This window comes from Pinus tabuliformis, chromosome 9 (assembly GCF_031772625.1).
Source record: "Pinus tabuliformis cultivar Carrire ecotype Pingquan chromosome 9, CPIR1, whole genome shotgun sequence".
In the NCBI taxonomy this organism is placed as follows: Eukaryota; Viridiplantae; Streptophyta; class Pinopsida; order Pinales; family Pinaceae; genus Pinus; species Pinus tabuliformis.
In genome coordinates, this window is record NC_142307.1 from 1,275,718,112 (window position 1) to 1,276,006,469 (window position 288,358).

Below are 288,358 nucleotides of genomic sequence, written 5' to 3' on the forward strand. Positions count from 1 at the left end.
CATAGAGGGGGATTGGTAACATTTATTTTCTCCCTTCACAAGTGTTATAATAAAATATATTCTTTGTACATCTAGTTTCCATTGGATGATTAGAGTTATTACTGTTTCTTTTTGTTGTTTAACTATGATTGTGGCATATATCAGAGCTTTGGCAGGTTTTGTTTCTATCAGTTGTTGTAGATCTATAATGTTTAATAGCCATTTATATTGTTGAGACTATTTTTCATCCATAGTCTTAAGTTTTTTCTTTTCGTACATATTTGAGAAGAAAACACTACAACCACCACTCATCAACTTCAAGGCTCACATTATGTAGTTGTTCTAGGGAAAATAATACTAAATTTCCATTGAACAACACCACCTACAATTTCATCCTTAAATTATGATATAGAAAGGGAAACTAAGACGTAGGGCTCTATCACCCACTTAACTCGACCTCTTAGTTGAATCAATTATCAAAATGCTTTACTTTTTCAAGTTGGACTTAACAGAAGCCATCAATTTATGCATGTAAATACAACTTGTATGGCCCAACCAGTTTTGATCAAGGACTGCAAGAGTCCCAATAAAACTTTCCACATCATCTACCATGACCTTGTGGAAGGCCTCAATTAGTTGAATTTTCAAAGCTACTTAATTCTCTCAAAACTATTTTGGAAAATATCAAAAGGATGTTGATGGGAGATGAGAGGGTATTTTCAAATAGTTTTGACTCATTTCGACCATCAATTGGTAGACTTGGAAATAATTTACAACCCTATATGTTATGTTTATATTGTTAGATGAAATTTGACATGGTGGGATATCCAGTAGCTTCAATTCATTGCCAAATCATTAGGCTATCTATAATTAATTCTTAGTAGCCACCCTTTGTGGGGGTGTTGTCAAAACAAGAAAGTTCATTTCAGCATATTCCTTCTAATATAATTGAATTGAGTGTGAGACCTAGTCCTCAAACCTTAGTGATGGGTCTTCTAGTAGCAACAACCACATTGCCACTTTAGACATTTGGAGCAAGTCCTCAGTTGTTTATATTACAGTCTCACGGGAAAGATCAAAGACAATTTTTATTGTAAAAAATTCATTCAGGCACAAACACATATGTTTCTTCCCTTTTTCATTCAACTATTTGTGCTCACAAGTAAGAGCAAAGCAATTCCACATCTGGGAAAGATTCCTAGTTGCAAGTAAATATTTGTGCTACATGTTCACCTACCCAACAACAGAGTGATTCCTGCAGTGATGATCCTATTGAGAGCCAAGCCTCTTAACCATCTGATGCTCCTCACCATCAATATATTGCTTCTATAAGGATGTCACCAATGACAACCATGCAGATTGATTTTGAGAGACAAGCAATGAAAAGGCTAAAGATTGGAGATGTTGGAAGTTGTGGCATTAATCCAAATCTGAAGGAAAAATCCATTGATCAAACAATGAACCCTCATTGTGGGATAGGACAATTCAAATTTTGGACTACACACACGACAATACAACAACGGGTATCTTTGTCAGTAGATTGTGATGATTCTTCCTATTTCTCAAGAAATCAAAGAGAGATGTGAAGAAGCCTCCAATCAAGGCATGGATTCAATTATGTAGGATTGGTACACAATCAAGGATACAAACATAATATTACGGATCTTCACATTCGTCTTTAGGAGTGAGTGATAGAAATCATTTCAATCAACAAATTTTTAATTTTGGATTAATGTAGTTTGGGCCTCATACTAGTGAGAGACTCTTAGCCTTGCAATTTTCCACCATGTATAAGAGTTTGGGTGAATCTAGAAGGTCTATAAATTTAAGTTATCAACAAATTCCTTCGAGGATAAATCTTGAGCATTTGTTCCCTGGCTTAGGACTACCACCAATAATTACTGGCCACACTAGTCATTCAAACATGAAAGATGTTAAATCTGCAGTAATTGTGTGAAGCCCAATAGTTGTTTCATTTCGAATGATGGAGGGCCACACTACATATCAACACCAATACTATTTATCTAAAGAAAACATTGGAGCTCCAATTACATTTGTTCCTAGTAAATGTAAGAAATAAGTGTCACAGCTTATTCCATGGATCAAGCTTGAGGGTATCTTCCCACTACAAGGTTTTGAGCTACTACCTAACAAATTCACTTTTTTTTTTGCTGTCAGTATTCTGTGAATTTATATCAATGGTATTTTTTTCATTTATTCATTGTAGTTTGAAATGGATTATGTTTCTTTATTAATATTAAGGCAATGTTCATGCTATGGAAAAAAATAATTATTATTGACCATTTATTTTCAATGATGTTGCGCTAGCATGGGCATATGCCACAAACTGCTTCACAGAAAAGGTCTGGTTATATTTAAGGTCTTCCTATCACCTTTTTACCAGTAGTTAAATAAAAAGAATCCATCCTTTCAAATTTGAAGACATCATATGAATATATTTATTCTTCCTGAACCCAAATTATTCCTATGTTGGCTATAGGAGAAAGATGAGATTGATAACCAAGAAGACACAGAATTATCAGTACCTCAATTAAAGACAAGGTTAAAGTTGACAACTCAGTTGTTGTAGCAACTAATTTCTCCAATACCTGTTGTGATTGTTCATGGAAAAGAAAGTGTGGAATATGAGAATGCCACATATACTTTTGCTAAAACAACCTTGCGAAATTCATGCAAGTTAGCTTCCACCTCTAATAAAGATATGGGAAAGAAATTTGAAAATGAAAACTTGTATGTATCTAGTTGGATTCACTTAGCATAATCAATCAACTATATTACAATTAGGATTTTGTTAGTTCTACTTGTAGTTTTATATATAGTCTATTGTTTTGTAATATCAACCATCTCTGTTAAGTTGCTTTTTCTATCTAAAATATGCAAGATTTCCTTTTAACATGAAGTCTTCTAAGAAATATTGTACACAATTTTTTACTTGCTTTCTTCAATTATTTATCACATGGTCAAACTATATTTTTCATTACTAGAAGAATTTTATGAAAATCAATGACATTCACTTCTTCATTTAGCGGGGCTTTTGGCAGCTTTGGAAACCTAAAATATTGAATGTGAATTTTGTTTTGAGGATAACAAAAAGCTTCATGGATAGTGAAAATAATTTGGAAGATGAGTTCTCTAGGTAGTATTTCTCTTTGAACAAGACCACTAGTTGCAGTGGATTTTCAATATTTATAGTTTTTTATCAAGCTTCAATAAAAATCTTATCCTTTTTTGATTGATTATCAATTGATGGATTTGTTATTTCTAATTGTTTCTCTTTCTTGAAGTTTTTGTGTTAACTAGTTTGAAATAATTGAGGATAAAACATTGGTGGTATTGTAGTAATATGTTAATTCCTTATTTGTATTGAATCAAGTATTTGCTGTAAAATATCAATCGAAGTGTTATATCTTGGAAATTAGAAGTATGGTAAATATGGGAAAACTATTGGTGCTTTGCATGTAAATTTGCAAAACAGATCAAAACTACTCTTATTTTATCTTTTCATTATAATGACCACTGATGTTTTGAGTTGAGTGATTGAATTTTTTAATCAATATAGAGGTCTTGGCTCCAGGGAGTGAAATATCTAGCCTCCAAAATACACTAGGATGGCCACAGGTGTTCCCTCAAATTGGAAGTTTGGCGTTGGAATTCAGTGTGGATTTTCCATTCAAGAATCATATAGCAATTGGAATCTGAAAGTTATGTTCCAAAATAATCTTATTTGGCAGATTACTAATGGTGATTGCTACATATTTTTATGCCTATTTGGGATATTATTGTTATCACCAAAAATTGGTCATCTAACCATATTTAACGAGATGGATTGAAATACACCATGTAAGACGAATTTTACCATAGTAAAATTGCTTTCACCGTAACAAATTACTGGATAAACCACGTTTATTAAGTTATTTCTGGTTAAACCCATGGGGAATAATTGAATAAGTCATTATTTATTTAATTTTATTTTAGGAATAATTAATTAAACCATTTTTTAACTAATATTCCTTGTCATATTTAACCCAACCACAAGAAATAATTAGATAAATCATTATTTTTCTTAGTTTTCTCTAGGAATAATTAATTAATCATTATTTAGTTATTAGTCCATGTTAAATTTGACTAAATCACCTAGGAATAATTAAACAAACTATTATTTGTTTATTATTCTTTAAATATATTTTCGAATTGATAAATAAATTATTTATTTATTTATTATTTCTAAATAAAATTATTTGACCAAATTAAATACTTTTTACCTAGAACAAAATATAATAAAATATTCCAAGTGGTTAGGTCTAGAATTTAGTTAATAATATTTTATTATTTTCCATTATTTGATAATAACCTAATATTTTGTTATAAAATGAAGAGTTTTACATTCATTCTTCACTTCCAATTATTTTCATTGTTGCACTCACTGTTGCAGCTCTGAATTTTATCACTGTTGCCTTCCATTTCTTTTTATCCTTGAGTTCCCATTTGAGCTCTACACACATTTTGCTAGGTTTATACATTGTATAGAGGAGAGACTTTACCAAGCTGAAGCATTGAGGACAAGAAAGGACCCATCCCATTTGAGGGGGACTGGTAACATTTTACCTATTCCTTTCACCAAGTGTTACATAATAAAATTACAATTTCATATCATTGTCTCGCCCATTGGTCGTTTTGGAGTTATTATTCACTATAGTTCTTATTTCTTTCTATTGTATAACTTCTTTCGCTGCATAGATCTAGAAGTTTGCAAGTTCTATTTCTTATATCTGTTGCAGATCTAAACAGTTTTACAACCATTTCTATTGTTAGGGTTGTTTATCATCCATAGCTTAACATGTGCTCTTTTCATACACTCTCGATAAGAATACACTATAACAATTACTAGTGGTGATTGCTACATATTTTCGATGTTGTATATATTGTACCATAGGCTATGAAGACTTATTCACTTAGCCTTCCACATTATCCAGTTATATACATGTATACAAGGATATCCTATTATTGTATCATTTTTACTTCATTTCATTTTATTCTAGGCTTAGGTTTGAAATTTTCTAGGAGTTGTGTTTTCACTCCCACATTATATACGTAATATACAACTTGAGCATTTTAGAATGTAACTTAGTTGGCATTATTGTTCTGAAACTTTCCATGAAGGTTGAATATTAAGTTTACTAAGGTGTTCTTTTCTATGGTGACATTTTATTTTCTTTGTTTATATAGGTCATCTGGCCACATAGCGGCCACTACCACCCAAATGAAGAAAAATTATTCAAGTTTCTTGCTTTTATGGCGAAAAATGGCATTGATATTGCTGATTTTGAGGTATATGTTGCATAAAACCATTATAGTCTACTTTATTTTATATTCTAGTGTTCATCGTCTTTCATGTCTTATACTCTGCATTGTATCTTCTTTCGTTTTCAAAAAATGAACTCAGTATTGATGGTAAGAAGTAGGAATTGAAGAAAGAGGAGAACAATAACACTAGAGCGACAAATGCAAAAAGAGAGAGAGAAGAGAATTGGTCTAGTGATACCCATAGAGCCAATATCCTACATAAGACACACAAATAGAGACTGATGGTCAAGTCTTCAGAGTTGGTGAATTCACCTGCAATTCCTTGGCAACACAATGATAACATTTTGAAGTGATTAAACAATATTTCATGTGTAAATTGTAGTCCAACCAATATTAAGTTGGAAACTCATATTGTAATACTTGACATTTTATATACTATAATTTATGTGGTTGAAATTATTTATAGTTGCACTTGATATTATTTAGTATTGTAATTAACATATGTAACTTTGTATTTTCATATTAGATGAACATGCACATTGTATGCCATTTGATTTTAATTTAGTTGCAAAATCATACTAATTAATTTATGTTGATTAACAATGAACACATAAAATCAATCTAAAACTACTAAATTAGTAGTTTATAGTGATTAATGATGAACACAAATAAAATGAATATATGACTAAATTAGTTGTTTATAATGATTAATAATGAAAGTAAATGAAATGAATATATACTATTAAATTATCCATTTATATAATGAAAATGAAGCTACCATAAAAAGATAAATGACTACTGCCAATGATAAAATGTTGATTACAAATGACGACTAAATTTTGCATATATACGACTAGTAGTATCTTATAACAGGGCCAAAATTTAGTCATATTTATTTTTTCATTAATTGGTTTCAAACGATGACTAAAGTTTGCATAGATATGACTATTAGTAGCTAATTTACAATATCTTATAACACAGCCAATATTTTGGTCATATTTGTTTGGTCATTAATTGGTTTTCTCGGGTGATGATATATTAACATATTTTGTTCTATATTTGGTCATTAATTGTGACAATTAATAACTAAATCAATGACAAAATTAATAACCAAATTTATGACTAAATATACTACTAGACAACAAAATTTATACAACCAATTAATGACCAAGCTAAAAACGACGAAAATTTGGTCGCGTTATAAGATATTGTAAATTAGCTACTATTGGTCACTGACCGAAAAATGGTCATTTATATGAAAATTTTAGTCATTTTTTAGTAACTAATTAGCCATTTTGTACTAGTGAGATTTATATGAATACTCAAATCTGCTTCTGCATTCACTTTCCTTGCACCCAAAATTATTATATTGGAATCATTCAACATCGCCCATCATGGAAGAGAAGGGATTTCTATTTATAGGAAGAGAGTTTTGAGATCCAAATTTTTGATACTTATTGTATCTAAAATTTTCATCTCTTTCAACTTTTACTCTTCTAAAATAAATAGTTGTATATCCAGATATGAAATTTATAAAAATGACCATAAAATAAATTAGAGTATCTGAAATTGGAAATTTCATGAATGTACCTTTGTTGTCTTGTTGATTGATTCATTTCCTTTGGTAATACCCCTTTGAGAAGTTGGAATTCTTGTTCCAGTGATGTGTTCCTCTCTTGCTCACTACATTTTTATCTTCATTGATTCTTTCTTGACACACCTTTTCATAGCTCCAAGGTTCCTCAAATCATGCGGACTTGATTCCATTTTTCTCATAGAAGACTCCTATGATTTAGAATATCCCATACATGTCTTGTTTTCTAGAGACCTTTGACTGTTCAAAATATGATCTAGATGTGTTTTCCCTTCTGCCAAATTTTCATTTATACCCTTCTTTTTCTCCAGTCTCTCAAGATCCATTATCATATAGACAATTTCTGCCTAGAGACTCTCACAATTTTCTTCTCTTTCATGAATTATATCTTTAAGAACTTCTTCCTTTTGTTTCTCTTATTCTAATTTGACTTTCAGTGATAGAATATCTTATTTTCATATCTTTGGGATCATCTCCTTCTTTACTTTGATCAACTCTTGCTTTAGATGTATGTTCTCTTCTTCTAGTTTTTCACATGTTTTTTGTTTTTCTTCTAGTCGAAGAGCTAGGTTGTCTTTACTTCTAATGGCTTCTTCAAGTTTTTCTTTTTAATAAAAAAATTCCTCATTGTCTGAGTTATACACACCTTCTTTAGCACCCTACAACTTCTCTTTTATTTCTTTGTTCTTTACTCTGGCCTCTTTTAACTCATCGAGAGCATTGATGAGTTCTCCTTCAAAGTACACCACTCCTTCTTCTTATTCTTCAGAGCCTATAATATATTGTTTCTTCGATTCAGCTCCAAATTCCATGAGTAACCACTCATTTGACTCATCCTCTTACTTAGGTACCAAGCTATCCTCTTTGGAGTAGAGCCCCTTCTTCTTTTGATTTTTCATAGCTTTTCCTTTTAACTTCTAATCATCTTCCTTTTTTGTCTTTTCTTTGTAAGGAAACTTGGACGAAAAATGTCCAAATCTTCCATAGTCAAGGAATTTGAAGGGAAACTTCCATTTATACTTTCCTGAGCCGTGGTTCAGTTTCCTAGTAAAATGAGCCATCTCTTGATCAAATTCACAACTGGAGAAATCTTGATGATCTTTGTGCTCCTTAGCCTTCTTGGACTCCTTGAAAGTTAGCTCCTTTGGTTTCAACTTCTCTTTTCCTACTCTCATCTCATAAGATGTGAGAGTACCAAGAAACTGGTCCATTGCGAGACTTTTCAAATCAAAAATATCTTCAATGGCATAGATTTTGGCATTATATGTCATAGGCAATGATCTTAATATTCTTTTAACATTTATATCTTCTTTGATTGCTTCACCAAGTCCTCTAATCATATTGGTTACTTCATCAACTCTAAGGAAGTATTCTACTATGTTTTCTTCTTCACTCATTATTAATTTCCAAGCCTCATTATGAAGGTTTGAAGTTTGGTATGCTTGAATTTTCAATCTCCTTCATGCCTCTTATTGATCTTGAAACATACTTCCTTAGAAGAATTACATTGCATAGATTTTACAAGCTTAAATTGACTAAGGCCAAAGAGAATGGCATTCTTTTCTTTAGCATTATTTCCATATACTTTTTTTACTATCTACATTTATGGGAGGGACATCATGAACATCATAATAAACCAACATAGAGCACCAAACATCTACTCCTAGGGACATAAGGTAGGTTTCCATCCTAGCCTTCGAAAATGCATAGTTTGTCCCATAAAAGAATGATATCTTACCTGAGTAGGAATCCTAACTCTCTTTCCTAAACATAATTCCTTATGGATCTACTTTCTAGTGGTTAGACTATTCCTTAAGGAACCTGGATCTGATACCAATTAATGGAATAAGGAATTATTGAGGGGCGAGGGTGAATCAATAATAGTGAGGTTATTATAATTTAAGCTCAATTATTATATTTACTTTGACTTTTGTTAGTTATTTGTAAGAGCATTTAGACTATAGTATAGATGTACAGTAAATAAAACCATTCACTTTAACATAAAGTTCATCAATTGAGCAGCACACACATATTGACACATGTATTTTTACATGGAAACCCAAAGGGAGAAAACCACCGATCTGTTTGTTATTATGATGTAAATTAAGTGCCTACTTAGTTAAATCGAGTTTTTTGTGAACACCCACTGATAGGAGGCCTCATATAGCAATCCACCACTTTCTAAGAGGCACCAACCTCTTATGAATGTAGGCCATTATGCGCACTAGCCATTGTTTTGATTTTCATACAATTTTCAGGCTGAAAACAAAGGCCAATACAAATGCTCAAAAATATAAACATGATCTATTGCTGCTCCAACTCCTTCCCATTAACTTCTCATCTCCACTTCCTACTACCTTCTCCACTGCTTAACAAGCTCTTGTCTTGGCCCTATGCTCTATTGTAAACACAGTTAACTCCCACCACGTAGCTATCTTCTCACACACTTAGACTCAACCCAACTACTACATCCCCACTTGCTCAATCTAAATCCATGTGTTTTGTTACTTTTCCACACAAAGGTCGATGTTGCCTATGTTGTCCTCTTGTTGTCTTTATTGTCTCTACTATCTATGTAACATATTGCATGAAAGTATGCTTCTACAAGGTTCTCCTTACTGTTGTTCCATGAAAAATCAAGGTCACTGTAATTGCATTGAATATAAGAATGGGAACTTTTGAATTTTCCATACTGATAATTAAATCCCAGTCAACCTTGCGCACTCAACAATTACCTCTATTGAATTGAAACTACGCAGATAAATTAGTCCTCCATTCCTCTTAAATTCCCATAGAGCTCATAATGTACTTAAGGTATCTCTCTTCTTCCTACTCTAGTTGTAGCATGCCATAAGCACCCATAAATTCACTAGTATGGTGTCCCTAATCCATCTCACTCAGTTAATTTCTTATGGTGTGGAAGTGAAACCAAAGGAGGCTTGTTTCAGTAGTTTCCATTAATACTGTGGCACCAACCTCTCTATGTGCATTTACTTTAGTTTTCGATTAATACATCCTCTCTATATTGTTCCATGGAGTTGTCGACTCATCGATCACTATGACGCATTTCCAAATATGGAACATAAGCCAAAGAGTTGTTGACTCATTCATTTCACAATGCAAAATGGTGCTAAGACAGATCAGATAGGCCTCGGTGCTCGTAAATTTTCTTTAAATTCATTTCACAAGACTTATAGGCATATGGGATACCAAGCACTGGCCTAATAGGGTGCGCTATAGTCTGTGCATATCTGATCTTAGCACCCTTTCCTTTTTATTTGGCCTGAATAATTTTAAATTCTTTCCCACGGTGTTTTTCTTTATTTGTAGCTTAAAGTCCCTTTGTCACTAGAACACATGAAACCGCCACAAGAGCAAGTCCTAAGCACACTTTTCAATTTTTAATAGAATATCAAATGTCGGTAAATACTTCCATCACCTTACTCTATTACTTGCTACCAAATCCCGAAACTTTATCCTTTTTCCACCTATTCCTTACGGGCTTCCAGCCTGGCCCACTTATATGCACCCTGTATGTCACACTGGCCTCTTCTTGTCAACCCCACTCACATATACATTTCTACTACTATAGAGTCAGAACCTAGATGCCCGTATGCCTGTAACCCTTTTTTTTTAATGAATTCTATATTCCTTACTAGCTTCCAGGCTCCTAAGCTTCTAGTTACTACTCTCACTACCTCTGGTTAATTCCATCCGAAAATTGCTTAAATAGACCTTTGGGCTTTCGGGCCTTCTAGGGTTTCAACTGCTCGCTTCCTCGATTGAATGTAATCCCGTAAAATTTTTAAATAAACCTCCAGGCTTCCAAGCCTTCCTGGGTTCTAGGCATTTCTACTTAAGGATTTAAGATCATTACTTTGGTTGACCATAACTTTTGAGCCAGAGGGCCATTTACAGACTTCCACATACTCTTGGAAATATATTTCCAACCACTTTCCAATAATTCCACTTTTCAAAAAAACAAAGATGATATATTGAGACATAATATGCTCCAAAGTATGATACTCCCCAACCATCATAGTCATCTCCTTATGGCTTCTCCACTAAACTTGCTACTATGATGATTCTCTACGTAATATTGCAACAACCATGGGACTCCCACTAAACAACATGCTCATCAATGTCAACGTCTACTTCCTCTAACCTCAATGCTAGTCAGGTTAACATCAATTCCAACATACCAAGTGACACTAACCATTCATACAATGCTAGTTTTCCAGCAACTACATGTCATTGACATTGTTAAATGGATCAAATTTTTGAACATTTCAATGACTTTTAGTCATGTTCAAAAGTTTAAAAATCACTTATTCCATGAATTCCTTATATGTGCATTAAAGAGATAAAAAAATTGAGTAAGATTAATTTTTTTTATATTTACTTGATGTATGTTAACAAGTTAAAACTATTAACATTTGGCAAGTGTTCGATTCATTTGGACAAGTTAGAAGATCAAATTTTATGAAGGAATGAGTTAAAGTTAGTAAGAGATTTTATTCCTTCTAACATGTTACAAACATCAATTCTCAAAAAGGCCCTAACATTGAAAGGATGAATAATACTAAAATGATTAAATTTTATATAGGTCACTAAGTCATTTGGTTATGTTATCAATATAAATTTTAGAAAAGGGCCCAAATCCTTTCGATCTTATTGAAAATATCAAAATTTTGGAAGGCCTTGTTTATTTTTCAAGAGCTCTCTAAATGGATAATTGTTTCTTATGATTTCTCTTAGATTGATCTTTTCGTTCATTTTTTATTTGTCATAAAACAATTACATAGAGAACTTCAATAGTAAAACAAAAATGTTAGAGGATCATAAAGAGACAGGAATACAAGAACAAAAGAGTTTACCTTAAGAAAAACTACATGGGAGAAAAGCCCAACAACCTTTTTAATAAAGAAATTTTTCATTTCAACAAAGATATATGTAGACATCCTATTCATATACAAGGCAAAAATGACCATCAAATAAGCATGGTCAAACCTTGTCCAACTCCATCCTAGTCAAGTCATAAGTTTGTCCTCTAAGTTTTGTGACTAATTAGGTTTTCCTTTTTTCATCCACAGATCTCTATCCTTGCAAGAGATTAAGGCCCTTTATAAATATTCAGTTCAACACATAAGGTTTATCCATCACAAATATTCCTCCATCAAAAATATTTCATCGTAGAGATTCATCCATCACCAAGTTTCATCCATGACAAAGAGACAAAAAAATTTTCTACAAAAAAAGGTTTCCACAAAGATTTAGTTATGAACTTGAGAGATAAATTCATCCTTCATCTAGCCTTGGTTTTCATCCTCCTTCCTTGCCTCCTTAGCATGGATCAACATAAAATAAGATGCATTGATGATCAGATCTGAATATTTCTTCATGGAGAGGAAGTAAATAAGATGCATTGATGATCAGATCTGAATATTTCTTCATGGAGAGGAAGTCGACTCACCTAAATAGAATCTTGGAGGCTGAACGAGTGCCTTCCTTTAACTGGGCCAACTTCATTAGGAGGAGGTTGACTTCATATTTTTGGAACCTAAAGTTAAACTTTTATAAATTCAAATTTTTCTCTTTTACAACTGACATGAAGAACATGACTTTTAATATTTTCTTTTTTATTCTAGCATGAAGAACATGCTTACAAATACTTTAAGGGATGAAATAGACATTATGAAGACCGATCATAGTTACAAGATTCAACAACCCCTGTTAACTAGGGAAGCATTTGTAATGACTATTTAGATGTACTCATGCTGAAAATTTTCTTCTAAGAAAAGCTTATAACAATACATAATCAACATCATCATCGACCTAGTTAGCAATCCTAACATAAGGCAAATCATCAACATCAACAAGTTTCCACAATTGGTCAATAAAACTGACCCACAATCTTTGTCAATACTCCTGACACATGGAAAAATATTTATCATCAACTAGTCATTATAACTCTACCTAGTACCACTAACCCATAATATTGGTCAGTACTCCAGACCTATACTAGCCTTGGTTCACCATCATTGTCAATCTCTTTTGATTCATAGTGAAACTGCAAATGCCACACTCTTTGTGAGAAACTATGTTCAATGATAAATAAGATCCTTGTCCTATCTTGAAAGCCTAAACCTAGTTTTGAAATCCATCCACTCAACTGAGTGATGTTGGGCTTCTAGGACCATTCTCCCCAATTGGTCAACATCTTTGACACAAAGAGAATGAATTTCCATGATGATATCATATCAGCACCCTCATTAAGAGAGGTATAGGACAATTCTTCATAAGAATGACTATCCTTGATGTTGTTATCTCAATACTCCCTTTTATTGAGAAAGGCATGCTCAATCACTTCTAAGCTTGTCTTGGGAACATTTTATTAATAATATTGGACCCATAGTTCTTTCCTCAAGGTGCCTCAACCTGTCATCATGTTGTAATATACACTTGATAAAATTATCCTACAAGATGAAGCCATACTAGCTTAAAACTAACTATTTAAGCTATAATAGATTTGACCTCTGAGTGCAACATATTTTTACTTCATGCTCATACAATAGATCATAATGGATCCCTAAAAATGGTTATGTTTCAATGCACCACCCTCTAAAAAATGATTTCTTTTGACAAAAATTCCTTTGATTGTCTTCTCCCACTTATTGAGGTAATTATTCGCTTTTTACTTCTCTCAAGTTTCCATCTATTTCATACTTCTTCTTAGAAGTCATGATGAGCCCCAAAATTGGACATTTTATAAGGCCCATTTGGTCTTTCCTAGACACCTAAAACATTTATTTATCCCCTTTATTTACACATTATAGATTTAATTCATATCATTAATGGGTCCCTAGGAATTCGATTTCCCCTTGCTTATTATGTGCCTAATATTATTTATTTATGCAGAATTTTGAGAGAATATTGAGTAAATTATGAATGAGAGAATCTAGGGAATTGTTCACTACCAATAAATGAATGGATTATTGTGAGTTTATTGAGTATATTTTGGAGCTCCATTGATTGAGAAAATTTAGGGAGATGTTCCCCACCAAAAGAGGATCTTGAGCTTGGCTGGCTTAAAGAGGATCTATCCTCCTTGGAATTTGAAATCAATCAGGGAACCAGATCCACAATTTTAGGGAATTGGAGGGAAATATTCCCCCTCTTCAAGGAAGATTCCCATCAATACTTTTTGTATAAATAAGAGGGCCTAATAGCCCATGGGGGATTCAAATAAGAGATTAGGGATCTGACACTAGTAGCAATCCTTTTGTATTGCGCATTTGTACTATTAATGTATGAACATTACTTCTAGTTAGTGAAATCCAGTTTATTTTTAGTTTTATTTATCTTCATAGGGGTCTAAGATCCCTTGGGTTAGGGCCCAACCCTGGGTACTCAAGTCCCTTTATATTTTGTTCTTTTCTTTATGCATTCAGCCTAGATTAGTTCGTTCGTTCTTACTTCACTGAAAAGCAGCCTTGATAACAAAATTTGTACCAGATTTATAGTGATAATATTCACAAGGTTCATTTGTTGTAGGTTTGGCCAAAAATATCTATGATTATGCATATGTTTTCTAGAGATCAGTTTCCATTCGTTGTTCCTCTGCATTCCCATTTATAAGTTCTCTTTAAATTACTAGCTTGCACTTAGTTATGGGTTTCGATTAGACGTTGTTAGCACATGCATGCATCTCTAGTATATAGCATTGCCACCCTTTTAATAACATGTTTCAATGATCCAGGTGCTCAGGAGTCCACCCTCTCAACTTTGTTGTGATTTTCTACATTCTGTCGACAACTACAATTTTTCTACAAGAAGAGGACATCTTGTATTTTCTGCTATAAGATAGACTAGTTGAACCCTCAAAGGATTGAATTAGGATATTTCATCCATTTTTTACCTACCCCAACCTCCAACACTCCTATTTCCACCTTTTTCTATGCTAAAATAGTTCTCGGCCCTATCCTATAGAACTTATAGACTATTCTGTAGCACTTTGCCTCATCTTGTAGCACTAAGAAAAACCTCCAAAATGCATTCTAATTTTCTCCACAAAAATCTTGACCACCCCTAGGAACTTTATAATTATTAGAAGACCACAAAAATGAATAAATTGGATCCATAGACGTGGTAGGAACATTTCCTTGGCTAATAAAGTAGATGGACAATCATTCCCAACAATCCTATAGCAAAAAAATATTAATGAGGCTCTTTTGAGTTGATTCCACTGGTATTGAGTCCTAAAAACATTATATTTATTAAAAATATTTACCCCATATCATTTTCACTCGATCAAGTTAGGCATTTGGTAGGTTAACTAGCTCACTAGTTCTAGAATTTCTGGTTTTTAGAGTAGTATTGTTTTGCTAATTTTTAGCACATCTTAACAAGGGTATTTTCAAATGCTTCCACCTGGATTGGAGTTCTAGGACATCCTAAGTAATAAAAAAATTTATCCCATATCATTTGATTTTTATTTTCTTAGGAATTTGGGAATTTAACTTGAGCGATAGAGATCCTATAGCAATCCTATCACAGTTTGTTTTGGAGATCTTCCTTGCCCAGATTCACTCCAAATTCATGGTAGAAGTAGATTTATATCCTATGAATGATATTAGACCGTTTTGTTTGAGTTGAGTATTATTTAGGTCTCCATTTAGCTCTTATATCGTTCACTTCTTGAATGTTGATTTCTGAAATTAGTATAGATTTCCTTCCCGCAATTTACTTTATGCAAAGTGTGATTTCCTTCTTGCAAGAGTAATATAGGACTTTCCCCTTCCTGCAAAATATAACATTTTTTCCTTTAATTTCATTTCCTTTCGATAAAGAGAGATTATATTTTCTTAGTTGTCATTATTCTTTACATTTTTCCAAATAGAATATATTTCCTTTCCTTTCCAACAAAAGTAGAATATGTGTGCTTATTGTTATTGAAAACTTACCTAGATCTTTGCTCATTTGAAATTTTTTCATTTCCTTCTTTCACTTGCATCAAATGGAGTCAAACCAAGAAGAGGAAGGTGTTTGTTCCAGATACAACGTTGACCCCTCATAATTTTGTATGAACCATGGGTTGATAATTTAAGCTGATAGCCTCAGGAGTTGCAACATTCTTGTTGCAATACTGGGGTTCATCTCATTTTGGCACTGTTGTCATAGAGGGTGTCAAAGAAAGAAATATCTTGTTCTTGGAATAATTCCTTATTTCTTTTATGCATTCATATTCTTTGCAAATACAAAAAAAATATCATTAGGCATCGTGCATTGCATTAGAATTCTCATTCAAAAAATTATATAAAAACCAAAAATACTTCTCCAACACCAAAACCCCCCATTTGATCAGTGGTGTAGTAAGAACCACATCACCATCTATTTTTGTAGGTAGAAGAAGAAGAGGTAACCAAGAAGGAGGGATGGAGAAACCCTACTTTGTCAACTCATATCAGCAAGGTATGAAATACCCCTCTGATGGGCCTCTAAATTAGACATAAATTAAGGCCCATGCCTCTAAATTAAACATCAATTAAGGCTTATGACCATCCTTCAGCACATTAAACCTCTCTCTTTGCATTAGATGATTTATTTTTAACTTTAATATATTCATTAGGAAGGTTTATGAATAATTGGATATTTGTGCCTAATATTATTTATTTTTGTGGAAGACTATGAGAATATTGGGCATATTATGAAGATTTGGAGGAGGAGATAATTTAGGTACTTGTTCCATACCACAGGGGGATCAATAATAAATAATAAATCAACAAGATATTATGGAATTATGGCACAGATTGTGGAACTCCAATGATTGAGAAAATCTAGGAATGTGGTCCACTAATCAAGGGATTTTGGTGGGGAAAGCTTCCTCCATTCATGGGGAATGGTTCCTAATAATTTTTTATAAGTATCAAGTCGAATTTTCCTCTAAGGAATGATTGATAAAATCTAGGAATGTATTCCCTCCCATTTAATGCAAATTCATAGTATTAGGGACCGGATCCACTAATCAAGGTATTTTGGTAGGGAAAGCTTCCTCCATTCATGGGGAATGATTCCTAATCATTTTGTATAAGTACCAAGTCAAATTTTCCTCTAAGGAGGGAGATTTTCATTAGTGTTATTGTGGAGAGAGCTTGTATTCTTACAACTCCATTGTATTTTCTTGCAGGGATGTAATTCTATAATTGATGAAAATAATGAAGATTGGTGTCATTTTCAGCATATAAATCTTGTTCTCCTCCATAGGTCTTTGAGTTTCCTTGGGCTTAGCCATCCCAGGAGCCTCAGAGCGCTTTTTTATCATTTTCTTTCCTTCTTTTCACTTCTTATTCACATGCATCTCTAGTTTTATTTCTTTCTATTTATGCACATAGTATTATTGATTTACGGTTGTAGGATTGAGTTAAATGGTTGATGTAAGTTCTTTTGAAGGATACAAATAATTATTTAATCCTTCCAAATGCTTTGGAAGTTCATAGTAATCATTGAGAAGCTTGGATTAATCTTCTTATTCCCAAATCTAGATTGTTGGACCTTCTTTTTAGCAAAGAACAATAAATTTCTGCTATTTTTTAGAGCATGCTAATGAGCTTCAATTGAATTGATTCTACATGAATTAGATAAAAAAAAACATTCTAGTTCATAACAAAAATTACCCCATTGCATTTGCACTTGATTTGATTAAGCATTTTTTACATTTACTAGCTCACTAGTTCTCGAATTTCTAGATTTTCGACTAGTAATGTTTTTTTATTTTTTCTGCATGGGTTAAGAGAGGTATTTTTGAGTGATTCCTTGGAATAGGGACCTAAGACATCCTAGTTAATAAAAAAATTTGTCCCATCAAATTTAGATTTAATTTTCTTGGTAATTAAACCCTCACCAATTTCATCATTTCACAAGGAAACTTCTCCAAGCTTTTTGAGCAAATCCATCCATCTCCCAACTTTGGTTTTCAGTTATTAGTGATCCTGGGCATTTTATCACTCTATTCCATCCACCAACCACCTTCCCTAAGCCTTCCATCACCTCCAACACCCATCATTTTTCTCTCGGCTGTATCCTGTAGGTTTTGAGGGGATCCTGTAGGTTTTTAGTACATCCTATAGGTTTTCTTGTAGTGGCTTGTTTTGAGGCTGAATTGAGGGAAAACCTCCAAGAAGCCACACAAGGGAACCTAAGGGTCTCCCAAGCCTTCCAACCATCCACCATCATCTCCAAGCCACCTGCCACATCACCAAAAGAGATTAGATTTCACACTTGTTTTTCCATAAAAAGACAAAAAGAAAAACAGATTTATTTTATTCATTTACATGCACAGCAGTAGAAGGTTTGATGGTTTGAATTTGCATGCTTAGGACACTAGGATTACATACATGTTAACTTAGCATTATTTTGAAGCAAATCCTCTCAGCAGTTAGTTAGAAAATGGTTTGTTTTAGCATTTGATTTCTGTCTCTTTCCTTGTACTTTCTTTCTTGCAATAGGTTAAGGTTCCATTTCGAACATTTCATTTTCTGCAATTAGTTTAGGATTTGACTTCAATACATGCACTCCATTACATCATGAAAGCAAAGGAAGGACACATTGTATGTCGCAAATTTAGTGTTGATACCTCTTACGTTTGTACGAACCTTGGGTTGATAATTAAATTCGATAGCCTTGGGAGTTGCAGCATTCTTGTTGCAAAAGCGAGGCTTATCACCCTCCTCTTTTAATACAAGCTATAATGCACAATTTCAACCTTTGTATCCTCCTAGCACCTCACCTTGGTCTCCATGGTCTTATCCTTCCCAATGGGGTGATATATATTCATGGTATTATCCTTTCCAATGAGGTGATCTATATTCATGGTATTATCCTCCCCAATGTGTCATTCCTCTTTTTCATTCATATCAACACCAACCTCCTTAGTGGGGTGATCAATATTTCCCTCAATATCCTCAATATCCTCCATACCAAAATAAATGTTATCCATCCTATCCACCTCTATCATAACCACATCCTAAATCACAGCCATTTTAAGGAGCCACTCCCACTCAACTACCTACACAACCATTTTAAAACCCAAGCAATAAAGTAACCCAATCCACTTACAATACTGAGATATAAAATCTCCAAACAAATCCTCTTGATCTAAATGATATTCATCTTGGACTGGGTAGTGTATTTAAAAGAAAAAATTCTCTTGATCCTATTGAAGAACAACATCCAAAAGAATAAGATCCAGACGAAACTAAAGAATCATGGACCACATTTGATGGAGAGCGGCCATTGGAGCCTGAGATTGAAGAATTTTTACTGTGCTTATCATCAGATTTGTTATATGTTCAAAGGACTAATCAGAAAATAGTATAAGATTTGAATCACATGGATGAAGAAGGCTTGTTATATGTTCAAAGGACTAATAAGAAAATAGTATAAGATTTGAATCACATGGATGAAGAAGGCATACCAAAAGATTCATAAGATCAAGTGAACCAAGGGAATCACAACTATATTGAACTTTGGTTCCTGACAATCACTAAACAGGAGCAATACTCTCTTCAACTGTGTTTGACATCATCAAAGTTAAAGAAGTTCATCTCTCATATTCAAGTACAAGTTGAAGCATATATGTCCAACCTACACATGAGTTTATCTGTCATCCTATTATGCACATGGTTCCATTGGAAGTATTCCTATACTTGAAATATATTTTCTTTTTTTCGAAGTAGAGTAGGATAGAGGAATAAAATAAAATAAAGGAAAATAAAATAAGAGGAAAAAAATAAAATCTCAGGTGAAAACCTCCTTTGAGGTTCCTGATATTGGCTCACTGATGGAAAACCTCCATGAGGTGGTTATTGAGTCGGGAATTAAAAAAGAGAATAAAAGGAAAAAGATCATAGGTGAAAACCTCCTTTGAGGTGCCTAGGCAGACCTGCTAATTGAAAAACTCATTGAGGCAACTAGTAGGCCTAGAAAAAAGGAGACAAAATAAAAAATGAAAAGGAAAAAATATTATTTGCACCAAGTATCTCTCTTTGATATATGTAAGGTCTTTCCCACTTTCTCAAGCAACAAAAATTTAATTAGGGAAGCAATAATCTAGTCAAGGTAAGTCAACATTCCACCGCCACTGCACCAAGATGCTCCAACATGGCTAAGAAAAAATCCATACATCTCTTTTCATTTTCATAATTCATTCTCATGCCATTTCTCATCATTTCCAAGCCTTTCCCATTCATTTTCCTTGTTGCCCTGAAGTGCTATAGGAAAGTTTTGTTTTTCTACAAGATTTCCAAAATACATAGGGCAGAAATCGTTTTTACCATATATCGAAAATTGTGCATCCATTGTCTAATATGTTTCATGGGGATATGCACAAGAATGATATTAACATGCTCAAGAAATTTTAGCAAATTCTAGTGCATACTTTTTGAAAAATTGGTCATGATCACCTGCATCCATTTTCCATTTTTCTCAAGATTGGTGTATCCATTGGCCAAGATTTTTTATGGGAAGATGCATAAGGATGATAGAAACATATTAAAAAACTTTTAGGTGAATCAAATATATAATTTGAGAGATATGGATTAAACAAGTTAGCTACAAGATTGTCCTGTATTGCTACAAGATTGTCCAGATTTTCTATAGGATTGTGATTGACATTGAGAAAAGGGTCAAATCTTATATTTTCTTTTTGGGAATGAAAAAATAAGTCTACCAAACCTCCATCATCCATCCTCCACACCATTTATTCACTTCTCCATCCAAAATTTCATCTTTATCCATAAAAAGAACCCATTTTCACCCCTTCTTCCACAATTTTCACCACCACTAGAGTTTCTAGTCCTTATCCATGAGCTCACCATGAATTATTAGAGCTTTTGAATGCATTTCATGAATATTTTTGTGATCTTGGAGGGGTTTGTGTGACTACTACAGGAAAGAATCCAATCCTGTAGTAGCTTGCATAAACCCTACAGAACCACAATTGGAGCACTAGCTTGAAAGGGAAACCAACATGAAGGTATTGGAGGGTCACTACTTTGGTCTAGAGAAGCTACAGGACCATCTATTATCTACTACAAGATACTTTATCAACCAACAAGCAGCAACATTTGATCCAAATAGCACCTACATGAAGAAAGCGTTGTGGCATCATCATCTTGACCATAAACAAAACCCAAAAATGGAGAGAAACATATCTCCATGTGGTCATAAATGAAAGAAGAAGACCTCCAACAACACCTACAAACATTATTCAACTCCAAAGTACCATCAAATAGCTCCATAGGTAAGAAAGGTATGCAAATAAAACCCTTCGGATACCATGAAGTACTATGTAATTTCTCTAGTGTGTGTCTAAGTATTGGGGGTCACTATAGGAAGCAAAGAAATACTAAATTCCTGGCCACCTAGAATCAAGGAGGAGAATCAAAGTTCTACAAGAGTTATCAAAATGCTACAGGAAAGAGGAAAAAGTGAAAAATTAATGAAGAATCAAGCCTACACCATTGGAAGGGGGGAATTATAACCATTCCTATTTTCTTTGGCACAGAAAAGTACAGGAAGGGTTTTTAATGTACACCAATCTGTGTTTTCCTACAATTTGAGTTGAATTGAAACTGTTATTTTGAGAATAACAATATGAATAAGGTGTTTTGTGTTTTATCCTTCACCTCTAGAGTTTGAAACACCCTTTATATCACTCCAAGCCCATAACTCTGTCACTAGTGACAAATTTTCTAGATCTTGTACCAAAGCTAGCGAGCACTAATTTTGACCTGTCATAGTTCTTTTTGAGCCATGAGAAGGGGTTTTCACCGAATGGAGTCTACAGATCCCACAAGGATCCTTCAACACCCTAAGGTTCTCACCATTTTCCAAATTTACAACAGGATGGGATTCTTTGAAATTTTGCTCAAGAGTTTGTGACGACAGTAAGAGAATAGGCTATCTATTTCAATGAAAATGACATAAGCAAGATCACTACCTTACCACCGAAAGTGCATTAGTACAAAGGATCAAGAAATGAGGAAATGAGTGCCAAGAAAGCCTTCTTTTCGAGTCAAAATATGATGCCATAGGATTCTGTACAAGGTTCTACAAGAGGTTGAATCTACCCAAAACTTCAAATAACAATGGAAATAATTAGAATAGAGGTGATGTTGTGGTGTGCAAAGAGAAATGGATGTAGAATTTTTTGTAGATTCACAAGTTCATGTAATCTACTAAAACAAGAGACAAGAATATACTTCTACTCTTTACAGCGGAAGCCCATAAAGATCGAGCAAACCAATAATTGACAAGAGGAAGAACATCAATGGCACCTAACACAATAATCATTCAAGGAAAGCCACATCTCAAAACCCTACTATATGTATTGTCTTAATCATAAATCCAAGATGAGATTAAAATTCTTGTTCTCACAAGAAAAATCCCAACACTCAATAAAATCAATCTCCAGCTCACAAGCAAGCTGAAGCCAAATCCGGGCCTCTTCTCTGCTCTTCAAGCCTCTTATTTCCTTGCGCCCTTGGTCAAAGAATTTGGATAAATACAATATGCTATGCTTAATCTTGAGCTTAACCTACATAAGTATTTCCTATCCTCCGCCTGATGACTTCCTTTGGCCAATACTTAACCAAATTTCCAAGCCTCCAAGCTTCTAATTCTTTTCACAATTCCTGAGAGAATTAGCCCATATTTAAAGGGAAATTCCTCATCCATAACTATGCAATCCAAAATTAGGTCCAGATCCTAATTGCATGCACCATCTGTACAACTCAGAAAATTATACAACAAATAGTACATTGCCCCTACACTCTACTCTCAACTGGGTCTCTCTCAGAATCGACATGCATGATTTTCTAATGAGGGAATATTAAGTTAACTAGAGTAGCACTAGTTAATGCATGAGTGAACCAACTGACTATTAACTCACTATTAGTTCCTCAAACAGTTTGGAACTAATTTAACTGGACTTAACTCAACAAACTGAGTTAACTATTTACAAACATACTTGACTCATCCTACACACCTATAATCTAGGGAGAACATATACATGACTTCAAAAAGACTTCCAACTCGAATTTCCTAAGTTAACTAAGTAAATTCAATCTAGTTAACTATTACAAGTTGCTATGAGAATAAAATTCCATTTTAATTCACAGTTAATTCAAGGACAAATTAAACTGGGATTTTTGAATTCTATTTTTATCATTTCTTGTTTCTATTTTCAACACTCCCTCTCAACAAGAAAGGAATTCAATTCAATCTTGATCCTGAACCTTTGGAATGTTCTGCATGCAACACTTCTCTCTAATGTTGTTGCTCTAGCAACTCCCAAAAAAAAACAACAACAACAACATCCAACCTAAAGTAGAATGATGCCTCTGTCATCAAAGTCTCTGACTGTTATTTCCTCTATCGACACAAAACTTTTCACTTCTATTAACTCTGCCTTTCTGCATTGTTGTCAACCCTTCTCTACGCTTCTTCAATATCTAACTGCTCAAGCCTCTGTCACTTTGATCTTTGACTGCATCAATCCCATTGATTCTTCCTGCTACTATGTATTTTGGGTTCCCATAGAAAGGTATGGTCCATGAGATAAAACCACTCAATGGAACCTACCCAATTTCAGCCCTCTTGGGACTATCACTTCACATCACCCCACCTCACACCTAGAGGTATGGCTGCATGTGATCCCTCTTCCCACCTGGCTCAAAATTCCCCCCTACTGGAGGTCTTTGCATGAGTGGATTTCTCCACTCGGTCTTCTCTCTGCTTCTCCAATTGTGGCTGCTCCACTATTTTTTGACACTACTTCTTCTCTGATTGAGTATATCTCTCCACTTGGTCTCTGGTGAGCTCCAGTATTGCAGCAATGATGCTGCAACTCCTGGGACTCCCTACTTTACTTTTATCAACCTGGTAGTTCGTAACAAACTTGGAAGCGATGGTGTTATATGCACAAGTACTAGTTCTTACTACAGGCTGTCACTTGATCAGCTGACACAAGTTCGCTAGGAGCTTAAGCCAACTTCTATGAGTTCTTAGAAGAAGATTTTAACTGTGATGGAAGAAAGCTAACTCAACAGAGGCTAGCCTATTTGCAAAAAGAAGATGAAAGTTGAAAGGAAACGCAAACCCTAGAAAACCCTAGTTTTACCCACTAATCCTACTTTTGCAAGAAAAGAGATGGAAACTACTGAAATGGATGCCATTGACTATTGAAGAGATGAAATGCATGTGTTCAAGATACTTCTAAAGGAACATATGGAAAAATCATCTTTTTTTACTTTTGAGCAATCTTATGCAGAATTATTGTGCTTGTGTTTTAACTATTTGTGACTGTGCAGAGGTTTAGTGGCGAAGGGAGATGGAGTTAGTTTTTTTAGGAGGTTGGGAAGGTGTGGAGAGGACCTAAGGAGTCCTTGGTACCCTTCTGGAGATTTCCACTATGATCAGACTTTGAAAAATCACTCGCATGAACTTCTACAGGAGGCTGCAGGGGATCTACAGGAAGTTCTACAAGAGGTTCTACAGGAAGAGGCCAAAAGTGGTTTTTGGAGGTTTGAAGGTGGAAAAATGGTGGGAAAGGGGAAATTAAGGCTAGATAGAGATGTTAAGGGGTATAGGACCTTGTAAATGAAGATTAGGAGTGAAGGAGATGGTTGGATTTGTTCAAAGGTCAAGGAAGCAATTTTGCACAAGAACATAGAAATTAGGGCAGTTTGGGAAAGTATGGTGAATGAGTGAAGGAAATCTTGAGAGATGGACTGGAGCAGGTTGTGTGATGGAAGAATGATAAGTTGGAGTGTCTTATAGGTGCACTGCACACTTATTTTCAAAACTAACCCAAGCAAAAACTAGAAAATAGAGTTTTACCTATTTTTGACCTAATTCTGACCTAAAAACTAGAAAAGTGTTGAACAGAACTTTATGGACAAAAAATTATGCGAGAAAGCTATGGAAACTGAACAATAATAGATCTAAGCATGTAAATACAACTAACATCAACTTCTCCAACTCAAAATCCCACACTAGCAATTGCATTGGAAAGTAAAAGAGTGTTTTGGTGGCAGCAAGAGTGCCTTGGTCTCAATTCATGGTCCCAAGGAGGGAGAAAGGAGATCAAGGTCTGCTTGCTAGCCTTTTTGCGGATCTTTTTCTGTTATCAAACTATCTAATCAACCTGAAGCAAGAACAACTATTCTAATCATCAAAAACAACCTAAGTAACAAAGCAAGATTTAACCTAAATAACAGAAATTATTTCATGAATGCAAGAAAACACATATAAATACACAAAGGAGGTGCTAGGAACTTGGGTTGGGCCCAACCCCAAGAGCTACAACCCCCTAGGAAAGATCAGTGCTGGTTCAAAGTTGGATTCATCTTCATTGATCAAAAAATAATAGTTACATCACAAAACTGTCTGCAAAAAGAGCTCGAAAATGAGCTAAGTACAAGGCTGCACTAAAGTGCGAAAATAGACTATCAAATGGCTAACCTACTAAGGCTTGAAGCCTTCTTATTTATACAAGTGAGGACTCCCAACAGTCCTCCTAAACTTTAGGAACTCAGCTGCCTAAAATTGTAGATAATAGCCACTTCACTAGACCTACTCGGCTGCCCCTTGAAATCATCTTTTGTGGGCTGTTGAACTTCGAGTTGTTGATGGAGAACTCGAGGAAGGGGTCATTTAATGTAGGAGACACCCATCCTATAAGTCCTCAGCCTTGTTTCTTCGAGTTTGGCTACCAATCTGCTCATAAATGCCTGGTCTTGGTCCAAAAATGTCCAAAAATCTGCAATAAACACTCATTAGACTTTGTGGTAAAGTGACTATCCCCATTCACTCAATTAACATAAATATATTCAAAAGCATGCACAAAACTATGGAGAATGGTGGATTAAATGAAAATAATAGGCAGAATGAGCCCATATAGTTACCCATTTTGGGGGCTCATCATCATGTGTCGCTCATCCTTTGAGCAACTAATCCAGTTCTTCATCTTTGATATCTTTCACAGCCTCCCTGACATCCCAAGCCTCTGAGGTGATGTCCTCTTCTCTGTCATGAAAACCTACCTTTCTGTCCACTTCCTCCCATTATTTATGTTTCTCTTCTTCCTTAACCCCTTCCAACAGTCCTAGCAGTAGTGGAGGACTGAACTTAAGGCCAATCCAATTGGCTTTCAAGTTTTGCATTGATTGTTTGTATAGGGGTACTCTTCTCATAGCTTCCCTCATTCTAGTTGGGGAGTGATACTCCATTATATTTAGGCTATGGGACAATGTATTCCATCTTCTTGTGCAAGCATGAAGACAATTATCACCAAATAGTCTCTCCATATCTTCAAAGTGAGCAATAGCCTGTGCTTGCCTTTCAACATAGTCAGGTGCAATCTGAGGGTTGTCTACAAGGTGCTGGTGGGCATATATGAGAGTTGAGGGATCTTTTGGTTCTGCCCTTATCATGAGGGGCTCACTTAGCTCCCTGGTCATAATCTTTTGAATTTCTACTGCCCTCTTTTCCTCATGGCTCAACCAAGAAGCCATAGCCATGAGTTTTAGGTCTCCTAATGCAATGTTTGGATCCCATAGATTCATGTTAGGAAGTGCCAGGTTGTGTAAATATAATTCTGCTAACTTGGCCTTATCTTCAGTTGAGCTACTATCACACAAATGCATAAACTGATTATAATTCTGGAACGGGATTGTGCCCCTTTGGGCCAATGTTTTAATTTGGAATTGAAGGCATTGGTTTTTAAGATACAATGCATAGGATCTAGCTGGTTGTGTAAGGCATCTTCTACCAATAGTTTGATGAGCCCATGGTGGGCCAATTGGTCTGGGACCCCTGCATTTAGCTTGGTGCCACATTCTATCAAAGACTAGAGGAGGAAATATGGGAGACTCAGTTTTCTTGCTGGAGGTAGGTCCATCCCATATCTCAATTCATGCAACAACCTGAAGTGATAACCATAAATTATGCTGAACCTCCCTTCACATGTGATATACTTTATTATTTGATAACTAACTTCACTCCATAGAGGAGGCAAGCTTGTCCTTCTGACCCCATTTTTATCCTCTACACAATGCTCCTCAGGCTAAAAAAATGTCTTCTTAGCAACATGTCCCAATGATTTCTCCTCCTTGCTCCAAGGGAGCCCATGTGGAAGACTTGTGATTCTACTGATGAAATCAAGTGTAAGATCTCGTGTCAGACCCCTAAAACTGACTGTAGCTTGTGTTTTCGAATGGGGTCTTAGGGACATCAAAAATTCTTTAGTCACCTCCTCATCATATCCCTGAATTCTTTCAAAAAAGGGTATCCAGTTTTCCCTGGTGAAGAGGGCCACCACCTTAGGGTGCTCATGCAATTTGCTAAAGTTCAAAGGTTCTTTTCTCATGAATCCTCCTGGCATGGTGTTGAGTGCTTTTTTTTTAACAAATGCTCAGGTGACAAAGCAGGCAAAACTGAAAACAGAGGGATAGCTGAATTTTTGTCTTTTTCTGAAACCAAATAAGGAATTTCCATGTACTTCTCCTTACAACATCAAATTGCAATATTTCCCCTATTTTAAATTGTTGTTATCCTAAATTTGACTCTTTTCTTTTGAAAGAAAAAAATTTCTTTTGACAAAACAAAGGATAAACACACAGGTTATTTTCAGAGAGTAGACATATATGCAAATTCATTTTTTTTCACACAGGCTGGTTTCTACAGTTGTATGTATTTTCTTTACAGTAGAATTTGAGAAAGAAGGAGACAGATTTTGAATGCAGAGAAGAAAATAGAGAACTGTGTAGAACTCAGGGAAAATATGCAGGAAGACTTTTAAGCTTCACTCTCCTTTTTTCCAATCCAATGCTGTGTTTTTAATCCACCATCTTATTCAAATAAGTCATATGCAGAGAGGTTTCCCGAGCCTACCTCGTTTCAAGCTTTAATTTTGACAAAAGTCTTAGGTTTTCCTTCTGCAGAGCTGTTCTTTGCCTTTCCTGTAGAATTCTTCCGGCTCCTATAGAATGCAACAGTGCTCCTGTAGAGCCCGATAGGCAGGAGGGTTTTAAAAAATTGGCAGAAAACTGGTGGAGGACGACTGGTTTGCTGCTCTGGAAGTGGCAGGCGAGTACTACAGTCAAGAACGTCATGAATGAAGAATGAAACAAAGGGCCGTGAAGGCTTCGACTGCGTTGTCCTTTAACTGATGGCGTAATCCATGGTGAGGAGATGAGGTGGTCGGATGGGTACGTTATCCCCATCCAGATCGTTGGTCCTACATCACAGTCATAATGGTTCTGCATGCCGCTTGACTACCATCACCTCCCTTACTCCTGTTATACGCCACCACCACTACAGGCCCCAAATTTTTTTTTCCCGAATTGACATACCACACATGCTGGTTGCGTATGTGATCTGCAGTTTGAATTTGACGGGGATCATTTGAATTCCACAAGGGTGTGTAACTGAACAAGGGTGGCCAGTTAGCTAGCCACCAATTCCATTCAGTCGTGACGATTCCCACAGTTCATGCAGTTTTGAAATATTATTCATGCAATTGAGGAATAGGTTAGGCACTTACCTGCTCAGTCGTTGTTGTGTTATGCATATTTTGGACTTTGGCACTCCATTTCTTCGTTGTTGTTGCTGCTTGCACTTTGCATGCTTAGCCTTGGGCTTTTGTTGATGATCTCACGTTCAAACATTGCTCCTTGCATGTTTCATATGTCCTACTGTGCTGACCCTGTCTCTGGAGTATGTTTTTCAAAGGGATCAGCTGCTACAGGAATCCTATAGGATTTCCTGTAGCTGCTTCTCCTTTTGAAATTCAAGCTAATATTTGAGTAGGGCTACAAATGCTGAAGAAGGTCTCAACTGAAAAGGAATCACAGCTAGAAGGTATCAGGTAGGAATGAGTAAAAATGCTACTACTTTTATTTATCATCATTTTTTTTGGTTTGCAGAATGAAGGAAATAGAATTTCTGTGTGTGGCTGTTCAGGGACATAAAAAATGAGTGAAATGTAGGTGTACAGGAATGGAATGGTGAAATAGGAAGATGGATGGTGGAAAGGAGGTTCATAGGCCTCATAGACAAATTTCCAACCCTCGGGTCCTCCTCTGAGATTGATTTTGGCCTTTCTGTAGTTTCTACAGGATCCTCTTGTAGAATATACAGAGTTTCCTATAGGATGTGCAATTTCACACCAAATGAGACCAAAACTTGGGAAAGGATAACAGTGATGGGGGGGTGGACTGTGAAGGGTGCATGCATCCTAGTCATGTCTTTTTCTCTCTTGTGCGACCCTCCTACAACCTGCAATGATCTTCCTGCGACCTGTAATTTATTCAAAAGAAGTTAGGTTTTTCTTTTTTTCTTTTTTTTAGTTTGAGACAGTTGGGGCACCTCCAGGAGGTTTTCATCTTCACTGCTTGCCCTGGGCACCTCCAAGAGGTTTTCACCTAGGGATATTTTATTCCATTTTTCTTTTTTTCTATGTTTTTTTTTTTTTTTTTTGCTCAGGGTGTAGGTGGAGTGGAGACAGGGACCTGCTCCACTACCAACACTGATTTACCCAGAGTCTCAATGAACTCTTGCTTGGAAAGGGGCTTCCTATAGATCTTCAATCTATGCCCATTGACGAGCATGGGGATGGCTTCTTCATCAATGGTCCAGATAAGGACTGAACCATTGTCATTGCATGTTTCTACTGTATATGGTCCCAACCATCTTGTCCTCAACTTTCCCTTGAAATCCTTGTATCTTGAATCATACAGTAGTGCCCAATCTCTCGGTTGAAATTGTTTCTCTTTGAGGTGCCAGTCATGCCATATATTTCTTTGAAGTTGGACTACCTCTGAGTGGAGGAGGGCCTGCATTCTTTGTTCATCTAATCCATTTAGCTGAAACAATCTTTCCTGTTGTGCATGGCTGAGATCTAGGTCCAGCTGAGCTGCCATCCTCAATGTGTTATATTCAAATTATATGGATAGCAAAGCCTTCTTCCCATAGACAAGCTCATAGGGTGTGAAACCTATGGTGGTTTTCCAAGTAGTGTTATAGGCCCAGGTGGCCTCAACCAATCGATCTGCCCAATCTTTTCTGCTGTTGCTCACTACCTTAGTCAAAATCCCTTCCAAAGCTCTATTAGTGACTTCCACCTATCCATTTGCTTGCAGATGATAAGGGGTGGAAGTTCTATGCTTAATCTTGTGATGTGTGAGTAGGTCTTCAATCAGATTGGAGGTAAGCTGACTTCCTTGATCTATGACTATTTATCTTGGGTAGCCAAACTTGTAGACGATATTTTTCCTCAAAAACTCAACTACTTTTTCTTCTATTGCTGCTTTGATCACCTTTGTTTCTGCCCACTTTGTTAGGTAATCCGTGCACACAATGATGTAAGACTTTTGTTTTGAAGGAGGGTTGATAGGGCCCACAAAGTCCATGCCCCACTTCTCAAATGGCTCAAAGGTTACTTGAGGCTGCAAGGGCATCTCATCCTTTGGAGTAGGTTTCCCCATCCTTTAACATCGGTCACATTGGCTGATGTATCTCCTGACATCTTGATGAAGAGTGGGCCAATAGTAACCTGCCTGCAGAATTTTGAAGGCAGTTCTCTTTGCTGCAAAGTGGCCTCCACAGGTCACATCATGACAGGTTAGGAGGATGTCAAAAACTTCCTCCACCCTGACGCATCACCTCAAAATCTGATCTGGGCACTTTTCCTCATGATCTTGCTCTTCTCTTTTGAGGACAGGTGTGGCGGAAATTGTGCTGAAACTAAATAATTTGCTATATCAACAAACCATGGAGAGAGTACTGAAATAGCAGATAAGTGTTCATATGGCATTTGATCATCCACCATTCCTTCTTCACTTGCAGGTAGATCTAGTCTAGACAGAAAATCAGCAACAACATTTTCCCTACCTGGCTTATCAATAATGGTCAAATCAAATTGCTGCAATAAAAGTAACCATCTAAGGATATGAGCATTTACATCAGATTTATTCATCAAATACCTAATTGCAGCATGATCAGTATGTACGAATGTTTGATAGCCAGTGATGTAGTGTCTGATCTTGTTTAGGGAATGGACTACAGCTAGGAGCTCTTTTTCAGTTACAATGTAGTTTAATTCTACCTTGGACAGGTTTTTATTGACAAAATATATGGCATACGGTAGCTTCTCTTCAACTTGTCCTAAGGCTACTCCTATAGCTTTGTTCAAGGCATCTGTGTGAATGTGGAAAGGTAGGGCCCATTTTAGACCTCTCAAGATTGGGGCATTTATCAGCTTACCTTTCAAGGCATCCAGAGCCTCTTGACAGTTGTTAGTCCATATGAACTCAACATCTTTTCCCAAAAGACCAAACAATGGAGAGGCTAGCTTTCTAAAATCTTTAATGAATCTTCTATAATACCCTTCTAAGCCCAAAAAACTCCGAACATCTCTTACCTTTTGAGGAGGTGGGACCCTTTGGATGATAGAAATATTGTTGGGATCCACCTGTAATCCTTGCTGAGAAATTGTATGACCTAGCACAGTCCCTTCAGTCATTAGGAATTCACATTTATCAGGACCGAGGGACAAGTTCATTTCAATACACTTGGCTAAAACTTTCCTCAGGTTAGTCAAAGATTCTTGGAAGTTAGAACCATAAGGGGTAAAGTCATCCATATAGATTTTCACTGAATCATGAACCAGCTCAGTAAATATGCTCAGTACTGCTCTCTGGAAAGTGGAAGGAGCATTGCACAACCCAAAGGGAAGGACCCAGTAGGCAAAGGTGCCCCATGGACAAATGAAATTGGTCTTATCTTTGTCTTCCAGGCTGATTTGGATCTGGTTGTACCCGCTAAACCCATCTAGGAAGGAAAAAAACTTCTTCCCTGCCAGGCCATCTAACACTTGATCTTTGAAAGGCAAAGGGAAATGGTCCTTCTTGGTGGCTTTGTTAAGTTCTCGATAATCTACACCGATTCTCCACTTCCCATTTTTCTTTGGCACAAGCACTAAAGGAGAAACTCATTCACTATCAGAGATGGGGTAGATGAATCTTGCATCCAGCAACTTTTGTAGTTCTTCCTTGACAATGTCCTTAAGTGCTGGATTCATCCTTCTTTGAGGCTATTTGAATGGTTTACAATCTTCTTTAATGTAAATTTGATGAGTAGAGACTGAAGGGTGGACTTCCTTCATCTCCTTATAGCTCCAAGCAAAAGAATCCAAATGGCTGTTCAATAAGCTACACAGCTCTTTCTCCTGAGAGGTGGATAGGGATGAGTTGATCTTCAAGGTTCTTTCTAAGCTAAATTCCACATTCTTAACTTAGAGAGAGGTCGAATCAGCCACACAGAGATCAACTAAAGCATTGGCTTGGGTTTCTTCCACCAACTCTTCTAATGGCAACACACTGGGGGGTGGATTTTGAATCAAATTCTCAATAAGATCATCCTCGGTTTCAGGACCCCCCTTGGCAGCTTCCACTATACACAATGTTGCAAAGTAGACTTCATCCTTATCTTCCTCCTCCAACCAGAGAGGTAAGTCATGTTCTAGCAGAGGTTGGGCAGGAGGATATAGGACTAGTTGTTTGGACATATGCCCATTCTTGATGGTCATGCTCCCAGCTCGACAACTGATGTAAGCATCTGCAGTAGCTAACTAAGGCCTTCCCAAGATGAGAGGATACCTAGTGAGCCTTTCCTTTGGCTGAAGAACCAAGAAGTCAGTAGGGTACTCTGAGAATCAATGGAGACCATGACATCTTCCACAATCCCCTCAGGAGTCACAATGGAGCGGTCTGCTAGCTGCAGTACTGTTGAGGTCTTTCTTAGGGAACCCTAAAGGTTAAGTTTGAGCATAGTGTCCCTGGTCATTACGTTAATGGCAACCCCTAGGTCAATCAAGGTGTGGGGGATTATGGTGCCATTGATGTGGACATCGACTACAGGACTCCCAGGGTCCAGATATTTTGGATAGATTACCTGTTCCAACATTAGGTCGGATAGTTGTCCTATGACATTGATAGTTGGGGCATCTCTCTTGTGCCTACTTGGGTGCCTGAAACACTTCTCTTTAATCAAATTATTGTAGATTGGTACATCTCTTATGGCCTGGAGAAGTGTTATTTTTACACGTAATTGTTTTACTTCTCCCAGAAGTTCAGTTTCTTCTGGGGTCGGTTGTGTGGTTCCTGTTAGTCTCTCAGGAAAGAGTGGAATGGCTTTTGGTTCACTTTCCTATTTCTCTTCCTCATCCTCATTAGGAGGAGGTTGGCTATCTGGGAGGACCTTCCCAGATCGTAGGTTGATCTCTTGAATCTCCACAGCATAGGTAGGGCATGTTGTTTCTCCAATATATACCTGTTGGACCTGTCTGTTATTGGGGTTCGGGTTCGGTTGAGCAGGTATCTGGGGTTGTCTTGGAGGAGCAGGAGGTAATGGTTGTGGTTGAGTAGGTGGTAGAGGAAAAAAAGTGGGAGGAGAGTTGTATTAGGGCCTCCACCCCTAATGAGGTGCATTTCACTGGGGTTGTGGCTGAGCGGGATAATGAAACGAATGAGCAGCTGGTTGAGTATGGTATTGAGATGGATATGACCAAGGAGGGGGTGTGGACCAGGAAGGATGAGTAGGGGGACCCCAAGAAGGCATGGAAGTGGCTTGATTGGGGTTGTAATAAGTCTAGATGTCCCTTGCATTCCCTGCTGGTAAGGTTTGAGTCCATGTGGCCTCCTTTGGTTCATGAAGTAGAGCGGTTCAATGGCTCCTTCAACCCCTTGGTACATAGCTTTAATTCCAAGCAAGGAAGGGCACTGATTGGTAGGATGGTCTTCTTCACAGAAAAAACACACTTCTACGGAGTGTAATGGACATTCGATCCTATGATGCTTTCAAGTGCACCTGGGACAAAAGATGGCCAAAGACCTCTCAGCTTCTTCTTGCTTCTTTTGGATTCACAAGGTATCCATTTGCATGGCAATAGTCTGTCTCATCTCGCTTTTGAAATCTTCCATCTGATTTGCAAATTCGTTTTTAAGGAATGAACTAGATAAGGGGATATTGGCTAAAAGTTGACTTCCCCTACCCCTTTTTTTGGCTACCCTAGAATGGTTTCTAAACACAGTCTTTATGTCATCATAAGGTAGCTGGTAGATGTCTCCCCCAGCCAGCAAATGGAGGGGGTCTAGAAGGTCTTTAGGGACTCCTCTAAGCAGAACCAACTTCAGAGATTCGGGGTCAAGTGTGCACCTGGCCCCTTTGTAACTGAGTTGAAACCTCTCTTCACAGTCTTCTAATGATTTGTCACTTCCAATGGTCATTCGAAAGATTTCTTCCTTTATATCCTTTGACCTACAGTAGTCCCGGTATTTGTTGTTAAAGGCTTGTTGCATCTGAGCCCAAGTTGTGATACTGTTTCTAGGTAACCCGATGAACCAGCGTAGTGTTGCATCCTTGAGGGTAGAAGGAAAGAGTTTCAACTTTTGGTCGTCTTCTGCATAGTCATAGGTCCAACAAAGGACAACAAACTCAAACAAGAAGGTATCAGGGTTTTCAGTAGTCAATCCATGGAAGTGAGGTAAGGCTGAGGGACTTATGTTTTTCATCTTTTGTGTCCCCATTGGTCTCTCAGATGGGAAAGGCACCTTCTATTCTCTCCCCATTTCCTCTACCGTTTTTGTTTTCAACCATGGTCTCAGGAGGAATGGTTTCTTGCTCTTCTTTTGTTATAAGATCTTTGTATATCTCTGGAGGTTCACCTATAGGTTCTTTTGGATCACTGCCACCAAAGAAGAGATAAGGGTGACTTAGTGATGTGGTGGGGGTGTTGGGTAGGAATTTTCCTGAATTATCTCTGTTCCTATGAGGCATGAAAGGAAATCTCTTTTTTTGGGTGATTTTTTGTTTCTTTTTTCTGCTTGTACCTGCAAAAACTGAAATGGATTGAACAACAAATTGCAACTAACTAAAATCTATCTTGCTGAAATTAAAATGAAGAATTGAAATGAAAGTAGGAAAGGACTAATCTATTTTGGTGACATGAAATTGTAGAATTGAAATGAAAGTAGGAAAGGACTAATCTATTTTGCTAAGATGAATTTGCATAATTGAAATGAAAGTAGGAAATAACTAATCTATGCTCGCTGAAATGAAATTGCGGAATTGAAATGAAAGCAGGAAATGTCTAATCTACGCTTGCTGAAATGAAATTGCGGAATTAAAATGAAAGTAGGAAATGTCTAATCTAATTTTACAGAATTGAAATGAAACAACTACTCTACTCTTGCTGAAATAAACTACTTAGCAGAAGGTTGTAGTAGAAAATATAAGAAAAGCAGTAAACACAAAATACTCTGACGCTTCCCCAGCAATGGTGCCAAAAATATGGTGAGCTCCAGTATTGCAGCAATGATGCTGCAACTCCTGGGACTCCCTACTTACTTTTATCAACCCTGTAGTTCGTAACAAACTTGGAAGCGACAGTACTATATGCACAAGTACTAGCTCTTACTGCAGGCTGTCACTGATCAACTGGCACAAGTTCACTAGGAGCTTAAGCCAACTTCTATGAGTTCTCAGAAGAAGCTTTTAACTGTGATGGAAGAAAGCTAACTCAACAAAGTCTAGTCTATTTGTAGAAAGAAGATGAAAGCTGAAAGGAAACGCAAACCCTAGCAAACCCTAGTTTTACCCACTAATCCTACTTTTGCAAGAAAAGAGATGGAAACTATTGAAATGGATGCCATTGACTATTGAAAAGGTGAAATTCATGTATTCAAGCTACTTCTAAAGGAGCATATTGAAAAATCATCTTTTTGTACTTTTGAGCAATCTTATGCAGAATTATTATGCTTGTGTTTTAACTATTTGTGACTGTGTAGAGGTTTGGTGGCGAAGGGAGATGGAGTTGGTTTTTGCAGGAGGTTGGGAAGGTGTGGAGAGGACCTAAGGAGTCCCTGGTACCCTTCTGGAGATTTCCATTGCAATCAGACTTCGAAAAATCACTCGCATGAACTTCTACAGGAGGCTACAGGGGATCTATAGGAAGTTCTATAGGAGGTTCTACAGGAAGAGGCTGAAAGTGGTTTTTGGAGGTTTGAAGGTGGAAAAATGGTGGGAAAGGGGAAATGAAGGCTGGATAGATATGTTAAGGGGTCTAGGACCTTGTAAATGAAGATCAGGAGTGAAGGAGATGGTTGGATTTGTTCAAAGGTCAAGGAAGAAATTTTGCACAAGAACGTAGAAATTATGGAAGTTTGGGAAAGTATGGTGAATGAGCGAAGGAAATATTGAGAGATGGACTGGAACAGGTTGTGTGATAGAAGAATCATAAGCTGGAGTGTCTTACAGGTGCGTTGCACACTTCTTTTCGAAACTGACCCAAGCAAAAACTAAGAAAACAAAGTTTTAACTATTTTTGACCTAATTCTGACCTAAAAACTAGAAAAGTGCTAAACAAAACTTTATGGAGAGAAAATTATGTGAGAAAGCTATGGAAACTGAACAAGAATAGATCTAAGCATGTAAATACAACTGATATCAACTTCTCCAACTCAAAATCCCACACTAGCAATTGCATTGGAAAGCAAAAACAATGTTTTGGTGGTAGAAAGAGTGCCTTGGTCTCAATTCATGGTCCCAAGGAGGGAGAAAAGAGATCAAGGCCTACTTGGTAGCCTCTTTGTGGATGTTTTTCTGTTATCAAACTATCTAATCAACCTGAAGAAAGAACAACTATTCTAATCATCAAAAATAGCCTAAGTAACAAAGCAAGATTTGACCTAAATAACAGAAATTATTTCATGAATGTAAGAAAACGCATATAAATACACAAAGGAGGTGTTGGGCACTTGGGTTGGGCCCAACCCCAAGAGCTACAACCCCCTAGGAAATATTAGTGTTGGTTCAAAGCTGGATTCATCTTCATTGATCAAAAACTAATAGTTACATCACAAATATGTCTGCAAAAAGAGCTCGAAAATGAGCTGAGTATAAGGCTACACTAAAGTGCGAAAATAGACTATCAAATGGCTAACATACTAAGGCTTTAATCCTTCTTATTTATATAAGTGAGGACTCCCAACAGTCCTCCTAAACTTTAGGAACTCAGCTGCCTAAAACTATAGATAATAACCACTTCACTAGACCTACTCGGCTGCCCCTTGAAATCAACTTTTGTGGGCTGTTGAACTTCAAGTTGTTGATGGATAACTTGAGATAGGGGTCATTTAATGCAGGAGACACCCCTCCTATAAGTCCTCAGCCTTATTTCTTCAAGTTTGGCTGCTAATCTGCTCATAAATGCCTAGTCTTGGTCCAAAAATGTCCAAAAATCTGCAATAAACACTCATTAGACTTTGCGGTAAAGTGACTATCCCCATTCACTCAATTAACATAAATATATTCAAAAGCATGCCCAAAAATATGGATAATGGTGGATTAAATGAAAATAATAGGCAAAATGAGCCCATATAATTACCCATTTCTAGGGCTCATCAGTCTCCTCTTAACTTCTCCAATTGTGGCTACTCCACAATTGTCTGAGACTGCTTTTGAGACTTCTTCTGGGGTTGCATGTTGAGAGATAATTTACTCTCCCTCTCAACCACCAAGTCTCTAACCCCTTGCTCCTCAAGGCTTTGCATGAATCTTGAACCTCAAGATCATGCAGGTTCTTGATCTGTGCACTGATCTGTTTCACCTGTCTCGTGGTGATGTGTCTAAGGAAAACCTTTCCCTTACTAAAAACCACATCATAGACACGGTCTTCCAATACCGCGACTGAAACAAGATTATTCTTTAGTCATGGAACATACATCACATATATGATCCTGATAGGGGAGCCAGACTCCCTTTGAAAGGTAATAGTATCGATCCCAGTAGCTCTATACCTCTCGTCATCTCCAAAATCTATGCTCTTCTTGAGGTCTTTCTCCTCAAAATCGCTAAAGAGATCTCTATTCCCCGTCATATGGAATGAGGCACCGTTTTCAAGATACCACACGCCTCCCATGGCAGTGTCGGCCATGCATGTAATGAGAGTGAAATCAAGTTCAAATTGTGAAGCTAGAGCTTCACCTACTGCCACTATTGTTGGCTCCTTCTTTCTTTCTTTCTTCTGTGGGAAGTTCTTGGCATAGTGCCCATGCTCATGATAGTGAAAATACTTTATTTTCATCAAGTCCATCTTCTTTCCACCCTCCTCACCTTGGGACTTATTTCCCTTGGCCCACTTTTCCTTACTTGCTAAGGCACAATTCTCTTCCACTTCCTTGGAAGAGGTCCCATTTATGGTTCTCCTCCTGATCTCCTCCTGCATCAAATCTGACCACAATTGCTCCCAATCTAGCATATTCTCTTGACCATTGACAGAGTCCTGATAACTGTGCCAACTCTTTGGGAGTCCTAAAAGAGCAAGACTCACCATATCATCTTTTGTCCCGCCGTCATGGAATTTTATAGAAAAAGAGTTGATTTTAAATTAGCGATATCTCCCTCATCTGAACTCCAATTCAGCTGATTTGTTTTTGAATTTGGGTATTTTTTTCGCAAGGAATCCAGATATGTTATTTGTTTCTGAATTTTTTTCACAAAAATTTTCAGATCTTCTCTGTAAACTCATGGCCCAAAAAAGAATCCAGCTCTGATACCATGTAGAATTTTCTATACATTCACAAGCTTATGTAATCTACTAAACCAAGAGACAAGAATATACTTCTACTCTTTACAATGGAAGCCCATAAAGATTGATAAAAACAATAATCGATAAGAGGAATAACATCAATGGCACATAGCACAATAAGTATCCGGGGAAAGCCACAACTCAAAACCCCACTATTTGTATTGCATTAATAAGAAATCCAAGATGAGATTACAATTCTTGTTCTCACAAGAACAATCTTGGCACTCAAAAAAATCAATCTCTAGCTCACAAGCAAGCTCAAGCCAAATCCAGGCCTCTTCTCTACTCTTCAAGCCTCCAATTTCCTTGCACCCTTGGTCAAAGAATTTGGATAAACACAATATGCTTTGCTCAACCTTGAGTTTAACCTACACAAGTATTTCCTATCCTCCTCCTGATGACTTCCTTTGGCCAATACTTAGTCAAATTTCCAAGCCTCCAAGCTTCTAATCCTTTGCACAATTCCTTAGATAATTAGTCCATATTTAAAGGGAAATTCCTCATCCATAATTGTGCAATCCAAAATTAGGTCAAGTTTCTAATTTCATGCACCATCTGTACAACTCGTAAAAGTATACAACAAATAGTACATTGTCCCTACACTCTAGTCTCAACTGGGTCTTTCTCAGAATCGACATGCATGAGCTTTTGATGAGGGAATCTTTAGTTAACTTGAATACCATTAGTTAATGCATTAGTATACCAACTGACTGTTAACTCACTATTAGTTCCTCAAACAATTTGGAACTAATTTAACTGGACTTAACTCAGTAAACTGAGTTAACTAATTATAACTCATACTTAACTCATCTTGGACCCTATAATATAGGGAGAACATATACATGACTTCAGAAAGACTTCGAACTCAAAATTCCTAAGTTAACTAATTCAATTGACTCTAATTAACTATTACAAGTTGCTATGAGAATAAAATTCGATTTTAATTCATAGTTTAATTCAAGAACAAATTAAACTGGAATTTATGGATTCTATTTTTATCATTTCTTATTGCTATTTTCAACAATGGATGTGTAGATAGTGTAGCAACAATAAGAACAGGGAGTATACCAGTATACAAAACAAGGAATGAGAAAACCAATGACACCACAACAATAGAGGCACATAGAAGACCAGTATAAAGATTGAGAGTTTCTCAAGGGTGAGCAACAGTTTCAATAGGGCGAGTTGATGGGCCCCAAAATTGGACATTTTATACAACCTATTTAGTTTTTCCTAAACACCTAAAACATTTATTTAATCGTTTTACTTGCACATTATAGAGTTAATTCATAGTATTAATGGGTTCCTAAGAATTTGGTTTCCCCTTGCTTACTATGTGCCTAATATTGTTTCTTTTTGCATAATTTTGAGAGAATATCAAGTAAATTTTGAATGAGAGAATTTAGGGACTTGTTCCCTGCCAATAAATGAATGGAATATTGTGAAGCTATTGAGCAAATGTTTGAGCTCCAATGATTGAGAAAATGTAAGGATGTGGTGCCCACCAAAAAATGATCTTGAGCTTGGCCGGATTATAGAGGATCTATCCTCCTTGGAATTCAAAGTCAATTAGGGAACCAAATCCACAATTTTAGGGAATTGGAGGAAAACAGTCCCCCTCTTCAAGGATTTTTCCCCTCAAGACTTTTTGTATAAATAAGAGGGCCTAGCATCTCATAGGAATTCAAATAGGAGATTAGAGTTCTGAAGCTAGGAGCATGTTGTTTGTATAGTGCATTTTTACTATTGATGTATGAACATTATTTCCAATTAATGAATTCTAGTTTCTTTTCAGTTTTAATTGTCTTCGTATGGGTTTGAGCTCCATAGGGTTAGGGCCCAGCCCTAGAACTCAAGTCCCTTTGTATTTTGTTCTTTTCTTTATGCATTCAGTCTATATTAGTTTGTTAGTTCTTACTTCACTAAAAGGAAGCTTGATAATAAATTGTCTACCATATTTATAGTGCCAATATTCAAAAGGTTCCTCTGTTGCATGACTGGCCAAAAATATTTATGATTATGCATAATGTTTGACACCTAATCCTCTAAGGGTTGGTGTGGAAGTTGAACAGCCAAAAGGAGTCCAAGAGACAACTTGAAATATGAATCCAAGGGTCACACCATGTACTATAAATGTATATCATTTGTTAATAATAAGTGTACTCTCATATTTATCTTTCATATTATGTTGCTGCCATGCGTGTGTTTAACATGGCATCAGAGCGAGTGATATCCTGCCCTGCTCATATTTGAGCCACTTGTTTTATGGCCTTTCTGTGCAGGTCATTTATGCCATCAGTTTCGCATTTCATGAATATTTTCTTAGCTAAATTCTAGTTGCAACCTCTGTCATTTCTCTAGTGCCATTTTTGGCTTCCCTCTTTAATTTGTAACTCCTATTCTACCTATTTTGCCTATGTTCTAAATCCTATGCAGACTGACATCTCTCTCACTATTATTTTGCTGATTCTGGCTAGCCTAGCAGCACTGACACTACCTCCCATCCAAGAATACAGTCGTGGTACAGTAGTGGTATAATGCTTCAAAATCAAGCTGGCAGTTTTGGGTAATGGTAAATGCCATTGTGGTGAACACCGCTATGGTATATCACTGTGGTATATCCATTAAACGTCGCACCATCCCTGCAAAAAAAATTGTATTCTATGCCTAGAGGTGTGAAGAATCGGATGATGGCATTTAAGTGCTAGTCAGTTGTGGTAATATTTCCCACTGACCCTTCCTGTGCATACATTCAAGCAAGATCATTTGACCTGGCATCAAATCAACAATGATAAGCCTCTTCATGTAGCAGTAGGGAATTGTGCCCGTAAAATGAGTGAAATCGCCTTGCTCGCTTGCTTTTGCACCAACCATTGACCATATTATTTCCTTCTTTGCCTGAGTCCAACCCAAGTGCCATCCAGGACTTTGTATGTATAGCTCATAATTCGACAAGCTTACTGTGCTACCACTCGCTTGCATACGTGAAACGAACAGTCGTTTCTATTCCTCCATCATATTCGTTCGGACTCCTCCACCACAGTCATTCCACTCGTTCCATATAACTGAGAGGGCTTGATTTATTGAATTATAATTCATTCATTTTTCTGTGTGAGCATTTTACATTGTCAGACATCAATTTCGAACTTAGAACCTCCCGTTTCTAGCTTTTACGAGGGATGGTATTCTCTTCCCAAGGCCCATATTGACTTTGGATATGCAACATACCTACAATAATGAATGTGTTGTAATTGATCTCTCTCAACTCAGCTAACACCACTTTATAGACCGGCTGAACTGAATCAAGCAGAGAAAGAAGGTCAAACGTTTTAGGAACACCTTTTGCAGGCTTTGATACCAACAAGTATGACACAGGACCTATGATGATAGATATGAAGAGTGAAGTTCCAGAGATATTAGGGTGCACTTCTCCTTCTATTAGTGTCTAAAATTCCTACAGTGAAATAAGGGTCGAAGTTCATTGTGGAAAGGGCTATTGGAGGCTAAATGGAGGGTGTATAGTCCACAACAATTGCTGAACGAAAGCTTGAGAAGAATAATTAAGTGTGTGCAGATTCTACTTAGCTTAGAGCATGCAATTCTCTAAGAAATATCCACAATTCATTGCAGAGGTTTTACAAAGGTAAAAATCCCATCTAGGATGTATTGACTACTGTTGCTACGAAAAATTTGGGGGTCGATTTTACCCTCTAAGAGAGGTGTATTAGTCAAGTTTTAGAGAGCTAATATCTGTATGTTATTTGCTGAGTGCTAACAGGGTTAATACCTCTTATATGGGTTGAGTTGTTATGGCAAGAAGGGGGCACTTACAGGCTGTAGTTGTCCCTTATTAATAATAGCTACTTAGATGGGTCCCCTTAGCACAAAAAGAGGAGCACTTTGAAGAAGCAATAGGGGGTCACCAACTAGTATCATTAATATTCCATGAGATGAGGGTTAGAGCAGGTTTTGGAGGGTTGTGGCAGTCTAAAATAGAGTGAAATCAGCCCATACTACTTGCAGTTTACAAACAGAACTAAGCTACCTATTGTGGGAGGTTCATACTTGTGTTTTAGAGCTAGAAAGTGGCAGAGAATATAGGAACATGACTTTAGTTTAAGTTTGGGTGTGATTTGGACTAGCAACAGTCATATACAGCAACCCATATTTCCAGATTCATACAAACAAAAATAAGACTGCTTGAATCGTATGACAAATGAAAAATTACATGCACATTGAGTTATTTTTTAAGGTTGTGTGGTATATATATGCTGATGTTTTATCTACTTTGAATTATATACCTTGAACTGTAAGTTTCACTCTTTCCAAAGCTAAAATTTTCTTGGTCAATGGTAATGTTGACTTGCTCAAGGTTCCAAATTTCCAGCGATAAAGAAAAGATCTTTGACATAGTATTGTGAGTGGGTGCTGCTTCTTCATTTGTTCAAAGTTGCGATCAGTTTAAAAAAAAAAAGGTGTAATTTTGACAATGAAGAATATGGCTCGAATTACTGAAATATTAGAGTTCTTGAAAACTATGATACATTATATGGATCATGATACAGTGAAAATCAACAAGAACACTCTCTATGATATTAAAACCTATCTGCAGTATACACAAGAAAAGGTAGAACTTTTGCATCTTGAATCTCATCTACAACAGGAAGAATTATAATAGTGGAGTCATCATTCTGACCTTGTTTCTGTTCAGAAGATTGAAGCAGACTCCCATAAATAGCAAGACAATAATGTTACAATTGATTCAGATCCAGTGGCCAATAAAGTAGCAAAATTGCTTGCACAAGAAGAAATTCAGTCTGCACTTCCCAAGTCGGTCATCAGACCTTGGGAAGAGCTTATCCACAACAAGCACAAAACTGGTCTTGGATATGACAAGGAAGTGTCCTTTCATATTCCAGACTACTCCAAACGAATCCAATTTCAAAGTGCTAGATTTCTTCAGAACGGTTCATCTTCACCTGCTCCTCATGACAGTTCACCTCCAGCTATTCCAGATTCTGCCCCTCTTCCACAGCAACAACAACAACAACAATAGATTGTGAAATTCCAACACTGTGATCGAGTTGGCCATCTGAAAGATCACTGTTTTGATCTTCATCCATGTAAGCACTGTCATAAAACTAGTCATTCTTCAAACAGATGCTTTAGAAACAAAACTCTCGCAAGAACAAAGATTCATCTTGGATGGATCGCTTCTTGGCAATGGGCATCAATAGCAAAGAAGATATTCCAGTCACATGTCAGAACTTGTTCTAGAGTATTGAACAGTCTTGCAGTTGAGTTTTCTCCATCATCTCACCTTGTATCTGACAGGGGGGAAATGATGGTCATCTACAAGCTTCAAAGCCACATCAAGTGAGCCTGAGCCACAACCTACCACACCAGATTCAGAGTTGTAGCTAGAGACAAAGATGCCCTTGAGCATGCCTTTAGTTTGTGACACCTCTTCAAAGAATTGGGGACACTTCCTCTAACAGAAGAATTTAGCTTCTTTCTAGTTTTGGAAGAGTTCCAGGAATTGCATTAAGCATTCCAGAGTTATTGGTCATCCTTAAACTATCACAGGTTGAGACTTCCCTTTTCAGGTTGAAGTTATTCCTTTTATGCGAGGTGAGACCTCCCTTTCATGGTTGAAGGTTTCCCTCTTCAAAACATTAGGAGCACTTCCTCTAGCAGAAGACCTGAGCTTCATTCCAGACTTGGAAGAGCTCTAGGAACTGCATTAAACATTCCATTGTTGGTGGTCATCCTTAAACCACTGCCCTTTATACCAACATTTCAAAGAGCACATTCAGCCTAGTGCTACCATGCACTTTTGCACATTTTGTATTACAGCTCTCTTATTGGACTCATACATAACCATTTGGATTAAGGGGGCAAATGTTGGACACCTAATCCTCTAAGGGTTGGTGTGGAAGCTGAACAACCAAAAGGAGTCCAAGAGACCACTTGGAATATGAATCCAAGGGTCACACCATGTAGTATAAATGTATATAATTTGTTAATAATAAGTGTACTCTCCCGTTTATCTTTCATATTATGTTGTTTCCATGTGTGTGTTTAACACATACGTTGTTTAGAGATTAGTTTCCATTCGTTGATCCTTTACATTCCCATTTATTTCTATTTAAATAACTAGCTTGCACTCAGTTATGGGTATTGATTAGAAAATTTTAGCACATGCATGCATCTCTGGTATATAGCATTTCCACTTTTTTAATAACATGTTTAAATGATTGGGGTGATCAGGAGTCCCCCTTTTCAACTCTTCTCCTATTTTCTACAATTTTTCTATAATTATAGTTTTGCTACAAGAAGAGGAGATCTTCTCTTTTTTGCTATAGGATAGACTAGTTGACCCATCTAAGGATTGAAGAAGGATATTTCATCCCTTTTTTACCTACCCCAACCTCTAGCACTCCTATTTCCACGTTATGTTATGCTTAAATAGCTCTTGTCCCTATCTTGTAGCACTTGCAAGCTATCATGTAGCACTATGTCCCAATCCCTTAGAACTAAGAAAAAACCTCTAAAATTCATTATGAATTGCTCCACAAAACTCCTAACCACCCATATGAACTTAAAAATTATGGTATGACCATAAAAATGAGTAAAATGGATTCATAGACCTAGTAGGAACTTTGCCTTGGCTAATAAAGTAGATAGATAATCATTCTCGACAATCTTGTAGTAAAACAATAGTAATTTTCCGCTACTTTTTAGCACATGTTAATCAGGCTATTTTGAGTTGATTAAAATTGGAATGAGTCCTAAAAAAATTATATTTAATAACAAAATTCACCCCATATACTTTTCACTTGATCAGGTTAGACATTTGGTAGGTTAACTAGCTCATTATTTCTATAATTTATGGTTATTAGAGTAGTAATTTTATGTTATTTTTTTAGCACATATTAACAAGGATATTTTGAATGATTCTAAATTGTATTGGAGTCCTAGGACATCCTACTTAATAAAAAAAATTACCCCATCTCATTTTCATTTGATTTTCTTGGGAATTTGGCAAGTTAATTTGAGCAATAGACATCCTATAGCAATATTGTAGCAGATTATTTTTGAGATCTTCATTGCCCATATTCACTCCAAATTCATGGCATAAGTAAATTTATAGCTTATGAATGCTCTGAGACTTCTTTGGTTGAGTTGAAGCTTGGTTAGATTTCCATGTATCTCTTATATCATTTTCTTCTTGAATGTTCATTTCTACAATTAGTCTAGATTTCCTTCGCGTGATTTACTTTATGCAAAGTGTGATTTCCTTCTTGCAAGAGTAATATAGGACTTTCCCTTTCCTACAAAATAGAATATATTTCCTTTAATGTCATTTCCTTTCTAGCAAGATATATTAGATTTTCTTAGTTGTCATTATGATTTACATTTTTTCAAATAGAATAGATTTCCTTTCCTTTCCAACAAAAGTAGAATATGCGTGCTTATTGTTATTGGCGACTTACCTAGATCTTTGCTCATTTGAATTTGTTTCATTGCCTTATTTCACTTGCATCAAAGGAAGTCAAACTAGGAAGAGGGATTTGTTTGTCGCACATATAGTGCCGACCCCTCTTAATTTTATACAAACCCCATGTTGATAATTTAAGTCAATAGCCTTAGGAGTTGTGGCATTCTTGTTGCAATACTGAGGATCATCAAGTCACCGTTGACTTATTTTTTGTATTGATCAAAACATACTTCTATTTTTCTAATATGTCTACTCCATCAGATTCCAACTGGGATATTATCTCTCAATATAAGTCCTCTTGACACAAACCTTTTTTTTTCCTTCTTCTAATATTTTCATATGCTTCTAGAGCTCCTTCATTATTTATATGTAATAATCACTAGGAGGTAAATAAAGAGCAATTAAAACAAAGCAAAAGATTCAAAGACAAGAGACTAACTAATAGTAAAAACAACAACACTAATAATGATTAAATAAGAGATATATAAAACATTTATCCCTTGAGAAAATAGTATCTCCCTCTTGATATTTAGTCTTCATGTATTCATCTTGTACCTTTATTAACCTTATCCACATCATCATCCTGATGTCATTCCTTCCTTGCAAGAGATAGATTTTCTACTTTCAGTGGAAATGTCTAATCTTAGGGTTTTGTCTATAAACCCTAGATATTTATTGTCCAAACCATTTTGTTGTTAGGGTTTACAAACCCTATGTTTTCAATTTCATATATATATATGTCAAAATCCTAGAATGAATCTTATCATTTTCATCAATCAATCAAGGATATTTTGTCCAACATTATTCTTGGTCTAAGTAACTTTTGTTTCTCATAATCATTTTAGTAGTAACAATATATTTTTCTCCATTTCAATGTGAAAGGAATGGATCCAAGTATCCATGCAAGCAACACATATCAATTCTTTAAAGAATTAGAATAGATTTATCAAGAGCTTTTATCATGTCTTTGATCTCTTTGGCCTACTACAAATGATTTGACCTTATCAAGAGAGATCATTTGAACTGAAGAGGGACTCAACTTATGTTCCACTGCAACCAAGCTTCCTTCCTAATTCTGTGCTCTCTTCAAAGGAATGCTAGTGAAAGTGATCATTTTTGTATTCCAAGGCTAAGTATTTCAAAATTCCCAATCAACAATTTGATGTTGTGAGATATCTTATATATAATGCAATATTTCGAAAGCACTTAAATATTTCAGAACTTGAGTACATATTCCTCTTCTTATGGATATGTATTGTAGTATTGTCATTTATTATTTCCATATTATGATAAATTTCATGCCACAAGATTTCCTTGGATATGATCGAGGATTTTTCATCAATGATTTAGTAGTGAAAAGGGACTTTATTATACTTTTCCTTTAAAGGTTTCCATATAGCTAGTTCACACTGATATAGTATTGCATTGTTTAATCTTCCATTCTTCAAGGTATAAGTCTTGCTACAAATTAAACCTATACTAGGTCTTTACTAACAGAGATCCTTTTGAGATCTAAGAATAAAATTTTTATGATAACACATACCTCACAATTCAAATGTAAAGCGTCAAACTTATAGCTTTTATATGTATGACTTTTCATAAATCATATTTGTCCTATAATTCTAGGATTAAAAGATATTTAAAACTTCTTATAATAGAGACACTAGCTTTGCTATTTAAGGAATTTGACTTCTAGAAATGACTTCAAATTTTGTAACAATTTGTTTTCTTCATATAGATTCCACTATGGAATGATTTGAAAATAGAGGTATGGTTCCTCAGCTTACATTACCTATTGTCATTAGCTCTTTCAACAAAAAACATAAGAAAAAACTTCTCCTTGTAAAGAAGGTATATTTCATGGTTTCATTAGATAAATTTTGAGGTAAAAAATGGGCCTCAAAACAAAAATGTAAAACAAAAATAAACTTTATAAGAACCAATAGGAGATAAGTTTAAAATACGAATTGAAAAAGTAGGTTTTTTTTCTTTTTTCCCTCAAAAACTTGATGAGGTAATCTAATATTATTTTATTATTTTCACTATTATTTTATATTATTCCTTAGGATGCCCATTTTAGACGTCAAAATTTCTCTAATGTATGTGACTTTGATTGGAAAAAAAAAATGTGGTTATACATCAAAACAAAAATGCAAGTTTACTTTACTAAGGTTATTTGTTAAACTCATTCAACCTTCTAACATTTGAACTAGGGGCTTTATGGCATTCCTACATTTAACCATGAGGCCTTTTGACCTTCTACAATTTGACTAAATTATATGATAAGAAAATACACTCTTTGTGCTTCATGGTTTCCCTATTTTTTAATAGGAAGATAGGGTCAAAACAATCAAAGGTTTATTTTAGCATTATGTTGTAGTTGCTACAACCGCCCTCCAAATTTTTCCTACGCTTTGATTTTGGAGCCTACCTTTGATCATAAAAATTTTCATTTTAACTAGCATCAAGTGTTCTTCTTATTTATCAAGCATCACAATGGCTTATTCTTTCATGCTAGGCTTGTGATGTGTTAATTGTTTTTTCATGACAATAACTAGGTCTTGTCGACAACAGTTGCACAACTTCTTCAGACAAGCAAACATCTTCTTAAACACAAGCTAACTCTTGCTTTGATCAATAATTGCTTGCATGCCTTGTTTTAAGTATCTACGCAATCCTTTTTCATTGGGAATTGTGAAACTCCCCTGAGATTGAACTACACAATCTAGAGAGGTATGTAACTAATGTGAAAGTAAACTACACAATCATTTATGAGATGAAACTACACAATTCACTATATAACATAATTGTGGAGTCCCTTTTCACAGGGAACTGTGTAGTCCCTTCAGCTAATAAATTGCACAGTCCCTAGAGCCAGTCAATTTCACACTCCTAGAAAGTAGGAAGTGCACATCCTTAGGTAGCAGCGTGGCACAATTTTGTATTTTTGATCTTCCAACATGGTTCAGTTAACTAGAGATCCCTCATTGATTTTAGGCATGCATGTTAGAAACCCTAACCCTAATCTCATGGGTGATAATATATATAAGAGAGGATGATAGAGATGATTCTCACACTTGCCATTGGAGCTCTATCTATTCTCATGAGTTCAAGGAGTCGTGGATTCCATTTGCACTTCTTTTCCAGGTAAGTTTCTCAAGTGTCGCTCTTTGCCGCTATTTCTTCACTTTTGTGCTTTTTTATTTACAAGTGTTGTTTTGTCTCATTATTCTTGTAACAAGTGGCATTATTATATTCTACAAGTTTCTTTTCAATCTTTTCAGCTTCTTTTCAAGTGTCACATCGTATTCCTTGCCTTTTCTCCTACCAACAATTATTGTTGTTAGGTGTATTTATGCATGCATGTCCTTCTCTTTTTAGCATCTTGTTTTCTTAATGTTAATTTATGATTTTATTGATTCTCGGGAAGATCCACCTCCTTCCCCTCTTGAGTCACATATCTAGAGTCTACCCTTCTCCCAATAGAAACTATGTAATCCTTGAGTCTTGCTACCCTCCTCAATTGCGCATTGTGAAATCACAACCAATAGAGGACCTTCCTTTCCAGTTGAAGATCCACACTTCATAGTGGTTGGCATTCCTCCATTGTGTATTGTACAATCAAAGGCAATAGTGACCCCTCCCTACTAGTCACAACTATGCATAGTGCAATCTAGGCTCCCTCTTCCCAATAGAAACTCTGCATTACACAATCTAGTGCACAATCAACTCCCTTGTAATCCAGAACTATGAATTCTTCCTCCAAAGTTGCATAGTGTGCATTCCTAGTGCTTAGTATGTGTCATGTCTCTTCTCAAACACATTAGTAACAGGGTGTTGCTACACAATTTTTCACATTTTGCACATTTTTTACTAAGGAAGAGAGCCCCACACTTTCGACTTAGGGACTTAGGGGCCAAATCGGCTTTATTTAGCTGTTAGTAGAATGTGGGGGCCACCCACATAAGAGTTTGAATTAGCCATTCGATATGCTTGGAGGGAAAATCGAATGGGTGGATGGAGGGGCCCGCATGAGGCTAAGGGGGCCCAAGGAGTTATAAAGAGAGATCATCTCTCATTTTGTATTCATTCTAAATATTTGATAAACAAACTCACTCTTGTACGCTCTGTTGCTTAGCAAGTCTACCAGCTGTTTAGCCACAAGTCTTTCGCAAGGAAGATTCAACCTCTACTTCGGGGGGCCATCCGTGCCTACCCTAGGGAGGCTATTCCATAGAGATTACAGGAGTTTCTAGCGACGATTCACATATCATCCAACCACGCAGAGGAAGGGACTGCATGTTTTTTAGGCAGTGAGAAATACGTAGAGGTTGGTTTAGCCATCCAAGAGGCAGAAAATCCAAAGTCAAAATCATAGAAATCCCCTTCTAGGTTTTTCTGGGTTTCTTTGAAGGAGTCTAAGGCTAAAAGGGAATAATTTTCTAGGCAGTTTTGGACACTTTCTAGCAGGCCGAAAATTAGAAGATGTAGTCGAAGAGTAGCTCCAAAGAGGCCGAAAATCCAAAGTCAAAATCAGAGAAATTCCCTTATGGGTTTTTCTGAGTTTTGTCCAAGTTGTCTAAGGCTAAAAAGGCAGAATTTTCTGGGCATTTTTTGGGCACTTTCAAGCAAGCTAAAAGTCAGCAAATGTCGCTAGAGAGCAGGTCCCAAGAGGTTGAAAATCCAAAGTCAAAATCAGAGAAATTCCCTTCTAGGTTTTCTCCAAGGAGTCTAAGACTAAAAGGAAGAATTTTCTGGTCAGTTTTTGGGCACTTTCCATCAAACTGAAATCCAGTAGATGTAGTTGGAGAGGAGCTCCCAAGAGACTGAAAATCCAAAGTCAAATCAAAGAAATTCCCTTTTGGGTTTTTCTGGGTTTTGTCCAAGGAGTCTAAGGCTAAAGAGGCAAAATTTTCTGGGCAGTTTTTGGGCATTTTCTAGCAGGATGAAGTTAGAAAATCAATAGTTTACTAAGACAGTGCAGAGCATAGTAGAGCAGTAGTTGAACAACCACTTTTCCAGCTATTCTACCACTAGGGTTTGGTCCATCTTGTCCTTGTGACAATCTCAGGTGCACTACTCCATTTATATATTGTACTAATGCTCTCATATTTCATAATATATGGCTTAGCAGTTCTTGTATTACAGTGTTTCATGGGTGTTTGCTAAATTTTTTTATTTTTCCACTGTTGCACTGTTTGTTTAATTGTTTTATCACTTAAATTCTTATTTAGGAACATTACAGTGGTATCAGAGCCATAATCTTGGCTTATCCTATAGGAAATATTAGAATCAAACAACATGGTGGTCACCTAGAATGAGGTGGTGACGATGCAACAAATGATGATTGATGTGGGCAAGAAGTTGATTCATTCCTCAGTTGGGAATCTGGACATGATTGCAATTGATCTAGAGTTATTGGGGAAAACTGGAGGGCATACCCATAATTTGGTCATGGCATTCAAGCTTCCCTCACTTTTTGGGAATTTTGTGAACTAAGGGGTATGCACAAACCAATGGAGATTCAGCAGGATTTTGCAGGGATGAAGAGAAGTGTTAAGAAAAAAGATGAAAGAGTAGTTGAAGGGTCCATGGTTGGCAAAGAGATAGTTGAACATACACCCATTGATGACGCGTCATCCATTGATGAGGTATTCGGGGTTGTGACTGAGTTCTCAGGTGATAATAATGCACCATGGGTTGGTGAGGTGCCGGAAGACAGCCCCATTGTTTTTGAGGAGCCGATAGGTACAGAGGCCTCTAGATCTATGATGGAGTTGCCAGACGACAATCGCCTATAGTTGACTAGTGAGCATATCATTCATATTGGGTTGTCTATGGAGGAGCAGTCAAAGGCTCATGTCGAGCCCATGATGGAGGAGGATGTGCAACCATCCCTTGGGCTAGCCATTGATGAGGGGCAGCATAGAGACCACACGTTGGGATTTTAGCACAATCTGCTTCAGAGGCACACTGATAAGATCTACAACACTATTATCCCATCCTTACGCATTGGATTGAGAGAGGCAGAGTTGTCTAGACATACCAAAGGGGATGGCCAGGTTAGCAACACTATTGGGTTGCCTTTGCCCATTGGAGAGAGAGACAGAGCTACCTAGTCAGATCTCATGTGTTGACCTAGGTAGTGGGATGAGATGGTCAAAGTTGCATAATATGCAACATTCACATGTCGAGCTTGTTCTATGTGCTAGAGTTTGTGCATTTGACCCCTCTCTTGGGGTTGTATCATGAGAGATTTTGAGTTGGTACACGGTGGAGTGGGCTAGACTCATGGAGATGGTCATAGTTCAGAGTAAAGCTCAGTGGGAGCTCTCAAACATTGAGGGTGTTGGAGGCCCAAGTTGGCATTTGGATCCAAGTGGGGCTTCCTGTTACACTAAAAAATGTCACCATGACTATTTGCAGTTAGTATGGCTCCATCCACTGTCATACTATCCTCCTTGGCAAGTCTCATGCCTCTGCTCTTCATGTCAAACTTCAAGAAAGAGAGAAAAGTCATTTAAAGTCAATTATCTCTGGTACACAGTTTCTCTTAGCCTTACCTGTGTGTACGCAACCCAAGTTCACAATACCTGCGTACTTGTACGCTCTGTATGTAAAGGGGTGGGTGCGTACTCCTGTAAAGGTCAAAAGGTGCAAGTTTCACTCTAAAAAAGTTACTTGTGGTCATTTCTAGAGCATTCTAGAAGCTTGTTTGACGTGTATGAAGCGCCTCCAGATGGTTCATGTATCCCTACCAAAGAGGAACTTATCCCATCAAGAGGAGAGCTATCTCATCCAAAGAGGGGCTTATCCCATTGATGGTGGACCTGAATAACTTCCTCTAGAGCACTATAAATACAGGCATTGGGCCAAAGGGAGGGGAGGTTGAAAGCTGAACATTCCTAAGGGTAGATGCTGCTGGAATTAGGACTTCCTTGTAGAAGCTTGTGAGGAGAGATTACCATCTTTGCTTGTTCTATTTGGAAGTGGGTGAGCTGATCAGAGTAAAGGAGAACTCTTGTGGACCCTGGGAGGGACTTGCACAACACCAAGGCTCAGGTTGTAATGGTTCCTTTTGTTACCTTTTAATACAAATTAGTCCGTTCTTCTCAACAATTTGTTATTTATGAGTTGTTTCATATACTCCTTGGTCTATATGTTAAATATGTTTTATTTTATGTGATATTCAGGTGCTATTTAATCGTTTGATTGTTAGTGAATGCAGGTTTCGAAGGGAAGGAGGAGCTCATCCGGATCAACGAAGCTGGACTACTACAACAGCGTTGGGTTACAGGTAAGATCCAAACACTTGATTTCTCATATTGTAAAAGCATATTTAGAGAAGGATTGCTCTTATTTGTCTTGTTTGTCACTAGAAAGTCTTAGGCTTCTAGGGAGGTCGGTTGTGTCCGCAGTAATGACTCTTTCCGCATGAAAAAATGGTGACCATACTGGGGAATCCATGAATGTGTTTGAGTTCTTTTTGATTTGATATTTTGGTCTGAGAAAAATCGCTTGTTTTTTGATTTTTGGCTGTCTAACAGTGTATTTGGGTGGGTTAGCTTAGAGTCAAATTAGATTTTTATTTTTCTTAGCTTTGCCAGCAGTACGCAGTCTCTGAGTTAGGCACAGTGCGTACTTGTACGCACTGCGTCTTTGTGCACAGGGCGTACCCGCGCCTGTGTCAACAGATCACCTGCGTACCCCTGTCAAATTTGAGAAAATTTCATTTTTCCTCTTTTTGCTCTTTAGATTTTGTTTTTACTGCCCAGATCCATTAGTTTACCGTCAGAGATCTTCACCTGAACTTGTCCCGTTAGTGTCGAGGGTTTTGGTGGAATTCATAGGGATTTTGCCTTAGGGTTTGATTTTTAACTGGTCCTGTAGTGACTTTGGCGTTAGAGGTTGTCAGAATTTGGATCTCCTTGGTTTTGGTCAGTCCTCTTAGGAGTCGGGCCTATCATAGAAGTCACCCTTGTGAGAGACCTACCTTTGTGTCTTCTCTTTGCGAATCTCGAAAAGTTTGTTTGTTAAAACTTTGAATTTCATTCTTGAGAAAAAAGAACAAAAAGATTTCGATTTTGTTTTTTGATTAGTTTATGATTCTGCATGAACTGATCCTTAGTTGCATTTTGACTGAGTAAAACATCCGGGAATTATCCTTGTAGGCTTTTGTCCTCATTATTTTTTGATTTTAGGTAAATTTCCTTTTAATTTGCTTTTGAGTGAATTTGATTTGATTGTCTTAGATTTGTTAAATTTCATTTGATAAATAGTTTTTACATGCTTTATTAATATAGAAAAAACACAAAAAATTCTTTTGGAAAAAGTTTGCTTTGGTAGCATTTGTAGTCTTTTAAAAAAAAAAAGGAAATTTCGTGAAGTAATTAGTGGTCATGAGTTCTATGTTTTGAAAAGATAAAGAGATTGTTTCTTTGATTGTCTTTGCCAAGAAAGTTGTTTTCTATAAAATTTGCATTTTCCAACTCTCTTAGCTAGGAGATTCATTGAAAAAGAAAAGTAGTGTAAATCATCTTAGGTGCATCTTTGTAGTGGTTGCGAGTCGAGTCTACACACCACCAGTTTCATCTCCACTACCTTTTTGTCTTTAAGAAAAACCATAAAATTAACGCTTAAAGTAAAATCAACTTAGTAACTTTTATTTACTAGGGCTCTGAAACACCAATATAGATCAGGCTAGTGTCTTGGAGTAGGAGAGTAATTAACTCTCCAAGACAACAAAACCAAATAAGTAGCTTATCTTGTGATAGAATAAATCCAATTGTTTCATTTGTACTCTGGGAAAGCTCCTCTTAAAGGAGAAGCACGAGCTCATGTCCGAACCAGTGAGGGGATCAATCCTCCCTCGTTGGGAACGACGCCGGACACGCACATATTACAAACGGTAAACCTCGGATTAACCATTGTCGAGGAGCCAGGGGTCACTTGTCGGTAAACCTTGGATTATTGTCAAGGAGCCGACAAGGGGATTGAGCTTGATACTCTGCCCTTGCGTGCTGTCGGAGTGTAGACTGTTCCCCCAGGTGCATTTGTTGCTGATGGTAACCTTAGTGACCATTATCTTTAGGATTCTACCGAGGTGACGGTGGAGGGAAGATCCCACTGTACCTGGAGTAGACGTCGGCTAGACTCACTTGGATTTTCCGGGGGGTTCACTTCACTCGAGACGGTTAAAGTGGAGGAACTTGTGCCGGTCTATTCATTAAGTAGGTTGTCGGGGTAACTGTTCCACCCGCCACTTCTGTACTGAATTCGGCGATGTTGGGTTTCATCTCCAACTAGCGTTTTTGGTCCGGAAGGCTACTGTTTGTGCTTGGTTTGGCACCCTAGATTCTTTAGGCGTGTGTTTCAAATTTGTTTGGTTCTTTAGAGACTTTAGGAGGTTTGCTTTGAGATTTTACTTTGTTTGCGTGTGCAGTAGTTAAAAGTTTTTAACTGTGGCAGAATTAACGAGACAGTCCCGTCGACTTCGGGGCAAGTCTCCTGAGGTTGTTTCTGTGGCCAAATTGTTGAGGAAATCCCGTAGACTTCGGGGTGAACCTCCTCAAGACGTCCCAAGTCATTACGAAGGTTTAAAGGTCCTTGTATCTCCTAGTGGCAGTAAAGTAGGTTCACCTGAAGAAGGAGAGTCGTCATTGGTAGTCCATCCAGATTACCAAGGTCTAGAAACAGGTTATAATCCTGAAGCTGTTGCAGTTTCTGAGCTTGCTGGTAGTTTTTCATCTACTAGTGATATAGGCAAAGAACCTGAAATATCTGAACCTGTTATTCCAACTTCTAGTGCACCAGATTCACCTAGGGTAGAAAGAGTCATCACCGAAAATCTTCCTGCTGGTTTGGTAGCTATTGAAGAACTTGCTCCAGAGGAAGAATTAGGCGTATCTATCCTTGAAGATCAACTTACTATTGATATAAGGGAGCGTGAATCTATCTTTTACAGTCCTCCTAGAAGTACTACTTGGTACCTTTCGTTAACCAATTATTTAGACAACTCAGGGATAGGTTTTTCTCCACCTCGTACTCCTTTTCCACCTGGAGGTATTTATACTCCTGTAAATATGTCTAGTCAGTCGTCCGTGTTCATTCAATCTCTTGAATCTTTCTTGCACGACGTTCCTTCTGTTCCCGCCGAGTATCAGTCACTTTCTGGTACCTTTGCAGGGGCATCTCCTCAACCCATTGATCATGGGTTATTAGCTGGAAACAATGGTAATAAACCGTTGGGTGTAGGGGACATTTATATGATGTTAGGTTCAGTTCCCGTTTCTCAACCTCAAGGTGGCCAATTACCGCCTGGGGGGCAACCTCAAGGTACACAAATTGCGTCTGGGGGGCAACCTCAAGGACAGTATGTACCCATAGTACAATACATGCCTCAAGGTCAACCCCAGCCTCAATATGTACCCCAAGGTCAACCTCAGTATCAATATTTACCTCAAGGGTATCAACCTCAAGGTCAAGGTCAACCCCAGTATCAGTATTTACCCCAAGGTTATCAACCTCAAGGTCAATACTCGAGTCAAGGTTATCAACCACCTCAAGGTTAGTCATATGTTCAAGGTATGGGAACTGTGCCTTTCATTTATCAATCCTATCCTCAATCCGGTTATGGATTTCAGTATCCTCAACCTGTTACGGGTCAATACCCCGGAATGATAGTGTGGGATCCATCACAAGGTCAACAGGTGTTGCAGCCAAGTATACAGTTGTTACCTCAAACTGGACAACCCGTAGTTTCTGGTTCACCCCAGCAACCTGTTGCGGCCTCGAAAATCGCTGCAACAACATTGGGAAAACCACCCGGTCCGGACCTTGATACAACTCCTTTTCCGTTTGGAATAGTGGCTCCAACTGGGGATAATGGGACCAGTTTCCCAAAAATTATAGGTAAACGGGATGGATGAATGACTTATAGAATATGCTGGCGATAAGCGAATAACTAAAACTATCAGCAAAAGATAATAACTATGATCTATCCCGGGGACTTATTGATTTCTAAAGCGTGGCGTTTGATGATCTGTGCTTTAAGACAGGCATATAGATGACTCCATCTATAAAACATAGATATTAAATCATTCAAGACTGCTGTGCATAAATAGTTACGCAAAGCGATAACAGCGAAATTACCACACTTTATCATTTATATCATTGTTACATGCATGATTAAAGGAAAAGGCATATCGCAAAACATCCAATAGTGGAATGAGATAGAGATTTGCCGTTACAGCACATACATGTATTCAACAATAGCAAGAATAATTACACAACAATTCATATAAAAGGAAAGAATACAGATACAGATAAAAGTACCATATAAGCTGCTTAACACTCCCATATATCAATCGCTATGTCGCAGTTCTTCCTTCGACTCAGAAAACATCCCCAACAAAAGACAGTAGTGCGCAATTGCATAAAGAAACTTCCTTGTCAAATTAAGAACGATTGGTCGAGTTTCATAAAAGAATATAGGCTGAAGCACAGTAGTGCAAACTTCAGTCTTTAAGTCTATTACAAAATTTTACGACCCTTTCCAAAACAACGAAAGGGTCTATAAATACTAAGCTAATCTAAATATCTAATAAACAGAAATCCTACATAATTGGCATCAATAAATATTGATCCTATTTCCTGGAGCGATCTGGAAATCGGCGGCAATGATTCATCAGGTAGGCTCTTTGCCTTTAAACCTGAGCTGACTTATCGCTAGCATTGGCTCTACTTCAGGCGGTTTGTTGAGGCGCAAACTGAGCTGAGCAGCGTATGTGGCATCTTGAATACCGGGAATTATACACCCGAGTGCATCAGTTAAACACTTGAGGGCAGACCTTTGTGTGTGTGGCTTGATCAGAAAGAGCCAATATGCATCGAAAGTCAAATTGTTAACCCCAGTGATTAATCTCCCCTTCTCCTCTAAGTCAGGATAACTTGTTTGCTCAATCATATTTGCTGTTGTTATTCTTCCAGGTGTACACTGGGAGATCATGTTTGCCAAGTAGAGGGTGTTGTTGATCAGATCAATCATATTGCTGGCAGTTAATTTACATCTTGAAGCCGCCCTTTCTGCTTTCATCACTTGAGTGTGCCATTCTGTAAAGAGGATGTCCTTGTATGTTTCTTGGATTCTAGGCAAATTCGCTGCTTTTCCTACATAAGAATCTTGCCAATCAAGATATCCGATTATGGTTTCTTCAGCTTGGTCTAACTCATTCCTGGCCTTCTCTACCTGCTGACATACTGATGTAGTTAGCTCGCACAATGGTTTTGCCTCAGTGAGTTGATTACACAGGAGTCTAATCTGCGATATTAAAGCACTATTTATTTGTGATGCCACTGCTCTGAAATCCTCCACTTTTTGGGTGCCTTTTATGACTTCGAGCCGTGATGATAATTGAGCTATTTGCTCGTCCTTCGTTTTCATCATCAACTCATTTGCTGTTCTCAACTGTGTCAATGCCTCCGATAACTCTTTTTGTTTCTGGATCGCGCTTTGGTCGATCCTCTGCCTTTCTTCCTGCAATTGTTGGGTTAATTGATCATTCATTTGCTGTTGTACCAGCAACTGCTCCTCTGCTTGCACTGCCTTCTGCTTTGTCTCGATCAATTCTGCCTGTAGTGCAAAAATTTCTTGGTCTTTAGTCTTCAGTAGAAGACTTACCTCCGATGCCTTGTCGATAGTCGCTGCAGAGTAGGCACCTGCATACTGTGACAACTTTGTTAGGTCATCGGAGGGGTCCAATTCCTCCTTCCATACTACATTACCCGTGACTATTTGCTCTGGAAAGATAGAAGGTTGATCAGTCCTTCGTCTTTTTCTTGATCGCTTTACAACTGCTCTATGCCTTGGGCTGTAGAAAACATCCAAGGGAGGAATATCTTCCACTTGGAGAATGATTTGATCGGAAAGGTCTTTAGGAATTACCTCAACATCCTTAGAAGTGGGTGGGCCTCTGGTTCCGCTTAGAACCTGAGGAGAAGTGATGTCCTGTGTGTCATTTGTTTTGGAGGTGTCCGTATCTTTTGAACATTCCAATCCACTGATGATGGAATGAAACTGTTGCCATTCCTGGAATAATTTGGGGTCTATGGTAGTATCCATATTGACATCGGTGGTGGTCTGTTTCTCCTTTTCGGCTTGGGACTCGCTCCGCTCTTTTTCTTCTTTTTTCCTCTCCTGCTCCTCTTGCTCTCTCCTCTGTTTTTCTTCTTGTTCCCTTTTCTGCCTATCTGCCAGTTCTTTTTTCTGTTTCTCCTCTTGTTCCATTTGTGCTCTCTGTTGTTTTTCTGCTTGTTCTTTCTTTTGCCTTTCCTCCTGTTGCTTCTTCTGATATTTTGTTATAACAGGAGGCTGGCTTGACTGTTGCTGACCAGGCTCGCTTGAAGATGTCGCTGGGGTTGTTGCCAGTAAATCTAGAGGCAGAGTTTGTAACCTCTGCTCTCTAAGTTTATTGAACTCAGTTAACCCTTCATCATTATATTTCAGTCGAGCGAGTTCTTTAGCTTGACCTATTGTTTCGACTGAAACGAATAGGTCGTCAAACCAATCCTCTTGATGGCCAAATTTTGTTAATTTGGCCTGTTCCAATGCAGCATAGGCAGTTTGCTTTGGATCATATAGCCTATTTGGGATAGTGGCCAGGGTTAAGGACTGAATCTTTGTGGCTTCCTTTTCTGCATGTTTGAGACCATGCAGAGTATAGACACCAATTCTCAAGGGAAAAGAGGGCCAGCCCCTCTTCTTTTCTTTCTTGAGAGTCTGTGTAGTACTCTCTGCCATAATTTGATAGGAGATTTCTCTTGCTAGCAGTTTATCTGGAATATACAGAGGGAGAACATGCGGATTGGCTTGGCTGCCGAAAACCCTAATGTAGGTAAATCTCTCTTCTCCAAACCAACTCGCTACCGCCGGTAAATCAAAGGAAGCTAGATAGGAGATTCTGGGAATGGGCTTATCAAATATAGAATAATGAATGGGAACCATAAAGCCATTGCAGATTTGATACAAATGGTGCTTGTAAGACGATTTCCACAATTTCTGGTGGTATATATGAATGGGTGAGGGGTCTTGGGCAGTCCACCTCCAACTGAGGACGGGAAACTCAGAATTGAAACATAATGTATCTAAAATATATGCACTGTAATAAAACGGGGGAATTTTCCTTTCAGTAACAACATAATTTTTTCTAAAATCACGAACAGCTATGGCTAGCTTATCAGAGAGAATAGTAGCCCAATCCATAATTATGATGTTTACTGCTGCTTCCATTAGAGGAACCATCTCTATGGTAAATTTAGCAGAGTCATGTAATCCCCATAGCCTACACATCATTATCCCCGCATAACAATAGGGGGAAGCCAAAGAATCGACTGAGTACTTACCGGAAGACTCGTGCTTGTGTTTGGCTGGATTCTGCCTCCAATCCCGGATGGGTTCAGATTCCACTTCATTATCACTTGCAAATTTCTCCAGGAACGTCTTGTTATAAACTTTCTTTGGCTCAGGCAAATGATACATTTGCCTTAGATGCTCTGGCTTGAACAATCCAAAAATCCTCCCATCTCTGGTGCTAAAAGTTCTGTCGAGGATTGGAATTTCCTCAATTGCCCATCGCACAACGTCTGTGTAGGGGAGAATCTTTTCTCTGGCCGCTATCCTGTGAAGGAAAGAGTCGGCTAAATCTTTGAGAGTGCAATCAGACTTGCGAGTAGGATCCGCAGTAGCTTCTGTCACTGCCTTTTCTGGTTGTTCGGCTTCAATCAAATTATACCTGCCTTGCCATGTAGCTCTGGTAAGACCCGTGCATGTAGTATCTGATATTAAGCCCTTCTTTTTATCTGTGGCAGCTTGTCCTGCAACTGATGTAGCAGTGGAACCCGCAGTCTTCTTAGATTTCTTTCCCATCATGCTCAGGCTTCTCTTGAAAGGTGAATTATGCACAAAGGCAAGAAAAACCGTAACATAGAAATATAATAATGAGGACCTATGGTGGGAGAGATATATCAATCGAAGCATACCGAGAGATTAACTCTCAAAAATGGCTGCGGATCCAATCAATGAGAAGATATTACAGATATATTAAATGGCCGTTTAAGGCCTGCTACTCCTTAAATGCTTATTACACCGTTATCTGGTTGAATGACTCCCTTAAGCGTGCAATGGATATTTTGGCGGTTGAACGCAGGTGATCGTTAATCGAAGGGGGAAAACTTTAAATATGAATACATCACCTTATCCCTCCATTTAACGGATTTTTCGAAATCCGCGCTCTATCGATCGGATATCAATAATACTTTAGATCTTCAGGCTATGCCTTTTGAAATTCCGATCGCCGATAGCGATATCGCATCGCTTTAGGAGAATAGGTATTGTATAATCATAAGCATAGGATCCTCCCGAACGCCGATTGCGACGTTGCATCGGATTAGTGCGAAGAAATATAACAAGGTGCATTTAGAGTGAATTGCCGATTCCTCGATCGCCGATATCGCATCGCATCGGGGGTAAGACCTGGGCGCCTCATTAATGTGCATGGGATGTTTCCGACTGCCCATTGTGCAATTGCATCGGATCGGAGTAAATGACTTAAGATGCTTTGACCGCATATGGAGTATCGCCGATAGCCGATTGCCGATATCGCGTCGCGTCGGGGCTTATGTTATGTGCGTTTTTAAGATGTGTATGAAGTGTTGCTGATCGCCGATTGCGATATCGCATCGGGGGTAATCAATGTGCCGCTTATTTATATTTCTTATGTCATTGCGATATGCGATCTTGCGATCGCTTTATCGCAATGACAAAGATTTGCCTTATTTTTTAAATGGTTTTTTTAAAAAGGGTTTTGTAAAATGAATTCATTTGATTATTGGACCTCTTTTGAACAATAAAAGTATTGATACTAATTAAACTTTAAAGGGACCCATTTCATACGTTAATATTTATAAATAAAGATAATATGAAATGGGGGGGTGTTGTAGAGCACAACAATTGGCGATTCGCTGGAAGAACCAGTTATCTCTTTTAAAAATAGAAACATTTAAGCTTTTTCAAAAATAGAGTTTCAATCAATGGGGAAAATTCTAATATAACTAGATTTCTATGTATTCTGAGAAAAATGAAACTATTTTGTTGACTTCCTCTTTTTTAAGAAAATAAAAACATTCTAAGCTTTAAAATAGGCCTTTTATTGGTTTATAATGATAAAATAGAATACCTTTCCAAATCAGCCTTTATAGTAAACTCATCTGTCATAGGTAGAGCCTCTGCTGCCAGCAAACATCTATAGTTTCGACAGGGATACCTTTTAACCATGTGATTGTCCATTGTCCCATCCAATTAAGAGTGTGATTAACAGAATGAATTCAAAATATTTTTTCATATTTTGTACTTCATTTCCTTTTCTGTTGTTGATAAGATAAAAAGCCATTGTCCTGGTTTGGTGGCCAGCTGTTGACAATGCCATTCACTGGTAGTAATCTAACTGAACAAGCTGGCTCGTGATGAGACCCCTTGTCTTGTAATTTCAAGCCATTACCCTGTTTTGATATGCAGTATTGGTAATGTCAGTCAAATTATTTTCCTATGAGCATGGTAAGCAGGCTTGTAATAAGACCTCTTATCTTTAATCTCTTATATTTTAGAATTACACTCTGAGTAATCATAAACTTTAGTGAATGGGGTGAACAATCTTCTCCTTAAGAACGAATGGATGACAGGTCAAGAGTTGAAGGTGCTGAAATTGGATTAGCTTCTATCTTAGTATGGATAACCTTTAGAGACCAATTTAAAAACAGAAAATGATTTACAATATTTCTATGCTTTGAGAGGAGTTGACAAAACTTGAATTGTGATTTCAGAATACAAAGATATCTAATTTCCTAGAAATTATCCTTTTTTGGTTAAAAGTTCTATCATTTTAAAAGCAAATGTTCATACTAGTTCTGTGGGACAACTTTTCGAACATAGCAAAAGGTCAATGGGAGACGTCTCACAACCTTATTTCCTAAAAATCCTACAAACTATAAAATCCTACTGAAATGAAAGGAGAAGGGGTTACCTCCTCAGTTAAAGAATTTCTTCAAGACAAGGCCATTAACAGGGAGAGAGTCTCTCAAACCTGATAAATCTTGCAATATAAAGGTTGAATGGCATATCTTCTCACAGATCTGAAATGGTCCAAGCCACAACTTCTGGAACTTGGAGTGTTTACCCTTGTCCTCATGGGCTTTGTCCCATTTCAGAACTAAATCACCGACTTGGAATTGTTTTGAACCGGATGAGACTGAATCAAAAGCTGCTTTGATGACTTGCTGATGTTTGGCATGGATAACCTTGGCTTTTTCTCTTTCCTCCTCTAATTTTAGAATCTGGTCATGTCTAAACTGAATAGAAGAGGAAGGAGTTTCCTCAATAAACTGCACTAGGGCTAAAGAAGGAAGAACAAGATTTGTGGGTAGGATTGCTTCTTTTCCATATACAAGATTAAATGGAGAAGTTCCAATAGAAGCTTTCTGTGTTATCCTATCAGCCCATAATGCAAACACTAAGGATTTGTGCCAATTTCTCTGATTTTGTTCGATAGTTCACTTAATGATTTTAATCAGATTCTTATTAGTAGATTCTGCTAAACCATTTCCTTGGGGATAGTAATTAGCAGAATATTTTAACTTAAATCCTCTTTTAATAGCGAAATCAAACATAGCATTGCCTGAAAAGTAAGATGCATTATCAAAAACAAGAGCATTTGGGACACCAAACCTGGTAATAATGAATTGGTCTATGAATTCAATGATTGCTTTAGAATTTGCTGTCTTTAAAGGGATTTCCTCCACCCACTTAGTAAAATAATCGGTAGCAGTAAGGATATACTTATGCTGTTTGGAAGATGGTGGAGTAATCTCCCCAATGATGTCCAATCCCCATTGCTCAAATGGTTGTTCAATGTTGACTGGTTGCAGAGGGAAAGCTGGTTTACGTTGTCTTCCACTAGCAGTTTGACAATTGAGACATTTCTTTACATGCTCATGGGCATCTTTAAACAAAGTAGGCCAATAGTAACCAGCATGAATAATTTTGTGAGCTGTTGTGTCAGCTCCGAAATGTCCTCCTGCCGGTGCGTCATGTAACTCCTGCAAAGCCTTTTGGGCTGCAGGTTTTTCAAGGCATCTTAACAAGATAGAATCATAATTCTGCCTAAAAATCACATCATCAATGATTGTAAAATTCTTCGCTTTTAATATAATGGCCCTTTTGTTTTTGTAAGACAAATTCGGAGGTGCATAACCATTCTTCAAATAAAAGATTAAATCTGCATATTGAGATCCAGAATCAGTCACACTTATCTGATTATTTCTTGAGTTTGATCTGTATCGCTTGATTCTGGAATGTTGGATGCTCTTGCCAATATCCTGCAAAAACCTTGGCCCCTAACAATCTTTGCTGGCCTAATTTCTAAGTCATACTCTTGAAGCGCTGTGACCCAATTTGCCCTTTTTTCACCCAGCTCTTTTTGGATTAATAGTTGCCTAACTGCCGGGAAAGGGACTATTACTTTTGTATGGGTTTTTAAAAGGAAGGGTCTATAATGTTTGACCGCTTTAAATACAGCAAAGGCTTGTTTTTCTACATCGGAGTAATTTAATTCGGCACCCTGAAGATTTGAGCTGAAGAATGATATGGGTGCTTCCAAATTGTGAGCTTTTGGCTGCGTGAAAACTGCAGCATAAGACACGTCGGATGCAATGGTATACAATGTAAAATGATTAGAAAAATTTGGAGTATTCAAGGCTGGGGCATTGATTATTGATTACTTGATTACATCAAAAGCTTGCTTTTCTGCTGATCCCCACTTGAAGACTGAATTCTTCTTGATCATTGTCTGAAGTGGTAATATAATTTGAGAAAAATCTGGAACAAATCATTTAACAAAATTGATCTGGCCTAAAAATGACTGCATCGAATTTTTATTGTGTGGGAAAGGGATTTCAGAAATTTCCTTGATCCGATCAGGATCGATATAAATGCCATCTTTGGATACAATAAAGCCTAAGAGTTTTCCTTGATCAAGAGCAAAGAAAGACTTTTTTGGGTTCAGAGAAATACCATATCTTTTGCATCGCTGAAAGATTTGATTTAGATCATGCAAATGATTATACCTCTTCTTAGAAAATACAGTAATATCGTCTAGATAGATGACTACTGTTCGATTAATCAACCCTCTAAAGGCTATATCCATAGCTCTCTGGAATGTCGCTCCTGCATTTATAAGTCCGAAAGGCATTTTCTGATACGCATATGTTCCCCATTTTGTTCTGAATGTGGTTTTAAGTTGGTCATCAGGATGAACCAGAACTTGGTTATATCCTGAGAATCCATCAAGAAAGGACATCAATTCAGAGCTTGCTACTGATTGGAGTATTTGCTCCATAGTAGGTAATGGGAAGTTATCTTTCAAGCTCGCTTTGTTCAGGTTCCTGAAATCAATACAAATTCGAATGTCGCCATTTTTCTTTCTGACTGGCACCATATTAGAGACCCAGTTTGAGTGTCAGACAAGAAAAATAATCTTGGCTTTCAAGAGCTTGTTAAGTTCCGACTTTATCTGGCTCTCTAAATTTGGATGTATTTTTCTTAACTTCTGCTGAATCGGTTTCTGATCAGGAAGCATAGGAATGGTATGCTGGATAATAGATGTATCATATGTCTTCAAATCATCATACTTCCAAGCGAAGACCTGTTTGTTTTTTCTTAACAGTTTGATGAATGCCTCCTTCTCTTCCAAGGAAAGTCCTAATCCTAAATTGATGTTTTGAGGAGCATGGTCAGTACCTAGATTTATCAATTCAAACCTAAGGGTAGAACTTTGAAGCTTTGCATTAATTACAGGTTTAAACCTGTCTTTGATATCATAAAGATCTTCGAGCTTTACCACTGGTTTAGGAATTGAATTTTCCTGAGGAGTTTCTTTCATCTGTAAATCATGGTCATTTTCCTCAATAATTTGATTGTCATAGGACTTTTCGGAAGTTAGAAATTGCAAGATATCTTCATCATGGTTAAATACTCTCCAATTAGTGACATTGTCTGGAATTGAAGGCCTAAAAAGTAATTCTACGGAAAATCTATCAAGGTTGTAGTCTTCAGAAGGTAGAAGCTTGGAAGCTACATTGGCTAGTAGGTCGGCCGCCGAGTTTTGCGACCTAGGAATGAAGGAAATGTTAAATGCTGAAAAGTGTGAGGTAAGATCCTGTACTAGCGATTGATAATGCTTGAGGTGACTTGAAAGACAATGAATTGCATTCCTCACCTATTTAACAATAATTTCCGAATCGTCGAATACTTTTAGATATTGCACTTTAAGGCCGATTGCTTTATATAATCCCTGGATTAAAGCTTCATATTCAGCTGTGTTGTTAGTGCATTCAAATTCTAACCTACAAGACAGCATTGTCTTTTCTCCTTGTGGACTAACCAAAATGCAACCTGCTCCTGAGCCCTCGCTGGACTTAGAGCCATCAAAATATAAAGACCAAAATAAAGAAGTATTAACAAAAATATTTACATTTTCCTCAGCATCATTAAAACATCTAGACTTATCAGTTTGTGAAAAATTTTCAATCTGAGATGTAAAATGATTAACTGAAAAAGGAGATGGTTGGGCAACAAAGTTGCCAAAGAATGACTCTGACGAATAATTCCCCAAAATGTTGTTGTTGAACGCTACAGGTTGGTTTTCTTGCTCAAATTCAGTAACTGTGTGGGTCATGTGCTTCTCTCGATCGATCCTTATTTGATTTGGCTTCCCCTTGTAGGGAAGCCACATATGTGACCAATCTGTGGAAATATACCCATGCAATTTTTCGGACCAATCCCTACTCAAAATTAAACCGTAGAATTCAGGTATGTCAGCTATTAAGATGTCAATCCTCTGTACAATTCTGGGATCGGCAGACAACCTGATAGTTACGGAATTAATTTCTCCCACAACCTGCACTTTGGTCCTGTCCAACTGTACAATATGAATAGCGGACTTCTGGGGTTCAATGTTCAGTTTAGAGCAAACTGAAGCTGGCATTATGTTAGATGATGCCCCTGAATCAATTAGACAGTTGTGCAGGTTTCTGTTATAAATCTCATAGGTCAGCAGGAAGGGTGGAGTATGAGATTTCGATCTATCTCCAATTAGAACTGAATCGGTAGCTTCAACCATACCTGGAGGAGGTTGGCCTGAATCATTAGCAGCTTTTGCACTGGGAAGGGGCGTAGAGGGAACAACATTCAATTCTTTAAGAAGTAATTTTTGCTGATGCTTTAATTTACTAAGTTCAAACATAGTTATGTTTGCTTTAGTTTTCTTCATGTCATCAACAATGTTATATTCCATTGAATCGGATACCACTAATGTTTTGGATGTTGAAGGAGAATTAGAAGTTGAAGGCTGGTTTTGGGGAACTACTACAGGCGACTTCTTTGGGAGAACTTTTTCCTTTGTTGTGGTAGCACCTGCACTCCTTTTCTTTGAAGTTGCCTGGGCAGGTTCAGAAGTACTTTTACTTCTTGTAGTAACCGGGAAGGCTTATTCTTCGTTATCGGTATCAGAGTTGGGGAGTATAAAATCCCACATTCCGTGGCATTCAGCTACTTCTTCTTCATCATCAGTTTGTGAGGTTGTTTCCTCTTCCTCTTCTTCTTTCTCTGAATCTGCGTTAGATATGACATTCGGTGGCTTTGTTTCAGTTTTCTTATAAGTCCTAAATGGTCTTTTGTTTGAGGTTTCGGCCACCTGCTTCTTTATTTCAACCATTTCGTTAGACAAAGTTTTCAGGACTTTTTGTAAACCCTCCATGTCGTATGGGTCCTTTGGGGTTTTCTTCTTGGAATCCTCTTTAAATGAGACTTTTTTGGCTTTTCTGTCTTCCAAAGAAGCTTTCTTCTCTAGAGCATTGATGCGCTTTTCCACAGCAAGTGCTTCTCTCATGTTTTCAGCTAAGGTAGGTTTCCCAGCCCTGTCCACAAAAATGGCTATATTGGCAGGTAGGGCTGTAATATACCATTCACTTCGAATTTGTTCACTGGGTTTGGAAGCTGTAGGGATTTTATTCAGGAGTTTATTAAATCTAGCATTAAATTCCTTTATTGGTTCCCTATGCTCTATTCTCAGATTGGAGAAGTCGTTTATTAAAGTAGCTAAGGACCTATCATCTCCATATTTGGTAAGAAACTGCTCTTGGCAAGTGTTCCAACTGGTAATTGAACCAGAGGATAAGGAAAAATACCAGGATCCTGCTGATCCTTGCAAGGTGTAAGGGAAGAGTCTTACAACAATATCTTGTTTCGTCACTCCTTTCAAGTTAACTGCTAACATAAAATTATTAATGTGTTCTTCAGCCTGTGTCCCGTCATCTGGGTTAAATTTAGGTAGCCATTTTTCAGGAGCATCTGGTAGAGGATGCAATGGTGCAGGCATGTTGACTGCACCTGGCCTAGTCCATGGGTCTGCCATTATAATAGCAACAGTGTTTGATACTACTGTTGGAATTCCAGATGTATGGGAAGGAATTAATGATGAGGAGTGAATAGGTTGGGATGTTGAGGCTTCTAATCCCTGGTGAACGACAATATGTAATGGGGGAGTGGATGGTTGACTTTGCAGAGGGGAAGATGCAATGGAGGACGTGGATGAAAGCTCTTCACTATCAGATCCTTCAGTAATTTTCTTTGCCTTTTTCCTTTTGGGTAAAGGGAACTCAGTGGGTTCAATACCGAGTTTTTCGCTCTGAAGTCTGGTGAGAGGATGGGTTAAATTGAACTGCGAAGTCGCACTGCTTTGTGATACCTCAGATTTCTGTGGTGAAATCGAGAAGCTCTGAAGTTTATGGATTAGAGACTGGACTTCAGGTGATTCAAGACTTAATTGTTCTGGAGTATGATGGGTTTGAGCAGTGGTAGTTGATTCCCCTTCTCCTTGTTTGGATACCGGCGAACCAGTATGCAAATGGGAAGATCGAGGGGATTCGGAGGGAGAATTACTCTTAGAATGGCTTATAGGTTTTGACTTATGTGCCATTCACAGTTGATGGCCCTCCTTCTAGCGCCAATAATGTTGAGGCCTCGAAAATCGCTGCAACAACATTGGGGAAACCACCCGGTCCGGACCTTGATACAGCTCCTTTTCCGTTTGGAATAGTGGCTCCGACTGGGGATAATGGGACCAGTTTCCCAAAAATTATAGGTAAACGGGATGGATGAATGACTTATATAATATGCTGGCGATAAGCGAATAACTAAAACTATCAGCAAAAGATAATAACTATGATCTATCCCGGGGACTTATTGATTTCTAAAGCGTGGCGTTTGATGATCTGTGCTTTAAGACAGGCATATAGATGACTCCATCTATAAAACATAGATATTAAATCATTCAAGACTGCTGTGCATAAATAGTTACGCAAAGCGATAACAGCGAAATTACCACACTATCATTTATATCATTGTTACATGCATGATTAAAGGAAAAGGCATATCGCAAAACATCCAATAGTGGAATGAGATAGAGATTTGCCGTTACAGCACATACATGTATTCAACAATAGCAAGAATAATTACACAACAATTCATATAAAAGGAATGAATACAGATACAGATAAAAGTACCATATAAGCTGCTTAACACTCCCATATATCAATCGCTATGTCGCAGTTCTTCCTTCGACTCAGAAAACATCCCCAACAAAAGACAGTAGTGCGCAATTGCATAAAGAAACTTCCTTGTCAAATTAAGAACGATTGGTCGAGTTTCATAAAAGAATATAGGCTGAAGCACAGTAGTGCAAACTTCAGTCTTTAAGTCTATTACAAAATTTTACGACCCTTTCCAAAACAATGAAAGGGTCTATAAATACTAAGCTAATCTAAATATCTAATAAACAGAAATCGTACATAATTGGCATCAATAAATATTGATCTTATTTCCTGGAGCGATCTGGCAATCGGTGGCAATGATTCATCAGGTAGGTTCTTTGCCTTTAAACCTGAGCTGACTTATCGCTAGCATTGGCTCTACTTCAGGCGGTTTGTTGAGGCGCGAACTGAGCTGAGCAGCGTATGTGGCATCTTGAATATCGGGAATTATACACCCAAGTGCATCAGTTAAACACTTGAGGGCAGACCTTTGTGTGTGTGGCTTGATCAGAAAGAGCCAATATGAATCGAAAGTCAAAGTGTTAACCCCAGCGATTAATCTCCCCTTCTCCTCTAAGTCAGGATAACTTGTTTGCTCAATCATATTTGCTGTTGTTATGCTTCCAGGTGTACACTGGGAGATCATGTTTGCCAAGTAGAGGGTGTTTTTGATCAGATCAATCATATTGCTGGGAGTTAATTTACATCTTGAAGCTGCCCTTTCTACTTTCATCACTTGAGTGTGCCATTCTGTAAAGAGTATGTCCTTGTATGTTTCTTGGATTCTAGGCAAATTCGCTGCTTTTCCTACATCAGAATCTTGCCAATCAAGATATCCGATTATGGTTTCTTCAGCTTGGTCTAACTCATTCTTGGCCTTCTCTACGTGCTGACATACTGATGTAGTTAGCTCACACAATGGTTCTGCCTCAGTGAGTTGATTACACAGGAGTCTAATCTGCGATATTAAAGCACTGTTTATTTGCGATGCCTTTGCTCTAAAATCCTCCACTTTTTGGGTGCCTTTTATGACTTCGAGCCGTGATGATAATTGAGCTATTTGCTCGTCCTTCGTTTTCATCATCAGCTCATTTGCTGTTCTCAACTGTGCCAATGCCTCCGATAACTCTTTTTGTTTCTGGATCGCGCTTTGGTCGATCCTCTGCCTTTCTTCCTACAATTGTTGGGTTAATTGATCATTCATTTGCTGTTGTACCAGCAACTGCTCCTCTGCTTGTGCTGCCTTCTGCTTTGTCTCGGTCAATTCTGCCTGTAGTGCAAAAATTTCTTGGTCTTTAGTCTTCAGTAGAAGACTTACCTCTGATGCCTTGTCGATAGTCGCTGCAGAATAGGCACCTGCATACTGTGACAGCTTTGTTAGGTCATCGGAGGGGTCCAATTCCTCCTTCCATACTACATTACCCGTGACTGTTTGCTCTGGAAAGATAGAAGGTTGATCAGTCCTTCGTCTTTTTCTTGATCACTTTACAACTGATCTATGCCTTGGGCTGTAGAAAACATCCAAGGGAGGAATATCTTCCACCTGGAGAATGATTTGATCGGAAGGGTCTTTAGGAATTACCTCAACATCCTTAGAAGTGGGTGGGCCGCTGGTTCCGCTTAGAACCTGAGGAGAAGTGATGTCCTGTGTGTCATTTGTTTTGGAGGTGTCCGTATCTTTTGAACATTCCAATCCACTGATGATGGAATGAAACTGCTGCCATTCCTGGAATAATTTGGGGTCTATGGTAGTGTCCATATTGACATCGGTGGTGGTCTGTTTCTCCTTTTCGGCTTGGGACTCGCTCCGCTCTTTTTCCTGTTCTTTCCTCTGCTGCTCCTCTTGCTCTCTCCTCTGTTTTTCTTCTTGTTCCCTTTTCTGCCTATCTGCCAGTTCTTTTTTCTGTTTCTCCTCTTGTTCCATTTGTGCTCTCTGCTGTTTTTCTGCTTGTTCTTTCTTTTGCCTTTCCTCCTGTTGCTTCTTCTGATCTTTTGTTATAACAGGAGGCTGGCTTGACTGTTGCTGACCAGGCTCGCTTGAAGATGTCGCTGGGGTTGTTGCCAGTAAATCTAGAGGCAGAGTTTGCAACCTCTGCTCTCTAAGTTTATTGAACTCAGTTAACCCTTCATCATTATATTTCAGTCGAGCGAGTTCTTTAGCTTGACCTATTGTTTCGACTGAAACGAATAGGTCGTCAAACCAATCCTCTTGATGGTCAAATTTTGTTAATTTGGCCTGTTCCAATGCAGCATAGGCAGTTTGCTTTGGATCATATAGCCTATTTGGGATAGTGGCCAGGGTTAAGGACTGAATCTTTGTGGCTTCCTTTTCTGCATGTTTGAGATCATGCAGAGTATAGACACCAATTCTCAAGGGAAAAGAGGGCCAGCCCCTCTTCTTTTCTTTCTTGAGAGTCTGTGTAGTACTCTCTCCCATAATTTGATAGGAGATTTCTCTTGCTAGCAGTTTATCTGGAATATACAGAGGGAGAACATGCGGATTGGCTTGGCTGCCGAAAACCCTAATGTAGGTAAATCTCTCTTCTCCAAACCAACTCGCTACCGCCGGTAAATCAAAGGAATCTAGATAGGAGATTCTGGGAATGGGCTTATCAAAAATAGAATAATGAATGGGAACCATAAAGCCATTGCAGATTTGATACAAATGGTGCTTGTAAGACGATTTCCACAATTTCTGGTGGTATATATGAATGGGTGAGGGGTCTTGGGCAGTCCACCTCCAACCGAGGATGGGAAACTCAGAATTGAAACATAATGTATCTAAAATATATGCACTGTAATAAAACGGGGGAATTTTCCTTTCAGTAACAACAGAATTTTTTCTAAAATCACGAACAACTACGGCTAGCTTATCAGAGAGAATAGTAGCCCAATCCATAATTATGTTGTTTACTGCTGCTTCCATTAGAGGAACCATCTCTATGGTAAAGTTAGCAGAGTCATGTAATCCCCATAGCCTACACATCATTATCCCCGCATAACAATAGGGGGAAGCCAAAGAATCGACTGAGTACTTACCGGAAGACTCGTGCTTGTGTTTGGCTAGATTCTGCCTCCAATCCCGGATGGGTTCGGATTCCACTTCATTATCACTTGCAAATTTCTCCAGGAACGTCTTATTATACACTTTCTCTGGCTCAGGAAAATGATACATTTGCCTTAGATGCTCTGGCTTGAACGATCCAAAAATCCTCCCATCTCTGGTGCTAAAAGTTCTGTCGAGGATTGGAATTTCCTCAATTGCCCATCGCACAACGTCTGTGTAGGGGAGAATCTTTTCTCTGGCCGCTATCCTGTGAAGGAAAGAGTCGGCTAAATCTTTGAGAGTGCAATCAGACTTGCGAGTAGGATCCGTAGTAGCTTCTGTCACTGCCTTTTCTGGTTGTTCGGCTTCAATCAAATTATACGTGCCTTGCCATGTAGCTCTAGTAAGACCCGTGCATGTAGTATTTGATATTAAGCCCTTCTTTTTATCTGTGGCAGCTTGTCCTGCAACTGATGTAGCAGCGGAACCCGCAGTCTTCTTAGATTTCTTTCCCATCATGCTCAGGCTTCTCTTGAAAGGTGAATTATGCACAAAGGCAAGAAAAACCGTAACATAGAAATATAATTATGAGGACCTATGGTGGGAGAGATATATCAATCGAAGCGTGCCGAGAGATTAACTCTCAAAAATGGCTGTGGATCCAATCAATGAGAAGATATTACAGATATATTAAATGACCGTTTAAGGCCTGCTACTCCTTAAATGCTTATTACACCGTTATCTGGTTGAATGACTCCCTTAAGCGTGCAATGGATATTTTGGTGGTTGAACGCAGGTGATCGTTAATCGAAGGGGCAAAACATTAAATATGAATACATCACCTTATCCCTCCATTTAACGGCTTTTTCGAAATCCGCGCTCTATCGATCGGATATCAATAATACTTTAGATCTTCAGGCTATGCCTTTTGAAATTCCGATCGCCAATAGCGATATCGCATCGCTTTAGGAGAATAGGTATTGTATAATCATAAGCATAGGATCCTCCCGAACGCCGATTGCGACGTCGCATCGGATTAGTGCGAAGAAATATAACAAGGTGCATTTAGAGTGAATTGCCGATTCCTCGATCGCCGATATCGCATCGCATCGGGGGTAAGACCTGGGCGCCTCATTAATGTGCATGGGATGTTGCTGACTGCCGATTGCGCAATTGCATCGGATCGGAGTAAATGACTTAAGATGCTTTGACCGCATATGGAGTATCGCCGATAGCCGATCGCCGATATCGCGTTGCGTCGGGGCTTATGTTATGTGCGTTTTTAAGATGTGTATGAAGTGTTGCCGATCGCCGATTGCGATATCGCATCGGGGGTAATCAATGTGCCGCTTATTTATATTTCTTATGTCATTGCGATATGCGATCTTGCGATCGCTTTATCGCAATGACAAAGATTTGCCTTATTTTTTAAATGGTTTTTTCAAAAAGGGTTTTATAAAATGAATTCATTTGATTATCGGACCTCTTTTGAACAATAAAAGTATTGATACCAATTAAACTTTAAAGGGACCCATTTCATACGTTAATATTTATAAATAAAGATGATATGAAATGGGGGGGTGTTGTAGAGCACAACACAACCGCAACCTGTCCAGTCAAATATTCAAACTTCTGTAACTTCGGTAGTTACTCAGCCGCCAATTGCACCTAGTACTCCATCTCAAACGACTGCTGCAACTACCGCAACATCTACTGCACTTACTTCTGGAGTATCGACAGCTCTGGTTTCTACTGTCTCTGCAACCACTCCTCAGACATCTTTACCGTTGTCCGGATCTACGATTCAAACCACGGTCCAGATGCCTGTAGGGAAGCCTGGTTTAAGTACTATTGTAACAAGTCAACCTCAATTTACCTATCAGCAGTACCAAGGACAGTACCAATTCGGTCTTGCTGTCCAACAACCGGTTTACTAGTATCAACCGTATCCTGGGTACACTTATCAACAACCTCAACAACCCCAGTATGGTCCAGTTAATCCTGGTTTTCGAGGAGGATATAATATCCCGAATGCGATTCCTGTTCCAAGTTATCCTGGATATCCTCCTCCTGGGACTGGTCTTGTGACCCAGAGTTTTAGAGATCCTAACCGGCAGTTACCGTTTATCGCAACTTTGGATTTACCCGACTTGACGCGCCTAACGAACGATCCAATACAATATCTTCCATTTTGGCCGCCAATGCCAAATAAGTTTCCCAGTGATATACCTAAGTTCGAAGGTAAGTCTGGAGAGGATCCGTCCAATCACGTGATGACTTACCACCTCTGGTGTGCCTCAAATGCCATCTCGGATGATTCGATCCGCTTACGTCTTTTCCAGCGTACGCTCATTGGTCTCGCGGCCAAGTGGTACATTGAGTTACCACAGGCCTCTTTTTACAATTTCAGCCAGTTAGCTACCTCGTTCCTAACTCATTTTCAGTTGCCGGTCAGATACGATAATGGTACTGAGTTATTAACTTCATTAAAACAATCGACGTCCACTTATATTTCCGATCTTATCCATGAATGGAGACGTCGAAGACGTTTAGTGAAATTTTTTGTCCCGGACCAAATCTTAGCTGAATGGTTTGTAAAATCATTATTGCCGAAGATTACTGAAGACGTAGCTAAGGCCGGAGTAGTTACTGAGGAGCAAGTCATTGCTCAAGCCTAGTACCTTGACTTAGTTTACACTTAGTCGGGTACGTTACACGAGAAGATCCCAGATCTTCCTAAGTCGAATCAATTCACTGCTGCTCCTTCGGGGTCTCATGCTGCTAATGGCATGATTGGTACGGTGAATACTAAAAGTAAGAAGAAATCCTCAAAGAATTCTTCTCCAATAATAACCTTACCAGACTCTCCGACAGGAGAGTCTTCTCCTGAAATTACCGCCGACATTCACGCTGTAGAGTCATCTACGGCTAAATAAAAAAACGGTGGTAAGAAGAAAGGCAAGAAGAAGGATAAAGCAGACAAGGCTCCAAAGGAGAAAAAAGAGAAGTCGGAATCTAACGACGAAAAGCGCAAACCTCGCTATCCTTGTTTAATTTGTGAAGAAGATCATTTCACAAGAGATTGCCCTCATCGGGCGGAGGTTGTGAAAATCGTTAAAGGTTCCCCAACTCCTGCTATTTTGAAAGATCCATTTCCAAAGCAGGAGAGTAAAATGATAGGTTCTTCCTCGAGTGCCAGTGAAGAACCCATATTGATGATGTCTCATGTACGGATTGCGACTCGATCACAAGATTATGGTAGTAAAAGTCCTGTTGATGGATCAAAAGAAGCGGAATCTTCTCGTTCAAATCCATCAACCTCAGCTCCCGGTTCCGATCCACTACAGATCGAGAAACCTAACCCGGACTTAGTAATAAAACCGCCCGCCAAGGGTGTACTTCGAAGGTCTGCTTTCAATCCACATGCGAGAGCGGCCCAGAATTACAACATTGTTGAGGATTTAGCTGTTTCACCCTCAGCAATGTCGGCTTTGGAAGTGCTGCAATCATGCCCAGCACAGAGAAAATTACTTTTGTCGGCTATAGGAGCTGTTGATGTTCAGGACCCGAACCTGATAATCTTTGATCTAGAAAATAGTACACCGCGTCTCCCTCATCAGATGGCTTTCCAGATTCCAGTGATAGTCAAAAACAGACCAATTCATTGGACTGTAATTGATGAAGGAGCTTCTACGTGTATTATGTCGATTCAGTGTTGGAGATCGCTTGGCTCTCCTTCACTGAACCAATCCCCGACGATTCTTAAGGCCTTTGATGGCCGTGGGTTCCATCCGTTTGGCATTCTACAGGATTTTCCTATAGGGGTTGAAGGAAAAACTGTTAGTCTGGATGTGGAGGTGGTTGATGCCCCTCTAGACTACAACCTTCTTTTGGGTCGCAGTTGGTCTTACGCTATGACATCGGTCGTGTCATCGGTCTTCAGAGTTATAAAGTTTCCACACAATGGTAAGATCGTGACGATAGACCAACTGGCTTACTTTTCATCCGACCCAGCCTCTTCAGAGAGTATCCAGCATGTCGGTAAAACGACTATCCCTTACAAGGATGTTGGTGTAGGATTAGTTAAAGATTCTGGTTTACTGGGAACTTTTCCTTTCCCTCCAATCAACGCAGACCCTTCATTCGCAACCATTCATATGATTACTTCAGACACTATTATCTATGATGATCCTTGGATTGTCCCATCTGAATCTGAGATAGACTCATTTGGTAATGCAATGCCTTTGAGTCCATATGAAATTGCCTATGAGGTCGTGCAGTCGTTTTCCGACTCAAGTTCAACCCAAATCGACCAAATGAATGTGGTTCGTGAGGAATCACTTTTCACATCAACCTCAGAACGGATAACGTTTCCTGAAGTTGTTTCATCTGACGAACAACTTCGCGAAATCCTACGTGTAGATGATCTACCATGGGAAGATCTTCATCATCGATCTTCGTTTTTACCTGAGGGTGATGACTTTGAAAATGATTTTTCATCAATTTTTACAGCTGAATACGTCAAGGACGCTCAGAATCCCATGAAACATCCTGATTCAGAGTTGAATTTGGGAAACATTTCCCAAACTATTGCCATTGACATTTCAGTCAAAACCGGAGTTATTGAAAACATTCATATAGGTGCCTCGTGTACAGATGACGAAATTCAAACATACAAGGTCCTATTTCAAGAATTCCGCGACGTGTTTGCCTGGTCCTATGAGGAAATTCCAGGAATTGATCCCTCCATTGTTGTTCATGAAATCAAGACCTACTCGGACGCTAAACCCGTTCGGCAACGTCTGCGTCAGATACACCCTAGGAAAGCGGCTGCGATTAAAGCAGAAGTCGAGAAGCTGTTGAAAGCAGGTTTCATTTATCCGATCCCGTTAACGGATTGGGTATCGAATATTGTTCCGGTTAACAAAAAACAAGGAACAATAAGAATATGCATCGACTATAGGGATATAAATCGTGCTTGTCCAAAAGACAACTATCCCACGCCCTATATCGATCAAATAATTGATGATTGTGCCGGCAGTGAAATATTTTCCTTTATGGACGGTTTTTCCGGTTACAACCAAATCAATATTCTACCTGCCGATCAACCAAAAACGGCTTTCATTTGTCCCTGGGGGACATTTGCTTACTGCAAATTACCTTTTGGACTTAAGAATGCCGGAGCCACTTTCCAACGGGAAATGTCTTACGCGTTTCACGACATCAAGCACATTGTGCAACCGTATCTCGATGATTTGCCTGCTCATTCTTTACATCGAGCTGATCACCTTGTCCACTTACGCGCTATTTTATGAGGTGTCGGCTTTATCGAATTCGGTTGAACCCACACAAATGCGTCTTCTGCATAGAAGTGGGACGATTGCTAGGATTTGTCGTTTCAAAATCCGGTATCCGCGTCGATCCCTCGAAGGTCGAAGCTATCATCAAATTGCCTCCTCCTTCGAGTTTGCGCCAACTCCAAAGTTTGCAGGGGAAAGCAAACTTTTTACGTCGATTCATTCCTAACTACGCCGAGATTACAAAGGGTTTCACCCGGTTGTTGAAACAAAATGCACAATCCTCTTGGGATGAGATAGCTCAGAAGTCTTTTGATGCACTAAAGCACGCGTTGACCCATGCACCGTTGCTGCATCCTCCTAACTACAACCAGGACTACTTTTTGTATCTCGCCGCCTCCCACTCCACCATTGGAATGGTCTTAGTTCAGGAAGACGAATTCAGAATGAAACATGTGATATATTATCTTAGTAGGACGTTAAATCCCACTGAGCTAAAATATTCGCATGTGGAGAAATTGGCCCTGGCAGCTGTTCAGGCTGTCCAACGTTTTCGTAAAACTACAGTGATTTCGGATTGTAACCCTATGATCTATATTCTGACTAAACAATTGCTAGGGGGCAAGTACTCCAAATGGATTTTTATCCTACAGGAGTTCGATTTGGAATTCGAGAAGTCTAAGTCTAAGAAATCCTTAGTTTTTGCGGAATTGATGTGTGACTTCCCGCGTGCTGACACGGAAACTGTGGCAGAGGAACCCATTGCGGACGAATCTCTCTTTCTCATCAGCACTTTAGATCTGTGGTATGGGGATATAATCGTCTATCTCCAAACCCAATCCTTTCGGCCCGAAGCTTCCAAGTCGGAACGTCGGAAAATTCGATTCCAGTCCCAACAGTACAAAATTATTGGAGATACTCTTTATCGTCGTGGGGCGGATTTAGTTTTTCGTCGTTGTTTAACTCATGAAGAGGCAGAATGGGTTATGAATGACTGCCATTCTGGAGCATGTGGCGGTCATATGTCTGGGTATGCCACAGCTCAGAAGGTGTTGCGTGCTGGCTATTTCTGGCCGTCCATGTTTAGAGATTGTATCATTACGGTCCGAAAATGCCACAACTGTCAAGTGTTTGATCGCAAGATGCGCGCACCACCTGCTCCTCTCCACCCTATAATTTCCGTTGATCCTTTTGCTAAATGGGGTATCGATTTTATTACATGTAACCCTCACTCGGCCGGGGGGCATGCGTATATCATCCTTGCGGTTGACTATTTTACTAAGTGGGCCGAGGCGATGCCTACATTCGAGGCAGATGGCAAGACAGCTGCGATTTTCGTATTTAATCATATTATTGCTAGGTTTGGTGTCCCACAAGTGATAATCACTGACCATGGGTGCCATTTTCGAAACATTATGATGACAGAACTTACAAGCCAGCTTGGTTTACGCCATGATAGTTCTACTCCTTATTATCCTCAAGCAAACAGTTTGGTTGAATCCATCAACAAAGTTCTAGTTATCATGATCCGATGAATCATTGGTATTCATCGGTCGAATTGGAATAACATGTTATTTTTAGCGCTTTGGGCGTACCGAACCTCAGTGAAAACATCAACAGGGTTCACTCCTTTCCAACTAGTTTATGGTTTGGAAGCAGTGTTGCCCATTGAATGCGAAATCCCATCACTTCAAATGGCTATCGAATTACTCCCAGCTACTTCCGAAGAGGAGAAGCGTCTGTTATACTTAGCTAAATTAGATGAGACTCGACGTGACGCTGCTTTGGCAATCGAGACCCACGCAAAAAGGATGAAAGCTCAGTATGATCGTAATGTGACCCCTCGTAATTTTTCAGAAGGAGACCTAGTGCTATTATATGATCAAGCTAACGATAAATTAGGTGCTGGAAAATTCGTTCCTATGTGGCATGGGCCCTACATTGTCAAGCGAAAGCTAGCAAAAGGGGCCTATGAGCTGGTAGATTTTGATGGGGACTCTTTGGGTAAGCCCAGAAATGGACTTTACCTAAAGAGGTATTATGCTTAAATGGTGGGTATGGAGATTCAGTTAGTTTAAGTTAGGTTAATTTTTCTTTCTAGCTGGTATGTTTGCTTAGTTTAGACAGTGTGCTTAGCTTGGAGAGTGTGTTTTTCGTCGTTATTCTGGCTTATCTTGGTTTTACTCTTGATATTGCAGATGTCGACGCCTCTCCAAACGTACATTGGATTTGCTGATGGTGCTTGTCGTAGTACACGGAATATCTTTTCCGCAGCTTGGGTTATCTATTTGCCCTCCGACGAGTTAGTTTCTATGCATGGGGTGAGCCTCGGTCAAACAACAAACAACATTGCAGAATACAGTGCAGTGATTGAACTATTATCTGAATCTATTTCATTTGGGATTCGAAGTTTGATAGTGAGGTTAGATTCTGAACTCGTTGTATTATAGCTTAATAGAGTCTATGCCATTAGAAATCCAGTGTTATTAAGATTGTTTTTGAGGGTGCGTCTCTTGGAACGTGAATTTGATTACATTGAATATCAGCATATTCCAAGGTCTTTAAATACATTAGCAGATGCAATGGCGTCTCGAATGTTAAATAGACATTTGTAACAATCATAAATGTAAATTTATAAACATTTCATCACATATGTTTAACAAAATAAGCCAGTAATAATGATATATATATATAGATAGGAGTGTGTCAAAAAATATACATCGTCTTCAATCATAGGTTGAAAAACACCTTATGATCGACAAAAATGATAAGTACAAAAAACCAAAAATGTCACATGTGTCTACAAAAAGTGACTAGCCAATCACTGGTGGTGCTCTCTATATGAGACCACTGCCCGCGCTACTCTACACAGGAACCTCCTGAAAGGTCCTAGGACTGCGATCACATAGCGCTGAAGTCAGATAGGAATATCGTCTATAGTTGTCTCTGGTATGTCCGCTGTGAGACGCTCTAGGTCCTGTTCCAGCTCGACTAAGGTCTCTGCGGCCGCATCCTGTGGGGCTGGTGCTGGTGCAACTGGTACTCTTCTCTCAAAAGCCCGGAGATTGGCTGGACGCCATGGGCCTACATCTGCATTTTGAAAATTTTTTGTTGTCAGTTTTGAGACGATATATAAAAAACAAAAAAAATAGATAATTTAAAAACTTGTGAAAAATGAAGTACCTCTGTCGTCCCATTGTTCTCCCTATGGAAGAACCATGTCCGGATCATTGCAAAAATCTACTCCAGCATAAGGAAAATCCTGAATCGCAAAGACCTGGCTCTCCAACCAGTGAAAGTAACCCGCAGGAAATCGGACAACTCCCGCTCCCTCATCAGGATGTCGGGCCATTACCGAAACCCACCGCGTCAACTTAGGCTCCCGAGGAGGCCCAGCTGGGACAGTAAGATGTTGGGGGATCAGCATTGGAACTCTCTCTAGGGCAAAGCTCACAACTAAAGGCCCATATCCAAAGGTCTTCAATTGTCCGTTCTTTGCCCTAGTCAGTTGGCCCTTCATATTGGCCAACACAGCATCGCACCAGTTGAAAATGGTGCCTCGGAAGCAATCTATAGCCATCCGCATTTGGGAACCAGTGGCTATGTGCAAAGCGGCAGCACCACAAAGTCTGGTAACTGTAAAGTCAATTACCATAAGTTCAGGTCGGGATATGTATTTGATTTCTATCCCCTTATCCTGGTTTTGATTGTTACACCTCTCTAGCCGGAGACTAGCAAGGGATTGGCCACCCGGCCTAGTCCCGAATAGAGACAGTTGCTCGCCCCTGTTAGGCAAGCCAGTGAGAAAATATATGTCGGAGGACTCTATCTCGAGCTGGTGTTCTCCGATGTAGAAACATTGATCCTGAATGTTCCACCTTTCAACCAACCACTCTAAGAATGGCACCTGGGCCCTCATGCCAGGTATGGCCCAGTACTTGTAGAGACCGCATGCCTTTAAAGCATCAATGGAAGGTTGATGACCTATTGCGGCCAAATCAACATCTTCGTGTTCTCTTTCACGCCAATCTAGCATGGTGGGCAATCTACACACCAAAAAACATTGATTAGAATTCATTAAATCAAATTTTGATGGTTAGGTTTTGAAAGTCCGCTTTGCGCGAAGTACGCACCCCGCGTTCAGAAAACAGAGCGTGGGGACGCAGCTGTTCTGAAGGTGGGCTGTGTACTCTGACCATTTTCCCATATACAAAAATGTTGAGGTACGCAGGTCACCCATGGGGCACCTGTGTCCCGCGAAAAGCGGACCCTAAAACCCCAAACCCTCCAAAAAATCAAACTAAAACTTAAAATGGAATTCTAAACGGATGAAATTGAAGAGGAGGATGTTGTGAAATACCTGAAAGAGACGACGCTCGATTCCGACGGTCGAATTCTCCGCAAAGTCCACGGGAAGTTTCTTGTCAAAAGCCCTTTTCTCACCCTCAACAGTAAAATGGTAAAAATGACATGGTAAAAAGTCTTTTTATAGGTTTTTTGGATAAATGAATGCTAAGTTTGTTTATTTTTCGCCATGAAGGGATATTTTTCAATGTATTTTTTCCCATCTTAAACAGGTATGAGTAATGTGTTGTTTTTTTGCAGGACAAAAGGACTTTAGGGTAAAATCATCATTTTTTACGAACCAAGACATCAGAGTCATCTTTTAAGCCATTTTCTGACTCCTAAAACATGAAAAGATTGCCGAGCGTTTCTTTTACACTCGTTAAAATGGAATTAAAAGACGGTCTTCTTATAGCCCTTTTCTGACCGTAAAAACAAGGAAAGATTGCCGAATTTTTGTCGTTTCAAATTCGATACTGGAAATAAAATGACATGCCTCTGATCGCTTTTTACTTTTCAGGTCAAAGGCATTAATCATGAAAGTACTCCTTGGTCGCAAGATCAAGCGGTTCTCTCAGGTATTATTTTATACTTTTTCGGGCTTGGGAGACACAAATTTACGAAAAAGTTCACCTTGGAGTCTTCTTTAGTTTTTTCAGACTCTCTAAAATTGAAAAACACCAAGTTTCTCCTATATTGGACTCGTTAAAATTTCACAGTAAAGGACCTGTTTGATTACAAACAGGAACGGACCACTCCTTCTTAGGGTCCAAATCTAAACTAAGTTGGACTCATCCGAAGGATGAGCTTATAATCAAGCATATGTTATCCTCCTCAAGCTTGTAAAAAATAAAGAGGTACTTGCCAGAAATGGTGGGGGAAAAGAGAGAAGAATGAACCTATTTGTTATCCTTTGTTACAGAAGAACCTTATCACCGCTCTTGAACACGACACATTTCATTCACCTGGGTTGGGAAATCCTTTGCCTTAAAGCTGATAAAACCACTCTGAAAGTCTTCAACCATTTCTGGGTATTAACTTTGGGTCGATCGTCACCAAGCCATCTGTCGTGTCGTTATGTGTTCAAGAGGTCTCTGCAAATAAACCATTCATATGCAAAATACTTGTCATCCATTTGACCATCCCTGAGTCAGTCCTTACAGCAACATTTCTTCAACTTGAACAATGATTTCGTGTTGTGGGCTTGCCTGCAACGGGTCGCTTTCTATCGACATCAGCACATTATCTAGAAAGATGACTTAGAAATCGTCAATACCTTGAAGTCTGCATGCATCAATGGCAGGTTTCTTGCCTTTGACGACAGTTTACATCATTGAATTTCGATCAAAGGATTCCGTGACGTGTTCGACATCAACCCATTCATTCACATTTCATGGATTGTACTGGGTACTTTGAGAACCATTGACATCACTGGTGGTCTCTCTCACACTTGTTAACAGTTTACATCATCGACTGGTAATCAAGTGGTTTCTACCATGTTCGACATCAACTCATTTACTCGCATGGATAGAATCGTACCAATTCAGGAAATAGAGATGAAGACCCTGGATCTAGTTTCCACCATCCAGGCTGCGAGGAGTTTTGTATTCATTATATAGTAGACTAACCATAAACAGATGGCTGCGTCCATACTGTGTCTACAAAAGTCTACGATTGTGATGTACTGCAAAATCATTCTTATATCAGAGCAGTAGTTAGATTGTTAGTTAAAGTTTTCAATCTAAGTATGGGAATGCCTACTTCAGCGATGATAGCATCTTATATATGTATTTTGTGTTGAATATTTGCAGGTTCTGACCGGGCTCTCCGCAAGATACTCCTTGAAATGATAAAGTACTTCACCCTTCCTAGATCATAAAAACCCTAATCTACTACAGGCTTCGCACTTTAGGGGGCAATCTGTTACACTAAAAAATGACACCATGACTATTTGCAGTTAGTATGGCTCCATCCACTGTCATACTATCCTCCTTGGCAAGTCTCATGCCTCTGCTCTTCATGTCAAACTTCAAGAAAGAGAGAAAAGTCATTTAAAGTCAATTATCTCTGGTACGCAGTTTCTCTTAGCCTTACCTGCGTGTACGCAACCCAAGTTCACAATACCTGCATACTTGTACGCTCTGTATGTAAAGGGGTGGGTGTGTACTCCTGTAAAGGTCAAAAGGCGCAAGTTTCACTCTAAAAAAGTTACTTGTGGTCATTTCTAGAGCATTCTAGAAGCTTGTTTGACGTGTATGAAGCGCCTCCAGATGGTTCATGTATCCCTACCAAAGAGGAACTTATCCCATCAAGAGGGGAGCTATCCCATCCAAAGAGCGGCTTATCCCATCCAAAGAGCGGCTTATCCCATTGATGGTGGACCTGAATAACTTCCTCTAGAGCACTATAAATACAGGCATTGGGCCAAAGGGAGGGGAGGTTGAAAGCTGAACATTCCTAAGGGTAGATGCTGCTGGAATTAGGACTTCCTTGTAGAAGCTTGTGAGGAGAGATTACCATCTTTGCTTGTTCTATTTGGAAGTGGGTGAGCTGATCAGAGTAAAGGAGAACTCTTGTCGACCCTGGGAGGGGCTTGCACAACACCAAGGCTCAGGTTGTAATGGTTCCTTTTGTTACCTTTTAATACAAATTAGTCCATTCTTCTCAACAATTTGTTATTTATGAGTTGTTTCATATACTCCTTGGTCTATATGTTAAATATGTTTTATTTTATGTGATATTCAGGTGCTATTTAATCGTTTGATTGTTAGTGAATGCAGGTTTCAAAGGGAAGGAGGAGCTTATCCGGATCAACGAAGCTGGACTACTACAACAGCGTTGGGTTACAGGTAGGATCTAAACACTTCATTTCTCATATTGTAAAAGCATATTTAGAGAAGGATTGCTCTTATTTGTCTTGTTTGTCACTAGAAAGTCTTAGGCTTCTAGGGAGGTCGGTTGTGTCCGCACTAACGACTCTTTCCGCATGACACTTCCTATCCGATATCAGACATGAGGGATGGCTATGGCATTGATGAGGTAGTCAACCCCATGCTTGAGCGCATGTATTCCTTAGGGGAGCTCCTGTTGACACTAGTGGCCAGGTGGTTTGTGAGCAGAATCCATTGGTTGTTTTGGCATGTTGGTTGCGCATGGGGGCGCAAGATGATAAAAATTCTCTGGCAGGAGCTGGTTCAAGGAGGTGGCATGGGTAGGTCACTAGACCGAATATTGTATGGAGATAATGTTCTCCCATTGAGGTTTGGGACTCATGGGTTACAGAAAATCGACACAACAGAGATACCCCCCTAGCAAGAGTGGAGTTAGGGTGCTCAGGTCTACTAGGATGGACAAGGGGACATGACGTGTGTCATGGTGGGGTCACTATCAGGGTGGAAAACACTTTAGCACATGCAATATACCATATGTTACAGGGCCGTATGATAGTAGGCAATGGTACACAAGACTACACAGAGTCGGGTTGTAGCATTCAGTGTTATATAGAGGGATGTGGCCTAATTTATATAGACCCAATTCTAGGCCATAGCACCCAGTGGTGTGCAGGGCTATGCAGTGAGGAGCAGTGGTCTGCAGAGGAGCATGGAGATACATGGTGGTATACCATAGCATGTCAGTTTACATTGTGGGTTAGGAGGAGTGATTCACATCGCATTGAGGATGTGTGGGGAGTGAGAGGTGCAGTGACACAGGTAGGACACAGTAGGGTACAGGATTGTATAGCCATAGTCAGGGGTAATGGTATACAAGGATAAGTTGCAACATACAATGGAATTTCATGGAGTGCGGTGGTACTTGGTAGCATGCAGTGACACATGATGTGGTACAACGGGCTCTTGGAGCTTTTCCTCCAGTGAAACTTATTGATAGGGATAGTAGGTGTACCATTGGACACAACTCACCTAGGATCAATGAGGACATTATCGAGCATTTTGGGACACCATGTTTAGTGGAGGTAGGGCCTCGAGGGAGTTTTCAGTAGATCCGAAGCAAAGAGAGAGTTTTCTGTGGGATTACTCCTAAGTATTCCAGCAGACCCTTGATCATACCCTTTAGGACATACCCAGCCATCATCCTCCAGTGTTGCTTACAGTCGCAGAGAGTTTGGTTGTTTGACTTTGACACTCTCCATTCAGGCAGCAAGGCATGGGGGACTCACCCTAGGCACTTGGATGAGGCACCACGTGTCATGGTCTAAGAGGAGACTCTCTAGTTGAGAAACTTGGTAGTTGCACGAGTTGACAGTTACAGACTTAGGGATGGCATGATTGATTGTCAAGGTATCATATGCTCCATCCCTAGGTTCACACTTAGGGAGGTGACCGACAGGGGGTTACATGGTGCTTTTTTAGTTTGACAGCTTGAGGCATTAGGGGAGCATGAGGTGTGAAGGACAGTAGTCCTTGTTGGCAGGATGATGCCTAGGCTTCTGGCAGTACCCAAGTACATCATCAGGAGTTGGGATAGCTAGATATTTGTGACACAGGTTCTTGATGCTCAGTGCCTACCTATTAGATACCTACAGGAGGTAGAGATAGCGCACAAGGGGTCCCAAGAACTAGCAGCATATCACAGTGACATATAGAGAGGATTGGGATTTGTGGACCTCCGGTATGGTTATGGGATCTAGGGATCTAATGGATTGGTGGGATACTCCACTCCTCAATGAGCATGGTCTGGATAACAAGTGGACTGATTCGTTCATAGGCAGACACATGGGCGATCATTGAAGTCCCCACTATAGGACAATGTAGATTGTTGGTCAGGATTTGGGCTAGTCATGGAGTGATAGGCGTTGGCACTATTGAGTCACTTTGGCAAGATTGGCCTAGCCTCAATCATCACATAAATTATGGCCAAGATTTATGGGAGAGGAGGTTCTGGTATGAGCATGCTAGGAAGTCATTCATGACCAAAGTGTCACGATGTTAGCAGGATAGGTTCCTTGTGCGATGGGCAAGGGATTCTGGCATAACAGGGCCAATCAGTTCAACTACCCATAGAGGTGAGCTGGTTTCTACTAGGGAGGGTCATGTAGATCTTTCATTTGGTTTTAGTGATTCATTGATGGTGTGGGGAACTTCACCGATGTGGCAGGTTGATCGACATGAGGAGATCAGGGGAGGCTCGGGTAGATAAGGGTTCAATTTCACTAGGATTGGATTGCATCTTAAGGAGTCTACTCTTGTAGTGCATGAGATGGATTATTTGGTAGAGCAACTTCATGAGGATTTGGCCAGAGTTTTACATCGTCAGGATGCTCTGCTTATTGGTGACAAACATAGGGGTTCTAATGCCCATATCTGGCAGGATAGTGAGTGGAGCAAGGGGAGCTTCACGTTGATCAGGTTGGCTTGGGATCCTGGTATCGAGGGACTCCTTCACTATAGGATAGTACAAAAATAAAAGATGATCCAATGGCACATTTTGGACCCTACTGAAGTTTGCAGTGATTGTGGGGGTCCACAGTCAGAGAGGGTGTTTGTTCAGGCATTGCTTGAGGACAAGCGATGTTTGGTGCATTGGAAGAGCTTACCAGAAGAGGATGCCACCTGGGAGGGTGAGCATATTGTGGAGCACCCAACATTGAGGTTGCTTGAGGGCAAGCAACATTTGGGAGGGGAAGATTGTCATGTCCTTCTCAAACACATTAGTAACAGGGTGCTGCTACACAATTTTGCACATTTTTTGCTAAGGAAGAGGGTCCCACACTTTCAACTTAGGGACTGAGGGGCCAAATCGACTTTATTTAGCTACTAGTAGAATGTGGGGGCCACCCATATAAGAGTTTGAATTAGCCATTCGATATGCTTGGAGGGAAAATTGAATGGGTGGATGGAGGGGTTCGCATGAGGCTAAGGGGGCCCAAGGAGTTATAAAGAGAGATCAAATCTCATTTTGTATTCATTCTGAATATTTGATAAACAAACTCACTCTTGTATGCTCTGCTGCTTAGCGAGTCTACCGGCTGTTTAGCCACGAGTCTTCCGCACAGAAGATTCAACCTCTACTTTGGGTGACCATCTGTGCCTGTCCTAGGGAGTCTGTTCCACAGAGATTGTAGGAGTTTCTAGTGGCGATTCATAGCTCATCTAGTGATGTAGAGGAAAGGACTACGTGTTTTCTGGGTAGCGAGAAATACTTAAAGGTTGGTCTAGCCACCCAAGAGGCTGAAAGTCCGTAGTCAAAATCATAGATATCCCCTTATGGGTTTTTCTGGCTTTTGTCCAAGGACTCTAAGGCTAAAAGGGAATAATTTTTCTGGGCAATTTTGGACACTTTCTAGTAGGCTGAAAGTTAGAAGATGCAGCCGAAGAGCAGCTCCCAAGAGGCTGAAAATCCAAAGTCAAAATCAGAGAAATTCCCTTTTGGGTTTTTCTAAGTTTTGTCCAAGGATTCTAAGGTTAAAAAGGTAGAATTTTCTGGGCATTTTTTGGGCACTTTCCAATAGGCTAAAAGTCAATGAATGTAGCTAGAGAGTAGCTCCCAAGAGGCCGAAAATCCAAAGTCAAAATCAGAGAAATTCCCTTTTGGGTTTTTCTGGGTTTCTCCAAGAAGTCTAAGACTAAAAAGGAAGAATTTTCTAGTCATTTTTTTGGCACTTTCCATCAAGCTGAAATCTACTAGATGTAGTTGGAGCGCAGCTCCCAAGATGCCAAAAATCCAAAGTCAAAATCAGTGAAATTCCCTTTTGGGTTTTGATGAGTTTTGTTCGAGTCTAAGGCTAAAAGGGTAGAAATTTTTGGGCAGTTTTTGGGCACTTTCCGGCAGTCCAAAGTCAATAGATCAACAATTTACTAGGACAGCACAGAGCATAGTAGAGCATCAGTTGAACAACCACTTTTATAGCTATTCTACCACCTAGGTTTGGTCAAGCTTGTCCTTGTGACAAGCCCAGGTACACTACTCCATTTATATATTGTACTCATGCTCTCATATTTCATAATATATGGCTCAACAATTCCTGTATTACAATGTTTCATGGGTTTTTTCTAAAAGATTTTAATTTTCCACTATTGCACTATTTGTTTAATTGGTTTATCACTTAAATTCCTGTTTAGGAACATTACAGTATGCCTCATTGATGACTAGAATTACGCAATCCTTTCCCTTAATTTGATTGTTTAACTAATATCTCTTGAACAAACTTGTCAATGCCATGATTGAATCTATTGCAATAGAGTCAAATCTATCCCATCCCTCCCATGGGAAATTCCAACAAATACTAGTGTCGGCCTGCCCACTATCCCATCCCTCGGGTCAAAGAAACACCATCGATGGTCCACTGAACCTAGGAATGGAATAGTGGTCCCCCATCATCCCTCAATCTCGTTTCCCGCATAGAATTCCATAGCTCACTCCTCTATATTACCCATATAGTCTAAGTTTAGTACTCAGTTGATGATTGTTCTGATACTATGGGTCCTGAACACATTAGTCTCTCATCACCAGGTACCACCATGCCTCCTAAGAAAGAAGCATCAAAGGAGGTCATAGAGAGCAGTACTGAAGAGACCATTGACAGTACCATGATAGGAGTTTCTATCCTATCAAATACATAGTAATAAATTGAAAAAGACTCTACTATCACATGGATCACTATTAAATATGCATTCACTTCTACAAATTTCAAAGAAGATATGGAGGATAGGTTAGTATATGAAAACATCAAACGATCAGAGTTCCACAATGTTTCTTACAGATATCTAATACTGCCATGTGTAAATCTTATCAAGTGTATATTGTAGGGTCTATATGCTAAGGGAATGGCATTAAATAGTGTTAGTGGTTAGGAACTTGCCTCCTATTGACCACATGACATTCACTTGATTTACAACTTCCTAAATCCTGAGCAACACTTGGGTTCTCAACTCTATGTTACTTAAATTTCTATGAATACTAAAGAAGTGATCAAGTCATGGTGGAAAGAACTAACCAAATTTGGCTAGAAGCCTAATAATACTTACAAAACCAAGTATCTCAAAACAGTGTATCATTACTTAATGGATATGTGTTGTTGGGTCTATGGACAAAGGAATATTGAATCCTTCCTAGAAATATGGATCTACATGCTATATCCAATTGTCATAGAAGGGAAGATATTCAATATGTCCCATTTATTATCTCACTAGTTGCAGATCAATTTGAAGAGGGGAAAAAACATACCGCAAGGAAAGCAACAAAAATTTTACATGTGTTCCTACTTGTTGGATGGAATATGTGCTCACCATGAGTTCCCAAATCTGGAGTGGAGGTGGAATCTCAAAGAGCCCCCTATCCATATTTGCTACAAAATTGATGTCATAATATAACTACAAGGGGGTGTATTAGAAAATTGTTGAGCACTTCTTCAAGGTTTTTTATCAGATGATCTTTTAGGAAGAAGCTCATTTCATGTCCCATGAGGAAATGAAGGTAGTGGCAGAAGTAGCATATTGGTTTTCCTCACCTAGTGACACCTACCTCAAGGTATTTGGTTCTTAGAAGCCTCCTAATTCTTTTCCAAGGTATGTAACATATAAGGTGGTCAAGCGGGAGATTTCCTATCATCTTAACATAAGTGTTTCTTAGTTACTACAGAAGAAGAAGAAGAAGGCACCTTGGCCTTCCTTCACTCTACAAGTGGGGTCCTATGAGCTCAAGAGCTTAAAGGTCATAGAAGGTGAAGTAGAACCACTTGAAAGCCTTAAATTTTGTAAGAAAATCTTTCACATGTTTGATCCCAGAGGAGTATGCAAGAAGCACCATGCTAAGTTTAATTTTTCTTGGGATTATTAGTCATATTCTAGATTAGAGAAAGAGAAGATAAATAATCGATATAATGCTTCCCGACTATATGCAACATGCCAGCAGGAAGACCTATCTAGTGTATTACCTCAGTAGAGTGTTATCGAGGAAGGAAAGCAGTAGTAAGTGCAAACTCCAGTGAGCATCAAGTATAATAGGAAAGTTGTACATAATCCATAAGTGAAGCAGAGATGTAAGTTCAAAGCAGATCCCTATTATTCTTAGAGAGTCCATGGCAGTGGAGAAGAGGAGAAAGAAATCAGAAGAAGAGAAGAGAAAGAAATAGGAATAAGAGAAGAGGTAGGAGGAGGAACGAGAGAAAGAGGAAGAAAAAATATGGAAAGAACAACAACAAAGGAAAGAAGGGAGATATGCAGACACAAGAAGAATTGACCAAGAATGAAGAAGAAGAAATGGGACATAAACAACTTTAGGAAGAACAAAGGAAACAAATGGAAGAGGAAGAAAATAGGAAAAGTAAGGATGAGGAGTTTGCACAAGAGATTGAGGAGAAACTACAAGCACCTGACATGTATATTGAGAAAGAGGAGGAGAACTAAGAGCTCGACATTGTGCCCATTATAGAACAAGCAAACAGCTAGCCTTCACCACATCCCATTCAGAAAAATGAGAATGTCTCCTCTAGATGATGATATGGTCATGGATATTTCAAACTTAATCTTTGATCTACTAAAGATAAAAATAGTACAAGAGAGGTGCACGGTATTTTTTAAGGATTTAATATTTTTCTATATACAGTATTGTAGGTGACTATTCTAGTTTGAAAATTCATACATATAGAATGTAGGTGAATATTAAATAACAAACATGTAATTAACTATTAAAAATGTTAATTTTTTGGTGAATATCGTCCATTTCATCATATATATCTAAAAAATAGGAAAACTTTTAACCAAATTGGCGAATATTTTTTCATAAAAAAGTCCAAAAAATAGCTTATTAGCACTCCGTAATTTCCTTTGGTTGTAGGAAGGAAACCCAAAGGTAACCAAAAACCACTTGTGAAATTGGAAACTAGCCCTTCCAACCCTAGAGAGGGCTCTCTCTTTCAACTCAGCCACTAAATATTGGTTTCAATGAAGAACAATGGCTAGATCTTTGGAAAATAACAAATTTTATAGGTGTGGTGGCAGGGCAAAGAGAAATCCATTGGGCATGGAGTTAGTAAAAAATTGAGATCAATGACATGGTGGATGCTCAATGAATAGGGAAAATATGCTCCAAGGCAATATAGAAACACTTCCTTATGTCAATTAATAGTTACAAATGTGAGAAGAATAAATAAAGTAGATAGACATCTCAAGGCATCAAACAATGGATGAATCTTAAAATGATTATGGTAGAAAATACATGTAGAATGTCTAAATGACTGCAATGGAGCACCATTAAATAAATGAATCCTAAAACAAGTTTTTCATTTAAACATCATAGGAAGAAATATGACACGCACAAAATAGGAAACACTCATGTAAGAGAGTTGAATCACATGAATCTCCGAAGAGATTTAACCATGTACTTCGGATCCACCAATTTCATTAAAACTCAAAAAAAATTACAATATACATAGTTTTATTTCCTCTCCAATCTGACCAACCCAACACGTTTTTCATGTCTTTACATCATCATATACAAATAGGAATTCGAATTAACACTCCAGGCGGTCGAATTCACTTCATAAAAGTTGAATGGTCTAGATGTAATGCATCTTAACTTGCTATGTAGGAAAAAACAAGGAACTGCTATATCAGGACTAATGCAATTTAGAAACATCAACTCAAATAATGCATCTTTTTTTAACAAATCAAACCACATGATTTAAAATTATCAACATTTATCTAACAACTAAAATGAATTCTAGAAGCTCCAAATTTCGAAATTTTCCAAAATAGAGTTCACTGATATGCTTGTGCAACAGATGGCACCAAATTTGTTGAAACTTTGGGTTCAACGACGAGCTCATATATAATGAATCCAGATAGATTTTGAAAAACTGAGAGATTTTTTTGTAGATGAGAGTGTCCTTAAGAGAAAACTCTCTCAGTTTCCAAAAATTATTCTCCAATTACTCACAATATGCATCCAAACATCATAACTAAAACCAGAAATGCCAAAACTTGAAAAATAGGTTGTAAATATGCATTTGAATCTTCCAATATATGACATGTGTGAAAAAAATGAAGGAAAATTTGTTCTTTGGGCCATTCTTGGAAAACCTCTTTTATTTTTCCAAAATTAAGACCCCTTTGGTCGGAAACACATTTTTAAAAGGATGAAAAAAACAATAAATTTCACAGCAAATTCATAGCAAAGTGTGGAAAACCTCCTAGATGAATAGTAAGAGGAAAAAACACTTTGATTCCTATATTATAGGACCCTAACATTGGATCCAATGGGGATAGAATCCTCCATGTGATGTGCCAAGAACACCATAGACTAGTAGCCTAATCCATTGGGCAATGGAGTCTAACTGCAATCTACTTTGACCTACTACCTTCTCCAACTGAAGTCAAACTATTGTAATGTAACCAATATATAGACCAAAAATAAAATCCACATTAAAAAGACACTACTGCAACTGAAAAATGAAGTGTGTTCATTCCTATGAGCTTATTTATATACAGAGAAACCTACTCTAAGTTGATCTCTGAAAAGCATAATTAGGTGATACTAAAATGTCAATGCAACCAGTTTAGTAAATTCTCAATCATGGCTTCTTAACTATGCTTCAGCAGAATCAAAACCGAAACATGTAAGGGAAATGAAAGTTGATTTTTGGCTTGATCTTCACAGCTTAAACATGATTGGAACTCTATAGGGAACAATTCCTCCATATATAGAGCTATGGGATCATGAAAGACACGACTTATTGGTTGATCTTCAAAGTATTCTGCAAATTGATCATGATGCTTGGACAATTTATATATGCTTTTATTTCCATCATATAGTTTAAGTTTTGAGTCATCAAACCCATTCTCAAAAGACTCCTCAATCTCAATATCAAAAGGCAACATTGTCACTTCTCGTTTCGGCTGACAAAGGTTCTCAAAGGACTGATTTTGACATTGGAAATTGTGGGACCGAATTTGAATTGTTAAGGTTTGAAGATCTTTCTCAAGAATATTATCTTGAGAGAATTTCATATTAATTCATATTCAGATCACTCAGGATATCAGAAGACATTGAAATTTGTGAAGAATTGCTACTATTGGTTGAATTTGAATAAAGAGGTGGCAGAGTTTGTTGACAGGTGCTTAAATTATCAACAAGTAAAAATAGAGTGTAAGCAACCAGGTGGATTATTACAGTTGATTATGATTCCAAAGTAGAAATGGGAGGTCATTTTCAAGGACTTCATTACAGGTTTTTTGAGGACATCTCAACAGCATGATTCTATTATGGTTGTGGTTGATGGGTTGACAAAGGTAGCACACTTCATTCTAGTGAAGTCTATGAATTCAGATAGCAAAGTAGCACATGTATTCAGCAGAGATATAGTGAGGTTTCCAAGTTCACTTAGAGGTTCTAGAAAGAGTTGTTTGAAGGTTTGGGGACAGATTTGGCCTTCATCACATCTTATCATTCACAAATAGATGGACATATAGAGAAGGTTAACAAGATTTTGGAGGACATGTTGAGAATGTATGTTATGCATCAGCAGAGGAGGTGGGAGGAGTATCTTCCACTAGTTGAGTTTGGTTACAATAATGGATATAAGGTATCTTTCAGGATGAGTCTATTTGAGGCACTTTATGGGTGGACTTGTAACACTCCTATCGGTTTGATTGATCCAGTGAGCACGGTGTTAATTGGACTAGACATGTTGGTAGAAATGGAATAGGAAATGCAGGTAATCAAGAAAAATTTAAAGGTAGCACAAGATAAGAAAAATATTTATGCAGATCAACACAGGATGTTTAAGGAGTTTCAAGTTGGGGAAAAATTGTACTTTCGCATCTAGCCAAAGAAGGGTTCCTTGAGGATTGGATCATGTGCTAAGTTGGCACCTTGGTATTGTGGACCTTTCAAGATTCTTGAGAGGATTGGACCAATCGCTTACTGACCTGTATTGCCTCCAACAGTGAAAGTCCATGATTTTTTCCATGTTTCATTTCTTAGGAAGTATATGAAAATATGTTAATCATGTGATTGATTGGTCTGTATTATGGGTGGAACCAGGAGGAGAATTCCTGTTGAAACCTCAGTTAATTTTGGAATGAAAGATACTCATGCTCCGCAATCGAGCAATAAAGAAATTTAAAGTGTATTGGCAACACTTTGGGCCCGATGAAGTAACATGGGATATGGTTGATCAAATGTGGGCTATGTGTTGGCTTAAGGTGACCTGACCTAGGTTCAGAGTTAATCGTTCCAACCAACAAAACCATAATTGCTAGCCCTTTCGACAACAACCTACATAGCGCAGACTACATTCTCACTCGAAGCAGTATTGGGGGATGCTAGAACCAGGTTTCTGCATCCAGAGATCATATGATAAGTAATCTGAATCCCTTGTATCTCATATCTACCTATGCATAGATCGATATCTTCCTATGTCTCACTACTGCAACTTTATCCAAAGGGCTTCTAGACCTTCATGAAGGTCTACGATCATGATTTTCAGACCTAAAAGGAGTAGACTTACAACTTTTGCATAGTAAATAATAACCCTAGATATGCCTTCACGCATATCTAACTGTTCGAACAATTATCATAATATATTTATCTACTACCTTTGCAAAAATAGATCATTGCTTATTTTCTGCATAGATATTAAAGATTCAACAGATTCGCGCAGAAAACACACTTTATTTTACAAAAAATAGAGAATTGAGCGATAATGCATAAACTTGAACTAAAATAAGAACAAGGCACAAATGCAATATATTTGGTCCAAAATTAGTATTTATTAGATTCAGCATTCAAATTACAGATTCTTCCACCCTGTGCACCCAACTGCAGGGGTTCATGCACTCAGCTATGGACTTGTCAGGGTCTTCGTGCACTCAAATGCAAGAGCCTTCTCCTTTCACCTAAGTACAAGAAATATAGCTTTCCTACCTTAGCACTTTCCCTTTCACTTGTTCTTCCTCAATTATTGATTTATCCAGACTCGCTATGACTCAAATACTTATAGATTTCTATTACAATACGATGGCTTGTGGCTTATGGGTGAGTATTAAAATTGACCTATCACTTACCCATATAGGCAAAAGCCACTTTGGTTTCTACTTAAATGTATGCTATGCTTCCACATTTCATGGAGAATTTATATTCTTTACAAAATTCTATTCAAAAATTGATTAAACTATCCCAAAATTGACCCTAGAGACCCTATCCCAATAGGCCCCCAATACAAATATGGTGACTCGCCCTCGAGTCACTCAGTTGGCTTCTCGACTTTGTGGTGAAGCTCACTGAACTGCTGCTTCAATGCGTTCAGCCCCGTGGTACTTTGTACTACAACCTTCTTCACTTCTTTGACCAGATTTTCAGTAGTTGGTCCCTCTACCACAAGCTGCATCACCCAATGAGTTTGTTGTAGATCTTTCAGCTTCTCCTAAATGGTCTGAGAAATTTAGCTAGCCTCTTCCATGCAAGGTTGAAGCCGAGCCTTTAACACCGATTCTTTTTGTTGCAATTCCTATACTTTTACCTGTATCATCTTCTCTTCCTATAGGCACGTGAAGCGTTGGATTGGTGTCAATGTATGCACAGTCTCCCTAATCTCATCACACTTCTGTTGGGCCTCTCTAATTTTTGTGCTCAACCTTTGTAGGTTTGGGTCCTCCTACAAAGTGTCCCATAATTCCATGGCCTGGTTAAAGAGAAAATCACATCCTTTAACTGTAATCTCCAAAGTATTCATATGTTCCTTAATGGTCGCATTGTTCTTCTCCCTGACCTCTGGCAGAGTAGTTTGTTGTAGCTTTAGCTGTAATTATGATATCTTCGTTTGGAAGTCAAATGTGACTCTACCTACATCATATTTTGATTCGCAGACTGCAGAATCCAATTTCCTGATCTTTGTTGTTGCTGCGGCATCTTCCAGAATATTTAGTTCTAGGACTAAGTTACATGCCTGTGCTATTTCTGTTTCCAGGCCTTGACTTTGTGCTTCCAGCTCTTCCTTTTCTTTCAAAGCCTGAGCCTTCTCACTGACATATGTTCATTTTTTACCTTAAATTCATTGATTACTGCCAGTGTAAGATGCTCTCTGATTCTAAGCTTGTTCGAGACCCCCTGATGCAATGCATGGAGAATATGAAGTGGCAGTGCGGCTAAGTTCACCCTGATGTACTTGATCGTACTCAATAGGGCACAGTATTCCTCTATTTCCACGCGGACTTATCCTTTTAGTAAGGAGATGACTCAGAGGTCGAGAGTCATTTCCATGTCCAAAACTTTCTCACTCCTTTGCATGAAGCTCACTTGCACCCCGCTTGCTTGCCCTATGCTCGCTTGAAGCCAGCCTGTTTGGATCTGCAGCTCATGTAGATCCTTCTGGATGCTCCCTAATTTCTACATCTATTGCTATTCAAATTGTTGCCACATATTTGTTGTAGTATCTCTGACCTTGTCCCCAATTTTGTCGAGATCCCCTTCTATGAGGATCATTGGGTCAATGCACACTTGTTTTTTTTATTTGTGCTTCTTTCTTGGACCGATAATTGTCTCCTTACTACACTTCTTCAATGTGAAGGGAGTGCTCTACTCCTCTCCTCCATCTCCAATAATAGGGTGCGCATTATGACCGCGCCTTCAAAACCGACCTGTTCTGGTAATAGTGGCATCCAGACCATAATTTTTCCTGAGTTCAAGTCTTTGGTTACTTTCATTTTTCCTTTCTGCAAAGGGATATACTCCAGGAGCCATGTGATAGGCTCACCCTCCTCAAAATCTAACTCCTCAACTCCATCAAGGAGTTCTTCTTCCTCCAAGTCCATGATTTTCTCCAGCTGCTTATCCTTCTTCTCCTTTTTCCAAACCTCTAGGTTCTTCCTCGGTGAATGCCTCACCAGTACAGGTTTCTTCTGCTTCTCCTTAGTAGCCAATTTCTTCGACCGAGGTGACCTCAGTGTCGTAGGAATAGGGTGTGCAGCTTCCATAAATACAACTTCAGGGCCTTCTGCTTGAGAAGTTGTGGCTTTAGAATGGACTAGAGCAGACATTTGTGCGAGAATAATCCACTGGTTAATTTTAGGCAGCGTTGCGAATGTTGGACTGGAAACTAAGTCGTCCCAAAACTTTTGATTCATACAGCTAGAACAAGAGGGCTCATACACAGTTTTCATAATGAAAAGTGTTCTTCGTCAGACAAGCATGCCATATTTATAGAGGTTTTCAAATTTAAAACCAATCGTTCCCTCCATTTTATGATCATAAATGCATCTTTGGTGGCAGATCTCCAAATATTTTCACCATAAATGGCACCTACCCACTCCGTTTAATGGAATTTTTTCCATCAAATCATAAATAGAGACTCCAATGGCTATTTTTGGACCCATCCACGCAGTACCTCCCCCTATGGTGTAGCTCCTCCAGCGCAGCTTCACCCGTCGCACTCCTTTCTTCCATCGCACAGCCTCCCTACTATATTGTTCTCCTCTTCAGGAAGCGTAGTTTATAGTCCCAAAATCCTTTGCAGTTGCCTGGATTACTAACATTGTTCTGCTACCATGTAGTCATTGCGTAGGGACAAGATCCCCTGTGTACAACTTCAACCTACTTCCATTCACTTTCCCAGGGAATGGATCCCCATTCAGCTTCATGAGCTGAACTGTGCCACCATCCGTGATCTCCTTAACAACATATGGCCCTAACCAATGCATTTGAAATTTCCCTAGAAATTTTGTGAACTTGTTTTCATATAGCAGCACTAAATCATCCACCTTGAAAGTGCGCAGCTTAATATGCCTATCATGCCATGCTTTCTCGCGTTCCTTTTGTACTTGCTGGTGAAATCCTGCAAGAAAGCGGTCCTCTTCTAACTCCATCAGCTGTGCGAGCCGTTCCTCCAAGGTCTCATGATCCACCATATCTGTCAAAGCTGCAATACATATACTTGGCATAATATACTCCATAGGCATCACCGCTTCAATCCCATAAACCAACCGAAATGGTGTTTGGCCCGTCAACTTCTTGCAGGTCGTCTTGTATGCCCATTGCACTGCTAGTACGTGCATACACCAGTCATTCCTTTGCACATTGTAGACCTTTGTCAAAACATTTTCCAAGATTTTGTTAAATTATTCCACCATTTCATTTGCTTGTGGATGATAGGGCGTGCTCTTTTGGTGGTATACCTGGAATTCTTCAAGCATCACGCTGATCATTTCATTCAAGAAATGTGTACCCCTATCACTCATCAATATCTTAGGGCATCCAAACCGTGTTAAGACATATTCAAACAAAAACTTCGCAATGGTAGCAACTGTACAATCCTTCACCAGTTGTGGTTCCACCCATCTGGTTAAATATTCTGTTGTAGTAATAATATACCGCGCACCCGTCTTCTTTCCTGGTTGTTGTATTGGGCCTATGAAAATAATGGCCCATCTATCAAATACCTTCAACAAAACCTGAGGATTTAAAGGGAATTCATCTCTTCGCAAAGGCTTTCCCGTCCTTCGGCAAGCATCGCATGCCTTGCAATATGCCTTAGAATACTTATGCAATGTCAGCCAACATAGCCTAGCACGCAAAATATTATGTGCAATTTCTTTTCTTGCGTAGCATCCTCCAACCGCTCCTCCATGTGCTTTACCGAGGATACTAGTGCATTCAAATTTTGGAACATACCTTCGCAGTATTTCATATGTTCCCATCTTGTATAAGTGACCCAAAATCACTGAAAAATCTATAGAGCGGACTACTAATTCTGTCTTCTACTGTGTGGAATATTCTTCTAGAGCTGTAGCCATAGTTAAAAATTGAATGATATCAGAAAAATGGTCATCCGTCACATGCACCACAAAGAGATGCGCATCTGGAAGTCCCTCCTCCAAGCTATGTGGTTCTTCACCCATTTCAATCCTTAATAGGTGGTCAGGTACTGAGTTCAGTCTTCCAGGCTTCAGAATCACTTCAAAGTCATATTCTTGAAACAAAAATAACCAACGGTAGATTTCCCCCCCCAACACAGGCGTATTGACCAGGTACTTCAACGTGGAGTGATCTGTATAAATTTTAAAATATTCACCCAGCAAATAATGTCGAAAATTTTGCAGCACCTAGATCATCACCAACCCTTCGTGCTCTGTACTAGAATAATTCTTCTCATCCTTTGATAACTTTCTGCTCACAAAGGATATCGGATGATCAATTTCTCCCCCTCATGCCTGTGTTAATACTCCACCGAGTACAATACAAGAAGCATCTACATGCACATGTAACTCTTTCTTCCAGTCTGGAAGCACCAAAATGGGCGCAGTCACCATATTTTCCTTTAAGACATCTAGACTGCGCTAACATTCTTCATCCCAACAAAACATCACACCTTTCTTCAATAGTTTTCCATCAGCGCAATTATCTGAGCATATGCCTTGATAAACTTTCTATAATACCCAGTGTGCCCCAATGTCACACGCAACTATTTTACATTCCTAGGAGCTTCCAAATTCACAATCACAACAATCTTCACAAGGTCCACCATCAATCCCTGCTTACATACTACATGGCCAAGCAAAATTCCAAAGGGAACACAAAATATGCACTTCTTCAAATTTAGTGTGATCTAATACCTTTGACATGTATCCAGCATAAGGCGCAGACTTGCAACATGGCGCTTTACCAACCCAAACACAGTCCAATCATTGAAATAAACCTCCAAAATTTTATGAATAAATTCCTTAAACGTTGGGATTACTACTTGGGAGAAGATTGCACGTTCTTCAATCCGAATGGCATTACTATATACTGAAAACAACCCCACTCTATTGTGAAGGTTATCTTGCTTCGATCTTCCGATGCGATCTTTATTTAATGATATCCTAAAAATCCATCAGTAAACGAATAGGGCTCCTATCCTCCAACATTCTCTAAAACTTCATATGTAAATGGTGTTGGAAATGGATCCTGCACGCATGCATCATTCATCTTTCATAAATCTATGCATATCCTGATTTCACCTTTCTATTTCTTCTCTTGGACAACCATTGGGCTTACCCAATCGGATTCCTCTACTGGTTCAATAATACCAGCATCCAGCATATTATCAATCTCTTGGTGCACCTTTTCTTTATAATTCAGATTGAGTCGATAAGGTCTCTTCTTAACGGCCTTTGCATCTAGTTTCAATGTAATCTATATAACACCCAAATCTCCAATGATCCCCTCAGATCCGCAAAATTTGATGGGAATAGATCCTTTTATTCATGCAGCAGTTCAACCACCTTATTGACTATATCTTCGTCCCAATAGTCTCCTATCTTCGTGAACTTCAGCTCTGCTTTAGATACAATATTTACTAGTCTAGTTTTCAAAGGCTCTGATATATCCAGGTTTTTTTCTTTCAATCCTTCGACTTTGCGTTGTACTTCTGTCTCTAGAATGTTAATATTCCATGGGTCTTCTTGTTCCTCTTTAGTAGTCACATTGTAACATTCTAGCGCATGGTGCAACTGTGTACTCCAATCTGGCTAAGCCCATTCTACTAGTTCCTTAGGCGTTCTGAATATAGCTGCTTTTCTCTCCTAGATCACTTCATCAATGCATTCAAACCCATCCTCAAAGCTAAAAGTCAATAAGAAAATCTCTCTGAAGATATCTCATTCATGTTTTCCATGGCAAATCTCCATTTCCAAATACCAGTTCATCGAGATTTTATCCAAGGTATCACAAAAAATGTGCACCCATTCTGGTTGTGGATCATCCTTCCCATTGTACTTTTCTATCGTCCAGGTATTAGCATACCCAAACCTTAATCTCATCATTCTTTTGTATTCCTTCCATCCAGCAAAGCTCTCCTTGTGTGTACCCCACCAACGGGCAGACGTAGCACGCAGTGCTAGCCCCAACAATTGGAAGTGATGTTCTTCTGGTACTTCCCTTTCAAATTCATATAAAAACAGATCCACATCAATCAAACCATCATAATGTGGAAGCTTCCTTACCTCAATTGAGACATGCCGCAGTGACTTAGTCATCACATTGCAATAGAGCGTAGATACTTCATGCAACTGATTCTCCTAGTGTTCAAGCTCTTCATCTGAATTTGAGGTTTAGGAGCTATCCTCGTTCCATGCAATTCGTCCATCGGCTGTAGGATTGATCCAATCTTCATTTTATGTTGTGATCTTGTATATCTAATCCAGATCATTATCACTTTCCACAAATTCACGAATAGGTTCAGTATAACGCGCTCCTTCAGCAGGGTCTAGTGGTACTACAACCCTAAGCAACTTCCTTTTAAACATCATTTTCCACTTATTCAAGTTGATTACATGTCCATATCAAAACCCTAGTCAATTCCTAGTAGTACGGGTTACGCGTTACTGTCATCTGCTATTTCAATGACCTAAAAATCATCCAGCGTGCTTGCGCCCTATTGACGGTGCTGGACCTGCCCACATTCAAGGGATCACCCCGGTATGAAGTCTCGACTAGAACTCACACCATTTGGTGTGGGATTCCCATCCGATATGATGGCCCGGTGACATTGTCTTAAGGATTTACCTCATCTCTTGCTTTTCATCACAGGGGAGTGGTTCGCTTTGTCTTCGAGATGTGAGGTTCACGTGCCTAGTGAGTGTAAGTGTACTTTTGTTAATGGTTCTTTCACTGTGATGGGAAGAAGGTGAAGGCGATTTCCAGGTTGAAAGGGATCAATCCCAACTCGACTAGGAACACACAACAAAAAAGGACATACACAGCTTCTGGCAGAACAGTCTACTCGGATGCGGCAATCACAACATACAAGGTAAGATAGCACATACGGCGCTCATGGAACAATCTAAATGAGTGCAATGGTTGTTAAAGCAAGGTTTAGGTGAAAGGTTTGTCTAATGTCTGACAGAGCAGTCGACGTGAACAAGACAACATTAACAACATATACAACACATTTCCATTAATAGATTATGCATTACAACAAATGAAACAATTCATTTGTAGAACACAGGTTAAAGCAACATGCATTACAAGTGTTAAAGATAAATCTTACAACAGATACAATACATGTGTGAAAATGTGTTGGCCCGTTAACAGGCTTTTGAATTAAGTGAAAGTTCCAAGATACATCGTGACACCATACATCACTAACCCCACCAGCAGGCTGTTGGTGCCACTACTTACTCCTCAAAGAAAAGATTACAGACTCTCTTGGCTATGTGGGAGGAGCTGAGGTGAAAAGTCCTTTGCATGTACAAATGAGGGGGTATTTATAGCCAAGGGTAGAACTAACCCTTGTGGTTGTTCAACAACCATCATGATTGTTTGACTTTCATAACCCTTCGACTTACATGAATCTTTGTTCAAAAAGTGGGTCTCTTGGACTTCCACGTTACATCACATTGATTGATAACAAGCCCATAGTGGAGATGTGGGTGACATGACTCATGATGTGACTCGACATGACTTGACATGACAATGCTGGTACATTTGTGTTGCTACTAGAGTGCATGTCGAGCTATAGTGTTGTTGGATGATGGATGTCTTCATGGTGTATCATAGGTTCACCTCCGCATTGTGAAGTGCACAGAGTCTTCGATGGTCCTCATTTCACTTGATGAAGCTTTAGCATGTTGTCCCTTGCTTGCATGTTGGAAGGCTTGACAGGCTCATTTTTTCGCAAAGGTGCATGTTTGTCATGTTTGTCCGCTTCGCATGCTTCATCTGTTCATCCATTGGTGAACCTTTCATTCTACATCTACTCTATTCATTCATCCCATTCATCATCTTTTCATGTTTGTTGGTGTACCTGTACCTATAGTTACTCATGACGAGACAACATCAAATCCAAAACCTCCTAGTCTACCATTACACATGATCATTTTGGATGCAGGTGACTGGGAGAGGCAGCAAGGCTATGATGCGGGATGATGTCTCATGGCGACTGCTGATAAAAATTGCACAAGAGTCACTAAAAGATCGAGACATACAATCTAAGTCGCCATTAACTGTCTCCAAGGTCTAGCTCAGCTAGGAGGCGAAATTGCTCAAGGTTTGGGAGGAACAATCTGGGCTGCTGGAACGCAAGGTAGGCATGCTTTGCACATTTTTCAAAATGAACGGGTAGTGGGGCTGGACAACCAAATTTGCACAATTCTCCAGAGGAATGGGTCGGGTTGTATGAAGGGTCAACATGCAGGGATTATGCGGTTTTTCTAGGGCATTACCCGGGAGGCTGGCAACCAAAACTGCATAATTCCCACACAGAACTACCAGTTGGATGTTGGGGTCACTGGTAGCCAAAACTGTGCAATTCCCAAAGGGAACTGCTAGTTGGCTACTGGGGAGACTCGCAACAAAAACTGCGTAATTCCCAGAGGGAACTGGAAATCTGCTGCTACGGGCTGTTAGCAAGAAAAACTACACTAAGGCCGGGAGGTCGGCCTACTGATCATCTCTGCATAATTTCTAAGCTGAGCTGACTAATGGGTAGCGGAAGGCTTGCTCATGAACATTGCACAATTTCTGAGATAAATAGTTGGTGGACTGTGAGGATGACTAACTGGGAAAACTGCACAATTCTCTGAGGGAGATAAGGATGGGCACTAGGTGTCTGTCCGGCCTTTCTGCGTAATTTCCTCAGTCTGTTGAGTGGGTGAGGTCAGTGGCCTCTGCAAAAATTTTGAGGGGAGTCATTCCTGGGGTTAGTTTCGGGTCAGACTGTTCGAGTGGCCAGCATGAGAGTCGATTGAATTGCTTGTAGGAAACACAACTTGAAAAGACTAGGTTGGTGCTTCTACATTGTTTTGGTTGAAAGTCGATCAAGTCAATGGAAGGGTGATGGTCTGGCTATCAGAAGGGATTCAGTTCATCAGATCCTTCAACAAAAATGGCTAAGTGTATGAATAATCGAAATATGCATAGGTGATCATACGAACACACACTTGCATGAATTGACGACGAAACAACCAAACCATCCAAACACACATGTTCAACAACACTGACCGATGGTGAAAATGTGACAAGCGCGACACTTATGATTGATCGTTCATTGATCGAGATGCTGCTTGTGTGATAGTGAATGTTACTCCGTGTGTGAGTTTGACATATGATTTCATAGCGAACACAACAAGCACATACGAAGTGAAGACTTTGAGCATAACCAGAACATGGTCGCAAGCATGACTTAGACATCAGCATGCAGAGACTTGAATGCAATGAACAAGCAAGGTGGATGTAAAGACTCACATGAGCTCACGGAGTGAACCCGAGTGTGTGTAGTCATCAAGTGAAACTCTTCAAGGGAGGCTCTGAAATTGGTGCAGGCCAAAATTTTGGAGGGTGGTTGTAGCCACTACAACACTTGGCGACACACTGGTAGAACTCCAGCTTCTCTGTTTCAGTTCATTGCTAGCACAGGGCCTTGGTATTTCGGGGAGTATTGAACCATTGTGCGGGTTACTTTAGTTTCCCCACTTACCCAATGGACATACATGGTTCACATTTTTCTAACTCAGTCGAACACAATCAAAATTTCAGTTTGAATCTTAGTGTTTCGAATCCGGGAAGGGTAGTTTAGCTCGCAAGTTGAATATTTTCAGATTATAAGTTTAAATCTCTGGTGTTTCTCTACTACCAACAGGCCTAGACAGTACCCCGACAGAGTCACATGGGAACACACACATTTCTCCATTGCCAGCGAGCCTGGTTAGTACCGTGATGGAGTTGCATGCTTCACCTCTCTACGCAACAAGCCTTTCTCTTCTTTCACCTTTGTATTTTTTCAAGAGGATTTTGCATAGGCACTTATCTATTTTTGGGGTGGAAGAGGGATCTTGACTTATTGAGAGTAGAAGAGGTTGTTACTTTAGAGAAGCATGTAAGACCTCTGATATAGGTTTGCTCGTTTAGATTTCCCCTTCTCCGTTTCTACTAGTTGGATGAGCTTAGACACAGAGCAGAAGGCTGAGTACAGGCCTGGGGCTTCCCAGTGTAGACATAGGTTCGTGGTTGGACCAAAGCTTCCATTATAGATGGTTTTTATTTTTCGTCAGGACTTCATCAGCCGAAGGTTGTAACCAAGCATAGAGAAGACGGACACAAGACTGGCCAAGTGCTGTAGTGTCACAAGTCTCTTCCAATTTCAGCCACATACTCTATTCAAAAGCCGTATGCAGTAGTTGGTAGCACTTATTTCCGGAAACAAAAATAGTAATATATCAAATAGATAAAATGAATGTGAACAAAAATAGTAAGCATAATCAAACAAAGAAATGCCAATATAATAAGAAAAACAAACCAAATCAAATAACAAGTAGCAAGCATACTATGTACATGGCACGGGCACAGCCCAACCTACTAAAAATAATGTTTGAGATCTTGGCCATTGGCAGGAAGGTTGTCAATCCTCCTGCCCAATGATTTCAAACGATCCATGTGTGGGTCAAGCTTCTTGTAGACCAGTGCGAGTCCATCGGGCTCTGCTACTGGAACCTGGTGGTATTCCAGAAGACCTTCAAGTGAAGACAACACCATTGTTTTAGGTATTGTGTGTAACATGGGGTCGGATGATGGCACGGGGTAGTTATTTTTATTACGGGAGGGGTTCAAGTTTCTGAAGTCAATGCGTAAGCAGATTTTCCCATATTTCTTACGTGCAAGTTTTAAATTAGAAAACCAAGTATGAGGACAAACTTTGTAAGTAATCCAAGCATTTAAAATGTTAGTCAATCTTTTCAGTGAAAGGAGTGCAAACAACACATATGTGTTACCTATTCTTTGTTGCAATGGCTTGTCTCCTCCTTTACCTAGAATCTCATGTTGGATTTCTTGAGTGCAGTGTGTACTTAGGTGATCATCTACTCATGTAGACCCATCTCGATACTATTCGATCAAGTGGTCAATGATTTTTCGTTGTTGTAGTGTGTATCTTGTACCAAGATTAGTCGTCTTCGGATTGTGGTAGGTTCCCAGGTTGGTTTGTTCATTCATAGTGCTGGTCATTTGTGTGTTCAACATGAGTGCTTCATACTTAGCATCATTGTTTGTGCCTTCGAACTTCAAAAGTCTCGAATCATGCATTATTCATTGTTTTGGATGACTGAGATACACACATTCCTTGAGCCATCATATGTTCTCGATTTGTCAAGACTCATGGCCCACATCTTGTCTGTATATGGACTATTTGGCATGTTGGTACTGTTGCTACTACCGTTTTTGCTACTAATGCTACTATCGGAAAAACAAACTCTACAAGTTTCATTATCATCAGTTGGGCAAGGAAGGAGTCCCAACTACTTGTCTGATGAGATTGGAGCTGGCCATGCAAGATAACACTCCAATGTCTTTTCCAGGAGGCAATTGGAAAACATGAGTTCTGCGAAGGTTAATGGTTCATTCTCGTCATTAAGGGGAGTGACATTGTGTTTCATATACCTATCAGATAACACCTGGATTCGGTTTCATCTTCCCTTGTACGAAAGCCACATGTGAGACTAGTCTGTAGCAAAATATCCATCTAGCTTGCTGGACTAGTCTTTGCTGAGTAGTAGGCCATATGCTTCTAGTGTGTCCACAACAGCTATGTTGATGCATTGGTGGACTCGACTATCATGGGATAGTTGGATGATCACATTTTGAAGTTCACCAATGGCTGGTACTGAGATTCTATCAAGTTGGATGATTCTTGCGGATGTTTCGCTCCATCGTGCATTGATCTTTTTCGCAATGGAGAGTGGTATGATGTTGGTTTCCATGCCGAAATCAACCAGACGGTTGTGAAGATTGCGGATGAAAATTTGAGAAGATGGTAGGAATGGGGGGCAACCTGAGTGTGCTTCTTCCATCCAGAGTGTATTGAACACAGTGGAAAGTGATCCGGGAGGTGTGCTTGTTCCCTTACTGGTAGAGGTTGCGATGTCTGTTGTTGTAGTCCAGAGGTGGTAGACTTACCAAGGTGTTTGGGATAGAATAGATGTTCGTGTTGTCCGGCCGAGTGTTTTGTAGTTTGCTGCTCATGGAAGTACTCTTTCCCATCGCTATCTTCCCGGACTTGTCTTGTGTTTTCTGCTTTGGGGTGGCTGGTGGATCAACCTTCCTTATCAACAGTATGATCTTCTCTTGAATTTCCCCAAGTGTAGGGGGAACCCCTTTACTCCCAAGATTATAATAGTCATTTTGTCATGGGGAATGCTTCTAGGTGTTTGTCTTCAAAACTGATTGCGAGCACTGATATGCGTTCACCACATGCCCATAACTTGATGCTTCAATAGGTGCAATAACTTCATCATAATCCTTGTCATCCGGCTTCTTCTGCATACTATTCTCTGCATCAAGTGTATGACTGTATACCGAGTTTGTGACTTGCTTCCAATCCGAATAGAAGTTCTCGGGGTGATGTTCTTCGTGGAACGAACTTAACTCAGGATTTTCGCACTGATCAACATTACACACAGTGCTCTGTACATTTTGTTGAGAAAACCAGTTGCTACCTAATGAGTTATTTCCCTATCTTTGTCTAGGCGGATATCTCCTTGCAAATGTGTCCATTTTCCGTTGTTTAAGATCAGACACTTCAATTGTTAAGTTCTTGATGAGGCGAGTGAGGGTTTCAATATCATTTTCTTCCTTGTCTCTACCCTTGCTCGCCATCGCTTGGGACTTCCTTCTTACATCTTTGGAGTCCTTTGCTAGTTCATCATCCTTGATGAGTCCAATTGCACACAGGTATTTTTCGACAACAATATCCTCTTCGCAATTTTCCAAGAGTGTTGGTTTCGCAGTTCGCTTGATGAACTGCGCAATGTCAGTTGGCAGTGTGGACGTGTATTAATCAACAGTGATGGAGTCATGAGGTTTAGTGTCCACTGCAATTTTTTTCAATATGCGTGCAAACCTCTGGTTGAAATATTTTACCTTTTCTTTCCCCTCCATCTTCAGGCTACCCAATTATTTCAGTAACATAGCCAGGGTCTTGTCATCAGTAAAATTTTCAAAGAACATATGTTTGAATGCACCCCATTTCTCTATGGATTTTGGTGGAAGGCTATGATGCCACACATTTGTGCGAATGTCCAAGGTACATGGGAACAATCTACAAGCTACATCGGCATGCCGTACCTCAAGGGTCAACAGGTGCAGGTAAAATTTTTCCAAATGATATTCTGCCTTCACCATGATGTTAGGGTTGAACTTCATGTTCAGTCTCTCTGTTCACTTTGGCATCTTGTGTAGAACAATTGAGAGAGCCAATGGTCCCTGAGTCATCCATTCAAGATTTGGGTCAGCCATCTCTTCTTCTTCTTCATCCTCTCTTTTGGAGTCTAATGGTTCTGACTCTGAGTCTGTTGGTTCGTCTCCACCTCCACCTCATTCGCTTCCTTCCCCTTTGCCTCCTGTACCAGATTCTAATCCCAAGATCATAAGAGTGTCTTTTCTACCTTGCCAGAATACCGAAGGTTCCTCTCTATCTTCAATAGCTTATGTCAAACCTTCAAGTGTGGCAAGAACTGCTTCTTCCACCGATCACATAACACCTCCCATGGGAGTGGATTTTGACTTCTTTGATGCGTATGGAAGGTGTTGTATGGCTGGGATGAGTTCGACTGGTTTCGCGAACTAGCGAATGATGGGATGGACAGAGCGAAGGTGTCGATATGGAATCTCGTGTTCAATTCTAGGAGGTGAGGAGTAACCAACTACAGATTTGCATGTAGGTGAGAGGGAGTGTGAATTACTGCCTTGACTAGATGGTTGATGAGTGAGTGTGAGGGGAATTTCAGCCATGTACAACTGGTTTCCCTGCTTCTAGCGCCATAAATGTTTATGGCTATACCCGCAAACATTCAAGGGATCACCCTGGTATGAAGTCCTAACTAGACCTCACACCATTTGGTGTGGGATTCCCATCCGGTATGATGGCATGGTTGCCATTGTCTCAAGGATTTGCCTCAACTCTTGCTTGTTAACACATGAGAGTGGTTCAATTTGTCTTCAAGAAGTGAGGTTCACATGCCTAGTGAGTTTAAGTGTACTTGTGTCAATGGTTCTTTCACTGTGAGGGGAAGAAGGTGAAGGTGAGTTCCAAGTTGAAAGGGATCAGTCCCAACTCGGCTAGGAATACACAACACAAAAGGACATACATAGCTTTTGGCGAAGCAGTCCACTCGGATGCAGCAGTCACAACGTACAAGTTAAGATAACACGTATAACACTCACAGAACAGTTTGAACGAGTGCAACAATTGTTACAGCAACGTTCAGGTGAAAGGTCTGTCTGATGTTCGGTAGAGTGGTCGACATGGACAGGACAGCATTAACAACATATACAACACATTTCCATTAATAGATTATGCATTACAACAAATGAAACAGTTCATATGTAGAACACAGGTTAAATCAACATGCATTACAAGCGTTAAAGATCAGTCTTACAACAAATACAATACCTGTGTGAAAACGTGCTAGCCAGTTAACAAGATTCTGAATTAAGAAAAAGTTCCAAGACACATCGTTACACCATACGTCACTAACCCCGTCAGCAGAGTATTGGAGCCACTACTTACTCCTCAAAGAAAAGATTACAGAATCTCTTGGATATGTGGGAGGAGCTGAGGTGAAAAGTTCTTTGCATGTACAAATAAGGGGGTATTTATAGCCAAGGGTGGAACTAACCCTTGTGGATGTTCAACTACCCTCATGACCGTTTAACTTCCATGAATATTCAACTTACATGACTCTTTTTTCAACAAGTGGGTCTCTTGGACTTCCATGTTACATTACATTGATTGACAACAAGCCCATATTGGAGATGTGGGCGACATGACTCATGACATTAGTCGACATGACTTGACATGACAATGTTGGCACATGCACGTTGTTGTTGGAGTGCATGTCGAGCTATAGTGTTGTTGGATGATGGATGTCTTCATGGTGTATCATAGCTTCACCTCTACATGGCGAAGTGCGCAGAGTCTTCGATGGTACTTGGTTTGCTTGATGAAGATTTAGCATGTTGTTCCTTGCTTGCATGTTGGAAGGCATGACATGATCATCTATTCGCAAAAGTGCATGTTCACCGCGTTCGTCTGCTTCACATGTTCACCGCATTCATTCATCGGTGAACCTGTCATTCTGCATGTACTCTCTTCATTCATCCCATTCGTTGTCTTGTCATGTTTTTTGGTGTACCTGTACCTGTAGTCACTCATGACGAGATGACATCAAATCCAAAACCTCCTATTCTACCATTACACATGATCATTTCAAATGTAGGTGACTGGGAGAGGAAGCAAAGCTATGATGCAGGATGATGGCTCCGGGCGACTGCTGATGAAAGCTTCACAAGAGTCACTGAGAGATGGAGACAGGAAATCTGAGTTGACAATGACTTTCTACAAGGTCTGGCTCATCTGGGAGGAAAATTTGTGCAAATTTTGGTAGGAACAATCCACGTTGTTGGAAGGCAAGGCAGGCATGATTTGTGCATTTTTCAAAATGAACAGCAGTGGGGCTGGATAGCTAGATTTGCACAATTTTCCAGAGGAATGGGTCGAGCTGCATGAAGGGTCAGCAGGCAGGGATTGTGCAGTTTTTCTGGGGAACTGCTCGGGAGGTTGGCAGCCAAAACTACACAATTCCCAGAGGGAACTTCTAGTTGGCTGCTGGGGTCACTGGCAGCCAAAATTGCACAATTCCCAGAGGTAATTGCCAGTTGGCTTCAGGAGACTAGCAACAGAAACTGCGTAATTCCCAAAGGGAACTAGCAGTCTGCTGCTAGGGGCTACTGGGAAGGAAAACTACACTGAGGCCAGGAGGCCGGCCTACTAATCATCTATGCATAATTTCTTAGATGAGCTGACTGATGGGCAGCAGAATGCCTGCTCATGAACATTGCGCAATTTCTGAGATGAATAGTTGTTCGACTATTGGGATGACTGATTGGGAAATTTGCGCGCTTTTCTGATATAGGGATGGGCACTGGGTGTTTTTCTGGCCTGTCTGCGCAATTTCCTTAGTTAGTTGAGCGAGTGAGGTCAGTGTCCTCTACACAAATTTTGAGGGGAGTCAGTCTCGGGGTGACTGTCGGTCTGACTTTCCTAGTGGCCAGCATGAGATTCTATTGAATTGCTTGCGTGCAACACAGCTTGAAAAGACTAGCTTGGTGCCTTTGTGTTGTTCTAGTTGACAGTCGATCGATTCAATGACAGGGTGATGGTCTGGCTATCAGAAGGGAGTCAGGTCGTCAGATCGTTCAGCAAAAACGGCTAAGTGTTTGACTAATCAAAATATGCATAGGTGATCATATGAACACACACTTGCATGACTTCACGACGAAATGACCAAACCATCCAGACACACATGTTCAACAAGACTAACCAACGGTGCATGTGACAAGCGTGACACTCATGATTGATCTTTCATTGATCAAGATGGTACTTGTGTGAAAGTGAATGTGACTCTGTGTGTGAGTGTGACAGATGCTTTCATAGCGAACACAAAAAGCACATACGAAGTGAAGGCTTTGAGCATAACCAGAACATGGTCACAAGCATGAATTAGACATCAACATGTAGAGACTTGAATGCAATGAACAAGAAAGGCGGATGTAAAGACTCACACGAGCTCACGGAGTGAACCAAGTGTGTGCATTCATCACGTAAAACTCTTCAAGGGAGGCTTTGAAATTGGTGCAAGCCAAAATTTTGGAGGGTGGATGTAGCCGCTACAACCCGCCCTCAATGTCCACGGTTACACCATATAAACACCTCATCGGAATAATATTTTGTTGATTTTCTATGCGCAGTTGAATATGATACCATTATAGCGCAGGTCCCCCCATTCTTTCTTGCATCTTCTTAGGTAGGACATTTGCATCAGATCCGAGATCAAATATTACCTGGTCCATTTCATATTCTCTGATTTGCGTGGTCAACCTCATCTCGCACCTTGTTCGCTTCTTATGCTTACCAATTTTTCTCATGGTGCATTGTTAAATAGGGATCTTTTCTTTATTTGGGAATTTTTTGATTAACTCTTGCAGCCCTTCTACTGTTTTCTTATCGTGCAGTAATTTCATACAGATCTTTAAAAAATTAGTTAGTATTGAAGGATCTACACCAGTCTGCACCAGTGGCCATACCACTCCTTGTTACTATATTTATTCTATGATCTTCTTCGCGGGGCTCTACCCTCATCATTTGGATGTTTTTCATAGGCTGCTAGGGCTACACCTTCTTTTATTGCATTTTTCCATAATGATTGGACATTCCTCTATCACATGGTCAAACTATATGCAATACTAACATGACAGATTCATGGGGTTTGTGCAATCTCATGCAAAGTATCCTACTTCGCCACAGTTATAGAAAATTATATGCCCACGTCCTCGACCAGTTCCACCCCCTCTTCCTTGTCTTCGGCCTTAGAATCCTCTACTCGCTGCTCCTGCACCGTGATCCTAAAGTTGGTTTTTTGCCTGCATTTGGTAGGTAGGGGTTCTATCCATCATCAGCTCATAACTCCTACAATGGTGTTTGTCATGTCCCACAGATTTATAGAAATTGAAAAACAACTATTGAGGGGTCTGCACAAAATTCTGTAGTAAATGGAAATTATCAGTCGCATGTTGTCTTGTAACCTGATAAATAGTTCACCATGGCAGAGCTCCCACACTCGGCCGAGCATTATTCTCTAGTTTCACGGGAACATGCCCTCTCCCAATAAGATAGTTCTTATAAACCGCGCAATGGTCCTTACCATGCCCATGGCTCTTGCATTTCAAGCACCATACTTCAGTGTGCACCTGTAGCTGGGCTTCCTTTTCTTTCTTCAAGCTCTACAACTCCAAGTGGAGGCTTTCCAACTGTGAGTGAATCTATTTCACTCCAAGGTTTGTATCCTATATGGGCGAGGCATCAAGCCTCATCGCAATTTCTAAGGCTTCTACTTACATTGCTATCTTTTGTTGTGACAAAGGAACTCTTAAGTGCGGCAAGAGCGACACTATATACCAGTCGCGATGCTGGGAATCTGTAATCACCATATTGGCTTGCCTGATTAGGCATTTCAACCTTTGATTGAAATCCCAAGGTGTCTCATCTACCTTTTGTCGAATCTCTTTAAATTCAGTCACTGACTGCACCTCTGACTTAGGATTTCTAAACTCCTTGTTCAGAGCTTGATGGGTTTCTGCCAACGTCGCAGTTGGATTATCAGTGTAGTACTTAATGTACCATGTCAATGTTAGATCTTGTAAGGCTATAACTAATTGTGCTTTCTTTGTTCTATCATCCATAATCTGTTGTGTCATCTATACAACTCCTGTAACAAACCGTAAATGTTCGGGATCTTCGCTCCCTACCCCTTTCAAAACCGGCATCTTCATCGTATTCACCATGTGGAATGGTGGTATAGGAGGTGGAGGAGGTGAAGGTGTAGGAATATGAACTGGAGGTGGAGGTGGAATGTGTTATCTCAAAATCAGGCCCTGGAAGGCTGCTGACCAGGAAGACTTCAAGTAACTATTTCAAACCTACTTTAGGCTGAGGCTTAGCCTCCTCAACCTGAGAGGGCTCTCTCTAGAGGGGTTTATGATTTTGATTAAGATAAGATGGCTAACTCTTTGTGAAATAACTGTGACAAAAATGAATGCTGGAAAAATATTAAACAAGTTTCCATTAGGCCTATGGAGTCACTAACACTTCAAGGTAACAGTGAACTTAATCTTACATGGCAGTCAGGGCATTCTGCATTTGAAGTTCAGAACATAACACATATGGAACCACAGTTTATAGATGCATACAGGAAATCAGAGCACAATCAGTGAATTCTGAGTGATTATGCATCTACACAACTGTAAAAAACATTAAGGGAAGGATAAAATCACACATTCTGAACATAGAAATCCTTCATGAATCCTGAGAAGTAAAATTGAAATTATATTACTGAAATGAGTGTTTACATAAGCCAAATACAAGCTGTGTCATAAAATTTTCCAACCCTGATTATATTGTTGTTTCAGCTATATATAGCCTTCTTCTACCTGACTGAGATTCCTCCTCAAGCATGAGGGGAAGTCGAAGTCTACTTCTAGTGACACCTATTTACCTTTTAACTAACTAATAAATACAACTGAGTACTAATTGACAGCTCTAGAAACCTAAAACAATTAGGATTCTAATTCTACATGATGCTGAACAATAGCATTTATTACAATCAAGATTTATTCCCTGACAAGTGGTCCCTTTTAGTTTGGATGTGGTAGGTGTTTGTAGCTGCTTGCTGGACTTTGATGTCGTATCCTTTTACCTTTGCTGAGAAACAGGAAACTGCCTCTGTTCTATGCTTTCAACTGCCTATTTAATGTAACAAACTTCCACCAGACCTTTCTAGACATCTAAATCAAGTGGGACTCTAATTCCATAACAGCCTTGGTCTACAATCATCTTCGTTCTTTGACATTTGGTCCCCTTCTAGTTTGGCTGTGATGGGTCTTCAAGGCTCCATGTTTGTCGGTCCTTGGTTTGCCTCAAAATACCTTCTCAACATAAGGTTGGCGAATCCATAATAATAAATAGTTGTGATATGGCTTCCAATCACTGAATTGTAGACACCTGTCTGGTTAACATCTATAGGTGCCAAGCACTTGAGTCCACTGTAATAATCTCCAAGAAGGCAATGTACACGAAGTAGACCAATAATACTAAAGTATCCCAGAACCTTCAGAACATTGCTTCCTCCATTGTAGTCATATCCATCAGTTGCAGTAAATGTTAAATTACCTTCTTTCTCTTCCTCTAGGATCTGGATGATCACAGACTTCTCAACAAGAGCCTGTAAATAGTTGAGCACACCATAGACATTCCACACCTCATCACATTCCCGCAGAAAAGCTAGTTCTTGATCAGTCTTCTGTGTTAGTAGAAAACAAAGGGAAAATATTTGTCACAGGCATTTCTGCTTTTTTTTTTTTACCAACTCTCCACAATTTTACAAGCTAAACTCTGTGCCTTTTCCACTTTTATCAAGAAGGTATTCAAAGATTTCAAATTGTTTCACCATTGTATTAAACTTCACTTCTTGAGCAGAGACTTGAACAGAAAAACTAAAATCTTCAATATTAGCTTCTAAATAGATTTCCTCTTCATCCAAGGAGCCAGTCTCCCGTTGCAAGCATTAAGCCCTTGAACTTTCCAGGTGTGACACAAGATTGGATACAGAGTTGACCATTAAAACATCCAATTCTCTAGGAAGTGGACACTCCCTCGTGCAAACATCATGGCAATCATTTTTGAGACACTGAATGTGATCTTCAAATGCAAGTACTATAGATACACCATCCAATCTAACGTTCAGATTGCATACCACCCGTTGCTGTCGAGAAGGTATGAGCACCGATCCAGAGGCAAGGGTGGATGCAGCAGTAATAGCACCAAACACAGAATAAGTCAAACTCCACAAACCGCTATTAGCAGGACCCGCATGCAAACTCCTTGTACCATCCATACACTCAAAGAATTCGTCAATGCTTTCTCCTAAGTCAACATTTTGCACCCAATTAGATATGATCATGGAATCAGGAATCAAAGTATTATTTGCTGTTTCTTCCCTGGTTGCTGAAGGCAAGTCCAAAAATGATCCTTCAAATGCACTAAACATCACATCAGTTGTACTTGTGACTGATTCCTCAAGATGAGAACTTCTATGAAAATCACGCTCAAATCCCATACTCTGTCCAAAAGATTGCCTATTACTGGAATGGAGAATAGGCTCACTGCCTTTATCTCTACATTCACCTATAGAGTGCAACAGAGAAATTAGCCTTTGAATTGTACATGGCTGCAATTGCAACATTAATAGGATCAAAATGAATTTCAGCATTGTGGGAAATATAGCGCTGTAGAACTTTGTCAAGTCCAGCCACAAGATCTGGGAATAGATCTGAATGTTGAGATAATGGCAATTCAAAATCAAAATCAATTCTGTAAGCCAATCCCGACACCCAATCATATCTTCTGCTCCACGTACTCCAGCTGTCATTTGACGATGTTTTGTTTGCTCTGCTCTGACTCGTTGGCAGTGTGTTTTCTGATAAAGATAAGCCTCAGTTAGAAGTCCACACTCAAGCCTGACTCTGACAGCCGTCACAGCCTCAGGAAGAGCAACTACACCTGCCCTCTGGAAGCCTGAATCTGTGATTCCAAACTGGCCATCATGTCCAGAGCAACGTAAGACCATCAAAGCTGCATCTGGATTTTGCCTTTCAAGTAAAACACGTGCCACTTTCGGATGTGTAGTCGGACTGACAATTTCTGGAAGAAGACGACAGGCCTCCTCTGTATTATCATCCAACAGATAAAGACTAATGATTCAACAACTAAATTTCTGGTGATGCCAAAAGTTCCAGCATAATCATCCACTATATTTCTCCAGTCCTGTGTTAGGAACATTCCAATGGCGATCAAATAAGTAATAAAGAAAAATTGCTTTTTTTTTGTAAGGATGAGACCATAACTTCCCTCTAGAAAAAGGAGATCAACAGCTGCACGCAAATTTTCTGGTGGATATGCAGGTCGATCCAGTCCATCCTTGAATGGCGACTGAGATAAATTCCCCCTTGTCGCAGCCAGCTTAGTTCATAGGCCTCTTTTCCTAGTTCTCCATCGTAATCTTGCCCTACGCTCAGATTAGCCAAGGCATCCTCGATGAACAAAGTTGCTTGAGATTGAGACACAGACAGTGATGTATTATTTAAAACCATGATCTTCCAAAAGTTCATGACTTGGATGCTGAAAAGGAGGAAAAGACTTTGGCATGGAACCAACTGGCGAACTACTTCCAACAAAACTGCCATTGCCAAGACATGATCCATGAGGAGAAGATGCAAGCTTTGAGGATACCATTGTTCCCCCATGGTGGTCTGGTGGTATTGATCCAAAGAAAAACCCAATAGAATTACTAGGTGGACTTTCTGATATGATGCTTTGTCGGTTGCGAAATATTGGCTATGGATTCAAACAAATCCCCAATTTCGTAGCGCAGCCAGTGCAAAATATGAATTATGCACTACGAAATCATCTAAAACATGTTGCGCTGCGAAACTGCTGAAAAGGATTTATGTGCTGCAAAACCACTTTAAACTGATTACAGGTGCTACGAAATCACCTAGACAATTTCGGCTTTGGAATGAGTTTGGACATATGATATCCATGTGAGATGTGAGACCAATGATAGACTAAAACAGAGAATTGACCCCATTTGACACACTACCAAGACTCTTAACAAGACTCTAAAACAAGATGAAAAGACTAGACCTAAAACTGACACCAACCCTTTGACAAACAATCAAACTGATGTGAACAATCTTAAAAAAATTTCTTGAGTGATAACAGAGTGGACGAATTCTGTATCCTTAGGATACCATGCTTAATTAATTGAATTACACTTCACAGTGTAGTCATCATCATCCCTTCATCATCACTTGATTGGGGTTCAATGAGCAAACTGTACTCTGAGCTCAATCCTTCATTTCTTCTAAAGAATCTCCCAATTTGCATAGCCCCAAACATTAAGGTAACTGCATAACCCTCTTTTCTCATAACAACATTTTAACCTAAGTCTTTAATGATTTCAAATACGTATTGCGTGGTCCCTTAAAGAGCCTACGTTCCGCTTCGCTATAGCTGATATTTCTATTGATCGTGAACTTAGTCACAAAACTTCCAAGTGTACGATCAATCCAATGATCCATGACCCGCATGATATTTCTTCCTGATGCTTCTAGATGTCACACCAGTTCCAAAGTCCACACTATAGGGTCATCAAGCCTCCACGTCCCTTGACTATCGGCCAATTTAGAAAACCACTCATGTAGTTCATCAGGAAGGAAACAAAAGAATGCTTCGGTCTCGTCTGTGTATAAATATCTCAACAACCACAGTTCCTTATATAATTTAGGGTTCCTATTCTCTTGAGCCACAAACACGTGTGCTTTTCAATCAATCCACTTCTCAATCTCTTTCTTTGTAGGAATCCATTTATCACACATCTCTTAGATAGATCCACGTCTAGGCAATGTAACCATTTGTTGGCTTAAGGGGGCCTGACCCAGGTTCAAAGTTAATTGTGCCAACCAACAAAACCCTAACTGTTGTCCCTTTCGGCAACAACCTACATAGCGTAGGCTGCAGTCTCACCCGAAGTCATATTGGGGGATGCTAGAACTGGGTTTCTACATCCATAGATCATGTGATAAGTAATCTGAAGCCCTTGTAGCTCAGATGTGCCTTCACGTAGATCGGTGTCTTCCTATGGCTCACTACTGCAACTTTATCCAACTGGCTTCCAGACCTTCGCGAAGGCTTATGATCAGGCTTTTCAGACCTAAAAGGAGCATACTCACAACTTTCACATAGTAAGTAATAACCCTATATCTTCCATCGTGCAGATCTACTCATTCAAACAATTATCATAATAAATTTATCTACTACCTTCGAGAAAACATACCATTACTTATTTTATGCATAGTTATTAAAGGTTCAATAGAGTCGCGCAGAAAACACACTTTATTTTACAGAAAAAAGATCCTTGAGAGATAATGCATAAACTTGAAAAGAAATAAGAACAAGACATAGATGCAATATGTTTGGTCTAAAATCAGTCTTTATTAGATTCAGCATTCAAATTACAGATTCTTCCACCCTGTGCACCCAACTGCAGGGGTTCGTGCACTCAGTTGCAGACTTGCCAAGGTCTCCATGCACTTAGCTGCAGGAGCCTTCCCCTTTCGCTTAAGTACAGGAAATAGAGCTTTCCTACCTTATCACTTTCCCTTTCACTTGTTCTTCATCAATTATTGATTTCTCCAGACCCACTACGACTCAAATACTTATAGCTTTCTATCACAATACCATGGCCCGCGCCCTATGGGTGAGTCTCAAAACCAACCTATCACTTACCCATACAAGGGGTAAATCCACTTTGAATCCTACTTAGTTGTGCACTCCACTTCCACATTTCATGGATACTTTACATTCTTTACAAAATTCTATTCAAAAATTTACTAAACTATCCCAAAATTGACCCTAGGGACCTTATCCCAACACTATGTATACTTCTCTATTCACTAGTTGAGTGGATGTCTTTTGGTATATATTTGATGTTGTGTTTGGTTATGTCTATATATGCATATGTATGTAAATACCAGACCGAGCTATGTTATAGAGCTCCAATAAGTGGTATGGTGTTCATGATGTGTTGGTTATGTTTTAGAAAATGTATATGATGTAAATGGTGTATCAAACTATGTTATAAAACTCCAAAGGCAGCATGTGTTTGTTGGTTTATAAGTGTCATTGAACATCGAGGACATTGTTCCCGCAAGGGTGAGGGTTCTGTAACATCCCCGGTTAAAAGTCCATGTAATAAACTTAATAAAGGCCAAATAAGACCAATTTCATGGGACATGTATTCCAAGCTAAATGTTGGGAAAAAACATAGTGATGGGGGTCATTGGTTATTAATAAATGGTTATGGAAATTGGTAAAATAAATGGTAAAGGAAAAGAGGCATTAATTGGAATTTATTTGTGAAAATAATAGAAAATAGGAGAAAAGGAAGGTGAAAGGTCATAGAATTGCATGTGAGGAAAATTGAAGGGAAAATAGAGGAAAACGAAGAAAATAGAGGCATCAATGATAAAAAGGCTTTTGAGTATCAATTCATGGCTTTTTTCAGCTTAATCTTTTTTCAGTTCATTTGTTGGCACTCTCATTTTATTCTCTCTCTCTCCCTCTCTCTCTCTCTCACATACTCTTGCACACATAGAATTCTTGGAGCACTCTAGTATTCCCTTCAATTGGAGATAGAAGGAAAAGGAAAGTAGGAAAGTGTAAGGGAATAGGTGTATCATCAGCTACAATGGGATTTATTTTCAGGTAACAGGTTGCATGTGTGATTTCCTTGTTGGTCTATGGTTGCATGTTGCATGCATGTGATTCCTTGGGCATGTGTTGTCATTGGGATGGATATCTGACATGATTTAGGAAGGTTTCAACCTTGCCTTGCGATTTCTTGTATATCCATGGTGTTTTGGGTTTTCCATTTGATCTAATTGGTACTCATGTTCCTTATGGTTGTGGGTTAAGTTAATAGTTCCTAGAGCCTTGGTTGCACAAGCGCTTGAGAATCCCTAGAATAGATTGGGTTGAGTTACTACCCCTAGAAGCCTTAGTTGGAAAAATGCTTTGGATCCCTTGGTGGGTTGAGTTATTATTCCTAGATCCTTGGTTGGATAAATGCTCGGGAGCCTTGTGGTATTTGTGGGTTGAGTTACTAGTCCTGGAGTCGGGTTGGAAGAAATGCTTTATAGCCTTGGACAACTTGGGTATAGGTCGATATGGTGATGGTTAGTGACATCCAAGTATGAGGTGGAATCATTGGTTGAGGGTTGAGGTTTTTTCGCTTCTGCAAGCCCTAGTTTGGTTTTGGTTGGTTATTTAATGAGATCCCACATTCATGCTTTGAATATGGCAGGGGGGTTGATTTGCTAAAAGAGATATTAGGTTCAATCCAATCTATGGTTGGGTGGTACATGGAAGTCCCTGACTTGGTTGGTATTTCCATATATTAATAAGATTTATGTTCCCTATTGTATTGGTTATCATGTTAATGTTATAGCTAGTTTCCATGATTTCTACTCTAGCTATTCACTAGTTATATGAGGTGTCATATATATGGCTCTTGATCCTGATTTGATAAGTTAATTGGAATGGTTGATGAATGCATGGGCTAACCAAATGTTGTTGCAACTTTGGAACATTCTTGGTGACCCTCAAATGAAAATTATCATCTTACGATCAAAATAAGTTATCAACTCACGATGGTGTGACTAGAGGGTCTATTGTTCTTCTAGGTTGTAGGTCACGAGGTTGCAGATTAGGATAGGTCACAAATTAAGAGGTCAATATACATGTGATGATGCAACCTAATCTAGGCCGTCAGTGTGAGATCGCAAGTCCGCACACTTTGGAGTGTTAAGATTTGTGTGATTAGGTGGATCTACAATGTAGTGACTTGGATAAATAAGGTGTATGGCAAGAGGTCGCAAGTTGAAATTTCAAAGCTAAAGGTAGGGCTTGTAGATGTGACCTGCAACCTTAAGAGAAAGTCATGTTTTGAACTCATGACTAGAATTTCTAACTCGATGCTGAGAGTTGCAGATGTAGAAGTGTAAGAGAGAATAACATAAGCAATGCAATATATACCCCATTTCTGTAACTACACCATGGAAGTTGGGTCATGCATATTAATATCTTAGCCTCATGTTTTTCCTAGTAGGTAAGTTAAAGTGGGTAAATATGGGGTGGGGTAGTTACATAATTTGTCTTTGAGGGTGCTTAAAACCCTTCATCATCCCACAAAAAATAATACCTAGGCATGCCAGAAACCTGATTCAGAGGGGGTTAGGCTTAGGTTTCAATGTGTGTGGTACTATACGAGGCTACCTGACTTGTATAGTGCTATAGATTGATTGATTGGCTACTAAGAAGTTCAATAGTTGACTTCCCCCGTGGGACGAAGGTATCCTAGTGGAAAAAAAATTAGGACATCTTTCCCTACAGGTGGAGGTGTAGGAGCACTAAAGTCCCTTGATTACCTCGGTTGATTCTCGGTTGCTAGAAATGTTTCCAGTACTTCTAGGATGTGGCCCCAATACCTGTAAAATAGATATCATCGCAAGGCCCATTTACTTTGAGTGTGGAAAGGATGCATAGGTATTTTAGGATTATTTATCATACACAAACAAACAAAACATTTTTTTGTTTGATTGATCACATAGCATAACCTTAAAGGGAAAGTAAGAATTTATTTTTCACTTTGTTTTATGCATGTGATTTACTTTCTTTGATAAAAAGTTTCCCGTCACCACAAAAGTATCTCATACTTCATCATACACCATAGGGGACCCCATGGTACCCCGTTGCTTAGGGCGTTTTCAAAACCTCCCCCCATTGTGAGGAGGTGTGTCAGGTCTCTCACCATTTCAGTGTAGAAGACATCATATAGCCATTGTAATTGGTTCATATTTCATTGGAACAACCTTGATTGGTACTCTTCCCCCTCAAGGTACCTTATTCACTACCCCTTAGGGGATTCCACACATCACCCTCAGGGGAGTCCACACACCACCCTTTAGGGGAGTCCACATAATACACCCTTGGGTAGTCCTTCTCACACTTCCCCACAGGGGATCCCTTTGCACACCACATTTCAAAATCATTTTACAATGGTGAATAACAACCACATCCCATTCATGCTTCCATGCATCTCCCATATTTAATAAATCTTACAAATGATCCCATTGCACATGATGTCAATTGGCTCCCTATTCCAACCAAACTACCTTCTGATATACCAAAGTTTGAAGGTAAAAAGGGAGAGGATCCTAGGAACCATATTATGACATTTTATTTATGGATATTAGCCAAGAACATCATAGATGGCTCAGTTTGACTGAGACTCTTTCAATGCACCCTGATAGGACCTGCAGCGGAATGGTACATAACTGAATCCGTAGGTTCCCATAGAACCTTTGACTCCTTAGCTAGGTCATTTCTTACCTTCTTTCAGCTCCCAGATCGCCATGATACTGGTTTAGAGATACTCACCTACTTTCATCAAAATACTTCCACACATATTACAGACCATGTCCATGAGTGGTGTAAGTATTATAGTTGATGAGCCCCAATTTTTGGTAACAATTTGGGCTCATTTGGCCTACTTACCTTGCTCAACCCTTCATTTTTTTATCACTTATGCATCATTTCTTAGTATATTCGTGTTATTTGTAGGAAGAAGGGCAATCATTATGCCTATGTGGCTAATACATGATGATTTCAGGTTTTTTGACATTAAATGGAGCAAAGACCACGCAAATGAGGACAAGGAGACAGCCAAGGTGGCATTGCGGGTTTATAGGGAGGTTGTCCGCAGCCTTGAATGACCTCCCTCGTGATATCCACCCCAACTCCGAGCTCCAACAACTATCACCACTGAGCTAGAAGGCAGCCAACGGATTCTACAGGAACAACAGTTTACTTTTAGTTGGACAGCCAAGCCCCACTAATTGAGGAGGCCAGCTTGGCCCTCATCATGTATAAATATTGAGGCTGTAGCCTTCGATAAAGACTCTTGAACCTTTGTTGTAGATTTTGAATCACGAGCTGTAGCTCTGTTTTTGCTCTTTGTAAGCCAATTTTGGCATGTTGTTAGACTCATGATTATGATCTTTTAATAAAAGGCAGGCAGATTTGGATTCAATTATGAGTTCTTAGAGGAGCTATAGCTCTCAGGTTAGGGTCCAACCTGAGAGCAATAGACCTCCTTTTCTTTGTATTGTTACTTGTCTTTCTTTTATCATTGCATTTCTTTCCTTTACATGCACTTGGAAAACACAGTTTGCTAAGTTGACTATTTCGGTTTGGTTATGTAGGTTAGTTTCATGAATGCAGTTGTTTCAATAGTTCAAAATTAGCGTAGGGAGATTGAAGTTACGTTGAGTTCAAAAAAGGGTTGAATGCATGCTCACTTTCACCTCTGTTTGGGGACCGGAAGTGTAGACTGTGCCAACTGCCAAAAACACTGTTTTAACATATGCATGCAAGTATTGATGTAATGTTTTCGGTTGAAGAATTGTCCATACGATTATATCTTGAGTAATGACTCTTTGGTTCAGCATCATGCATGGTTTCCCTTCAACTTACATTGATGTTCTTTGATTCCTAATAAAACAGTTAGAATAGGTTGGTGAACTTTCGTTTACATGCAAGATAAGGGTGATTTGTTTCATTTACACTGCGCAGCACCACTTCATCATGTTCTTATCCTTCTAAACCATGCCTAGGCCACCTACTCATCCTTTGTTCAGCTCATTTGCCTTCCAACCCTTCTACTGTCCACGTTGCTCAATATTTTTGACATTCCACTACTACTACCCTCCTCTAGACCAACCAGCTTTACACACACCTTCCCCATCTCATCTCTCTGTCCATAGGCCATCACAAGCTCCTCTGTCATCTTACCTATCCATCCATACAGCTCCTTCACTCCTCCATCACCCAAAACTCCGACTGCAGAACATCCTGTAGAAGTTAGCAGACTTCCTGTAGAAATCCCGAGCTTCCCGTAGGATCCCCTGCAGATATCCTGTAGAAACCTGCAAACACGGTTGCCAAGCACCTGAACGTTGTGAACTTATGTGGAATGATGTGAAGGATCCCCTGGAACCTCTCAGAGTCCTCTTGACCTTTCCCAAGCCTTCCTCCCCTTTGAACTACCCCTGCACAGTCAAGACCCAGTAAGAAGCACAATCATAATGACTCCACCCACTTGAGCAAAAATACAAAAACGTGTTCTCTTCAATGGAAGTAGTTTAAATGCATGCATCTCATCTCACTAGAAGTAATGGCATCATTTCTGGAAGTTGCATTCCCACCATTGCATCATAAGGATTAAGCTAGTCAGATTAGGGTTTACTAGGGTTTCCATGTTTGGTTGGCTTTCACTTCATTCTTGCAAAATAGGTTAATTTCCTTTGAGATAGCCTTCGTTCATCATTTAGAAAGCTTCTTCTGAGAACATATAGAAGTTGGCTTGAGCCCTAGCGGACTTGTGCCAGCTGACCAAGTAACAGCTGCGACAAGATCTAGTACTTGTGCATACAGCACCGTCGCTTCCAAGTTTGTTACGAACTACTGGGTTGATAAAATTAGAGAAGGAAGCTCCAGGAGTTGTAGCATTATTGCTACAATACTGGAGCCCACCATCTTTTTGGCGCCACTGCCGGGGAAGCGTCAGAGTATTAGTAATTGTTGCTTTTCTTCTGTTTTCTTACTCTCGCCTTCTGCCAAGTAGTTTATTTCATTTCCATTCTGCAAAAGTAGCATAGACATTTCCTACTTTCATAGATTAGCATTTCAATTCCGCGATTTCAATTTTGCAAGCATAGATTAGCATTTCAATTCTGCAAGCGTAGACTAGCATTTCCATTCCTGCAATTCCATTTGAGCAAAGTAGATTAGTCCTTTCCTGCTTTCATTTCAATTCTGCATTTTTATTTTAGCAAGATAGTTAGTTGTAGATCAATCTGTTTCAGTTTTGCAGGTACCAAAGAAAAAAAACAAAAGCAATCAAAAAGTCTTTCCATTTCATGCCTCGTAGGAATCGAGATAAAACAGGCAAATTCCTACCCAACACCCCCACCACATCACTGAGTCACCCTTCTCTCTTCTTCGGTGACAGTGATCCAGAAGAACCTATAGGTGAACCTCCTGAGATATACGAAGATCCTATAGCAGAAGAAGAATTAGAGACCATCCCATCTGAAGCTATGGCTGACAATAGAGGAGAAGATGAGAGAATAGAAGGTGCCTTCCCCATCCGAGAAACCAATGGAGACATGAAAATGAAAAACATTAGTCCCTCCGCTCTGCCTCACTTCCATGGACTGACTACTAAAGATCCTGATACCTTCTTGTTTGAGTTTGTTGTCCTTTGTAGAACCTATGACTATACTGAAGATGAGCAGAAGCTGAAACTCTTCCCTTCAACTCTTAAGGATGCAGCATTACGCTGGTTCATGGGCTTACCTGGGAATAGTATCACCACTTGGGCTCAGATGCAGCAAGCTTTCAATACCAAGTACCGGGACTACTGTAGGTCCAAGGAAACCAAGGGAGAAATCTTTCGGATGACCATGGGAAATAATGAGTCCTTAGAGGATTATGAGGAGAGGTTCCAACTTAGCTATAAGCGGGCCAGGTGCACACTTGACCCTGAATCCCTCAAGTTGGTCTTGCTCCGAGGAGTCCCTGAAGACCTTTTAGATACCCTTCACATGTTAGCTGGGGGAGATATTTACCAGCTGCCTTATGAGGACATCAAGACTGTGTTCAGAAACCACTCTAGGGTAGCCCGGAAACGAGGTAGAGGAAACCTTCTCTCAGCTGGTATTCCTTTCTCCAAGCATGAGTTTGCAAATCAATTAGAAGATCTTAAGAGTGAGGTGAGACAGACCATCGCCATGCAACTGGACACATTCAGGATCCAGCAGAAGAAGGAAGAAGCTGAGAGGGCCTTGGCTATCTTCTGCCCTAGATGTACAAGGAGACACCCTAAGAACGAATGCCCATTGCATTCGGTCGAAGTGTGCTTCGTTTGTGAGGAGGACCATCCCACAAATCAATGTCCAACCTTACCTGGGCTTAAAGCTATGTACCAAGGGACAGAAGCTCCCACTGAACCTCTCTATTTCCTCAGCCAAAGGAGGCCACAAGGACCTAGACCTTACCAGTAGGGGATGCAAGGGGCACCCCAAGCTTATTACAGCCCCAACCAATCGACTCCTATGCCTTCCTGGGGTCCCCCTGCTCATCCTTCCTGGTCTATGCCTCCTCCATGGTCTTATCCACCTCGGTACCCTACTCAACCCACTACTCATTCATATCATTCGCATGCCCAGCCACAGCCTCAGTGGAATGCACCTCAGTCGGGGTGGAGGTCCCAGTACAACACTCCTCCCGCCATTTTGCCTCCACCACCAGTTCAACCTCAACCATTACCTCTTGCTCCTCCAAGGCAACCTCAAATGCCTGCTCAACCGAACTCGAACCCCAACAATAGACAGGCCCAGCAGGTATACACTGGGGAAACATCATTCCCTTCCTATGCTGTGGAGATCCAGGAGATCAATCTTCGATCTGGAAAGACTCTTCCGGATCGCCAACCTCCTCCCCCAGAGGACGAGGAGGACAAACAGGAAAGTGAACCAAAGGCTATTCCACCCTTTCCTGAGAGACTAACAGCCACCACACAACCCAACCCAGAGGAGGATGAGCTTCTGGGAGAGCTCAAGCAGTTGTGTGTGAAAATACCACTTCTCCAAGCCATCAAGGAAGTGCCAATATACAACAAACTGGTTAAGGAAAAGTGTTTCAAACACCCAGGCAGGCGAAAGAGAGATGCTTCAACCATCAATGTCTTAGGACAACTGTATGACCTTATGTTAGGACAAGTCATCTGCCCAAAGTACCTAGATCCTGGGAGTCCTGTAGTAGATGTCCACATCAATGGCACCATCATACCTCACACCTTGATTGATCTGGGGGCTGCCATTAATGTGATGACCAGGGATACCATGCTCAAACTCAATCTTCAGGGTTCCTTGAGGAAGACCTCGACAGTACTGCAACTAGCAGATCGCTCCACTGTGACTCCCGAAGGGATTGTGGAGGATGTCTTGGTCTCTGTCGACTCTTGGGAATACCCTGCAGATTTCTTGGTTCTGTAACCCAAGGCAAAGCTTACTGGATATCCTCTTATTTTGGGAAGGCCTTGGTTAGCCACTGCAGATGCTTACATAAGTTTCCGTGCATGAACTGTCATCCTACAGGATGTCAGTGTAATTAGCTGTGTTAAAGGTTCTCAGGGGATAAGCTTTGTGAATTATGTGCATGACAGAGGCGTAATCCTACACTCTGTCCCAGTAGACCAAATTTCTTCCGCATTTGCCACCTCCAGCTAACGCAACAGTTTTTCACCATGCCGGGTGGGTTCATCAGAAGGGAACCCACTGATTCAACGAAGTTAAGAGAAAATCCTGAGGTGGTGGAGCTCTTCACACGAGCACAATGGATATCCTTCTGTGAAAAATTGCAGGGCTATGACGACGAAGTGGCAGAAGAGTTTTTGCAAGCTCTGAGGCCGAAATCTAAAACATTGGCCACTGTTAACCTCAGGGGTTTAAGCCTCAAACTCACCCCACAATTCATCAGTCGAGTTACGGAGCTCCCAATGGGATTACCATGGGATAAAGAAGAAAGGAAATTGGGCCAACAAGCTAAGAAAGAATTCTTTCCACCAGAGGAGGAATTCTCAGAAGACAAAAATGGGGTTCGTAGAACCAGTTTACTGCCACCATGGAATGAAGTTAGCCTGCAAATTATGAAGTACATCACCTGCGAAGGCCGTTTTAGCATTGTATACGGGTATCATTTTCGGTTACTCACTGAATTACGGCACCAGATGGATCTACCTGTAGAAAACAAACTCAGTCTCCCTTACTTTCTACTACATTCTTTGATTGAGTGTGCAACCAAGTTGAAAGAAAGCACACCAGACCAGGTAGCCCACCATGGACTCATCAAACTCCTTGTGGAGGATGCGCTCCACACATACAAGGTTCCTCTCTCATGGGAAGCCTTCAGAAATTTGACCAAGGATGGTGATATAAAGATGCTGACCGAAGAGCTCGGTTCATCTAGCAGTGAGGAGAAAGAGTCAGTGCCCGCAGTGAAGAAAGAAAAAGGCCAAAATACCCCGACCACAGAGCAGAAGAAAAAGCAAGAGAAGAAACAAGAGAAAAAGGGTGACAAAAAGAAAGATGACACACCCATCTTGACAGCAAGAGAGAAAAGGTTGCAAGGCAGAGTGGACAAGGCTGAGAAGGTCCACATCAGCAAAAGTTCCTCGATAGTGACCGCAACCAAGTCAAAAAGCAAAACTCATGCAGCAAAGCAAACCAAGGCGGTGACACCTGTTTCTACAGGAAAGCCGAAATCGGCTTCTACAGGAAGCCCGAAATTAACTGAATAGGGGTCTTCTACAGGAAGCCCGAAATTGACTAAAACAGGGTCTTCTACAGGAAGCCCCGAAAAAGTGAAACCCAAGGAGAAGAAAGCTGACATTCGTGAAAGGGAGGCAGCAGCTGTCCTGGCCGTCCTCAGCACACCTCCTAAGCCAAAGGAGAAGAGAAAGAGGGAGACCCCTCTCTATTTTAAAGCTCGAAGAAGTGTGAGAATAAAGACGGGCAAGCCATAGCCTCCGTCCAGCAGCCCGATCATCATTGAAGATGCCCCTACTTCGCCCAAGGAAAGGTCCCCCTCGAGGATATCAGTCACCTATGAGAGGGGGAGCCCGAAGAAAACTACGTGGCAAGGAAAGTTAGACCAATTGACTGAAAAAGCTCGGCTACAGGATGCTGAAGATGCTCTACAGGAAACCATAGCCAGGCTTAAAGAAACTGAGAGAATGGAAGGAGAAGCACCCTTATCACCACCAAGGGAGGGTGAAGTAGAGCCACCAAAGGAAGTGGAGAAAGAGCATATACCAGAGCCCAGCCCTCAGCCAAGTCTGAGTTCATATTACAACTTTTTAGAGGCTGGCAAAAATTATACCTCAGAAATTTACTGTGCCACTGTTTTTTTGCATTAGAGGAAGAAAGAGTCCGTACACACACGTGGATGAAAATAGCCAAGTCAAAGGGTGTGGCGGACATAGGTCCCTTACAAGAGCAGCTCAAGGAGGCCAGAAGTGAATTGTCCATGGCTAAACACATGGAAAATTGCCAACGCGTGTTCCTATAGGAAGAAAACCAGAAGCTGAGATTGCAGCTACAGGAGCTGAGGGCAGGGACAGGTACATCCTCCAAGGACACCACAGAGGAACAGCAAGGCAAAAAGGAACTGAACACCGGTCTTGGGGAGCCAACCACACTTCTACAGGAAGCAGAACAACAAGCACAAATTGAGGTGCAAGCTCTCAGAGAACAGCTGCAGCAGAAAGAAGCACAATTGGCCTGCATGGCCAGCTGGGCCATGGATGCTATCCAATGCAGACAGCCAGCCAAATCCTATGGCTTGTACTTGAAAGACTAATGGCTGCAATTCCAAATCAATACCTTGGCGCAAAGAGGTATCTCTCAACTCCAAGACCCGCAACAATTCACTGAAGTTTGCAGTACTAGCTCATCAGAGGATAGGGCCAAATTAGCGGAGTTCTACCTCCATAATCTGGCCCTGCCTAATGTAGTTTCATGGGATCCCAATACGGCCTTGGGAGATATGCAATTAATGGCATTTGCCTCATGGCTGAACCATGAGGACAAAAGAGCAGCAGAAGCCAAAGCAATCATGAACCGAGAGCTGAACGAGCCATTGCTCATCAGACCAGAACTGGGGGATCCAGTTGCACCAATCTCGGCACACCAACATTTGTCCACTGACCCTCAAGCTTCATTAAGATATATGGATCAACAGGCCCAAGCCATAGCTCATTTTGAGGACATGGAGAGACTGTTAGGAAACAACGCTATCCAAGCATGCACACGCAGATGGAATACATTGGCACACAGTCTGAAAATCCGTGAGTACCATACCCCAACTCGGATGAGGGAAGCTCTGGTATGGGTAGCCCTCTATAAGAAATCCATGCAAAACCTCCAGGCCAGCTGGATTGGCCTTAAACTCAGCCCACCACTGCTGCTAGGATTGATGGAAGGCAGCACAGAGACAGATGATAATGAACAGTGGGAAGAGGTAAACAGAAGGGCTGGGTTTCATATTAGCAAGGAGGACACTACTACAGAGGCTTGGGATGTAAGGGTAGCAGTAAAGGCAATGAAGGATGAAGAGTTGGACTAGTTTCTCAAGGATGAGCAAATATTTTAGCTGGGGGGTGATGATGAGCCCCAATTTTTGGTAACAATTTGGGCTCATTTGGCCTACTTACCTTGCTCAACCCTTCATTTTTTATCACTTATGCATCATTTCTTAGTATATTCATGTTATTTGTAGGAAGAAGGGCAGTCATTATGCCTATGTGGCTAATACATGATGATTTTAGGTTTTTTGACATTAAATGGAGCAAAGACCACGCAAATGAGGACAAGGAGACAGCCAAGGTGGCATTGCGGGTTTATAGGGAGGTTGTCCATAGCCTTGAATGACCTCCCTCGTGATCTCCACCCCAACTTCGAGCTCCAACATCTATCACCACCGAGCTAGAAGGCAGCCAACAGATTCTACAGGAACAGCAGTTTACTTTTAGTTGGACAGCCAAGCCCCACTAATTGAGGAGGCCAGCTTGGCCCTCATCATGTATAAATATTGAGGCTGTAGCCTTCGATAAATACTCTTGAACTTTTGTTGTAGATTTTGAATCACGAGCTGTAGCTCTGTTTTTTCTCTTTGTAAGCCAATTTTGGCATGTTGTTAGACTCATGATTATGATCTTTTAATAAAAGGCAGGCAGATTTGGATTCAATTATGAGTTCTTAGAGGAGCTATAGCTCTCAGGTTAGGGCCCAACCTGAGAGCAATAGACCTCCTTTTCTTTGTATTGTTACTTGTCTTTCTTTTATCATTGCATTTCTTTCCTTTACATGCACTTGGAAAACACAGTTTGCTGAGTTGACTGTTTCGATTTGGTTATGTAGGTTAGTTTCATGAATGCAGTTGTTTTAGTAGTTCAGAATTAGCGTAGGGAGATTGAAGTTACGTTGAGTTCAAAAAAGGGTTGAATGCATGCTCACTTTCAACTCTGTTTGGGGACCGGAAGTGTAGACCGTGCCAACTGCCAAAACACGGTTTTAACATATGCATGCAAGTATTGATGTAATGTTTTCGGTTGAAGAATTGTCCATACGATTATATCTTGAGTAATGACTCTTTGGTTCAGCATCATGCACGGTTTCCCTTCAACTTACATTGCTGTTCTTTGATTCCTAATAAAACAGTTAGAATAGGTTGGTGAACTTTCGTTTACATGCAAGATAAGGGTGATTTGTTTCATTTACACTACGCAGCACCACTTCATCGTGTTCTTATCCTTCTAAACCATGCCTAAGCCACCTACTCATCCTTTGTTCAGCTCATTTACCTTCCAACCCTTCTACTGTCCACGTTGCTCAATCTTTTTGACCTTCCACTACTACTACCTTCCTCTAGACCAACCAGCTTTACACACACCTTCCCCATCTCATCTCTCTGTCCATAGGCCACCACAAGCTCCTCTGTCATCTTACCTATCCACCCATATATCTCCTTCACTCCTCCATCACCCAAAACTCCGACTGCAGAACATCCTGTAGAAGTTAGCAGACTTCCTGTAGAAATCCCGAGCTTCCTGTAGGATCCCCTGCAGACATCCTGTAGAAGCCTACAAACACGGTTGCCAAGCACCTGAACGTTGTGAACTTCTGTGGAATGATGTGAAGGATCCCCTGGAACCTCTCAGAGTCCTCCTGACCTTTCCTAAGCCTTCCTCCCCTTTGAACTACCCCTGCACAGTCAAGACCCAGTAAGAAGCACAATCATAATGACTCCACCCACTTGAGCAAAAATACAAAAACGTGTTCTCTTCAATGGAAGTAGTTTAAATGCATGCATCTCATCTCACTAGAAGTAATGGCATCATTTCTGGAAGTTGCATTCCCACCATTGCATCATAAGGATTAAGCTAGTCAGATTAGGGTTTACTAGGGTTTCCATGTTTGGTTGGCTTTCAGTTCATTCTTGCAAAATAGGTTAATTTCCTTTGAGATAGCCTTCATTCATCATTTAGAAAGCTTCTTCTGAGAACATATAGAAGTTGTCTTGAGCCCTAGCGGACTTGTGCCAGCTGACCAAGTGACAGCTGCGACAAGAGCTAGTACTTGTGCATACAGCACCGTCGCTTCCAAGTTTGTTACGAACTACCGGGTTGATAAAATTAGAGAAGGAAGCTCCAGGAGTTGTAGCATTATTGCTACAATACTGGAGCCCACCAATAGTCTATGCAAAGTAAATGTAACAGAGGACCTCCACCTAAATTTCTTTCTAAAGTTTCTTCAGCTAGCAATAGAAAAATATGTAGCCACAATGATCCCAGAAACAAAAGAATAAGATTTCAGTAAATCTCAACAATTTGAGCTCATCTACACTTAGTCATTGTACCTTTACTATGTCCTACCTTATGCCCCTTGATTATAGTCATTTCGACATGATAAATCGGGAGAATCAAGTGTTGCAGACAGTTTTATTTGAACCATCACCTAGAATCAACTCAAAAACACTTTCCAATAGTCTGGAAAAATGTATAGTGGACAAACCCATTTCCATTCATATGGTGCTCCACCCGAATTCAATTTCCACCCAACATGGGATATCATCCCAATCAACGTACGCCCTCTCAAAACACTACCATTCAGGGTAACCAATATCCTCCCATGAAGGGTAGACAATACCCTCTACATGGGGTAGATCTTGCGGTGAAAACTCAATGCCTAACATTAGAGTTAATTTTGTGCAACCTTATGTCCCACAAAAACAATAGTCCTTTGAACAGTTAAACACAGAAAACCCTCCAAATTCCAACAAGAAAAAAGGAAAGAACAAATAAAAAGGGGAACCTAGATAGAGGGGAAACAACCAACAATAGCCTCCATGGGCATTGATTGGGGAAACCCCCCTAACCGAAACTAGAACTAGAATCAGAACAATAACAACCCACAAAAGCATAATAAGAACCCAATTCTAAGGACTAATCATGCTTATGTTATTTGTGTGAATATGGGAATTACACCCATCATTGCCCTCAACTCCCTAAGTTGAAGAGGATGAAATAAGCTAGGGGTAGACAAGCCGAAATCAACAACCTACAGTCATGCAGAATCTTTTCCCACACCTTGGAGTAGTGAACACCCACCATGAACTTGCCCCCATCAGTATCAAAATCAAACTAGGGGTAGTCCCATTTACCCATCCAATCATGACATTTTCATGGCCAACAAATATATTCTCCTACAAACACGAAATCAGGCTTACAAATCCCCTCTAGAAACCAACCTTTCCACATCAACTAGCACTACCACTATGACACCTTTGATGTTGCCTCGACCCCCTATAGAAACCATCCCACGAATGATCAAAATTCCTCTACATCATGCAGGACATAACTCAAAGGAAACTCAAAGTTATAGCATTATTGAATCTTCATCAACGTTGTTAGCAATGGAGGTCCTGCAAACTTTCCCAACCCAGTGAAAATCCTTCTTTACACATCAAGCGCAATTAACCCTTCTGATTTTTGTTTGATGGATTTCTATTTGGATAATGCTAAACCACGCTTTCCATCGATATTCATCTTCTAGATTTTGGTCATCATTTGGAATATCAACATCCATCATTGCATCGTTTATGAGGAACCTACCTGTATCATGTCTAAATCAATTTCACAAAAATTAGGATCCCCCAAGCTCATTGCTTCACCCATTACACTTGGGATATATGAAAAGCACCCCTCAACCCCATAATACTTTTTCAGGACGTCCCAGTAGATCTTGTGGGCAAAACTATTCTCATCAAGATAGAGGTCCTCAATGCCACCCCGGATTACAATATCCTATTAGTTCGTAGATACATGTATGCCATGACCACAATAGCATCTAAAGTACTTTGTATCATGATGTCCCCCCATGATGGGAAGATAATTATAATATATCAACTCACATACTATGATAAAAAGACATCCACCACCCACGATGGTGTATTACCCTTCATAGGATCCCACAGAGAGTTGGACCCATATTTCACTAAAGCAAGTCCAGCAATGTTCAAGTCATCATCACTCCTTGGTACATACCCAAGAAAACCACCTTTAATTGTGCCTACATCCACATCTCTGGTGTGTATGATGAGTTTTTCCAACACACCCCACTCTAAGGAACCAGTTCCAGACACCCTGAATGTTGTAACTATTGACTCAACATTCCTACCATATGCAATCACTCAAACACCTTTCTCTCCCACCTGGTTTCATCTTACACCAAGTCATGGAAACTCTTACATTTCCAAACATGGCTCTCACAATAATTTTCTAGTATTTGGCCTCACAAGAAATGTTAGAAAAATACAGTATTACCTCAGTAGGTGTCATTCCTATGGTACTATTGTAGCGGCCACAACCCCCCTCCAAAATTTTTCCTTAGCTTCGTTTTGGATCCTCCCTACCAACCTTTCACAGCAGCATGTCTTTCTTCATCAAGTACACAAGCTTTAATGAATTTATTTCAAAAAGATAGCTCGTCCATCAAAGCTTGTTACATCCCCCTCATAGGTTGATTCTACAGACTTGGTCCAACTGCAGGCTGAGCAGATCCCTCAAGAAATTGTGCAATTCTGGAGGAAAACCAGCCTTCCCTAAAGAAATTGTGCAATTCTGTCTAGCAGTCTGTTGGGCTCCAGAATTGCAAAAATCTGCCAGTAAAGCTTCACTCAGAAAATTGTGCAATTCCTCCCAGTAAGGGTGATCAATCGAGGAATTGCACAATCCTGGGCAGTAGTCAGCTGCTCTGCCCAGAAATTGCGTAAATGTCATGGGAAGACAGCCCAGTTCCCTCCCAGAAATGCGCATTTTTTCCTCCCAGCTGAGCAGACTGTTGCATGTGCAGTTGAGTTGACTGGTTGCACCTGGGACCAAGAAAACTTGACTTGCATGCATGGCCTGTTTTTTCCCAGAATAGAAAAAGATACATGCAAAAAGAATCCCTAGATTTTAGGGAGTTATTTTTAGCAGCTCGAGGTTACATGCAAATATCATTTTAGAATCTTCCCTCCAAGTGTCCTTTTTTCCTATATTTGTGGTATGCACATCATGAGCTTCAAACTTATTTATTCGATGCTTCAGAGATTGTTGGCTTAGTGGGGCCTGACCCATGTTCAGAGGTGATTTAGCCAAGCAAATCTTGGTACTACTTGCCATTTCGGCAATAGTCCACGAAGCACGGACTGAGGTCTCACCCTAAGTAGTATGGGATGGTGATAGAACCATGTTTCCACACCCTTGCGATGTCTGATGGGCTTTCTGGAGGTCCGCGGTCTGACCTGTCACTGCACGCACTTGCATTCCCTTCACGACCTGCGATGCGGCTTCTGTGCAGCCCTACTCGGAGCGCAACCCATATAATACCCAAGTTCCTTGCTATTTAAATGATTACTTAACTGGTGTGTGTGAGATTTATGGTTATTTAGGAATATATTAGTGCGCACAATACATAACAAATATAAACATAAAGAAGATAATGCACAACAATTACACAAGATTAGGATAAACTTCTCTTTATTAACTTTCTGTTCCTGGTTACAGACTCGACTCCGCCTTGCACACTCAGTTGTAGGGGTCTACGCACTCAGCTACGGAATCTACTAGGCCTCTGTGCACTCAGCTGCAGAGCCTCTTCCTACTACTACAACCCAAGACACTTATAAATCTACTCTAAGCTCGAACCATTCATTTGCTACTCTCTCTATTCTTGACTACTTTTACAACATAGAGCCTCACTCTATTTATACAATCCCTGGTCCGTAGACCATGGGATGGCTGAATTTACACTAACTTACAATAAAATGCTTAGGGCGGACAACCCTATGACTCAATTATACACTTCGTGCTCCGCACCCGCAATTCATGGATTTTTACAACATCTTTGACCAAAACTTGGGCTTTGAGCCCCAAAACCTGCTATCGGAGGATTCCATGCCCAACAGGCCCCCAACATAATCATCATGACTCATCTCGAGTCACTCTGCTGGTGCAGTGATCTTGGCACGGAGCCCCTCCAACCATTCTTGTGCTTCACGGAGGTCTGCGACACACTGATCTGTAGTTTGTTGGATCTACTCCACTCTCTTGGCCGAATGCTCATTGTCAGGGGAAAATCCCTGTCTTAAGGCATGCATCATCTTCATCTATGTGAGCTTTCCTTCAATGTCTATAGTGATGAGGAAGGCCTCATCAATCCAAGGCTAGACACGCGCTTTAAGGACTGCCTCTTTCTGCCACAAGGCATCCACCTGTTCCTTCAACGACTTTTCCTGCTGTAGCTTCACAAGTCGTTGGATCAAGACAACTGTCTACACCATTCTGTGCACACTGTCATACTACACCTGAAGCTCTCATGCCTCCGTTTCCAGGCACTATATGTTGGGGTCCTCTTGTAATGAAGTGAGGACTGTGAAGGATTCTTCCAACATAGTGATGCAATTTTGTACTGCCTGGCTTATTTCCTCCAACCCTTTTTTAATAGCGCCAGTGCGTTGTTCCCTAACTTCTGGGGGTGTAGAGGACTGCGCCTTTAATCGCAGCTCGGCAATCTGAAGGTTGAGGTCTAGTTGTACCCTCGTTGCTTCCTCCTTTGCCTCGTGGAATCCACTGGCTAATTTGTGGATTCGCACTCCAACTGGTAGGTCTGTCACGATTTCTAGCTCTGGAACACAACAACATGCTTCCTCTACCATTTGCTCCATCTGTTGATTCTGCGCAAGCACTTCATCGTGCTGTAGACAATGCTTCTCAATGTTGATTTTCTATTCGCTGAGCATCTGTACTACACATTGTTTCCTAGCGTGGAGTTCTGTTGTCACTCCGTCCTACAGATGGTATAATGTATACCATGAAAGGGCAGCTAAGTTTACGCCAAGTCCCTTGATCCTGCCCACTGCGGCTCTGTTCTCCTCGCTTTCTATTATGAGGACTTTGTCTGGCAGCACTATGGTGTTGCCCATTTTTGCGCACAACAGCTGCTCCACTACTAATATACCTGTGGCTCCATAGGTGGCTATTGCTCCTTCCTGTGAGGTCCGTACCTGAAGTTCTTACAGTTGTGCCCGTAGGGCCCCCAACACATTCTATTGCTCCGTCATTGCTTCTTGGAGCGCTTCCCGAGTGACCTCATGAACTGTGTCATCGATTTCATAAAGGGCACCCTCTATTAATGTAATTGGCTTGATGTCCAATTTGGAAGCCTTGGCCTTCTTTCATGGACCTGAGCGCTCTGCCTTTTCCTATTCTACGATTGCCTCTGCTACTTCACGAGTGACCCTTACCTCTGCGGCCGCTTGTTTGTTGCACCTCTTCTGGGCCAACTTGATGACATGCAACTTGGTTGCATCATTCTGATTTTGTGCTACTGATCTATCCCTTTCTGCCAGATATAGGGCCACTAATCGGGAGGCCCTGAGTCCAGCACAGAGAAGATGTCATCATCAATTGCGATGAAAGGAAGTTTGGTCTAGTTCTGCATTGGGTCCTTGCGCGCCTTGATATATACATTGTGCATATCCACCTTGAAGTCTACAAAGCTCCACAGACTATTGTACATTGTGGGGGATAGGTGCAGCCTTCTATTAATCCACATCCGAACGCTCACCTCCATGAGCACCCAGAAGATCTTAGTCTCGTGGATCCGCATGGCATCCTTCGTAGCCCAGAGCGACGCATATTTTGCAGCCTCTGGCAAGTCCTGTTCAATAGGAGGGAACTGACTATCCTCAGGCAGTTCCCCTGTCACCAGTAAGATAGACAAGAGCAACCACATGTAGTGGAAGGTCTTGCCCTACTCCTGAGCTTCCTTGTAGTTGGTTAGAAATTCTTCACAGAGGAATTTGGCCCAGTTGAATTGGACCCCCTCCGCGCATTGTTCTGCCAACACGATGACAGATGCTGGTACCTCGTCGCCATGACATTTTCTCATCACCTTCCCGGCCAGCATTTGGGTGGCTACGCACACCCCTTTGTCTTTAATGCTACTGAATACGTAGCCTCTCTTCTTCTTTTCCAATTTATACTTCTTCTTCATGGCTTGTGCGAGCACCAAATCTCCGTTTTTTCCAACTATCTCCGCAGGGTCCTTTCCCTTATAGGGGAAGCTAAGAAATCTTGTAAATAAGCTCCGTTGTGATGGGAATAGGCTCTTCCAGCCATAATTACCCATCGTGCACCAGGCAAAGCAATTGTTTGATGACAAAGATCGTGATTGGTGCGCGGTGAAAATGCAGAATCCATAGTAGGTGGAGTAGCCTGGCCTTCTCCATGTAGCGTAGCCATTTCTGCGGCTCTAACACTGTAACAATCCCCTCCTTACTCTATCTCATGAGGTTCTCCATCTATAAATGTGGGAACTTTTCACTATCCGCGAGGTCCCAGTCTTCAAATTTCATGGTGGGCACACGGCCTAGAACCGATCCCTTAAAAAGAATTCCATCTGGGAGGAGCGAGGTTTGGAGTGCGCTCTTAGCGACATCCAAATCCTTGGGTACTTTAGCTTTCCCTTTCCACGGAGGAACGTACTTGGGTAGTTTTGCTGCAGCACACACTGGTTGGATGTCTTCTTCCATTTCTTCATCCGCCTCTATCTCCTCTACAAAAGCCTGGAGGTCCTCCTCCTCATCATCTGTCTCAAGGTTGACAACCTTGCCCTTGTCTTCCATGGAAAGTTTACCAAACCGTGGATTTCGCGGGGACATGCAGACTAGCCCTGCAACCTGTGTGTCCTTCTTGGGCCTTGCGCCTGAGGTGATTTTAGAATTTCTGGCACATCCTCCACCTGCACCATAGGGCTCTGCACAGCTTCATCAACAATACTCTCTACAAATCCTACACGTCTCCTAGTAGTTTTCATCTTGCTCGAACTATCTGTGGTTTTTCACGAACTTCGGGGCTCAAATACCACTTGGCACTCAACACTGTGTGCTCTTTGTAATAGCTCAAATCTCAAATGAACAAGTGTTGTCTCATGGCTAGCCTTGGGACTTTTATAGTGTCTTTTGAATTTGAATTTGACCATTCCCCCCTTTTCTGAGTCATTAATGCATCCTTGGCGGAAGATCGTCCAAAATCTAACTCTTAATTCGTGTCTTAATTGCCCGCCACCCGCTACCTTTTGCCTTAAATGGACATCTCATCATGAACAGTGAAGTAAACAATCACTTCCCATCCTACCTGCGTGGTAGTACAGCCCCCTATGCATGGGCACGAACCTTGTACCATGCTGATTCTGCTCACACCTCCCTCACCGCACAGTTCCCAAACAAACTCTTTTAGAGTCCCACGCTCTCTTTCAACTGTCTGGAGCACTGACACTGTGCTCCCTACGGCTAGTTAGGTGGTTGCTCCACCTGTGCGAGACTGCAACTCCCCTTCTAGCATAGCCCGTGGACACTCCTTGCCTGCCCTCACAACAACTGGCACTGCGTGTTCTACCTTATGCAGTGTGCTCCCCTGGTTACTACGGTTTGTAAGGTGCAGTCACAACCATGGTAGTAGAGTCATAAATTCTCGGCAACAATGTTCTAATGCAGTGGTATGGTTGTCCATATCTTGCCTTGTCATTCTTGGTTTATCGACGAGACATGCTTGCATGACCCTGTTTTCCAATCTTTTGATCTTAGCGTCCATCAACATGCTTTTCTTCCTTAATCATAATCAATCTTCCTCGAGTTTACGAAGTCTAAGGTTCCCTCATTGAATGCTTCCTGAATCCTTCTATGGTTGTCCTCGCATAACTGTGTGATTCCTTCGCCCTGGTCTTCGCGTGCTGTCATAACTGCGAGAACTATTACATGTGGATTCCTTTTGGTATTCCCTTCAAAAATCTCAGGTTCTACTCTGTTTCACACCTTTGGAGTCATCTCCGTGCTTAGGTTTGTGCACATAGTCCTATAAGCCCATCGAACCACTGGCACGCGCAAGTCCCAATCAGTTTGTCTCGTCTGGTAAACCTTGTTTAGTACTCCGCGCACCCTATCGAATGCCTTGTCGTGGAAAATTGGTAACGCGCATCGCCCTTCCTGCTTCTATGGTTTGTTCCGATTCTCTAGGCTGTGTGCTTTTGCGGACTGTACAGCATATGTCTGTACCCATCAGGAAAGGTGGGCGCACAAGTCATTCTGCCCCATCTGATTGGCTTTCATTCGAAGTTGGGGTTTTCCAAAATGTAGGCGCATAATCCTTCTGCATCCATGCCAGTCTTCAAAAGATCCTTGATGTGCACCCCACCATCATGTGGGTATTGCACGCAGTGCCTACTTCAGCTCATTGAGTCATTTCTGCTCTGGTACTGCACTTTTGACTCTCCTCAGAAATTCATCCACTGCTGACAATCCATCATATGGCGGAAGCTCCCTTACCTCTGTTGTTATGCAACGTAATGATCTGATCATCATGTTGCAGTTTAGCGTTGTTACTTCGTGCAACTGATTCTGCCATCACTCTATCTCTTCATCTAAATCAGAAGTGCAGGAGCATTCATGGTCCCATGAAATCCTTTCGTCTGTAGTTGGATTCACCCAATCCTCTCCTTGTGCTGTTATCTTGTAAATACAATCAAGATCATCTTCGCACACTGGTTCAGTGTATTGCGCTCCTTCGGCTGGATCCAATGGTACTACTATGCGTAGTGACTTTTTTTCAAAGACCATTTTTCATTTCTTTAGATTTATGACTCCATTCATATTGGTAGCCCAGTCTATTCCTAGTAGCGTGGGATAGGGATTGTTGTCATCGACAATCTCTATCACTTCAAAATCCTCCTGCGTGCTCACGCCTTCAACATCGACTGTCACCCCTTTCAATCTTCCCATGGGCAAAATATTTTGTTGGTTCGCCATTCGTAACTGAATTGGGGACCATTGTAATGCGGGTCTACCCATGCACTCCCATGTTTGCTTCGATAGTACATTCGCGTCCGAACCCAGATCTAGGATGACTTGATCCATTTCTATTCGCTAATTTGCGCAATCAACCTCATCTCCCTTCCTATGCACAATGCATGCTTTCCAAGTTTTTGGACTACGCGCGGTTCTCCTGACCCCGGGCACCTAGTGATAAGTTCCTGTAGCCCTTTGACTGCCTTGCTATCGTGAGGAAGTTTCATGCATGTCTCTAGGAAGGTAGTGAGCATGGACGGATCCATCCCTAGTTCTAGTTGACCATTACTACCTGAAATGGAGGCCTCCGTGAAGCTCTTTTTAGCTTCCATGAATGTCTCCTTCGCACATTCTAAATCAAACTCGGGTTCCTTTGTAGGAGCCCTGCGAACCCACATGCTTTCTTATGGATGCTTCCCTTTATCATCTCCCATTTTCATACCACTCCTGAGCATCATGTTTACATTTGGGTCTTCTTTGTGCAGTTCAAATCTCATCATTTGTAAATTCTGAGTCAGTGGAGGCTAGAGTACCCCTTTTTCGCGCATCTTCACTATCAGTGAAGGGAAATCTTTTGCCTCATGATAAAAATGATAACAGTACCAACATGATATCCTATTCAGGTTCATACAATCACGGGCATAATGCCCTGGCCCTTCGCAATTGTAACAAATTATTTGGCCGCAACCCCTTCTTGGTCCCATTCCACCTCGACCCCGACCGCGCCCCTGAAATCCAACAAACACCATCCCTGCATTTGGGTCGAGGGCTCACGTTTCGGCCTACAGCCTGTAGGCAGGAGTCTGATCCATCATTAGTTCATAGCTTCGGTAGGTGCATTCATCATGGCCTATGGACCTGCAGAAATTACAAAACAACTGTTGGGACGTCTGCATATACTTCTACAACAAATGACAATTATCGTGGTATGTTTTCCTCCTATCTGGCAGAGCACGCACCATAATGTAGATGACACGCTTGGCCCCGCTTGTGCCTCTGGTCTTAATGGAATTGGCCCTCCTCCTGCCAAGTAGTTCACGAATACTGGACAATGATCTTTGTCGTGGCCTTGGCCTTTGCATTTTATGCACCATACTTCCTCACGCACCTCTGGCTGAGGTGCCCTATCTTGTTTCAAACTCTACATTTCCAAACACAGATTTTGTAGCTACACGTGGATCTGTTGGACTCCCAATCCAGGGTCTTGTATAGGGGTCTCATGCAACCTCATTGCCATCTCCAATGCTTCGGCTTGGGTGGAAAGCTTTTGTTGTGACAACATCGTCCTTAAGTGTGCATAAATGAGGCCACAAACCATGCACGATGTTGGGCATCCGTTAATGTCATATTGGCTTCGTGGGACGTTCTCTTCAGCCTTTGGTCCAGATCCCAGGGGGTCTCACCCGAAAGCATCGCAATCTCTTTAAACTCGATGATTGACTGTGTCTTTGATTTTGGGTTGCTAAATTCCCTGTTCAATGCATTATGGATCTCTGCAATTCCTGCGTTCGGGTGGTCATTAGAATGCTTGATATAACACGTTAATGCGCGATCCTGCACCACGCTCACTAGCGTAGCCTTTTTTATATTATCATCCATGACACCCTGTGCTTCCCATACTGCTCTTACTACGAACCAGAATTGGTTCGGATCTTCATTCCCTACTCCTCTAAATACTGGTAGTTTTATCATGCTCGCCATACTGAACTATGGAGGTGGCAGAGGTGGCGGAGGTGGAGTGGGTGGAGATGGAGGTGAGGGGGGTGAAGCAGGTGGCAGTGTGGGTGGAGATGGTAAACGCGCAATTCGCTTCCTTATCAAACTGACTACGCTTCTCAAAGAAACCTTCGCGAGCTCATCCTCGCTCTCCCACGAGGGTGAAATTAAGGGACTGTTTTCTAATTCTTCACTACTTCTGCTTCTGTAGATATTTCCGCTCCGCATAGTCCCAAACATTAATTTATTCACATAACCCACTTTTCACACAACAACATCTTAATCCAAGTGTTCAAAGATTTAATATACTTACCTCACAGTCCCTTGAGAAAACGTCGCTCTGCCTCACTGTAGTTGACAGTCGTGTCTACTGTGAACTCAGTGATAAATCCTCCTATTATTCAGTGAAACCAGTGGTCCACAGCTTGCGCTATCTTCTCTTCCGAGGCTTCTAGTCTACGCACTAGTTCCGGAGTCCACACTATTGGTTTGTCAAGCCTACACCTTCCCTGGATGTCTACTAACTTTGCGATCAACTCATACAGCTCATATGGAAAATATGCAAAGAAAATTTCATGGATTTAAGTGTACAAGTAGCGATCCAACCACTGCTCCTTAGACACTCGCGGATTTCTATTTTCCTGCACCACGAACTCACAAATATTCTTGTCCAACCACTCTTCAATTTATTTATTTGTAGGGTTCCAGTGGCATGACACCAGACATCCTTTATACAGATCCCAGTCCTAGCAACGGAACCATTTGTTGGCTTAGTGGGGTCTGACCCAGGTTTAGAGGTGATTTAGCTAAGAAAATCTTGGTACTATTGGCCCTTTCGGCAATAGTCCATGGAGCAAGGACTGAGGTATCACCCGAAATAGTATGGGAGGGTGCTAGAACTAGGTTTCTGCACCCTTGGGATGTCTAATGGGCTCTCTAGAAGTCTGTGGTCTAACTTGTTGTTGCATGCACTTGCGTTCCCTTGACGACCTACAGTGTGGCTTCTGCACAACCATACTCGGGGTGTGACCCATATAATACCCAAGTTCCTTACTATTTAAATGATTATTTAACTGGTGTGTGTGAGATTTATGGTTATTACAGCATATATCAGTGCATGCAATACATAAAAAATATAAACATAAAGAAGATAATGCACAACAATTACACAAAATTAGGATAAACTTCTCTTTATTAGCTTTCTATTCTCGGTTATAGACTTGACTCCGCCCTATGCACTCAGCTGCAGGGGTCCACGCACTCAGCTGCAAACTCTACTAGGCCTCTGCGCACTCAGCTGTAGAGCCTCTTCCTACTACTACAACCCAAGACAGTTAGAAATCTACTCTAAGCTCAAACCATTCCTTCGCTACTCTCTCTATTCTTGACTACTTTTAAAACTTAGAGCCTTGCTCTACTTATACAATCCCATGGTCCGCAGACCATGGGTAGGCTGACTTTACACTAACTTACAATATATTGCTTAGGGCAGACAACCCTATGACTCAATTGTACACTTCGCACTCCGTGCCTGCAATTCGTAGAGTTTTACAACATCTTTGACCAAAACTTGGGCTTTGAGCCCCAAAACCTGCTGTGGGGGGATTCCATGCCCAACAGAGCTCATTTCTTCACATCGAACTTAGAGCTCTAACATCCCACATCACATCTAGGACTCTTCGACACATCCAACTTAGTTATTCACACGTAAGTGCTCTTAACTTATCTTTTGCAGCATTTCTGTCGCTTTCTGTTTTTTTTCTTGTGTGGTGTTGTTTCTTTTATTTCTGCAAATGCTTGTTGTTGTTTACATGCATACTAGCTTGTACTAGCATTGTTTCAGTTTTCATTAGCATCTCACTTCTGTCGCATGCATGAAACTATTTTGCACGAACGATCACCGATTCAGCAACTCGCTTCACCCACATGAATGTTGTTTAATTTTCTAAATATTTCATTCACTATTTGCATGCATGATCATTCACTCCTGCTTACACTCAGTATCGCCATGCTTTCACAATCACATTCGCTTTCAGTTGCCTGTTGGCGGGTCTAGGCAGCCTTGGCTTGGACTTTGCCTCACCAAGACAGCATTGCACAATCCTGAGAGGGAAGGCTCTGTCTTTCCCTTAGGAAATGCACATTTTTACCCAGGAGCTATCCTCCAGTCTTTCCTTGCACAATTCTGAGGGACAGTGACTGCCGGCCAAGAAATTGCGCAATGCAGTCGCTGAGCTTGCAACCACTTCCAGCTAAAATTGTGCATTGTGAAATTCCAACAGCTAGCAGGTTAGTCTAGATTGCGCATTGCGCAAATCCAGTAGCTAGCCAGCCTCCCCAGATAGCCCAGACTACCTTTTGTGTAGTTATGGCATCCATTTAGCTAACCTCACACAAGAAATTGTGCAATCTTTGCCAGTCAATTCCCAGGTATGTTGCATGTCGTTCCTCAAGTATGCTTTTTTAGGTGTTCATCCACCTCTTAGAAGTTTAGAATCAATGGCCTCCAAGAGAGCAGGATCAAAAGAAACAGATGAAAGTGAAACTAGAGTAGCAGTTGAGCGAGTGTCTACAAGTTTACCGATCTATGAAGACACCAAGTTGATTACAGACAAGGACATCAAGTTGAAATGGAAAGAGGTCAATGATGCATTTGCAGACACATTTTGGGAAGACCTCAAAGACCTCCAAGTATATGTGAACATTCACAAGTCCGACTTGTATCGGATTAAATGTAGATACCCCGTGTTCCCATGCGTGGACATGATACATTGGATCAGCTCGCACAACGATCCTGAGATGATGACATTGAGCAGTGTCAGTGGGAAGGATATTGCTACCTTCAGGGCATAGGATTATGATGAGATGTATCAAATGTTGAGCTTGTGATCATCATGGAGACACCCTTCAACTTACCTAGCAGTAATGCCAACTCCAGATACATTTTGAAGAACTAGGTAAAGGAGTCATCTAAATTCAGGATGACACCCAACTAGATCTACAAGATGAAGATACTGCATAAGGCGTATCAATACTTGGTCATCTCTTCATGTCGACTATATGGCCAAGAAAGCACAGAAATCTTCCCACGGAGTTGGGTGATCGCGTTGGACCAATTGGCCAGAGAAGGCAAAGTATGAAACTGGTCCAGCATGTTGGCTCATCAACTTAAAGAACAAGTAACAAGGGCTCGATAGCCACCCAAAGGTATGCAAGCAGAGATCTACATGTCTGCCTACATCTTGGATGAAATCTGTGCCTGACAGGAGTTCCCAAGCTTGAAGTGGGCATGGACACCAGCGGAGACTGCTGTGAACACTTATTGTAAGATGTTGTCCAAATGTAGCTTTAGAGGAGTTATCACACGGTTTTCCGATCATTTTGTCACCCCGTTTACAAGATGATATTCGAACAGGATCCACCCTGCATGTTAAAGGAAGCAATGGAGGCATTGATAGACATAGCTGATTGGTATGCCTCACCGTCTGGCACCTTCATACGAATGTATAGTGCAGAGAAGCCTCCACATGTTCTACCGAAGTTTTCCTTGGACATACTCGTCATGCAGGAAGTAGCATATCACATCTCGACAGGATTGACAGCTAGGTTGCACCAGAAGAAGAAGGCACCTTGGCCCGCTCTTCTATTGCACATTGGGTTATATGAGATTCAAAGTTTCAAGCATGTGGATGTTGAAGCAGAATAGATGAAGAAGTATCCTTTTGACCTCTGAAGTTACAATCCGTATGACCTGCATTGTCTTGTGAAAGATCACTACACGAGAGTATAGTTCAACTGGATCCACGGGGCATGTCATTGGGCGGAGGAGGACCCATGGAGATATTGTTACAACTCCTCCAAACTCAATGAACTGGTCAGCTTCGCTATGGAATGGTTAGCGAAGAAAAGTGAAAAAACATCCTGGAGAGCACCAAAACCAGCATACTAGAGAGCATCAGAATCAGCAACAGCAGAGGTGAACATACCAGTGTGAGACAAGGGCAAGAGGAAGATTGTCGACCGCATGGAGGAAGATAAAAGCTTAAAGTTCTGAGCAGATCCACTTGTGGAGAAAGAAACTATGGCTATAGAGGCAAAGAGGCAACATCGCGACAAACGAAATGTGCAAAGGTAGAGAGAGAAATGGAGAATGGAGTAAATAGAGAAGGAGTTGCATGAGTTGAAGGAGAAACTCCGGAAGGAACAGGCATTGCGCAAATAGGAGAAGGAAGCACAACAATAATAGGTACAATAGGGGGTGAAATTTGTGCAAACAGATGAAACAACAGTCGTACATGTAGTGGACGCATCAAAACAGCTGGCATCAGGCAAACACGGTGAACCATCGTAGGAGTAGGACGTTTCTCAGGAGATAGAGTGAGCACTTGAACAGATAGATACAGATATGGAGCGGAAAGAGTTAGAGAAATACATCGACCTCATGCCCCACCACTAAGAGGTCAACCCACTAGCTTCACTACATCCAAAATATGAGAAAGTCCCAAGCAACCAAGGAGACACTAAGATCCTTGGAGATCAGCTGAAAGGAGACATGCACAACATCTCATTCAATGAGTCTCAACATAGAGTTGTGTAATCCCGTAGAGTGTCAACTCCGGAAGATCATACATCTCCTGTACAGTTCAAGGAAAGGGTGATTGTGTGTGACATGCGCAAACATCCAGTAGCATTGGCCGATGCTACCAGATCATATGCCAAAGCCACCATCTGAAGTGTTCGCTTTCTGATAGCTAAGAACGATCGAATGGAAAAGGAGCTATAGATGGCCAATCAGGGAGGAGAATTGGTTCCAGCATCCGCCCGAGCATAATTGAAGAAGGCAATAATGGATGAATTATTCCCCCTTGACACAGTCATGCGGGTGTTGTATTCCAATTTTGTTACCGTGCATAAGGCTTATCTCAACGAATGGAAGCATCGATGTGCTAGAAGAGCACGTATCTTTTCAAATGTGCATGTTGTTTTTGATTACATGCAAACATGCACAATGAGATATAATGGAGCCCCGCTTCACTTGCCTAAGATGATGAATCCTAGAGTGATCAAGCTGAAGGCACACATTCAAAGTTAGATCTGAAACTATGAAGATCTCTCGCAGCTTAGCACTAGTCTACAGGCTTCCCATGCACGTGTATTCAAGAGTAAGGATGTTGTTATGTGTAAAAATGTGATCCCATCTATTGGGACTCTCACCTATGCGAAGACAAAGGCACAGGCCCGACTAGAGATTGACTCGTACTTTGACGAGTTGATGTGCATAGCCACCAGCCCAAACTTGTCAATCAGTGTAGACACCATGCACAAGTATGTTGTTGGTCTAGCCATGCTGAAGACAATGATGTGCATGCTATCAAACAAGTTGCATAGAGGAGCCCAAGCAGCATACCCGAATGCTATGGAGGCAAGATTCAAGTTCCAGAAAGATGTCACCTTAGAGTACACAGACACCATCGTGTACTATTGATCTTGGCATCAGTTCGCTACTATCAACCACCATGAGGATGTCAAAGAGTTGGTCTTCCAACAATTGTTTGAGTCATAATGATGTCTTGCATGGCTTTATCAAGCCATTTTGTCTCACATGGGTACATGTGCATTGTAATGTAACATCTTGTCAAGTGTAAGTTCAAGTGTCGATAATTGGATGTAACAGTCATAGAGTAGATGAAGAGTCATGAGGGTAGATGAACTGTCACAAAGGGGAATGTCAAGGGTCACCTCACCCTTTGCTATAAATAGTCCCTCATAACTCATTGTAAAGGCTTTTGGTCAGCGAAGCTTTGATAGGAGTATCTTAGAGAAAGCTTGGATAGTATTGTAACATGCCTTGGCTTCTCCACTGCACAAAGCTAGTATATCTCTTTGGAGGAGCAGACGGTTGTGGCTGTAACATTATGCTATCGAAACTAGTGGTTGGACATGGATATTGTATTGTATGACTAGAACTTACACTTCTTAATATAACAGAGCTAGCACGTTTCATGCATATGTTGTATTGTATTCCAACTATCTTGTTTACTTTAAATGATATATGCATTTGTTTTCTTACGCATGCATGTATGGACTATTATGTATAAGCATGTATGAATCTTTTTGAAATGTGTTGTTGGTTTAACCATCACTTTGGATTTCTTTCTAACTTTCTTTCCAGCTTGCGATGCATCTTCACTCGTGTGTTCCCTTCCAAGTTGTGTACTATTACAGGTTTCCAAGGGGCACACTCACCTCACCCTCAGTGTGTTAGAACCTCTCATACACCTTCCTTAACTTACTGTAGCTGTCACACCCTTGATACCCATTGTTGGACTCCTACATCAAATGGTCTGAGGTCTAATTGGGACTTCTTATCGGGGAGATCACCTGACATGTTGGCAAGTCCAACACCATCAATAGGTACCCACTCAGGAAGTCACCCCACAATGAGTTGTACCTGTGTTGACACTAGAAAGTGTTTCCAAATGAGACAAACATAATGGTAAGAAGGTTGAAACCCCAGTCACTTCCTCTTCTAGGGTACCACCACCATGTGGATTATGTGAAGTATCGAGGCACCCTACCAATCTGTGCCCAGAATTAGGGGAGTTAAAATCCCTTCTTCACACCCCAAAAGAACCTATAGCCCCATCTCCACCTTCAAGAGACAAGGCCACATCAACACATAATAAGGCATTACGTACCAACCATCCATGCACTACATGCATGCATTATAGAAACTACATGCATCACTGCCCTAAATTTCCTCATTATCGAGATGTGTTGGGAACCCTCACTTAAGCTAATATTGTGACATCACCATCTCCCAACACATTAGTGACAGACGACATCTCAAAAACCATTTATTGTTCTTTCAAGAAAGAATATCCATGCTTGGTTCATCATTGTGCCCATTATCATTCTACCTCTCTCCCGCTATCAGTATCTAGTAGGATGGAAATACGACCCACATTATCCCTGCAAAAACTTTCGCACTCTTGCGCCCTATGCAATAGATGAGGCCACCTAATTAATCAATGTCACGAGTTGAAAAAAATAAGAGACCTTTTTCTCTCATTACTCCACCTTCCTTGACCTATTTTCTCAAACCAGTATAGATGCAAGTGCAACCATTGTCACATATGTTCCTATTATAGTTGCTACAACCATCCTCCAAAATTTTGCCATGCCTTGATTTCATAGCCACCCTTCCTTCCATAGGATCTTATCTTTCACTGTCATCAAGTACTCATGCTATGATAAAGACTTATATTTTCATGATTTTATTGTCATGTATTGATCCCGATCTGAACGTTTTTACTCACAAGAAACCTTCTTACTTGACCTTGAAGAAATATTGGGATTGCCTCCATAAAATGCACAATCTTGGAAGGCAGACCATCCTTGATGATTGGAATTTCATAATACAGGATGGTAGGTATACCTTGAGCTCAGAAGTTGCGTAGTCCTGGATGGTAACCTATACTTGAGCCTATAAATTGTGCAAACTATCTCTTCAACTCAAAAACTACACAATGAACTGGATCAAGAAGTTGCCTAGTCCTTGGGAACTGCACAATCTTCCTTAGCATTGTGAATGGTCATTTTTCCTGAAAATAAAAACAAAAAAAATAAAATATAAAAATCAAAAGGCATCCCGAGAAAATAAGGAGTGGATAATTAGTTTCCTCAATGATGACACAACTTGTTATTTTTGGAATTTCTCCAAGTGTCATTTTTTCTGATTTTAGGCATGCACTTCATAAACCCTAATCTATCTAAATTTATATAATGGACGCCCCTAGAGCTCATTTTCACATTTGATCTTGCAGCTCTAGCCTAACCAAGGAGATCAAGGATCCTTTGGTGGATTTTGTCGCATTTTTCTGGGCAAGTTTTTCTTTTAACGTATTTTGTCACTTTTTCTATCGCTTTTTGTCATTTCTCTTCTGTGAGTATTATTTTTCTTGTTTATTTTCACTTATAAAAGTTTAGTTTTCTCCTTCATTCATCTTTTACAAGTGTCGCATCATTTTTTCTTTTTCTTTTTTTCCCATTAGTGATCGTTATTTTGGTGAATCTCCATGCATTCTTGTTTGTCGTTTTGAATTTTGATCCTCTACACTTGATTTTCACTGATCCATCTATCATTAATCAAATCTACACTCTAACTTGCACCATCACTCAGATGTGCTATTTTCCCACACCCTGTCTGGGAAAATCTTCCCTTCCATTGACTAGTGGTTTCCTTAACTAGATGGCCATTACGCTAGTCCAAGGCTCAAGCTTGATGCTTGGCCTCTAATACTAATCAATGCGCAGTACCTAGCTATCCCAACTTCGTAGTTCTAGGGCTCAATATTGTCCCTTGGCCACTAATACTATGCAATGTGTAGTCTCCACCTCAGTTTTCCCAAGTTGAGACTGTGCATTGTGCAATATCTAGCCTCAAGTTTCTCCCCTGGCTACTAAGACTGCGCAATGAAAAGTTCAGGTAGCCAACCTCCCTCCTTCACCTCAGGAACTACACAATTTTCCTTGTCAGTCTAGTGGTTGCTTTTGTGATCTTGCTTTGTGAGTCAATTTGTTGAAGGTAATTTATCTTTTCCATGAGTGCATTTTTATCCTACAGGTATTGCAGTTGTTGAGCACTTATGTTCATCAATCAGTGGCAGATGGCACCAAAGAGATATTCTTCAAAGGAAACCACAGAAATAAAAATTGGGGAGGTAGTTGAGAGTATGACAATGAACTTACCAATTTACTCTGGTACTCAACTGATCATTGAGAAAGAATCGGACATCACATCGTAGAAATTGAATAAAGGGTTCTTAACAAGAAGCTTCAAAGAAGACCATGAAGACTGGAAGGTGTATATTATTAGCCAAAGGTCAAGGTTACATAAGGTTTCATCTAGGTATATGGATTTCCCATGTGCAGATGTTGTCACCTGGATAGTATCTCATACAAATCCAAATACTATGACTATGAACAATGCCAGCATACAAATGTCTTCTTCTTTTCTAGCACCGGATTATCATCTCATGTATCATTTGTCAGAGCTGGAATTGCTCATGGATTCTTAATTCTTTGCTGCCACTAGCTACTTGATCACCAAGGATATTTTCAAAAGTTGGGTGAAAGATCTATTAATGTTTTGTCAGGAAGTCGCCAACACCTACAAGACAAAATCTCTAAGGAGGGCCTATTAGTTCTTGATAGTTCTATGTTGCAGAATCTATGGGAAGAAAAGCACTAAGACCTTCGTTGAAGGGTGGGCATTTTTACTGAGCCACATTGTGAATGAAGGAAGACCATTCAATTGGTCAGACTTATTGGCTCAATAGTTGAGGATCCATGTAGCTAATTCCCTTAGTCCTCCAAAGGGAAAGAAAGCTATATTTTACATGTTTTCCTATCTATTGGATGCAATTTGTGCTCACAATGCATTCCCTAGCATGAATTTGACTTGGACACCACAAAACCCTGTTGTGCATGTTTATTGCAAGCTACTTTTGGAGTGCAGTCATAGGGGAGTAATGTAAAAGTTGATGGATCACTTCCTCATTCTATTGTATAAGTTAAAATTTGAGTAATATCCATCGTACATGTCACATGGGGCAATGGGAGCAGAGCCAAAGATAGAATAATGGTTTGCCTCACCAGATGGCACTTTCCTCATAATGATCTATGGACAGAAGTCTCCGCATATTTTTCCGAGGAATGGCACCGATAAATTAGTCATGCAAGAATTTGTGTACCATCTCTCCACAGGGTTTTCAGCAGCTTTGCACAAGAAGAAGAAGGCACCTTGGCCTGCTCTTCCTATGCAGATTGGATTGTAGAAAATCAAGAATATGAAATTTGTAGACACCAAAGGCAAGGAAATAGAGAAATTTGTATTTTTTTGTTTGGAATTCAATCATATTATCCAAGAAATGTTTGCAAACACCACTGTGCAAGGATTCATTATCAATGGCTAAGTAGGATATGTCATAGACCTCAGGAGGAAGCATGGAAGAATTGTTATAATGCCTCCAAGTCCCACAACATAGTTAAAATTGTTGGAACATCATAGGTTACTCCGAAGAAAGAAGTCACTCCAGAGGAAATATCAGCAAAAGGCCCTAACCCAGTGCATGAAAAGGGTAAGAGGATGGTTGCATATATATCAGGGGGAGAGTGAATCTGTGAGATAAAAGTAGATCTAGACATACTTAAAGCGGCCATAGCAGAAGGTAAGAATAGGAAATAGAGGATGGAGGAAGCATAATAGAAGTAGGAGGGAGAACAAGAGAAGAGGATATTGGAGGATGAAAGGCATAAGCAAGAAGAATAAGAAATGTGAAGAGTAGAAGAAGAAGAAGTTGCATGAAGACAAGCCGAAGAGCAAGAACAGAACTAGCAGCTAGAGGAGGAGAGCAAATAGATGAAGGATAAGGAGATTGTTCAAGAGATTGAGGTGTTGATCAAGATCCAAGACATGGAGGTAGAACCGGAGCCACAAAACCAAGATGTTAATATGATGTTGTGTACACATCAGGTCACCATTCATTCTCCCCATCCTTTGGCTATAGAGAAAACTCCAAGAAAGGAAGAGGAAATTGTTCCTCTTGATGATTTCTCGGTTATGGACACATGCAATCTGACTTACGATGAGCTTCAAAAAAAAAAAAAATATTGTACAAGCAAGGAAGAAACATTTTCCAGATAACCTCACATCTCCTACATTCATCAAATAAAGGGTGATTGTGACAGACACGAGAAGAAATTTTAATGCCATTGTCGCAGCCAACTTGGCCTTTGCAGGTGCCACAAAGTCAAACATAGAGTATATGATGGCCAAGAACAAATAATTGGAAAGGAATTGGGAGGATGGAAGCCAAAAAGTTGAACAGCTCCAAGCATAGGTTCAGAACATAGCTCCCACGTAAGTTTATCTAGAATAACTTAAGGCAGCCATACTTGGTGAAGTATCGGGATTAGGATAAAACATGCGGAGCTTGTATAAATAAATTTCACTGTGCATAAGGTAGTTTTCCACTTACACAACGTGCAAAAGAAGTCTAAGTATAATGCCAAAGCTATCCATATAGGCATATTTGTCATGTATGAATGGTCAATTCAATACAAAGGGGCATCGTCGAAATTGGCAAAGAAAACAAGTCAACAAACAGAGTTGGACAAAGCACAAGTGCATATGATCATTCAGAGCAACTAATCACTCACGTCCTTCATCACCAATATTAAGTCCTCATATGCATGATTATACAATAGCATGGATTTATTCATGAAATCGCACAAGGTCCGATCAATTGTCTCACTCACTGAAGTCAAGCGTAGGAATCAGGTCAGGCAAGAGGTTTAAGAATACCTGTACCAATTTATATAGATCACTACTAAGGAAGATCTCAAAGTAAATAGGCAAAATATGCAAATTAACTTTTGTGGCCCTGTCCAAATCAATACTCTAATTCTCTTTCTAAAGAAGGAAATCCAAAATGGTTCTAAAATAGTGTACTTGGATGCCATGGAGGCTAGAGTCCACTATTTACCTGATCCCATCCCACAGTTTGGGGAAGTCATCATGTAGTACAAAGCTTGGCGCCAACATGTGACCGGGAATCTACAAGTCGAAGTTGTTGAGCTGGAGTTTCCCCAAACTCAAGCTTGACTTTTGTCTTATTAGGTTGTCTATTTGGATCTACCCAATTTTTTCCTATATGGGTACAAGTGTATTGTAATATTATTTTGTAATTAAGTTGTAAGTGAAATTCCAAGTGTCAAATGTGGAATGTGAAGAGTCATCATGTAATGAAGTTGAAGATTCATTTTGTAAAGAAGATGAAGAGTCATGTGGGAAGTCCAAGAATCATAAGGGGAAGTGAATAGTCACCATTTGTTTATAAATATACCCCCATAACTCATGTAAAGGTATTTTGGGAACCAATATTTTTGCTAGGCTTTTGCTTAGAATCAAGAGCTTGGGATTTTTTTGAGAGCCTTGTCTTCGCATAGAGGGAGTATCTTTATTTGGAGGAGCAGGTGTAGACTTCATGTTCCACTATTGGGACTATTGTTTCGTCAATGGTATATGTATGCTTAAAAATTTCACTTTAATGAAAGCTCAGAGCCGGCACGTTTTCATACATATGTTGTGAATATAGTAGGACTATTCTTCTTATGTTTTCAATACATTTTATTTCACTTACAAACTATTTCGTTTGCATTAGTATGAATCTTGTTGAATGCGTGTTGCTATTTATTTCTGTCATGGGTAATGTGTGAACTATTTCGTAGGCTAACTTCTAATGTCTTTAAGCTCGTGTGTTCCTTTTAAGTTGTGTTCTATTACAGGCTTCTAAGGGACTCACTCACTTTCCTTTCATGTGTTAGAACCTTTCATACATTGCACTTGACCCTCCGTAGATTCATACACTTGTTCACCAAATTCATGATTACACCACTCTATGCGTTATTGGAGGCAAGGCACATCATTAAAACCCATTGTTTCAATGATCGGGTCATATTCTAGATGGAGCTCCTACATAAAACAGTGTGAGGTCTAATTGGAACTTCATATCAGGGAGACCCCCTGAATGTTGGCAGGTCTAGCACCATCAATAGTTCTCAAGTTCACTATATGTTAGGAAAAATACTAAGAGGGGGGGTGAATCAATATTTTAACAAAACTTGATTTAATTTTCTTATTTTTATTTATGTACGTGACTATTCTGAAGTAAACCTGTGTATGTATGTGAATATAATGTAGACAACTAGTGTATATCCAGTCAACTTAGTTTTTCAATCAATTTTATCTTGAACCAATATGTTAGTCCTTCATTAGCATTATATATCCAGTAACCATGTCCTGTAAGAACATAATAAAGCACCACACATAAGCAACACATGTGAACACCATGATTTTTTAGGTGGAAACTCAATGTGGGAAAAACCATTGTTGTTGTCATCTCTATTTTCTTTTTATTATGATGAAATAATTCTTACATTCGTGTATTGGCGCAGGCTTATACTAGCATCCACGCACCCACCTACAGAAGGATACAACCTTCTCTCATTCTCCAATACCCATTGGAAGGGATCTCCAACCCCTTGCACCATTGTGGGTTGTATTTCATAAATTTTCACACTGGATCCACCTGATACAAAACATCATAACTTTTAGGCCACTTTTCATCAAAATTTCAGACTAGACCCACTACCATCATTTAATCCCAATACCAAATATCAAAACTGAAACTGAAACTGAATCAACCAATCACTGAACCAACTAAGACCCAAATCAATCAACTTATTCTCAAAATACCAAAGCAGTTAGATCATTGTAACCAGAATACCAATATTGAACCAAACACTACATCAACTCACTGAACCAAAAGAAAAACCTAATCAATAAAATGTCAAAATATACATGCTACTTTACTTTAGCAAATTCAAGTGGATATGAAACATCCTTGAAGAATATCTGCGTACATATCTCAAAACATTGAATCCTAAAACTGAATCATTGTCGTTCTGAAACAAACACTGAATTATACCCTGAACCACTGAATCATTCTGAAATAATCTCAAAATCATAATAGATCTTTAATCACATATAGCTAGCAGCATCATCACTCTTCAATCAAATAATTCATCTTCAATCATCATTGTTAAACCCAAATCATTAGGTAATAATTCATTGATAGACCGCAGAAACACAACAAGACTAATTAGACTAATCAAGAATCTTATTCAACAGAACCCTAGCTTATAATGTGCTTTCCATCAAACACTTATGCGTGTATATGTGTTTTTTAGGAATCAAACCCATGTACAAATCTATCAAAAGTGCAGAATCGATATGTGACTTATTAGCATTAAACCTGCATATGTATTGGCCTTTCAGGTTATCAAACCCACGTATATATATCCAATTATTGACTTATATATTTATTGCACATCAGACATTCAGAACAAACCCATCTCTTGACATGCATAATAAAACATGTTTCAGACATAAATATTATAGATCAAATCAATCCATTATCAATATAATCATTTCAAATCTATTGGATCTAATGCATCATCAAAATTTTGGGTGCATACTTAGTTTCAAATCAAACTATTCATCAATATCTCATTACATGCACAACTTCTTCATATCTAACTATGAAATATTCATTATCTGCACACACAAAGTATTTTGATCTTCATCTCCTTATATAGCTTACCCCTTATCCAATACCATATGTCAAAACCACACTAATGTTGATGGTATTATTTGACGGGATCAAATATTCATTATTGGGCTGAACACTATGGGCCAATACCATGGTAAATACCCATGGTATTTATAATGTCATGGTTCAGAAACTGTACACACCTTTTCTTCTTCATACCCATGTGTGTACGTGTCTTTTCTTTACAGAACCTGCATATACTTCTTCAAACTTCATATTTATCATTCCTCTGTCTCTAAACTAATATTCCTTTGTCCACTCTTTCTGTAACATATGTACTGGTATGAATATTCATCCTTCTACCATCATGTTGACATGTTTATTAAGTAGGTTTCCATCAAGGACAAAATATTTTCCATAATGCCAACAATCTCCCCCTTTGGACTTGATGGCAACCACTTTAGTGTTTGGTCACCACCACCTATAGATACCTGTAAACACATTTGTAGATATACCAATAATTCTCAAAACACCAATATTCTCTCCCCCTTTTATATCAAGGGAAAAGGGTTGATCGATGTTGAATGAACGCTTCTCTCCCTTTGTCGACATGAACATTGTAGATTTGATCTATTGAGTATGAATAGTGAATACTGGCCATTTTCCCCCTGAGCACATGTCAAAGTACATGACTTTATGACTCAACCATACATGACCTTTCCTATTACCAATGACTCATGCTTACATTGATCACCCAATCGCAGTGGGTTTACATATTTGACTTCATTGTTACATCAACCACCCAAAATGGGATGACATTCATAATTGTTTTGACCTCAATAGTTCAAACATGACTGAATCTTACAATTATTAAATCATAGGTCTTTACATGACCTTTACATCAAGAGACATATATGGAATTTATAACCAAGACCAAAGAGACCTCAAAGAGTGAGGTAGAAACAACAGTAACTATATGAGTAACTTCAACAGTATAAGTGTTGGCTGCGTGGGACCTGAGCTAAGTTCAGCGTTAGTTAGCTAAACAAATCCCTACACTACTGGCCCTTCCAGCATCATCCCATGAAGTGCATACTGAAGTCTCACCCGAAGCAGTATGGGGGGATGCAGGAACCAAGTTTCCACACCCAGAGATGGTCGTGATGTCGGTTTATTCCTTTTGTTCCTGCTTCCGCAAAAGTCATTAAGTTCTAGGGCTCTATCTGTCTAGCCATTTATTCTGCCATTTGTTACCTCCATGAAGGGGTACGATTGACCTTTGCGCAGCCCTAACCTATGGTTCAAGTACTTTCATGCTGCCAGGGCAGCGTATCGTGCTGATTCCAAAACAAACTTAAGTTTCTTACTTATCTTATTAAACAATCACTGTTAGCACCGCGTATACATATATCTTTACTTGCATTCAATTATCCAATGTAATTACATACATTCACACATCACATAAGCATTATAAATGAAATTCATACACAATATGACAAGATGCATTAACAGGAAACAAAGACATAATTTGTAAAATGCTTCTCTTTATTGATATCTTCAGATGATTACAGACTCTATCTGCCGTATGCAAAAAGCTACAAGGATTCACACACTCAGCTGCAAACTTCCACCCTAGGCCTCTGCACACTCAAATATAGAGCCTCTACCTACACTAAGACCCAAAACTTAGACTTCTCTCCTTATTGCTCAAGAATTCTTACTTCTCCCCAAACTTATTACTACTTAGAGCTTACTTAGCTCTTTTTTATACAATCCCATTGTCCACCGACCATGGGTAGATCTTTACGGTCGACTTTACACTTCACAAAATAAGGGCAGAAAACCCTATATGACTCATGACACCTTCATGCTTCGTGACCACAAAATATGGAGACTTTACAACTTTGTTACAGATTTGACCCAAAAAATGGGCTTTTAGCCCTAAAACTGTCCTTGGGGGATCCCGTTCCCAACAGGCCCCCAACACAAACATCGTGACTCGCCCTCGAGTCACTCAGCAGGCGTGGGGATCTTAGTGCAAAGACCTCCCAGCTTGACCTGTATGACCGCAACCTTGGCAGTGCATTGTGCGGCCACCTGCTTTACATCCTCAACCATCTACTCGGTCACTGCTCCTAAACTCTCAGCCTGAAGCTTTTACTGAGTTGCTTGTAGAGTTGTAGGCTTTCCTTCAATGGAGGTTGTGACCATGTAAGCCTCATCCAGTCAGGGCTTCAGTCGTGCCTTCAACATTTCTTCCTTGTGTAGCGTTGTATCCACCTGTTCTTTCAGCTGCTTGGCCTCCTGTAGCTTTGCTAGTCTCTATGTGAGTGTGATGGTTTGCGTTGTGCCTTTCACTTCATCATGGCACTGCTACAACTTGCGCACTTCTGTCTCCAGTAGTTGTACAGTAGGGTCCTCCTAAAAGCTTGTCAGGACCTCGAACGACTATTCAAAGAGTTGTGTGCAGTCTGCTACTGCACTGTCAACCGTTGCTTGCCTCTGTGATAGCGGTTGCATGTTGCTCCTTTACTTCTAGCAGAGTTGAAGGCTGGGCCTTAAACTATAACTCGGTGATCTCCAAGTTCAACTCCAACTAAACCCTCACCATTTCTATATGACTATCATGCACCCCTACGGCTATCTTGCGAACGCGCACCTCGATTGGTTCTTCCTCAGGAATAGCCAACTCTGGGACCATTCGACATGCCTCCTCCACGACCTGAAGTATCTGCTTATTTTGATTAGTCGTCGTGGTCATGGCGGCAATGGCAGAGTCTCGGTGTAGTGCCATTTGCTCATTGTTGATCCACTACTCGTTGATCACTTGTAGATCATGGTGCTCATGGTCCCTTAACTCTGCAATCACTCCATCCTGCAAGAGGTGGAGCGCCTCACCAGGGAGCACTACCAGATTTAACCCTACTCCCTTGAGTGCACTAACAGTGGGCCTGTCAACTTCATTCTCCATGGTTAATGCTCCATCAGGCAGCACTATCGCACTGGAGGCCTTCACGTGCAGCATCTTGGCAGCTTCTGAAGTGTCGATAGCATGCCTGGTGGACACCGTGCCAGCCTATGATGCATGGGTTTACAGCTCCTGCAGACCTATTTGGATAGCCCCCAATATTAGTTGTTGCTTCTGCTTAAACTATTGTAGGGCCTCCGCGGTGACATCTCGCACCGTGTCATCGATGTCATGCAAATCACCCCGAGTGAGGGTGATTGGGTCCAATGATGTCTTAGTGGCCTTGGATTTCTTCCTAGACCCTCATTTCTCTTGTTCCCTTGGACACTTGATGCAAGCAGATGTCGCCTATGGGTCCACACCGTGCTACTCTGTCTGCTCATTTGTCTCTTCCTCTGTCTCAGGTGAAGGCAACCTCATGCGTTTGTTAGAGCCCCTCTCTGTTCCACCTATTTTCTTATCCATTTGTTGAGTGGCATCGCACTCCTCTTGGGCCTTGTCAGTGGCCTCCTTATTTCTATTTTCAGCCAGCTGCGTCATCTTGAGCTTGGCCTCCTCCTTCTTGTGTTGCGCGGCGGACTTGCTCCCTCCCATCACCAAGTCTGTTGTAGTGTGCCATTCTGCTAGCCAGGGATCAAGTATTGCATCAATGGTGTCATCTGTTGCTAGGTAAGGCAAGTCATACCATGTCTGCGTAGGGTCCTTCCACACCCTGATGGACACATGGTGAAAATTGGCCTTAAACTCTGCATAGCCCTGTAGGTTGGTAAACACCATAGGTGACAACCGTGGCTTGCAATTGATGGTCATGTGGATGTCCATATCCATCAAGATCCAAAAGATATTTCTATCATTGATGTGATATGCATCCTTAGTCATCCATAGCAAAGCGTACTTCGCTGCTCCTGGTAGGTCTGGCACGACCGAAGGGAATTGACTGTCCTCTGGTAGCTCCCATGCTACCAGCACAATAGACAGCAAGAGCCACGCATAGTGGAACGTCTTGCTGAGCTCCTGTGCCTCACGGAAGTTCGCAAGGAACTCCCACAAAGATGGTTTTCCCAATTGAACTGGACTCCTTTAGCACACTGGGCTACTAGTGCGATGACAGGCACTAGCACCTCATCGACGCGACACTTCCTCATCACCTTCCCTACTAAAATCTGCATAGCCACCTTTACAGCAGGGTCACAGATGTTGGATATGGCATATCCGCATAGCTTCCTTACCAACTTAAACTCTTCTTTCATGGCCTCCACAAGGGCCTGCTCGCCACCTTTTCCACCAAATATCATGGCTGGATTTTCTCCTGTGTGGGACAACCACGTGATCCTGTGGATCAATCTGTCAGTGATGGGCATTGGCTCCTCCAGCCACATACACCCATCATGCACCAAACATAGTAGTTGCTTGATGACCAAGACTGTAATCGAGGTGCAGTTGTAGTGCAGCACCCATAGAAAGTTGAGTGGACTTGCCTTGTCTACTCCTCTGAGCCACCTCTGCGGCTCTAATGCAGTTATCCCAATGGTTGTATCAATAATGTGGCACATCAGTTTCTTGGTCGCCAATTATGGGAAATTCTCATGTTCAGCCAAGTCCCAGTCTTCGAATTTTAATAGAGGAACCCACCCCAAGTGCGGTCCTTCAAAAACAATTTCATCTTGCAGTAGAGGGGTTTACAAGGGGACCTTTCTCTCGTCGATATATTTTGGCACCTTGGTCTTGCCTTTGCATGGAGGGACGTACTCAAGAAACTGAGTGGTAGGGTCAACACCCTGGGCTTCAACTTCCTCCATGTCTATTCCCATATCCTCATCATCCATCAGGATGTCTTCGATTTCTTCCTGATGGCTTTGCCCTTTTCTTGTGTGGTGGGATTGTCTTTCGGTGGGTTTCATCTTGGTGATGTGTGCACCGGTATTGCAACCTAATTTCCCTTCTTATCCTTCGCGCTCTTCTTAGTTGGGGTGGGCTTTGGTCTCGGTGTCCTCGGTGATTTGGGGACTTCCGCTAATGCTTCGGCAACTTCTGGAGTAGCTTCTTCGGCCTCCAGAACAATTTCTGATATATCCTCCTCGGTTGTCACTTCTTCGGTGTCCATAGCTATGGCAGGTGTCGACATAATGCTAATCAGTAATGCTCGTGACATCTCCAGTAAGTTCTCAAAAGCTGAACTCTCTATCAGATCCCCGAAGAATTCTCAGTTCATGTGCACCTGAGAGCTCAATAACTCAATTCTCAAAATGCCAAGTGTTTTTTGCTAGGCATCCACTTGTAATTTATAGGTCATTTTGAATTCAAATACAACCGCCTCCCACAATTCAGTTCATTAATGCTGGATTGGCGTAGATTTTCAAGAATTTGACCCATAAATTTCGTCTTAAATGTCGGTCACCTGCTCCATTTGGCCGCATTTCTATTGTCAAATCATGAACAGTGACTTTAACAGTTACTTCCCAACCGACTTGCATGATTTCTCCCTGGGTAGCGCAACTCCCTTCATGTTGCCGCGAACCCTGTGACACTTCCTTGCTTCGTACAATCCTCCAATCATGTAGCTCCCCAACCCGGGCAGTGTAGTTTATAGTCCCGCACCTCCTTTCAGCTGCCTGAAGTGCTAAGATTGTGTGACCTTCATATAGTCACATGGATGGACCATTGGTGTATGGCTTCAATCAACTGCCATTCACCTTTCCTGGGAAGGGATCTCCAATCAATTTGACCAGCTGAACCGCTCCTCCGATTGTAATATCCTTAATGACATAGGGCCCTAACCAGTGCATTCTGAATTTCCCTAGAAATTTATCAAACTTGCTATCATATAACAAAACTAGCTCTTTTACCTTAAAAGTGTGCAGCTTAATGTGTTGATCATGCCACGCTTTCTCGTGCTACTTTTGGACCTATTCGTGAAATCCAGCTAGAAATATTTCTTCCTCAAGCTTAGCCAACTGCGCGAGCCTCTCTTCCAGGGCTCCGTGATCCATCATACCTATGAGTGCCGCTATGCGCAGACTAGGCACAATGTATTCCATGGGCATCACTGCTTCAACACCATATACAATCCTAAAGGGTGTTTATCCAGTCAAATTCTTGCATGTCGTCCGATAGGCCCATAGTACTATGGGTATGCGCAGGTCCCAATCACTTCGTTGAGAATTGCAAACCTTGGTCAGCGCATTCTCCAACACTTTATTGAATGCTTCCACCATCCCGTTAGCCTCCGGGTGATAAGGTGTGCTTTTCTGGTGAGATACCTGAAATTCCTCCGTCAGCGTGCTGTGTGTCTCATTCAGGAAGTGCTACCATGATCACTCATAAGAATCTTTGGACACCCAAATCACGTCAGTACATACTCAAAGAGGAACTTTGCAGTAGTCATGCCTATACAATCCTTTACAGGTTGTGCCTCCACCCATCGAGTCAAATACTCCGTCGCGGTGATAATGTACCTCGCTCCCATCTTCTTCCCTTGGGGTTGAATGGGTCCCACAAAATATATTGCCCATTTCTCAGAGGGTTGCAACACCATCTATGGATTCAGAGGCAACTCATCCCTCTGAGATGGCCTGCCAGTCCTTGGACACACATCACACACTTTGCATTAAGTTTTTGAATCCAGATGAAGGGTTGGACACCACAACCCTGCGTGTAGAATCTTCTGCGTGATTGCTCTTCCTGCATAATACCCTCCCACAGTGCCCCCATGAGCGTCCGCGATGATACTACTCCTTTCAAACTCCGGTACATATCATCGCAATATTTCATCAGACCCCATTTTGTACAGATTCCCAGCAATGGCAGAAAAATCTGTCGCGCACCACTAACTCCTTCTTCTACTGGACGGTGTAACCTTCCGGGGTAGTTCATGTCGTTAGGAAGTGTATGATATCTTCAAAATGACCATCCACGATGCACACTACGAATAGATATGGATCAGGGAACCCCTCCTCCAAATTAGTGGGGTCTTCCCCTGTTTCGATGCACGATAGATGGTCTGATCCCGCGTTCAGTCGTCTAGGTTTCACAATAACTTCAAAATCGTACTCCTAGAACAATAAAAACCACCTGCATATTCTCCCCCCCAACATAGGTTTATTTACTAGGTATTTCAACATGGAATGATCCATATACATCTTAAAATGACCACCCAATAAATAGTGTCTAAACTTCTGGAGCGCGTATACCATGGCTAACCCTTCACACTCGGTGGTGGAATAGTTCTTCTCTGCCTTGGATAACCTTCTGCTTACGAATGCTATAGGATGGTCCAAGTCTCCTCCACTAGCCTGTGTCAGTACTGCTCCCAGTGCTATACATGATGCGTCGACATGTACGTGAAACTCCTTCTTCCAATCTAGGAAGACTAAAATTGGCGCAGTGACCATCTTTTCTTTTAATACATCCAAGCTTTTCTTACAATCCTCGTTCTAGCAGAATGTGACATCCTTTTTCAACAACTTCTCCATAGGCATGGTGATCTGGGCATAGCCTTTGATAAACTTTTTGTAATATCCTGTATGTCCTAAGGTGGCGCACAACAATTTCACACTCCTCAGGACTTCTAAGTTAAGTATCATGCGATCTTTGCGGGATCTGCGATCAGTCCCTGTCTGCAAACCACATGATCCAGCAAGGTCCCAAAAGGAACACAAAACAAGAATTTCTTCAAATTGAGTGTGATTTGGTATCTTCGACAGGTATCTAGCATCGGGCGAAAAATTGTGACATGGCGTTTCACCAGCCCAAACATAGTCTAGTCATCAAAGTACACTTCCATGAACTTATGAATAAATTCCTTGAACACCACAATGACTACGTGCGAAAAAATTGCAGGTGCATTCTTCAATACAAAAGGCGTTACAGTGTACTGAAAACACCCCCAATCAATCATGAAGGTCATATTGCTGCTATCCTCCGGCGTGATTTTGATCTGATGGTACCTAGAGAACCCATCAATGAAGGATATGCTTCCTGGCCACCCACATTGTCTAACACTCCATCAGTGAACAGATTTGGGAAAGGATCATGTACACAAGCATCATTCAACTTCCTGAGATCTACACCTATCCTTATTTCATCCTTCTACTTCTTTTCCTGCACCACTATTGGGCTTACCCAATCAGATTCTTCTGTGGGCTCAATGATGCTTGCCATGAGCATCTTGTCTAGCTCTAAGTGGACCTTCTGCTTGTACTTCGGATTGAGACGGTAAGGTCTTTTATTAACCTGCTTCACATCAAGATTCAACGTGATCTTCATAACACCTAGGTCCCTAATTATCCCTTTTAGATCTATAAACTTGGTAGGGAATAAATCCTGGTATTCGTGGAGCAATTTAGCGGCCTTGTCCACCATCGCGTCATCCCAGAAATCTCCAATATTCACAAATTTGGGCTCTGCCTCCATACCAATATTTACCTGTTTCATTTTCAGTGGTGCAGTTATATCAGGATTCTCAATCTGCGATCCTTCAACCTCGCGGTGACCTTCTGTTTCAAGGATATTAATCTTTTGCAGATCCTCATCTTCTTCTTCAGTGGTTACATTATAGCATTCCAATGCATGACTCAGCTGAGTGGTCCAATTGGGCTAAATCAGGTCCAAAGGATCCTGCAGTATCCTAAAGATTCTTGCTTTCACTTCTTGTAGCACCTCATCAATACGGTCAAACCCATCTTCAAAGTTGAATGTCATTATGAATCCTTCATGCAAAATATCCCATTCACTTGTACCATGGCGGAGCTTTGTTTCTAAGTACCAATTCATCGGGATGACATCCAAGGTGTGACAGAACAAGTGCCCCCATTCAGGTTGCAGCTTCGCTCCATAAGCCTGAGCCCATTTGGCCAAGTGCATGCGCGGATCATCCTTCTCATCATACTTTTCTATCATTCATACCTTTGGTTTCCCAAAGTGTGTTCTCAGCATCCCCCTACATTTACGTCAATAATCAAAGCTACCCTTGTGTGTACCCCTGCGGGCATAGCACGCAGTGCTCAGTCCAAAGCCTAGAAGTGCTACTTTTCTGGTCCCTCCCTCTCAAATGTGTCCAAAAATACATCCACATCATTGAGGCCATCATAAGTGGACAAATTTCTTACCTCTAACAACACACAGCATAGCAACTGGGTCATCATGTTACAGCTCAGTGTCGTTACTTCATGTAACCGATTCTGCCATCGCTCTAATTCTTCATCAAAGTCCGAGGTGCAAGAAATCTCACGATCCCATGTAATTCATCCATCCACTGTTGGATTCACCCAATCTTGGTCTCGCGGTGTTATCTTATAGATACATTCCATATCATCATCACTCTCATAATCGCAGACTGGTTCAGTATACTGTGATCCTTCAGCAAGATCTAGGGGGACTATTACGCGGAGCAATTTCTTCTCAAATATCATCTTTCACTTCTTTAGGTTTATTACCCCATTCATATTAGTAGCCCAATCAATGCCAAGGAGCATAGGATATGGGTTGTTGTCATCTACAATTTCTATTACCTCAAAGTCAGCCAACGTGCTCGCGCCTTCAATGTCTACAGTCACCCCTTGCAGCTGCCCCATGTGGATGATCTTTTGCTTATTTTCCATCCTTAACTGAATTAGATACCACTACAGCGTGGGCCTTCCCATCCGTTCCCAAGTCTATTTTGGTAAGACATTCGCGTCTGACCCCAGATCCAAAATAACTTGATCCATTTTGTATTCTCCTATCTGCGTGGTTAGCCTCATCTCTTGTCTTATCCTTGTTTTATGCTTACCAATATTTTGTACTACATTAGTTCACCTGGAGTGTTTTCGACGCATCTATTTATAAGCTCCTATAATCCCTTCACAGCCTTTCTATCGCACAGCAACTTCATCCAGGTCTCTAGGAAGGTTGTAAGCATAGAAGGGTCCATTTCTGGATCAGGCTTATCCTTTCTCCCTGAGGTGGAGGCCTCAACAAAGTTGTTCTTTGCTTCCATGAATGTTTCGTGTGTGTGCTCCAAATCAAATTTAGCCTCCTTCGTTGGAGCTTTTCTAACCCATGTGTTGTCTTTAGGCTATTTCCCCTTATCATCTCTTGTTGCAGTTCCACTTTGGAGCATTATATTCATATTCGGATCCTATTCGCAAGGCTCAGACCTCATCATTTGCAGGTTCTGATTCAGCTGAGGTTGTAGTGCCCCTTTGTCGCATATCCTCGCTATCAGCGTAGGACATTCCTCCATTTCATGGTCAAACATAGTGCAATATTTGCACAACGGACAGGTGGGGTTAGTGCAATCGTGGGCATAGTGTCCTAGTCCTCCGTAATTGTAACATATTAGCTATCCTCAGCCTCTTCTAGGTCCTCCTCCGCCTCGGCCTCGTCCGCACCCCTGAAAGCCTGTTCGCACTATCCCCACGTTATGATCAGGGGGTCATGTTTTTGCCTGAACCCTTGTTGGCTTGAGGAGGCCTGACCCAGGTTCAAATTTAATTAGCCAAAAAAATACCTACACTACTGGCCCTTTCGGAAACAGCCCACGGAGCACGAATTAAGGTCTCACCGGTAGTATGGGGGGATGCTCGAACCAAGTTTCCTCACCCTTGAGATGTTTGAGGGATCGATTTAGTCCAACTATGAATGGCTTCGTACAAGTCACTTCATGCACTACCTTGACCTTTGAGGCCTTCACGATCTGTTATAATCTCCTTCACGCAGCCCTAACCAGGGGCTGAGGTGCTTTTGTGCTACTAAGGCAATGATCTGCATTATTTCCCCATGTTACAACACATATCTTACTTATATTCTTATAATTGTTAGTTGAATTCACGTAAATAGATACTTTATCTTATATTCAATTAATCAACACAATCATATATGTTCGCGCATCATATAACAACAGAAATGTAATTTATACCCAATACATTCAATGCAAAAAACAGTAAATAAATACACAAGAATGGTATAAAACTTCTCTTTATTAATACTTCAACAAATAAAGACTCAACCTGCCCTGCGTACTTAGCTGCAAGGGTCCGCGCACTCAACTGTGGACTAGTGGGCCTCTACGCACTTAGCTGTAGAGCCTTCTTCTACTCTATGGCCCAAGACTCGACTCTACACTTTAGAAAAGACTCAATTCTTCATCATTCCTCTTTCTATTTCTATTGCTAACTTACAACTTAGAGCCTTGCTCTATTTATACAATCCCATGGTCCATGAACCATGGGTAGATCTCTAAAGCTGACATTACATTACAAAAATGACAGCGGACAACCCTATGACTCATTTACAAGCTTGCACTCCGCGCCCACAAAACGCGGAGTCCTTACATTAGATTTAGTCAAAATCTGGGCTTTAAGTCCCAAATATTCCCTTGGGGGATCCCATGCCTAACTGGCCCCCAACACAAACATTATGACTCGCCCTTGAGTCACTCTGTCAGTACGGAGATCTTCACACGGAGACCTCCCAACTCTGCCTGGACCACTACAAGGTCGGCAACGCAGTGAGCAGTTGCCTGTTGTACCTCCTGGAAATGTTGTTCAGATACCACTGTAGCTAAACTACTTCCATGCATCTGCTCCTGCGTTCCCTGCATCTGCGCAAGCTTGGCTTCGATTGAGGCTGTAATGACGAAGGCCTCATCGATCCACGGTTGGACGCACACCTTCAAAACTTCTTCCTTATGTCACGCCACATCTACTTGCTCCTTGAGCACTTTTTCCTGTTGCATCTGCACGAGCCTCTATGTAAGGGCCACCATCTGCACAGTCCCTTTTATATCATCGTACTTTTGCTGCAGTTCACACGCCTCTGTTTCTAAGCACTGTATGTCTGGGTCCTCCTGCAGAGTGGTGAGGACCTCGAACGACTCTTCAAATAATTTTGTGAAATCCTTCACTCCACTGCTGATCTCCTTTATTCTCATTGTAATGACATTGGCACGATGTTCCCTCACCTCTGGTGGAGTTGAAGGATGTACCTTCAACTACAGCTCATCTATCTGAAGGTTCAGCGCTAGCTAAACCTTAGCCACCTCTTCCTTTGCCTCGTGCACCTCTACTGCTACCCTCCAGATGTGCACCTCTATTGATGCCTCTGCTGGGATAGCTAACTTAGGGACCATCTAGAAGGCTTCTTCAACCACCTGCACAATTTCTCGATTGTGCGCCACTACCTCATTGCGCTGCAGACTCAGTTTTTCCATGTTAATTCATTGTTCACTCATTACTTGGAGCGCATGATTCTCCCTGGCCCGCAGCTCTTCAGTCACTCCATCCTGTAGAACATAGAGCGTCTCCCACTGGAACACAACCATGTTTATCCCAACTCCCTTTAACTCACTGACCATAGGCCTGTCAGCATCATTTTCTGTAACCAATGCCCATTCTAGCAGCACTATAGTGTTGGTGATGCGGGCACATAGCATCTCCTCAGTCGCGGTAGCGCCTACTGCAAGTCTAGTCGATAGAGTACCATCCTGACAAGTGCGCACCTGCAACTCTTGTATCTATGTTCGGAGGGCCCCCAACACCATCTAATTTTCCTCCTCGAACTGTTGGAGGGCCTGCGCGGTGACATCACGCACCGTCTCGCCTATATCCTATATATCCCCCTCAGTGAGGGTGATCAAGACGAAAGAAGTCTTGGAGGATTTTGACTTCTTCCGCAGCCCCACTTGCCCTCTCGGGTGCTGCTACTTTAGCTGTGTGGACACTGTCTGTGGGTCCACACCACCTTCCTCTATTTCGGGCTCCTGTTCAGGCGAGGGTGACTTCTGGCCCTTGCACTCCTTTTATGTTGCCTTCTATTCTTTTGTTGCTGCCTTCTCAGCATCCCACACCTCTTGTGCCTTGGCCACTGCTACTTTTCTCCTTCTTTTCTCTACCAATTGCACCATCCACAGTTTTACCTCCTCCTTTTTCCTCTGTGTAGCGGACTTCTCCAATTCCACCGCGGAGCTGGCTGGAGCGCACCACTCCGGCGGTCATGACTCAAGCACGGTAAATATGACATCATCCATGGCCAGGTAGGGGAGCTCTTTCCATTTCTTCGCGGGATCCTTGTGTGCTTAGATATATATGTGATGGAAGTCCACCTTAAACTTCGCGAAGCTCTGCAGACTATTGTAGACAGTGGGTGTAAATGTGGCTTGTGGTTAATCCCCATTCTAATGTTCATCTCCATGAACACCTAGAATATTTTGTTGTCTTAGATCCTTTGCACATCATTAGTTGCCCACAGCGAAGCGTACTTCACTGCCTCTAGAAGATCCTTCGCAATCATGGGGAACTGGCTGTCCTCGAGCAATTCCCAAGCCACCAACACTATGGACAGCAAAAGCCATGCATAGTGGAAGGTTTTCCCCTGTTCCTATGCCTCACGACAATTCTCCAAGAACTCCTTGCACAAGTATTTGGACCAGTTAAACTAGACCCCCTCTGCACATTGTGCAACCAGTGCAACCACCTGCATGGGCACCTCATCCACGTGGCACTTCCGCATAACCTTGCCAGCCAGTATCTGTATCATGACTCTAACCACATTATTGTTGATAGTGGAGATCGTGTACCCCCTCCTCTTCTTCTCCAACTTGAATTTTTTCTTCATGGCCTCCGTGATGGCCAGATCATTACTCTTACCCTCTGAAATATCTATTGGGTCCTCCCCCTTGCAAGGGAGTCAAGTAATTTTGTGTATTAGGTGGTCCGTGATTTTTGGGTAGCGGAGGCCCTGCATAATAGTTTTGGGGCTCAAAGCCCACAATTTTGGGTAAAAGTATGGTAAAGACTCCATGAAGTGTGCAGAGTGCGAATTGTAATGATTCAAGTCAAAGGGTTGTCCGCCCAATAATAATGTAAGAAAATAGAAAGTGATTCAACCGGCCCATGGTCCGCGGACAATGGAAATGTATAAATAGAGCAAGGCTCTATGGGATGGAGTTCAGTTCTTGTTTTGGATCTTAAGGTTATGGGTTTATGAAGGCAATATTATCTTTGCGTCTGTAAGTGGGATTCAAGGGTGTTGGTAGATAGATAGAGGCTCTACAGCTGTGTGCACAAAGGCCTGGTAGAATCTGCATCTGTGTACGTGGACCCCTACAGCTAAGTGCACAAGGCATATCTGGTTGTACTCAAAAGGGGATCAATAAAGCTAAGAATTTCTGAATCATTGTGTGTTATATCGCAAATCTATCTATTGCTTATATTATGAATTTATGCATATTTATGATTACACGCACTAGTTGTTACTATTAAATGTTCGCTTAAATACCTTAAGAGGTAGATCAGAGCTATAATAAATTCATTAATAAGAAAAAGTGGAAGCCTGACAACAATACAGAGTGGCGTGAGGTCACAGAATAGTTCACAACCCCTCCAGACCACATCAAGACATCCCAAGGGTGCGGAAACCTGGTTCCAGCACCCTCCCCTGCTACCTCGGGTGAGACCTCAGCCCGTGCTCCGCTGGCTATTACTGAAAGGACTTGTAGCTGTGAAATTTGTTTGGCTAATAACTCTTCCGAACTTGGGTCAGGGCCTAATAAGCCAACAAATGGTTCCATTGCCGAGACCGGGATTTGCCTAAGGGATGTCTGATGTCAGAACACTGGAACCCTATGAAGAAAGAACTTGAAGATTGGTTGGATCAAAAGCTTCACGAATTCATGGTACAAGAAAACAAAAACCCACAGATATCTGAGGAAAGATGGCTAGACCACTACATATACACAAAGATCCACGAGATCTTCTTCGCGTCCTTCTTGACAGAGCTGTATGAGTGGATCGCAAAGCTAGCTGATAGTCAGGGAAGGTGCCGACTAGATCAGCCCATTGTGTGGACTCCAGAGTTGGTGCGTAGGCTGGAAGCATCTGAAACTAAAATCGCACAGACAGTAGATCACTAGTTGGATCGAATAATAGGTGGGTTTATCACCGAATTCATGATTGACACAACTGTGAGTTATAGCGAAGCAGAAAGGCGCTTTCTCCAAGGACCGCCGGGTAAGTACATCAAATCGTTGAATACGTGGATTAAATTTTTTTATGTGAGAAATGGGTTATGCGCATCCATTTATGTCTAGGGTAACATAGAGCGGAAGAGGCTACCGAGGGACCGTAGAATTAGAGAATAGTCCCCTAATTTCTATTTCGCGAGAAAGTGAGGAGGAGCTCGCAGGGTTCTATCCGAGAAGTGCAGTCCAATTGATAAAGCATTGCATTCCACTAGTACCACCACCATCCACACCATCCCCCACTTCATATACATCGAACCCATCTTCACCTACCCCACCTCCACCACTACTAAGGGTTGGAATGGCGAGTGCGATCAAGTTGACAGTATTTGGAGGCGTAGGAAATGAGGAACTAGATCAGTTCTTGTTCGTGGTAAAGGTTGTATGGGAAGCCCAAGGCATGATGGATGATAATATCAAAAAGGCTACTTTGGTAAGCACGTTGTAGGATCATGTGTTGACATGGTATATAAAGTACTCTAGTGATCACCCGAATGCGGGAATATTGGCAATCCAAGATGCATTGAACAAAGAATTTAGCTGGCCAAAATCAGAGACGCAATCCATCATCGAGTTCAAGGAGATCGTGATGCTACCTGGTGAAACCTCATGGGATCTGGATTAGAGATTGAAGAGTACAATCCACGGGGCTAACATGATGATGACGTATGTGCAGCACTGCGCGTGGTTTGTGGAATCTTTGACACCAAATCTGAGGACAGCGCTATCACAGCAAAAGATCTCAACCCAAGCTGAAGCATTAGAGACAGTAATGAGGTTTCATGACACTCCAATACAGGATCTGGGGTTGGAAATTTAACAAAGCCACGTGAAACTACAAAACCTATGCTTAGAGATGAAAAGTTTGAAACAAGATAAGGTGCCCCGGTCAAAGGTGCGCGCAGAGGTGTGGTGCATAAAATGTAAAGGCTAGGGCCATGATAAGGATCACTGTCTGATATTTGCAAACTATCTGGAAGGAGGGGGGCCAATTCCATTGTGACCAGAGGCACAAGTAGGGCCAAGCACAGCAGCCGCACTCTGGTGCGCGATCTGCCAGGTGGTGGGAAAGCACATCACGGACAACTATCATCTATTGCAGAAACTTATACAACCCCCTCAGTAGCTATTTTGTAATTTTTGTAGATCAATGGGCCATGACGAACGCAATTTCCAAAATTATGAGTTGCTGATGGATCGGAAACCTGCTCATAGGATGCAAACTGAGGTGCAAGGTCAGGATCCAGCTGCAGCAATAGCGCGGGGTGGATACCAGGGACACGGACAGGGACAAAGAGGAATGGGACCCAGATGAGGGCAGGGACAATTAATCTACTACAATTGCGGAGGACCTAGGCACTACACGTGGGATTGCACGAACCTGACCAGAACATGTTGCCCATACTATTACCAATTCGATCATGAGGTAGTAGATTTCCCCACACTAATTGCACAGATGCGGGAAAAAGGGGTGCTTTAGGCTACTCCCACTCAGAACGTCCAAATGATGAAGGCTGAACCGTGCGAGGAGGATCCTAACATGAACATGATGCTTAGAAGTGGTGCAACTATAGGAGAAGATAAGGGAAAGAAATCTAAGGAGGATGCATAGGTTCGCAAGGCCCCTATAAAGCAACCTAAATTTTATTTGGAACGCGTGAAGGAAACATTTATGGAAGCTAAGAAGAGCTTCACGGAGGCTTCTACTTCGATTAGTAAGGATCAAAATGAGCCAGAGGTGGATACTTCTATGCTAACTACCTTTTTAGAGACATGCATGAAGCTACTACGGGACACTAAAGTGGTGAAGGGATTACAAGAATTGATAACTAGATGCGCAGGGTCAGGTGAACCGTGCATGGTCAGGAAACTAGGCAAGCATGCTTTGCGCACCGGGCAGGAAATGCGGTTGACTACCCAGATTGGTGACTATGAGATGGATCAGGTCATTCTGGACTTGGGGTTAGATGCGAATGTCCTACCTAAATAGACATGGGAACGCATGGGTAGGCCCACATTACAGTGGTCTCCTATTCAATTACGGATGGTGAACCAACAAAAGATCTTGCCCATGGGGAGATTACAAGGAGTCACAGTGGATATAGAAGGCGCGAGCACACAAACAGACTTTGAGGTAATAGAAATTGTGGATGACAGTAACCCTTACCCAGCACTATTAGGTATAAAATGGGCCACAGACATGAATCGATTCATTAACTTAAAAAATCAAAAGATGATATTTGAGAAGAAGTCCCTACGAGTAGTTGTGCCACTAGATCTGGCTGAAGGAGCGTGCTACACTAAACCCATACGCGACAATGAGATTGATGAGGACTTGGATCATATTAACCAGATCATAGCGCAAGATCAGGATCGGGTGAATCAGACAATGGACAAGAGAATCTCATGGGAATGCAATAGTTCCTGTACATCGAAATTTGATGAAGAGATTGAGCAATTGCAGAACCGATTGCATGAGGTAACAATGCTAAATTATAATATGATGGTTAGATCACTACACCGTGTAATGATAGAAGCAAGGGAGCGGCCAACTGATGAGGGTGCCACAAAAGCGAAGGAACTGGTAGACCGCTATGAAATGACAAGTTTGGAAGAAAAGTAGCAGGGTACGCAAACGGGGCTGCCATCTACAACAACTACACAAGGGTGGAGTATGCACCAAAAGACTAGGGGAAAGGGGTGCTAATATAGGAGGCAAGCACGCATATGGGTTGGAGGACAAAATGGTGTGAGCATCCATTGGTGGCTTAGGTGCAAGTGTATGGTGTGCCAATGCCTAACCAAATACGAATCAAAAATCCGAATTCACCACAGCGATGCAGTCCACCAGCTGTCCGCAACAAAACCAGCCGGAAAATGGGGGGAGCACAAATAGTGTCCACCTAATAAGACAATCCACTGGGAATCTGCAGATACCAGGGATTCGATGGGCCTATAACAGGAGGGAGGTGAAGGTGAGCTTCTCAATAGTAAGACAAGAGGGAACCTAGAATGGGCGCGGTAGTAGCAGGCTTCGCAAAATCAATGAAGAATGGGTGCAGCTGAGAAGGAAAAGCACGATGTTGGGGGAAAGAATCAGCAAAATGAAAAGTGGTGTCACACCAGTAGGCCGCGTGAATCTACACATAAGGGAACCAGGTCTGGCCAAGTCTACCTCGGTAATAGAGCAAGCCGCGACCCTGCTATCATGGCTGCAACCGCACCAACAGAGGAGTGTACCCCAGACAGCAACACCTAAGGAGACAACAGATATGAAGGCACTTGAAAGGTTCCTGTAGCCCGGGCTAGCAGGAATGTTGAGACCTCGCACCTGGGGCATGACCACTTGACTAGCTGTGGAAAGCACAGTCTCAGCGCCCCGAGCAGTTGGAAGAGGGCACGAGACTATAAACAAGGCTACGGGAGGCCGGCACATAAAGAAGATTTCGTGCAAGGCCATTCGATCAATAAGATCACAACTGCACCAAAGGGGCTACGCTGCCACATGGGAAGGTTGGGAGGTGATTGTTAACGTTACTATTCCTGACAAGAAGTTCGAGTTATGACATAAAGGAGCGGGCGGCAGGTCATTAAGACAGAAGTCCTGAATCAGATACGCAAAGATCTAACGCCTAGATAATATTAATGAACTGGCAGTGGAGGGAAGGGATACATTCAAATTCATGAACTCGTGGACAACACTGGGATATTTGAGATTTAAACCAGTAAAGACTAGCAAACACCCAGCTACCAAGCACCCCATGAGTACCATGGTGAGAACCTGAGCACGGTTCACGGAAGAGTTGTATCCAAACCAGGAGGAGCCCGATGAAGCGGCTGTGGCCCCTGAGGTTCCAAAGTCCCCACACACACCGTAGCCCTGGAAAAACAAGCAGACGATGGGGCTAGTCAGGGTATCACTGAGATTCAGTAAATTATCAGTAGCCAAAAAGGGCAAAGAAATCACCACTGAACCTGAGGAGGACGAAGAATATTTGCAAGCCCTGATCACTCAGATTGAAGCACAGGATGAGGAAGAAGAGGATGCATTCCAAATACCTTCACTACCCCCATATGTCTCTCCATGGAATAGGATGGCCAAGATACCGAAGGACCTAGACACTGCGAAGAGTACGCTCCAGACCCCGCTTCTTCTGGATGAGATAAGGTTTGATGGTTTGCCGCTGGGCCAAGTACCGAGTATCAAGTTCGAATATTGGGATCTTGCGGACAGTGAAAAGTTCCCCCAATTGGCCGTAGACAAATTACTACCATGGAAGTGGTTACTGGGTGTGGAAAAGGCAGGATTACTTAATCTGAGGTGGATACCCCACTATCACCGCGCGGCCATCACCATTTTTGTTATCCGACAGTTACTCTGTCTGGTACATGATGGGTATCTTTGGTTGGAAGAGCCAATTCCTATCACAACCGATTTAGTACACCGATTACTCACCTGCCTATTAAAGGGAACGACCCCACAGACATAGCCGGAACAAGTAGCGATGTGGGTCTCGCAGAAGCAATGAAGGCTAAATATAAGCTAGAAAAACGAAAGCAGGGGTATGTAATAGAAAGCATCAAAGACCGAGGGGTGTGAGTCGCCACCCAGCTACTAGCCAGTAAACTCATGAGGAAATGCCACATAGATGAGGTGCCAGCCCTGTCATTGCGCTTACGGAGCAGTGTGCAGAAGGAGTTCAGTTCAACTGGGCGCAATTCTTATGCGACGAATTTTTGACAAATTGTAAGGAAGCATAGGAAAAAGGTAAGACTTTCCATTATGCATGGTTGCTACTATCAATCCTTCTAGTTGTAGGAGAACTGCTGCAGGGTAGCCAGTTTCCCAGCATTGAGCACAACCTACCTGAAGCAATGTGGTATACCTCGCTCTGGGCTACAAAGGATGCCATGAGGGTTCGGGAGATCAAGGTATTTTGGATATTCATGGAAGCAAGTATCCAGACATGGATCACTCGCAAACCGTGGATGTCCCCAACAGTCTACAACAATTTGCAAAGCATGACCAAGTTCAAAGTAGACATGCACAACCTATATATCCGGGCACAGAAGGATCCAAAGCAAACATGGGTCAAGCTTCCATTCATTGCAATAGACGATGCAATTTATGAGGTATTGGCAGCATGGCCTCTGGAATGGCGCACCCCAGACATGGCCACATTAGAAAGGATGGCAGCACAACAGTGAAAGAAGGAAATCCAGCTGCGACTCACTAAACTGGCAGAAAGGACATGTCAGGGACAAAAGGCCACTTCGTAGCAAGAGGCGACCCAGGAAGTAATTATCAAGGAGATCACGGAAGATCAAGAAATGTCCTCGGAACAGGACATGCAGAAGGAATCAGAGACACAGGAACATGCAGACTTCACCATAAAATCGACCCAAGGCAAAAGGCCGCACAGTAAGGAATCGTCACATGCATGCAAAAAGTAAAAAACAGCAAAGACTTTGGAGAAAGAATTTCTTGACAGCAACGAACCAGCGTGCAATGTCACTACCGACGCATTGGAGGAGCTAATGACAGAGCAGACAACTATGTTGGGGGAGCTCAGAGTGTAGCTACAGGCATTATAGGTGTGACCCTTAGGAGGGATGATACCAAACCTAGCAGATGATATAGCCTTAGTCGAGCAGATGGTATGTAGTCACACAATGAACACTTTAGTGTTGCCAGCAAGCGCTGTCTTAACCAAAGCCGAGGGTGACATGCGAAGTTGGGGGTTGAATTTGACCACTCTACCTCGAGAAACCCTCTACCAACTACAGGATGGGGTGACCGCTGAGCTGCGTGCTAGGGAAGGTTGCGCCCTCCAAATCTTAATGGAGCATAAGGAAAATCTGGAGTAGGTCAGCCTATAGTGTGATGACTTGGTCACCCACAACCAGGAAGTGGAACAGGCCGTGGTGGAGGCTTGCAGCAAGGTACCAAAGTTGGTTGTCCCAACGGAACTTCCAATAACTGACAAGATTCATCACATGGCCGCAGGATTATGTATGGCCCAAGAGGAGGCCGCAAAAGCTCAATGCAAATTAAATTTGCAAATTGCAGAGCTAAGACTGAAGGCGCAACCACCCACACCCCTAGAAGTTCGAGAGTAGCGTCGCGGTGAAATTCAAGTAGGATTGGAAGTCATAAAGCGCGCGGTCCAAGATTGCTTGGGATTGTTGGATCACTCCCTCCTTACGCTCACATCCCTATTGGACGACCAATGCTACAGCAGGTAGAAATAGAAGTACGGGAGTTACAACAGGCATAAGACAAAATTTGGGGGGCTGTGTAAACGGTCACCACCACACAACGACTGGCCAAAATGAGGGAGGCCCAAGTTCTCAAGGCACAAGTTGACAACGCTCGGTAGAAGGAAGAAGTGCTTAAGGAACTCATCTAGCCTTGGCTTGATGAGGCATTCACGGTCTCCACAAACATCGAGGGAAAGTTACCACACATGCAGGCAGCATCTGAACCCAAGCAAGCAACGAAATCTGATACTGATGCATCGGTGGCTTACGTAGAATGGGTAAAGAAATGGTGGAAGATTTTGTTGTGAGGGTAAGTGAAGCACAGAAGTTGTTGAATGACCTCCATGCGAAGATTGCTACACCAGCCGAGTGACTCAGGACGAGTCACGTTGATTGTGTTGGGGGCTTGTTGGGTAGCGGAACCCCCACGTAACAGTTTTGGGGCTCAAAGCCCACAATTTTGGGTAAAAGTATGGTAAAGACTCCACGAAGTGCGGGGAGCGCGAGTTGTAATGATTCAAGTCAAATGGTTGTCCGCCCAAAAATAATGTAAGAAAATAGAAAGTGAGTCGGCCGGCCCATGGTCCGCAGACCATGGAAATGTATAAATAGAGCAAGGCTCTATGGCTAGAGTTTAGTTCTTGTTTTGGATCTTAAGGTTATGGATTTATGAAGGCAATATTCTCTTTGCGTCTGTAAGTCAGAGTCAAGGGTGTTGATAGATAGATATAGGCTCTAAAGCTGTGTGCGCAGAGGCCTGGTAAAGTCTGCAACTGTGTGCGCGAACCCTTGCAGCTGAGTGCGTAGGGCAGATCTGGTTGTACTGAAAAGGGGATCAATAAAGATAAGAATTTCTAAATCATTGTGTGTTTTATCACAAATCTATCTATTTCTTATGTTCTAAATTTATGCATATTTATGATTACGCACACTAGCTGTTACTGTTAAATGTTTGCTTAAAGACCTTAAGAGGTAGATTAGATCTCTAATAAATTCATTAATAAGAAAACACGGAAGCCTGACAACAGTACAGTGTGGTGCGAGGTCGCAGAATGGTTCGCGACCCCTCTAGACCACATCAAGACATCCCAAGGGTGCGGAAACCTGGTTCCAACACCCTCCCCTGGTACCTCGGGTGAGACCTTAGCCCACGCTCTACGAGATATTGTTAAGAGGGCTAATAGCTATAGGATTTGTTTGGCTAATAACACTTCTGAACCTGGGTTAGGGCCCAATAAGCCAACAGTGATGGGGATGGGCTCCTCCAGCCACAAACACCCATCATGTACCAGGTAGAGCAGCTGCCTGATGACAAAAATAGTTACTAGGGTGCGATGGTAATGCGGCACCCAGAGCAGGTTTAACAACCCTACTTTCTCTACTCCTCGCAACCACTTGTGTGGCTCCAACTATATGACTCCCACCACTATATTTTTCTTCTACCACATTAGCTATGCAGTTGCCAAGTATGGGAATTTCTTGTGGTCCGTGAGATCCCAATATTCAAACTTTAGAGTCAGCACCCATCCTAAGTGCGCTCCTTCGGCGAGTAGTGGAGTCTGCAGAGAGATTTTTCTCTCATCTAGGTCCTTAGGCACCCTTGCTTTCCCTTTCTGCGGAGGATCATATGCGGGCAACCTAGTCAAAGGGTCCGCACCCTGGGTTTCTTCCTCCATTTCTTCATCCTCCTCCTCTTCCACCAGGATTTCCTCAACTTCTTCCTCTTCTTCATCGACTTCCAAATTAATCACCTTCCCCTTTTATTCCATGGTCAATTTAGTTCTCAATGGGTTTCTAAGGGACACGTGCACCGGTACCATAGGTTGCTTGTCTTTCTTAGGCCTCGATGTGCACAGCGACTTAGGGATTTCTACAACTATCCCGACGCTTTCTGGGGCATCTCCTATCTTCATGGACTGTGAGGCCTCTTCAGTGGTCATCTCTCTGATATCCATGGCTTCTTCAGATGTTTCCATATTTATGTTCCACAAATCTCTCAACTGCTCAGGTGGGTGCTCAAACAACACCTTCAACTGCAACAATTCAACCAAGTCTGGGTTCAAAAATGATTGGGCGCACGACAACTTATTTCTCAAATGTCCAAGTGTTTTTTGTTGGGCAGCCCTTTGCAATTTATAGCGCCTTTTGAATTCGAATGCGACCATTCCCCCCAAATCTGGTCCATTAATGCTCCTTTGGCGGCAAGTTTTCCCAAATCTAACCCATAAAGTTTGCCTTAAATGCCTGTCGCCCACTCCATTTGATCTCAAACCAAGCATCACATGATGAATAGTGACTGCAACGATCACTTCCCAGCCGACCCGCATGGCAGCACAGCTACCCTTGCGCTATCACAGACCCTGTGACACTTCGCTCCTGCGCGTAGTCCTAACATCATGCAGCTCCCAGGCAGAGTAGTTTATAGTCCCACACCTCCTTTCAACTACCTGGAGCGCTAAGACTATGCTTCCTATGCTAGTCATATGGCCAAGCCACCTGTGTACAACTTCAACCCACTACCATTTACTTTCCCTAGGTGGAGTTCACTATTTAATTTCTCCAACTGTATCAGGCCACCATCTGTGATTTCCTTAATAACATATGCTCCCATCCCATGCAGCAAACTGAGAATGTAATCGAGCTCATACCCAATTCTGTCAATGTAATCAAGCTCATCCTGCTTTATCACTATGGTCTTTCTATCAAGAAAGTCCTTCTTTATTCCTTCCTCAAGCTTCTTGACTTCCACTTCTGCCATGGCACTTTTCTCCCTCAACCGAACTCTTTCATTCATGAGTTCTTGGAGCCTAAGACCACCCTAGTGGATTTCCTCATCAAGTCCCAATTGTTCGTCTTCGAGTTCTTCCAATGGTGTGAGCCTTTCTTCCAGGGCTCCATGGTTCGTTACCTCTGCGAGCGCCACTATGCATGGACTAGACACAATAGACTTCATAGGTATTACGGCCTCTACTCTATCAACCAATCGAAAAGGCGTCTGTTCAAATACGCGCAGGTCCCAACCACTTCGCTACGCGTTGCATACCTTGTCAAATGCTTTGGTGTGGATAACCTTCTGCAGGATTTTCCTTCCCACATATTTTTTGTCCAACCTTAGGAGCCAACTACACATATGCCCCCCCAACACAAGTTTATTAACCATACCTCTCAGTGTGGAGTTCATGCATATCTGCATAGGTTTTTTTCCATATGTTGACATCCACCTGGCTAAATGTGCGTGCAAATTATCCTGCCCATTGCGTTTATCTATCAATCGCACTCTAGGCTTCCCAAACCGTGTCCACATCATTCTCTTGCATTCGTGCCAGTCTTCAAAGTTCCCTTTGTGCATACCCCACCACCTCACGAGCATAGCGTGTAGTACCTAATTCAAAGTCTGGAAGCGTTGCTTTTCTGGCACTTCCCATTCAGACTTATCTAGGAAAGTATCTACCTCACTTAACCCATCATAAGTAGGCAAATCCCTCACTTTCGTTGATACGTAGCGCAGTGATATTGTCATCATATTACAGTTCAGCGTGGTTACCTTGTGTAACTAGTTCTTCCATCGCTCTATCTCCTCATCAAAATCCGACGTACAAGAGCTTTCGCGCTCCCATGAGATCCGTCCATCTGTGGTGGGATTTACCCGATCTTTCTCTTGTGCAGTTATTTTATAGATGCAGTCCAAATCATCGTTACTTTCATAGTTGCGCACCAGCTCTGTATAACGCTTTCCTTTAGCAAGGTCTAAAGGTATAACTACACGTAGAGACTTCTTCTCAAAAATCATCATGCACTTCTTCATATTAATCACCCCATTCATGTCAGTGGCCCAATCAATTCCTAAGAGCATGGGGTAGGGATTGTTGTCATCAACAATCTCTATTACTTCAAAGTCTGCTAGCATGCTTACTCCCTCAATATCCACAGTGATTCCCTGCAATCTCCCCATAGGTATTATCTTTTGCTGGTTCGCCATTCACAGCTAGATAGGAGACCATTCCCCATGTGCTCCCATGTCTGCTTCGGAAGAATGTTTGCATCCTATCCTAAATCCAAAAATACTTGATCCATCTCATATTCTCCAATCTGTGTGGGTTAACCTCATTTCTCTTCCTATCCTTGGCTTATTCTTTCCAATCTTCTGGACTACACATGGTTCTCCTGGCATGGTCCCAACGCATCTGTTAATGAGTTCCTGTAGTCCCTTTACAACCTTACTGTCATGCAGTAGCATCATCCATGTTTCCAGGAACATCGTAAGCATAGATGGCTCCATCTTTGGCTCTGGTCTATCTGTTCTTCCTGAAGTGGAGGCATCAGTGAAGCTCTTCTTAGCTTCCATAAAGGTTTCTCGAGCATGATTCAAATCAAACTTCGCTTCTTTTTCCAGAGCTTTGATAACCCAAGCACTATCTTCGGGTTGTTTTCCTTTATCATCTCTCGATGTGATTCCACTTTAGAGCACAATGTTCACATTTGGATCTTCCTCACGAGGCTCAGATCTCATCATCTATAGGTTCTGAGTTGGGGGAGGTGGTAGCGCTCCTTTCTCGCATATCCTAGCTATCAGCATAGACAATCTTCCATCTCATGATCAAACAAGGTACAATACAGACATGATGGACACATTGGGTTCATACAATCATGGGAATAATGTCTTGGCCCTCCGCAATTGTATCATATCAGCTGTCTGTGACCTCTTCCAGGTCCTCCTCCACCTCGGCCTCGTCTGCACCCACCACTCCTGCATTCTGGTCTAGGGGTCGTGTTTTAGTCTGAACTCTGTAGGTGGGAGTTCTATCCATCATTAACTCATAGCTTCTATAAGTGCGCTCATCATGTCCTATTGACCTACAAAAGTTACAGAATAATTGTTGCGAATTTTGTGTATACTTCTGTAACAAATGGTAGTTGTCCGTAGCATGTTTCCCTCCTATTTGACAAATCGCGCACCACAAAGCAGGCATCGCGCTAGGTCCTACTTATGCTTCCAGCCTTAAGGGCATCGATCCTCCTCCCACGAGATAATTTGTGAACACCGGGCAATGGTCTTTATCATGACCCTAGCCCTTGCATTTTACGCACCATACCTCTTCACGCACTTCTAGGCAAGTTGTTCTGTCTTGTTACAGACTCTGCGTCTCAAGGAATAAGTTTTTCAACTACACGTGGATCTGCTGAACTCCCAAGTTAGGATCCTACATCCGGGTTTCATGCAGCCTCATCGTGATCCCTAAGGCCTCTGCCTGAGTCGTTAACTTCTGTTTCAACAACACGCTCCTCAAATGAGACATTAGTGATGCTACAAACCATTCACGATGTTGTCCATCCATCAGACTCATTTTAGCTTCATGAATCGTACACTTCAACCTCTGATCCAACTCCCAAGGAGTCTCACTTGGTAGCATTGTGATCTCTTTGAATCCAATGATCGACTGTGCCTCTAACTTCGGCCTGCTAAATTCCCTATTTAGCGCTGCTTGGATATCCGTGATTCCCGCATTTGGATTGTCATTAGAATGCTTAATATACCAGGTCAGTGTGTAGTCCTGCAGGGCACTAACTAGTGTTTCTTTCTTTGTATTGTCATCTATAACTCCTTGCGCTTCCCATACGACTTTTATGACGAACTAAAATTGATTCGGATCCTCATTTCCTACTACCTTGGACACAGGAAACTTTATCGTGCTTGCCATATTGACTCGCGGTGGTGGCGGAGGTGGTATGGGTGAAGATGGAGGTGAAGGCGGTGAAGTTGGTGGCAGTGTGGGTAGGGGTGGTATGCACAGAATTATTTGCCTTATCTAATGTATCGCACTTTGCAGAGAGACCTTCGCAAGCTCTTCCTCATCCCCTCGCGGAATTGAAATCAAAGGGCTATTCTTTGGTCCCTTACTTCCTTTGTTTCTGTAGGTTTTTCCACTTTGCGTAGCTCCGAACATCAAGGTAATTGCATAACCCTCTTGTCACACAATAGCATTTTAATCCAAGTATTCAGAGACTTTACATACTGTTAAACACACATGGAAAACATAGAATAGGAAAGATAAATCAGTGAGTACATTTTTTATTAACAATAGATATACATTTATAGTACAAATATGTGACTCTTGGGTTTCAGATCCCAAGGTCTCTTGGACTCCTTTTGTCCATTCGACTTCCACACTAACCCACTTAGGATTAGGTGTCCAATATTCGCCCCCTTAATCCGAAGGGTTATGTATGAGTCCAAGAAGAGAGCTGTAATACAAAATGTGCAAAAAATGCATGGCAGCACTAGGCTGAATGTGCTCTATGAAATGTTGGTATAAAGGGCGGTGGTTTAAGGATGACCACCAACACTGGAACGCTTAGTGCAGTTCCCGGAACTCTTCCAACACTGGCAAGAAACTGAAGTTTTCTGCTAGAGGAAGTGATCCTATTGTTTTAAAGAGGGAAACCTTCAACCATAAAAGGGAGGTCTCACCCCACATAAAAGGTAAAACTTCAACCTGAAAAGGGAAGTCTCAACCTGTGATGGTTTAAGGATAACCAACAACTCTGGAATGCTTAATGAAATTCCTTGAACTCTTCCAAAACTGGCAAGAAGCTGGAGTCTTCTGCTAGAGGAAGTGTTCTCAATCTGTGATGGTTTAAGGATGACCAACAACTCTGGAATGCTTAATGCAATTCCTGGAACTCTTCCAAAACTGGCAAGAAGCTGGAGTCTTCTGCTAGAGGAAGTGTTCTCAATCTGTTCCTGGAATTCTTCCAAAACTGGCAAGAAGCTGAAGTATTCTGCTAGAGGAAGTGTCCCAGATTGCCAACTGAAGGCATGTTCAGGCATCTTTGTCTCTGGATACAACTCTGAAACTGGTGTGGCAGGTTGTGGCTCAGGCTCGCTTGATGTGACTTTGAAGCTTGTAGATGACCATCATTTCCCCCCCTGTCAGATACAAGGTGAGAAGATGGAGAAAACTCAACTGCAAGACTGTTCAATACTCTGGAACAAGTTCTGACATGTGTTTGGAATATCTTCTTGGCTGTTGATGCCCATTGCCAAGAAGCGATCCATCCAAGATGAATCTTTGTTCTTGCAGGACGTTTGTTTCTGAAGCATCTGTGTGAAGAATGGCTGGTTTTATGACAGTGCTTACATGGATGAAGATCAAAACAGTGATCTTTCAGATGGCCAACTCGGTCACAGTGTTGGCATTTCACGATCTGTTGTTGTTGTTGTTGTTGTTGGTGTTGCTGTGGAAGAGGGGCAGAATCTGGAACAGCTGAAGCTGAACTGTCATGAGGAGCAGGTGGACTGTCATAAATGAATCCAGCACTCTGAAACTGAATGGGCTTTGAGTAGTCTGGAATATGAAAGGACAAGTCCTTATCATATCCAAGACCAGTTCTGTGCTTGTTGTGGACAAGCTGTTCCCAAGGTCTGATGATGGGCTTGGGAAGTGCAGATTGAGTTTCTGCATCTGCATGTTCAACTGCTGCTTTATTTGAATAAAATGTAACATTATTAACATGCTGTTGATGGGTGGTTGTCTCAATGTTCTGAACAAAAACAGGTTCAGAATGATGTCTATTTTGATGTAGCTCTTCTTGCTGTAGCTGTGATTCAAGCTGCAAAAAATCGATCTTTTCTTGTACATTTTGCAAGCAAGTTTGAATGTTAAAAAGAGTTTCCTTACTGACTTTTACCATCCCATCAACAGTGGAAAAGATTAGACTATTTAATAACTGTAATGCATCATCAATTTGCTCCATTTAATGACAATGTTGCACAAATATCTCACACAATGCCAAATAACCGCAACTTTAAAGAATATAAACAGCCCCGAATGCTTATGAACATTGAACTCTGTCGTTCCAATTAATCCTCCAATTGTAGTATACCCCACAAAAAATATGGGGAATCTCAAAATCTTACGTCAAAGTAGTCTCAAGCCAAAAACTGCAAAATTGGACTTTTTCTACCGACAATATCACAAGAGGATTTGTGGGGGGTGTTTGAATGTATGTAGCCCAAAATAGGTTTTTCTATAAAGAGAAGCTGAATATAATACCAAATCAACTTTCTTGTTGTTGATCTTCAAATGCAGTCCACCCCCCAAAACAACGTCTAGCCTCGTGATCAAAATCCGCATTCACAAAATGGCAGGCAGAAGCACCCAAAACAGTATCTGTGTTAAAGCAACTATAAAAATTTAGTACTACTCAATTTGCATTTCAGACACCGTTAAACACAGTCAGTCAAGAGGAAGGCCTTTTCAAGACAGACTGCTTTCTACCGTCAGGTATTGCAGAGCTAGCAGAGGATTTGCAAAGGAGTTATTCAGTCATCAGCGTTAAAACAGGTAGTGACAGCGCTATTCAAAAAATTTAACGTATAGCGCTTCTGTCTGGACAGTTTTTAGGTCTGAGGGGAATAAGACAGAGGCAGAGGTCAGGTAACGCAGAACTGACATATATATAGAGACCACAAAACAAGTGGCTCAAATGGGAGCAGGACCAGCAATCGCCCGCTCTGATACCATGTTAAACACACATGGAAAACATAGAATAGGAAAGATAAATCAGTGAATACATTTTTTATTAACAATAGATATACATTTATAGTACAAATATGTGACTCTTGGGTTTCAGATCCCAAGGTCTCTTGGACTCCTTTTGTCCATTCAACTTCCACACTAACCCACTTAGGATTAGGTGTCCAACACATACTTACTTCATGGTCCTTTGAGAAAGCGTCACTCTGCCTCGTTATAGTTGACTGAAGTATCTCCCACAAACTCAGTAATGAATACTCCTATAATCTGATCGAGCCAGTGATCAACAACATGCATGATCTTATCTTCCGATGCTTCCAATTTGCACACCAACTATGGGGTCTACACAATAGGATTGTTGAGTGTCCACCTTCCCTATCTATCTGCTAGCTTCGCAATCCACTCGTACAGCTCAGTAGGGAAATATGAAAAAAAGATCTCGTGTATTTCTGTGTATAGGTAGCAATCTAACCACTCTTCGTTTTTCAGTTGCAGATTCATGTTCTCCTGCGTCGCAAACTCATGAATCCTCATGTCCAACCAACCTTCAATTTCCTTCTTATTTGGATTCCAACGATACGACATCAGACATCTCTATGCAGATTCCGATCTTGGAAACAGAACCATTTGTCGTCTTAAGGGGGCTTGACCTAGGTTCGGAGTTAATTAGCCAAACAAATCCCTACACTACTGGCCCTTTCAGCAACAGCCCACGGAGCGCGGACTGAGGTCTCACCTGAAGCAGTATGGGGCGATGTTGGAACCAATTTTCCACACCCTTGAGATGTCTGAGGGGTCAATTTAGGCCAACTATGAATGGCTTTGCACACTGCCCTGACTTGCGAGGCCTACACGATCTGTTATAATCGCCTTTGTGCAGCCCTAACCAGCGGCTAAGGTGCTTTCGTGCTGTTAAGGCAACAATTTGTGCTATTTCCCCAAGTTACACCACGGATCTTACTTATCTTCTTATAGTTGTTAGTTAACTTCGCATAAACATATACTTTATCTTATATTCACTTAATCAACACAATCATATATGTTTGTGCATCATATAAACAACAGAAATGTAATTTATACCCAATACATTCAATGCAGAAAACAGTAAATAAATACACAGGAATGGTATAAAACTTCTCTTTATTAATACTTCAATGGTTACAGACTCAGCATGTCCTAGGCACTCAGCTGCAGGAGTCTGTGCACTCAGCTGCGGACTACTAGGCCTCTGCGCACTCAGTTGTAGAGCCTTCTCCTACTCTACGACCCAAGACTCGACTCTACACTTCAGACAAGACTCAATTCTTCATCATTTCTCTTTCTATTTCTATTGCTAACTTACAACTTAGAGCCTCACTCTATTTATACAATCCCATGGTCCACAGACCATGGGTAGATCTCTAAAGCCGACATTACATTACAAAAATGAGGGCAGAAAACCCTATGACTCATTTACAAGCTCGCGCTCTGTGCCCACAAAACGTGGATTCTTTACATCGGATTTAGTCAAAATCTAGGCTTTAAGCCCCAAAACTTCCCTTGGGGGATCCCACGCCAAACAACCCTATAGGTGGATGTTCTATCCATCATCAATTCATAGCTCCTATAGTTGCAATCATCATGCCCTATCGACCTACAGAAGTTGCAGAACAGTTGTTGTGGTGTTTGTACAAACTTCTACAACAAATGGCAGTTATATGTCATATGTTTTCCTGCTACCTGACATATAGCGCACCAAAATGTAGGCCCTTTGCTCTGTCCTGCTTGAGCTTCTAGCCTCAAAGGCATCAATCCTCCTCCTAAAATATAGTTCGCAAAGACTGGGAAATGGTCTTTGTCATGCCCCTAACCTTTACATTTTAGGCACCATACCTCTTCGCGCACCTCTGACCCGAACTGTTCTGTCCTGCTTCAAACTTTGCATTTCAAGGCAAAGATTTTGCAGCTGTACATGGATCTGCTGAACCCCTAGATTCGAATCCTGCATCGGTGTTTCATGCAGTCTTATTGCAATCTCCAAGTCCTCTTCCTGCGTCTTTATCTTCTATTGTGACAACGCAACCCTTAGGTGTGGTAGGAGCGAAGCCGCAAACCATTCGCGGTGTTGTCCATCTGTTAAGTTCATATTGGCTTTGTGGATTTTACACTTCAACCTTTGATCTAATTCCCATGGTGCCTCGCCTGGTTTCATCACGATTTCCTTGAACCCTACAATCAACTGTGCCTCAGATTTAGGCCTATTGAATTCTTCATTCAGCGCGGTCTAGATTTCTGCCACCCCAGCATTTGGGTTATCATTAGAGTACTTGATGTACAAGGTTAGCGCATGATCCTTCAGATCACTAACCAATGTTTCCTTCTTCATGTGATCATCTGTAATGCCTTGAGCTTCCCACACAGCTTTCACAAGGAAACAAACTAGTATGGGTCCTCATTTCCCAAGCCTTTGAACAAAGGCAGCTTCACTGAATTTTCCATACTGAAATGTGGTGGAGGTGGAGGCTGAATGGGTGAAGTTGCAGGTGATGGTGGTGAAGTTGGAGGTGGTGTGGGTGGAGGTGGCAGTCGCGCGAATCCCTATCTTATTAACTAAATAGAACTTCGTAGAGAAGCCTGCGCTACTCCCTCTTCGTCACCCAATGGAGGTGAAATCAATGGACTATATTCAAGACCCTTTCTCCCTTCATTCCTGTAAGTCTTTCCGTTTTGCGTAGCTCCAAACATCAAGGTAGCTGCATAACCCGTTTTTCACACAATAACATCTTAATCCAGGTATTCAAAGACTTCAAGTACTTACCTCGCAGACCATTGAAAAAGCGTCGCTCCGCCTCGTTGTAGCTGACTGAGGTATCAACCGTGAATTCAGTCACAAATCCTCCTATGATGTGATTGAGCCAATGATCAACAATGCGGGCAATCTTATCCTCATCGGCTTCTAGTCTATGTACTAACTCCTGGGTCCAAACAATAGGACCATTGAGTCTCCACCTTCCTTGGCTATCTACTAGCTTCATGATCCACTTGTATAGCTCAACTAAAAAGGAACATAAAAGGATCTCGTGGATTTCTATATATAGGTACCTGTCCAGCCATTGTTCCTTTGTTAGTCACAGATTTCTATTCTCCTGCACCGTGAATTCGTGTATCTTCCTATCCAACCAGTCTTCAATCTCTTTCTTAGTTGGGTTCCAGTGATACGACATTACACATCTCTTATGCAGATCTTGGTCCCAGCAACGGAACCATTTGTTGGCTGCATGGGGCCTGACCCAGGTCCAACATTAGTTAGCCAAACAAATCCCTACACTACTAGCCCTTCTAGCATCAACCCGCAGAGTGCGGACTGAAGTCTCACCCGAAACAGTATGGGGGGATGCTGGAACCAAGTTTTTGCACCTAGAGATGGTCGTGATGTCGGTTTATTCCTTCTGTTCCTGCTTCCGCGCAAGTCGTTAAGTTCCAGGGCTCTATCTGTCTAGCCATTTATTCCGCCCTTCGATACCTCTGCGAAAGGGTACAATTGACCTTCGCACAGCCGTAACCTGTGGTTCAGGTACTTTCGCGCTGCTAGGCCAGCATATCGTGCAGATTCCCAAACTATATTAAGTGTCTTACTTATCTTATTAAACAATTACTGTTAGCACCGCGTAAACGGATATCCTTACTTGTGTTCAATTATCCAACGTAATTACATACATTTGTGCGACACATAAGAATTATAAATGAAATTCATACACAATATGACAAGATGCATTAACAGGAAACAAAGACACAAAATTTGTAAAATGATTCTCTTTATTGATATCTTCAAATGATTACAAACTCTATCCGCCCTATGCACATAGCTGCAGGGATCCGCGCACTCAACTATGGACTTCCACCCTAGGCATCTACACACTCAACTGTAGAGCCTCTACCTACACTAAGACCTGAAACTTAGACTTCTCTCCTTATCACTCAAGACTTCTTACTTATCCCCAAACTTATTACTACTTAGTGCTTACTTACTTAGATCTTTTTTATATAATCCCATGGTGTGCAGACCATGGGTAGATCTTTATAGCCAACTTTACACTTCACAAAATAAGGGCAGACAACCCTTTATGACTCATGACACCTTCGCACTCCGCAACCACAAAATACGGAGACTTTACAACTTTATTACAAAACTTGACCCAAAACATGGGCTTTTAGCCCCAAAACTGTTCTTGGGGGTTCCCATTCCCCAAAATAAGCATAGATAAATTTTCAAGTAAATATAATGTCAGCAATGCAAGTGCTCCTCCTAAACTACAGGCAATTTCAGCAAACTGTACCCAACCAATTCTAGAATCACCAAGGAAAATTGGAGCTTATTTCTTCATCGTAACAAAACATACGTGACTATTGAAGTAGAAACTCATGTATATATGCGACTGTTATTCATAGGATTTGCGTACATAAAGTAAAGTACTGAAACTTCACAACTATGGCTCCCCCTGAGCCTGTAATATTTGATCTTGTTCACTGTGACTATACCAGATGCATTGTTAGTAATAAAAGGATGGATATCAAAAGCAACCATGAGAATCATCACCAAGACAACATATACATTTCTCCCCCTGAAATTTGAAGGATTAACAGAGTGATGAAGCAGGGACCATTCCTAATTTCTATCTAAGATATTCAAATGCATCACGTGGAAGTGGTTTTGTAAATATGTCAGCAACTTGTTCTTTTGAGAGAACATATTCTAGTTTGACTTTTTGTTCAAGCACATGTTCTCTTAGAAAATTATATTTAATTGGAATATGATTGGTCTTAGAGTGTATAATAGGATTTTTCGAAATACTAATGCCACTTTTATTATCACATAGAATGGAAATGGGTGGAGAACAATAGATTTGAATATCTTGCAATGTTTGCATCATCCAGAGATGTTGTGTGCAGCAAGATGCAACATCAACATATTATGCTTTTGCAGTAGATAAATAAATTGAGATTTTCTTTTTGTTGAACCATGATACCAAGCGGGGGCCCATATAGAATGATCCTCCACTAGTGATTTTTCTATCATCAATGTTTCCTGCCCAATCTACATCTATATAACCATGAAGAGTAAGATCTGCATCTTTGGGATACCATAAACAAAAGTATTGAGTTACTTGTAGATAATTGAATATTCTTTTGACTGCCTCGAGATGAGTTTCTTTTGGATTATCTTGGAATCATCCAACAATCCCAATTACATGCATGATATCTGGTCTCGTTCCTGATATAAAGTAGACTTCCAATCCTGTATCTGTATTCTGGTTGGTTAACTGTGGGAGAATCATCATGTGAACTAAGGCTACATCCTATCACCATTAGTGTGCATACCAGTTTGTACTATTCCATTCCATATTTCTTCAGAATCTACTTGAAGTACTTTGTTTGTGAGAAAAAGATGCCATTCTTTGCTTACTATACTTATAAACCAATAAAGTATGTTAATTCACCAAGTAAAGACATTTCAAATTCTTGTTACATGATAAAAGAAAACCTCTAAATCATGGATTCTTCATTGCTACCAAATATGATTTCATCCATGTAAGAAACAACAATTAAAATTTTACCATCATCCAGCTTTATATATAGGTTGTTATCTGTAGACCCCTTAGTGAAGCCTTGTTGTTGTAGATACATGTCAAGGCGATAATACCATGCACTAGGGGCTCATTTTGGCCCATATAATTCCTTCTTGAGTTTGCAAACAAGTTTTTCATCATTTCATAGGATGAACCCTTCAGGTTTTTCAATATAGACTTCTTCTTCTAGGTTCCAATTTAAAAATGCATATTTAACATCCATTTGATAGACTTTGAAATGATGAAAGCTTGAAAAGGAAAGAAACATTCTTATGGCTTCAAGTCTGGCTACAGGTGCAAATGTTTCTTCAAAGTCTATTCCTTCTTGTTGAGCATAGCCTTTGCAAACGAGTCTTGCTTTATTTCTAATTACTTCTCCATTCTCGTTCAATTTATTTTTGAATACCCATTTTGTCCCAATAACATTCTTATCATGAGGTCTAGGTACTAATTCCCATGTATGATTATTTTCTATTTGGTCAAGTTCTTCATTCATAGCCTTAACCCAACATTCATCTTTTCTTGCTTGATTTACATTTTGTGGTTCAATTGTGGATAGTAAGGCTAGATAACTAGGAGTTCCAACAAGGGCTCTTCTAGTTTGTACTCCAACTTCCTTTTCACCTAGGATTTTAGACTCTTGATGATTTTTATTAATATACCTGGATGGAATATTTTCTAATGCTTTGGAATTGTTAATTCCTTCTTCTGATGCTTCATTGATTTCTTCCCTTACATCCCTTTGGCTTGTTGTGGAAATACATTCATCATCTGTTGGTGTTTCTCTTTTGGAACCTGTGCATGCTTCATCGATTACAACATCAATACATTCAACAATATTTTGAAGTTTTTTATTGTAGCATTTGTATCCTTTACTTCTAGAGGAGTAAACAGGTAGAATTCCTTCATATGTTCTAGCTTCAAACTTGCCAAGATTATCATTATTATCATTTATGTAACATTTACTTCCAAAGACTCTGAAATTCTTGACAGTTGGAGGCTTTACTGAACCAAAGTTCATGAGGCGTTTTATCACTGTTTACACGAATATGAGCTTTGTTGAGAATAGTTACCGTTGTATGTATTGCTTCATCCTAGAAGGTATGAGGTGTCTCAGACTCATCAATCATGGCACATGCCATTTGTTGAATTATTTTGTACATTTTGTTGGGTGTGGAGTCCGATTATCTTCTTTATTCAAAGGTATCACCACATTAGACCCCGATTTGTTATAGGGAGGCAACACCACCCGTTTTTTTTCCGCTAGGGAGGTGACGGAAATTTTTAGAGCCCCCCCTGGTGGGGGGGTTCGGGGGCAGTGCCCCTGAAGCTAAAAATAGATGTAAAATTGCCTTGTAAAATATTGTAGTTTTGTAGTCAATCTGGGTCGTTCATTAGGCAAATGATCTGATGGTAGAAGTCATGTTTAATTTAGAGTTTTTTTTTCCCTAGAAGGCAACCCCTCACTGTATATGAGGGAATTTTATTGAGGCAATGTATATGTGTATTCTGAGCGAGAAAGAGAGAGGAGATTGTGTGAGAGGGAAGTGGGAATTATAGTGGATCTGTTTTAGGTTGTATCTCTTCATTTTTTTGGATAATATAAAAGGAAGGACTCATTATTTCTCTATGGACATAACCCAAATTAGGTGAACCACAAATATATGTGTCTCTCTTGTTTTATGCATTTTCTTTGTTTGTGTTTCTGCAATATTTTATGTGTTCCATTACTCTGTAATATATAATTTTCTAACAACTGGTATCAAAGCCGAAGGTCTATTTGGATGATAAACTCACAGTAGAGAAGGGTTTGTGGTTTGAGTGGAAGCAATGGTGGAAGACGGTAGGTTTAGGGTTGAAAAAATCAATGGCCAAAGCTACCAATTATGGAAGATGCAGATGGAAGATTATCTGTTTCAGAAATATTTGTACCTACCATTGAGCGGAAAGGCAAAGAGGTCGGTGAGTCTGATAGACACGAAATGGGATATTCTTGATAGAAAGGCACTTGGAACAATACGACTGTGCCTAACAGCGTATGTAGCCTTTAATATTTCAAAGGAAATGACAATAGAGGGTTTAATGTCGACATTTTCCAAACTATATGAAAAACCCTCAGCCTCAAATAAGGTAGTTCTTATGAAGCGTTTATTTAATATGAAGATGTCAGAAGGTGGATCTTTTTTTTTATCATTTAAATGAATTTAATACAGTTACCACTCAGTTAAGTTCTGTAGGGGTAACTTTTTATGATTAAGTTAGGGCTCTATTATTTCTTTTCTCATTGCCAGAAAGTTGGAATGTTTTAGTTATGGCCATTAGTAACTCTATCTCTGGATCTAGTACTTTAAAGTTTGATGATGTTGTCGGTGAAATCCTTAGCGACGAAATGTGATGGAAAAGCTCCAGTGAGACATCAGGTAATGCTTTGACTACAGAGGCTAGGGAAAGAAAAATGGAAAGATGAAAGAGCCTAGTATATCGTAGTAAATCAAGGAAAGGTAGATCCAAGTCCAGATTAGGGATAGTGTGTTGGAAATGTGGGAAGAAAGGACACTTGAAGAAAGACTATAAGTCTCATAAGGGAAAATAAGGAGACGTGCAGCAAGAAAACAATCATGATGTGAATGTGATAGGTGATGTGTTGCAAGATGCTTTTATTCTTTCTTTAAAAAATATTATTTGATTCCTAGGTTGTACATTCAGGGGCCTCATTCCATGCCACACTTGATAGGAAACATTTTCATGATTATGTTCAAAGAGATCTTGAAGAGGTTCGTTTGAGTGATGATAAACCTTGTAAAATCATTGGAATGGGTAAAGTTTTCATAAAATAGTAGAATGGAAACCAATGGCTATTGAAGGAGGTAAGGCATGTTCAAGTTTTGAAGAAAAATATAATTTCAATAGGGCAGTTGGGAGGTGAAGGTTGTGTAACTACTTTTACAGATAAAACCTGGAAAGTCACTAAAGGATCCCTCATAATAGAAAAATGAGAAAAGGTTGGTACATTATATTTATGCAATGTATTTCTAATTCTATTAATGCTTTAACCTCTACATGAGAAGATACAACATTGTGGCATCATAGGCTCAAGCACATGAGTGAGAAGGGGACAAAGATTCTTCACTCAAGAAATTTGTTGCCAAGTTTGAAGCATGTTGATTTGGAATTCTGTGAGAATTGTGTTTATGGAAAATAGAAGAGAGTCAGATTCCTCAGAGTTCAGAAAGAAAAGAAGAGAGAAAAATTAAAGCTTGTGCATATAGATGTATGGGGACCTGCTCAAGTATCTACTCTCGATGTCTCTCATTATTATGTTTCTTTATTGATGATGCAATGAGAAAAACCTGGATTTATTGTATTTGAAATAAATCTGATGTATTTGATACTTTCAAGAAATGAAAATCTTTGGTTGAAAATGAGACAGGAAAAAGGTTGAAATGTCTCAGATCAAACACAAGTGGATATTGCAGCAAAGAGTTTGATAAGTATTGTTCAAAGAATGGAATTCGTAGAGAGAAGATAGTTCCAGGAACACCACAAGAAAATGGTGTGTCAGAAAGGATGCCCAGGACAATCATGGAGCGTGCAAGGTGCATGAGATTGCATGCACGATTTCTTTTACAATTTTGGGTTGATGTTGTAGATATCATTGTTTATCTAATAAACAAAGGGCCTTCAAGCTCCTTAGATGGTGGTATTCCAGAGGAGGGATGGATAGGTAAAAAGGTAAACTACTCATTTTTAAATACTTTTGGTTGTGAAGCCTTTGTCCACATTAATAAAGAAAATAGAACAAAGCTTGAGGCAAAATAAAAGAAATGTACCTTTATTGGATATGGTGTTAATGATTTTGGTTATCACTTTTATGATTATGAAAAACACAAAATCATTAGGAGCGGAGATTTCATATTCAATGAAAAGGTTTTGTATAAGGATCAAATGCAGCAAAATAAACAGGAAAAAGAAAACAGAGAATACATGGTGCTTGGTGAGATCACGGAAAAAGTAAAGGTGCCTGAAAATAATAATGATCAACAACTAGAACAAAAACAACAACCACAATAGAAACAAGCATGTCAAACACCTGAAAGTGGTTTTAGAAGATCTACAAGGATAAGTAGGCCCCCTGAACAATACTCTCCTTCATTATATTATGTATTGTTGACTTGATTCTAGTGAACTAGAATTTTATGAAGAAGCATCGCAGGTAGAAACCAAGAAGAAGTGAGAGCTACATGTTGGCTTAGTGGCTCCTGACCCAGGTTCAAAGTTAGTTGCGCCAAAAAAAACCCTACACTACTGGCCCTTTCAGCATCAACCCTCGTAACACAGACTGAAGTCTCCCCCGAAGCAATATGGGGGGATGCTAGAACCAAGTTTCTGCATCCAAAGATTAGTGTGATGTCCTTTTATGTCTTAAATCTCCCCTCACATACATCTCTAAGCCCTTAGGGCTTGGTGCTGTATTTTCCTTCAAATGTCCTATAGACCTCTGCAAAGGTCTACAATTGGCCTCTGTGGACCTTTAATAGATAGGTTATCTAATTACGTGCATCATAGGTTAGCCTGCATCATAGGTTGTCATTGGTTGATTCCTCACTCAGGGGCCCTTCTGGCAGAGCAATGGTTCGAAGGTCCATTTTCCTTACCAGTTCTACACCCTGACTTGTCCCAGGCGCCAAGCTCATATGTGCGACGCTCACTTCTCCTGCACCCACGTGTATTCTACTAGTTTGGATCTGCAGCTCACATTGATCCTTCTGGACATTTCCCAATGACTGCATGTACTATTTCTCAAATTACTACAATAGTTTGGTTGTGGTGTCATGCACCTTTTCACCGATCTTGTCGAGGTCACCTTCTATTAGGGTGATCAGATCCTACTGTGCTTTAGACGACTTTTTCTTTTTACGGGAACCTGCCTGCTACTGTTGTTCTTTGTGCTTCCTTAGCCCAAATGGGGTGTTATGCCCCTCATCTCTGCCACCACCCTGCTCAGACTACTCTTCCTCCTCAATTTTGGATGAAGGGGATTTGCTGCTTTTCTTAGAGTCACGCTATTCCAGTTTGGTCTGTTCCTTTGCGGTGCACTCCTTTTCCATTCGATCCTTCTCTTCAGCTTCCTTTTTTCACTATGCGACCAACTTCTGTGTGGATTGTTTTGTTGCATCCTTTCATTTTTTTCTCTGTTGATCTCCTTGCGCCTTTGTTGCTGCCTGCATATAAGTCGAATGGGGTATGCCAATATGCCAGCCAATGCTTGATCACTTCCTTTATGGCATCATCCGTGACCAGATATGGAAAATTGAACCACTTCTACTGTGGGTCCTTCCACACCCAAATGTAGATGCAATGGAAATTTGCCTTGAACTCAGCATATGTGGACAGCTACTCATACAAGGTTGGGGACAACCTTGGGCACTGGTTAATGGCCATCCGGAAGCTCGCTTCCATCAATACCCAAAAAATCTTCATTTTTGTGACCCGCACAGGGTCCTTCATGGTTCAGAGGGAGGAAAACTATGCAACCTCCAATAATCCTGCCTTCAATGGAGGAAACTGGATGTCCTCCAGCAGATCCCATGTGACTAGCACAATAGAGAGTAGAAACCACGCATAGTGGAAGGGCTTTCTCCCATCTTGGGCCTTATGACAATTCGCAAGGAATTCATTGCATAAGTACCATGACCAGTTAAACTGCATTCCCTTTGCACACTATGCAGCTAATGACACCACAGGCGGTGGAACCTCGTTTGTGCAACACTCCCTCATAACTTTTCCAACCAGTATTTGACTGACAATCTTCACCGCAGGATCATTGATGGATGTGATGGAATAGTCACACAGCTTCCTAATAAGCTCAAAATTCTTTTTCATCCTTTCCACCAAGTCTCTCTCACTTGTCTTTTGGCCAAACTCCTTGGTCGAATTCAACCCCTCATGCAGCATGTGCGTGATCTTGTGGATGAGCATATCTATGATGGGTATAGGCGCACCAAGACATAGGCACCCATCGTGCACCAGAGTAAGCAGTTGCCATATACATGTGGTGTTAATGTTAGAGTGGTGGTAGTGGGGCACCCACAACAGGTTCAACAACCCGGATTTCTCCACACTGTAGATCCATTCAACTATCTCCAACTCAGTGATACCTGAGTCTCGGTCATACACTTGCCTCATATAATTTTCTGTCGTGAGATGAGGGAACCACTCATGGTCATCCAAGTCCGAATCCTCCATTTCTAGCAGGGGAACCTGCGCGAGACGTGGACCTTCAAAGGTTATCTTCTCTAGTAATAGGGGCATGTGAATGACGAATTTTTCCAAGTCTGGGTCCTTGGGGACCTTTGCCTTCCCTTTTCACAAAGGGATATAATCAGGTAACTTGGTGATGGGCTCCACTCCCACGAATTCTATATCCTCAGCGCCTTGGTTAGCTTCCAAATCCACCACCTTTTCAGGCTGCTTCTCCTTCTTTTGCGTCTGAGCATGTTTCCTAGGCAACTCGTGCACTGGCACCGGCTACTTCTACTTGTCTTTCTTTGTCTTCTGGGTTTCTCACACAAGTGTAGGCTTCGGCCTAGGCAACCTCGGTGCCATAAGCATAAGATTCAGAGCTTCCATGCTCACCACCTCTGGAGCAGCTCCTTCGGATGCAATGTCTCCCTTGGTGCTCATAGTCCCAACAGGGCTTGGACCCAACATGTTTTCCAATATAAATTTCTGATTTAGCTCAGGCAAATTGGAAAAAGTAGGACTCGCGATCAAATCCTCAAAGAATGAGCAGCTCATAAGAAATAGACAACACTGCTCAAAAACTCTAAGGGTGCAAAGTGTTCTCTATTGGACCAGCACGTGTAATTTATAGGGATTTATGAATTCAAATCCAACTATCCCCCCAAAATGCAATCATTAATGTTGGTTTAGTGGCAAATATTCAAATATTTTAGCCTTAAATGTCAATCACCCACTCCTCTTAACCGTCTCCTGGCTGTCAAATCATGAACAGTGACTCTAACAGTCACTTTCTGGCAGTGCTACATAGTATCTTCTTTCAGAGCGCAACTCCCTTCGCACAGCTTCTGATACTATAACGTCACTCGTTTGTTTGCAGTATTCTTACCGCGTAGTCCCTTAATTTGGGTAGTGTAGTTTATAGCCCCATGCCCTCTTGCAATTGCCTGGAGCGCTAAGACTTTCCTTCCATCATATAGTCATTGAGCTGGATCTCCTATATATGGCTTCAACTGGCTTCCATTCACCCTCCCTGGCAAAGGTTTTCCATTCATCTTCGCGAGCTGAACTTCGCCTCCATATGTAATTTCTTTGATGACATATGGCCCAAGCCAGTGCATATGAAACTTCCTCAGAAATTTAGTGAAGTTACTATCATATAATAAAACTAAGTCATTTGCCTTAAACATGTGCAACTTGATGTGTCGATCGTGCTACGCTTTTTCACGCTCCTTTTGTACTTGCTAATGGAATCCAACTAAGAATCTTCCTTCTTTGAGCTCCATCAGTTGTGCGAGCTGCTCTTCTAAGGCTCCACGATCCGCCATCCCTATGGAAGCTGCTATGTGTAGACTAGGCACGATATATTCCATAGGCATCATAGCCTCTATGCCATAAACCAATCGAAAAGGGATCTGAACTATTAGCTTTTTGTAAGTAGTCCTATACACACATAACATTGCAGGTATGTGTGCATCCCAATCATTCCATTGCGTGTTGCAAATCTTTGTCATTGTTTTCTCCAAGATCTTATTAAAGGCCTCAACTGTCCCATTAGCCTGCGTATGATATGGTGTGCTCTTCTGATGATAAACCTGGAACTCTTCAGTTAGCGTGTTGATCGTATCATTGAGTAAGTGTGTACTGCAATCACTCATCAACACTTTTGGGTAGCCGAATCTAGTTAACACATACTCAAACAAGAACTTTGTTGTGGTGGCCCTTGTACAATCCTTCACCGGATGTGCCTCCACCCATCTGGTCAAATACTTTGTCATAGTGATGATATAGCATGCACCTATTTTCTTGCCTGGTGGCTAGATCAATCCTACAAAGTCAATTGCCCATTTCTCAAATGGCTGTAATGACACCTGAGGGTTCAATGGCAGCTCATCCCTCTGCAATGGTCTGTCCGTTCATTGACATGCACTGCATGCCCTACAATATGTTTTAGAATCTTTATGCAGCATGGACCACCACAACCCTTCATGCAAAATATTCTGTGTTGTTTCCTTTCCTGCATAATTCCCCCCTGCAGCCCCTCCATGTGCTTCAGCTGGGATACTACTTCGTTCAAAATCAAGCACATACTGTCAGAGTATCTCGTCTGAACCCATCTTATATAAATGTCCTGCAATCACTGAGTATTAGGCCCCTATTATACTAGTGTAACCCCTTATTGTTATTAGTACAACCCCATTATTATATTTTTGTGCCCATGTGCTCCCCATATTGTTATTATTATTCCCCATAGAAGCCCACTATTTTTATTATTGTGCCCTTATATTATTATTGTTATGTCGACTCTGATTATATTATGACCCCTTAGACTCCTATATATAGAAAGGAGGTTTTGTCAGTTGTATCATCCAAGAATTTTTCATTTGTGTAATGTAAAGGAGGTTTCCCCCTTGAAGAGGCTAAATTCTAAGGTGTTGATCTTTCTTTTCTATATTTTTGTGAGCTGGTTTCATAACATATGGTATCAGAGCTTTGGATTCTAGGGTTTCGCTGCTCCAAATAGGTCATCATGGAATTGTCGCTATAAATTTTTTACTACGAAGTTTCAGAAGCTAAAAAAAACCCATTGGAGATGGAATCGATCTGAACCTCCGGCCCTAATTTCAGATCTTGTCTCTCTATACTTTCTGAGATATAATTTGAGGAAGGTATTGTTTTTGCAGACTCACGAATTACATCCTAAATAGGGGACCTTGGAAAAATCGTCATAACTTTCTCTCTGAGCATCAAATTGAAATTTTGTAAGAAGTTGCAGAAAGAGGACATATTGTATTTTGTTTTGGTATAATTTCCAGAACCTGAGGTTGAAAGAGTGACATGTGGAACATCGTACAAGTTCACTCTATGGAACTAGTGTATAATTAGGTCATCGCAGGAGATTGGGAATAAATGTTTCTTCGAGAGTCCAATTGCGATTAGACTTGCAGAGTTAGAAAGAAGACTCAGAGGGATATTATAGGAAGAAATTTTAGAACTTAAAGATCTAAAATTACAAAGTTATAGTTGTTTCAAGATCAAGCTCCTAAAATCGAGAAAAAGCAAGATGAGGAAGTTTAATGGCAAGGATCCAGTAAATTGGATACTACAGATGGAGAAATATTTTGATCTACATGGTGTACCACTATTACAAAAGATACGTATTGCATCTAATTATTTAGAATTGAATCATTTTTTATGGTATAAAGGGCTTTGTTCTCATAAACCACTTGTCACGTGGTCAATTTTCACGGAGGAAATGATAGCACATTATGAGGATATCAAGAGCAACACCTTCTTTAGCCAATTGATAAATCTAAAAAAAAAAGGGTTCAATGGCAGAACACATTGATGATTTTCAAAAATTGAATATAAGGGTAAATGATATTCTAGAGAAGCAAAAGATAAATAGTTTTATCTATGCCATGGAAGCTGATATCAATGGTATGAAATCATATTGGAAGAAAGGCATGGAAGATTTGAAGAAAGACATGGAAGGTTTAAAGGAAGGTGGGAATAAGTTGCTACAAGAAAGGCCTCCTAATGATGAAAAGGATCAAGAAACATCAAAAGAAGAGGATATACACCAGGAACCAACCATAGAGAAAGAGAAAATGAATCCGACCATATCTTGTATTGCAATGGCAGGAATTAACACTCCTCAAATTCTCAAGATAGAAGGACATATCAAGAAGAAGAAGGTTCAAGCAGTGAAATATTAGGAAGAAAAGTATAAAGAAACATCAAAAGAAAAGGATACTCACCAGGAACCAACCCCAAATAAAGAAGAAATGAATCCAACCATATCTTGTAATGCATTGGTCATGATTACCACTCCTCAAACTATAAAGATAGAAGGACATATCAAGAAGAAAAAGGTAATATTGTTGATTGATTTGGGTAGTACCTATAATTTTATTCATTGTAAGATAGCCAAGGAATTGAATTTCTTCCTATATCTAGCACCAAAGTGTCAAGTGACGGTTGTAATTGGAGGAACCATAAATTGCTATGGAAAGTGCCATAATATAAAGCTATCCATGGGAGAATATGTATTGAATAGCCCAATGCTTTCTGTTCCAATGGGTGGTACTGATGTTGTACTAGGAGTCCAATGGCTACAATCCTTGGGTACAATAGCTTTTAATTTTCAAGAACTTTTCATGAAATTTTCTTCGGAAGGAAAGGAAGTCAAATTAATGGGTATCACAGGGAAACCATGAAAGATAATCAGCTCTAACGGAATGACAAAGCTTCTAAAGAAATAACAACGAGGTGTAATTGCACAATTATGTTCGCTAATGGTTCCCACATCGAAATCATCTATTTCTCTAGATCTCCAAAAAGTCTTGGACAACCATTCCAAGGTATTTGAGACTCCCAAAGGTCTCCCACGTATTCGTGATCATGATCATGCAGAAATGGTAGAGGTTGGTATAATTATCCAACCATATTTGATAAAAAAAGCAAGGGATGAATGGAAGAATGGCGAAGCAGGGTGGGAACTCATTCAAAAGTTGTCGAAGATCCCAGTTCTAGCAATATTGCCAGAAATTGACAAGGAAGGAAAAAACATATTGGAACCTGAAGCATTCACAGAACCGAGAAGTCGACAACTACGAAATTGATCAATTTCAGAGTATCTCATCAAGTGGAAAAACTTACCTGCTGAAGATTCCACATGGAAGGATGAGAGGTTTATACAAAAGCATCAAGAACTACTCAAGTGTTGAGGAAAACACTTTTTGAAGGAGAGGGGCATGTTAGGTCCCTATACTACTAGTGTAACCCCTTATTGTTATTAGTACAACCCCCTTATTATATTGTTGTGCCCATGCAGTCCCCATATTGTTATTATTGTTCCCCATAGAATCCCACTATTGTTATTATTGTGCCATTACATTATTATTGTTATGCCAGCTCTGATTATATTATGACCCCTTAGACTCCTATATATAGAAAGGAGGTCTTGTCATTTGTATCATCCAAGAATTGTTCATTTGTGTAATGTAAATGAGGTTTCCCCCTCGAAGAGGCTGAATTCTAAGGCTTTGATCTTTCTTTTCTATCTTTTTGTGAGCTGGTTTCATAACAGTGATAAATCTGCCATGTGCACTACTAACACTTTCTTCTACTAACTGGTGTATCCTTGTGGAGCCATCCTTGTAGTAAAAAAGTGGATAATGTTTGCAAAATTTTTATCCCATACGTGCACCGTGAAGAGCTGCGCGTCAGGCAGCCCTTCCTCGAAATTAGTAGGCTCCTCCCCTATTTCAATTCGCGAAAAATGGTCAAGTCCTGCATTCAACCTTCCTGGCTTCAAAATTACCTCAAAGTCATATTCCTGAAATAACAACATCCATCTGCATATTTTTCCCCCCAACAGAGACTTATTGACCAGTTATTTCAAGGCAGAATGATCTGTGTACATATTGAAATGTCCACCCAACAGATAGTGTCTGAACCTTTGGAGCACATACACCATAGCCTAGCCCTCGTGCTCTGTCATTGAGTAATTATTCTCAACCTTTGATAATTTCCTGCTCGCAAAGGCTATAGGTTGATCCATCTCTCCTTCACCGACTTGTCAGCACTGCTCCCAATGCAATACACGAGGCATCAATGTGCATGTGGGACTCCTTCTTCCAATATGGGAAGACCAAGATTTGTGCGGTGACCATCTTTTCCTTTAATACATTCAACCTGTGTTGAAATTATTCATCCCAACAGAATGTAGCATCCTTTTTCAATGGCTTCTCCATATGCGCGGTAATCTAAGCATGAGCCTTGATGAATTTCCGCTAATATCCAGTATGGCCCAGAGTTTCACACAGTTGTTTGACACTCCTCGATGCCTCCAAATTTACTATCACCATGATCTTGGCAGGGTCCAGCACCAGTCCTTGCTTGCACAGCACACGACCTAGCAAAATCCCAAAGGGGACACAGAATAAACACTTCTTTAGGTTCAGCGTGATCTGATACCTTCAGAATGTATCCAAAATTAAGCGTAGACTCGCTACATGGCTCTTTACTAACCCAAGAATTGTCGAGTGATCAAAATACACCTCCAAACACTTGTGAATGAACTCCTTGAATGTCGTGATGACTACGTGAGAGAATATTTCCAGTGCATTCTTGAGTCCAAATGGGATTACTATATACTAGAAACAACCCCATTCTATTGTGAAGGTTGTTTTTCTCCAGTCTTCTAGCGCGATCTTAATCTGATGGTACCTAGAGAACCCATCAGTGAATGATTAGGCCTCCTATCCTCCAACATTGTCCAGTACCTCATCTATAAATGATGTTTGGAAAGGGTCATGGATGCAGGCATCATTAAGCTTTCTTAGATCTACACAAACCCTTATTTCTCCCTTCTATTGCTTTTCCTTAACCACCATTGGGCTCACCCAATCAGATTCCTCCACCAATTAGATAATTTCTGCCTCAAGCATCTTGTCCAACTCCAAGCGGACCTTTTCCTTGTATTTGGGATTAAGGAGATATGGCCTCTACTTAATAGGCTTTGCGTTCAGCTTCACAATAATTTTCATCACACCAAAGTCACCTATGATGCCTTTTAAGTCCAAAAATTTTGTAGGAAAAAGATCCAGGTACTTGCGGAGTAATTCAGAAACTTTATCCATTGTGGCATCATCCTAATAATCCCCGATCTTCACAAATTTTGGTTCTACTTCAGTACCAATGTTCATGTTCCTAGTCTTCAATGGCGCCATGATGTTCGTATTTTCTATCTGCGGACCTTTGACCTCGCAGTGGCCTTCTGCCTCTACGATATTGATATTTCTTGGATCTTCATCCTCCCCCTCAACAGACACATTATATAATTCCAGCACATGGCATAGCTGGGTGCTCCAATATAGTTGAACCAACTCCAAAGCATCTTGCGGAATCCTGAATATCACCACCTTAACTTCCTCCAGAGCTTCATCAACTCTTTTGAACCCATCCTCAAAACTGAATATCATTAGGAATCCTTCCCTTAATATCCCACTTTGCGGTGCCATGCAAATCTTCGTTTCCAGGTACCAATTCATGGGGATTATATCCAAGTTATGACAGAATAAGTTCACCCACTCTGGCTACAGTTTTGTTCTGTAGACTTTAGCCCACTTCACCAAATGATCACGTGGATCATTTATCCGATCATATCTTTCAGTTAATCGCACTTTAGGACGACCAAATTGCAACCTCATCATTCTCCTGCACTTGCGCCATTCATCAAAGTTGTCCTTATATGTACCCCACCACCATGTTGGCATAGTGTGTAGAGCCAAATCCAGTACTTGGAAGCGATGATCCTCAGGGAATTCTCTTTCAAAGGCATCCAAAAACTTATCTACATCAGCTAAACCATTGTAATAGGGTAAATTTCTTACCTCCAATGACACACAATGCAACGATTTAGTCATCATGTTATAATGCAATGTAGATACATCATTAAGCCTATTCTTCCAGTGCTCAAACTCCTCGTTTGAATTTGAGGTACAGGAGGTTTCGCAGTCCCATGAAATCCTTCCATCAACTATTGGATTAATCCAGTCTTGGTCTCGCACTATAATTTTGTATATTTGATCCAAATCATCATCACTTTCTTCATAGTCACGAACTAGTTCAGTATAGCACAGTCCTTCTACAGGATCCAATGGTATTACAACACGGAGCGATTTTCTTTCAAACGACATTGTCCATTTTTTCAATTTGATGACCCCATTCATATCAATAGCCCAATCAATTTTTAGGAGCATGGGGTAAGGATTGTTCTTATCAATAATTTCTATCACTTCAAAATCATCTAGTGCGCTCACACCTTCTATATCTATAGTGACTCCATGCAGTCATCCCATTGGGATAATCTTCTGTTGGTTTGTCATCCTTAGTTGAATCGTAGACCATTGTAGCGCAAGTCTCCCCATTCTCTCCCATGTCTATTTAGGCAAAACGTTCACATCAGATCCTAGATCCAAAATAACCTAGTCTATCTCATAGTCTCCTATCTGCACGATGAGCCTCATCTCGCGCCCTATTCTTGCCTTGTGTTTACCAATATTTTTGACTACACGGTGTCCCTCAAGAGAATTTTCTTTACTAGCACACTTGTTTATCAATTCTTGTAAGCCCTTCATAGCCTTACTATCATGCAAAAGTTTCATACAGTTTTCTAGAAACATGGTGAGTATAGAGGGATCAATCTCTGTGGGCGCGCTAGTTTCTGGTAATTTTTCCTAACTTCCTGAGGTAGATGCCCCATTGAAGCTTTTCTTTGACTTCATAAACATTTCCTTTGTGAATTCTATATCAAATCCGACTTCCTTTTTTGGGGCCTTGCAAACCCATCCATTTTCTTCAAGTTCTTTTTCCCTTGTCATCCCCAGTTGTTACTCCACTTCTCAGCACTATATTCACATTTGGATCCTCCTCGTGGGGCTCATCCCTCATCATCTATAAGTTTTGTGTAGGGTGTTGAGGCTGCGCCTTCTTCTCCTGCATCTTGGCTATCAACATAGGGCATTCTTCTATCGTATGGTCAAACTGAGTGCAATATTGACATGATGGGTGCGTTTGATTCTAACACTCCTGCGCGTAGTGCCCTAGCATCCTGAAATTATATCAAATAACATGTCCAAGACCTCTACCAAGTCCTCCTCCTCCTTGGGCTCATTCGCACCCCTGATATCCTCATGCACTCCCCCAATGCCCTGTTCTGAAGGCCGATTTTATGCTTGCATTTGATAGGTAGGCATTCTTTCAATCATCAATTCGTAGCTACGATAGTGGCACTCATCGTGGCCCACCGATTTGTAGAAGTTGTAGAACAGTTGTTGTGGTGTCTGCACAAACTTTTATAGCAAATGGAAATTATATGTTACATGTTTTCTGGCCACCTGACAACTAGTGCACCATAGTGCAGGTCCCATACTTGGTCCTGCTGGAGCCTCCTACCTCAAGGGCATTGGTCCCCCCTTGTGATATAATTTACGAAGACAAGGAAGTGATCTTTATCATGCCCCTAGCTCTTACACTTAAGGAACCAAACTTCCTCGTGCACGTCTATCCTAGGCTCTTTTTCTTTTTTCAAGCTTTGCAATTCCAAGCAGAGGTTCTGCAACTGCAAGTGAATTTGTTGAACTCCCAAAGATGTGTTCTGAATAGGCGTTTCATGTAACCTCATCATGATTTCCAGGGCTTCCGCCTGAGTTCCTATCTTCTATTGTGATAAAGTGATCCTCAAGTGGGGCAAGAGTAAGGCTATAAACCATTCACAGTACTAACTATCTGTGAGGTGCATATTAGCTTCATGGATCATATACTTCAATCTTTGGTCTAACTCCCAAGGCGTTTCACCAGCCCTCATCGTGATTTCCTTGAATCCAACTACTGATTGCAAGTTAGACTTAGGCTTACTAAATTCCTTGTTCAAAGCAGCCTTAGTGTCTACTAATGATGCCAAAGGATTATCAATGCAGTACTTGACGTACCATGTCAGCGCGCAGTCTTGCAGAGTGGTAACCAACTGCACCTTCTTCATATTATCATTTGTAACTTGTTGTGTTGTCCACACAACCTCTACAACAAACCAAAATTGATCCACATCCTCACTCCCTATACCCTTGAAAACTAGAAACTTCATCGTATTTGACATGTTGAATGGCGGCGGTAGTGGCGGCACTGTGACCGAAGTTGTGTGCTGTGGAGGTGAAGGTGGAGGTGGAGTGGATGGATGATGAGTTTGTAGAAAACCATGTCTTATCAGTTGTACAACACTCCACAGTGAAGCCTATACCATTCCTTCGTCATCGCTCGAAGGAGGCCCAATCAATGGGCTATATTCAGGACCTGTTTTCCCTCGATCTCTGAAAAGCTTTCCACTTCGCGTAGCTCTGAACATCAAGGCAATGGCATAACCTATTTTTCACATAACAACATCTTAATCTAGGTATTCAAAGATCTTACATTCTTACCTCGCGATACTTTGAAGAAGCGTTGTTCTGCTTCGTTGTAGCTGAATGAGGTATTAACCACGAATTATGTCACAAATCCCCTATGACTCGATCAAGCTAGTGGTTAATAGCGCACACGACCTTATCTTCAGAAGCTTCCAACCTCCGCACTAGTTCCAAAGTCTACACTATTGGACCGTCAAGTCTCCACCTTCCTTGGTCGTTTACCAATTTAGCTATCCACTCATATAACTCGATCGGGAAGGTGCAAAAGAAAATTTTGTTTATTTCTATGTACAAATATATGTCCAATCACTGTTTTTTCAATGGGCGCAGATTCTTGTTTTCCTACGCCGCGAATTCATGGATATTCCTATCCAACCACTTCTTAATTTCCTTTTTGGTCGGATTCCAGTGATGTGACATCACACATCTCTTTATGCAGATCCCAATCCCAGAAATGGAACCATTTGTTGGCTTAGTGGGTCCTGATCCAGGTTCAGAGTTAATTGCGCCAAACAAAACCCTACACTGTTGGCCCTTTCGACATCAACCCGCATAGCGTAGACTAAGGTCTCACCTGAAGCAGTATGGGGGGAATGCTGGAACCAAGTTTCTGCATCCAAAGATTAGTTTGATGTCATTTTATGTCGTAGATATGCCCTCGTGCAGATCTCTAAGCCCTTAGGGCTTGGTGTTATAGTTTCCTTCAAATGGCCTCTAGACCTCCGCGAAGGTCTACGATCAGCTTCTATGGACCTTTAATAAATAGGTTATGTAATTACGCACATCATAAGTTAGCCTCAAACCGGAGTCCACACAAATTGGTTTAGGTGCTTAATAAAATTAACAGAAAGTATTATAACCTTCGCACAAATACTTAACATGCATTGCATTCAATTAATAAGACTTATCCAGTAGATTCGCACATCAATACATCATTATTTCATAAAGGCATTATCTCATCACAACATATATTGCAAACATAAATAGCGTAAGGAAACAGATAAAACATATGAATTTATCCAACAACCTTCTTTATTGATCTTTAGTACAAGGTTACAGACTCAAAACTTCCCTACGCACTCATCTACAGGGGTCCACGCACTCAGCTGCAGACACTACTCTAGGCCTCTGTGCACTTAGCTGCATAGCCTTTTCCCCCTCTAAGACTTACTTCTCTGCGCTAAATCTCTAAGACTCCCTTCGGTGTACCCACAGACAAAGCATAGAACTGCCTTAGACTCCCTAAGACACACTTATTTATACAATCCCATGGTCCGTGGAAAAAGGGTAGATCTCAAAACCGACTCAATCTTTACATAAATGAGGGTAAAAACCCTTTTTGAATCCTATCTACCTACATGCTCTGCTTCCACAATTCGCAGAGACTTTACATATTTTTGACAAAAATTACATCAAAACTTGGGTTTTTACCCCAAAAATGACCTAGGGGACCCCATCCGAACACTAGCCATGAAAGAAGAGATGGACTCCTTGCTACATAACCAGACTTGGGACTTAGTCAAATTCCCTGCAGGTAAAACAACATTGTAGAATAAATGGGTTTATAGGTTGAAGGAAGAAGATGGAGGTAGAAAAAGGTATAAAGCTAGACTTGTGGTGAATGGGTTTGCATAGAAAAAAGGTATAGACTTTGATGAGATATTTTATCATGTTGTTAAAATGACTTCAATAAGAACTATTTTAAGTCTAGTAGCAGCAGAATATTTTCATCTTGAGAAGTTATATGTAAAGACAGCCATTCTCCATGGGGATTTGAAGGAAGAGATCTATATGCAGCAGCCACAAGGATATGAGGTCAAAGGGAAGGAGAAACTAGTGTGTAGGTTGAAGAAGATCTTGTATGGCTTAAAACAGACTCCAAGGCAGTGGTATCTAAAATTTGACAGGTTTATGTCTGAACAAGGTTATACTAGATGTCACTCTAATCATTGTGTTTATTTCAAAAGTAAAAATGATGGCAGCTATATTATATTATTATTGTATGTAGATGGCATGCTTGTTGCAGGGTCTAACATGCAAGAAATAAATGTGCTAAAAGGAAAATTGGAAAATTCATTTGCAATGAAGGATTTGGGTGTTGCAAAACAAATCCTTGGTATGAGAATAGCTAGAGATGGGAAAATCCGCAAATTAACATTGTATCAAAGTGAGTACATACAAAAGGTGTTAGAAAGATTTAATATGCAAAAAGCAAAACCAGGTACTACACCTTTGGCTAGCCATTTCAAACTAATTAAGGAGATGTGTCCCAAGACTCAGGAAGAGATGGATTATATGTCTAAAGTTCCCTATGCATCAGCATTTGGAAGCTTAATGTATGCAATGGTCTACACAGGACCTTATATTGCACATGCAGTGGGAGTTGTAGTTAGGTACATGCAAAATCCAGGAAAAGAACATTGGATGACAGTGAAGTGGATTCTTAGGTATTTGAGAGGTACCACATATCAAGCATTATGCTTTGGTGGTTTAAATATTGCTCTACAGGGATATGTTGATGTAGATATGGAAGGTGATAGAGATAACAGGAGGAGCACCACAGGGTATGTGCTTACTGTAGATGAAACAACTATCAGTTGGGTTTCAAAATTGTAGAGTGTTGTTGCACTCTCAACGACGAAGTAGAGTATGTTGCTACTACAGAGGCTAGTAAAGAAATGATTTGGTCACAAAGTTTTTTGTATGAATTGGGTAAGAAGAAGGAGTTGTGTAGGTTATACAATGACAGAGAAAGTGTCATTCATCTTACAAAGAACTCAGCATTTCATTCCAAGTCTAAACATATACAACTCAAGTACCATTTCATATAGTCAGTGTTGGAAGATGGACAGTTGAAGCTGGAAAAGATACACACTAGCTAGAATCCTGCAGATATGTTAACAAAATTTGTAACCAGGGATAAACTTAGATTCTGCTCAATTTCTGTTATATACCTAGGGGGAATAATATGGGGTACCAAGGGAGGTACCCAAGGTAATAATGTAATAATGGGATGGGCCATAGTAATAAATAAGGTGGTTAACCCATGTCATGTAAGGGACCACAAGTAGTTAATAATAATGTAAAGGGCCCATGGTATTAGTTGATGGTATGAGGAAACCATGGTAATGATGCATGGTATTGTATGTATGAGGCCTATATAGAGGCTAGAGACTCCACATGGAGGGATATGAAGTGAAGAATTATTGTATGAACAGGCATATGGCTTGTGGAGTGTTCTCCTTCCTTAAGGAGTGAATATATGGTGTTGCCCTACCTTAAGGGTTTGATCAATAAAGAATCATTTCATATTATTTTTGGGTTTATTTGCATTATCTTATATTTTCTTATCAGATCTATAATATTTCTGGGTTAGATCTACAACAAGTGGTATCGGAGCTATAACAAGTGGTATCAGAGCTACAACAATTGGTATCAGATCTACAACAAGTGGTATCATAACACTTTCTTGGGAAAACAGTGGAGAATTTTTTTTCTTATCAGATCTATAATATTTCTGGGTTAGATCTACAACAAGTGGTATCAGAGCTACAACAATTGGTATCAGATCTACAACAATTGGTATCGGAGCACTTTCTTAGGCACAAAAGTGGAGATTTTTTTTTTTTTTGCAGGGTTTCAGGGGCGGCGAATTTGCAAGTCAGATCTATACATTTTGGTGTAAGATCTATAAAATATAATTACGTATCTGGATTCTTTGTGCAAAAATAGTCAAATTCAAAAAAAAATCAGTTGAATCGGAGTCCGGATGAAGGAGATATCACTGATCTAAAAATCAGTGGGGTTGCAGACAATTTTCAGGGCAGCGATTTTGTGGCGCAGATCTAGACATCCTGGTACAAGATCTGCAAAATATAATTGCAGATATGGATTCTTTGGGAAAAAATACCCAATTTCAAAAAAAAAATCAGTTGAATCAGAGTCCGGATGAGGGAGATATCGCTGATTTAAAATCAGCTCTTTTTTGCAGAATTTTTGGTGACGGCGGGAGAGTTGCAGCGCAGATCTGAAATTCTAGTGCCTGTATCAATATTTCTATCACATGGGCAGATGCAGAATGATTGTTCCATTTCTGAAAACATGTTATAATAGGGATTCTGAGCAATATTGACAGAATTGTGACCATTTCAAATTTTCGCCAATTTTTTTTGTGATGGCGGGCCTAGATCTGAATTTGAGGGACTTGTATCCATTTGATGGCTCTCATCCAGCCAAATGGCTAGCACAAATGGAGAAATGTTTTATATTGAATTACATCATGGATGATGAGACTCAGCTGAGTGTGGCAACAATGTACTTGGACAATGAAAGATTCCAATGGTGGCAAAGGCATCAACGTGGCTATCGAAGGCCCTTGACTTGGGACAAATTCACAAAAGCTCTTATGGACCACTTTAACCGTAAAGCTAATCTTGTGGATAAGCTCACACAGACAGACACACAGCCTAGCAAAGATTTTATTTTTACAGGAAAGAAGGAAACCAAGGAACCTAAAGGGTTATTTCCTACTGGTATATCTTTATTGCAGGTTCATGGATTGATTCAGAAGGAGAAAATCGTTGTGTCTATAAATCCTAGTTGCAAGAAAAATCTTATAAGTATTAATTTGGCAAAAAGATTGCAAGTTCCAGCAAAACACATTGAAACTGCACAGATTGATAATGAGGATGTTCAAGTGTATAAGGATTTGAAGATTTCTATGGATAAGTATGTGTTGCATGGTGATTTTTATGCTTTAGAGACAGATAATATGGATGTTGTTTTGGGATATCCTTGGATGGAATCTGTGGGTACTATCAATATTAATGTGCAGAAGAAATTCCTGAAGCTCTGGTATAAAAAGAAGAAAATTACATTACAGGATATTTCCATCAATAAACAGGTAGAGTCCACAGAGGTTGACGCAGAAGATGACATATTAGATGATGAGCCAGTGATGATAGACAATCAAACACAAACAGAGGTTGAAGCAGAAAAGGTTACAGGTGTTGATACATCAGAGGAGGGCTCAGTGGTTGAAGTCATATTGGAAAAGAAGACACCACAACGGGCACCACAGCAGGGTGAATTAAAGAAAAAGACACCGTGGGTTAAAACTTCAACATATCATCACCCACATCACCCCGCAAGACAACAACCAACAAGATGGCAACCAATTAGCCACAAGGACAACAACCCCTGTATGACGAATAGCGAGGAGCAACGATCCACCCACTACACACAGAAGAGCTGCCACGGTCAACTTCCATCTCAAGCGAGCGAGGCACCAGCGAGATCGAGGGTTCACCTTTCTCTTGGATGGCTAGATGCACGTGCATGGTACCAGTGGACTACTCTTTTGAGTAGATCTTATTATTTATGTTCTTCCCATGTTTCGGGGACGAAACATGCTTAGGGGGGTGGAATGTTATATACCTAGGGGGATAATATGGGGTACCAAGGGAGGTACCCAAGGTAATAATGTAATAATGGGATGGGCCATAGTAATAAATAAGGTGGTTAACCCATGTCATGTAAGGGACCACAAGTAGTTAATAATAATGTAAAGGGCCCATGGTATTAGTTGATGGTATGAGGAAACCATGGTAATGATGCATGGTATTGTATGTATGAGGCCTATATAGAGGCTAGAGACTCCACATGGAGGGATATGAAGTGAAGAATTATTGTATGAACAGGCATATGGCTTGTGGAGTGTTCTCCTTCCTTAAGGAGTGAATGTATGGTGTTGCCCTACCTTAAGGGTTTGATCAATAAAGAGTCATTTCATATTATTTCTGGGTTTATTTGCATTGTCTTATATTTTCATATCAGATCTATAATATTCTTGGATCAGATCTACAACAATTTCAATTGGTCTTCAAGTATGATGATGAAGATGAGAAACAGTCAAGTCCAACGTGGAGTCATTATCCAGCAAATGAAGCAGCAGTAGAGTTGCTATAATCATTCTCCAAGTGGCATATTGTTGGGTGTGGAGCCTAATTATCTTCTTTATTTAGAGGTCTTTTTGCATTGGACCCCAGTTCATAATGGGGTGGAAACGCCACCCATTTTTTCACCTCCAGGGGGTGACGATGATTTTTTTAGCAATCCCCTGGTGGGGGTTCAAGGGAAATGCCCCCAAAGCTAAAAATAGATGTAAAATTGCCTTGAATATTGTAGTTTTATAGTCAATCTAGGTCATTCATTAGGCAGATGATCTAAAGATAGAAGTTATGTTTAATTTATGTTTTTTTTCCTTAGAAGGAAACCCCTCGATATATATGAGGGAATTGTGTTGATGTTATGTATATGTGTATGTGTATTCTGAGTGATAAAGAGAGAGGATAATGTGTGAGCGCGAAGAGGGAATTACAGCGGATCTGTTGTAGGTTGTATCTCTTCATTTTGTTGGATAATATAAAAGGAAGGATTGGTTGTTTCTCTGTGGGCATAGCCAAAATTGGGTGAACCATGTATATCTGTGTCTCTCTTGTTTTATGCATTTTTTGTGTTTGTGTTTCTGCAATATTTTATGTGTTCCATTGCTCTGTAATATATAATTTTCTAACACATTCTTTCTGCTATCCCATTTTGTTGAGGAGTCCTAGCTATAGAGAACTACCTCTTGATGCCATGTTGGTCACAAAAGTCAAAAAATTCATCTGATATGAATTCTCCTCCCCTGTCAGATCTGAGGCATTTGATTTTTAAGTCTAACTCATTCTCTACTAAAGCTTTGAAGACCTTAAATTTATCAAATGCTTCATATTTATGTTTTAATAAACCAATTCAACAAATTCTAGTAAAGTCACAAAAAAATTAGATAAAATATTATTCACCTCTAGGTGAATTTTTCTTCATTGGCCCACACAAATCAATATGAATAAGTTCAAGTGGCTTACTTGCGGAACCTTCTTTAGCATTTAATGTACCCTAGTTTTCTTACCAAATTGACATGATTTGGATATAAAATTTTCTGGTAGAGATATGTTGGGCAAATCACAAACAGTTCCTAGCTTTCTTGACCTATGTATTTGAGTAAATCTTATATTTATGTTGTAGCAGCTACAACCACCCTCCAAAAATTTTCCTATTCTTCATTTTGGAGCCTCCCTCCTCAATCGCAGCAGCTCATCTCGCACTAACCCGGGTACTTCTACTTTTATTGAGCTTCATATTTTGGATTTTGGCTTGTGTTTTCTTACTTTCTTTACTATCTAACCCACAAGCAGATATCTTGACTTGGTTTGAACCCAGTTCCAAACTTGCCTTAGTGAACTATGTAATCCTTGAGGGAAACCAGCCTTGCTCTCAGAAATTGTGCAGTCCAAACCAACAGTGAGCCTTTAGCTTAAGAATTGCACAGAGCCAGCTAACACCCAACCTTCAGCTGGGAAACTACGTAGAGCATGAGAGGAAACTAGGGCCATCAACCCAGAAATTGCGTAGAATATTTCCCTCAGCAACTGCCTGATGCATGAGCCAATGAATTGCCTAGTTCTCCCAAGAACTACACAATCTCTCCAGGAAATGCATGGCGGCTTTTTCCCAAAAAAGAAGAAAAAACAAAAAAAAAAAAGTGAAAAACACATCCCTAGAAAATAGGGATCTATTTTTAGCAGTCTGGAGGTGGCACTTGAGTTATTTTGGAAACTGCCACCAAGTGTCACTTTTTCCTAGATTTTTGGCTTCCGCATCATAAACCCTAAAATGACCAAATATATTTAATGCACACTGCCAAATCTCATTTTCACTTTTAATCTTGGAGCTTTGGAATTCTCGAGGAGATCTAGGAACCTCTGGTGTGGTCGTCGTTGTTTTTCTGCATAAGTCTTGTTTTTCTATTCTTTTGTTTCTTTTTATGTTGCTTTTGTTTGTTTGGCTTATGAGAGTGTTGTTTTACCCATTTTATTGAATGAATGTTGGTGTTTTGATTTGTATTAGCTTGAATAAGTGTTGTTTTAAGTTTTTCATTTCCTTTCTCAAGTGTTGCATGCATCACCTAGTTTTTGCACTAACAGTTGTTGTTGCAACGCTTCTCTCCACGTGCTTCATTTTTCTTTAGTTTGATTAATTCCTACACTCTTTTTATTTGCATGCATCATCATTCACTCAAATCTGAACCTAGCATCTCTTCCACCTTCATATCTTCCCATTTTCATGCTCCCATTGGAAAAATTTGAGCTTCCTTGGCTAGGATCTTCCTCCTCCCTTACTGCACTGCGCATTTCTAGATCTCAAGGATTTGCCTTGGCTTCAAGAATTATGTAGAGGCTTCCAAGGCCTAGCTACATCTACGCATTGTGCAATTCTAGGAGCCAGTCCTGACCCTTCACCACTGGGATTGTGCAATGTGTAGTCCCACCTGGCCTGAGCCAGACTGAATTGCGCCTTGTGCAGTTCCAGTCATCAAGACCTTCCCACAAGTAGCTGGGATTGCGTAATGCACAGAAGCAACTGGTAGTCAGTCACCTTTGAGATCCAAGATTATGTAATCATTACCAGCAATTTTGCAGTTTTTTGTTTTGGTCTGTTCTTGAATTGCTTCGAGCTTCAAGCTAACATTTTCATGCCATGAGTGTCCTCTTTTTCTCCAGGTACAGTAGTTGTTGAGAAACTATCCAACAGTTACAGGTAACATGGCTTCCAAGAGAGCTGCATCAAAGGATACTGTCGAGAGTAGCATTGGGGAAGAAGTTGAGTAGGTGTCAGTGAATTTTCTAGTTTATGCAGACACTCAGTTGTTCATTGAGAAGGGCATGAAGTTAACATGGCAGGAAATCAAGGATATATTTACAGGGGACTTCAAGGAAGATATAGAGGATTGGTAGGTGTATGTCAATGTCCATCGGTCAGGCTTACATAAGGTTTCATGCAGGTACCTTGCCTTCCCATGTGCGGAAATCATCCACTGGATTATCTCATACACAGATCCAAAGACTATGACATTGAGTAGCGCCAGTGGAACACAACTTGCTACCTTCAGTGAAGATAACTATCATCATATGTATCATTTACCTCAGTCGGTGAACTGCATGGATGCACTTTTCTATGCCACCCACAGCTATGTGAACACTAAAGACATTATAAAGTGCTAAGTGAGAGAGTCGTCAAAGTTTAGAGCGACACCCAATCATCTTTACAAGACTAAGTCACCTAGAAAGTCCTACCAGCTCTTGATCATCTTTTCATGTCGATTGTATAGTCAAGAGAGCATGGAGAACTTTCCAGAGAATTGGGTGGTTGTGTTGGACCAGTTGGTGAATGATGGAAGGCCATTCAATTGTTCGGATCTGTTGGCTCTTTAGTTGAAATTCCATTTTGTTATAGCACCATTTACCACTCTTGGTAGATTTGATGTTTTGATTATGGCCTAGGGCAACCCTTCCTTCTAGACTTGGTCCAAAATATAAAAAACAATGTTTTATTTCCTATACGCTACTTTGCCATGTGATAAAGCATGTACACATGGGTCAGTATATACCCAACCTGCGTAAATGTGTTAAAACACTTAAAAATAATAAATTTCCTTAATTTCGAGAGGAGTTCATGGGTTTTACCTGTTACTCACCTCCTATAGCTCGTGGCTCCAACTGTTTCCCAATTGAAAAAAAAAAAAAACTAATTTGGAGAAGTATAAATAAACCTCCATGGGAAAGCCTTAAGGGAGAAGAAAATGAGATATTGATATTATTGTTGATTTATCCCTGATCGAATCTGACAGAATCCCTGTGCCTCCCGCACTCCCCAAAGCTTTAGGAAACCCTTGTTTCCTCTTTTGAGATATCCTTCATCCTTCTTGAGATATCCTTGTGTATGATGATGGAGGAAGATTGCTGAGACCGGGAAAGGATGGATTTGGAGGATGGTTTCGCTTGGAGCTAGAGGAAGACTCAGGTTGTAGTTTTCCACCTTTCTTGTAGCTTACATAAATAAAGAATTTTTTTTCTATTCCTGATATTAAACGTGTTTATACATTGATCTATATTGTGATTTGTTTATAAATCTTATATTAATGCCTAATTGTTCATTCGTTTTTATGATCTAATGTATATATCATGAATATGATTTATGTTTCTACTTTTGTATATGTTTCGTTTGAATTTTTACAAGGTTTCAAAGGCATCAGGAGAAGTAGAGGGTTTGCACCCTGTGAGATCTACCCAAACATAGGACCTCCAGGTAAGGACACTTCTTCCCAGTTCAGTTGAATAAGCATTTATATTGTTTCTCTGACCATTTCTTGTTGTTTTTTGTCCTCCGCTCTATTGGGGTTTTCAACCCAAGACCCTAGGTTGTTCTCACCTGCAATAGAATTGGCAACTCCAATAGGTAACATTCTTGTTATTCCTGGTTTGGGTTGTTTTTTCTCTATCATGGTTTGTTTTCTTGATGTCTTTATTTCACAGTGTTATTTAACTCATTAGCTTCCCAGGCATCAAGTTTGATCTTCTAGATCAAGCCTTGATTTTTGTTTTTTCTTAATTGAGCCTTATATATGCCTTTTTCTTGGGTTACAGTCACATATGTAGTGTCATTTTAATCAATCCTAATTGATCGAGACTACAACATTTAATTTTCAACCTAGGGTAGGTCTTGTTGTTTCAATGGATTTCGCACTGTCTGTGTCGATACACTACAACCAAGAATAAGAAAATGCAGAAAACAGTAAAAGATTTCACTGAAAAAAATTACTAAATCAAACCATTCATGTAGACATAAAAAAACACTCTAAAGAATTAATGACACTTCGCAACTTTCAAAGTAAAGGCACGCCACACAGGAACTAATATCTACTCCAGCTAGTTACTACCATTTTGTTGATTATCTCAGTGTAACAACATAATATAAATGGAAATAGCAGTCAATGTAATCCACGATTTGTATAGCAACAGCGAGAAACCATCAATCAATTAGCTAAACTAGAATGTAAACTACCTCTATCACTGCAATCCCTGCCAAAGAGGAGGGCCCTTCCTCCTCAACAAAGTGCGGGAGTAACACAAAAGTAATTAACGAATCAACTAAAGAGCAGTAACAGCATCACTGTGCTAATTAATATTAAAAATAAACTCAGAATTATAGAAGCAGAGTAACAGTACTTTTCTATATGTCATGTCCTTGTACATGAAAAATTGAGTTCCTTTATAGTTATTACAACCCAAAATTAGAAACAGATCAGTCATGAGAATCTCACGATTCTCATGTTGATCGAAAATAAAAGTAGTTACAACCTATTTCTAAATACAAATATACATTAGTTAGGATTGCAATCGCTTGGGTATGTTACTTCCAAAATAAACAATCCATACTGCTGACAGCTATTATGTGGAATAGTGCCCACATTTTCTAGCTTCGGCATAAAAAGATCAAGATAATAGCAGTTCAGGATGTCATGAAATCACTGACGATAGCACTTTTGATGTAACATCGAACTCTTGTATCAGCGTGTAGTGTAACATCATCCTATAATAGCATCCAATGTGTAACAACAAATTGTAACAGCATCCAGGGTGTAACAGTGAATTGTTCTACCCTTCTCTATAGTTAATCTACGATGCCTGTCTGCTTCATAGCTTTGTTCTTATGATCCATCACTTGAAAGGAAGAAGAGATTCCCAAAATACTTCTTCAATACTCTCCCAGTTAGCCACAAAAAGGAATAAAGCACTGTATTATTCAGTAAAATACGGAAAAGTAACATGAGAGTAGAATAGGTATATAAAGGTGAAAAAACAGGGAAATTGATCATGTAAAGTCATAGTCCTGGAGGACAGAAGGGTCAAAACTGGGGAAAGAATGTGCAAAAAATAGGTAAAAAACTACACCCAACATCTCCCCCCTACTGAAGCAACTACATGTCCCCGTGCAGAATCTCAACTCCTCCTACTGTACCCCTGATGCAAGTCTGTGAAATTGTAGGCACCAGTAGTGTCTTCACCTGGAGCTCTATACCCTTGAATGGCCATCAACTTTCGTGGTCAAGATTCCTCTTCGTAGTCACATAGGTGGTATTCCGACTGATACTCCTCTATTGGCAACCAAATCAAAGGAAATTTGAATCTGAGGCCAATCCAAAATGCCCCAGTGTCTACACAATCCGAGCATACTCAGGCACCCATGTAACAGTAGCCAAAAATTTCTTGTACTCAAAAGGATCCCCTTCTTGTAACTCAATGCTACAGGCCTCAGTGCACTTAAGACATCCTGCTAGCACTCGGCTTTTCATATTTGCATACAGGTTGAGGCAAATCCTCACGATCCTTTTCCTATAGACGGCTGACTGTTCTCTGATTTTTGGAGTGCTCAGGAATAGCTTAAACTCATGCTTGAGTTCGTAAACCATCCCTGGTTCAGCTCTGACCCACAATGTTGTTCTCTCCTCATTGGCTTTTGCTGATTTCATGGACAGATGCCACTCAATCTGGTTCTTCATAAATGATAGGAAGGCCCGCAACTGCAAATCTCCCATATAGGAGAAGACACTCGCTACCATCTTCATGTTGACATATTCACACATAATATTATGAAAAAATAGCTTGCACAGCAAGCTCTAGTCATCAAAGTCGCAGGAGTGAAAAATCTCCAGAAAGTACGTGTTGAAGAATCCAAATAAGACTTATTCTCAAAAATCACTTTTAATTGAAATAAATAAGAATGTTCCCAAAGGAACACTGGATATGATGGGGATGGCCACCTTCATGCTAGCAGGTTTAGGGCAAGGTCACGAAGCTTAGTCTTGTCATTCATCAAGTCTGAGACCTATCGATTTAGCTGATACAACTTTTCATCCTTCTTCTTTATAGCTTCCTTGTGCCTTCGTGCCTCCCATTCTCTTTCCCGTTCTTCCTTTAGCCATTTCTCTCTAAGGTAATTCATCATCCTTTTATGTACCTTGAGTGAGATCACCCCCTCTTGTAGAGAGAGTTCTTGTTGCTTCCATTTTTGTAGTTTTGGTAACAACAACATCTTCTCAAAACACCATCCTTCATCAGGACCCAGTGTTCTCCCACATGCACTATCAATTGAAGGTGAAACAGTCTCCGGAGGGTGAACCTGTTCCACTTCAATTGCTGGTTCCTATGTAACAACAACTTTGTCAATTGATTTTGTCATAGTTTCCTTATCTTCCTGGTCAGCTTCCATTTCCACTGTTGGTTCTTGTGTAACAGCAATGTTATCTACAGACTTTTGTATATCTTTTTTCCTCGGGTAGGCTTCTATCTCCACTGATGGTTCTTTTGTAACAACAATGTTATCTACAGACTTTTGTATGTCTTTTTTCCTTGGGTAGGCTTCTATCTCCACTGATGGTTCTTGTGTAACAACAGTGTCGACCGCAAGCTCATGGACGTTAGCTCCTCCTTCCTTCCCTTGGCTTACTTCCTCCTCCATTGCTAGCTCTGGTGAAACAGTAGTGTCATTCAAGGTCTCTTGTGTATCCATTACCCGATCACTTTCTCTGGATTGTTCCATATTAGTTGTTGGTTCTTGTGTAACAACAATGTCCTCAATGGGTTTTTGTGTATCAGCTTCCCAGATTTCAGTTTGTGTTTCCCTCGAGGTGGTGTCTACTGCACATACTTTAAATCCTATTGCCACTAGCTTCGCAGCACAGGGTATGCACACAATGCCCAAAATATCTCCCTTTCTAGCCCTATCCATGGCCTCAACCAAAGTATCCAACCCTGGGGCTCTTGGCTCTGCTTATCCCTCTGCTAGTTGTTCCCTTATCTCTCTATTTTATTTTTCTAAATTTTCAATTCTTAACAGCAAGGATTGGGTTTTTCTCTTATAGGTAAAGAAGGTTCCTCTGGCTGAACCTGTTCCTCGTCCTTCTGCTCTGCTGCTTCTTTGTTCTTCCTTGACATGGATGGGGACTCTGGGTGCCTGCTAACCCTTATCCTCTGCTTTGGCTGCTTATCACCAATTGGTTTGTCAACTGGCCTCTTACCAACCCTTACTGTTGAGGGCTGGGGCTGCTCCTTTGTCACCGCTGGAGCCTCCTCAGTTGTCCCGGTTTGCCTCTTGTGGGTGGTCCTGGCCTTCTTCCTCATGAATTCTTCCCAATTCCTACCCTGGTGGCTCAAGGCATCCAACACAATGAGCTTGATAAGGCCATGGTTGGTGACACACATTTCTAGATGCGTAGTTATTTTCACAGTCGTGGCCATATGCCTAATGTTTCCCAGCAAGAAGTAAGGAATATTGATCAGCTATTGATGCTGGAGGTGGTTCAGCAATGGAAAGTGGTAATTGAACACAATTGTTGCCCTTCCCTCACAATTAATGTACTTGATGAGGTAGAGGGAAACATCAGCCCATGGCTAGGGGAGTGACAATCTATCAATTCCCCTTCCTTTCTTTACCAGTGACTCTTCTTCTTGGAGGAAATCCCCTTTCAGGGAGGGGTCATTAACCTTCCTATTGAACCACCTCTTTCCTTCCACTGGTAATCCTGTCACTCTAGCAATCACCTCTTCTGTGACCTCCAGCTTCAACCCTCTGAACTCTGTCTGGTTTCTCTCTAAATTATTTGAAAATTCCATGGCAACATTGTCATCTGATCCCTCCAACCTCTGGAAGAATTCAAACCAGCCTATGTCCTTGAAAATCTAGCATGCTTCGGGGCAATCCTCGAAGGCTTCTGTGGACCCTCGCTCATGCCGTATTGCTGTTCCACCCATTGCTTATGCAAATTCAGTGTTGTTTCACCTCCTTCTCCTTTCCTTTAGACGCTCTAGGGTAGTCAGCACACAGCCTAGTTGTTTCATTCTGCACTGTTATCTTCCACTTCTCCTAGGACTCTGAATGGGGATTCAGTGCTTCCAGTAGGAGTAAATGGTCGGGTGGTATGGTAGCGCAGGTGAGGATTTTGAATTGGGGTTTTTCACTCATGATTCGTACTGCACAGTAAATTTTCCTTATTAATGGTGAGTCATGTGAGGTCTCGTCAAAGGTACACTTCCCCTTTTTGGTATGATCGAGCATTATGTAACAATAACTACGTCATCATGCCTTAATTGCAGGATTTTTTGAATAATCACAAATCATGCGATGGTCATGCCGCAATATGATTCACTCCCCCCCCCAGCTTAAATGTGACGGTCACCCTCAGCCATCAAAAGTCATGTTATGTTGCCATAATTACCAAATAAAGCAAATTCAATATTACCTTTTGATGATGTCCCTAGGTGACGTGGGGAGAAGTCATGGGTGGAGCAACACGCGAACCAAGCTCCGACAGCGAGACGCGCAAACTTAATTCTAATGACGAGGGTCACAGTGATTCCTGTTATTTATTTCAATAAAATATCTCATTCATTTCTTAAAAGTCATCAGCTGTTACAGGTGTAACAGCCAAGACGACTAATATCTATATATATATATATATATATATATAATTTTGATTTATACCAGAAAATAAAGAAGAAAATAATAGATGTTGTTACAAAGTGTGTAACAACCGCCACGAGGTGGTTTTCAACTGCTACAAAAAGTGTATGTCTATGCCCAGAAAAGGTTTTCACACTAGATTTATTATTTTATTTTTTTTAGCAGTTTGAAGGTGTAACATCCACTAACCGTAGTTGATTTTTAGTTGTTACACTTATTGGAAAAAAAGAATTTCTGCAACATAGGGGGGCTTTCCCCTGTTCCTATAATATGAAGATCCAAATTTGTGACAATGTTGACGAATGAATCCCTTGAAGCAGGTTTGTGATATAACCGAAGACGATGCCCGTTTGCAAGCAATGGTGTCCTCGCACTACCAATGGTCACCAAATTTACAGTCCCATTGTCAAAGACTGCAACCTCATAGGGACTTAGCCATCTAGTGCAGAGCTTACCCTTGAAGTTTTTAAATCTTGAGTCGTATAAGAGAGCCCAATCTCCTTTCTAGAACTTCTTCTTGATGAATCTGTCATGCCACTTAGCTCTTTGTTGTTGGATAATCTTTGTTTGTTGGATAGAAGTTAACCGTTTCTCCTCCAATTCATTGAGTTGGTTCAATCTCTGCTTTTTTGTTGTAGCCAAATCCAAATTAACCCACAATGTTGTTCTTAGTGTCTTGATTTCAAATTCAATGGGGAATAAATAGTTTTTACCATACACAAGTTCATATGGTGAGAATCCTATGGTATAACTCCATGTAGTCCTGTATGCCCACAACACTTCTGGATGTTTATCAACCCAATTTCTTTGGTGACTAGCCACAGTCTTAGTAAGGATCCCCTCAATGACTTTGTTAGTGCTTTCCACTTGGACATTTTCTTATGGATGATAAGGTGTTGCGATTCTGTGATGGATTTTATATTTTTCAACCAACTCCTGGATCTTATGATATGTGAACTTGGGCCCTCCATCTGTGACTATCTCCATGGGTATGCCAAACGGTACAAATATGTCTTCAAACAGAAAGTCTGAGACAACCTACTCCGTGGCTCTAGTTAGTGCCTTTTACTCAACCCATTTTGTGACATAGACAGTGCATACAAATATGTAATATTTCTATCTAGATGAGGGATTAATTGGTCCCACAAAATCTAGAGCCCACTTCTCAAAAGGTTCTAAGACGATTTGGGGATGTAATGACATCTCATCTGATTGCAGTGGTTGCCCCATCCTTTGACAACTATCACATCCCTTCGCAAACTTTTGGAATCCTAAAATATTGTTGGCCAATAATACTCTGTTGAAGTACTTTGTATCTTATTCATTTGTGTGTGAATTTCCCTCCACAAGGTTCTTCGTGACAGGCTTTAGGGATGTCAAAGATCTCATCTTCTCCAACACAACGTCTGATCTGGAAATATGGTCTAGTGTGATAGAGGTTCCCATCCATCCAGGTATATGTAGCACTTTTTTGTATGATCTTTTTTTTCTCCTTGGAGGACAAATACTGTGGAAAATTTCCTGCAGCAAGATAATTGGCTATATCTACATACCAATGTCAGTAAGTAGAAATAGAAAAAATATATTCATCTGGGAAAGAATCCTTAGTAGGAATTAAATTGTCATCAATAGTTAACTTAGAAATAAACTCAGCTACTACATTGTCTTTTCCAGGTTTATCAACAATAGTGATATCAAATTCTTGTAACAACAATAACCAGCTTGTACCCTGCACGCCCCAAGAAACTACGTACTTATTTTTGTGTTTGGAGGGTTGGGATTTTCAAAATTACCTCTAGTTTTACAAGGTCTACCTTGATTCCTTTAGCAGAAATGTAGTGTCCAAGTACGATCCCTTCATTCATCATCATGTGACATTTTTCAGTGCTCAAAGCAACATTAGTCTGTACACAACGTTCTAGCACCTTTTCCAGATTAACTAATGATGTTTCAAAAGCATCTCCATAAGGTGTAAAATCATCCATGAATATTTCAAGACAGTCATTCAACAAGTCAGAAAAAATTCCCAGTATTTCCCTTTGAAAGGTTGTTGGCGCATTACAGAGTCCAAAAGGGAGTACCCTGTATGCAAAGGTTCCCCAAGGGCAAGTAAATGTTGTTTTATCCTAATCCTCCAAGGCAATCTATATCTAATTGTAGCCACTAAATCCATCCAAGAATGAAAAGAATTTCTTTCCAGAAAGGGTATCAAGGACCTGATCTATAAATGGTAGGGGAAAATGGTCCTTTTGAGTGGCTTTATTGAGTTCTCTGTAATCTACATAGACTCTCCACTTGCCATTCTTTTTAGGAACGATGACAAGCAGTGACACCCACTGACTATCAGATATTAGGTAAATAAAATTAGCACTCAAGAGTTTCTGTAATTCTTCCTTTACCACCTCCTTCAATGCAGGGTTCATGTGGCGTTGTGGTTGTCTGACTGGTTTGCAACCATCCTTCAAATAAATCTGGTGAGTGCATAGGTTAGGGTGGATCCCTTTCATATCCATATAGTCCCATGAAAATTCCTTTTTGTATTTCTGTAACAGCAGTTGGTTTTGTTCAGCAGTCAAGTTGGGGTTAATATTCAAAGACTTTCCAAGTTCTATCTCAATCGAACTGCTGTCAATATTCAGAGTGGTTCTCATGTGTTCAAAATCAATATCTTCCACCTCTTCTTCCTCGTTCGCATTTCTATCAAAAACGACAGAAATTGAATTACTAATAAGACCATTAATGACATCATATTTTGTCTCACCCTTGAAATATTGGGCTTTCCCAAGAGTGAGTGGCAGGGAAATATATAACTCAAGCTCAAACTCATCCCACCAAGGGTTGTATACATCCATATTTGGTTTTGGGGGGTAAAGGGTAAGGTTATTTATTTCCTGGCCATCCGATATCACCACAGATCCTGATCTACAGCCTATAAATGCATTTGTAGTGGCCAGCCAAGGTCTCCCTAGGATTAAAGGATTTCCCCTCAAATTGGATTTGGGTGGCAAGATAAGTCAGCTGGATACCTCCAGGAAGCTATTGTAATCACAATATCCTCCAACACCCCCTCGGGTTTGACACAAGACCTGTCTGCCAATTCAAGTATAGTAGGAGTATGTCTAAGTCCCTGTAGCCCAAGAGCGATAAAGAGGTCCTTTGTCATTACATTAATGGCAGCCCCGAGATCGATCAATGTGTTGGCTATGGGCTGATCGTTAATGTAGACAGTGACCATAGGATTTCCTGGATCATTATACTTAGTTAGGAGAGGCTGAGCAGACATTAATTCAGATAATTTCCCCATCACATGTATGGTGGCAGGGTCTTTAGGCTTCCTCCCAGGTTTCTTGATGCACAAATCTCTCATTGTTTTAGCATAAATAGGTACTTTCTTAAGGGCTTGTAGCAGAGGAATTCGTACATGCAAATTTTGCAACTCTCAAAGGAAATCGGAGTGAAGTTGTGAATTCATCCTAGGTTTAGCCAATCTCTGAGGATACGAAGGGTCCTGAGTTACAACAGTCGAATCAGCTATTACAGGTGTATCAGCCTTTCCCAAGTTGGTTGTTACAGCAGTAACAATCCTTTGCAGGTTGGTTGTTACAGATGTAACAGCTTCCTCTATATCGGTTGTTGTAGGCATAGTAGCCATCTCAGAACCTCCGACATCTCTTCCAGATGGTTCACATTCCTCCTCCATAATGATAGGGGAGTGACTTGGTTTAATTACCTTACTCGATCGCAATTGTATTTCATTAAGTCCCACGGGGGTAATAAGGTAGGTTTGGAAGGTAGTTGGAGCCTCTATGCCCTGAGCTGATTTATTGTTCGGGTTTGAACTTTGGGTTAGGTTTCTGTTGATGCCTCGAAAATTGCTGCAACAACATCGGGGATAACCACCCGGTCCGGACCTTAGTACAGCTCCTTTTCCGTTTGGAATAGTGGCTCCGACTAGGGATAATGGGACCAGTTTCCCAAAAGTGGATAAACGGGATGAATGTATGATTTATAAACTAAGCTAGCGGTAAGTGAATAACTAAACTATTAACAAGAATACAAGAACTATAACCTATCCCGGGAATCTATTGAACTTTAAAGTGCAGCATTTAATGGTCCGTGTCTAAAGACAGGCATATAGATGACTCCATCGATCAGACATAGATATTAATTCATTTAAGATTACTGTGCCTAAATAGTTAAGCCCAGCTATTAATGCGATATTACCACACTCATCATTTATATTATCTACATATACATGATTAAAAGGAAAGCATATCATAAAACATCCAATAGTGCTATGAATGTAGATCTGCTGTTACAGCGCATGCATATAATCAACAATAGCAAGGATAATCAAATAACAATTCACATAACAGGAATGAATTCAGACATAGATAGAAATACCATATGAGCTGCTTTGACACTCCCGATATCAATCGCTACTTGTAATTCTTTCTTCAACGCAGAAACATTCTCAACAAAGACAATAGTGCACAATTGCATAAAAAGCCTCCTTGTTGAATTAAGAACAACTGGTCCAGTTTCATAAAAGAATATTGACTGAAGCACAATAGTGCAAACTTTAGTCTTTAAGTCTGGTACAAAACTTTACGACCCTTTCCAAAACAATGAAAGGGTCCATAAATACTAAATTAATCTAAATATCTATTAAACTGAAATGCAACTAAATCGGTATCAATAAATTTTGATCCTATTTTTCTCAGCGATCTGGCAATCGGCGGCATGATTCATCAGGTAGGCTGCTTGCCTTTAAATCTGAGCTGACTTATCGCAAGCATTGGCTCTACTTCAGGAGGTTTGTTGAGGCGCGAACTGAGCTGGGCGGCACAGGTGGCATCCTGAATATCGGGAATTATATACCCGATCGCATCTGTTAGGCACTTAAGGGCAGCTCTCTGTGTATGCGGCTTTACCAGGAATAGCCAATATGCTTCCATAGTTAAACTATTAATCCCAGCGATTAATCTCCCCTTTTCCTCTAAATCAAGATAGCATGATTGCTCCAATGTGTTTGTTGTTGTCATCTTTCCTGGTGTACATTGGGAAATCATATTTGATAAGCAGAGAGTGTTGTTGACTAGTTCAACCAAATTGCTGGAAGCTGATTTACATCTTGAAGCTGCCCTTTCCGCTTTCATCATCTGAGAGTGCCATTCTGTGAAAAGTATGTCTTTATGTGTTTCTGATCTTGGGCAAATTTGCTTCTCTCCCTTGATCAGAATCTTGCCAGTCAAGAAATGCAGTTATGATCTCTTCGGCTTGATCTAATTCATTTCTGGCCTTTTCTACCTGCTGATTTATGGATGTCGTTAATTCACAGAGTGGCTCTGCCTGAGCGATTTGTTGACACAGAAGCCTAATTTGAGATATTAATGCAGTGTTTATTTGTAATGCTTCTACTCTGAACTCAGCCACTTGTGGAGCGCCCTTTATCTTTTCGAGCTGCGATGACAATTGAGCGATTTGCTCATCCTTTGTTTTCATCATTTGCTCGTTTGCTGCCCTTAGTTGTGCCAATGCCTCTGATAATTCCTTCTGTTTCTGGATCGCGCTTTGGTCGACCCTTTGCTTTTCTGCCTGCAATTGTTGAGTTAGTTGACTGTTCACTTGCTGTTGTGTCAACAATTGCTGCTCTGCCTGCTTCGCCTTCTGCTTGGTCTCAGTCAATTCTTCCTGTAATGCGAAAATTTCTTGATCCTTGGTTTTCAGTAGAAGACTTAACTCTGATGCCTTATCGATTGTCGCTGCCGAATAGGCTCCTGCATACTGTGACAGTTTTGTCAGGTCATCAGAGGGGTCGAATTCCTCCTTCCAAACCACGCTGACCGTAACAATTTGTTCTGGGAAAAGGGGAGGTTGATCAATCTTCCTTCTTTTCCTTTGCCGTTTTACCACTGCTTTATGCCTCGGGCTGTAGAAAACATCCAGGGGAGGAATATCTTCTACCTGGAGAATGATTTGGTCGGAGGGGTCTTTTGGTATTATCTCAACATCCTTGGAAATGGGTGGGCCGCTGGTTCCACTTAGAACCTGAGGTGAAGTGATGTCCTGTGTATCGTTTGTCTTGGAAGTGTCTGTATCCTTGGAACATTCCAACCCACTGATGATAGAGTCAAATTGCTTCCACTCCTGGAGCAATTTAGGGTCAATATGAGTATCTATATTGACATCAATGGTGGTTTGTTTTTCCTTTTCAGCTTGGGACTCCTTCCGCACTTTTTCCTGCTCTCTCTTCTGTTGTTCCTCTTGTTCTTTCTTTTGCCTTTCCTCTTGTCCTTTCTTTTGCTGTTCCTCTTTCTCTTTCCTCTGTTTCTCCTCCTGTGTTCTCTACTGCTGTTCTTCTTTTTCTTTATTTTGCCTTTCCTCTTGCTCTTTCTTATGATCCTTTGTTACAACCGGAGGTTCCTTTGACTGTTGCCGACCAGGCTCGCTTGATGATGTTGCCGGGGTTGTTGCTAGTAAATCTAGAGGCAGAGTTTGCAACCTCTATTCTCTAAGCTTATTAAACTCAGTCAACCCTTCATCATTATATTTCATTCGAGCGAATTCTTTAGCCTGACCTATTGATTCGGCTGAAACGAATAGGTCGTCAAACATATCTTCTTTGTGCTCAAATTTTGTCAATTTGGCCTGTTCTAGTGCATTGTAGGCAACTTTCTTTGGATCATATGGCCTATTTGGGATAGTCGCCAGAGTTAAGGATTGAATCTTTGTGGATTCCTTTTCTGCATGTTTGAGATCATGCAGAGTATAGACACCACACCTCAAGGGAAAAGAGGGCCAACCCCTCTTCTTTTCTTTCTTGAGAGTCTGTGTAACACTCTCAGCCGTAATCTGATAAGCGATTTCTCTTGCTAGCAGTTTATCTGGTATGTACAAAGGGAGAACATGTGGGTTGGCTTGGCTGCCGAAAACTCTTATGTAGGTAAATCTTTCCTCTCCAAACCAACTCGCTACCGCTGTTATATCAAACGAAGCTTGATAGGAAATCTTTGTTACACTAAAAAATGTCACCATGGCTATTTACAGTTAGTATGGCTCTATCAACAGTCATGCTATCCTCTTAGGCAAGTCTTATGCCTCTGCTCTCCATGTCAAACTCCAAAAAGAGAGAAAGTCTTTATAAATGTATTTATCTCTGGGTACGTAGGTTCTCTCAACCTTACCTGCGGGTACGCACCCAATGTTCACAAAAGCTGCGTACTTGAACGCTCTGTATGTAAAGGGGCAGGTGCGTCCCCCTGTAAAGGTCAAAATGCGCAAGTTTCATCTTTAAAAAGTTACTTGTGGTCATTTCTAGAGCATTCTAGAAGGTTGTTCGACGTGTATTGAGCGCCTCCAGATGGTTCATGTACCCCTACCAAAGAGGAACTTATCCCATCAATAAGGGAGCTATCCCATCCAAAGAGGGGATTATCCCATTGATGGTGGACCTGAATAACTTCCTCTAGAGCACTATAAATACAGGCATTGGGCCAGAAGGAGGGGAGGTTGGAAGCTAAACATTTCTAAGGGTAGATGCTGCTGGAATTAGGACTCCCATTTAGAAGCTTGTGAGGAGAGATTGCCATCTTTGCTTGTTCCATAATCAGTGCGTGTGAGGAAAGTTCCTTTTACTGTGTCAACCTCGTTAAAAAATGAATTAGTGTGTGTGAGGAAAGTTCCTTTTACTGTGTCAACCTCGTTAAAAAATGAATCAGGTATGAGGATGGTTCCTGTTACTGAGTCAACCTCGTTAAAAAATGAATCAGGTATGAGGATAGTTCTTTTCTTGTGTCAACCTCCTTAAAAATGAAACAACTCCCTTTTCAAGTTAAATATTGAAAGTAAACCTTCATTCCATCCATCTGGTTGAATGCAATGAAGCCTGGGGGGCATGTACCTCGCTTTGCATCATTATACTGGGGGCATGCGAACTTCTTGAGCATAGTTCCTTGTCTTGTGTCAAGCTCGTTAAAAAATGAAACAAGGGTAGGTTAAGTAGGTAGATTTTAGAGCGTAGTCATGAGCATAGTTCCTTGTCTTGTGTTAAGCTCATTAAAAAATGAATCAAGGATTTTAGAGCATAGTTCCTTGTCTTGTGTCAAGCTCGTTAAAAAATGAATCAAGGTTTTCAGAGTAGAGTTTTTGTTAGGTAGATTGTAGAGAGTAGTTATGAGCATAGTTCCTTGTCTTGTGTCAAGCTCACTAAAAAATGAAACAACTCCCACAAGTCTTTCCACGATCCTGAAAGTAAAGCTTCATTCCATCCACCTTATTGAATGCAATGAAGCTTGGGGGGCATGCACCTCGTTTTGCGTCATTATGCTAGGGGCATGTGAACTTATAACAAGCATAGTTTTTCATTTCAAGCTTGCATAAACATGAAACCGAATCCGAGCATAGTTCTTTTCCTGTGTCAAGCTCGTTAAAAAATGAAACAAATCCTCCTCTACTTGAATCGAGAGTTTGACTAGACCTCATAGATTTTAAGTTGTATATTTAGGTTAGTTATTTCAGTGTTTTGCATAATTTTCTTACAGTTTTAGGTCGAGTCTTTCAAATGATCTCGTTCATGAACCTTCATTCCATCTTGCTTGTACTTAGTTGAATGAAATGAAGCTGGGGGGGCATGCGCTCTAGCAGTTACGCTTAGGGGGCATCAAGCACAGTTTTGTCTCTGTTTCAAGCTTGTGTAAAAATGAAACTACGTTGAAGCATAGTTTTTATCTGTTTCAAGCTTTTGTAAAAATGAAACCTATCTCGAGTCAATTTCAGTTATTTTCAAGACTCGTTAAACTCATGAAAATCCCGAGATTATTTTGCTATCTTTCATTCTCGTAAAACAAATGAAAATGCCGAGTTCTTTCTGTCTTTTCCTGCTCGTAAGTCAAATTGAAAAGTCGACTATGAGTACATTTTTTATCATTTTTTCGAACTCATTAAAACTTATGAAAAAATGAAAACCATGAGTACGTTTTTATCATTTTTTCGAACTCGTTAAAACTTACGAAAAAGTGAAACCTTAGAGTTCTCTTTTAAGCCCTTTTCAGACTCTTAAAACATGAAAAGATCGCCGAGTTTTTCTTTTTAAACTCGTTAAAACGGAACTAAAAAGATGGTCCCCTTATAGCTCTTTTCTGACCGTAAAAACAGGAAAAGATTGCCGGGTTTTTGTCGTTTCAAACTCGATATGGAAATAAAACGACGTGTCCTTGATCGCTTTTTACTTTTCAGGTCAGAGACACTAATCATGAAAGTACTCCTTGGTCGCAAGATCAAGCGGTTCTCCCGAGTATTATTTTATACTTTTTCGGGCTTGGTGGACACAAATTTACGAAAAAGTTCAACCTGGAGTCTTCTTAAGTTTTTCAGACTCTCTAAAATTGAAAAACACCGAGTTTCTCCTATATTGGGCTCGTTAAAATTTCACAGTAAAGGACCTGTTCAATTACAAACAGGAACGAACCACTCCTTCCTAGGGTTCGAATCAAAACTAGGTTGGACTCATCCGAAGGATGAGCTTATAATCAAGCATATGTTATCCTCCTCAAGCTTGTTAAAAATAAAGAGGTACTTGCCAGAAATGGTGGGGGAAAAGAGAGAGGAATGAGCCTATTTGTTATCTTTTGTCTCAGAAGAAACTTTATTACCACTCTTGGACATGACACTTTTCATTCACCTGGGTTGGGAAGTCCTTTACCTCACAGTTGATCAAACCACTTTGAAAGCCTTCAGCTGGGTTTCGGGGATTAACTTTGAGTCGTTATGTGTTCAAGAGGTCTGCAAGCAAAACTTTCATCTGCAAAATACTTGTCACCCATTTGACCATCCCTGAGTCAGTCCTTACAGCAACATTTCTTCAACTTGAACAAATGATTTCGTGTTGTGGGCTTGCCTGCAACGGGTCGCTTTCTATCGACATCAGCACATTATCTAGAGAGATGACTTAGAAATCGTCAGTACCTTGAAGTCTGCATGCATCAATGGCAGGTTTCTCGCCTTTGACATCAGTTTACATCATTGACTCTCGATCGAAGGATTCCGTGAAATGTTCGACATCAACTCATTCATTCACATCTCATGGATTGTACTGGGTACTTTGAGAACCATTGACATTACTGGTGGTCTCTCTCACACTTGTTAACAGTTTACATCATCGACTGGTAATCAAGTGGTTTCTACCATGTTCGACATCAACTCATTTATTCGCATGGCTAGTATCGTACCAATTCAGGAAGTAGAAATGAAGACCCTGGATCTAGTTTCCACCATCCAGGCTGCGAGGAGTTTTGTATTCATTATCTAAGTAGACTAATCATAAACAGATGGCTGCGCCCATACTGTGTCTACAAAAGTCTATGATTATGATGTACTACAAGATCATTCCTGTATCAGAGTAGTTAGTCTGTTAGTTAAAGTTTTGATCTGAGTATGGGAATGCCTACCTCAGTGATGATATAATCTTATACATGTATTTTGTGTTGAAAATTGCAGGTTCTGACCAGGCTCTCCACGAGATAATCCTTGAAATGATAAAGCGCTTCACCCTTCCTAGATAATACAAAACCCTAATCTATTACAGGCTTCGCACTTTAGGGGGCAATCTGTTACACTAAAAAATGTCACCATGGCTATTTACAGTTAGTATGGCTCTATCAACAGTCATGCTATCCTCTTAGGCAAGTCTTATGCCTCTGCTCTCCATGTCAAACTCCAAAAAGAGAGAAAGTCTTTATAAATGTATTTATCTCTGGGTACGCAGGTTCTCTCAACCTTACCTGCGGGTACGCACCCAATGTTCACAAAAGCTGCATACTTGTACGCTCTGTATGTAAAGGGGCAGGTGCGTCCCCCTGTAAAGGTCAAAATGCGCAAGTTTCATCTTTAAAAATTTACTTGTGGTCATTTCTAGAGCATTCTAGAAGGTTGTTCAACGTGTATTGAGCGCCTCCAGATGGTTCATGTACCCCTACCAAAGAGGAACTTATCCCATCAATAAGGGAGCTATCCCATCCAAAGAGGGGATTATCCCATTGATGGTGGACCTGAATAACTTCCTCTAGAGCACTATAAATGCAGGCATTGGGCCAGAAGGAGGGGAGGTTGGAAGCTAAACATTTCTAAGGGTAGATGCTGCTGGAATTAGGACTCCCATTTAGAAGCTTGTGAGGAGAAATTGCCATCTTTGCTTGTTCTATTTGGAAGTGGGTGAGCTTTGTCAAAGTAAAGGAGAACTCTTGATGGACCCTGGGAGGGACTTGCACAACACCAAGGCTCAGGTTGTAATTGTTCCTTTTGTTTCCTATTAATGCAAATGAGTCCATTCTTCTCAATAACTTGTTATTTATGAGTTGTTTCATGTACTCCTTGGTCTACGTGTTAAATATGTTTTATTCTATGAGATTATCAAGTGCTATTTAATCGTTTGATTGTTAGTGGATGCAGGTTTCAAAGTGAAGGAGGAGCTCATCCGGATCAGTGAGGCTGGACTGCTACAACAGCGTTGGATTATAGGTAGGATCTAAACACTTGATTTCTTATATCGTAAATGCATGTTTAGAGAATGATTGCTCTTGTTTGTCTTGTTTGTCACTAGAGAGTCTTAGGCTCCTAGGGAGGTTGGTTGTGTCCGCACTATCGACTCTTTCCGCCTGACAATATTGGGAATGGGTTTATCAAAAATAGAATAATGAATAGGCACCATAAAGCCATTGCAGATCTGGTACAAATGGTGCTTGTAAGAGGACTTCCATAATTTCTGATGGTATATGTGGATAGCCGTGGGATCTTGTGGCGTCCACCTCCAGCCGAGCACGGGAAATTCAGAATTGAAACATAATGTATCTAAGATATATGCACTGTAATAGAATGGGGGAATTTTCCTTTCAGAGACGACAGTCTGATTTCTAAAATCACGCACAGCTTGTGCTAATTTGTCAGAAAGGATGGTGGCCCAATCCATGATTATATTGTTGCATGTTGCTTCCATTAGAGGAACCATTTCTATGGTAAAATTAGCAGAGTCATGCAATCCCCATAATCTACACATCATTATTCCAGCATAGCAATAAGGAGAAGCCAGAGAATCAACCGAGTACTTACCAGAAGGTTCGTGTTTGTGCTTGGCCGGATTTTGTCTCCAATCCCGGATGGGTTTGGATTCAACTTCATTTTCATTTGCGAATTTCTCCAGGAACGCCTTATTATATATCTTCTCTGGCTCGGGCAAATGATACATTTGCCTTAGATCATTCGCCCTGAACGATCCGAAGATTCTTCCGTCTCTAGTGCTGAAAGTTCTATCCAAGATTGGGATTTCTTGAATCGCCCACCGCACTACGTCTGTGTATGGGAGAATTTGCTCCCTAGCCGCTATTCTGTGAAGGAAAGAGTCGGCTAAATCCTTGAGAGTACAATCAGACTTCCGAGTAGGATCCACAATAGCTTTAACTATTGTCCTTGTTGGTTCTTCGGCTTCAATCAGGTTATAGGTGCCTTGCCAAGTAACTCTGACGAGACTTGTACATGTAGTATCAGATATCAAGCCCTTCTTTTTGTCCACGAGAGCTTGTCCTGCAGCTGGTGTAGTGGAAGCGCCTGTGGTCTTCTTGGATTTCTTCCCCATCTTGCTTGAGCTTTCTCCTTTGGATGAATTCTGCACAGAGGCGCAAATATACGTAACACAGAGAAATAGCAATGAAAACTTGCAAGTGACGAGAAATATTGAGAAATGCGTGATAAGGGATTAGCTTTAAAAGTGGGCGCAGACACAATCCATGGGAGGATCTTACAATTACATTAAATGGCCGTTTAAGACCTGCCACCCCTTAAATGCTCATTATACCATTATTCGGCCGAATGGCCCATTTAAGCGTGTTGTGGACGTTTTGGCGGTTGAGCGCGGGTGAATGATTGCTTAAAAGATCAAGCTTTAAATATGAATGAATCATAATATCCTTCCATTTAACGGCTTTTTGAAATCCGCGCTATATAGTAATCGGGCATCGGGAACACTTAAATCCTTACGTTGACAATTTTGAAATCCCGATCGCCGATAGCGAAATCGCATCGCATCGGGGTGAATGGGCACCATAATGTGCATAAATAGCGTATCGCCGATTGCCGATTGCGATATCGCATCGCATCGGGGGTATGACCTGAGCGCCTTATTATTGTGCATGAGATACTGCCGATTACCGATTGCGATATTCCATCGCATCGGGGTGAATGGGTTGGGGTGTTTTAAGACTGTGTAAAGATTACCGCCGATAGCTGATCGCCGATTGCGCATCGCGTTGGGGTTAATTGCATGGGGTGCTTTTAAAATGTGCATGGAGTATTGCCGATAGCCGATAGCGATATCGCATCGGCAGAGACCAATGTGCCACTTATTTGTGTTTTCTATGCCATTGCGATATGCGATCTTGCGATCGCTTTATCGCAATGATAAAAGATTGTTTTATTTGATCAAAAATGGGTTTTTAAAAGGTTTTATATAATGTCTTCATTTGGTTTGCGGACCTTTTTCAAATAATGAAGTATTGATACCAACTAACTTCTAAAGGGACCCATTTCATATATTGATTTAGTAAATAAATATGATATGAAATGGGGGGTTGTTGTAGGGCACAACAATTGGCGATTCGCTGGAAGAACCAGTTATCTCTGGAAAGCATAGAAATACTTAAACTTTTTCCTCAATAGAGTTCTAGTCAAAGGGGAAGATTCTAATATAACTAGGTATATATGCACTCCGAGTAAGATGAAACTATTTTGCTAACTTCCTTTCTTTTTTAAGAAAATAAATACATCCTAAGTTTTAAATAGGCCTTTATTGGTTTATAATGATAAAACAGAAAACCTTTCCAAATCAGCTTTTAAAATGAACTCCTTTGTCATAGGTAGAGCCTCTGCTGCCAGCAAACGTTCATAGTTTCGATAGGGATACCTTTTAACCATGCTATTGTCCATTGCTCCATCCAATTAAGAGTGTGATTAACAGAATGAATTCAAAACATGTTTTCATATTTTGTATTTCATTTCCTTTTCTGTTATTGATAAGATAAAAAGCCATTGTCCTGGTTTGGTGGCCAGCTATTGATAATGCCATTCACTGGTAGTAATCTAACCGAAAAAGCTGGCTCTTGATGAGACCCCTTGTCTTATAATTTCAAGCCATTACCCTATTTTGGTATGCAGTATTGGTAATGTCGGTTAAACTATTTCCCTATGAACATGGTAAGCAGGCTTGTAATAAGACCTCTTATCTTTAGTATCAGATATTTTAGAATTACACTCTGAGTAATCATAAACTTTAGTGAATGGGATGAACAATCTTCTCCTTAAGAGTAAATGGATGACAGGGTAAGAGTTGAAGATGTTGAAATTGGATTGGCTTCTATCTTGATATTGATAACCTTTTGAGACCAATTTGAAAACAGAGAATGATTTACAATACTTTTAAACTTTGAAAGGAGTTCATAAAACTTGAACTGTAGTTTCAGAATACAATGATACCTAATTTCCCAGAAATTATCCCTTTTGGTTAAGAGTTCTATTATTTTAAAAGCAAATATCGCTGTACTCCTGTAGATCAAATTTTCAAACACAGCAAAGGTCGATAGTAGATACCTCACAACATTATTTTCTGCAAATCCTACAAACTACAAAAATCTATCAAACTAGAAGGAGAAGGGGTTACCTCCTCAATTAAAGAATTTCTTCAAGATAAGGCCATTAACAGGGAGAGAATCTCTCAACCCTAATAAGTCTTGCAATATAAAGGTCGAATGGCCTATCTTTTCACAGATCTGAAACGGTCCAAGCCACATCTTCTGGAACTTAGTATGTTTACCCTTATCCTCATGGGCTTTGTCCCATTTCAGAACTAAATCACCAACTTGGAATTGTTTTGAACCGGATGAGACTGAATCAAAAGCTGCCTTAATGACTTGCTGATGTTTGGCATGAATAACCTTAGCTTTTTCTCTTTCCTCTTCTAATTTTAGAATTTGGTCATGTCTAAGCTGAATAGAAGAGGAAGGACTTTCCTCAATGAACTGCACTAGGGCTAAAGAAGGAAGAACAAGATTTGTGGGTAGTACTGCTTCTTTTCCATACACAAGATTGAACGGAGAAGATCCTATAGAAGCTTTCTGTGTTATTCTATCAGCCCATAATGCAAACACTAAAGATTTGTGCCAGTTTTTATGATTCTGTTCGATAGTTCGCTTAATGATTTTGATCAGATTTTTATTAGTAGACTCTGCTAAACCATTACCCTGGGGATAGTAATTAGCAGAATATTTTAATTTAAATCCTCTTTTAATAGCGAAATCAAACATAGCATTGCCTAAAAAGTAAGATGCATTATCAAAAACAAGAGCATTTGGGACACCAAACCTGGTAATGATGAATTGATCTATAAATTCAATGATTGCTTCAGAATTTGCTGTCTTTAAAGGGATTGCCTCAACCCATTTAGTAAAATAATCGGTAGCAGTAAGGATATACTTATGCTGTTTGGAAGATGGTGGAGTAATCTCCCCAATGATGTCCAATCCCCATTGCTCAAATGGTTGTTCAATGTTGACTGGTTGCAAAGGGAAAGCTGATTTACGTTGTCTTCCACTAGAAGTTTGACAATTGAGGCATTTCCTTACATACTTGTGGGCATCTTGAAACAGAGTAGGCCAATAGTAACCAGCATGAATAATTTTGTGAGCTGTTGTATCAGCTCCAAAATGTCCTCCCGCTGGTCCATCATGTAACTCCTGCAAAACCTTTTGTGCTTCGGTTTTCTCAATGCATCTCAATAAGATGGAATCATAATTCTGCTTAAAAAGGACATCATCAATAATCGTAAAATTCTTTGCTTTCAACCTAATGGCCCTTTTGTTCTTGTAAGATAAGTTTGGAGGTGCATAACCATTCTTTAAATAAAAGATTAAATCTGCATATTGAGATTCAGAATCAGTAACACTTATCTGATTGATTTCTTCAGTTTGCTCTGTATCGCTTGATTCTGGAATGTTGGATGCTCCTGCCAATATCTTGCAAAAACCTTGGCCCCTAACAATCTTTGCTGGCCTAATTTCTAAGTCATACTCTTGAAGCGCTGTGACCCAATTTGCCCTTTTTTCACCTAGTTCTTTTTGGATTAATAGTTGCCTAACTACTGGGAAAGGAACTATAACTTTTGTTTGAGTTTTCAAAAGGAAGGGTCTATAATGCTTGACTGCTTTAAATACAACAAAGGCTTGTTTTTCTACATCGGAGTAATTCAATTCAGCACCCTGAAGATTTGAGCTAAAAAATGAAATCGGTGCTTCCAAATTGTGATCATTTAGTTGCGTGAGTACTGCAGCATAAGACAAGTTGGATGCGATGGTATACAATGTAAAATGATTAGAAAAATTTGGAGTATTTAAAGTTGGGGCATTGATTATTGATTGCTTGTAGATCAAAAGCTTCCTTTTCTGGTAATCCCCACTTAAAGACTGAATTTTTCTTAACCATTGTTTGAAGTGGCAAAATAATTTGAGAAAAATCTGGGACAAATCTTTTAACAAAATTGATCTGGCCTAAAAATGACTGCATCGATTTTTTATTGTGCGGGAAAGGGATTTCAGAGATTTCTTTGATCCGATCAGGATCAATATAAATGCCATCTTTGGATACAATAAAACCCAAGAGCTTTCCTTGATCAAGAGCAAAGAAATACTTTTTAGGGTTAAGAGAAATACCATAACTTTTGCAACGCTGAAAGATTTGATTTAGATCATGCAAATGATTATACCTCTCCTTAGAGAATATAGTAATATCGTCTAGATAGACGACTACTGTTCTATTAATCAACCCTCTAAAAGCTATATCCATAGCTCTTTGGAATGTCGCTCCTGCATTTATAAGTCCAAAAGGCATTTTCTGATACGCATATGTTCCCCATTTCGTCCTGAATGTGGTTTTAAGCTGGTCATCAGGATGAACCAGAACTTGGTTATATCCTGAGAAACCATCAAGAAAGGACATCAATTCAAAGCCTGCTACTGATTGGAGTATTTGCTCCATAGTAGGTAATGGGAAATTTTCTTTTAAGCTTGCTTTGTTCAAATTTCTGAAATCAATACAAATTCGAATGTCGCCATTTTTCTTTCTGACTGGCACCATATTAGAGACCCAGTTTGAATGTCGGACAAGAAAAATAATCTTGGCTTTCAAGAGTTTGTTAAGTTCCGATTTTATCTGGCTCTCCAAATTTGGATGTATTTTTCTTAACTTCTGCTATATCGGTTTCTGATCGGGAAGCATAGGAATGGTATGCTGGATAATGGGTGTATCATAAGTCTTCAAATCATCATACTTCCAAGCAAAAACCTGTTTATTTTTCCTTAACAGTTTAATAAATGCCTCCTTCTCTTCCAAGGAAAGTCCTAATCCTAAATTAATATTTTGAGGAGCATGCTCAGTACCTAGATTTATCAATTCGAACCTAAGGGTAGAACTTTGGAGCTTTGCATTAATTACAGGTTTAAACCTGTCTTTGATATCATAAAGATCTTTGAGCTTTACCACTGGCTTAGGAATTGAATTTTCCTGAGGTGTTTCTTTCATTTGTAGATCATGGTCATTTTCCTCAATAATTTGATCGTCATAGGACTTTTCAGAAGTTAGAAATTGTAAAATATCCTCATCATGGTTGAATACTCTCCAATTAGTGACATTGTCAAGAATTGAAGGCCTAAAAAGTAATTCTACGGAAAATCTATCTAGGCTGTAGTCTTCAGAAGGTAGAAGCTTGGAAGCTACATTGGCTAGGAGATCGGCTGCTGAGTTTTGAGACCTGGGGATGGAGGAAATGTTGAATGCGGAAAAGTGCGAAGTGAGTTCTTGTACTAGCGATTGATAGTGCTTGAGGTGATTTGAAAGACAATGGATTGCATTCCTCACCTATTTAACAATAATTTCATAATCGCCGAATACTTTCAAATATTTCACTTTAAGACCGATCGCTTTATACAGTCCCTGGACTAAGGCTTCATATTCGGCTGTATTGTTAGTGCATTCAAATTCCAGTCTACAAGACAACATTGTCTTTTCTCCTTGTGGACTATCCAAAATGCAACCTGCTCCTGAGCCCTCGTTTGACTTAGAGCCATCAAAATATAAAGACCAAAATAAAGAGGTATTAACAAATGTATTTACAGTTTTCTCAGCATCATTGAAACATCTAGACTTATCAGTTTGTGAGAAATTTTCAATCTGAGATGTAAAATGATTGACTGAAAAAGGAGATGGTTGGGCAACAAAATTGCCAAAGAATGACTCTGACGAATAATTCCCCAAAATGTTGTTGTTGAAAGCTACGGGTTGGTTTTCTTGCTCAAATTCAGTAACTGTGTGGGTCATATGTTTCTCTCGATCGATCCTTATTTGATTTGGCTTGCCCTTGTAGGGAAGCCACATATGTGACCAATCAGTGGAAATATACCCATGCAATTTTTCGGACCAATCCCTACTCAGAATTAAACCGTAAAATTCAGGTATATCGGCTATTAGGATGTCAATCCTTTGTACTACTCTGGGATCAACAGACAACCTGATAGTTACGGAATTAATTTCTCTCACAACCTGCACTTTGGTCCTGTCCAACTGTACAATATGAATAGCAGACTTCTGGGGTTCAATGTTCAGTTTAGAGCAAACTGAAGCTGGCATTATGTTAGATGATGCCCCTGAGTCAATTAAACAGTTGTGTAGGTTTCTGTTGTAAATATCATAGGTTAGCAGGAAGGGTGGAGTATGAGAATTTGATATATCTCCAATTAGAATTGAATCGGTAGCTTCAACCATACCTGGAGGAGGTTGGCCTGAATCATTAGCGGCTTTTGCACTGGGAAGTGGTGTAGAGGGAACATCATTCAATTCTTTAAGAAGTAATTTCTGTTGATGCTTTAATTTACTAAGCTCAAACATAGTAATGTTTGCTTTAGTTTTCTTCATGTCATCAACAATGTTATACTCCATTGAATCGGATACGACTAATGTTTTGGATGTTGAAGGAATATTAGAAGTTGAAGGATGGTTTTGGGGAACTGCTGCAGGTGATTTCTTTGCAGGTGTTTTTTCCTTGGTTGTAGCGGCACCTGCACTCCTCTTCTTTGATGATACCTGAACAGGTTCAGAATTACTTTTGCTCCTAATAGTGACCGGGAACGCCTCTTCTTCATTATCAGTATCGGAGTTGGGGAGTATAAAATCCCACATTCCATGGCATTCTACTACTTCTTCATCATCAGTCGGTGTGATTGTTTCCTTTTCCTCTTCTTCTTCTTGCTCTGAGTCTGCGTTAGATATGACATTTGGGGGCTTTGACTCATTTTTCTTAAAAGTTCTAAAGGGTCTTTTGGTTGAGGTTTCGGCTACCTGCTTCTTTATTTCGACCATTTCATTTGATAACGTTTTTAAGACCTTTTGCAAACCTTCCATGTCGTATGGGCCTTTTGGGGTTTTCTTTCTTGAGTCATCTTTGAAATAGACTTCTTTGGCTTTTCTGTCTTCTAGAGTAGCTTTCTTCTCTAGAGCATTGATGCGTTTTTCCACAGCAAGTGCTTCTCTCATATTTTCAGCTAAGGTAGGCTTCCCAACCCTGTCTACAAAAATGGCTATATTGGCAGGTAGGGCGGTGATATACCATTCGCTTCGAATTTGTTCACTTGGTTTGGAAGCTGTAGGGATTTTGTTTAGGAGTTTATTGAAGCGAGCATTAAATTCCTTTATTGGTTCTCTATGCTCTATTCTCATATTGGAGAGATCATTTATTAAAGTCGCCAAAGACCTATCATCTCCATATTTGGTAAGAAACTGCTCTTGGCAAGTGTTCCAACTGGTAATGGAACCAAAGGGTAAAGAGAAATACCAGGATCTTGCTGATCCTTGTAAGGTGTAAGGGAAAAGTCTAACAACAACATCTTGTTCTGTTACTCCTTTCAAGTTGACTGCTAACATGAAATTATTGATGTGTTCCTTAGCTTGGGTTCCATCATCTGGATTAAACTTGGGTAGCCATTTTTCAGGATAATCTGGTAATGGATGCAATGGCGCAGGCATATTGACTGCACCAGGTCTGGTCCATCGATCTGCCATTGTAATAGCAACAGTGGTTGATACTACTGTTGGAATTCTAGATGTATGGGAAGGAAATAATGCTGAGGAGTGGGCAGGTTGGGATGTTGAAGCTTCTAATCCCTGGTGAACAACAATATGTAATGGGGGAGTGGACGGTTGACTTTGCAGAGGGGAAGATGCAATGGAGGATACGGATGAAAGCTCTTCACTATCAGATCCTTCAGTATTTTTCTTTGCCTTTTTTCTTTTGGGTAAAGAGAACTCAGTGGGTTCAATACCGAGCTTTTCGCTCTGAAGTCTGGTGAGAGGGTGAGGTAAATTGAACTGCGAAGTCGCACTGCTTTGTGATACCTCAGATTTCTGTGGTGAAATCGAGAAGCTCTGAAGTTTGTGGATAAGAGACTGGACTTCAGGTGATTCAAGACTTAATTGTTCTGGAGTATGATGAGTTTGAGCAGTGGTAGCTGATTCTTCTTCTTCTTGTTTGGATACCGGCGAACCAGTATGCAAATAGGAAGATCGAGGGGATTCGGAGGGAGAATTACTCTTAGAATGGATTATAGGTTTTGGCTTATGTGCCATTCACAGTTGATGGCCCTCCTTCTAGCGCCAAAAATGTTGATGCCTCGAAAATCGCTGCAACAACATCGGGGATAACCACCTGGTCCGGACCTTAGTACAGCTCCTTTTCCGTTTGGAATAGTGGCTCCGACTGGGGATAATGGGACCCGTTTCCCAAAAGTGGATAAACGGGATGAATGTATGATTTATAAACTAAGCTAGCAGTAAGTGAATAACTAAACTATTAACAAGAATACAAGAACTATAACCTATCCCGGGAATCTATTGAACTTTAAAGTGCAGCGTTTAATGGTCTGTGTCTAAAGACAGGCATATAGATGACTCCATCAATCAGACATAGATATTAATTCATTTAAGATTATTGTGCCTCAATAGTTAAGCCCAGCTATTAATGCGATATTACCACACTCATCATTTATATTATCGACATATACATGATTAAAAGGAAAGCATATCATAAAACATCCAATAGTGGTATGAATGTAGATCTGCTGTTACAACGCATGCATATAATCAACAATAGCAAGGATAATCAAATAACAATTCACATAACAGGAATGAATTCAGACATAGATAGAAATACCATATGAGCTGCTTTGACACTCCCGATATCAATCGCTACTTGTAATTCTTTCTTCAACGCAGAAACATTCTCAACAAAGACAATAATGCACAATTGCATAAAAAGCCTCCTTGTTGAATTAAGAACAACTGGTCCAGTTTCATAAAAGAATATTGACTGAAGCACAATAGTGCAAACTTCAGTCTTTAAGTCTGGTACAAAACTTTACAACCCTTTCCAAAACAATGAAAGGGTCTATAAATACTAAATTAATCTAAATATCTATTAAACTGAAATGCAACTAAATCGGTATCAATAAATTTTGATCCTATTTTTCTCAGCAATCTGGCAATCGGCGGCATGATTCATCAGGTAGGTTGCTTGCCTTTAAATCTGAGCTGACTTATCGCAAGCATTGGCTCTACTTCAAGAGGTTTGTTGAGGCGCGAACTGAGCTGGGCGGCATAGGTGGCATCCTGAATATCGGGAATTATATACCCGATCGCATATGTTAGGCACTTAAGGGCAGCTCTCTGTGTATGCGGCTTTACCAGGAATAGCCAATATGCTTCCATAGTTAAACTATTAATCCCAGCGATTAATCTCCCCTTTTCCTCTAAATCAGGATAGCATGATTGCTCCAATGTGTTTGTTGTTGTCATCTTTCCTGGTGTACATTGGGAAATCATATTTGATAAGTAGAGAGTGTTGTTGACTAGTTCAACCAAATTGCTGGAAGTTGATTTACATCTTGAAGCTGCCCTTTCCGCTTTCATCATCTGAGAGTGCCATTCTGTGAAAAGTATGTCTTTATGTGTTTCTGAAATCTTGGGAAAATTTGCTTCTCTCCCTTGATCAGAATCTTGCCAGTCAAGAAATGTAGTTATGATCTCTTCGGCTTGATCTAATTCATTTCTGGCCTTTTCTACCTGCTGATTTATGGATGTCGTTAATTCACAGAGTGGCTCTGCCTGAGCGATTTGTTGACACAGAAGCCTAATTTGAGATATTAATGCAGTGTTTATTTGTAATGCTTCTGCTCTGAACTCAACCACTTGTGGAGTGCCCTTTATCTTTTCAAGCTGCGATGACAATTGAGCGATTTGCTCATCCTTTGTTTTCATCATTTGCTCGTTTGTTGCCCTTAGTTGTGCCAATGCCTCTGATAATTCCTTCTGTTTCTGGATCCCGCTTTGGTCAACCCTTTGCTTTTCTGCCTGCAATTGTTGAGTTAGTTGACTGTTCACTTGCTGTTGTGTCAACAATTGCTGCTCTGCCTGCTCCGCCTTCTGCTTGGTCTCAGTCAATTCTGCCTGTAATGCGAAAATTTCTTGATCCTTGGTTTTCAGTAGAAGACTTACCTCTGATGCCTTATCGATTGTCACTGCCGAATAGGCTCCTGCATACTGTGACAGTTTTGTCAGGTCATCAAAGGGGTCGAATTCCTCCTTCCAAACCACGCTGCCCATAACAGTTTGTTCTGGGAAAAGGGGAGGTTGATCAATCTTCCTTCTTTTCCTTTGTCGTTTTACCACTGCTTTATGCCTCGGGCTGTAGAAAACATCCAGGGGAGGAATATCTTCTACCTGGAGAATGATTTGGTCGGAGGGGTCTTTTGGTATTATCTCAACATCCTTGGAAATGGGTGGGCCGCTGGTTCCACTTAGAACCTGAGGTGAAGTGATGTCCTGTGTATCGTTTGTCTTGGAAGTGTCTGTATCCTTGGAACATTCCAACCCACTGATGATAGAGTCAAATTGCTTCCACTCCTGGAGCAATTTAGGGTCAATATGAGTATCTATATTGACATCAATGGTGGTTTGTTTTTCCTTTTCAGCTTGGGACTCCTTCCGCACTTTTTCCTGCTCTCTCTTCTGTTGTTCCTCTTGTTCTTTATTTTGCCTTTCCTCTTGTCCTTTCTTTTGTTGTTCCTCTTTCTCTTTCCTCTGTTTCTCCTCCTGTGCTCTCTGCTGCTGTTCTTCTTTTTCTTTCTTTTGCCTTTCCTCTTGCTCTTTCTTATGATCCTTTGTTACAACCGGAGGTTCCTTTGACTATTGCCGACCAGGCTCGCTTGATGATGTTGCCGGGGTTGTTGCTAGTAAATCTAGAGGCAGAGTTTGCAACCTCTCTTCTCTAAGCTTATTAAACTCGGTCAACCCTTCATCATTATATTTTATTCGAGCGAATTCTTTAGCCTGACCTATTGATTCAGCTGAAACGAATAGGTCGTCAAACATATCTTCTTTGTGCTCAAATTTTGTCAATTTGGCCTGTTCTAGTGCATTGTAGGAAACTTTCTTTGGATCATATGGCCTATTTGGTATAGTCGCCAGAGTTAAGGATTGAATCTTTGTGGCTTCCTTTTCTGCATGTTTGAGATCATGCAGAGTATAGACACCACACCTCAAGGGAAAAGAGGGCCAACCCCTCTTCTTTTCTTTCTTGAGAGTCTGTGTAACACTCTCAGCCGTAATCTGATAAGCGATTTCTCTTGCTAGCAGTTTATCTGGTATGTACAAAGGGAGAACATGTGGGTTGGCTTGGCTGCCAAAAACTCTTATGTAGGTAAATCTCTCCTCTCCAAACCAACTCGCTACCGTTGTTATATCAAATGAAGCTTGATAGGAAATCTTTGGAATGGGTTTATCAAAAATAGAATAATGAATAGGCACCATAAAGCCATTGCAGATCTGGTACAAATGGTGCTTGTAAGAGGACTTCCATAATTTCTGATGGTATATGTGGATAGCCATGGGATCTTGTGGCGTCCACCTCCAGCCGAGCACGGGAAATTCAGAATTGAAACATAATGTATCTAAGATATATGCACTGTAATAGAATGGGGGAATTTTCCTTTCAGAGACGACAGTCTGATTTCTAAAATCACGCACAGCTTGTGCTAATTTGTCAGAAAGGATGGTGGCCCAATCCATGATTATACTGTTGCATGCTGCTTCCATTAGAGGAACCATTTCTATGGTAAAATTAGCAGAGTCATGCAATCCCCATAATCTACACATCATTATTCCAGCATAGCAATAAGGAGAAGCCAGAGAATCAACCGAGTACTTACCGGAAGATTCGTGTTTGTGCTTGGCTGGATTTTGTCTCCAATCCCGGATGGGTTCGGATTCAACTTCATTTTCATTTGCGAATTTCTCCAGGAACACCCTATTATATATCTTCTCTGGCTCGGGCAAATGATACATTTGCCTTAGATCATCCGCCCTGAACGATTCGAAGATTCTTCCGTCTCTAGTGCTGAAAGTTCTATCCAAGATTGGGATTTCTTGAATCGCCCACCGCACTACGTCTGTGTATGGGAGAATTTGCTCCCTGGCCGCTATTCTGTGAATGAAAGAGTCGGCTAAATCCTTGAGAGTCCAATCAAACTTCCGAGTAGGATCCACAGTAGCTTCAACTATTGTCCTTGTTGGTTCTTCGGCTTCAATCAGGTTATAGGTGCCTTGCCAAGTAACTCTGACGAGACCTGTACATGTAGTATCAGATATCAAGCCCTTCTTTTTGTCCACGAGAGCTTGTCCTGCAGCTGGTGTAGTGGAAGCGCCTGTGGTCTTCTTGGATTTCTTACCCATCTTGCTTGAGCTTTCTCCTTTGGATGAATTCTGCACAGAGGCGCAAATATACGTAACACAGAGAAATAGCAATGAAAACTTGCAAGTGACGAGAAATATTGAGAAATGCATGATAAGGGATTAGCTTTAAAAATGGGCGCAGACACAATCCATGGGAGGATCTTACAATTACATTAAATGGTCGTCTAAGACTTGCCACCCCTTAAATGCTCATTATACCATTATTCGGTCGAATGGCCCGTTTAAGTATGCTGTGGACGTTTTGGCGGTTGAGCGCGGGTGAATGATTGCTTAAAAGATCAAGATTTAAATATGAATGAATCATAATATCCTTCCATTTAACGGCTTTTTGAAATCCGCGCTATATAGTAATCGGGCGTCGGGAACACTTAAATCCTTACGTTGACAATTTTGAAATCCCGATCGCCGATAGCGAAATCGCATCGCATCGGGGTGAATGGGCACCATAATGTGCATAAATAGCGTATCGCCGATTGCCAATTGCGATATCGCATCGCATCGGGGGTATGACCTGGGCGCCTTATTATTGTGCATGAGATACTGCCGATTTCTGATTGCGATATTCCATCGCATCGGGGTGAATGGGTTTGGGTGTTTTAAGACTGTGTAAAGATTACCGCCGATAGCCGATCGCCGATTGCGCATCGCGTCGGGGTTAATGGCATGGGGTGCTTTTAAAATGTCCATGGAGTATTGCCGATAGGAGATAGCGATATCGCATCGGCGGAGACCAATGTGCCACTTATTTGTGTTTTCTATGCCATTGCGATATGCGATCTTGCGATCACTTTATCGCAATGATAAAAGATTGTTTTATTTGATCAAAAATGGGTTTTTAAAAGGTTTTATATAATGTCTTCATTTGTTTTGCGGACCTTTTTCAAATAATGAAGTATTGATACCAACTAACTTCTAAAGGGACCCATTTCATATATTGATTTAGTAAATAAATATGATATGAAATGGGGGGTTGTTGTAGGGCACAACAGTTTCACAGGTAGTTGGGGTTGCAAAGGTGGTGTTGGAGCAGAATTTTGGAAAGGTGGTAACTGCAACTGTTGTTGCATGGGTAATCCAGGCTGAGCTGAATTATGTGCATTTCCTCTCCAATTCTAGTTACGAGGATATGGTTGAGATTGAGGATATTGGACAGAGGGAGATGGAGACCACTGGTTCCTGGGTAAAGGAAACTGTGTTGAAGGAGGAGTAGGATATTTCCATGGATATTGTTGAGTATTATATTCATTATTCCATGAATTGAAAGAGAAAAAATCGTGAGACATACTTGGAGATCATGGCTGCCAAGGTCTCCTTGGTGCGATGAAATAAGAGGACTACACTTCCTTGCTTGACTCTCTAAGTACTTCCTTCAATCTAGGAAGCTCCAGACATTCCCCGGTCGAATATTCCAGCTCACAAATATTACATAAGTTTATGTTGTTAAATTCGCATTCCCTCAAAGGATGTTTCTTCTGGCAATTCAGATAGAACACAGCTAGAGGTGTGTCAGCTTCTACTTGTGTCTTCTTGATCTGCGTTGTCATTATCTGGGCAGAGAGAGTACTGAGGATATCGGTCTTGAAATTTTTAACAAATTCCTAATTTCTACTCTGGTTACTCCCCCTCCTGCAGATTTTTGTATCCGGGTGGAGGCATCTCGAACTGCGCTCCTCCCCTTAGACGATCCTCTAGAGCATCTTAGACAAAGATTTACAATTTCAGTGAATGGTTCTTGCGATATATCCCCCTTCCCTAATAGGTTCAGGGTATCAAGGTAGTCATCCCTCATTCCTCTAATAAATATAGTCTTCAAGATTTCCTGGTCTAGATCGCTATGTTTAGACCTCTGCAGATTATAGTGGAACCTCTCCACATAATCTTCTAGGCTTTCATCCTCCTTCTGTGTCATTCTAAATATCTCCTCCCTTAAGTCCCTGGTTCTGCAATAGTCTTGGTACTTTGATAAGAGCGTCTCCTTCATGTCATTCCAAGTTAGAATAGAAGCAGATCCCAATGCCATGAACCATCTCAAGGTTGCCCCTTTTAAAATAGCAGGAAGTAATTTTAATTTCTGTGCATCTGAGGTATAATCATAACTTCTACATAAGACATTGAACTCAAATAAAAAGGTTTCTGGATCTTCCACAATCATCCCCTAGAAGGATGGTAAGGATGATAGAGGAATAATTTTCATAGGAGATTCACCTCTGATATCCCTAATTGGGAACTCAAAGGTGGTGATAGTAGCATCTATTTTAGCATTGTTGTCATTTTTTTCCTCCATGACTAATCCTTCTAACCCTTATTGTAGCAGACGTCCTTCAAATTGTTCTTCTGATGGTATCGTAGATGTAATTAGTGGCTCAGATGGCTAGATGTTTCACCGCACTACCTGTATCTGGGTATTGATAAGCCAATGGGTGTTCTTCCATCCCAAGTGTTTGATGTTCCCCCTCAGTTTCCCCTTGCCCCTTAGTCCTCAAGTTCTGGATACTAGCTTCCCCCTCCTGCCTCTGAATCAGATTCTTGGTTTTGGGGGTATGGGTGCTAGCTTTAGGTCTTGAGATAGAGGAATCATAGGTTTCTGCCTTTGCTATGGGAGTAACAGCTTTCTACGGCCCTATTTTCCTTACATCCCTTTGAGAGTTGGAATGTTCTTTTTCTGCCTTAGAGATTAGTTCATGTATGAATGTTTTCCTTCCCAAATCTACACTCTTCATTTCCTTTTTACAACATGTTTTTCCTGTGACTAATTAGAGTGGGGGTAGTTTTGGTATCTCTATAATTCCTACAATTGCACACATGGACCCTATGTGTATTAACTCACACCCTAAGTGCCTCAGTCTTTGACAGTGGTGAGCCTGCCCAGGTATGTTATAGCGATGCGCAAGTTCTTACCTCTCATCTTACTACCCAGCGACTGAAGAGATGAAAGCACACTAAACAAAACACCAAAATGCCCTAAGTGCCCTAGTGATCATAATGGTGAGCCTACCCAGGTATGTTAGAGCGATGCGCAGGTTCTTACCTCTCATCTTACTGCCCAAGCAATTATGGACTACGAACACTCTACATCAAACAAACAACGTGGCTGACTATATCATCAACTGCCATCCTCGGCAAGGGCGCCAAAATGTGGTGTTCTTTTAATCAATCCTAATTGAACGAGACTGCACCATTTAATTGTCAACCCAGGGTAGCTCTTATTGTTTCAATGGAGTTCACACTGTTTGTGTTGATACACTACAACCAAGAATAAGAAAATGCAGAAAATAGTAAAAGATGTCATTGAACCAAATTGTTGAATCAAACCATTCATGTAGACATAAAAAAACACTCTATAGAATTAATCACACTTCGCAACTATCAAAGTAAAGGCATGCCACACAGGAACTAATATCTACTCTAGTTGGTTACTACCATTATGTTGATTAACTCAATGTAACAACATAATATAAATGGAAACAATAGTGAATGTAATCCGCAATGTGTATAGCAACAGCGAGAAACCATAAATCAATTAGCTAAACTAGAATGTACACTACCTCTATTACTGCAATCCCTGCCAAAGAGGAGGGCTCTTCCTCCTCAGCAGGGTGCAGGAGTAACACAAAAGTAATTAACGAATCAGATGAAGAGCAGTAACAACATCACTGTGCTGATTAATATTAAAATTAAACTCACAATTACAGAAGCAGAGTAATAGTACTTTTCTATATGTAGTGTCCTTGTACATGAAAAATCAAGTTCCTTTACATTTATTACAACCCAAAATTAGAAACAGATTAGTCATGAGAATCTCACGATTCTCATGTTGATCAAAAATAAAAGTAGTTACAACCTATTTCTAAATACAAATATACAATAGTTAGGATTTCAATATCTTGGGTATGTTGCTTCCAAAATAAACAATCCCTACTTCTGAAAGTTGTTATGTGTACCCATATTTTCTAGCTTCAGTGAAACAACATCGAGTTAATAGTGGTTCAGGATGTCACAACATCACTGATGACAACACTTTTGATGTAATAGCGGACTCTTGTATCAACAAGTAGTGTAACAACATCCAATGTGTAACAACATCCAGAGTGTAACAATGCACTGTTCTACCCTTCTCTGTAGTTAATCTTCACTGCCTATCTACTTCATAGGTTTTTTCTTGCGAGCCATCACCTAAAAAGAAGAAGAGCTTCCCAAAATACTTCTTCAATACTCTCCTAGTTAGCCACAAAAAGGAATAAAGCATCGTATTATTCAGTAAAATACGACAAAGTAACATGATAGTAGAATAGGTTATAAAGGTGAGAAAATAGGGAAATTTATCATGTAAAGTCATAGGCCTGGAGGACAGAAGGGTCAAAACTAGGGAAAGAATGTGTAAAAAATAGGTAAAAAAAACCACACCCAACAGTGTATACACGCAATTTTCCTCAAATAGACTCGTGTATACGTGAGTTTCCTATGTTAGAAACGCATGTGCACGCTTCTGTGTCTTTACATAGTCACGTATACAAATTTTTGGATTGTTTTTTCAAATCTTTTTGCCTAGTTAGGTCTACTGCCTGGTGATTTCTGTTGTTTTATGGTAATCCACAGTTTGAAGAACTCAGTTCTCCTACAAGTTTTCTTTTTCAAATCTCCTTCTCGCTGAAAATCCTAGTTGGCCTAGGATTTCTTGTTAAGCAAGTTTTTGTTTTGTGTATTGGTTTCAAGGCTTCTGTTTGAAGTTCTTGGATGTTCTAGTTTTCCAGAACAAGAAATTGGTTTTGATTTCGTTTATAACCTGGATTTCAAATTGTGTTTCTTTTCTTTCCTTGTTGTTTGGCCTTGTTACTTTTCATGTTTTTTGACTGTCTCTTTGGCAATTTTGAAAGTTTTTCTTTCTTGACATTTTGTCGGTTTGCTGAAGTCTTTTACTACTATTCAAATCAGTTTGTACAAGTTTGTAGTCCTTCTTGTTTCAAGTTTCATTTATTAATGAGTTTTATAACTTGCAAGGTATAAGGACTCCTTGTGCTTCTTTTTGATCTTTTGAATTTAGTAGTGCTTTTTGTGACCTCAAAAGTTTCTTTAGTTTCCTTAAAAGAAAAACACAAAAACATTGCTTTTTATTTTCTTTTTCCAAGCTTTTGGCTTTTGGTTTCTTTTGTTTTTCTTGTTGAGCAATTGTGATCTTGTTCAATTTGTTTTGCTTGGTTTTGAGGGAAATTTGTTATTGAATTTTTGCCCTCTTTACTTTCAAGTTGGCTTGTTGATCTTGTAAGGAAACACATTTTCTTCTTGTATGAGCGTCCATGCACCGTCATTATAGTTTTCATAACAAACATTTTAGTATTTTTGTTAGCATTTGTGTGTGTGGAGTGTGTTTTCTAGAAAAAGAAAAATTTGCTTGTACAAGTTTATTCATAGAACTCTATAGAAATCCCTTTTCATTGAAGAAAATAACTGCATGCATATAGTTAAGTTTCTATTGGTTTCTTGTGCATCAAAAACATCATAATTTCACTCTCTTTTTACCCACAACTTAAAGAACAACCCTCTAAAGTCAAGCGATTTAATAAAAAGAACTAGAAATTTTTATTTTGTCATTAACAAACACCAACAAGTTTAGGTTCATTAGGGCCTTGGAATAGGTGAGTGGAGAGTTAACTCTCCAAGGCCACTCAAATTATCAAACATAGAAGTTGAATAACGAGTGAAATCCAATATCGTTAGAAAGACCGGGAAAGCTCTGTGACTGGGAGTTAAGCACGAGGGAGAGTGAAGACAAGGAAGAGAGATACCCCCTCTCCTACTTGTTGGATCCCACCTCACAACTGTTCTGCCCAGATTTTGATACGAGTTGGTGCCCATAGTTTCCTTTCCTAGGGATCTCATAGGTGGCTGCGGAGGGGAATCCTATGGCACCTGAGGTAGATGTTGCATCACATTCATTAGTACTTCTGGAGGGTACCCTTGTGAAGCTTGGGTGCTTGCATCGACAAAGGCTTTTGTCTAGAGGTCAGCGTAATTATTTCTGTTACCTTCACTGGTAGGCTTGAGCCGTTATTATCCCAAATTATCTTCAGAAGGTCCCTTGCTTCACTTTCTTGTATTTTGGTGTCTATTCTTCATCACCCGGAGTGGAAATACTTGGAAGTTGCTTGATTGGTTGCATATTTAGAGACTTTATAGTCGATTGCTCTTTGCTCTTTGTATTTAGTTAGCTTTAGGTTGATTTGTATTGTCACTTTTTTACTTTAGATTCTTAGTGACTGACCTACCACTCCGCCGATCTTGAAAGGCTTTTGACCTTTCTTTTGAAAGTTGTGGAGTTTCCTCCTTAAAGGCAAAGGTTTTGATTGTTCATCTCTCTTCCTTGGAAAGTCATTTTTACATTCCCGTAAGGGAAGGATCTACGAATAAGTTTGGTATGGCCACTATTCCTGTGGAAACCAACCAAGTTACCCTTCCAAAAGGGGATCCTTGTGCTTTTCCTTTCTTTGGAAACATTGGTACCCCCTTGATGGCCACTTTGAATATTTCTGGATTGAATGTTGGACTACTAGTTTGGCTGTGGTCCACTCCGAATATTCATGATGTTCTTGAAGCTTCTCATACGAGTCCTTTATTTCAAGGGCATCAAATGGGTGTTAATTGTTCATCTTCTTTCAAAGAGAAATCTAGGATTCATCTTTCTCCTCCCTCTTGTAAAAATATATCTAAAGAGAGGAGAAAGAGGAAGACGAAGAAGAAGAATAATTCTATCCATTCATCATCAACCTCTACAAGTAATGTTGGATATGATATTTCAGCCACTACAAGTCATGTTGGGGGCATAAGTCTAGTCACTACAAGTCATACTAGCTGTTGTGGGGAAAAATGCCTATGCAGGACGATCCTATCCACCTAAGGTGTGACAAAGCCTTAGCAACAAACAGATACAGCTATTATGGTTTCTTCCTTTATGAAATATGAAAGAGGGGAGATTGATGGACTTACCGTTGTCTTCCGTTTGTCCCTCAATCTAGATCTTCTTCCCTTTGGGTGTTCATAGCTACTTGCCTCCTCGCTCGCTCAAGAGAACAGCTACTTGATTCCCACAAGATCACAAGAGAACAGCTACCTGTGACAAGAGAACAGCTACTTGTGACAAGAGAAGAACACAACACAAAGGCAAATATACATATTCATAAATGATTCAGGATTAGAAGTAAATCAAATACACTAACGCAATCATACAAATACACCAGTATATAGGAGAAAACCAAGATAGCTTTATTGATTGATAACAAGGTTCAGGAAGAGATACAACCCAGAGGGCTCCAATCCAGCATCTCCTTCCCAGCAGAATGGAATTCCTTCTTCAGCTCCCTTCAAAGCATTAAGCACCCAATGTTTCCAGCCTCAAACCAACAGCAATTCTTTGCAATAACAAAATTCCAGCCTCTAGATCTCATGGAGGAGAGATCTATATATAGTTATTTTGGAGAGAGGATGAGTCAGCTTGAGATCTGACTAGTGTCCTCTCCTTCTCTCAGTTCTTGAGTCCACTTGGAGGTTCTTGCTTCCACTTGGAGATTTGGAACCTCTTACTCATCACCAGTCGAATTCCCTGATACAAGTGTCATTTTGGAAGCTTCCTGGGCATTGACACATTGAGGAATGATCCTGCCACTTGTCCAATTACGCTCAGCGCAGGTAGCCTTTGTTGGAGTTGACATTCAACGCAGGTAGACAGTGGAGCAGTTGACATTCAGCGCAGATGCTCAGTGGAGCAGTTGACATGATCTAGAATTGACTTGTTTTTGAGTGGTTTCAGGTGGAGAACTTCTGTGAATTGCTGTGGTTAGCTGGCCTTGTTCCTCTAGGGGTAGGAACAACATGTTTAGGGACTTTGGATCCCTTGATTATGGACATTTCATGCTCAATGTTGTAAGGCACAAAAATGTCTATAACAGTTTCCCCCTAAAGTATGAGGCCGTTTATCGGGTGAAATGCTTTATCCAGGAGGGTCCGAAGTTCATCCATTTGCTGGGAGGAGACCTGTAATAAGATACAATACAATACATTATGATTCATACTGCTTTCATGATCTAGCTGAGGCGGGCATTCCCATGCTCAGCTTTATATATTCATTTTTGTACATAGAACAGACGATCATCTGATGGTAGACTGATAATTTTGGTGAAATTATCATCCTTTGAGTAGGATGATCATCTGCTGCAATGATGTACAAGTCAAATGTCTTTATTTTTCCTGAGTATATATCGCAGCCCGGATGGATGAAACTAGATCCGGGGTCTTCAAACTCGTTCGATCTTCACTCTAAGTACAAGTCGATTCATGTGAGAATTGCGCTGAAGTCGAACATGGAAAGACATCGCTTGATTACCGGTCAATGATGTAAACCATTAACAAGCGCGAGAGGAATCACCGATAATGATAATGACCCTCAAGGTACTGCAGTACAATTCACGTGGTGTGAATAAAGGACTTGGCATCGAACACCACGCAAAATCTTCTGATCGAAGGTCATTGATGTATACCTATCGCCGGAAGTGAGAAACTTGCCATTGAGGCATGCAAGCTTCAAAGTACTGAAGGGGTTGTTCCTAGATCAACTTCTTAGATAATGAGCTGATGTCGACAAGAAGCGATCCGTCAAAGGAGGGCCTTGATGAATCCCACATCAGTGACACGGAACGGAGCTAATGATTTTAATGGAGGTGAAAACGATCTGTGACATATGATTCAGGGTGGCGGTCATGAATGGATGAAGGATAATGTATGGCAGTGGATGGGACCCGATTGACTCTTTCTGAACGACTTCTCTTGAACATATGGCGACACTGATGCGATGGATTGGTAGCATTACCCCAAATATGGATGGTATGGCGAGACCATGGTGATGTGACCGGTGAATGAGACAACCCAACCCGATTGTGGTACGGAGGAAAAGTGTCATGTTCAAGAGCGACCTGCTACCATCAAAGTTTTCTTTAGTTTCTCCCAATTTTTCCCCAGTCATTGCTGACCAGTACCTCTTTATTTTTGTCAAGCTTGAGGAGGATAACATATGCTTTTTCTATAACCTGCCCTTCGGGCAAGCCCATCGCTATGTTTTAACGAGCCTAGCGATAGTGAAACTCGTTCTCGTCTAAAGACAAGTTTGTCGCTATTTAATAATTTTAACGAGTCTAACGACAAGGATAACTCGGTCCTTTTCATTTTTAGAGAGTCTGAAAAGGTACATAAAGTTAACTCCAAAATTCCTTTTTCGTCATCTAATCCCTTGAGTCCGAAAAAGTATAAAACAATACAGAAGGGATGAATTTTCGATAGTTTTAACGAGCTGAACAAAACAAGCGCTCGATCTCTTTGTGCAATAATCCCTCAAGTCCAAAAAGATTAAAATCTAGAAGAGGGATAGCTCTTTCGGTCTCTTTAACGAGCTGGAAGGCCAAAACTCGGCAATCTTTTCATATTTTACGAGTCAGTTGAAAAGAGCTTAAAGAAGACTCGTCTTTCGAGGAACGAGTGATAAACAGGGTTAGCAGCAGATTCCAGGTACAGGTTGGAATTTTCCAATCACGGTAGTGTCACAAGGATGGCTAGGTGAAATCACTCTTCGCAGCTGTTCCTAAAAATGGGTAAACAATCATATGGAGGTGAACGATCGGCCAAATGAAAAGTGGAGGTGGCAGGTGCAAACACGACCAAGGCTTTTATGGCTGATAAATTTACGATCACAGTGGTTATTTACCGGTTCATTTGTTAATGAGCTTGAACTCTGGAGGAAACTCTTGCTCACAATCGCTTTTCTATTTTTTAACGAGCATAAATTCCGCATTAAAACTGCTCGAAATCGCTTTTCTATTTTTTAACGAGCATAAATTCCGCGTTAAAACTGCTCGATTTTGCGTTTATTTTTTAACGAGCATGAACTTTATGCTAAAACTGCTCGATTACCCAGTCATAAGATAAGAGTGTCTCATCAAGATTATATTTTTTATGGAGCTTCATCTCACTAAGCTTTGCTCCTGATCCTTTCTTTATGTAAGTTAGGAAACAGCTAACCCAAAAAATAGATAAATAACCGCTCTTTGCTTGCACTCCAAAAGGTTTGCATGCCCCCAGGTATAAAGTATGATTTCAAGGTTACCTCTACTTCTTTTCCTTCAAAACAATTGTTTTAAAGAGAGAGGCTTACCTCTTTCAGGTTACCCAAAGATTGTCTCGTTACTCTTTCAAACAAAACACTTCCTCGGCAATGTCTACCGAAATAGACAAGGGTGAATGACTCTGGCGCTAAACACGTAACTTTGACAAAAGAATCTTATTCTAGAATAACCCCTCTTCCTATCTACGGACGGGGTACAGACTAGTCATATTCTCCCGCGGAAATCTACTCTATACCCAAAGTTTCCCTGCCGAAGCAGACCAGGACGCATGCCCCCTGGGTTCCAGTCATATCCTCCCGGATTACTCGCGCTCATCAGGAGGACGGACCATGGGTTGAGACACTTCTTGTGTGAATAGACCATTTAGGGATGGTTCATGACTACTTGCGATGCGTGATCCGGGGAATGAAAGTTGGTCCACGAGCTTGACCACTCTTCCTTCATGCGGAAAACGCATTACTCTAAAGAGTGAGGAGGCAATAGCTCCCATGCAATATATATAGTCTCATCCAAGGAGTAGGTTATAATCCAAGGGTCCTTGAATGACCATCACGTTCATTTGAACGGTCTTCCCTTTCAATGTTATAGGCACATTGGGGAGGATCCCTAAAGGTTAACTGGTTCCTTTATCAAAGCCTGATAGACTTCTCATCTCAGGCAAAAGCGCTGGCGAACCAAGCGCTTTCCAAGCAATAGAGGAAAGGATACTCACAGATGACCCCTCATCAATGATAGTGCCAGCCATTACCATTCTGTATATTTGACAAATAATTCTGAATGGTATACTGGCTGGCAACCGGGGTCTGCCTAGTTGGTTCCAATCAAAGGACACAACCAGGTTGCTTGGTGGTGGGACCGAATATACGGCCGGATATCGCTCTGACGAACTTCCTTCCTGCGATAAAGGAATGGTGGCATTGCCCCCTTGTTCATCAGAGTCAGTGTTAATGAAGAGAATTTGGACGGTGTCGTCTTTATTCTCCTCTGTGATGGTATCATTCGAAGATAGAGCCTCTAAAGGCAAAACCGGGTCAACTGCCGTATCAACCTTTTGACTTTCGTCAGGCGTGGATCCAGACGGTTCATCTTCAATGACAGGTGCTTCGTCTGACCACCTGGGCGGGTCAGCCGGGTTCTCAACTAGTGAGGGACTTGGCAGGAGTCTTTGATATCCAGGAGGGAGATGCGTCCGTAAAATCGGGCGATCTTCCAGAACTCTTTTTGCCTCGTCTAAGAAGGGACAATGGTGGATGGCGTGATCGCCTTCGCACAGTCTGCAGGGAAATTTAGCTCTCCCGTTCTGTCCTGGGGCTTCACTCCCACTAGTTGAAGGTGAGCAGTCGACATGGCTATCAGAGGTCGATGCTACCGAATTGTGCAAATGGGGGGACCAGTCCCTTAGTATCCGGGGGATACAGGGACAATCTCTATGGAAGTGGTCTCCCTTGCATATGACGCATGGCGATTTAGGCCTTACGAGTGCTGTGTGTGGATTTTTTTTAGATGACACTTGTTTGCCCCCAGTCGCCTTAGGCTCCTTCTTCTTCTTTTCTTTCTTCTTCTTCTCCTTCTTCTCCTTAGGAACCCGGTTTTTTGTTCGACCAGTTCCGTCAAGCGAAGAGGAAGGAGGGGAGGAAGATGAAGTGGAAGGCTGGGAGGCAACTCTTGTCTGATCTAACTGTTGACTCGACTGTTCAGGAATGGTGGTATTCTAAACGACATTGGTTGAAAAGAGCCAAACTGGTAGGCCAATTGTCAGTCCTGGAAGCGACAATGTGGCCATGTGGGGCGCACCAACATCTCCCCAAGAGGAGAAGGGACTAGGATTTCCACCAAGAGGAATTCCTTGGTTGGTGTGCTCCATCTTTTCAACCTAAAGATCAACTCGGGAATAAAGGGTGATTGTTCCATTTAAAATAAATTGTTAACGACGCTTTTAGACACAACTTGCTTTTTCACTTTTAAAGAGTCGAGAAAAAGCTAAAGATGACTCTAGTCTCCTTCGATGTTTTAACGAGCCCGAAGTGACAAATGCTCGGATGGACTTTTTCTATTATAGAGTCTGAAAAAGGCCAAAAGGAACTGCTCTGGAGATCTAGGCAGAGGGTGTGCCAAACTTTTCGCAAAGCCGCAGAATACTTTTTAGGGTACGGGCGGTCGATCTTCGTGAATGTTGTGTTCACTGCATTGCGATTAGTAGGGCGGCCGACACGTCTTCCTAAGGATAAAGGATATATGCCTATAGGGGTCTCCCAATATATACACGACGGTACGTGGGAGCACAATTCGTACTAGCGCTATCGTCCCTCAGGAGGAATCACCCACCTTCTCCGAGATCGACAGTCACTAGGCTTAACGACGCCGGAACACGTCTCTAGCCTAGACCTCTATGTTGTGTGTTATGTTACAAAGCGTTGTTAGGTTCATTCAGTTTATTTTAGGTTGATCTTTTTAAAGTTTGCCTTTCAAGGTTCACCACGAGATGTATGATACAAATTCCTAAATGCAGTCTAAGATGATAAGAAAACTTTATAATCTTTTCAACTTTGAAAATCCTAGCTACTAAGGGAAAAGAAAGACATTATCTTTTCTCAAAGAGCAATCAGCACACTCTAATGCACTCTTTCCTAAATCAATCATGCAAACTTATCAAATGCAAAATGCACAATGCAGGTGTTTGTTTTCCACTTTCTTAGTATAAATGCCTACAAAGAAAGCTTTTTGTACAACTTTGAATTTTCTTTTAAAATGATCAATACAAACAAGTTCACTTTTTCGAAATCAGAGAAGATAGAAGAGATTACAACACTTAACGATTTTTGAAATAAAGACTTGTTTTGACACTTCAAAAGAGACAAATTCAAACCAATAAGCAAAAGCAAATCTATAATCAATCTGCAAACAGCCAATGAACTCTCTTCTAAGATCACAATCAATCAGATCTGAATCAAAGGCTACAGAATGACTACTTTACTCATGGAAAGGAAAACTGTAAATGACGCCACAAACACATAAAAACATTCACAGTCTTTTTGTACAAAAGGAGGTGGAATTTAAGCAAAGAAAAGGAGTTATCAGACTGGTACCTATGCTGGTTAAAGGCTGCAAAAACAGAGATCAAAACAGGGCAACAGACAGCAAAGAACCCCAGCTGCACAAGGCTAAACTGGTTCAGCGCAAGTCCAACACTGTGGAGTTGACATTCAGCGCAGGTAGCCTTCACGGGACATGCGTTGAAATGCAGACTGCCTTCATAGTGCCTACGCTGAAAGAGAAACTCTCGTTTCCCTTGGGTTCTGGGTCACAAAATGCTCAAAAATCAACTGTTTCAGGCCAAATCAGAAAGACAAGCAAGGTATAAACAAAGGGATGCTTTGAGAGGGTACTAAAGACTATCACAAAGGATCATCAAGTCATTTGTGAGTCCATTGTTCAGATCATAGACAAAATCCAGTGAAGGATCAAGGCAGCAACAGTCTACTTTGCAGAAGCAGTTCGATTGTTGCTGTTGAGTCTATGAAGTAAACAAATGACAGAAACACAAATGAAATGAATAAACAAATTCTTCCCCAGCGGAGTCGCCAATTTGTTGTGGGGAAAAATGCCTATGCAGGACGATCCTATCCACCTAAGGTGTGACAGAGCCTTAGCAACAAACAGATACAGCTATTCTGATTTCTTCCTTTATGAAATATGAAAGAGGGGAGATTGATGGACTTACCGTTGTCTTCCGTTTGTCCCTCGATCTAGATCCTCTTCCCTTTGGGTGTTCACAGATACTTGCCTCCTCGCTCGCTCAAGAGAACAGCTACTTGATTCCCACGAGATCATAAGAGAACAGCTACCTGTGACAAGAGAACAGCTACTTGCGACAAGAGAAGAACACAACACAAAGGCAAATATACATATTCATAAATGATTCAGGATTAGAAGTAAATCAAATACACTAATGCAATCATACAAATACACCAGTATATAGGAGAAAACCAAGATAGCTTTATTGATTGATAACAAGGTTCAGGAAGAGATACAACCCAGAGGGCTCCAATCCAGCATCTCCTTCCCAGCAGAATGGAATTCCTTCTTCAGCTCCCTTCAAAGCATTAAGCACCCAACGTTTCCAGCCTCAAACCAACAACAATTCTTTGCAATAACAAAATTCCAGCCTCTAGATCTCATGGAGGAGAGATCTATATATAGTTATTTTGGAGAGAGGATGAGTCAGCTTGAGATCTGACTAGTGTCCTCTCCTTCTCTCAGTTCTTGAGTCCACTTGGAGGTTCTTGCTTCCACTTGGAGATTTGGAACCTCTTACTCATCACCAGTCGAATTCCCTGATACAAGTGTCATTTTGGAAGCTTCCTGGGCATTGACACATTGAGGAATGAGCCTACCACTTGTCCAATTACGCTCAGCGCAGGTAGCCTTTGTTGGAGTTGACATTCGACGCAGGTAGACAGTGGAGCAGTTGACATTCAGCGCAGATGCTCAGTGGAGCAGTTGACATGATCTAGAATTGACTTGTTTTTGAGTGGTTTTAGGTGGAGAACTTCTGTGAATTGCTGTGGTTAGCTGGCCTTGTTCCTCTAGGGGTAGGAACAACATGTTTAGGGACTTTGGATCCCTTGATTATGGAAATTTCATGCTCAATGATGTAAGGCACAAAAATGTCTATAACACTAGCAATTCATCATCAACCTCTACTAGTCATGTTGGAGATGAGCTTTCAGCCACTACAAGTCATGTTGGGGGCATAAGTATAGTCACTGCGAGTCATACTAGAAATGGGTCACCTACCTCTATGAGTCATATTACTGTTGAATCACCTAATCTGTGAGTAGGGCTGGGGTCGCTAGTCCTATCTCTCTTGGGAAAGAGTCACTGACCTCTGCAAGTCATGTCCGTGACTCTCTGCAAACCACTGCTAGTCATGTTGGTGGAATGGATGTTGATAAGAAACCTAGGCGTGGAAGTTTTAAACCTAAGTTCCCTTTTAAGATATGCAATGGAGACCATATTACTCATTTGTGCCCTGGTATTCCAGAGGTACAAAGGATATGGTCCGAGTCTGAAAGTTCTTCTACTCCTGAATCTGTTATGGTTTCTCAACGATATCATCAACCATTGGTTCATAGTATGGTTGAGCTAATGAAATATCTGGTTTATTACACTCCTCTTTTGGGGGGTGAAGTACCTAACAATAGAGTCTATTTGATTTCTAGTACAGATTCTTCTGGTATAGGGGCATTCTAGTTTCTTTGAATGTTACCCCTCCAGGTTCTAAGAGTGTCTCCTTTGATTGGGATAATCTTATCGAGCCTCCTCTTCCTTCCACTGCACCTTTCCAGATAAAGGTTAGAGTTAATTCCACAAACGTCTATCGATGTATGGTGGATGAAGGATCGTCTGAAAGTATTATATCCTCCTTGACTTGGAAATATTTGGGTTCTCCAAAGTTGTTGATAGTTGATAGTTAGTTGTTAGCCTATGATAGAAGACCTAGTGAATCTATGGGTGTTCTTCCTCAATTACCTATTACTTTAGGTGGGAAGACGGTTTCTATCGATATGATGGTGGTTGATCTCCCTTTAGACTTTAATATGCTACTTGGGCATGATTATGTCTATGCTATGAATGTTGTGGTGTCTTCACTCTTTCGAGTGATTTTTTTTCCTCATAACAGGAATATTTTCACTATTGATCAGCTTGCATCTAATAATCACCACCCTAATTCGAATTTACTGCAAAATGTTCCTTGGTTTGTTTCAAGTGTTCAAGTAGGCTCTACCCCTCCACAGGTGAATTATGTGGCATTGAATCCTTAATGTTCAATTTCTTCTGAGAAGGATCCTCTAAACTATTATTTTCCTTCTTGGGACTTGGTCCCAATAGTTGACCGAGTGATTTCTCCTATAAGGATTTGGGACCCCTTAATTCCCTCTTTTGATCCTTGCAGTTTTGATGATTTCTTGGAGTTTGATTTTCCTTCACAGGAGGAACTTTTTGAAGCCATGAGTTTTAACTACCAAAGGAGTCCTTGGCCTGAGCCCTATGAGGGGTTTGTCCTTAAGAACTATTATGTGTAATCCGCAAGGCTGCATGATTCCCTGTACCATATTGTACATATAAGGTACGTATTTTTCAAGTTTTTTATTCTAGAACATAAGATTTTATCTGAAGTTTATATATGGGATGTATTAACTTCTTGTCTAGTGTTCCTAATTATGTGTACAGAACTTGGAAGATTTCTCCTTTGGACATTTTTATGGTTGATCCGCTCTGATAGGTATTGGTTCTCGAAACTGGCATACAGGTTAGGTTTTTCACCTGCATTGTGCATTTATCAGTTTCCTTTCCCATTTTGGCCTTAGGATCGACCCCACCAAGATATGATGTAAACCTTCTCATTGCTTAGAAGTGTCATAACTTGTGTGGTAGAGCCTGCCTTACCATGGGCGCCCTAGATAGTACCTTATTGTCACATGGAACCCACGCTGAACTTGTGTTCTTAGGCTCGGGAGTCCTCTTTAGTCCCACCATGACTTGTGCATTGAAGACTCATTCTCTTTCTTCTTCGCTATTTTCTGGCTTTATACCCTAGAGGCTCCTTTGTGTTGAGTTGTACTATTGCATTGCATATTGACCATTTGCACCTTTTGGCCTTGATCCGGCTTCACTTGGACTCATGTTTAAGCCACTTTTTGACCATGTCTTGTGCAAAAATCAACCTTGCAATCACTTAGCCTCTACAACTTGATGCACCCTTTTACCCATGGAAAGAACATTCCTTTGAGTGTCATTGACTAGTTTCACCACCTTGCATTAAGCATAGGAATGTTCCCCTCCCAGGAACTAGAGCATTTACTTTTTCAACACCCATTCTTTCCACTGTACTATAGCATTCTTTTATTCTTTTTCAAGCTTCATATAAATGAAAAGGACAAAAAAAAAATATATCCCAGAAAGAACGAGAACAAGACGTTATTTCCATGTTTGATGGTAGCTAGAGTCAGTTTTGTCGCCCTTGAACAAAGCACTCAAGAAACAAGTCTTTCCTCCATTGGGATGAGCTTTAGTTTGACTTAGGAAAGCCTTAACCTTGTTATTGAGTCAGTACTCCTCCAATTGGTTATCTCTTCCAATCATATGGAGAGTTTTATTATGCCTCCTGCATGACAAACTTATACAAGTTTATCATATGCTACCATGTAGTCACAGTTGAGTCGTGGTTTTGTTCAAGGGAAGTAAACTTGAGCCGACCTGTCTGCTGTGTCTCTTGACCTATTTTTTAGTCAACCATCCCTAGTTGTTAGTGTCATGTTCGTTATCACATCATCTATGTTGATCCTTTTCTCATTTCAGCCTGAGAAGATCTCCATTGACTTCTTGTTAGCAGGTCTTACTCTTATCGACTACAACAAATTGCTCTGAGGGCAGATCTAGAGCTTCAGTTGGGTTAATACATCTTTATTCATCTAATTCATTCCACATTATTGACCTATGGGTTGCACTCGCGCTAGATTGATGAAGGAGGCCTTAATGCCTTCCTTCTAGCGCATCTTTTCCCATTGACTTCAGCACATTTCTCTGGGAAAGAGATCTAGAGTCTATTTGGTAGTACCTTAGGGTTTGCAATCAATAGTGGAAGATTCCTTCACTATCGACAATTGGAAAACATCATTTTCTCCTGATTGATAGATTCTTCCAAGTGTTCGACTACAACTCATTTATTTGCACTTGTTAAATTGTACTGGGTACCTTGGCTCTCATCATCATTATCGATGAGTAGTCTCATGTTTTTTAATGGTATACATTAATGACCGGTAATCAAATGATTTCTCACATGGTCGACTTCAAATAATTTATTCCCATTGTGTAGAAATGTACCACAGTGGTCAGTGAAGACCTCAGGTTTGCATCAGCATGTCTTGGTTCACTTGTTAGTTGCTCCTATTTCTACTAGTTGACACCATCCACCTTATATGTTGCAGTTCCTTACAACGACATCCTATATGTTGGCACCCAAGTTGCAGTGTAGTCTCATTTATTCCACCATTTTGACTTGGTACCATTTGGTTCAGTTTTATGACTTCAGTGATCATCTTCATAATTCAGCGTCATTGATTAGCTCTTTATATGTGATATTGAGACATGTACTTTCTTGGTTATGATCAGATGATCCATTATGTATTTTCAGTTCCTTTATACTTGTATGAATATTGAATCTGTTTTTGTACTTGAAATGCAGACATGCTTTAATATCTCTGAGCATGGGTATGCCCACCTCAAACAGTAGTTTCTTTCTGATCTATTTCACTGGCTTGGTGGGCTGAATTCCGGTGAACTCCTCCTCGGTTTCAGCATGGTTCCTTTTATACACTTAATACATTTTGGCCATCATGTACCCCTTCTGACCTCATATATTAGGGGGCATATGTTATAGCACCATTTACCACTCTTGGTAGATATGATGCTCTAATTATGGCCTATGGAAACCCTTCCTTCGAGACTTGGTCCAAAATCTAGAAAACTATGTTTTATTTCCTATACGCTACTTTTCCCCGTGATAAAAGCATGTACACGTGGGTCAGCATATACCCAACCCTTGTACATGTGTTAAAGCACTTAAAAATATTAAATTCCCTTAATTTCGGGTAGAGTTCACGGGTTTTACCTGTTACTCACCTCCTATAGACCATGGCCCCATCTATTTCCCAATTGAAAAAAACTAATTTGGAGAAGTATAAATAAACCTCCAGGGGAAGGCCTTAAGGGAGAAGAAAATGAGATATTGATATTATATTTAATTTAGTCCTGATCAATTCTGATGAAATCCTTGTGCCTCCTGCACTCCCCAAAGCTTTAGGAAACCCTTGTTTCCTCTTTTGAGATATCCTTGTGCATGATGATGGAGGAAGATCACTGAGGACGGGAAAGGATGGATCCGAAGGACGGTTCCACTTGGAGATGGAAGAAGACTCAGGTTGTAGTTTTCCACCTTTCTTGTAGCTTACATCAATAAGGAAATGATGTTCTGATCCTGATATTAAACGTGTTTATGCATTGATCTATATTGTGATTTGTTTATAAATCTTATATTGATGCATAATTGTTCACTTGTTTTTATGATCTAACGTATATATCATGAATATGATTTATGTTTCTATTGTTGTATGTGCTTTGTTTGAATAATTTATAGGCTTCAAAGGCATCAGGAGAAGCAGAGGGTTTTCACCCTGCAATATCTACCCAAACGTATGACCTCCGAGTAAGGACACTTCTTTCCAGTTCAGTAGAATAAGCATTTAGATTTTTTGTCTGAGCATTTCTTACTATTGTTTTCCCTCCACTCTGTTGGGGTTTTCAACTCAAGACCCTAGGGTGTTCTAACCCACAACACATTTGACTAACACCAGGAATCCACCCAAGGATGAGCAAGTGAGATTCTACACGTCTATGTATTTACTTGATGCAATATGTGCCTAACATCAGTTTCTTGGCATGGGTTGGACATGGACACCGACAGAGACTGTCATTAACATTTATTGCAAGTTTCTTTCCAAATGCAACTACCCAGGAGTTATGGTGAGGCTAACTGACCATTTCATTATCCCAGTGTATAAGTTGATCTTTGAGCAAGATCCACCTTGCATGTCCTAAGAAGCGATGGAGGAAATACTTAACATTGCAAATTGGTATGCCTCACTTAGTGGCACCTTCATTAGGATGTTTAGCAAAGAGAATTCTCTGCATGTTCTACCAAGGTATGCCACTAACAATTTTTTCATGAAAGAGGTCTCATATCACATCTCCGCAGGATTATCAGTGAGGCTACATAGGAAGAAGAAGGCACCATGGCCTTCTCTTCATTTGCAGATTGGATTGTACGAAATTAAGAGCTTGAAATATATAGATGTCGAAGCTGAGTTAGCAAAGTTTGAGTTCGACACCAAAGACTTCAATCCGTATGATCCCCATAGTATTTACAAGAACCATTGTACGAAAGTGTACAATCCATGGATCCATAGGACATGTCATTGGGTAGATGAGGACTCTTGGAGGTATTGTTATAGCTACTCGAAGATCAATGAACCATTCAGTATAGCCACAACATGGAAAGTTTCTCTGCAGGCAACAAGACCGTAGGAAGCAACAACAACAACAACAATAAGAAGAAAACTAGCACAAGACAAGAGTAATAGGAACATTGTCAAGAACCTATAGGTTGAGAAAAGCTACATGTTCAAAGAAGATCCTCTCATTAATAAAGCATCTATGGAAGCGGAGGAAAAGAGGCAACATTGCATAAAGAGAGAAAAGCAAAGGTTGGAGGAAGCAAAAAGGAAGTTGCAGGAAATGGAGAAGATGTTGAAGGAAGAACATGAGCTAAGAAGGAGAGAGAGGGGGGAGAACCAGAAATAGGAATAAGAAGAAGGGAAATTTGCGATGACAGAGAAATCTACACCCATACATGTTGAGGAGTCAAAACAGCCAACAAATGAAGAAGAGGGTGAGGAGATGTAGGATTGGAAGCTTGCTTTGTAGATTAAGCAAATGGTTGAAGTAATGGACATTAATTTGGGACAGAAGCCACAGGACCAAGATACCAACTTCATGCCGAGTGCATCTGAGGTCAACCCTCAGTCTCCACCACCTCCAGTATCAGAATCAGTCTAGAGCAAGCAAGGAGAGGTTATTCTCCTTGATGATGAGTCTGTGATGGATGTGTACAATCTATCATTTAAGGTGTTGCAACAGAATATTGTATAGGCGTGGAGGAATAATTTCTCACTGATCATGTGTCACCCACATTTATGAAGTAAAGGGTGATAGTGTCCTATGTCAGAAGGCATCCAGTCACCATGGTCGATGCCACTATGGCTTATGCAAGAACCACGAGCTCAAATGTCAAGTTCATGTTAGCAGAGAATGAACAGATGGCAAAGAACTTGCAAGCAGCTAGGTATAAGGTAGAAAAATCCACAGGATCTTCAATGGAAGAGATGAGGAAAGTGATACTTACTTAATTATCAACTCTTGAGGCCACCATGAGGAAAATATATGATGGATTTGTCATGGTGCATAAGGTGGTTGTCCATCTATATGGTTTCCAGTAGTGGAGCAGAAAGGTTGCCCAAACTCTCAAGGACATACATATTTCCATCGCCAAAGTGAAAGAATGGAAAATGAGGTACAAGGGAGCCCTGCTTCACTCGCCAAAAATGATGAAGCCACAAGAAGAAATAGACAAAGCAAGGATCTGGATGTTGATTCAGAACTATCACCAACTCACCCTATTTTTCAGTAGCATACAGGCTCCATATGCATGGTTGTATAATATTTTGGATGTCATGTTGAGAACGCACAGGATCCCATCGATCAGTTCCCTCACCAAAGTTAAGGAGAAGAACCAATTCTAGCTAGAGGTCGATAGGTATATGGAGAAGCTAAGGTAAGAGGCCATTGGCGTTGACTTGGAACTGAGCATAGAAAACATGCAGAAGTACATTGGTGGTCCTGTCATAATCAAGACCATGTTTCACATTATTAAGGATGAGTTGGAAAAGGGTTCCAAGACCATATACCCGGAAGATATGGAGGAAAGAGTCCACTATCATAAAGACACTATCAAGCAGTTTTGGGACACCATAGCATAGTACCAATCTTGGTATCAGTACGTTGTTGAGAATCATGAAGTGGAGTTTACTGAGTTGGTATTTCCCCAAATTTCTGAGTCTTAGTGTTTTGTCTTGTTTGGCCAAGTGTCATTAGTGGAATGTGAACAATAACTATTTAATGTAATGAGTTATTTGTAAAGAAGTTGAAGAGTCATAAGGGTCATCAAAGAGTCACAAGGGGGAATTTCAAGGGTCACCCCACCCTTTATTATAAATAAAACCTCATAGCTCATAGAACGGGCTTTTGGGAGCCAATATTTTAGCTAGGCTTAGGCTTAGAGAAGGCTTGGGAGTATTGTGATGAGCCTTGGCTTCTCCACAATGTAGAGTGAGTATACGTTTTTGGAGGAGTAGGTGTTCTTGACTGTAATGTTCCACTATGGGGGCTAGTGGTTTTCAATGGTGTATGTATGGATGGAAATCTCACTTACAATAATAATAATTGAGTCAGCATGATTTCATGCATATTTTTTTATTTTAGTTGGACTATTCTGGTTGTTTTAGCAATGTATGTTGTTTAACTTATGCATTTCCTTGTGAACTACTTTCTATGCAATTATATGAATCATGTTTAATGGGTGTTTTTGAATTAACCCATCACTTTCGTTTGTGGACTATTCTGCATTTCAGCTTGTGATGCCATTCTACTCATGTGTTCCTTTCAAGCTACGTACTATTACAGGATTATAAGGGGCACACTTCCTTTTCCCCTCCATGTGTTAGAACCCCCCATGAATCTCACTTGACTCAACACAAGGTCACACACTTGCTTTGTTGGCTTGATGGGGCCTGACCCAGGTTCAGAGTTAATTAGCTAAACAAATCCCTACACTACTGGCCCTTTCGGCATCAGCCCGTGGAGCGTAGACTAAAGTCTCACCCGAAACAGTATGGGGAGATGCTGGAACCAAGTTTCTGCACCCTTGAGATGTCTAAGGTGTCGATTTAGTCCAATTGTGCCTACCTTCGCACAAGTCACTTCACACACTGTGCTGACCTGCGAGACCTTCGTGATCTATTATAATCGCCTTCGCGCAGCCCTAACCAGGGGTTGAGGTCTTTTCACGCTACTATGGCAACAATCTGCACTAATTCCCCGAACTATACCATAGATCTTACTTATCTTCTGAAGATCTTAGTTAACTTCATGTAAACAGATACTTTATCTCACATTCACTTAATTATCACAGTCACATATGTTCGTGCATCATATAAATAGTAGAATTGCAATTCATAGCCAATACATTCAATGTAGAAAATAGGAAATAAATACACAGGAATGATATAAAACTTCTCTTTATTAATTCTTCCAATTGTTATAGACTCGACTCGCCTTGCGCACTCAGCTGCAGGGGTCTGTGCACTCAGTTGCAGACTACTAGGCCTCTACGCACTCATCTGAAAAGCCTTCTCCTACTCTACGACCCAAAACTAGACTTTACACTTCAGATACCATGCTATGCTTCTATTCCATGATCATCCATTTATTCTATTGCCCTAACTACTTAGAGCCTCACTCTATTTATACAATCCCATGGTCCGCAGACCATGGGTATATCTCTACAACTGACATTACATTACAAAATTAAGGGCGGACAACCCTATAACTCATTTACAAGCTATGCGCTCCGCGCCCAAAACATGTGAAGTCTTTACATCAAAACTATAAATTTTGACCAAAATCTGGTCTCTAAGCCCCAAAAGTTCCCTTAGGGGATCCCGCACCCAACAAGCCCCCAACACAAACATTGTGACTCGCCCTCGAGTCACTCTATCGGTGTGGAGATCTTTGTGCGAAGACCTCCCAACTCTGCCTGGATCGTTGCAATATCAGTAGCACACTAAGTGGCTACCTATTGTACTTCGTAGACACGTTGTTTAGAGACCGTTGTGGTTGAATTGCTTCCCTAAACCTATTCCTACATTCTTTGTATCTACGTGATATTTGTTTCAATAGAGGTGGTAATGACATATGCCTCATCAATCCATGGTTGTAAGCATGCCTTCAAAACTGTTTCCTTATGTCGAGCATCCACCTGCTCCTTGAGCGCTTTCACCTGCTACATCCGTGCGAGACTCTGTGTAAGGGAAACCGTCTGCGCGGTCCCTTTTACTTCATCATACTTCTGTTGTAGCTCACGTGCATCTATTTCTAGGTGTTGTATGGTCAATTCCTCCTGCAGAGTGGTGAGAACCTCAAATGACTCCTTGAACAGCTTTGTACAGTCTTTCACTGCGCTGTTGACCTCCACTATTGTCGTTGTAATCGCACTGGCATGTTTTTCCTTAATTTCTGGCGGATTTGAAGGTTGCGCCTTTAATTGTAGCTTAGTGATGTAAAGCTTTAGCTCCAATTGAACCTTAGCCATCTCTTCCTTTGCCTCGCGCACCCCTGCTACTAGTTTCTGGATGCGTGCCTCCGCTAGTTCCTCTGCTTGGATGGCCAACTCTGTGACCATCTGGTAGGCTTCCTCAACCACTTGCACAAGCTGTCGATTCTGTGCCACTACTTCGTCATGCTGCAAGCTCAACTGTTCAATGTTGATGTGTTGCTTGCTCATGACCTGAAGTGCGTAACCCTCCCTGGCTCGCAGTTATGTAGTAACTTCATCCTACAAAATGTAGAGTATCTCCCGAGGGGGCGCAACCATGTTTAGCCCAATTCCCTTCAACCCGCTAACCATATGCTTGTCAGTCTCATTTTCTATCATGAGTGCTCCATTTGGCAGCAGTATAGTGTTGTTCATTCTAGCGCATAGCATTTCCTTAGCCGCAGACATGCCTACCGCAAGGCTGGTTGATAGAGTGCTACCCTATGGAGTGCGCACCTGCAACTCCTATATCTTTGCCCGGAGGACCCCCAACACCATCTGTTGTTGCTGCGCGAACTGTTTGAGGGTCTCTGTGGTGACGTCCCTCACCGTCTCCCCAATTTCATGCAGATCCCTCTCAGTGAGGGTGATCGGGTCAAAAGAAGTCTTGGAAGCCTTCAACTTCTTCCGCAGCCCTACCTGCTCTCTTGGGCGTCGTCATTTCAGCTGTGTGGACGTCCTCTGTGGGTTTGCGCCACCTTCCTCTGGATCTATTTCTTGTTTGGACGAAGGTGATTTATTTCCTTCATGCTCCTTCTCTACTACCTTATGTTGCTCTTCCTCCGCCTTCGCAACGTTGCGTGCCTCCTGTGCCTTGGCTGCTCTTGCTCCATTCCTTCGCTTTTTTGCCAACTGTGCCATACATAGTTTTGCCTCATCCTTTTTCCTCTACGTGGTGGACTTCTCTACTTCCACCATGGAGCTGGATGGAGTGTGCCACTTCGGTGACCACGACTCAAGAATGATGAATATGACATCGTCCATCACCAAATATGGTAGCTCCTTCCATGTCTTCACAGGGTCCTTCCTCGCCCTGATGTACATGTGGTGGAAATATGCCTTGAACTTCGTGAAGCTCTGCAGACTGTTATAAACCATGGGCGATAACTGCGACTTGCAATTAATCCCCATTCTAATGTTCATCTCCATGAAAACCCAGAATATTTTCCTATCTCTGATCCGATGTGCATCTCTAGTTTCCCACAACGAAGCATACTTCGCTGCCTCTAGAAGATCCTATGCAATCATTGGGAACTAGCTATCCTTAGGAAATTCCCAAGCAACCAACACTATGATAGAAAAACCCATACATAGTGGAAAGTCTTCCCCTGCTCCTGTTCGTCGTGACAGTTCTCAAGGAATTCTCTGCACAAGTAGTCCACCCAATTAAACTGGATCCCTTCTATGCATTGTGCAGCAAGTGCAACCACCAACGCGGGCACCTCATCCGCGCAGCACTTCCGCATAACCTTTCTGGCTAATATCTACATCGTGACTTTGACCGCAACGTTGTTGATGATGGAAATCACGTACCCTCTCTTCTTCTTCTCCAACTTGAACTTTTTCTTCATGGCCTCTGCGATGGCAAAATCATCACTTTTACCCTCTGAGATGTTTGCTAGGTCCTCCCCTTTGCAAGGGAGCCAGGTAATTCTATGAAGTGGTCCATGATGGGGATGGGCTTCTCTAGCCACAAGCACCCATCATGCACCAAGCAGAGCAGCTGCCTGATGACAAAAATAGTCACTGGGGCACGATGGTAATGTGGCACCCAGAGCAGTTTTGATAGTCCTGCCTTTTCTCCACCTCTCAGCCACTGGCGCGACTCAAACTCTATAACTCCCATTGGTGCATCATTCTTCTGGTGCATGAGTTGCACGGTTTCCAAATGTGGGAACTTATCGTGGTCTGCAAGATCCCAGTCTTCAAACTTTAGCGCGGGCACTTGCCCCAAGTGCACTCCATCAAAAATGATGTAGTTGAGGAGCAACAAAATCTGTAGAGATATTTTTCTCTCATCTAGGTCTTTGGGCGCCCTTGCTTTCCCCTTTTGCAGATGAACATATGTGAGCAGCCTAGTCAGAGGGTTCACACCCTGGGTTTCTACCTCCATCTCTACATCCTCTTCTTCTTCTACCAAGATTTCTTCAAAGTCTTCCTCCTCCTCATCGGCTTCCAAATTGACCGCCTTCCCCTTTTCTTCCATGGTGAGCCTAGTCCTTAATAGATTTCTCAGGGATACACGCACTGGTACCATACTGTGCTTGTCTTTCTTGGGTCTCGGTGTGCGCAGTGATTTAGGTATTTCTGCAACTATCCTAGCACTTTCTAGGACTTCCACTTCCATCATGGCCTGCACGGCCTCCTCAGTGGTCATTGCTCTGGTATCCATGGCTTCCTCAAGTGTTTCCATACTATTCCACAATTCTCTCAATGGCTCGAGTAAGTGCTCAAACAATGACTTTGACTTTAAAAGATCAAACAAATATGGGTTCATGAATCTCTAGGTACGCAACAGCTCAATTCTCAAATTTCCAAGTGTTGTTTGTTGAGCAGCCCTTTGAAATTTATAGTGCCTTTTGAATTTGAATTCGACCCTTCCCCCCACATTCGGTCCATTAATGCTCACTTGGTGGCAGATTTCCAAGAATCTAGCCCATAAAGTTCACCTTAAATTCTTGTCACCTACTCCATTTGGTCTCAAGCCAAGCATCACATCGTGAATAGTGACTGTAACAGTCACTTTCTAGCCAACCCGCATGGCAGAGCAGCTACCCTCGCGCTGTCGCGGACCCTATGACACTTTGCTACTACGCACAGTCCTGACATCGCACAGCGCCTGAGCAGAGTAGTTTATAGTCCCACACCTCCTTTCAGCTATCTGGAGTGCTAAGACTGTGCTTCTACCAGCTAGTCAGATGGTCAGGCCACCTATGTATGCGTTCAAACGACTGCCATTAACTTTTCCCGGTAAGAGTTCTCCATTTAATTTCACCAACTGCACCATGCCACCACCTGTGATCTCCTTAATAACATACGGTCCTAACCAATGCATTTTTAGCTTCCCTGGGAATTGATCAAACTTACTATCATATAGCAACACCAAATCATTCACCTTAAAGGTGCGCAACTTAATATGTCAATCGTGCGAGACCTTTTCATGCTACTTTTGCACATGCTGGTGGAATCCAGCTAAAAATTGTTCTTCTTCGAGCTCCTCCAAATGCATGAGCCTCTCTTCCAGGGTTTTGTGGTCCATCATACCTATAAGCACTAGTATGCGCAGAATAAGCATGATATACTCCATAGGCATTACGGCTTCTACTCCATAAACGAGACTAAAAGGCGTCTATCTCGTCGGTTTTTTGAATGTCGTCCTATAAGCCCATAATATTGCAGGTACGCATAGGTCCCAATCACTTCGTTGTGCATTGCATACTTTGGTCAGTGCAATCTCCAATACTTTTTTAGACGATTCTACTGTCCCATTAGCTTGTGGGTGATACGGTGTGCTTTTCTGATGATACACCTGAAACTATTATGTCAACACGTTGATCATCTCGTTCAGGAAATTTGTACCGCGATCACTCATCAAGATCTTCAAACATCCGAATCATGTCAATACTTGTCCAAACAGAAACTTTTCAGTTGTTGCGGCCATGCAATCTTTTACCAGTTTCGCTTCTGCCCAACGAGCCAGGTACTCTGTCGCAATGATGATATACCTCACGCCTGTCTTTCCTTGAGGTTTGATAGTTCCTACAAAGTCAATTGCCCACTTTTCAAAGGGTTGAAACATCATTTGTGGATTCAAAAGCATCTTGTCCCTCCACGATGAATGTTCTTTTGAATCTTGATGAAGGGTCGGTCACCACAACCCTGCGCAAAGAATATTTTGTGTGATCGCTCTCCCTGCATAATGTCCTCCTGCAACACCCCCATGAGCGTCTACCAGGATATTACTTCATTCAAATTCAGGTACATACCTTTGTAGTATCTCATCATTCCCCATCTTATATAGGTTCCCTGCAATGACAGATAAATCTACCACGCGCACCACTAGTTCCTTCTTCTGCTGGACAGAGTACCCTTTCGGCACAGTTCCAGTTGTGATAAATTGAATTATATCTTCAAAATTTCCATCCACTATGCGCATAGCAAAGAGCTATGTGTCGAGTAATCCTTCCTCCAGACTAGTAGGTTCCTCTCCTATCTTAATGCGCGATAGGTGATCTGGTCCCTCGTTCAATCGTCCAAGCCTCACAACAACTTCAAAATCATATTCTTGGAACAATAAAATCCATCTGAATATGCACCCCCCAGCATTGGCTTATTGACCAAGTATTTCAGTGTGGAATGATCTATATACATCTTGAAGTGTCCCCCTAGCAAGTAGTGTTGATACTTTTGGAGCACATACACCATAGCCAGTCCCTCGCATTTAGTGGTGGAATAATTCTTTTCTGCTTTAGATAATCTGCGACTCACGAACGCGATAGGGTGATCCAAGCCTTCTCCACCCTCCTGTGTTAGTACTACCCCCAGCGCTATACTCAACGCATCAACATGGACATGAAACTCTTTCTTCCAGTTCGGGAAGACCAGAATCAGCGCAATAACCATCTTTTCTTTCAATACATCTAGGCTTTTCTTACAGTCATCATTCCAGTAGAACGTGACATCCTTTTTCAACATCTTTTCCATCAGTGTGGTGATCTGGGCATAACTTTTGATGAACTTCCTGTAGTACCCCTTATGCCCCAAAGTAGTGCGTAGCTGTTTCGTACTCGACGATGCTTGCAAATTCAGAATCACTGCGATTTTCATGGGGTCTACCATCAGCCCTTGTCTACAAACCACATGCCCCAACAGGTTCCCAAAAGGAACGAGGAACGTACACTTCTTGAGGTTGAGCGCAATTTGGTATCTTCGGCATGTATCTAGCATCAAGCGTAGGTTCACTACATGGCACCTAACTAGCCCAAATATAGTCCAGTCGTCAAAATAGACCTCCAAGAACTTATGAATATATTCCCTGAATGCGAAACAACTACGCGCAAAAAAATAGCAAGGGCATTCTTAAATCCAAATGGCATGACAATATATTAAAATCAACCCCACTCAGTGATGAAGGTTGTCCTGCTCCTATCCTCCGACGCGATTTTAATTTGGTGGTACCCTAAGAACCCATCAGTAAAAGAATATGCTTCCTGACCACCTACATTGTCCAACACCTCATCTGTGAATGGAGTTCGGAATGGATCATGTACACATGCATCGTTCAAATTTCTGAGATCCACACATATTCTTATTTCTTCCAGCTGCTTCTTCTCTTGTACCACCATCGGCCTTACCCAATCGAATTCCTCCACAGGCTCAATGATGCCTGCCACAAGCATCTTGTCTAGTTCTACGCAAACCTTCTCCTTGTATTTCGGATTTAAGCAATATGGCCTCTGCTTAACTGGCTTCACGTTAGGTTTTAACGTGATCTTCATTACCCCTAAATCTCTGATTATTCCCTTCAAATCCGTAAACTTGGTCGGGAATAAGTCCTGATATTCGCGGAGTAATTCAACAACCTTATCCACTATTAAGCCGTCCCAATAGTCTCTAATCTTCACAATTTTAGGTTCCGCCTTCGTACCAATATTCACCTGCTTAGTCTTCACCAGCGCAGTTATGTTAGGGTTCTCAATCTATGGTCCCTGAACCTCGCGATGGCCTTCCGTCTCTGGAATGTTAATTTTCCGCGGATCTTCATCTTCTTCTTCAACAATTACATTATAACATTCCAGTGCGTAGCTCATCTGAGTAGCCCATTCAGGTTGAATCAATTCTACCGGCTCTTGTGGTATCCTAAAGATGGATGCTTTTACCTCTTGTAGCATTTCATCAATACTGTCCCACTCATCCTCAAAACTGAAGGTCATCACGAACCCTTCGCGCAGAACATCCCATTCACATGTCCTGTGGTGGAGCTTTGTTTCTATATACCAGTTCATTGGTATAACATCCAAGGTATGACAAAGCAGGTGTACCCACTCAGGCTGTGGCTTTTTAAATTCTTTAGCTGCACGTGGATCTGTTGAACTCCAAAGTTAGGATCCTGCATCAGGGTCTCATGCAGCCTCATCGCGATCTCTAAGGCCTCTGCCTGAGTCGTTAGCTTCTGCTATGATAGCGCACTCCTCATATGTGGCGTTAACGATGCTACAAATCATTTGTGATGTTTTCCATCTGTCAGATTCATATTAGCTTTGTGAATCATGCATTTCAGTCTCTGACCTAGCTCCCAAGGGGTCTCACCTAGTAGCATCATGATCTCTTTGAATCTAATGATCGGTTTTGCTTTAGACTTCAGCCTACTAAATTTTCTATTTAGCGTTGCTTGGATATCCGTGATTCCTGCATTTGGATTATCATTGGAGTGCTCAATATACGGTCCTGTAGGGTGCTAACTGGTGTCACTTTCTTTATATTTTCATCTGTAACTCCTTGCGCTTCCCATATGGCTCTTACAATGAACCAAAATTGGTCCAGATCCTCATTTCCCAATCCCTTGAACACAGGAAACTTCATTGTGCTTTCCATATTGAATCGTGGTGGTGGCGGAGGTGGTACAGGTGAAGATGGAGGTGATGGTGGTGAAGCTAGTGGTGGTGTGGGTGGGGGTGGTATTCGCATAATTCTTTTCCTTATCAGATGCATCGTACTTCACACTAAGACCTTCACAAGCTCTTCCTCGTCCCCTTGCAGAAGTGAAATAAAGGGGCTAGTTTCTGGTCCCTTATTTCCTTCATTCCTATAATTTTTTCCACTTCGTGTAGCCCCGAACATCAAGGTAACTGCATAACCCTCTTTTCACACAATATCATTTTAATCCAGGTATTCAAAAACTTTACGTACTTACCTCACGGTCCCTTGAGAAAGCATCACTCTACCTCACTATGGTTGACCGAGGTGTCAACTGTAAACTCAATAATGAATCCTCCTATAATAATATCGAGCCAATGATCAATAGTGCACGCGATCTTATCCTCCGATGCTTCCAACCTTCGCACTAACTCTGGAGTCCACACAACAGGATCGTTGAGTTTCCACCTTCATTGGCTATCTACTAGCTTCATGATCCACTCATACAACTCAATAGGGAAAGACGCGAAGAATATTTTGTGGATCTCTGTGTACAAGTAGCAATCTAACCACTCTTCTTTTGTCAGTCGTGGGTTCCTATTCTCCTATGTCGCGAACTCATGAATTCTTCTGTCCAACCAGCCTTCAATTTCCTTTTTAGTTGGATTCTAATGATATGACATGAGATCTCTATGCAGATTCCGGTCCTAGCAATGGAACCATTTGTTGGCTTGATGGGGCCTAACCTAGGTTCAAAGTTAATTAGCCAAAAAATCCCTACACTACTTTCCATTTCGGCATCAACCTGTAGAAATTTCTACAAATATAGTTTTGATACCATGTAGAAAATCTGATATTAGGTTAACCTGATAATGCAATATAAATCGAAGCATAATACTATAACCTACTTCTATTATCAATTTTCAGAAGCTTAAAGATCAAGCTGAACAATATAACCAGAAGAAGAAGAATCAATGGCACAATACACATGAAAATACTTTGGGGAAAGCCTCAGCTAAAAACCCCACACTATTGTATTATCATACATGGTGGAAATACATAGGAATTATACAAAGCCTTAGCTCCCACAGCTAGCCAGCTCTCAATACAATCCTCACAGATGCTCACAGGAAATCTTGGCTTCTCTCCAGACTTCCTCTCTTCCCTCCAAGCTCATATTTCCTTGTGTTGTTCCTTGTGTATGATTCACCTATTACCAACTGGAAAAACCTGGTTCAAAATTGCGCAATCCTCAAGGATAAATCCTTGACTGCATGCATGAGTTTTCTCCATGAGAAAACACATGCAACTAATAGTACATTGTCCTTGAACATTTATCTCAACTGGGTCTTTCTCAGAATAGACATGCATGAGTTTCTAATGAGGGAATCTTCAGTTAATTGGAGTAGCACTAGTTGAGTGCATTAATGCATCAACTGACTGTTAACTCACTATTAGTTCCTCAAACAGTTTGGAACTAATTTAACTGGAATTAACGTAGTAAACTAAGTTAACTAATTACAACTCAAATATAACTCAATTGTATCTCCTTAATTTAAGGGATAACTCTTGCATGACTTCAGAAAGACTTCTAACTTGAATTTCTCCAACTAATTAATTTAAAATTAATTAATTAATTATTTCCAAGTAGCTGTTAAGAGTAAATTCGATTTTAATTCACAATTTAATTCAAGGAAAAATTAAATTGGAATATTCTTGTTGCCATATTTCAACACTCCCTCTCAACAAGAAAGGGATTATCTGCCACCCCGACACTGTCTCTATGGAACTCGAATTTACACTTTGACAATGCCTTTATCAAAATGTCAGCATCTTGCTCCTCTATCGAAATATACTGCAGAAACATGATCCTCCTCGCTACATAGCCTCTGAGATGATGATACCGGATGTCAATGTGCTTGGACCTATCATGAAATACTGGATTCTCAGAGAGTTTGATACAACTCTGAATATCACAATAGATCATAGTTGGATCCATCCTTTGATAAAAACAAACCAACTAGGATTTGCCACATCTAGATGGCCTCACATGCTGCCTAACTTGCAGCCATGTATTCTACCTCTGTCGAGCTTAGTGCAACCAACCTCTGTTTCCTGTTGTACCAAGAAATTTTCGTTGACCTAAGGTTGAAAATCCCTCCTGATGTGCTCTTCCGATCTGATGGACTCCCTGCCCAATCTGCATCAATGAAGCCCTGTAGCTTCACTCCCTCTGTCTGTCTGTACCATAATCCATACTGAGATGTGCCTTTGATGTATCTCAATACATGCTTTTCCACCTTCCAAAACATCTTGGTAGGCTGAACCATCGCTTGACTCAGTTGGTTCACCGCATAGCACAAATCTGGTCGTGTGTTCACTAAGTACATTAGTGAACCCACAAGCTTCCTGTACACAATAGCCTCTACCACTTCTCTTGAAGTAATAACATCCTTCCTTCAGTTACCTACTAGAGGAGTCTGCATGGGCTTGCACTTCTCCATGTGGAATCTTTTGAGTATCTCATTGGCATACTTTCCCTGAGACACAAACAACTACCCATCCTTCTACCACACTTCCATGCCAAGGAAGTAATGCATGAGACCCATGTCTTTCATCTTAAATTCTCTTGCAAGGTCCTCCTCGAAAGACACGATCAACTGATCATCACCAGTCAATATGAGATCATCAACATAAAGTACGATGATCAAAAACTTACCTTTCACCACGATGTGGTGCAAGTCGCATCCGCTTCACTCTTTGTGAAGCCCAACCCAGTGAAGGAGTTGTCTATCCTAGTGTACCAAGCATGAGGTGCTTTCTTTAGCCTGTACAATGCTCTCTTGATTTGGCACACATGCGACTCATGATCAAAGGTCTCAAAACCTTTCGGCTGCTCTATGTACACCTCTTCCTCAATCTGGCCATTGAGGAATGCAGTCTTCACATCCATCTGATGGATCTTCAAACCCATCTATGCTAATAGTTCCAACATAGATCTGATAGAAGAGTACCTTGCGACAGGAGAAAAAGCCTCATCATAATCAATCCCCTCAACCTGTGAAAAGCCACGGGCAACAAATCTTTCCTTATGCTTCTCCACACTACCATCAGCAGCTTGCTTCACCTTGTAAAGCCAACGGGAACTCACAACTTACTTGTTCTCCAATCTCAGAACCACGTCCCAAACACTATTACGGACTATGGAGTCATACTTATCCACCATAACATCAACCCAAATTAGCTGCTGCACTGCTTCCTCAAAGGAAGATGGCTCGGTCTCAACACATTCCCCAGTAAGAGCCATTTATCCAGTGTACCTCCTAGGTGACCTCCTCTGTCTGCGCTGAGAAGATGGTGCTCCCACATTCTCTCTCGCATCCTCCAAAAATCTGTCAACTTCTCTTGTGCGCTTCTTTCCATCTTTGGAAGACTCTTCTTGAGTTGATGTCTCCACTCCTAGAACCTCTACATGTAGCTGCTCCACATCAATCTGAGGCTCCTCCTCCTTAGGAACCAACAATTCCTCCACAGCCTGTAGTTGGAGCTCCCTCTCAAGGGAAATTCACATGACCTTCTACTCATCAAACTTGAGATCTCTGCGAACCACTGTACTCCGACTGGTAGGCAAGTACACCCAATAGTTGTGAGGTACATCAGTGTACCCCACAAATATCCCCAACTCTGTTTTTGACTCAAGCTTCTTCCGTGCATCCTTTGTCACATGGCAATATACCAATGAGCCAAAGATCCTAAAGTGACCCACATCTGGTCTCTTACCAAAGAAAGCTTCCTCTGGTGTCTTCATCCCAAGTATGTGATGCGGGCTTCTATTATGCAAATAGACTATTGTGTTGCATGCCTTAGCCCACAAGTGAAGTGGTAGGCCTTGGCCATGCAGCATTGGTTGTGCTGCCCCTACAGTAGTTATGTTCTTCCTCTCGGCAACCCCATTATTTTGTGGGTTATGAGGTGGCGTCAACTTTCGTTTAATTCCTTCCACTACACAAAAGTCCTTAAACTCTTGAGAGACATATTCTCCACTGTTGTCGCTTCTCAAGGCCTTGATCTTATTCCCTGACTCTTTCTCGACCAAATCTTTGAACTCACAAAACTTTGTGAAAGTTTGGTCCTTCTTCTGCATGAAATAAATCTAGCATTTACGAGAATAGTCATCAATGAAAATCACATAATACCTTTGCTTCGTTGTGGATGCTATCGAGAATGGTCCACACAAATCAGTATGAACTCGCTCTAAGATAACCTCTGCTTGACTGTCTTGATCATGAAAGGAAGACTTGGTGTACTTTCCCAAAGTACAACCTTTCCATGTGTCAACTTGCTCAACTTTACCTTTGGGAAGTCCTATAGATATCTGCTGCATTATCTTCAAAGCCCCATGATGCAAATGGCCCAATTGCCTCTACCACAACTCACCAATGTCTTGGCTTTGCACCAATTCTGCTTTCGTACTCAATGCTGCACAATCATATACCTCTAGTTTATAGTTATTCTTCACCCGAATCCCTATCCTCTTGGTTTGACCCATGGCTATGTGTCTTAGGAACACCCTTCCTTTACTGAAGACAACATCGTAGCCTTTGTCCTCCAACATCTCAACTGATACCATGTTATTCTTTAGTCCAAGCACATACATCACATCTGTTAAGGTGAGAGGAGCTCCATGCTCCCTCTGAAAAGCAACCATGCCTACTCCTAAAACACTATACCTTCAGTCATCACCCATCTCTATGTGCATCTTGAGGTCTTTCTCCTCCAAGGCACTGAATAAATTTTTATCACCAGTCATGTGGAATGAGGCTCCACTGTCAAGATACCAGACACAACCCATCATCAATGACACCATGCATGCGATGAGGGTAAAGTCCATTTCGAACTGAGAGGCTAATGCCTCACCTTCTAATCCTTCCAAGGGTCCCTTCTTGGACTTCTTCAATGGGAAATTAGTCACATAATGTCCCATCTTGTGATAATTAAATCATCTTACTTTAGACATGTCACCCTTCTTCCCTCCATGAGAAGAATTTGATTTGAAATGGGAAGCCTTCCCCTTCCCTTTCCTTGCCTTACTTGCTAAGGCTAGATTTTTTTCATCCTCATTCTTGGATGAAGAACCATCTCATGTGCTCCTCCTGATCTCCTCCTACATAAGATCCAACCACAGTCGTTCCCAATCCAGGAGTTTCTCCCTTCCATTCACAGAGTCCTGGTAGCTATTCCAACTCTTTGGAAGGTTAAGGAGAGCGAGGCTCACCATATAATCATCGGCGATAGTTATTCCCACACTACCATGCTCATATCTGCAGGTGGTGAGCTTGTTCAGATATGTGGAAATAGTATCTCCCTTCTCCATCTTGATTCCTCAAAGCTTATCCTTGAGCGCCAATTTCCTTTGGTCGCTACTATTTTGGTAGAGGTCCTTCAATGTCTTCCACATTGAAAATGGAGTATCCTTCCCATGGAGAGATAATATGGTCTCGAACTCCCTCAAGGATGATCCGTCTCGCCTTCGCCACGCACTTCTTCCACTCAGCCAACTCTTGTGCATTAGTTGAAGCTGGCTTTGGGATTTCTTGATTAATGAATGGTCTAGATTGATCGTAGTTGCCGTAACAAATTCTAAACACAAATTCTGGTATATATAACCTTATTGATTCATTGATCTCATTTGGGGCGAGAGGTAGCGAGTCACCTGAGCTACGCGTTTTTCGGGTGTGAAAATCCCCCTAACGACTTAATTTAGAATCACTGTGCTTTTACCCGTTGGTGAGCTCCAGTATTGTAGCAATAATGCTACAACTCCTGGGGCTTCCTGTCTCTCATTTTATCAACCCGGTAGTTTGTACAAACTTGGAAGCGACGGTGCTATATGCACAAGTACTAGCTCTTGTCGCAGCTGTCACTTGGTCAGCTGGCACAAGTCCACTAGGGCTCAAGCCAACTTCTATAGGCTCTCAGAAGAAGCTTGCTAATTGATGGACGAAAGCTATTCTCAAAGGAAAACTACTCTACTTGACAAAATGGACTGAAAGCAAATCAAAGCATGTAAACCTAGGAAACCCTAATTTAACTAGTCTAACCTCTATAATGCAAAGAATGTGAATGAAACCTCTACCAATGCTGTTGTTACCTCTAATAAGTGGAAATGCACGGATCTAAGCTACTTGCATCATAAAAGACATGTTTTTGGATTTTTCCTTTAAGTGGATGGAATGATTGTGATTTTGTGCTAACTAGGGTTTGGTTGTGCAGATGGGATGGAGAAGGAAGGAAAGCGTGGGACAGGTTGGGGAGGCTAGGAGAGGTCCCTAGGGATCCTTAGCATCCATCCACAGAGGTTCCTCGCATTCATATGCTCAGCAACCGAGTGAGTGGCCTCCTACAGGATGTCTGCAGGGGATCCTACAGGATACGCAGAGATTTCTACAGGATGTCTACAAATTGCTACAGGATGACCTACCGTGAGTGTTTGAAGTGATGGAAGAGTGATGGAATGGTAGGGGGAGATGTGTAAGGTAGGAATGAGGCTGGTGATGGCTCAGAAGTGGAAGAATAGGATAGGGAGTGAGTGTAGGGAGTAGGTTGGAAGATAGAGGACTAGGTCAATGAAAGGGCTAGAGAATGAAGCTATGTGAGGAGTGAAAGACTTTGGGAGATAACAGAGCGGAGCAGGGGTCAAAGATGTGTTTGCATGCGTGATCAAGATGGAGAATGAGGTAATGGAACGAGAGAGAGCAGTGTAAGTGAAACAAATGCTTATGACTGTCGCCAAACCGAAAATGCATCAACCTAAACTACCTGTGCGTATAAATTCAATGAACAGCAATCCAAAACGCGAAGGAGAATGTGCATGAAGCTGTGATGAAGGCGTGTGTGCAGGTGTGAATCATGTGGAAAGATCTATCATAACGAGACTATGTTGCAGCATGTATGAAGTGAAGAACTGCGTGTTTTTGTGGCTGGTATAGGCTGCACTCCAATCTCCAAACGGAGATGGCAGTGGAGAC